The sequence below is a fragment of the Delphinapterus leucas genome, chromosome 7 (genome assembly GCF_059928025.1).
Source record: "Delphinapterus leucas isolate spDelLeu-1000000601 "Yukka" chromosome 7, BTC_Dleu_Yukka2, whole genome shotgun sequence".
Lineage (NCBI taxonomy): Eukaryota > Metazoa > Chordata > Mammalia > Artiodactyla > Monodontidae > Delphinapterus > Delphinapterus leucas.
The window spans coordinates 47,243,720-47,532,077 of NC_143135.1; the positions used below are offsets into that span (position 1 = coordinate 47,243,720).

A 288,358-nucleotide genomic window follows, 5' to 3' on the forward strand; every position below is an offset into this window, starting at 1 on the left:
TGTTGTAACTTCTTTTTCATTTCTAATTTTATTGATTTGAGTCCTGTGTCTTTTTCTTGATGAGTTTGGCTAATGGTTTATCAATTTTGTTTTTCGTCTCAAAGAACGAGCTTTTAGTTTTATTGATCTTTGCTGTTGTTTTCTTTGTTTCTGTTTCATTTATTTCTGCTCTGCTCTTTATGATTTCTTTCCTTCTGCTAACTTTGAGTTTTGTTTGTTCTTCTTTCTCTGGTTCCTTTAGGTGTAAGGTTAGATTGTTTATTTGAGATTTTTCTTGTTTCTTGAGGTAGGCTTGTATTGCTATAAACTTCCCTCTTAGAACTGCTGTTGCTGCATCCCATAGGTTTTGGATCATCGTGTCTTCATTGTCATTTTTCTCTAGGTATTTTTTTAATTTCCTTTTTGACTTCTTCAGTGATCTCTTGGTTATTTAGTAATGTATTGTGTAACCTCCATGTGTTTGTGTTTTCCCCCTGTAATTGATTTCTAATCTCATAGCGTTGTGGTCAGAAAAGATGCTTGATACGATTTCAATTTTCTTAAATTTACTGAGGCTTGATTTGTGACCCAGGATGTTATCTATCCTGGAGAATGTTCCATGCGCACTTGTGAAGAAAGTGTAATCTGCTGTTTTGGGATGGAATTTCCTATAAGTATCAATTAAATCTATCTGGTCTGTTGTGCCATTTAAAGCTTGTGTTTCCTTATTCATTTTCTGTTTGGATGATCTGTCCATTGGTGTAAATGAGGTGTTAAAGTCCCCCACTATTATTGTGTTACTGTTGATTTCCTCTTTTATAGCTGTTAGTATTTGCCTTATGTACTGAGGTGCTCCTATTTTGGGTGCATAAATATTTATAATTGTTATGTTTTCTTCTTGGATTGATCCCTTGATCATTATTTAGTGTCCTTATCTCTTGTAACAGTCTTTATTTTAAAGTCTGTTTTATCTGATATATGAGTATTGCTTCTCCAGCTTTCTTTTGATTTCCATTTGCATGGAATATATTTTTCCATCCCCTCACTTTCAGTCTGTATGTGTCCCTAAGTCTGAAGTGGGTCTCATGTAGACAGCATATATACAGGTCTTGTTTTTGTATCCATTCAGCCAGTCTCTGTCTTTTGGTTGGAGCATTTAATACATTTACATTCAAGGTGATTATCGATATGTATGTTCCTGTGACCATTTTCTTAATTGTTTTGGGTTTGTTTTTGTAGGTCCTTTTCTTCTCTTGTGTTTCCCACTTAGAGAAGTTCCTCTAGCATTTTTTGTAGAGCTGGTTTGGTGACGCTGAATTCTCTTAGCTTTTGCTTGTCTGTAAAGCTTTTGATTTCTACATTGAATCTGAATGAGATCCTTGCCAGGTAGAGTAATCTTAGTTGTAGGTTTTTCCCTTTCATCACTTTAAATACGTCCTGCCGCTTCCTGTGTCTTGCAGGGTTTCTGCTGAAAGATCAGCTGTTAACCTTATGGGGATTCCCTTGTATGTTGTTTGTTGCTTTTCCCTTGCTGCTTTTAATATTTTTTCTTTGTATTTAATTTTTTAAAATTTGATTAATATGTGTTTCATCATGTTTCTCTTTGGGTTTATCCTGTATGGGACTCTCTGTGCTTCCTGGACTTGATTGACTATTTCCTTTCCCGTATTAGGGAAGTTTTTGACTATAATCTCTTCAAATATTTTCTCAGACCCTTTCTTTTTCTCTTCTTCTTCTGGGACCCCTACAGTTCGAATGTTGGTGCGTTTAGTGTTGTCCCAGAGGTCTCTGAGACTGTCCTCAATTCTTTTCATTTCTTTTTCTTTATTCTGCTCTGCGGTAGTTATTTCCACTCTTTTATCTTCCAGGCCACTTATCCATTCTTCTGCCTAAATTATTCTGCTATTGATTCCTTCTAGAGTATTTTAAATTTCAGTTATTGTGCTGTTCATCATTGTTTGTTTGCTCTTTAGTTCTTCTAGGTCCTTGTTAAACGTTTCTTGTATTTTCTCCATTCTGTTTCCGTGATTTTGGATTATCTTTACTGTCATTACTCTGAATTCTTTTTCAGGTAAGTTGTCTATTTCATCTTCATTTATTTGGTCTTGTAGGGTTTTACCTTGCTCCTTCATCTGTAACATATTGTTTTGTAGTTTCATTTTTTTTTTTGATGGGTGCGGCTGTATTCCTGTCTTACTGTTTACTTGGCCTGAGGTGTACAGCACTGGAGTTTGCAGGCAGTTGGGTAGAGCCAGGTCTTGGTGCCAAAATGAGGACCTCCAGGAGGCTTCACTCTGATTAATATTCCCTGAGGTCTGAGGTTCTCTGTTAGTCCAGTGGTTTGGACTCATCACTCCCACCACAGGAGCTCGCGCCTGACCTCCAACCTGGGAACCAAGATCCTGCAAGCCATGTGTTGTGGCCAAAAAAAAGATAAAAAGAAAAAAAGGAGCAGTACAATAATAAAGGATAAAAAATAAAATAAAATTAGAAAGATAAAAAATATATTAGGAAAAATAAAAATATAATTGACAAGGTAAATGTAACAAGGTAAAACAAAACCTGAACAGAAAAAAGAGGAAAAAAAATAGGGAACAAGCCATAAGGAGCAGAAGAGTAACAAAGTGTAAAGAATAAAATAAAATTAGAAAAATAAAAGATTTATTAGAATAAATAAAAATATAAATGAATCAACAGCAAGGTAAAACAGAACCCCAATCTAAGAGGAGAAAAGAAAAAAAAAAGCCTTGGCTATGGGGGCAGAGTTTAGGCGGGGGGTGGAACTTAGGCAGAGGTGGGGTTTAGGGTGGGGCGAGACCTCTGCTTAGGACCTGTGTGGAAGGGGAGAGGCAGCACGTCCAAAGGGGGGCCTCCGGAATGTGGTGTTCCAGAGTTTGGAGGTAAGGTCCTGGGTGAGGGTGTGTGGGTGGGGTTTAGGCCCAGCAAGTTTGGAGGGGGTCCCAGATGGGGTCTCTGAGTGTAGATGTAGGGCCCTGGGTGGGGGTGTAGGGGCTTGGGCTCTGCACAGAAGGAGGGAGGCTCCAAGGGCAGAGGGTTAGGCTTGGGAGCCCAGCAGGCTCCCCGGTGCCTAAGTGGACAGGGAACGCGCTGGCCACTTTCCCTCGCATTCCTCTGTGCCCCACCCCCGGGTCTCCCCCATCCCCCCTGGACCCCTAACCATAGGTGTGTCCCACTGGGTGTAGGAACTCCTCCCCTCCCCCAGCGCCCCTCAGGGCTGCTGGTCCCAGAGGTCTGGCCTTTAGTTTTGCTCCCAGATCCCTTCCTCCCACTCCCTCAGTACCCACACGCCTGGAGTGGGCCTTGGTGGGCAGAGGATCAGATCTGGGATCTTGGCAGGCTCCTGGGGGCCCAAGTGGTCAGGGGAAACTTGGCCACACTCCCTTTTAATCCTCTGCCCCCCCCAGTGGTCCCCCAATTTCCCCCTTCGGGTGTGGGATCCCTTCCCCTCCTCCAACTGCCCCTCAGGGGCACCAGTCCCCTCCCACCTCCACTTTTCCTCCCTTCTCCCCCTAACACCCCACGTCCTACCTGGTCACTGGTGTTTCCTCCCGCCCCCTTAGGTGTCCGTGGTTCGTCACCGGTGCCTGGTAGGTGCCCTAGTTGTGTGGAGACGTGAATTCTGTGTCCTCCTAGTCCACCATCTTGACCTCAAGATATTTTTATAGTTTCTTTTGATATCCTCTTTGACTCAGTGGTTGTTCAGCAGTGTGTTATTTCATTTCTATGTATTTGTGAGTTTTCCCCTTTTCTTGCTGTCATTGATTTCAAGTTTCATTCCACTGTGGTTGGAAAATATACTTAGTATAATTTCGATTTTCTTAAATTTGTTAAAACTTTTTGTGACCTAATACGTGATCATTCCTGAAGCATATTCCGTCTGCTTGAGAAGAATGTGTTTTCTTCTGCTGTTGGATGAAAAGTCCTGTATGTGTCTGTTAGGCCCATTTGGTCTATAGTATTGTTCAAATACACTGTTTCTTATTGATCTTCTGTCAAGATATTCTATCCATTATTGAAATTGAAGTATTTAAAAATACTATGATTGTATTGTTGTCAATTTCTTCTTTCAGATTTATCAGTATTTGTTTCATATAATTAGGTGTTTTGATGTTGAGTTCATATATATTTATAATTGTTATATTTTCCCATTGAAGTGATCCTTCTATCATTACGTAATCACCCTCCGTGTTTCTAGAGACAGAAGTCTTTTTGACCTAAAGTCTACTTTGGTATTAGCAGAGCCACTAAAGTGAATTTTTTGATTTTTATATGGATCTTGATTTTTTTATTCAGCTATTCTGTGTCTTTTTATTGGGGAGTTTAGTCCATTTACATTTAAAGTGATTATTGATGGAGGATTTACTGTTGCCATTTGTTAACTGTTTTCAGTTTATCTGATAGTTATTGTATCCCACTTTTTCTCTCTTGCTGTCTTTCTTCATCTCGTTGTGTGTGTGTTTTTAAATTGATATGTTTTGATTCCTTTCTCTTTTTCTTTTGTGTAACTTCTGTATGTATTTTCTTTGCGGTAACTAAGGAGTTTACATAAAATATCTTACAGTTAAAATGATCTATTTTAAGCTGATAACAACTTTACTACAAAAGTTGATCACAAATCTAGTCTCAATTTTTTTTTCAGGTATTTAAATCTTTCATTATACATCCTTTGTCAATAATATATATAACTTGAATGAATATAGCCAAAATTTTGGAAAATAAACAATATATTTGTAAATAATACAAAATTTAAGAAAGAAATCATGGTAAAAATTAGATGTGTTCAGTTAGATAACTAAAATACAACACGTTAAATCTTACTGGACACCACTAAAACAACAACTATAAGGAAATTTATAACCATAAATGCTATATTGCAAAAAAAGACTGAAAATTATGAAAATGTCTTTCTCAAGCCTTCTCAAGTATTTAAATAAAGAATTTTAAATTAAACCCAAAGAAGTAAAGAATAAAATAATAAAGATGAATATAAATTTATGAAATAGAAAATTAATGTACAATACAGAAAGGCACAAATCAGAAGTTCATCCTTTGAAAATGCTAATAAAATTGATAAACCACTAGCAAGATTTATTAATATATATAGAAAATACAATATTGGGATGAAAAGGGAGCAACATTACAAATCTTACAGAAAATAAAAATAAGATATAATTTTAAAATATAAAGGAATCGGAAAACTAGTTTGAAGAATATGTTAACAAAAATGACAAAGAAATAAACTGAGAAACTAAATATTTCTGTATTCATTAATGAAAATGAGCCTTACAGTGAAAAACTTTTCCACAAAAATGGAAAGCCCAGATGGCTTCAGCATTGAAGTCTTACAAATATTACAGGAATAAATATCAGTTATCCTGTAAAAGTTCTTTTGAGAATAGAGAACAAAGAAACCCTTTCCAAATCATTTTTATATTTTGATATCCCCACCTGAAAATTTCATTTCAAGAATGGAAAATGATAGGCCAAATTCTCTCATGAACATAGATGCAAGCATCCTAAACCAAGTATTAGCAAATCAAATCCAACGATAATAAAATGGATAAAAAAGCAACCAAAGTTGGGTTTATTCCAGGAATTCTAGATTGATTTAGTATTCATAAATCAGTCAAAGTTGTACTTGCATCTCTGAATTAGGATGTACAAAGATGTGAAAAACATTTGATCATATGGTAACAAGATAAACCTTGATGAAATGAAAATCATACCCATATATTCGATGAACCAGTAGAGGATTCAAGAAAGCCTTAATGATGGGGCTTCCCTGGTGGCACAGTGGTTGAGAGTCCACCTGCTGATTCAGGGGACGCGGGATCGTGCCCCGGTCCGGGAAGATCCCACGTGCTGTGGAGCGGCTGGGCCCGTGAGCCATGGCCACTTAGTCTGCGCGTCCGGAGCCTGTGCTCCGCAATGGGAGAGGCCACAGCAGTGAGAGGCCCATGTACCGCAAAAAAAAAACAAACAAAAAAACACCTGATGAACTGACATCCATATAGGTGAGCAGGTTGCACACCTAAGGACAAGTGCATAGTCTTGTCTGTCATAGAGAGACAATTTGAAGGGATGAGAAGGCATCAGCCAATGCTTGGGTGACAGTGTAAACTGTCTGGACAGATAGAAATTTAGAAGAAAGCCAAATGCAAAGACAAATCATTTCACCCCAAAATTCCCTTCCCTTATGCTCCAAGGGTGTTACCTAAAGTAGCAACAGAGGAGGAGCTGATAATAAAAGAGAAATCATATAGTCCCACACAGCCTCACAGCAAATAGATGTTATTGCATTCATAGATGAAAGAAAAAAATCTAAAATTGCTGTTCAATGCTTAGTTTCAGAAGTATAAAGCCTCTAGAAGATAACATGAGAGACTATCTTTATGACCTTGGATTAGGCAAAGATTTCTTGAACTTGTCACTAAAACATTAAACATTAAAGAAAATATTGATAAATTAGACCATTAAACTTAAAAATTTTGTTCATCAAAAGATACAGCTAAGAGAGTGACAAGGCATACTTCAAAATAAGGGTATACCTTTTATGTATAAATCTGACAAAAGGATTTGTAGACAGATTATAAGAACAAATAAATAACAAAAGTTCAATCTGAGAATAAAATTGGTAAAAGACCTGACGATACATTATACAAAAAAGGACATACAAATAGCTGATAAATATATATATATTTTTAAATGCTTAACATAAGAGGCCCAGGGAGATGAGAGTGAACACTGCGTACTTGTTTGTGAAAAATTTTGTCTATCCGTGGATTTTATGGTGATATCCTTTTTTTAAAAAAAATGTTTATTTATTTACTCGGTTGTGCTGGGTCTTTTTCCAGCAGGTGGGCTCCTTAGTCACGGCTCTAGGGCTCCTTAGTCGCAGCTCGCTGACTCCTTAGTTACGGCAAGTGGGCTCCTAGTTGCAGCATGCATGTGGGATCTAGTTCCCTGACCAGGGATTGAACCCGGGCCCCCTGCATTGGGAGCATGGAGTCTTCACCAGTGTGCCACAGGGGAAGTCCTGATGTTATCCTTTTTAACAACTGTGGATACATAACTTTTTGTCTACCAAAGTGCTGAGTTACTGGGACTCCTTTAAGCCAGCTCTTTCCATAGATTGTCTTCATATCCCTGACCCTTGTGGTTGGACTGGCCCTTGTGGTTCTTTTTCTTTCTTTTTTTTTTTTTTGGAGTAAAATTGCTTTAAAATGTTGTGTTAGTTTCTGCTGTACAATGAAGTGAATCAGCTATATGTATACCTGTATCCCCTCCCTCTTGGACCTCCCTCCCATCCTTCCCACCCCACCCATCTAGGTCATCACGAATTGGGAGATTAGGTTTGACATAAATATGTTAAAGTGTAAAATGTATAGCTAGTGAGAACCTGCTGTATAGTACAGGGAGCTCAGCTCGGTGCTCTGTGACGACCTTGTGGTTCTTATTGCAAGATGCCTTCAGCAATAACCATCAGGAAACTTTGAAAGAGACAAAGCTTGTTACTTACAAGTCCTGGAAATCATGTAGCACACCTGGCGTCACACAGGGTCATGGGATAGAGTGAGAGAGATCTTAGGGTTCTGCTTTTATTGGGGTAGAGAATGGGAGCCTAGGGTTTGACGGGCTCACTCTTTATTGGTGACTTTGAAACATAAGAGCAGGAATTTAAAGCAAGTGAAGAGAAAATACAAGTAGTCCAAATGATCAGCTATCTAAGGAGCTTGGGGGTGGGGATCATCCTGGTTCTTTAGTTGTGTGGCTGGCAATGTTTATTCAAAATATCTGAAGTGGCTGCCTTAGTCACTAAAGCTTAAATCTGATACTTGCCTTATGAAAACAAACAAACAAACAAACAAATAAAACCAACTGTCAGGGCTTATGCTACACACCTAGAATAAGGCAGTGACAGAAGTGGTAGCAATAAACACCTTCTTGAGAGATATTACAAAGAAGGATGGCATGCATATTTCATGCCTGCATCAGCCTAAGCGTCTTAATCTGTAATTTTATGCCCTGGAAGTATCAGCTAGCTTGCTGAAAGAGAGCTCCACTGTGCCTCAGCCCCCTCCGCACCACCACTCCCCAGTAGTCTTTCCTGCTACTCAAAGGCTTGTCTGCAAAGGTTCAAAGACAAACCTTTGCAAGCCAACCTTTGCAAACAAACCTTTGAGTAGTAGGAAAAACTTAAGGGAACTCTCAAAGGCTAAGCCTTCAGAGTTCCTTCTTTGTTATCTGGATCTAGTCTCCTGGTGGCAATATTGTGGAATTATTTTGGTCTGGCTTACATTAGGTGGGAATGAAACTTTTCTAGATCCCAGCATCACTATTTCCAAAGATAATGATAACCCTGTATAAGAGACACCAAGTCTTCCATAGAAAGTAACCTGGCCTGTCAACACCATCATCAATTGCATTTCCAATTGAGTTCATGATACCTTCTGAGATGTTAATTTACAAGGTGATATTTTTTTAAATGTATAATTTAACAGAAGAAAAAGAAAACACCCTCTAATTAGACTCCCTAAATAATGAACAGAGGAGAGGAAAAAGTGAAACTATGTTTCTCCAGGTAGCTTCATTCTGAAATACACGCACTTAATTTGAACCCAGCAGATTTTTGTGAAAATGCTATACTTTGTGACTCTAGAAAATTATAAATTAAAGTTGGCATTAATCGACATTCAGGTATTTTATATTTAAGATAGTTCTTCACATAAAATAAGACTAATGGACAACATAAACGCCCATCACATATGTTCCTGAAATTATTGTTTTCTAGTTTCTGGATTCACATTGTATTCATTTCAAAATGACTGATGTATTCTAGCTATCAATTTTCTCATGGCCTCTTTCACCTCTTTGTTCCTCAGACTGTAGATCAGAGGGTTCAACATGAGGATCACCACTGCGTAGAAGACAGACACCACTTTAATATGTTCAGGTGAGTGGCTCGACTTCGGTATGATGTAAACAAATGTGACTGTCCCATAAAACAAAGTAACTGCAGTGAGGTGGGAAGTGCAAGTAGAGAAGGACTTGTGCCTTCCCTGTGTAGAGTGTATCTTCAGGATTGAGTGGAGGATGTCCAGATATGAAACTGTTTTGGTGAACAGTGTGATTACAGTGATTGACCCAGCTGAGATGGCGGGAGATATTTCAGCAACATAAACATGGGTACAAGAAAGCTTCACTAGTGGTGGCAGGTCACAGAAGAAATGGTTGATTTTATTTGGTCCACAGAAACTCAGACTCAATAAACATCCGATAAATGATGAAGCATTCACACATCCTCCCAGATAGGAAGCAATCAGTAAGATGATGCAGACCCTGGGAGACATGTGTGTAGAGTAGAGAAGTGGGAAGCAGATGGCCACATAACGATCATAGGCCATGGCAGCCAACAGGAAGCACTCAGCCGTTCCAGAGATAACATCAGAGCCAAGCTGAGCTATGCAGCCAGTGACAGGATAGTAGTTCTTTCTTTTAGAGAACTCACAGTCATAATAGGTGTGACTGATGAGGAGCACCCAAGGTCCACAGAGGCCAAATGGCTGAGGAAAAGGTACATTGGGGTGTGGAGCTGAGGGCTTCTGTGGATTAACATGATTATGCTGGTATTGCCCAACATGGTAGCAACATAGATTCCAAGAAGAACCACAAAGAAGATGGAACAAAGTATAGGATTCTCTGTTAATCCCAAAATAATGAATTCTGTCATCATTGTGTGGTTTCCAAGCTCTGTCTTATTTGGAATGATGCCTGTTGAAATAAAACCCAGTGGATATTAAAATGAATTGAATGATCTCATAATTAATATATTTATTTTACCAGCCAACCTATCAGAAAATCAAAACATCGACCTCACTGTTGTCTAAAGCTTTCACTTTACAAAATGTTTCCAAATGTATTTACATTATGCATGATTTGCGAATATTAATGTCCATTACCTTAAGGCCAGAGATACTCACAAAGGGACCAATGACTCAGATCAGAACACAGCACTCACGTTTGTATCACTTGATCAATTCAGGTTGTTGAATGAACACTTACAGCAATTGTATTATTAATTATACTTTAGGTACTGTATAGACCTAACAAAAGAATACATTTCATAGTCATACATGAGTAAGGTATATATTAGAATATGTTGACAAAATGCCTACATGTGTGTATTATACCAGCCACATGAGAGCAAAAGAGTAATACACAAATGTAAAAAATATCAAGAAGTCTTTTCACCTAACAAAAAATTAATGAGTAGGTTTAATCATAAAAATGCAAAAACTGGGACTTCCCTGGTGGCGCAGTGGTTGAGAGTCGGCCTGCCGGTGCAGGGGACACAGGTTCATGCCCCGGTCTGGGAAGATCCCACATGCCGCGGAGCGGCTGGGCGTGTGAGCCATGGCTGCTGAGCCTGTGTGTCCGGAGCCTATGCTCCACAACGGGAGAGGCCACAGCAGTGAGAGGCCCGCGTACCACAAAAAATAATAATAATAATAATAAATAAAAAATAAAAATTTCCAACAAACAGAAGCCTAGGACCAGATGGCTTCACAGGCGAATTCTATCAAACATTTAGAGAAGAGCTAACATGTATCCTTCTCAAACTCTTCTAAAATATAGCAGAGGGAGGAACACTCCCAAACACATTCTGCGAGGCCACCATCACTCTGATACCAACACCAGACAAAGATGTCACAAAGAAAGAAAACTACAGGCCAATATCACTGATGAACACAGGTGCAAAAATCCTCAACAAAATACTAGCAAACAGAATCCAACAGCACATTAAAAGGATCATACACCATGATCAAGTGGGGTTTATCCCAGGAATGCAAGGATTCTTCAGTATATGTAAATCAATCAATGTGATACATCATATTAACAAACTGAAGGAGAAAAACCATACGATCATCTCAATAGATGCAGAAAAAGCTTTGGACAAAATTCCAAAAACCCTCCAGAAAGCAGGCATAGAGGGAACTTACCTCAACATAATAAAGGCCACACCTGGCAAACCTACAGCCGACTTTGTTCTCAATGGTGAAAAACTGAAACCATTTCCTCTAAGATCAGGAACAAGACTAGGTTGCCCACTCTCACCACTATGTTCAACATAGTTTTGGAAGTTTTAGTCACAGCAATCACAGAAGAAAAAGAAATAAAAGGAATCCAAATCAGAAAAGAAGAAGTAAAGCTGTCACTGTTTGCAGATGACATGATACTATACATAGAGAATCCTAAAGATGCTACCAGAAAACTACTAGAGCTAATCATTGAATTTGGTAAAGTAGCAGAATACAAAATTACTGCACAGAAATCTCTTGCATTCCTATACACTGATGCTGAAAAATATTAAAGAGAAATTAAGGAAACACTCCCATTGACGATTGCAACAAAAGGAATAAAATACCAGGAATAAACCTACGTAAGGAGACAAAAGACCTGTATGCAGAACAATATGAGACACTGATGAAAGAAATTAAAGATGATACAGACAGATGGAGAGATATAGCATGTTCTTGGATTGGAAGAATCAACATTGTGAAAATGATTCTACTACCCAAAGCAATCTACAGATTCAATGCAATCCCTTTCAAATTACCAGTGGCATTTTTCACATAACTAGTACAAAAAAATTCACAATTTGTATGGAAACACAAAAGACCCCGAATAGCCAAAGCAATCTTGAGAAAGAAAAGCAGAGCTGGAGGAATCAGGCTCCCCGACTTCAGACTATACTACAAAGCTACAGTAATCAAGACAGTATGGTACTGGCACAAAAACAGAAATATAGATCAATGGAACAGGATAGAAAGCCCAGAGATGAACCCACACACATATGGTCACCTTATTTTTGATAAAGGAGGCAAGAATATACAATGGAGAAAAGACAGTCTCTTCAATAAGTGGTGCTGGGAAAACTGGACAGCTACATGTAAAAGAATGAAATTAGAACACTCCCTAGCACCATACACAAAAATAAACTCAAAATGGATTAAAGACCTAAAGGTAAGGCCAGACACTATAAAACTCTTAGAGGAAAACATAGGAAGAACAGTTTATGACATATATCACAGCAAGATCCTTTTTGACCCACCTCCTAGAGAAATGGAAATAAAAACAGAAACAAATGGGACCTAATGTAACTTAAAAGCTTTTGCACAGTGATGGAAAACAAAAGCAAGATGAAAAGACAGCCCTCAGAACGGGAGAAAATATCTGCAAATGAAGCAACTGACAAAGGATTAATCTCCAAAATTTACAAGCAGCTCATGCAACTCAATATCAGAAAAACAAACAACCCAATCCAAAAATTGGAGGAAGATCTAAATAGACATTTCTCCAAAGAAGGCATACAGATTTCCAACAGGCACATGAAAGGATGCTCAACATCACTAATCAGACCCATTAGTGAAATGGTCTGATTAGTGAAATGGTCTCTAAACCCCATTAGAGAAATGCAAATCAAAACTACAATGAGGTATCACCTCACACCTGACAGAATAGCCATTATCAAAAAATGTACAAACGATATATGCTGAAGAGGGTGTGGAGAAAAAGGTACCCTCTAGCACTGTTGGTGGGAATGTAAATTGATACAGCCACTATGGAGAACAGTATGGAGGTTCCTTAAACAACTAAAAATAGAACTATTATATGGCCCAGCAGTCCCACTACTGGGCATATACCCTGAGAAAACCATAATTCAAAAAGAGTCATGTACCACAATGTTCATTGCCACTCTGTTTACAATAGCCAGGACATGGAAGCAACCTAAGTGTCCATCGACAAATGAATGGATAAAGAAGTTATGGCTCATATATACAATGGAATATTACTCGGCCATAAAAAGAAACGAAATTGAGTTTTTTGTAGTGAGGTGGATGGACATAGAGTCTGTCATACAGAGTGAAGTAAGTCAGAAAGAGAAAAACAAATACTGTATGTGAATACATATATATGGAATCTAAAATATATATATATATTTTTTATATAGTTCTAAAGAACCAGGGGCAGGACAGAAATAAAGATGCAGACGTAGAGAATGGACTTGAGAACACGGGGAGGGGGTAGGGTAAGGTGAGACTAAGTGAGAGAGTAGCATGGACATATATACACTATGAAATGTAAAGTTGATAGCTAGTGGGAAGTAGCCCCGTAGCACAGGGAGATCAGCTCAGTACGTTGTGAGCACCTAGAGGGGTGGAATAGGGAGGGAGACGCAAGAGGGAGGAGATATGGTGATATATTTATATGTATAGCTGATTCACTTCGTTATAAAGCAGAAACTAACACACCATTGTAAAGCAATTATACTCCAATAAAGATGTTAAAAAAAAAAAAAAGTGAATCAGCACTCCAGCATTTACTAGTTGTGTAGCCTTGGGAAAGTCCATGAAAGTCTATTTGAGTCTTATATTCCATAATTGAAAATATGGATAAAAACATATTTATCCAAACATAAACAAAGATTGGGATTTTCTTGAATACCTAGTGGAATGATATTCTATGGGATTATTTAGACTGTAATATGTACATTACTTCACAATGATGCTAGAAATATTAGTTGATCATCTTTGGAGGATGCCAGGAAATGAACTCATTATTCTTCAAAATGATTCATAGAGGGAAAAAAAAACAAGGATTTGTTTTCAAATATACTCTAAGGTGCTTATATAATTGATGAAAGGAAAACCTTTATAAAATAGTTCTAGTTGATAAACACAGAAGGAATGATAAAATTACAATATCATCATTTTTTAACCACTAATGAAATAGTGGATCTAGGCAATGATTTTCAAGAGCTGTTTAAAGTCATTAAATGAAAAAAATATGAAGGACTTTATACTGAATTAATCTGAACCTACTTACTAATTTTAAAATCATAGAAAAGACAGCCAGATATTATGTGCCTCATGATATGATGCAATAGGAAATATACAGCCCTACTATAAAATTTCTTGCCAAAAATCTAACCTTAATCTGATTAAGACTCTATCTAGATGTACCTGTCAGTTCACAGTTCACACAGAGGTCATAAAGGCAATAGCTATGTAATCTGCGAAGCACATAATGTAGAAAATTCTGTAGGACTAAATAACCAATTTCTTCAACAAAAATAATTGTAAAAACAAGAGAGAAGGAAGCTATAGCTTAACAATTAGATAGAGCAACTGAATGAAATGGGTAGACCTTTAGATTTTAACTCACTGCAATTGTAAAAAAAATATATATTGTAAGACAATTGGAAAAATTCAAACACCAAATATTTGATATTAAAGAATTATCATTTTTTTGATTTACTGATGCTATTGTGGCTATGTTTTTAATGAGTCCTTATATATAAGAGATATATACTGGGCTTCCCTGGTGGCGCAGTGGTTGAGAGTCCGCCTACCGATGCAGGGGACACGGGTTTGTGCCCCGGTCCAGGAGGATCCCACATGCCGCGGAGCAGCTGGGCCCGTGAGCCATGGCCGCTGAGCCTGCGCGTCCAGAGCCTGTGCTCCGCAACGGGAGAGGCCACAACAGTGAGAGGCCCGCGTACCGCCAAAAAAAAAAAAAAAAAAAAAGAGAGAGATACTGAATTGTTTATAGATGAAATAAAATAATGCCTGGGATTTGTTTCAAAAGAAGATTATAGATGGAAAATGCTAAAGACACAACCAAAATACTACTAGATCTCATCAATGAATTTGGTAAAGTTGCTGGACACAAAATCAGTATACAGAAATCTGTCTCATTTCTATATGCTAACAATGAACTATTAGAAAGAGAAATTAAGAGAACATTCCCATTTACCATTGCATCAGAAAGGATAAAATAAAACTAGAAAGAAATCTAATTAAGGAGTTAAAAGATCTGTACTCTAAAAACTATAATACACTGACCAAGAAACTGAAGACAATACAGATGGAAGATACAACTTGTTCATGGACCAGAATAATTATTATTTTTAAAATGATCATACTACCAAGGTAATATACAGATTGAATGCAATCCCTATAAAAATGTCAGTGGCATTTTCACAGAACTATTTAGGGAGAAAATAGTTCTAAAATTTGTACGGAAATACAAAACCCCCAGATAGCCAAAACAATGTTGAGAAAGAACAACAAAGCTGGAGGTATCAACGCTCCTTGATTTCAAACTGTACTACAAAGCTACAGTCATCAAAACAGTATGGTGCCGGCACCAAAACACACACATAGATCAATGGAACAGAATAGAGAGCCCAGAAATATGGCCACTTATGGTCAATTAATCTACAACAAAGGAGGCAATACTATATACAGGGAAGAGACAGTCTCTTCAGTAAATGATGCTGGAAAAACTGGACAGCTGCATGTAAAAGAATGAAATTAGAACATTTTCTCACACTATATACAAAAATAAACTCAAATGGACTAAAGACCTAAATGTAAGACTGAAAAAACATAAAACTACTAGAAGAAAACATAGGCAGAACACTCTTTTACATATATTGTAGTAATATTTTTTGGATCTGTCTCCTAAGGCAAAGGCAACAAAGCAAAAATAAAGGGGACCTAAGTAAACCAAAAAGCTTTTGAACTGCAAAGGAAACCATCGAAGTTGTGGCATATATATATATATATATATATATATACACACACATATACATACACATACGTATACACACACAATGGAATATTACTCAGCCATAAAAAGAATGAAATTTTGCCATTTGCAACAGCATGAATGGACTTGGAGGATACTATGTTTAGTGAAATAAGTCAGACAGAGAAAGACAAATACTGTGTGTTATCACCTATATGTGGAACCTAAAAAATAAGATGAATGAATATAACAAAACAGAAACAGAGTCACAGATATGGAGAATAAACTAGTGGTTATGAGTGAGGAGATGGAAAAGGGTAGAGGCAGGATAAGAGTAGGGGATTAAGGGGTACAAACTACTATGTATAAAATAAATGAGCTGGAAGGATATATTGTACAGCACAAAGAATATAGCCAATATTTTATAACAACTTTAAATGGAGTATAATCTATAAAAACTTTGAATCACCATGTTGTACATCTGAAGCTAATGTAATATTGTAAGTTAACTATACTTCAAAAATATGTATAAGATTATAGAGTTGTGAGAAAGTTGTAAAAGAAATAAAATGGGCCAAATGTGGGTTGTTGTTGAAGCAGAGTGATAGGTACATGGAGGTTAATTATACTATTCTCTCTACTTTTATAGAGATTTTAAGTTTTCCATCACAAAAAGGTGAAAGGATAACCAACCAAGTAGAAATATGAGCAAAGGATACAAAACTGCAATACATGGAAAAATAAACACTGATTACTGTTAAATACATTTGATGTCACCGATAATTAGGCAAACTAAAAATTAACAACTGTGGCTTATTTGTGCACATAATGAGAAATTTGATGCAGCAGCTCCACAAAATATTAGGTACCTAGACTTCTGTCTTTCCACTCAGCCATCTTTACCTTGTGCTTCTTGCTTTGGGGCTACAGAATGGTTGCTCCAGCTTTAACCATTTTGTTCATTTTTCAGGAAAGAGGAAGGGAAAAAGTCCAGAGCCAAAATGTTTATGTCAGCTGAGTCCATCTAACCTTTTTATAGAACATTCCATGAACTCTAAATCAACAACAAGAACTGAGTAACAGGGCCTCATCATATGCAAGGGAAGCTGGAAAATGTGTTTTGTTTTGTTTTTAAATTGGGCACTTTGAAGAACCCAACAAAATCAGGGTTCTGTTTCCAAGAAAAAAAAGGGAGACTATATATTGGATAGACAACTAGATACCTTGACGATACAATCTCAAATTAGTCATTACTATTGTTACTTTATGCTTGATTAGATTTACATACAGTTTACCCATTTTTTCTTTATTCATCATTTCCTCTTATATCCCTCTCCTTCCTCCTGGACTTAATTTCTGTCTTCTGATGTACTTTCTGCATTAGTGGCTCTCTTAGCAATGGTATGCTGTTAGTAAATCCTTTCAAGTGTTTTCTTTTCCTAAAAATATCTTTATTTCACTCTTATTCTTAGATGATCACTTAGCTGGGCATAAAATTCTAAGTTGATAGTTATTTTTGCTCAGCACTTTGAAGATATTATTTTCTTACTGAATATTTGTGGATAAATCCTCAATTGGCGTTTGCGTGTCCTTCTTTTCATAAGGTTGTAGTCTTGGCTGTTCCCTAAATTTGCAGTTCTCACCAAATTTTAGGTTTTAAAACTTATTTGTTTTGCATGTATGTTAGTTGTATGTGTTATGTTTTTATAGATTTATTTTGTAGAAGGGCAAGATTTGCTACAAGAAAGAGATTTCTGGTTTGACAATGGCTGTTTTGGGCAGGTAATTTGTAAAAGGTGACAGAAGAAAACTCACGTCCCGGTGTGCTCATACATGGCAATGGCCAATCCACAAGTGTTTCTTACACACTGACCATGTCCCCAAAACTCACCCAAGGAAAACGAAGATGAATATAATCAGAGCCACTTCCCCCATGCCACATCATCTACCAGGTTTAGAAGCAAAAGTGATTTAGTTTTTGCCTTCCAGAAATACAAAAAAATGGTGAAAGAATGTAGATTCACAAATGCCTCAATGGACAGTATCCTAAATTGAGTTCCCGAGTGTGCTATCAAATTATCTTTCCTCTAACACCTGGCTATAACCATCCATTTACATTTGGAAAACAAGAGAAAGAAATGTTTTAGCATATTCTGATGGGATGTTTGCAAGCATGTAGGAAAGCCTATCCTTGCCAACAGGGACAACTTTGATATTCAATCCTCTTGTAGAAAGTGGAAACCTGTCACAAGAAGCAAGTAATGTTTGCAAATGGAAGCCTTAGGCACCAACCACTTGGCTAGCCAGATAGACTCTGGGGGAAGCAACGAATGGATGTGGGTGTAATGGGACATGTACTGTTGCTTGAGCAAGACTATGCTTCTGTGGTTGACTCCCCACATCTTGCAAAGATCTTTGCAAGAAACCACATTCAGAAACATCATACGGACATGGTTGAATGCCTCGTGTCTTGGTTAATGAGTAACTTTCTTTTAAGTTGGTATATTGCTGCTCTCACAAGGCTTTCTGTTTTGGTTCTCTTTAGTCTCTCTAAAATTCCAGGGAAAAACTCTTGAGTTTCAAAATGCATATGAGCAAGAATAAGCTCATTTTACTGCTTGGAATGATCTGTTTGGAACAGAGTAAATCTGCAACTCTCTCTCTCCCCAAAGGTAAGTTCCAGATGATCTCTGTAACTATCTTTATCTGAAGAAATAAACTTTGCTGGCAGTGGCTCTCACAGTTCCACTCCATATTCCTTTGGGAGAACAGGAGAGACAAATATATTTTGGAGATCTAATTAGTTTTCATGTAATTAATTTGGATTTCTCTCCTGCAATCATCATATTAAACTGAATAGAACGTTAATGGAATACAACTTGGACAAGTTGCACTGATCTGGAGAGAACTGGAATTGTTCACTTATTTGGACACATTCCACAATCCCATCTCCTTTCATGGAGCAAATTCTGGAAATCAGCATAAATTTGGAAGCATTTGTAATCTTTTAAAAAATTATATTGCTGGGAAATACGAAGCATGTTTCCTGTAGTCTATTATTTATATATATATAAATGGTCTTTTTTTCCTCAAGTAACATAATCTGAGAACAGTTCTTGGCAGGCTTCTTCACAGTCAGATTTGTACTAGCCTCAAGAATTATCATGTTTTCTATCTTTGCTTCAATTCGTTCAGGAAATACTAAATTTTGTGTCTAAGGTATTTATGATTCAGTCAACAGAAACAGCTAGAAAATAAGCTTTGATTCAATATTATACCTGTATTGGGTTCAGAATCAAAAGACAGTGTTACATCCATGCCTTGTCATTAATTAGCTGTGTATCTCTTTGATTCTTCATTTTCCCATCAGTAATGTGGGGGTCATAGTGCTTGATTCACAGGCAGAGAATGGGGCTTAAATGAGAAGTTGTTTTGTATATTTTAACATATTAATCTAAATAGCTATGCTTTCAAGGATATATTTTCAAGAAAAATCATTTGTTCTTCCTTCCAACTTTTATAAGTGTCTACTGTATGCTAGGAATGTGCTAAACCTTGGAAATACAGAGATGAATAAAACATAGGTTTTTTTTTTCCTTAAGTACTTCATAGTACAATGAAGGAGACAAACAATTCACTATCGTAATACTGCATGGCAGAAACTATAAGAGGGGAGAGGAACTACAGGGGAGAAATACTTAACACAGTTTGAGGAAATCAAGGAAGAGTTCTCAGTTGAAGTGATCTCCAAGCTGAAGAATAGGGATTAGAGAATTCAACTATGTAAAGAAGTGGGGTGATTATGAGACAGGGCATGCTAGGCCCTCCTAGACGACATGTAGAAAAGAAGGACCTGCAGTAGGGACAGAACATGGACCATCCTTAAATTACCAGGCAGTCTTCAGCATCTTAATCTAGCCCATCTCTTAGCTGAAGAGTCAAAAACAAACAAAACAAAACAAACAAAAGCAGAACAAATATTGAGAATAAATAAGTAAATGCAACTTTTTCAAGGATAAGATCTTTTCCACAAAAAGGAAACAGTTCTTTCTCCCATTACCTAGCAACCCTTCTACCCTAACACCATTCCGGTGTGTGAATCAGGACACTGTCTTCCCTCTACTCCACTATCATTGAACAACGTGATACTTTCCACTCTTATAGCAAATGAAATCCAATATTTGACTGTGTGCCAGGCACCACTGACCATGATCTCAGACTTAGTCTCTTGGGTCAAGCAGAGGAAAAGATGCAAACAAAATTACAGTCTAAGGCAGACTATAGTATTACCCATTCAACCAATTAATTGAGCAACTTCTATGAATCGGGAACTGCACTAGATACTGTAGATACAGATATTTCAAGATTAAGTTCCTATTTCTGAGGAGCTCACAGTCTGGTGGGGTTGAAAGATAACCATAACAGCATGTGATAAATGTCACAGAAGCACAGAGTGCTGTGGGGAGCCTCTAAGGGGTCAGATGGCTCAGTATCAAAAGGGGACTGTATTCGTGCTAACCCAGCGGAGATCTACCTCTGAGGCCCTAAATCTTCATGTCAGAAAAGTAGATCTCTTCATGATATGCACGTCCTATGTGAAAAAGTGGAACAATCCCTTGTACCTCAAATCACAGCAAATTCCACAAATAACTTAAAGCCGTTTTATAGTATTGCCACATGCTCCATGCCTTATAGTATTTCTTGCTCAGAAGACTTTCCTGTACCCCTCAGTCCTAAGAGATATCTAACCACTAAATTATTGTCTTTTTTCCCCCAGCTCCCACTTGTGGGCAGAGTCTGGTTAAGTCACGGCCTTTGAATTACCTTAACATTTTCAGTCGCATTGTTGGGGGAAGACAAGTGGAAAAGGGTTCCTACCCTTGGCAGGTGAGTCTCAGGGAACCTTCTGTGGTTGGATTATGAGCTGTCTCAGGATTGGATCTCTCAGAACCCATGCTGCTCATCGGTATGCTCTCTTCTGCTTAGTTCATCACCAGAGATCTCATGAGTTAGTACAAGGATCCAAGACGCTCCTGATGTCCCTCAGTTGACTTCTAGAAAGGTGTGTTCAGAATAGTTACAAGCGCTATTGGCTTGCTCCAGAATTTGGAAATGCCATCCCAAACTTTCAGTCCCTAATACAAAAACCCCACTTCAAATTTATAATTTAGAAAATAATTTTCTGATTCAATAAATATATTTAAAACATACTTATCTTGTTACAGTTAAAGATGATGAGGGAAGGTGTAGCCAGTCTACTTTATGTTTGGGATGTAAGATTCATACCTATACCATAGGACCCTTCAAGGAATAATCAAGAGTACTGCCTCCGTAGTAGTTAGTGTCCTAAGAATTCTGTCTCAATCTAATTTCCTGTTCCTCCTATGCCATAGAATGCCTTTGTGCCTCTGCCCTTAGCCTATGGCATTTATTGTCTTTGAAAGTCTCCCAATTTTCTTTACCCTGGGAGCCATGCTATATTCTTGCCTCTTCATTTTGTAGGTAGAACAATAGCTCTTTATTTTTACTTCTCTTGAGTCAGTGAGTCATATTAACTTTTTTTTTTTTTTGCGGTACGCGGGCCTCTCACTGCTGTGGCCTCTCCCGTTGCGGAGCACAGGCTCCGGACATGCAGGCTCAGCGGCCATGGCTCACGAGCCCAGCCGCTCCACGGCATGTGGGATCTTCCCAGACCGGGCACGAACCCGTGTCCCCTGCATCGGCAGGCAGACTCTCAACCACTGTGCCACCAGGGAGGCCCCATATTAACTTTTAGATCAGTGGATATTTGGTAACGATTGGTTGACTGAGTCTGTGTTCAGTGAGATGATGGAATGGCTGAATCATTGTCATTTGATTAACTGATGAATTAATTACCTGGTTTGAAGAGTTGATTGATCAAATTCTTACTTGGTCAGTTGGTTGGCCAGTCAATTCAGAAGTCCATATTCAAATCATAGTCAGGGATGACTCATTGACTTTTACTTACTTGTGCTTTATTCTGTTCTTAGCCTTTTCTCTGTATTAATTTTGTTTTCAGTTGCTCATTGAATAATTTTTGTTCAAAAAGGAGACAGTTCTAATAAATTGCTTCTTTTCTAATTTAAACAGTGGAATTAAAAGTATTTGCTTGTACCCTATAAGTCGTGTTGGAGTCAAGCCAAACATCATGAACAGGACAAGCCAAAGATAGAAAATCTGTTGTAGAGACAGATTAAAAATAAGCTTGAAGCAGTTGTAGAGGTCACATAGTTAAAAACTATAAGACAGCTGTAAATCCAGACTCTTTCTCTAAGAGGCTTAGAGGAATTGGAACAGACTTTGGAAGACTCCCTTAGCCCTCACCTTGTCTTTATCCCAAACTTCTCCATCTGGTCTGTTCTGTGTCTTATGCTTCTTTTTCTTTCTCTTCATTCACAGATATGATTCATATTGTTAGAGTAACAGATGGTAAACATTATCATGTAAATAAATAAATACCCACAATTTTTATTACCAACTTCCTAAAACCTTATAGCCAGTCATCTCAAGTTAACTACCTCTCCTGTGGGCCAGCAGTAGGAATATTCTGGTTCCAGCATTGCTCTTCTTTCTGAGCTATAGTGTGATTGGTTTACCACTTCACAGTCCATGATTTCTGGTATTTATGAGTAAGATATCTGGGTCTCTTTTTCGGAATATGCTCAGTCTCCAGGTTTGGGGGGATCCCAGGGCATTAACTTACTTCTATTTAAGGTCTTTGCAATTCAGGTGTCTTTGAAACGAAGGCAGAAGCATGTCTGTGGTGGGACCATCATCTCTGCAGAGTGGGTGATCACAGCTGCTCACTGTGTTGCAAACAGGTATGGAAAGCCCAGCCCATTGATGAAGGTCAGATTACCCTTCTTCTCCCTGGGAATCAGCAGCAATAACTCTATTAAAATATGGAATGGTGTGATGTATGCCTTAGGGGAGAACATGTTAATTGCATAATACAGATAGGGCTCAAGGTCATTGTCCGAGGGTACACAACTTGGTAGAAAACATTCATTCCTTACTTAAAATGGGCTAGAAGTTAATAAAGAATAATATCCAAGTGAGAAAAAAAGCATCCCAAAGATAGAGTTCTGAAAGTTCTCTCCTAGTTTTCTTAAATTTCAGTGAAAAAAAAAAGCATCCAGTTCATTATGCATCTTAATAAATGGATAAAAGAAAACAAAGGGAGGACAGTAAAACACGAAGAAGGCTCCTGTGTCTTCTTTCCTTTTGACCCTGCCTCTCTGAACTTCACTCTAACAATTTCCGTCTCTTATCCATTTTCTTGTATGCTCCAAATGTTCTACTGTTGCCAGTGCTCTTGAGATTCATAAAGCTGCAATGAAGATTATATATCCCCCTATTTGCCCTCTTTCTCCACAGACATCTCCTGGATATTTACTCAGTGCTGGACACTAGTGGGTATCAAAGATGCAAAGATGACTAAGATATGATTCCTGCCCCCCGAGAGCTGATAGTCTAAAAAAGAGTCAACTGATAATTTCACTGCAATGTGGCAGGTGGTTAGGCTAGAGAGTTGCTATGTATTAGGTTTGGTATTTAATATAGCCAAGAGCCAGGGAACTATACCAAGAGAAAATGATGTCTTTTCCAATTTTGTATAAAATCATCTCTTCTAGATCCCCAGAGATGGCAAGCGCAAAGCTCTTAATCCACCTCAATGCATCCTATCAAGTTCCTTTCAGATAACTTTGCTGCGGGTAGAAGAGGAATAGAATGGTGTTTCCCGTGTCATGCTAGATCTCTAAATTACAAACATAAAGGAAGTAGGGGAAGATCCCCACTTCCCATTGCTCTAATCAGTCCCAAAGCCCTGAGTGTGCATACCCTCTGGAACATCAGAGTTACGGTGCTATTACGTCTTTCATGGTATGCATTATGCATTAGATCTCTGACATTAAAGCAGCATACTTCATGGGAATCACCAGAAACTCCCAAAGGATCTCACTGATATTGAGGCCAGGCCAGCCATCTGGGGTAGCTGAATATAGCTTTAGACCACTGAATTATACTGTATATACACCCTTAGGCATTAAACAAATAACACTGCAAGGTATTCAATTTATCATATTATTGGCTCCATATGAGGCCACTTTTTACTAGTCCCTCACTCACATTGGGAACCTCTACATTTGGAATCATTCTCACTTTCTCTGTTCATCAGCTTCACACCTACATTATCTATCCATGTCTTTTTTTTTTTTTTTTTTTGCGGTACACAGGCCTCTTACTGTTGTGGCCTCTCCCGTTGCGGAGCACAGGCTCCGGACGCGCAGGCTCAGCGGCCATGGCTCACGGGCCCAGCCGCTCCGCGGCATGTGGGATCTTCCCGGACCGGGGCACAAACCCGTGTCTCCTGCATCGGCAGGCGGACTCTCAACCACTGCGCCACCAGGGAAGCCCCCTATCCATGTCATTTTGAAGAAGTCATTTTGTCAACCACTGCAACTGTACTCAGAGGTTCAATGAAATCCATCCATTTTACTCTTTCCTCCTCATAGAAATATTGCATCAACTTTCAACGTTACTGCTGGAGAATATGACTTGAGCTATATAGAGCCAGGAGAGCAAACCCTCACCATTGAAACCATCATCATACACCCATATTTCTCTACCAAGAAACCAATGGATTATGATATTGCTCTTTTGAAGATGGCTGGAGCTTTCCATTTTGGTAAACATTTGAAGCTCACTCTGAATTGTCTACCCCATGTGCTCCAGAACTTCTGTTCCATAGCACATTCCCTACAGTATAAGTTATGTAGCATATGCCCAAGAATTCTGAATCATGTACTTTGAGATAGGAATTTGAGCTGGAGGCTCTGCTACCTGAAACCCTCTTGGCTTGTGGCTTTAGATATAGGATCATGTGGAGTCAGTTACTTTGTTTCACAAGTAACCCCTGGAGGTGCCAGACAGAGAGATCACAAGTTCTTTGGGAACCACCTAGATGCTAGTTGGTGAGTGGCTTATGGTATCCTCTCCTCCATGAATGAAACAAGCCCTGCCTTGCTCTTTTCTGCAGACCAGTATGTGGGACCCATGTGTCTTCCAGAGCCAGGGGAACAATTTGAGCCTGGATTTATTTGTACAACCACAGGCTGGGGCCGCTTGAATGAAGGTAAGAACTCCTACGCTCGTATCAGAAGTTTCTGGTTGGTAATCAGAAAAGAGAATTTTTAATCTATTTAAAAAAGACAGTTGTGTAGACATTTTTAAAATAGAGACTATCACATTGTACTTCGAAATTCAAATCTTTCCAAAAGACACAGGCCTGAATGGGGCATCTTCAATGCAGAAAAGGTGAAAGAGTGCCTTGCTGGGGTTCTCATTTCTGTGTTTTCTAGATGGTGTCGTCCCACAAGTCTTGCAGGAAGTGAACCTGCCCATTTTGACCCAGGATGAGTGTATTACAGCTCTGTTGACCTTACAGAAACCCATTAGTGGGCGGACTTTTCTCTGCGCAGGCTTCCCAGATGGAGGAAGAGATGCGTGTCAGGTAGGCAGGAATGGTTGGGCTGACAGGTCCCAGGCAGGGCTTCCCTCAGCTTTGTCATCAGATGAGGGGCTGAAAGAAGGCTGTAGGCAAGCCTGGACTCGGGAAAGAAGGATCAGGACTGAAAAGGGAGGTCAAGTCAAAATAGAGGACAGTTTAAACAACCTGTTTTTAGCAGAGACTGTGCTTTCAGAGGAGATCTTCTGCTCTTTCCAAAAGACCAAATAATGGAGATGATGCCAACAATGAACTAGGGTACTCCGGCCCTGAAAGATAGGTGATGCTTTCCTACTTAGAGATTTCCAGTTTGTGTATAATGGGAGCTTTCTCTTTCCCTCCATCCTTCCTGCTGACCAAATTTGAGGTTGATTTGACTACTGGACAAGACTTCTGAGTCTGTAGGATGAGACAGGAGAAGGAAACAATCTGATATTTGATGAAAGCTTAGGATGGGGAAGAAGGAGGTAGACTTGGTAGGCTCCAGTGGTATTTGAGGATTGACTGTGAATTGTGCTTGCCTATTCTCCCAGGCCCCTGAGTCCAAAGTATTAGAAGTGAAGAAATTCATTAATCCTCATCTAGCACCTTTGTGGGGCACAGACACTGACAATGACAGTAACAGAGATCTTTTCTCCCTACAGGGAGACTCAGGAGGTTCCCTCATGTGCCGGAATAAGAAAGGGACTTGGACTCTGGCTGGTGTGACTTCCTGGGGTTTGGGCTGTGGTCGAGGTTGGAGAAATAATCTGCAGAAAGATGATCAAGGATCCCCTGGGATCTTCACAGATCTTACTAAAGTGCTACCCTGGATCCACAAACACATCCAAATTGGTAATCAAGCCAGAACATAAGGTCAAGAAGCTAGGGAAAGAGAGAGCATCAGCAGAGTCTACACAAGTCAGGACCACTGAGCAGACAACCTCTGCTTCTGTTCTTAGTGTCTCACATAAGGACTGTGGTATTTACTGAGTCTAAAACAAGGGTAAACTATGATGTGTGGTACAGTGTACAAATATTCAATGAAATGTGAATACATCCATCCTAGACTTTGTCAAATTTGCCTTTATTTGAAACTGTCTCACCACTTCTCAACTCTGCTAGCAAGATTCAGCAAGCTATAGCATGGATCAGTGGTTATCAATGAGGGGAAATTTTGCCCGCCACGGGACAATGTCTGGAGACATTTTTGGTTGTCACAACAGGGGACAGGGGTGCCACTGGCATCTGGGGGGTGGAGGCTATGGATGCTGCTAAGCATCCTACAGTGCACGGGACAGCCCCCCCTCCCACAGCAAAGAATGATTTAGTCCCATATGTTAGTAATGTTGTGGTTGAGACGGCCTGGCATAGAGCCAGGTACCATAAGTCTGAAAAGGCCAGGGTCTATATACGTCCTTCTACCAGATTCACCAATGAGTTAATTGAAACTTCATTTTTGCCTCCAAATCCAACTTAATTGTTTTCTTGACTGGTGGCTTCTAGCCTGAAATAGGACTTCTATTCTTTCCCAAAGGGGTTAATTCAAATTAGTTCAGGAAGAACCTGGGTTTGTGTTCAAGTATATGGTACAATAGCAGGTTTTGGAGTCCTCAGTTCAACTTGTAGCTGTCCAGCAGTTGTGGATGTGTTATTTCCATCTCCAGCCTCCCTTTTCATGAAAAATTAGAGGGGTAGACCAGATGACCTCTTCTTGCTTTGTGTAATCCCCAAGCTAAGCAGCCCACTTAATAAAGAGTGAAATCATCTTCTTAAAGCACAAGGGCCACTTTGCTGCTTTGTCAGTTTATCCCTTCTGTTCTTTCCACAGATTATATTTTCATTAGTTGCAAACTGACTTAACAACCTCTGCACTTTTGAGCCAGGGAGATGCTAACTTCTTGAAATATTGTTCAGGATATCACAACCTCGAATTGCATCTTTCTTTTTCTTTCCCAGGGAAGCTGAGAAAGCACTCCAGAGGTGGGTATTTCTTGTAGCCTGTTCTTCCAGGAGCATGAATTAATCTCTAGGATTTCTGAATATCGGTTCCTTTATAATCAAAGTCTTCCTCTGCAAGAGCTCTCCATAATCACTAGGTATAAAACCATCACTAGGAGCACCCACAGCCATTCATCCCCAGCCAGGGAGGGTGAATTCATCCCTTCACCCAGCAGGAGCGCCACATTCCCTCTGAGTTCACTTGTCAATCCAGAGCTCCAGTGCAATTCAGCAAACAGTTGGCAAATCCCAGATTTGGATCCAAGACACAAGGGAGGAGGTGGGGCATGGCAGATGTGGTCCGGAAGCTACACACCTTGTCCTGAAAGAATAGGGGACTCACCCCCAGGGTTACATTGCAGGTCTAAAATGAATTCACTCTGTGACTTTGGGCAGGCTCCTTCCTACCTCTGAACCTGAGTTTCCTCATCCAAAAAGGAAAGAGTTTGGACCAGGTGGTCTCAAAGGCATCTTTAGCTCAAATCTTCAGTGGTTCTGTGAGTCTGTGGAGCTATCTCCAAAGAGCAAAGTGGAAAAAGAGTACCCTGAGAGCTCAGAGGAGTGAGTGGCTGCTTCTAGCTGGGGGAAAAAAAAAAAAAGACAATGAAGGCTTTGGAGCACAGACATCTTTTAAGCTTAACCTTAAAGAACGATGAGTAGGATTTTGTCAGGTGGAAATGGGATATAGGTAAGGAAAAATATTCCAGCTCAAGGAGTCATCCTTATCAGAAGATGGCTACTAAAATATGGAGATATGAAAATTTAGGATGTAATAGAGACCCAGTAAGTCAGTCAGTTGAAGTGTAGGCTATGTGATGAGTTTTTATGAGGGAGAAGATTAAACGGGTAACCTGAGAACAAAATATGGAAACTTTGAACACCACTCAAGAAAATTTTGACTTTATTGAGTAATAGGAAACTGACTAATTAGATAAACAGATCAGAGCTATACTTCAGTGCTATGAGAACGGCACATAGGGGATAAATTGGAGAGGACAATATCAATAATTCAAGGTGGACTTATGAGATTATGCATTAGTTCAAGAGACAAGAATATAATGCTTGAACGAGGGCAACGGCCAGAGAATGAAAAGGAGGCATAGAAACAGGCTGAATTAGGCCAGGATAGTAACTAAGGTTACGCGCGGTGAGGGAGGGAAGGAATGAAGGATGACACCAAAGTTCTGAGCATGGAAAGCTAAGAAAAGGGCACATAAGCTAATCAAATCAGAAGTGGAAGCAGTTTTGCAGACTGAGAGGAAGTCCCTTTGTAGCATGTTAAGTTTCAGGGGAGATATCTAGGAGATGGTTGAAAAATCAAGTTCAGGTAGAGATAACAGTTGAAACTGATGGTGTGAATGAAGTGGATCAGAGGGCTCGTGTAGAGAGAAATGAAAACTAAGAATAGAAAATCGGGAATACCTGCATCTATAGAGTGGAATTATGGGGTCAAAGAAAGAAGAGTAAAGAAGAAGAAATCATAGAATCTCAAGGTTAGGCAGGATCTACAAGAAACAAAAAATAAGGCATCATAGAAGCCAAGATAGCAAAAGATTTCATGTCTCCACGAAAGGAAGCGTGTGTAAAGAAGAACCAGGAGGCCGCAGTGTCTGTACAGGTTCTGGAGGGAAAGGGCTCTTGTGGCTATAGCCATCACGGTTAGCGCTGATTCGCGTGGCTTTCCCTCCCAGCCGCATGCGGTGAGCAGGACCGTGTGATCAGAGCATCAGAAGGGGAGCTGCACTTCCCAGAAAGCCCCTTCCTGTATTATGAGAGCAAGCAGTGAGTAGCCCCCGCTGCCTCCCCTGCCCTTGACTCCCACCTCCAGTTTGACTCTGCCCCACTCATTGGACTGTGACTGTCGCTTTCCATCTAGAAATAATACCCTCTCAATGTATCTACCTTCAGACTGTGTGTCTGGACCCTGTTTGTACCAGAGGGAATGCACGTGCTCCTCAATTTTTCCCACTTCGATGCAGAGTCTTGTCACCACAATTACCTGTCAATATATTCTTTAGAAGACACACTTATCGGTGAGTGGATTTTCACATTGTCAAATGGACACTAGTGCTAGGAGGACTTAATGGGGCCTGGTTACAATATGTCTGGCCCTGAGGCGTCTATAAGTACCACACTTCCTGTCTCCAATTTTGAGACTTAGAATTGACAGTGGAAAGGAACAAAATCTGAGCCTGTGCGAGGGCTGTAAGGGCCACAGTACAATTCACTTACAGCATCTGCTGCCCATGGAAACAGGCTTCCTAGACTCATTTGCCAGACCTGGAGCCCATCAGGAGTAAAATGTAGACATACAGCAGTGCCTCTTGGGGCCTCCCGGGCAGCATGCTGCTCTCCTAAACATGAAAATGACCCTTACCTGCCTCGTCCAGTTCAGAAGGAAGGCACCAACAGAGAGCCACGAGGAGGAGATAAAGGTTACTTATACAAGAAACAAATGGAGGAGTGTTTCTGTGGTTCTAAACTGCAGGTGATTTTGCCCACCCCCTCCCTCCCCCAGGAGACACTTAGCAATGTCTTAGAAGCATTTTTGGTTATCACAACGAGAGGGAATGTTACTGGCATCCAGTGGGTAGAGGCCAGGATTGCTGCAAAACATCCTACAATGTGCAGGACAGCCTGAACACCAAGAACGTTCCAGTTCAAAATGTCAGTAGTGCCGAGGTTGAGAAACCCTGATTTAGACAAGCCTGCACTATCACGAAAGTTCAGTTCCCCATAAGTCTTTTCATGGGTGCTGTTTTCTAGGCTCTGAACCAAAACTCTTCATTCTTATGTTGCAGGGAAATTCTGTGGAAACAGCCTGGCTTCATCGGTTCTTGTTGGCTCCAACGCTATAAGGCTGAGGTTCATCTCTGATGCCACAGATTATGCTGTTGGGTTTAATCTCACGTATAAAGCTCTTAAACCAAACTACCTTCCTGGTAAAGCCATTTACTCTTATCACACACTATGCATTCCTTTTGCAGAAATTGAGGACCCATAGGAATGAGATGAGGGGTAGGGAGCCCCCCACCCAAGGCCCACTGAGCTCCATAGCAGAGAGGAGCTCAAGGCAAGTGAGATGCAGGTGCAGGGGCTCCTTCTGCAGTCCTGCTAAAGCGTGTTTATTGCCTACCCAAGTGAGCTGAGAGGGCCTGATGAGTTCTCGAGAACCAGTGCGCAGACCTCCCCCTTCTTGATGGCTCTGCCTTAAGAGTCAGTTCAGACATCACTTGTGGGAGACACAAGGGGGAAAACAAAGACGATCCCTCTGTGCGTGGTGATGCCATTGTTTGGACGTTCTCCCTTGTGTTGCAGAGTCAGGCTGCAGCTCCTTAACTATCCTTTTTTGAAGAAGGCCTCATACAGAGTCTTCACTATCCCGAAGACTACAGCAACATGGCCAGCTGCAACTGGGTTTTTCAAGCCCCCAAACATCACCTCGTTAAGGTACTGACCCTGGTTACCCTTACTTTGCTGAGGATCTCCAGAGAATCGCTCACATAAACACCATGAGGGCAGACGTTTTATCTGATGTATCTGCTGCTCTATCCCTAGTACCTAGAACCTAGCACCTGGCACACAAGTTTCTTGATAAATATTATTGATACTGGTTGACTAACAGACTAGCCTATTCTCTACTGTAACTACCCACACTTACCGCTAGGTGGCAACTGTGTGCTTTACATTTTGTTGAAATGTAGCCTTAATCTTTGTACCAGGTAACTTGTTTCATCAGTGTCTAGTCCTTTCTAGAAACAAGCATTTCTTCCTTATTAATTAAACTGCTAACAAAACAGTTTGTGGAGAGTGGATAACAAAAGTATAGTGCAGAACAGTTTCAGGGACTGGCACAAGGTATAGCAGGAGGAGTGGTGGAAGGTGAGGCTGAGGTGGAAGTATGGAGGGCTTTGAATGTCAGGATACAGAGTGTATTCAGCCTTTGATTCGCGGTGTTTGTGGCCATTTGTGTGTTTGTTCAGTTAACACTAGTGGGCCATCTGCAGAAATGCCTTCAGGTAGATGACACTGCAGTCAGGGTGAGGTTGGAATTAGGCATTATTTAGAAGTCTTTCTCTTAAAATAATAATTGAAAGCAAGAGAGTATATGGAGACAAAGTAAACTATAAAATAACGGGTAAGGAGTAAGGGTGAACAAGACCTCAAAGTTCTTGTGTATTTAAGAGGCCAAAAGAGATCTGAGACCCAGGAATAGAACCAAATTGGTGCAGTGTTATGACAGTCCAGAGAATGAAGCCTTTAATTCAAAACACAAAACAAAACAAACAAACAAACAAAAAGGTATGGCCAATAGGTTGGATTTCCCACAGCAAGTTAAAGTTTAAAGAGAAAGAGGACTCCCTCCCTCCCTCCCTCCCTCCCTTCCTTCCTTCCTTCCTCCCTTCCTTCCATTCTCTCTCTCTTTCTTGATAGATCTTGATCTCCTTCCTTCTTTCTCTCTTCCTTCTGCAGAGAAACAATTGTACAGCTCTGAAACCTTTTGTTCTACTCAAATGTGCTTTTAAATGTTAACAAAGTAAAAAGACAAAACTTTTTTAAAAAATAAAGAGAGGGAGGACTAAGCACCCGTTATACAGTCCCCACCTCATCCCCCAATAAAAAGGTAGAAGAGTTGGGATGGACAATTGAACAGTAGAGAGGAGGTGGGGGAGGTGTCATCTGAAAGGTCAGGTGAAATCAGATGTTAGGTGCAGAAACAAGATCACACAGGAGAAGGAGACACGGAGTAAGTGAGACAAGTGTAGCTGTTGTCTTTCTAAAAGTTTCTGAAACCCAAACAGAGTCAAGGCAGACAGTTCAGGACGAAGCAGGATTAAGGGAAACTGTTACTGACAGAGGAGAAAATCTTAAGTATGAGCGTACGCCTGGAAGGAGGAAGAAGACAAAATTTAGTTGAAAATCTGAACATATCAGAGCTAGAAGTGATTCAAAAGCATCTATGCAATAAAATACACTGAGTGCTGTGCATCCGTGAAAAGATGCACTCACACTCGGCCAGTGACAGCATCATCCTGCAGGACCCATCCGGGACGGTTGTTTGTAAGTTGGTAGGACAAGTCGTAACTATGTGCACACCATTTGACTCGAAGAGAAAAGGGTCTTTTTAAAATTATTATTATTATTCATAAATTTTATTTCTCTACAAGTTACGTTTACCAACTTCAAACATTTTAAATTCTAAATTTTAAATATTATTGATATTAAAGGAACAGGTATATCTGACTTTTAGAAATATTTTAAGTTTTCTTGTAAGTTATTTATTATAGGCATTCTAGATCCCCTGTGATGGAAATTTCTGGTTTAAAAAAGATTTATGGGGACTTCCCTGGTGACGCAGTGGTTGAGAGTCTGCCTGCCGATGCAGGGGACACGGGTTCGTGCCCTGGTCCAGGAAGATCCCACATGCCGCGGAGCGGCTGGGCCCGTGAGCCATGGCCACTGAGCCTGCGCGTCCGGAGCCTGTGCTCCGCAACGGGAGAGGCCCGCGTATCACAAAACAACAACAACAAACAAACAAACAAACAAAAAGATTTATGTAATTTTCCTCCTTAAAACCCTTTCCATAAGACACAATGGTCAGAGTAACCAAAAAGGGTCTATTTCCAGAAAGTATCCCAGTAAGGGTTTAAGAAATGTTTGAACGGATCCTGTTTCTGACACGTCTCCTTCTCCCCATGTCTCGTTCACCATGAATCATCCTTTCCCTCCACTTCTGTCCTAGCTGCGCAGGCCTGTGTCTTTTGCCAAGTGCTCGGGCTCCATTGAATCCGCATCATTTGTGCATAAAATATCTAAGCTGCTACCTCATCATTTCTATCTCCCACTGCTCCTCTCAATTAGTCAGGGCTATCAGATTGCTCAAATGTTGTTCTTTGCTGTTTCTTTGCTCCTCCAAGGAGGGAACTGGGGAGCTCAAATATTTGCACGTTTCCCCACCCTTCTATTCAGCCTGTAATTGGGTGCTTAGATGTTTCAGAGGGTTTGGGAGCCTGTGGTTTAGCATCATTTCCTAAGTCATATAACCCACTCATGAATGCCCCATTACATTTCTCATCTAAGGTCATGCTGTAGAGCAAGTTGAACAATCCAAATTCCTCTCCTTGATCAAAATGAGGTAATGCATTCATATTGTTTACTCTGGATGTAACATGGAGTCTTCTCAGCTTTCCTTTCAGAACCTGGAAGTAGAAGAAAGTGGAGAGTGCACTTCCAACTATGTGAGCATGCACAGGGATGTAGAAAGGAAGAAAGAAATAGGTTTGTGTTCCCTGGGAGCCTCGGCTTCCCTGGTTTGCATTTGGACCCAGTCCTTCTTGGGACTCCTTTTAGGGAATGTGGCTCAATGTTCCTTCATTCCCCTGCACCATCTCCATCACTTCCTATGCTCTCACCACCTCTCCTCCTTCTCCACCATCAGGGGCAGGAAGAGCTTCAGGGAGAATCGAAGAAGAACGATTTGATCAGAAAATGTGGAAGGCTCACAATGAACTAGGGGTCAGAGGGGAAAGTGACATTGAAATAAGCCCTGTGGCTGGAACAACTTCCCTTAGTGGCATTCCCAGTGGGAGTGTTTGGGAGATAAACAGAATTGAAATGTTGATGGGGTTAAATACACAGTACAAAGGAGCACTCTGCCTTTCTATTTTGGAAATGAATTGTGACTTACACTGGAAAGGTTTATTTCTTAACAGTTACCTGAAGGACAATTGTTTTCTTCTATCCAATGCCACGTCTGTTTGCTGGGCCCTTGACCATGTCATGCCGGGGCTGGGCTTGAACCAGCTCGACTGTGTGGCTTTGTTGTCCCCGCCCCTGTGGTGAGCATCTCCAGGGTGATGTCCATCAGCTTCCAGTCCGATGAAAACATGACCTTCAGAGGCTTCCAGGCTACAGTCTCCTTCGTTCCTAAAACAGGTAAGAAGATTGAGGCACCAACTCCTCAGGTCTCAAGTCTCATCCTCCTGCCGTGGTAAAAAGGGCAGCATTTAGAGACCAGCATGGATATAATCAACTCATGATTCACTGAATCTGTGAATCCTGAACCACTGCTCCTGGGGAAATTCAGAGTTAGGGGCCTCTCAGCCTCTGCTTTTATGTGGGTTTCTGTTTCAAGTCACCTTATTTAATATACATTGCTGATTCATTAACACTGAACTCATGGTCAATACCACTATAACTCACGCCTGAACAAAGCTTATCCATCACGTGTATTTTCTCTGTAAGGCACAACCCAGACTTTTTGCCCTTAGGAACACTAGATGGCACTTCAGCACTATGTTTAGGGCCATTGCGAACAGCAAAATCACCAACAAAAAGCCCCAAAATGTAAAAAGCAAAACAAAAAGTGGCGCTAACAGACCACAGGAAGGACGCTTGTTTATAGTATGAGAGCTGAAACAAGAGGCAGAGTGTGGCCTCACTAGACCTCAGCCAGGACACGTGATCAAGTGACTCAAATTTTCCACTGCTCTGCACATGTCCATGAATGACCGTGAAAGCACCATGAGTATTGGTTTTGAGTTAACAAATGTTAGCGAGTAGGTGAATTCAAAAATACAGAATCCGTGAAGAATGAAGATCAGCTGTATGTCTGAATCTTGGCCTGTCCTTACTAGAAGTGTGATCTAAGTGTCATCTAGGATTCATCCTCCTCAGTCTTACAACGGGAGAATAATACATGCCTGGTAAAGATGTAGTGAGGCTTAAGTCAGATGATGTGTATCTGGCCACAAGCAAGTGTGTGTGTGTGACACACAAGAGAGGCTCAGAAATGTGAAATATCTTCACCGACCCCTAGTCCCTAGACACTTGAAGGCACAGCTTCCTTCCAAGCTCTCACACCCCATGAGCACTCTGTCCAAATCCTACGAAGCCAGTTATTGGCTTCTCAAGTTGTTCATTCTTACTGGGCGGTAAACAGCTGCTTATGGGAAAGCCAGGTTATAGTTAAAATTCTCCACTTTCCAGTTCAAATACCCATAGAGTCTAACTGACTGAGATGTTCCAGAATTCTAACAATAATAATTTTCTGATAAGTCCCAAACATTGGCCTTGTTTGTGTGAACTGAGCAGTTGTATTATGCTTATACCCAGATTTTAACATCTCCGGATTAGAGAATGAATCAGTGTTTCTGGAGACACGGAATGTACTACCTGAAGAATCCAGTGCTTCTGGTAAGCTGTTTTGGAGAATGTCACTACCAGAAGTATACAGATTTTATTACTCTCGGTTCAACCAAGAACCCCAAAAAGATATATTGGAGTTTTAACCTCCAGTACCTAAGGTCACATTCTGTGACCTTTTTTGGAGATAGGGTGTTTACAAAGGCAAGCAAGTTAAAATGCTGTCATTAGTGTGGGCCCTAATCCAGTATGACTGGTGTCCTTATAAAAGGGGAAATTTGGAGAGAGACGCACACACGGAGAACATCATACGGACACGAAGGCAGAGATAGGAGTGATACATCATGTATGAACCAAAGAATGCTAAAGATTGCCAGCAAACCACCAGAAGCTAGAGGAGAGGCATGGAGTGGATTCTCCATCACCACCCTCAGGAGGGATCGACCTGCCCAACACCTTGATCCTGGACCTCGAGGCTCCAGAACTGTGACACAATACATTTTTGTCTTCTAAGCCACCCTGTTTGTGATATTTTGTTACAGCCTGCCTAGCAAGCTAATACACCAGGAATTGGCTTACACGATTGTGGGAGCTGACTAAGCAAGTCAGTCCATAAGGCAAGCAGGCAGAAAGGGAAGGTCACAGGACCCTGGAATTCCACAGGCATGGGCTGAGGCCATTCTCCACAAGCAGAATTTCTTCTCTCTCTGGGGGAAGCTTCCACACTGCTTTCAAGGCCTTTCCAACTAATGACGTCAGGCCCACCCAGATGATCCAGAATGATCTTCCTTACTTAAAGTCAATGATGAGGGACTTTCATTACATCTGCAAAATCCCTTCATTGCAACATCTAGACTAACGTTTGATTGAATAACCGGGAGCTGTAACCTGGCCAAGTTGCCGCATCACAAAAGCCATCACATAGAGCTGGAAGGGATGTGGTCACTGTCCCTTTTGCTCAAAGCAACCCCGAAATATTTTCAGTCACAGAATTAAAATTCCCATCTTGAGTGATTCATTCAGTAGGGATGGCTAAATAGTGTGCCAGATTGTGGTCTCACAAGAGCCATCCGCTGGAAAAGAAGTGAGTGAACCGCTATGTCTTCACATTGGTGAGCATTGAGGAGCGCTGGGCTTTCTCTTTTCCTTGTTTCCTCCGTGACATCCACTGACAAGGAAGCTTTCAGAGTTTGCCATTTTGATCGTTTGTCAAGAGAAAGATCAAGCACCTAATTTTTAATTATTTAAAAAATTTTTTAGTTTTATAAATTATCTGACACTTAGAACACAAAGTAATAGAGAGTGTAGAAGAGGAGTATTCCTTTTAATGAGGAGGGATAGAAGCCGTCTGAGTCTTTTTGTTGTGGCTTCTTGGACCTCAGGATGCATATATATCCTGGGTAGAAACTTTGTAAAGTGTGTCTGCGGTGGTTCGTGTTCTTGGCCACCAGGGGGCGATATATTCAGCAGAGCCATTTCTCTCAGTACCTGCCAAGGAGTCTCATTACAACACTTGGCTAGATCTATTGGTCATTTTATCCCACAGCACCTACCATAGCGCCCAGAACACAGGCGATGCCACATAAATATTTGATGAATAAAACTAAATAATCCAGAAATAGCTCCTGGTGTAAAAGCTCAACAAGAGGAATTTTCCTGATTCCCTCTCCCTGAACTCACACCTACTTTAGGGCCTTCTTCCCTTATACAAGTACACATAAAAACTTAAGGACAAGAACAGGAATTTACATGTGTCCTGTTTTAAATAGCACACCTACCCTGGATTCCTTAAATCATTCAGTAAGTAATTTTGTCCTTCCTTCGCTTTTTATTTTGAAATTTTGCAAATCTGCAGAACAGATGGAAGAATAATACAATGAACACCTGTTTATCCTTCACCTATATTCCTCAGTTGTTGACAACCCATCACACTGGCTTGATACTGATTTGGTGTCCTCTCTGGACAAATCTCTGTACCAGAGACCAGGGAGTGGGGGAGGTAGGATACAAAGAGGAACAGGATAGGTACTAACCTATATTCGAGGGATTTATATCCTAATAATGAAGCTTATATGTACAGATAGAGAGTAGATTTATGTAAAACTAAGAGCCTTCAAGACTAATATATGGTGTTAGATGTCAGGATAGCAGTTATGCTTTGCAGGAGCAGTGACTGGACTGGGCTCCTGAAGTGTCTTCTGAGATTCTGCTAGTCTGTTTCTTGATCTGGGTTCTGGTTGTACTTCTTGGAATAACATTCAAAGTATTTTATTGCTTGAGTATTTTTCTGTGTGTATACTTTAATAAAATTGACAACAAAAGGGGAAATGTGCACAGAAAAACACAATACAAGAAAATACTGAAATAACTTCGGAGGTGATTAGGACACCGGTGTTTGACTGGGGCCCACAAAGATAAATAGGAAGTCAACATTATTCCCAACACTGTGAGGAACCCTGGGATGGTTTTGACTAGGGGAGTGACATGATCAAAACAAGCGCTCTTTGGTGGTTAATTTGGGAGTGGGAGGAGGACGGGGAAAGCTGAACCCCAGGGAGAGTAGTCCAGGTGAACAATGTTGAAGACCCAAGCCCAAAGGTAGGAGGTGGATGCAAGATATTTTGTGAATATAGAACCTAAAGTGTTTGGTGACTAGATAATTGAGGCAAAAAAGAGGGGGAAGTCAAGGGTGGGCTTGATGTTTTACTCTTGGGTGAAACATCCATTTCTTTCTCTCTCTATATGTATATATATATAAATCTCTCTAGAATACAATAAGCATTTCTCATTATTCCCAGGTGTCTATTAGAGTTTCCAGCACGAGGGAGATGCTCAGACCTGGACTTGACGGTGAGGAGGACCCATGGGTAACGAAGTTGTGCCTTCTTGGCCCCCTTCCAGGTGGGCTCTGTGGAGCCACTTCCCCTCCCACTTCCAGATCCCTTTCCAGCCAGACTGTGGGAGGCAGGAGGCCGCAGTCAGCCCTTGGTCATAGCAGGTCAGTGTGCAGATTGCCACCAGGCATCTCTGGGAAACCTGGGTAGCCACCGTGCTCATTGCTTCACCAGTATGTAAGTACACCCAGGGAGTGGAACATGGTGAGAGCTCGTGGTTTAAGTTGGCTGATCATTAATTCTTCATCTGCCACCTCTGACATCCATCAGGGTCTGCTTCTGCTTCCCCGTTCAACCACCATCATGGGCAATCCACCTCCCCAGCGAGAACTTGAGTTCCTTGAGTGCTCAGGAAATTTCTACCCCCTCACCTTGAGTTTCTAGTATATTTTAATTAAACATGAGGCTGGTTGTTGGATAGAGATACACTTATTTTATCATATCTTCGTTCCTAGGATTTTTAAATCAGAAATGAATATTGAATTTTGTGAAATACTTTGAGCATCTGTTGAAATGATTGATTCTCTCCTTTGACTTATTAGTATATTAAATCTGTATTAATAGATTTCCTAACATTCCTACATCCCTGAATCCCACTTAGACATGGTACATTCGTCTTTCAATGTACTGCTGGGCTCTGTTACTAATATTTCACTTAGATTTTTGCATTAACATTCATGACTGATATTGACTTATAGCGGAGATTCTCGAAATGTGATCTGGAGACCGCTGGGGATCTCCAAGATCCTTTTAGGGGGGACCCCCTAAAAGATCAAAACGATTTCATAGTAATACTAAGACATTATTATCCCCTTTTACTCTCATTCACTCACCAGTATGCAATAGAGTTTTCCAGGGACTATATAACATGAGATATCTCAACAGATTGCGTGTAAAAAGCAGATAGGAAATCCCATCTGTCTTCTGTTTAGCCAGACATTAAATGGTTTTGAAAAAATGTGAAACAATGCCAGTCTTATTTAAAGTTTTTATTTTCGAAGATGTAGTTACTTAAATACATGTCATTTATGTATTAACTTAATGGTTTTATTATGGTTATCTTAATAAATACATAATCTAAAAAACTTTTGCTTTAAGTTCTAGTATGTTAACTATTGGTAAATATTACTCACATAAACAAAAGCTCTTTAGGATTTTCAGTGACTTTTTTCAAAGTGTAAAGATGTCCTGAGACCCAAAATTTGAGAACCGCTGGCTATAGTTTTCTTTTTGTCGTTTGCCTCCGTCAGACTTTGGTATCAGTGCTCTTCATGAAAAGAGCTCGAGAGCTCTCCTTTTATTTTTTTAATTGAGGTATAATTGACATGTAACATATTAGTTTCAGGTGTACAATAAAATGATTTGATATTTGTATTTTTGCTAAATGATCGCTGCAGTAAGCGTAGTCATCTTCCACCACCATGCACAGTTACAATTGGTTTTCCTTGTGATGAGAATTTTTAAGATCTACTCTCAGCAACTTTCTCTTAGAGCTTTCCTTTTTTTCTTTTTCCTTCTGTATGCTTTGCATAAATTTATAACGGGGGAATAATAACTAATGATGTCATGTGATTACATATACTAAACATCTTGTTTTGTTCCTTCCTTGTTACTGGTTTTTAGGTTTAAAATTTTCACCTTCGCTCAATTTTGGCAATTTATAATCTCCTAGTGATAGCTATAACACTCAGATTTTCCTACTAATGGCTTTGTGCTGTGCAAAACATTTCCTTATATACTTTTGTGATCTTTTCTACTTTTCCAATTTTGTATATTTTTAAAATCTTAAAAAAAATTAGACTAGCTAGTATGATCATTTTATAGAAATTTTATTTTTATTTTAGAAAACAGTTAATTTTGGTAATGGCCCTGTTTTTCTGGCTGCACCCTATTGAGTCACTTCAGCTGACCCAGACAGGCAGGCTGACCGGGACCGGGCACCGTGACTCTGAGATCTTTCCTGCAGATGATGGGCAGGCACAGCTATAACCCATGTGGACACTAGAATGCAACTGCGAGACTTGTTTATGTTCCCCTTAGAGCTCTTTTTTTTTTTTTAATTGTTATTTACTTTTCTCCATTTTTTTTAACATCTTTATTGGAGTATAATTTCTTTACAATGGTGTGTTAGTTTCTGCCTTATAACAAAGTGAATCAGCTATACATATACATATATCCCCATATCTCTTCCCTCTTGCATCTCCCTCCCTCCCACCCTCCCTATCCCACCCCTCTAGGCGGTCACAAAGCACCGAGCTGATCTCCCTGTGCTATGTGGCTGCTTCCCACTAGCTACCGATTTTACGTTTGGTAGTGTATATATGTCCGTGCCACTCTCTCACTTCATCCCAGCTTACCTTTCCCCCTCCCCGTGTCCTCGAGTCCATTCTCTACGTCTGTGTCTTTATTCCTGTCCTGCCCCTAGGTTCTTCAGAACCTTTTTTTTTTTAGATTCTATATATATGTGTTAGCATACGGTATTTGTTTTTCTCTTTCTGACTTACTTCACTCTGTATGACAGACTCTAGGTCCATCAAACTCACTACAAATAACTCAGTTTTGTTTCTTTTGATGGCTGAGTAATATTCCATTGTATATATGTGCCACATCTTCTTTATCTATTCACCTGTCGATGGACACTTAGGTTGCTTCCATGTCCTGGCTATTGTAAATAGAGCTGCAATGAACATTGTGGTACATTATGTGGTACATAATTTTTGAATTATGGTTTTCTCAGGGTATATGCCCAGTAGTGGGATTTCTGGGTTGTATGGTATTTCTATTTTTAGTTTTTTAAGGAACCTCCATACTGTTCTCCATAGTGGCTGTATCAATTTACATTCTCACCCACAGTGCAAGAGGGTTCCCTTTTGTCCACACCCTCTCCAGCATTTACTGTTTGCAGATTTTTTTTGTTTGTTTTTGTTTGCAGATTTTTTTGATGGTTGCCATTCTGACTGGTGTGAGGTGATACCTCATTGTAGCTTTGATTTGCATTTCTCTAATGATTAGTGATGTTGAGCATCCTTTCATGTGTTTGTTGGCAATCTGTATATCTTCTTTGGAAAAATGTCTATTTAGATCTTCTGCCCATTTTTGGATTGGGTTGTTTGTTTTTTGATATTGAGTTGCATGAGCTGCTTGTAGATTTTGGAGATTAATCCGTTGTCAGTTGCTTCATTTGTAGATATTTTCTCCCATTCTGAGGATTGTCTTTTCTTCTTGTTTATGTTTTCCTTTGCTGTGCAAAAGCTTTTAAGTTTCATTAGGTCCCATTTATTTTTGTTTTTATTTCCATTTGTCTAGGAGGTGGGTCAAAAAGGATCCTGCTGTGATATATGTCATAGAGTGTTCTGCCTATGTTTTCCTCTAAGAATTTTATAGTGTCTGGCCTTACATTTAGGTCTTTAATCCATTTTGAGTTTATTTTTGCGCATGGTGTTAGGGAGTGTTCTAATTTCATTCGTTTACATGTAGCTGTCCAGTTTTCCCAGCACCACTTATTGAAGAGACTGTCTTTTTTCCACTGTATATTCTCGCCTCCTTTATCAAAAGTAAGGTGACCATATATGCATGGGTTTATCTCTGGGCTTTCTATCCTGTTCCATTGATCTATATTTCTGTTTTTGTGCCAGTACCATACTGTCTTGATTACTGTAGCTTTTAGTGTAGTCTGAAGTCAGGGAGCCTGATTCCTGTAGCTCCGTTTTTCTTTCTCAAGATTGCTTTGGCTATTCGGGGTCTTTTGTGTTTCCATACAAATTGTGAAATTTTTTGTGCTAGTTTTGTGAAACATGCCATTGGTACTTTGATAGGGATTACATTGAATCTGTAGTTTGCTTTCGGTAGTATAGTCATTTTCACAGTGTTGATTCTTCCACTCCATGAATATGGTATACCTCTCCATCTATCTGTATCATCTTTAATTTCTTTCATCAGTGTCTTATAGTTTTTTGCATACAGGTCTTTGGTCTCCTTAGATAGGTTTATTCCTAGATATTTTATTCTTTTTGTTGCAATGGTAAATGGGAGTGTTTCCTTAATTTCTCTTTCAGATTTTTATCATTAGTGTATAGGAATGCAAATGTTTTCTGTGCATTAATTTTGTATCCTGCTACTTTACCAAATTCATTGATTAGCTCTAGTAGTTTTCTGGTAACATCTTTAGGATTCTCTATGTATAGTATCATGTCATCTGCAAACGGTGACAGCTTTACTTCTTCTTTTCCGGTTCGAATTCCTTTTATTTCCTTTTCTTCTCTGATTGCTGTGGCTGAAACTTCCAAAACTGTGTTGAATAATAGCTGTGAGAGTGGACAACCTTGACTTGTTCCTGATCTTAGAGGAAATGGTTTCAGTTTTTCACCATTGAGAATGATGTTGGCTATGGCTTTGTCAGATATAGCCTTTATTATATTGAGATAAGTTCCCTCTGTGCCTACTTTATGGAGGGTTTTTATCATAAGTGGGTGTTGAATTTTGTCAAAAACTTTTACTGCATCTGTTGAGATGATCATATGGTTTTTCTCCTTCAATTTGTTAATATGGTGTATCACATTGATTGATTTACATATATTGAAGAATCCTTGCATTCCTGGGATAAACCCCACTTGATCATGGTGTATGATCCTTTTAATGTGCTGTTGGATTCTGTTTGCTAGTATTTTGTTGAGGATTTTATATTCATAAGTGATGTTGGCCTGTAATTTTCTTTCTTGTGACATCTTTGTCTGGTTTTGGTATCAGGGTGATGGTGGCCTTGTAGAATGAGTTTGGGAGTGTTCCTCCCTCTGCTATATTTTGGAAGTGTTTGAGAAGGGTAGGTGTTAGCTCTTCTCTAAATGTTTGATAGAATTCACCTGTGAATCCATCTGGTCCTGGGCTTTTGTTTGTTGGAAGATTTTTAATCACAGTTTCAATTTCAGTGCTTGTGATTGGTCTGTTTATATTTTCTATTTTTTCCTGGTACAGTCTCAGAAGGTTGTGCCTTTGTAAGAATTTGTCCATTTCTTCCAGGTTGCCCATTTTATTGACAAATAGTTGCTTGTAGTAACCTCTCATTATCCTTTGTATTTCTGCAGTGTAAGTTGTTACTTCCCCTTTTTCATTTCTAATTCTATTGATTTGAGTCTTCTCCCTTTTTTTCTTAATGAGTCTGGCTAATGGTTTATCAATTTTGTTTATCTTCTCAAAGAACCAGCTTTTAGTTTTATTGATCTTTGTTATTGTTTCCTTCATTTATTTCTGATCTGATCTTTATGATTTCTTTCCTTCTGCTAACTTTGGGGTTTTTTGTTCTTCTTTTTCTAATTGCTTTAGGTGTAAGTTTAGGTTGTTTATATGAGATGTTTCTTGAGGTACGATTGTATTGTTATAAACTTCCCTCTTAGAACTGCTTTTGCTGCATCCCTTAGGTTTTGGGTGGTCGTGTTTTCATTGTCACTTTTTTATAGTTCTTTTTTGATTTCCTCTTTGATTTCTTCAGTGATCTCTTGGTTATTTAGTAGTGTATTGTTTAGCCTCCATGTGTTTGTATTTTTTACAGATTTTTTCCGGTAATTGGTATCTAGTCTCATAGCGCTGTGGTCGGAAAAGATACTTGATATGATTTCAGTTTTCTTAAATTTACTAAGGCTTGATTTGTGACCCAAGATATGATCTATCCTGGAGAATGTTGCATGAGCACTTGAGAAGAAAGGGTATTCTGTTGTTTTTGGATGGAATGTCCCATCAGTATCAATTAAGTCCATCTTGTTTAATGTATCATTTAAAGCTTGTGTTTCCTTATATATTTTCATTTTGGATGATCTGTGCATTGGTGAAAGTGGGGTGTTAAAGTCCCCTACTATGATTGTGTTACTGTCAGTTTCCCCTTTTATGACTGTTAGTATTTGTCTTATGTATTGAGGTGCTCCTATGTTGGGTGCATAAATATTTACAATTGTTATATCTTTTTCTTGGATTGATCCCTTGATCATCATGTAGTGTCCTTCTTTGTCTCTTGTAATAGTCTTTGTTTTAAAGTCTATTTTGTCTGATATGAGAATTGCTACTCCAGCTTTCTTTTGATTTCCATTTGCATGGAATATCTTTTTCCATCCCCCACTTTCAGTCTGTATGTGTCCCTAGGTCTGAAGTGGGTCTCTTGTAGACAGCATATATATGGGTCTTGTTTTTGTATGCATTCAGCCAGTCTATGTCTTTTGGTTGGAGCATTTAATCCATTTACATTTAAGGTAGTTATTGATATGTATGTTCCTGTTACCATTTTCTTAATTGTTTTGGGTTTATTATTGTAGGTCTTTTCCTTCTCTTGTGTTTCCTGCCTAGAGAAGTTCCTTTAGCATTTGTTGTAAAGCTGGTTTGGTGGTGCTGAGTTCTCTTAGCTTTTGCTTGTCTGTAAAGTTTTTAATTTTTTCCGTCGAATCTGAGTGAGATCCTTGCTGGGTAGAGTAATCTTGGTTGTAGGTTTTTTCCCTTTAATCACTTTAAATATGTCCTGCCAGTCCCTTCTGGCTTGCAGAGTTTCTGCTGAAAGATCAGCTGTTAACCTTATGGGGATTCCCTTGTATGTTATTTGTTGTTTTTCCCTTGCTTCTTTTAATATTTTGTCTTTGTATTTAATTTTTGATAGTTTGATTAATATGTGTCTTGACATGTTTCTCCTTGTATTTATCTTGTATGGGTTTCTCTGTGCTTGCCTGACTTGATTGACTATTTCTTTTACCCTATTAGGGAAGTTTTCAACTATAATCTCTTCAAATATTTTCTCAGTCCCCTTCTTTTTCTCTTCTTCTTCTGGGACCCCTATAATTCGAATGTTGGTGGTTTAATGTTGTCCCAGAGGTCTCTGAGATTGTCCTCAATTCTTTTCATTCTTTTTTCTTTATTCTGCTCTGCGGTAGTTATCTCCACTCTTTTATCTTCCAGGTCACTTATCCATTCTTCTGCCCCGGTTATTCTGCTGTTGATTCCTTCTAGAGAATTTTAAATTTCATTTATTGTGTTGTTCATCATTGTTTGTTTGCTCTTTAGTTCTTCTAGGTCCTTGTTAAACATTTCTTATATTTTCTCCATTCTATTTCCATGATTTTGGTTCACCTTTACTATCATTACTCTGAATTCTTTTTCCGGTAGACTGCCTATTTCCTCTTCATTTGTTTGGTCTGGTGGGTTTTTACCTTGTTCCTTCATCTGCTGTTTGTTTCTCTGTCTTCTCATTTTGCTTAACTTACTGTTTGGGGTCTCCTTTTCACAGGCTGCAGTTCGTAGTTCCTGTTGCTTTTGGTGTCTGCCCCCAGTGACTAAGGTTGGTTCAGTGGGTTGTGGCGGCTTCCTGGTGAAGGGGACTGGTGCCTGTGTTCTGGTGGATGAGGCTGGATCTTGTCTTTCTGGTGGGCAGGACTGCATCCGGTGGTGTGTTTCGGGGTGTCTGTGAACTTATTATGATTTTAGGCAGCCTCTTTGCTAATGTGTTCCTGTCTTGCTAGTTGTTTGGCATGGGGTGTCCAGCACTGGAGCCTGCTGGCCATTGAATGGAGCTGAGTCTTAGCGTTGAGAATGGAGATCTCTGGGAGAGCTTTTGCCATTTGTTATTACTTGGAGCCGGGAGGTCTCTGGTGGACCAGTGTCCTGAACTAAGCTCTCCCACCTCAGAGGCAGAGGTCTGACATGCAGCCAGAGCCCCAAGACACTGTCAGCCACACAGCTGAGAAGAAAAGGAAGAAAAAATGAAAGAAAGAGGGAAAGAGGGGGGGGAGGGAGGGAGGGAGGGAGGGAGGGAGGAAGGAAGGAAAATAAAACAAAACTAAATTAAAAAGGTATTAAAAGAAAAAAATTTTTAAATTGTTAAAAATTAAAATGTAATCAAAAGAAAGAAAAGAGCAACCAAACCAAAAAACAAAGCCACCAATGATAAAAAGCGCTAAAAACTATACTAAAATACAAAAACAAAAAAGGACAGATAGAACCCTAGGACAAATGATAAAAGCAAAGATGTACAGACAAAATCACATGAAGAAGCGTACAGATACACACTCACCAAAAGAGAAAAAGGAAAAAAATATATGTATCTATATATAGAGAAAAAGGAAGAGAGCAACCAAATCAATAAACAAATCTACCAATGATATTAAGCTCTAAATAGTAAACTAAGTTAAACATAAAAACAGATAAATTAGATGCAGAAAGCAAACCCCAAGTCTACAGTTGCTCCCAAAGTCCACCGCCTCAGTTTTGGGGTGATTCATTGTCTATTCATGTATTCCACAGATGCAGGGTACATCAAGTTGATTGTGGAGCTTTAATCCGCTGCTCCTGAGGCTGCTGGGAGAGATTTCCCTTTCTCTTGTTTGCACAGCTCCCGGGGCTCAGCTTTGGATTTGGCCCCGCCTCTGCGTGTAGGTCGCCGGAGGGCGTCTGTTCTTCGCTCAGACAGGACGGGGTTGAAGGAGCAGCTGCTTCGGGGACTCTGGCTCACTCAGGCCGGGGGGAGGGAGGGGTACGGAATGCGGGGCGAGCCTGCGGCGGCAGAGGCCGCAGGACGTTGCACCAGCCTGAGGCGCACCGTGCGTTCTCCCGGGGAAGTTGTCCCTGGGTCCCGGGACCCTTGCAGTGGCGGGCTGCACAGGCTCCCGGGAGCGGAGGTGTGGAGAGTGACCTGTGCTCGCACACAGGCTTCTTGGTGGCTGCAGCAGCAGCCTTAGCGTTTCATGCCCGTCTCTGGGGTCCGCGCTGATAGCCACGGCTCATGCCATCTCTGGAGCTCATTTAGGCGGTGCTCTGAACTCCCTCTCCTCACGCACCCCGAAACAATGGTCTCTTGCCTCTTCGGCAGCTCCAGACTTTTTCCCGGACTCCCTCTTGGCTAGCCGTGGTGCACTAACCCCTTCAGGCTGTGTTCATGCCGCCAACCCCAGTCCTCTCCCTGGGATCTGACCGAAGCCTGAGCCTCAGCTCCCAGCCCTACCCGTCCCAGCGGGTGAGCAGAGAAGCCTCTCGGGCTGGTGAGTGCTGGTCGGCACCGATCCTCTGTGCAGGAATCTCTCCGCTTTGCCCCCCGCACCCCTGTTGCTGCGCTCTCCTCCGTGGCTCTGAAGCTTCCCCCCTCCACCCACCCCCGTCTCCACAAATGAGGGGTCTTCCTAGTGTGTGGAAACCTTTCCTCCTTCACAGCTCCCTCCCACTGGTGCAGGTCCCGTCCCTATTCTTTTGTCTCTGTTTTTTCTTTTTTCTTTTGCCCTATCCTGCCTTTTGGGAGGTCTGAGGTCTTCTGCCAGCGTTCAGTAGGTGTTCTGTAGGAGTTGTTCCATATGTAGATGTATTTCTGATGTATTTGTGGGGAGGAAGGTGATCTCCGTGTCTTATTCCTCCGCCATCTTGAAGGTCTCCCCTCTTAGAGCTCTTAACTCATGAAGTGATGTCAGACAGACTGCGTCATGTTTCTGAGCCGTAGGAAATCTACATACATAGAAGAGACAGCGTTCTCTAGAGCCTCACTGGGCTGCTGGAATGGCCGGCTATTGCTTTCACTGTGATGGTCAAGATGGCGGCCTTGCTTTCCCTCTGATTCCAGGGGTCCTTGGAGAGCCACTTCCCAACCCCATATTTTTTAATGAGGCCATACCTTCAATTTCTTTTCTTCTTACTTTCTAGTTGCCTGGTTGGTGAATGCAAACATCTATGATTTGGCCAAAGGCTCCCCTCAGGTAAGAGACCTCAGAGCTTCCCTCCTCTCCTGGCCACCAGCATTTGCTGTGAGTGCCACAGCCCCACTAGATCACGTGGTTCCCACGGTGCTGACCTGGGTTTGGTCATAGATGTTTCTGGTGAAGAATACAGGATTTGGACTGAATTTTCTTTCCCTTTATAAAGAGAGAAATAGGGAGGATTGAAGAGCCAACTCCAGGTCTGTCAATTGTGTCTAGCTTCACAATGGAGGTCCTCTTCTTCTCCTGGGAACCTTCTGTTGCCCACAGGTCAGCTTTTCCCGTTCATAGCCCTGCAGGACTGTAGAATGAGCAACAGTCATTTAGGAAACCCTCTCTCACACCCTCGTCCACCTGGAGCCATGCGGGCACTTACAACATAAGGGGGAGTCCCACACCATCCCACATGGTGACCAGGTACCCACACTTCAAGTTGTTTCCTTTCTGGGAAGAATTCAAGCACCCAAGCTCCACGAGCCTCCCTTCTTCAGTGGGTCTATTTTACGCTCTTTTTATCAGAAAAGGTCCATCACGCACCTCATAAGCCACCCTAGCCTCTGCAGCACCACTATGGATTATGACTTGGCAACGCCGCAACTGGTGGACCCCCTTCACTTGAATTGGCACCTTCATGGTCACAGCCACAGGATGGGCGCCCTCATCCAGGTCTGCGATCAGCCCTCACACTAGGGTCCTGGGAAACTTCCATCCCTGCAGCCCTTCACAGACTCCTTACTTACACACCTCTCTCAGTGGTTCTCACACTGCCCCTGTGGTGTGAACAGGCGAGGACACTTACCCCACGTTCACAAAAAGAAAAGAAACTGAGGCTTGTAAAGTCGAAGTGACAGAGTCACACAACTGCTGAGACAGAGCCTGTGCTTGACGCAGCGTAAGCACAGTCATCTTTGCACTGTCCCCACTTTGGGACTAATTCTGCACCACTCCGGTGCTATGCCACCCTTCCTGCCCTGAGACTGATCCCTTGTGTCATTCATTCTTTCACATGGTCACGTGCAAGTCTTCTTTGCACGCCATCTTCTTGCCACACTCTCAGTTAGGCTCTGGGAATGCAGAAGCAAATAAAACCCAATCTGTGATTTCTAGCATAGAATTTATGAACTGTGTGTAACCGTCCCCAGAACAAGGTGATAAACGCTGTAACAGATGTGAGCAGTATGTTCAGAGGGAACACAGAGAAGGGAGTGACTTCCTAGGACTATGAGGGAAGGCTTAACTAAGGATTAGACACTTAGGCTGGGCCTTAAAAGAATCAGAAGTTTTTCAGGGAGACAGAGAAGGGAAGGCATTCCATTCAGAGGGATTGGCATGAACTAAGGATTCGAAAGGCTAAGCAGAGGGATAGTCAGGGCAAAGGTGGCAGTTCTATGTGGCGGGTGCTTTGACAGGGGGAATTGAGGGGAGTTTATTTAAAATTACAGCCTGAGTCCCAGTTGTGAAGGGTCTTATTTTGGTGCTAATGAAACAGAGCAGGAACCTATGGTCCTTGCCTCTCCCGCTATGTCCTCAGCCTGCCTTTTGTCTTGGAAAAACTTTAGACAAAGAATAAGTTTAATCAGAGAAGTGAGAAAAGGCAGAAACAAAGGAAAACAGTCAAAGGAGACCAACTAATAATAGTTTAATCATTAAGCATAGTCAAGGACCTTTAGTTCCTCCTTAAGGGCTATAGATAATATTCTGAGCCACGTCCTGTTAACTGTTTTGCAGACACCGGAGACCCCACCAGGTGGAGGAGGTTGATGACATGATGGCCAAATTGAAGCCGTGACATAAGCTGCTCCGCTTCACGCAATTCCGAGACCTCAGAGAAATGGGAACAAACCCTGGAACTAAAGGCTAATGTACTTAAAACAACCGAGATGGCGCTGATCAGACCCCACCACATTACTGATTTGAGGACGCCTGTCAGAGCTGACTGTGTTGCTCTGCTCCCCCCCTCCACCTACAGCCCAGAAACAAACTCCCCTTGAAAAGCCCCTCCCCCGAGCAGCAACTGGGAGTTGGTTCTCCGACAGGAGCCCACCCTCTCCCCCTGTTGCCAGCCTCTGAAATAAAGCAACCTTTCCTTTCCTACCAACACCTGTCCGTCGAGAATTGGCTTTCAAGCGGTGAGCAGCCAGACCTGGGTTCGGTAACACTAAGAAGGTTAGACTCCATCTTACAGCCCGGTGATGGGAACTATTGCCCTTCGCGTGCAGAGGAGGCAGAAGAGAAAACCTGTACTAAAGAAAAATTAATCTGGCAGTTGAGGAGATGCATAGATATAAGAGCCCAAATAAAATATGATGACTACAAGAGTGACAAGGAGGAAAAAGTAATTTCAAAAAACATTGTTTCTACAGACTCAGTAAGATTTGATGACCAATAAAAAAAAAAAAGAAAGAAAAAAAAAAGATTGGATGACCAATAATGCTTAAAATGGAGGAAAGGAAAGAAAATGTCACACACACACACACACACACACACACACACACACACACACAACTTCCAGGTACTGAACTTAAGTGATTGCATAGATAAAAGCTAACCATTATAATAGTTGGCATTTACTATTTACTCTGGGGCAAACCCTTTATGTGAATCCTCTCAGTAAACCTGAGAAATTGGTACTATTATTAACCCTAATTTTACAGATGAAGAAATTGAAGCTCAGTGATCAATTTCTTTGCCCAAATACATGGCCTAACAGGGATTCAAACCCAGGACTGTCTGAAGTTAGAAGAATTTGGTGCTCCTAACCAATACACTGTACTGCCTCTACATTTACTCTTGACCCAGAAAGGGAATATCATAGCAGTAGCAGATATAGGGAGGGTGTGAGGGGTGAAGATGAAATAAGTTTGTATTTGGTAATTTTGGAGGTACCTGTGGGATGTCCAGCTGCAGTTGTCCAGGGATTAAGAAAGCAGCCAAGGATGATGTGATTTGAGAGGTAGCAATATGGGTGAGGGTTGCAGCCTTGAGAAAGGCTATTTTAGGAGGAAAAGGAGAAAAGGGACAGGAGAACCTGAGGAAAGAAGTTGAAAGGAATGAGCAGAAGGGCAGGGGGAGAAGCAGGACAGAGCATGGAAGCTGGGGAGAGAGCTTAGGTTTCAAGAAGAAGGGTAGTCAATAATGTGAAATGCTGCACAAAATCTAGTCCTATAAGAATGGGAAAAGAGGCCTTTTGATTTGGCCATTGGCATGTTGTGGGTAACCTCATTAAGTCAGGATTCCATGATCTGATGGCTAAAGAAGGAGAATAAACAGGAGGTGACAAAGAGGCAACAACAGAGATAGATTTCCTTTTCAGAAGGATGGTCCCGAAGTACAGTGGCTAGTCTCTGGGCTGCTGATACTTCTGGGTTCAGGAGTCAAGGACGTAGATACTAATACACTAGCATGACCCTAATAACCATTTATTTCTCAGCCTTAGTCTTCCAGGGGACTGTTTTTTCTCATAGCCATCACTTCTTATAAATGTTTCGGGTAATATAATTTTCTTTGACAGCTTGCCGAGAAACATCACATACCTTCTAATCCACATAGTAGAATCCTCTTTCCTTTTGTCTTTATGGATAAAATGCACAAATATCCCCTGAAAATATATTCTGCTTTTTTTCCTAGACATTAATTGACTTTAACAAAAGCGATTCCTTGCCTTCAAGGTGGAGAGATGTCCAGCAAGCTTCTGCAGCTTAACATCTCCATCCTTGCCTCTGAAGCCTGCCAGGTGTGTTGTGTGTCCCTCGCTCCATGGATGCTCTGGAGAGCACTGGTGCTGGCTTCCCTTCTGGGGGAGGCAAGGATTCCTTCTGGGTAAGTTCTCCACCCACCATCTCTCTCCTCTCTGGCAGCACTCCTGGGGGACTGGGCAGCTGGCAGCCTGTGGGAAAGATTCTGGTTGTCACCTGGTGGCTTGACAAAAGGGCCCCTGGTGGAGCTGCTGTGAGCATGGGAGGTTAGAACCTTCAGGATCCTCAGAGACCCCCTGTAGAAAATTTCAAGAACCATCTTTTGAGAATTGAATAGTCCTTTCTAAAAAAGCTTCCTTTGGATTTTCAGAAACGTTGTACTCCAGATAAGGAAAAGGATCCTCCCCTTATATTTTCAGGGCTTTGGTTTCCTTTTTCCTTGCTTCTGGAATTGAATCACTGCTGGTTGCAGTATGGGGTAGGGCAGGCAATTCTGTGGCTTCAAAAGATTTATTTCATCCTATTTGGGGAAGAATCATACATTATTGCTCCTCAGTTCTCACCAGACTTATTATTAACATACATTAAAGTTAAATTAGCAGACAAAATATATCACAAGATTAATGTACAGCTTGTATATCAAGATTGATGACCCACAAACCTTTAATTCTCATCAGGGGTCCTTATCAGTTTGCAGAGAGCAGGCTCTGGCATAATCAACTGTTACAAGTGCCCAACCCTCCTGGACCCCAGCAGAAATATCCTCCTGTCCTTTCCTTTTCTGGATCATCACAAGTCTGCTCCCATCAGGCAGTGTGGTTCTTCCACCTCCCAACCTAGATCTACCAGGAACTGCATTTCCCTGCTCAGTTACCAGCCCTCAGGGCCACTGCCACCACACTCCTCTGTGTCCCCACTCTTCTCCACTGAGTTAGTGGAGCCCCAGTGGTGTCATTTCCTTGGTGAAATGAGGGAGAACGTCTCTCTGCTTTGTGCTACCCTCCATGAGCACTGATTGGATCCTACTGTTTAATAGGGACTTCAGTGAAATTCTTCTTTCAGTTCTGGTTTAAGGACTTCACACTTGCCTTCTTTGGGATGAGTCTAGCAGAGTCAATAATGGGAGACAATGAAGGGATAGTTGTACAACCACATGCATAGCAGCATTATTCATAATAGCTAAAACATGAAAGCAACCCAAGTGTCCATTGATGGATGAATGGTTAGGTAAAATGTCGTATATGCATACAATAGAATATTATTCATCCTTTAAAAGGAAGGAAACTCTAGCATATGCTACAACATAGATGAAACTATAGGACATTATACTAAGTGAAATAAGCCAGTCAAAAAAGACAAAACTGTTTGACTCTACTTACAATAGATATTTAGAATAGTCAAAATCATAAAGACAGAAAGTAGAAAGGTGCTTGCTGGGGCTGGGGAGAGGAAGGAATGGGGAGTTAAAGTTTCAGTTCTGCAAGATGAAGAAAAGTTATGGAGATGGATGGTGGTGATGGTTGCACAATAATAAAAATGTATTTAACAGCACTGAACTGTACGCTTGAAGTGGTTAAGATGGTAAGTTTTATGTTATGTGTATTTTACTACATTTTTTCTAATTGGAAGAAAAAAGAATGGAAGACACCACGATGTTCTCAGAATAGCCCCCTGAAGATGATTAAGCTTTCTTCATCTCCTCAGACTCTTTATACCCGGATCATTCTTCCCCCAATATAAATTCTTCCTCAGGAGTCTCTTCAGCCCTAAGCAAATAGACTTCTGCTAATTCCATCCCACCAGTTCAAACATCCCTGGAAAAGTCTGAAGCTCAGACTCGAGCTGAAACCCACTCATACATAAGGACGTTAACTATGTCTTATAGTTAGTCCGTACAGCATAATTGTTGGGGTTAATTTCTATGTTACACTTAAGATTCTGGGCCCAGGATCAAAAAATAAGAAGCAAGAAATAAGCTCTTAATGCCTGTTGAAGCTTGATTTAAGAGCCAATGAAAAAACTGTTTCTGTTTCAGGGAGGGGGTCTGGCTCCTCAAGCAGAGTCCTGGAGGTGCCCTAAGAGTCCAGGTCCTCAGCCCTGTCGGCCTAGAAACTCAACTGTGTCAAGATGCTCGCCGTGACGAGGCTCACAGGAAATGAGTCCCAGACTCAATGGGAGGATATATAAACACAGAGGTGGGTGTATTAGCGTGGGACCGGGGCAGTTCACTTCTAGTGAATGTAATATGTGATATGGGATATGTACATCCACCCCTCCCAACTTCTGCTGCCAAACTTTTCTGATGGACAACAAAGGTCAGGCATCATCCTCAGGGGCATCTCATCCAGGTGTGGGAGAGACCTACCAAAGCATTCTCCCATCACCGTTCCAGTAAGCAGAATGCTCATGACGCTGGGCAGGGTAGCAAACACCTGCTCTCTGATTTCCCTTTCAGGCTCCATGAATACCCATCTCATGTTAACACTGTCCGTCTTCAGGATAGACTATAATAATGGCTCAGACCATAGGTTTCTTAACCACAGACCCGACAGTGGTGCTGTGCACAGTGCAGTACACCCTAAACAATGTGATCAGATTCAGGTGTTCCCTATTATCCTCAATCATCTATTTATAAAGAATGTCCTGGCTTGTAATGAGGCTAGCCCAGTGCCTGCACATAGTAGGCATTCAAGGATGGTTAATAAAGCTCCACCTATTACAGAAAGCTAGTCTCACTCATTATGCTTCCATTCTAGGCCATCCTCAAGAGTTCTAGGGCCACATGAGTTTGCCCCTATATACCGTCAACACACATAGTAGGCATTCTAGTTTTCTCAGAATAATAGTCATTTGGAACAATATACATTAACAAAAGTGGAATAGGGAAAATTTAAACTATTGATATATGACTGTATTAATCTGAGGTGTTTGCATCCTGAAACCCATTCCAACAAGATTGTGGTTTCAAATTGCTTTGAGTGAAATCAAATTGACTTGGAACAAGATTGTGAACGTGATAATGTAGTTGAAATGATAAGTATGGTCAAAAATGAGTATTTCCAGCCGTTGCTATTTATCGATAACTTTAATACACTCTGGAGCATTTTATTTATTTATTTGGTTGTGCCAGGTCTTAGTTGCGGCAGGCGGGCTCCTTAGTTGTGGCATTCGAATTCTGAGTTGCAGCATGCATGTGGGATCTGTTCCCTGACCAGGGATAGAACCCGGGCCCCCTGCATTGGGAGCGTGGAGTCTTAACCACTACACCACCAGGGAAGTCCCTCTGGAGCATTTTATATCTCTTTTTGCATCTTGAAAAAGTTTTGGTCTATTTTTCCTAATTTAAGGGGTGGGAGAGGCTGACTTGCTTTTATGCCACTAATTTCTGTCCAACTCAGAATGTAAATATCCAGAATAAGAACTCTAAAAGGATGTATTACAAGGGGTTAGTAGGATTTTCTTTGGGCTGATGGGGTATGAGTGTTCTTTAGGTTCTTCTTAGGCTTATCTCTTGATTTAATCAACAGGCATTTGTAAGGGGCTCTATCTGCACCAGGTATCTAGGCACAAGGGATACTTCAGTGAGCAAAATGGACAAAAATCTAATGGGGGGGCTTCCCTGGTGGCGCAGTGGTTGAGAGCCACCTGCTGATGCAGGGGACGCGGGTTCGTGCCCCGGTCCGGGAAGATCCCACATGCCGCGGAGCAGCTGGGCCCGTGAGCCATGGCCGCTGAGCCTGCGCGTCCGGAGCCTGTGCTCCGCAACAGGAGAGGCCACAACAGTGACAGGCCCACGTACCGAAAAAAAAAAAAAAAAAAGTCTAATGGGGATGGGGAGGCAGATAATAAGCAAAGAAGTAAAAAATATAGCAGTTGAGAATAAATGATATCGAGTAAAATAAATCAGGGATGAGGGATAGTGAATGCTAAATAGAAGGATATTTACAATTAGAAAAAATCTATTGTCGGGGAAGAACTGATGAAGAGACATCTGAGGAAAGACCTGAAGGTGGTAAGGGTGAAGGCTAGGCAGCTATCTGGGGATTAGAGCATTCTAGGCACAGAGAATGGCAAGTGCTAAAGACCTGAGGTGGTAGCATGTCTGAGATGTATAAAAACCCACTGGAAGGTCAGTATGCTAGGAGAGGCATAACCACAGGGAGATCAGAGAAGTTAGGTGGGAAAGGCAGCTTCTGAGGGACCTTATGGGCTAGTGTAAAGACATTGGCTCTTACTCCAAGTAGAATGAGAGGACATCAAGTGGAGTAGCAGTTAAGCCCATTTTAACAAGTTCACTCTTGCTTCTATGTTGAAACTAGACTGTTGGGAGAGGGCACGGGACAAAGCAAGATCAGTCGGGAGGCTACTGCAATAATCAGGGCCAGAAACTGACATCTGAGTGGTAGCAGTGGACCTGGTGAGAAGTAGAGTCTGGATATACATTAAAGTAAACGCCGACAGAATTTCCAGAGAGACTGAATGTGAGGTATGAAAAGGAGAAGTAAAAAGTTACCCCAGTGGTTTTGGCCTGAGCAACTGGAAGTATGATGTCGCCATTTCCTGAAATGAAAAATTCTGAACAATGTACATTAACAAATGTGGCATAGGAAGGATTTGAACTATTTATATATGACTATATTGATCTCGGGTGTTCTCCTCCTGAGATGACTTCTTTAGATGACTATAAGGTACAGGAATTCTGGGAGAAGATTGGGAGTTTGTATTTGATCACGTGAAGTTTGAATTGCCTATGGTCATTCAAGAGGAGATGTCAAGTAGACAGATGGATATACGAACATGGAGTTCAGGGGGAAGATCCAGCCTGCATATGTAAACCATCAGCATATTATTGTTATTTAAACTCATGACATAGGACAAGATCACCAAGGAAACTGAGATTTGAGTTCTGCAGCACTTCATCGTTTACGGGGTTGGGGGGAAATGAGGAATTGACAGAGAACTGACCATTACACTTAGCAATGTGGGTTATTGAAATCTCAACAAGGGCAGTTTTAAAGGAGTGGTGAGAGGGAAAGCTTTTTTTGGAGTAAACTCAAGAGAGAATTTGATGGGCAGAATTGAAGATGGCAAGTATAGGTAACTCTTTCAAGAAATTTTATTGTAACTGGGAACACGGAAATGGAGTAGCACGTAAATGTGGATATGGAAGTCAAGAGAAGGTTTTATGACTTTATTAATATGAGAAAAATTACAGAACACATGTACTCTGCCAGGAATTATCAAGTAGAGAGAAGGAACTGGTAATGAGAGGAAAAGATGGAAGAATTGCTGGGGCAATGTTCCTTAACAGATAAGAGGGGAAGAGAACTTAGAGGGGAACACAGCAGGTGATACACAGTAACAGGAGGAAAGGCAGAGAAAAGAGGAGACTTTCTACATTTCTATACTTTCTGAGTTCTCTCCCACCATGGAAGAAAGTTATACTTGCTCTTAAACTGCAGGCTGCGAAAGACTGAAGTCTCAATACAAATGACCCAATCAGAGTCCTTTCTCCAAGAGCATCATTTGACATCTCTGGACCTCAGTTTTGGCACCTGAAAAATGGAAGCCTTCTTTAAATTTGAAGTCAGGAATTCAGTTTAAGTTTGCGTGGCATCACGAAGAAAATGTTTTTGAATTTTATTTATTTATTTATTTTTGGCTGTGTTGGGTCTTCGTTTCTGTGCGTGGGCTTTCTCTAGTTGCGGCGAGCGGGGGCCACACTTCATCGCGGTGCGCGGGCCTCTCACTGTTGCGGCCTCTCTTGTTGCGGAGCACAGGATCCAGACGCGCAGGCTCAGTAGTTGTGGCTCGCGGGCCTAGTTGCTCCGCGGCATGTGGGATCTTCCCAGACCAGGGCTCGAACCCGTGTCCCCTGCATTGGCAGGCAGATTCTCAACCACTGCGCCAACAGGGAAGCCCGAAAAAAATGTTTTTATGCATTGACTGTATCACAGGTTGCCGTGGTGTAGGAGAAAGACCTACATTCAGAAACATGGGCTTGTGTCCTAGCTTTGTGACCTTGGACAAGGCATGGAATCCCTCGGAGGTTCTTTCTCCAAACTAAAGTGGTTGTGAAAGGATCACAGCAATTTCAGAGGGATATCTCCCACTATGGGAAATGCTTTGCAAACCCTACAGTTCCATGAAAAAGAATGTTTTATAATGATTCTCAGAATGGAGGCTTTAGCCCATTTGTTCCATCTTCACTCGTTATTGCTTTAAAAAACAAACAACAACAGAAATTGCCCCCACAAACACCGGCTGTGTTCAACTAGGAGGCAGGCATGTTCTCCTTCATTTCTTTCTTTGGGACATTTTCCCATTCTCCCTTCCTGGAGGCCAGCCTTTCTCCTAATATAGGTCTGAGGCTCCCAGCCCCAGGCAGGCAGCCACACCCCATCTGTGCAGGTGGCACTCTCCCCCGGAAGCTGCATCAGCTGTCCTAGTTACTCCCTGTTGTCTCCACCACCCAAGCTGTGAACTCACAATTACATACTACCTTCTGGAGGCTGTACCCCAGCCCTGCCACAACAGATGCCGCTTGGGAAGAGTTGAAGCAACTGCTGTAAACACTGGGGGGGAACTCGACTAGCAGGGTTGGCGTAGCTCTGCAGACAGAGCTGCTCAGGGAGGATTCCTCTGGGTGTGGGGGGGATGACAGGAATAGGACTCCTCGAGCCATTCTTTTTTTTTCCTTGAAATGTTTTTACTTTTTATTTTTTATCTCTCTCTCTCTCTATATATTCTTTAAAGTTTACCCATTTATTTATTTATTTTTATATTTATTTATTTATTTATTGGGTTGCACCAGATCTTAGTTGCAGCACGTGGGCTCCTTAGTTGTGGCATGCAAAGTCTTAGTTGCGGCATGCATGTGGGATCTAGTTCCCTGACCAGGGATCGAACCTGGGCCTCCTGCATTGGGTGTGTGGAGTCTTATCCACTGAGCCACCAGGGAAGTCCCTCTCTCTATATTTTTTAATTGGAGTATAGTTGATTTACAATGTGTTAATTTCTGCTGTACAGCAAAGTGATTCAGTTATACATATATATACATTCTTTTTTTTAAATATTCTTTTCCATTATGGTTTATCATAGGATATTGGATATCATAGGATATTCCCTGTGCTGTACAGTAGGACCTTGTTTATCCATTCTGTATATAAAAGCTTAATCTGGGGCTTCCCTGGTGGCAGAGTGATTGAGAGTCCACCTGCCGATGCAGGGGGGGACACGCGTTCGTGCCCTGGTCTGGGAAGATCCCACATGCCGCGGAGTGGCTGGGCCCGTGAGCCATGGCCGCTGAGCCTGCGCTTCCGGAGCCTGTGCTCCGCAACGGGAGAGGCCACAACAGTGAGAGGCCCCCATACCGCAAAAAAAAAAAAAAGTGTTCTTCCTATGTTTTCCTCTAAGAGTTTTATAGTGCCCAGTCTTACATTTAGGTCTCTAATCCATTTTGACTTTATTTTGGTGTATGGTGTTAGGGAGTATTCTAATTTCATTCTTTTACATGTAGCTGTCCAGTTTTCCCAGCACCACTTATTGAAAAGACAAAGGATTAATGTCCAAAATATATAAACAGCTCATGTAGCTCGATATTAAAAACAACAAACAACCCAATCCAAAAATGGGCAGAAGACCTAAATAGACATTTCTCCAAAGACATACAGATGGCCAAGAAGCACATGAAAAGATGCTCAACATCACTAATTATTAGAGAAATGCAAATCAAAACTACAATGAGGTATCACCTCCCGCCAGCTAGAATGGGCATCATCAGAAAATCTACAAACAACAAATGCTGGAGAGGGTGTGGAGAAAAGGGAACCCTCTTGCACTGTTGGTGGGAATGTAAATTGATACAGCCACTATGGAGAACAGTATGGAGGTTCCTTAAAAAACTAAAAATAGAACTACCATATGACCCAGAAATCCTACTACTGGGCATATACCCAGAGAAAACCATAATTCAGAAAGACACATGCACCCCAATGTTCATTGCAGCACTATTTACAATAGTCAGGTCATGGAAGCAACCTAAATGCCCATTGACAGGCGAATGGATAAAGAAGATGTGGTACATATATACAATGGAATATTACTCAGCCATAAGAAGGAATGAAATTGGGTCATTTGTAGAGACATGGATGCATCTAGAGACTGTCATACAGAGTGAAGTAAGTCAGAAAGAGAAAAACAAATATCGTATATTAACGCATATATGTGGAACCTAGAAAATGGTACAGATGAACCAGTTTGCAGGGCAGAAATTGAGACACAGAAGTAGAGAAGAAATGTATGGACACCAAGGGGGGAAAGCAGTTGGAGGGTGGGGGTTGTGGTGTGATGAATTGAGAGATTGGGACTGACATGTATACACTGATGTGTATAAAATGGATGACTAATAAGAAAATAAACATTAAAAAATAAGTAAATTAAAAAAAAGAATTTAGCAGAGAGACGGAAGGTAGTGAAGTGGGTAAAGCTTTTATTAGAAGCAGAGTACATGTGAAAAGGACACATGGGTGAGTTGAGAGAGAGAGTCACACTTTGGGGGTGTCTTAAATTGCTTATATAGCGTCTGTTTTATGGGTCTTTGTTTTCCTCTGGCCAGTCATCTTGCTCCCTTCCCATATCTGATCTGACTCAGGCTCTCCCCCATGTGTGCTCACATCTTTTAGCCAAGATGGATTCCAGTGTGAGGGTTTCTGGGAGGTTGGCAGGACATATTATGGGTTAGCATCCCTTCCCTTCCCTGACCCCTGAGCATCATTTCTGCTCATGTGAAGTTTAGGAGGTCTTCTTGACCTCAAGAATGAGAAATATGTAACCTCCTTATCTTTTTACCCAAGCAGGGCTTAGCTCCTCTCTGCTCCTGCCATTGTGTTTATCTTGAAGTGTCTGTCCTCAGGAGACAAATTTCAGCTGCTCAGCCTGGGGCCCATCTATCCCCTGCCTCAGAACTAGGGGATACCTGCCCCCGCTTTCCTTAATGAGGGCTTGGAGGCAATGGGAGGTCTAGATCAGGGGTCCCCAACCCCCAGGCCATGGACCAGAATCGGGCCACACGGCAGGAGGTAAGCAACAGGTGCGCGAGCAAAGCTTCATCAGTATTTACAGCCGCTCCGCATCGCTCGCATTACTGCCTGAGTCCCGCCTCCTGTCAGATCAGCAGTGGCATTAGATTCTCATAGGAGCGCAAACCCTACTGTGAACTGTGCATGCGAGGGATCTAGGTTGCACGCTCCTTATGAGAATCTAATGCCTGATGATATGAGGTGGAGCTGAGGCGGTGATGTTAGCACTGGGGAGCGGCTGCAAATACAGATTATCATTAGCAGAGAGGTTTGACTTCACAGAGACCATAATAAATTGTTTGCTTGCAGACTCATATCAAAACCCTATCAGTGAGTGTCAAGTGACAATTAAGCTGCATCTGGTGGGAGGCTTTAAGTCAGAATCTGACACTTAATTTAGTCTGCATGTGGCCTGCCCATTATTTTATTTACCACTTCTGTCTGCGCCTCTTTCCCGCACTGTGCACTTGTCTCAGTCACAGTTTTGGTAAGCCCACAAGCTAACAGTAGCCAAAATGAGTAAAAAACAAATGTCACTGGAAAGCTTCTTTGAAAAGGGGAAAGACCCAATAATGAGATAGCAGAAGACTCTAAGACTGCCAACAAAAAGACAGCTGCACTTAAAAGAAAATACCAAGAGTTCTACTTAAATTATGGGTTCATTGCAACAGGTGATTCACGTTCTCCAAGACCGCTTTATATAATATGTGGTGACTGGCCATCCAACGAAGCCATGAAACCTCCAAAACTGCTTCACCACCTGGAGACCAAGCACCCTGCATGAAAAGACAAGCCTTTGGAGTTTTTCAAAAGAAAAAAATGTGAACACAAAGAACAGAAGCAATTATTGAAGGCTACCACTTCATCAAATGTGTCTGCACTGAGAGCATCATTCTTAGTGGCTAACCACATTGATACACCTAAGAAACCCTTTACTATTGGTGAAGAGTTGATCCTGCCTGCTGCTAAGGACATTTGTTGTGAACTTTCAGGAGAGGCTGCAGTTCAAATGGTGGCACGTGTTCCTCTTTCACTAGCACCATAACTAGATGAATTGATGAAATAACAGAAGATATTGAGGCACAGTTGTTAGAGAGGATTAATGAGTCACCATGTACGTAATCCAGGTTGACACATCTACCGATGTTGACAGCAAGGCAACAATGCTTGTTTTTGTGCGATATATTTTTCAGGAGGATGTGCACGAGGATATGTTGTGTGCACTTTTGTTGCCAACCAATACCACAGCTGCAGAACTATTCAAGTCTTTGAATGATTACATATCAGGAAAACTGAATTGGCCATTTTGTGTTAGTATATGCACGGACGGAGCGGCTGCCATGACTGGACGACTTTCTGGTTTCACTACTCGGGTCGAAGTAGTCACTTCTGAATGTAAGTCTACACTGTCATCCATAGAGAAATGCTGACTAGCCGAAAAATGTCTCCTGAACTTAACAACGTTTTGCAGGATGTGATTAAAATTATCACCCACATTAAAGTATATGCCCTTAACTCACGTCTGATTGCGCAGCTCTGTGAGGAGATGGAGGCAGAGCACACACGTCTTCTCTTATACACAGGAGTGACATGGCTTTCTAAAGGTAGATCACCGGCCAGTTTTTGAGTTACGAGTGCCACTCCAGAGATTTCTTTTAGAAAAACAGTCACCACTGGCAGCACACTTCAGTGACACAGATGGGTCACAAAACTTGCTTCCTTGTGTGACATATTCAACCTGCTCAGCAAACTCAATCTGTCACTTCAGGGGAGAAGGACAACCGTGTTCAAGTCGGCAGATAAGTTGGCTGCATTCAAAGCCAAACTGGAATTATGGGGGTGACGAGTGAACATTGGGATTTTTGACATGTTTCAGACATTAGCAGAGATTTTGAAGGAGACTAAGCCAGGACCTTCTTTCTCCCAGCTGGTGCACGATCACCTGTCTCAGCTTTCAAAAGAGTTTGAGCATTACTTCCCAATCACAGAAGACCCCCGAACTGGGAAGGAATGGATCCATGACCCATTTGTGAATAAGCCAGGTGAATTGACTTTGTCCGTGCTAGAAGAGGATCAACTGCCTGAGATCGCAAATGAGGGTGGCCTTAAAAGTCTGTTTGAGACAACTTCAGATCTCCATACATTCTGGATTTAAGTCAAGGCGGAATATTCTGAGGTTGCCACAAAGGCACTGAAAAGCCTGCTTGCATTTCCAACATCCTGTCTTGTGAAGCAGGGTCTTCTGCAGTGACAGCAACCAAAACGAGATTACCCAGATGGGACCATCTAGTTGCAGGGAAACAGGCCCAGGGCTCCCAACTGATTCTGCATTATGGTGAGTTGTATAATTATTTCGTTATATATTACAATGTAAAAATAATAGAAATAAAGTGCACAATAAATATAATGCACTTGAATCATCCTGAAACCATCCCCACCCCCACCCGCCGGACTGTGGAAAAATTGTCTTCCATGAAACCCGTCCCTGGTGCCAAAAAGGTTGGGGACCGCTGGTCTAGATAGGGGCTGTCCAAAAGTTAAGTTGTTAGCTTCTTTGAGAAGCTGAGCAGTGGCAGCTACAGCCTGTAAGCATAGGTGCCATCCTTTAGGGGTTTGGTCCAATTGTTTAGAAAAATAGGTTACAACCTGAGTCAGAGGTCCCAGTTTCTGTGTAAACACCCCCAGGGCACTTTCTCCTCTCTCAGTATATATAGATGGAGGGGACAGCTCAGGTTGGGTAAGGCTAATGTGGGGGCTCTTATGAGGTGGTTTTTCAGTTCCAGGAATGCCCGGTCACAATTGGGGGTCCACTCAAAAGGATCAGGGTCCTTCCCTTTAATTGTTCATACAAGGGCTTAGCACCTAAGCCAAAGTTGGCGATCCATATACAGCAGAACCCGGCCATCCCTAGGAACCCCCAGAGCTGTTTTCTCATACTAGAGGGTGCCATCTTTCAAGCCAATTCCTTCTTCTCCTTAGATAGTGCCCTGTGTGTTGCCGAAATTTCAGCTTTCCTGTGCACCGATGCCAAACAGAAATACGGAGGCAGAGCTTTTGGAGGAAGAGAGAGATGGCTTTATTTTTCTTGCCAGGAAGAAGGGAAGACACAGTAGGCTAGCACCTCAAGAACTGTGCCCCCCCTGTCTTGGGGAATTGCAGAGGGTCTTATAGGTGGAACTTGCAGTCCAGGATAAGTGATAAGGAACAAAGTGGTGAAGGTCTTGCATTCTTCTTCTTCTTGCAATATTTTAAAACAGTCACTGCTGCTGTGAGGCAGCCTGGTAATTGGGTCCATTCATCTCTGTGTTATCGGCCTGCAATCTTCTTTCTGAAATGTAAACAGCTACAAGGGATAATTTGCTACAAGAGAATGCAGAGAGTAAATGCCAGGTGCAGGGTACAATTCATATGGAATCAGACAGTAATTAGCTTTGTTTAGCTTTGTGAAGGACAAGTCTAGCTACAAGTGTGTGTTTGTAGTAACAGCTAAAGAATAACCAAGATTGCTTAACTCTTTTAGGCCTGTTTATGCTGTTTCCCCAGCCTGTTCTTTGTTGCTTATTTTCCTGGTTTATCAGAAAAATCTCATATCTATTTTTGCTGCAACACGTGCCCCTTTTCTATTATAAATCCTAAGTATTCTACCCGCTGGAGGGAGATCCGGCCTTTTTGCTTTGAAACTTTATATCCTCTCTCAGCCAGATGATATAAGGTGCTAACTGTGTTACGGTCAGAAAGCTCTTTGGTGGGGCTGGCGATTAGAATGTCATCCACATATTGAAGTATAGTTCGCTCTTCTAACTCAAGATCACTAAGATCTTTAGCTAAAACCTTAACGAAAAGGGTGGGGCAGTTTCTAAGTCCCTGGGGCAGAACCTTCCAGCACAATGATTGTTTTCTAGAGCTGTAGGGATCCTGCCATTCAAATACAAAAATCTATTGAGATACTGGGGCTAAGGACACACAAAAGAAGGCATCTTTTAAGTCTAACACTGAATACCAGATCCTCTCAGGGTTTGGGGTAGAGAGTCATGTGTACAGGTTGGGCACCAGGAGTGAATTTCCTCCGTAGCTTCATTTACTGCTTGGAGGTCCTGAACTAGCCGGTATTTCCCATTTTTGGGATTTTTTTACCGGAAGAATAGGAGTGTTGCAAGGGGACTGACAGGATCTAAGAAGCCCTTGTTTGAGTAGCTTTCTATTACAGGCTTAATGCCCACTAGGGCTTCTTTGGTTTAAGGGGTATTGCTTTTTACTTGGGTGACCGTAGTTGGGTCACAGCTTGACTATGACTGGTGGTGCCCTCCTGGCTCTGCCAACAGTATGGGCTCTGTCGTGGGCCCATACTGAGGGGTTAATCCCCTCAACGTTAATTGGGCCATTATTATTGTCAGAGGGCAGTAGCGCTAGGGCTACAGAATAGAAGGTGGTCTTGGGTATTTCAATGATAAGGTTTTTGTCTCTGAGGTAAATTGTAGCTCCCAATTTATATAGTAAGTTTCTTTCTATTAGAGGAATTGGGCATTCTGGGATATATAAGAAAGAGGGAGATAACATTTTTCCTTCCAAAGCGCACTGAAAGGACTCTAGAAAATTGCACTCCTGTGGCTTCCCTTCCACTCCCATAATCTTACATTTATTATCTTTGGTCATTTTGCCTTGTCGAGTGTTCAAGACCAAGAAGGTGGCCCCTGTGTCAACTAAAAAGTCAACCTTTTTACCCCCTATGGTCAGGGTCAGCTGAGGCTCCCCAGGGGTAATTTCCAGGGTGCTCTGAGGAGCACCTAGCGCCCTTCAGTTCTCTTCTTCTTTTATGTGCGCAACCAGTGAGGTTAGGACACAATGGTCCACCTAGTTTCCTTCCGAGACATTTGGGGGACTCTCCCTTCCAATGACCCTCCTCCATGCAGTTTGCACTCTGATTGGTTTTAAGCCCTTCTCTCCACTGTGGGCGTGGTCTTCGAAATGCAGGGCGACTCATCGATGTCACAGGGTCCCTTGGGGGGCCGTCATTCCTGGGAGGTCGATGGACCCTGAATCGCTAAAGCCAGAATACCGGCAGTTCATTCTGCTCGTTTATCTTCCTTTGCATTCACCTCCAGATCCCGGTTGTTGAACACCCGAAGTGCTGGTTCCACCAGCCGGGAAGTGGGCATGGTGGGCCCTCTCCCCAACTTTTGTAATTTTCTCACAACGTCTGGGGCCCTCTGGGACTTAAGAGTGGCCTGCCCTTCCAACGGCTTCAGATTATAATTGTGTACACTTGGAGACACTCCCTTAGGCACTCAAGGAAGGCTGAGGGATTTTCCTCCGGTCCCTGGATGACTCCCTGTACCCTACTTCAACTTATGGGTTTCTTCCCCGCTGACTAAGCCCTTAAGAATCAAATCCCTGAAATGTGGGAGGTTCTGCCAACTGTTTTCCTCCTGATGATCCCACCCACGGTCCGTGTCGGGGATGGCTGGGGCTCCAAGCTATTATACGGTGTGCCCTGCATAATTTTGATTGGTCTTATCCACTTTCTCCCTTGCATTAGTTATAATCAGTGCCTTTTCTTCCCCAGAGAATTAAGATATTTTAGGAGGGTTTGGACATCCACCCAAGTGGGGAAATGAGAGTGGAATATTCCCCAGACTAAATTAAGGACTCCCTCGGGGGTCTTCCCATAAACCCTGGGATTGATCCTTCTAGTTGTATAGATCTGAGAAAGAGAGGGGTACATACATGGTGGTCAGCCCCCCCCCCCTCCACTGGGGACCTCCCAAAGGGGGAATAGCTTACTGATTCAGAGTTCTGGTACTGAACTCTGTGGGCGTGCATTGGACTAGTTCCCGCCCGAGGAAAACCGGGAGGTTTTCCGGGAGGAAAACCGAGAGAGAATGAGATTTGAACTAGCCTTGCATTTTTTATGGAGGCCCTTGTTTTGGCTAAGTGCCATGAAACATTGTACCTGGGGATCTCATCTCATTTTTTTAAATGCTGGCAATAGAGATCCAATTGAAAAATAGTATTATAATCTAGCGAGCCATTAGTTGGCCAACTTTCTCCATCTGCCAGTTTATATTGGGGCTACATGGTGTTGCAAAAGGTAGTAAGCCGTCTCTTTGGTAGTGGGCAGTACTCGAAGAATTTCACGTTATGGAGAATGCACCCTAGCAGCAATTTCACCAGGACAGAGGCTTGGTTACCCATATGGGGAGTCCTTATTTCTGGTGTGTTTCCAGCTTCCCAGTGGCCTCTTCCTAGGGTTGGTAGCAACACAGATCCCACAGGATCTGGTCCACACCAAGTTGTCTAGGCACTCTAACTGAAATCTGAACCAATCTTCACAGGGGCTGGAAGGGGAGATGCTGTCTAAGAGGGCCCTAGTTATAAAGTCCCCTCTAAGTTAGCAAGTAGACGTTTCCAGGCCTACTGTGGGACTGTAGGAGATACCCAATGTAGGTGAGTGCTTTCAGCGAGCAGTCCTCGGAGATAGGGTAAAGGAGGAATGGGTTATAAATAAGCATTCTCTAATCAGATAAATTGCTCGGAGAGCCTCTCTGGCAGTCAAGGAGCCTTGTTCAAAAAGGGCTTGACCCTGCTTGGTTACAGGCAATCAAGCAGGGAGGCCGAATGCCCATTTGGAATGTGTGCAGTTCTCTATACTCTCAGCTGCAAGGACCCAAGGACTTGGGATGATTTGGGTGTCCTCTTCTTCCTTCTCTGGCTAGATGGTAATTTTCCTGAAATCTGGCAAAAATAAGAATTTTAAAGGGTTTGTGTCTCAGAGGAAGGATCCCCTAGGGATCTGTGATAGAGGTAATGGGGAGAGACCTACCCAACAGAGCCATATACCCTGCCCCAGGATGGCAAGTTAGGGCAAGACGAACCAATACAGAAGATGTGCTTTTGGATTTTTGACTATATCCTAGAGTCGGCAGTGCTGGAGGGGTCAGGGCTGTGAGTGTGTTTTACAGTGTGCCAGCTTACACGGACATTTGCTTCCAGCCGGCAGGATACCTAGTGCTCATCTACCCTGGTCCGTCACCGACTTATCCTTTCACAGGAGTCTTCCAGTGGAGAGCGCCCTAGTGGCCTTTAAGTGCTCGACCCATGCCCACAGTTGTGGTAAGTATTTCCCAGAACATCAGGGCAAACAAGACCACACAGAACAGAGATTGAAGTTTCACCCTTATCAAGAACAGAGACTAGGGCTTACGTTGCACACACAAAACAAAGATGTTCTTACCATGTGGGGGCCTGGAGGGCTTCCCGTCCAGTCCATTCAGGCAAACAATTGTCCAATCTCGCCTCCCCCGTTATCAGAGCATTGGCTCAATTTAGACAACCAACCGTCCAGTCCAGTCTTCTCGGCAGAGGTCTGGCTCCAACCACGTGGCCAGGATCCTTTCCCTTAATTAGCCAGCCCCTACAACTGCCATTGGCCTTATCGACTGAAGTGGGGTCAGCGCCCCCTGTGTTGGGCATCGCCTGGCTACTACACCAATCTGTAGCAAGTGTCCTTGGAGATGTGCCGGGGTGGGGGCGGGGTCTTAACCTGGGGAGCACCCCGCTTGATTCTTGGCTGCTTTTTGATCTCAGGCTTAATTTAGTAGCCTTCACTGGCTCAGGGATCCAGAATTGGAGCAAACTGGCCAGTTATTTAACTTGCCTTGTTGGCGAGTAAGCCCTGAGTTACCAGACGGAATGGGACCCCCACTGGATGCCAAAATTTGTTACCGAATTAAGTCGTATGGGCCCTGCTCCAGCCCTAGCCCAGTGGAGGCTCTCTGCCTTGGCGAGGGAGGGTTTTTTTCTGTTTGGGTTCAAGTAGGCGAATAACAAAACTCAAGCTGCGATTGACCCAGCACAGTCTTCATTCAGTGGCCAAAGAATGGAGAGGTGGGAACTAAGTTCACAGATCAAATTCTCACCCAGCTGGTGAGAGGGGTTTAAAGAGTAAAGACAATGGGAGGAGGAGTGAGGCGAGCTATGTGGAGGCATATGCGATAGTCTACAGGGGAAGGGGTGGGGCTTTTTCTGAGGGACTGGGCTGCCACCCCCTTTTTTGGTCCTTAATGTCAGGTCCTGGCCACCAATAGGTGCATCATTTAATATGCTAATGTAGTAAGATGAGACTCAGGGTGTGTTGGAGGTCAGATTCATTGCCCTATTGGTCCCAGCTGGTTCCATCTGTTTTTTTTTTCTTTTGTGTGTGTGTATAGCTTCCTTTTCTTTTCTCTGAACCCTTCAAGTTAAAAATTTATGTTCACTCCTGCTAACGGTGGGCGTTGGTGGGTTTTGAGCAAAGACCTGGAGCAGCTCTGGCAACAGAGGTACTCACCCCACCCCTACCCCTGCCCTAGCCAGACCTGGAAGAGGGGAGTGGAGGAAGCAAGCCCCATCCCTCTTAGCTCAGCAGCTAATCCCCCCTCCCTAGTTCTGTCCCTGGGGGTTGGGGCCCTCATTCCAAATTGTGTACTGGAAGCAGCGTCCTCACCCCTTCCACCTCAAGGAGGGACTACCAGGGCTTGCACCCTTGGCTGTAGCCAGGATAGAGGCAGATGGGCAGGAAAGGCCTGGTGACATTAGCACTCCTGAGCCATCGGACTGGGAGTTTAAAGCATCCCTCCTGTCTAATCTGTAGCTGGCCCCTCCCAGCCTCCAGGTCCACCGTAGGCTGAGCCTGCCTTCTAGTTTAGTACCTTTACCTCTGCCTAGTTTCTTTTAGGCACAGTCCGGCTTCATACATGCCCCTGGTGTGGAGTGGGTGCTGCTGGGCCTGAGAGCTGTCCTGCCCGGGGCAGGCAGGACCTGAGGTGCCCTGCTCACATGTGTCTGGTAGGACACGTCCCTGCTCCTCGCCATCACTGTTATTGGGATCACTGTGCTCCTGTTGGCCCTGAAGAACAAGAATGTAAAGAAGAGGCGTCCTGTCACCTTACAGCACCCTGAAGCCAAGTTCCTGCTGCCCCTGACTGAGAAAGAGGTGATGGGTCAGCCCTCCCCCTCTGCTGTCAGGGGCAGGATGGGGGGGGTGATGTGAGAGGAAGACAAAGCGGTGGGGAATGTGTTGGCTGGGGAGGCCAGGGCAGTGGGATGGGCATTCCATGGCTTCTAGTTTGCTCCCCACTGCCACTGTCTGTGTATGTGTGCTGGGAGCTCCTTTCCCAGGCATCTGAGCTGCCCAGCAAAGCTTCCAGAAAGCTGACAGAGCCTGCCTCTGTTTTCTGTTTTATTAGCAAATCAGCTACAACACTCGGAGGTTCCGCTTTGGACTGCCCTCGCCGGACCATGCCTTAGGGCTTCCTGTAGGTGAGTGGAGTTTGGTGTCATCACCAGGACCTGGGCCTTGTGGGCACTCTGCTCCTATCAGAAACTCAGCTGAGGTGTAGAGGTTGCCCTGCTACCTTTCCTGAGCCACATAAGTTCAAAGAGGTAGGGAGATAGGCTTAGGGACAGTCCATTCCCTTTCTCATTGTTCCATTGGGGCTGACACAAAAGCAATATCTTAATGAGCATTGAAAAGAACTGAGTCTAGAGTCAGAAGGTCTAAGATCCCATTGCCAGCTCCTTGCTGGGCTATCTTAAGCAAGTCCCTCAACCTCTCTGAGACTCTGTCTATGACATGGGGTTTCCCAGGCCTGTCTGCTACTTGCATTGTTGTGAGAATTAAGTGACTGATGGATGTGAAAATTCAGAAACTGTAAAGTGCTGTGCACTTAGGACGGATGGGAGGAATTGATGTTCCCCTACTGTCAAGAGAAAGGCCCAGAAGGTTTGGAGGGGCAGGAGGGGGTTGGTGCCCTTCCCCTCCAGTACGTGGATTCTCAGCAGGGGCCTCAGACTCATGCACGAAAGGAGGGACCATTGTGGGTATGAGCCCTAGCAGTCCTAGAGTTCCGAGTTATCCCGTTTCTAACCTGTACCACCACCAGGTGGCTGAGTCAGTCTTAGCACTCTGCTAGGCCCACAGCCTGAAACTTTGTGCTGCTTGCCTTCCTGGTGGAGATCCGCATCCATAGCCTACGTGTCCTGGGTACATGGGACAAAAGCTTGACGTCACCTCTTCAGGTGATGAAATTACCCACTAGGCAGCCAGCCTGGCCCCTGAGCCTCCTTGCTGCTTCCTCTGTCCCTTTTCATCCGTGAGGGCTGGGTGTCAGCCTGCCTTCCAGCCCTCTGCCCGGCTGGTGACACCAGCCCTATTGGCAAGAAGGCTGAAGAATAAAACCTCTGAGAAACAGAATTTCTTAGAAACTGTCATGACCCACTCTCTCCTCAGCCCTGGTGTGGGCAGTGCACAGTCAGTGCACAAGGTAATTTAGAGGCTTCTGGGAGAGTCTGCTGTGGAGGCTCGGAGATCGCTTATGCTTGCCAGCCCTGCTGAAATGAAGCTGGTTAGAGATGCAGTCTGCGGGACCAGCCGGGCAGCCCCGTTTTCTCTGAGGTTGCTGCCAGGCCAGGCCCAGGTTGGCTGCATCTGAAAGAGGCTTTCTAAGGTTTCCAGTATCAGATGAGTTCTCAGCAGGAAGCTGCCACAGGTGTTTATTCCTGGGTATCCCTGGTTCCCAGCCAGGGCATAGCCAGAGTCATTGAGCCTGTCCTTTCTTTTTTTTAATTTTATGGAAGTACAGTTGATTTACAATGTTGTGTTAATTTATGCTGTACAGCAAAGTGACACAGTTATATATATATATATATTCTTTTTCATATTCTTTCCCATTATGGTTTGTCACAGGATATTCAATATAGTTCCCTGTGCTATACAGTAGGACCTTGTTTATCCATCCTAAGCCTGTCCTTTCTTAACCCAGAGCGTTTGCACCTCAGGCTTCGGGGCCCCTCAAAGACTGGGTTTTGCCCCTGCAGTGCCCCCTCCTCCTTTTCCTCCTTCCCTCCCTCCTGCCCTTCTCCTGCCCCTTTTCCCTGGGTCTCTGCTCTGTCTGCATATGGTCTCTCTCTGTCCTGTGCACACACAGCTTCTACCCCCTCAGATACTCTGGCTCAGAACTTCCTCTTGCCTTTGTCTCTTGGCATCCCTTTTTTTTTTTAATTTTTTTTTTTTTTTGCGTTACGTGGGCCTCTCACTGTTGCGGCCTCTCCCGTTGTGGAGCACAGGTTCCGGACGCGCAGGCTCAGCGGCCATGGCTCACGGGCCTAGCTGCTCCGCGGCATGTGGGATCTTCCCAGACCGGGGCACGCACCCGTGTCCCCTGCATCGGCAGGCGGACTCTCAACCACTGCGCCACCAGGGAAGCCCCTTGGCATCTCTTGATTGCAGCTTCTGCCCTCACCACTAATTGCCTTAGTCACTGAAGTCTCCCATGTTGGATGCAGCAGAAATCTGAGTGGCCTAGCCCATCATGTGACACTGGATCATGGAGTCATGATCCGCAGGTCTCTGGCCACCCTGGTCTGTTCATGTCTACCCTGGGGGGACAGAATTACATGGTTCAAAGCTTCACTGCTGCCCTTCAGCAGAGCCATGGGCCAGGGAGACACAGTGCTGCTGCTGGAACTCATGGTCCATGGATGTCTAAATCCTGGAGCCCTGCATACCTGTGAGACCAGGCCTGCTCCATGCCAGGGGACAGGATACAGATGAGGGAGCTGTGATTCATTCATAGACCCCAGTAATACATACAGTTTAGGAAGAAATGACTTTACGAAGGCAACATACTTTGCTTTAAAAAGGAAACACTTTTCTGTAATTTTTAATGCTCAGCCTCCAACTTTAATTAGCTCTTCCTGCCCCACAGAGCACTTTGACACGGTAAGCCTGCACCGACAGTAGGCTTCCTGTGTGTGAAGCTCACAGCTACGCTCTGATGGAGTCAGGGCAGGTATATGGGCTGAAGTGACTTGTCCAGGCTTGCACATGGAGTGATAAGGGCAGGCCTAGGATCTAGGCATCCTGGACTTGGGCTCCTTCCCTGCTTGGCCCTCCTCCCATGCACCCTGTCGCGCTATGCACCCCCTCCGCCACCAAAGCTCAGTCCTTTAGAGAAATCCTTGGTCCTGTTTAGGCTGGCCCTGCTCAGTCTTAACATTTGGTGCCTTTTCTGTAGGTAACTATGTTAATCTCTTGGCCAAAACTGACGGTGTGTTGGTGGTCAGGGCTTACACGCCTGTGTCCAGTGATGAGGATCTAGGCTTTGTGGACTTAATTATCAAGGTAAATGATGCCCACCATGTCCAGCTGCCTCACCGTCACAAGCTTGTTCAGGGTGGCGGGTGGAGAAGGGGCACGTGCCCTGGACAGGGCTTCCCAGCGATGTCATTTAACAGTGAAGCTGTTGACCTAGTGAAGTCTTCAGGTGTTGCTTTAGAGCAACCGTGAGTGCAGAGGATTTGCTCTCCCTGGTTTCTGGTAGCAAGTGTATTCTTGAGTTGTGTGTGGCTGTGGCCTCAGGGCTGAAGGTGTGAAAACCATGCTGCCTTATTTTTCAGATCTACTTCAAAAATGTACACCCTAATCATCCAGAAGGGGGGAAGATGACTCAGTACTTGGAGAACATGAAAACTGGGGACACCATCCTTTTTCAAGGGCCATCCGGGCGCCTGTTCTATCATGGGTCAGGTACTGGGGGGTTCACACTGGGCCTCCAGCTAGGAGGAAGAAGATGCCTATGGTTGTTCCATTGTTCTAGAAAGCTCCTCAGATTTGAGTCACATGGGCTTGTCCTTGAAGTCTTCATACATTCATTCACACACCCACTTTATGAGATTATAAGCTTCCTGAAGGTAAGGGAGTGATTTGGTGTTTCCTCATCACTGTATCTCCAGCACAATGCCTGATGCACGAAAGGCACTTGCTGTTGCTGAAAAATGGAGGGTGGGTGGATGGATGGATGGAATGCACACTCATCCATTTGCTCACACGCTCATCACTTGTTCGCTGCTGTGGGCGAGAGAGTTGTGTGACACTCCATGTTAACTTCAGCCTGTCTTTCTCCTTCCTCAGAAGAGAAGGTGCAGTTATTCCCCCAAGGATGCCCAGGCTCTACTCCCACTTTGGGCCCCGGTGGACCAGGGCTGGCTAAGGAGGCCACTCTGGCTTGCTCCTCTGGTTTAAAATGGCATAGCCACTCGCTTAGGTGGACTTGCTTCCTGGGAGGCCCAAGGAACTCAGTGACGTTTTGCGGGCTCTCAGTCAAGAGCCGTAGACATCAGAAGTATCCTCTGTGTTTTCAGGGAAGTTTGCGTTCAAACCATAAAAAACGAGTGAGCTTGAAAATAAACTGGTCCATCACCTGGGAATGATTGCTGGGGGCACAGGTAAGAGGCTACTGGGGGCTTCATCCACAGGGTGAGCCCTGAGACCTTTCTGACTTTGGAGTCATTTGGTCCTAGAAGGGGTGATGTGAGAGATTCCTTCCCTGGCTCTTTGAGATGGGGATGCAGGGCCAATGACAGGTCTTGACACTGACCCTGGATGCCCTGCTCCCCTTAACCAACATGCTGGCTGCCCCACGAGCCCCTGGAGCCTCTAAGGTGAGGCTGGGGGCCAGGCTGGGCAGGGCCACACAGGCCCCAAGGGCTCCTGGATCCTGTTCAAGCCTGATGCTCCCCATCCCTTGAAAATGAATGCCTGAAAAATGAGAACAAACGTGTAAGGAGAACAACGTGCCAGGCACCGTAACGGGCATTTTTTAAACTATCACATTTACTTGCCATTAAATCTGTTTTACAAATGACACTGAAGAGCTCAGACAGGTGCCTGACTCACCTTAGTCAGACAGTTAGGGAGCTAGATGTGAAATGCAGTCGTTTCAAAGCCAGTGCTGCCATGTGAAAATGAGAAGTGCTTTCGATGGATTGTTGCATTAGAAGGGAAAACCAAAATGAAGGGTGGTTCTGCCCTGAGTTCTGGGGACAGAAGTGAGAGAAGTAATCGGGGCCAAGGGAACTTGTGAAGCTGCTGCAGACCACAGACGGTGAGCACCAGAGGGGGAAGGAAACCCGGCCTGCCTGCCAGCTGTGTTTCAGGGGTTACGCCCCTGCTGCAGCTCATCCGCTGCATCACCAAGAAGCCCAGCGACAAGACCAGGATGTCCCTTGTCTGTGCCAACCAGGTCAGTTCTGCTGAGTCAGCCTTGAGCGAGGAAGGAAAGTTCCACTGTTTGCTGAGCTGGCCTCTGCATTCTTTTCCTCCCCACTCCCCATGTCATGCTGCTCGGGCGCCTGCAGCTATGGGAGGGCTCACTGGCCTCAAGTAGGGCTGCTGGCAGCCATAGAAGCTGAGTCCAGGCCTGTTTTTCCGTTTGTTTTTGTTTTTTAACTCTGTCTCCCCAAACAACCATAAGCACTAAGCTTTCCTTCTTTCTTTAATATATAATTCTGTGCTTTTCCCAGTGTAAAATCATAGAAGCCTTGCCCTTAGTGGAAATTTCAGAAAATACGGAAGCATATAAATAATTTACTTCTTTTTTTGTTTGCTCTATACATGCTATATATTCACAATTATATATATATTGTTTTTCATTTTTAGTTTTTTTACTCAACATTACCACACAGGCATTTTCTTCTCATTAAAACTCTTTATAAGTATTTTCATCAGTCTATATCAAGTCGCACCATCATTACTAATCTCCTCCATTCAGGTTGTTTTCAGTTTTCACAGTTAAAATGATACAGTGATGAATAATTGTGCCTAGGCTTAGATTATTTTGTTAAACAGAATCGCAGAAGTGGAATTGTTGGGACAAGGATCGTGACGAGTTTTACGGTCCAGGTCTTGTGTGCAGCATCTCTGAGCCTGCAACAGATCTTTTGGCTTTGTGCACTTTCCCCAGCGGAGGCTATAGCCTCTGTCTTCCTCTGCTGTAGCTCTCCAGTGCCATAGATTATATATATCGTGTCATATATCACTGCCTTAGCTGCTCGCATTCCCTGCAGGAGATCCTGGGCCAGTCCGGTTTGCCTTGCCTGGCGCTCAGAGTGGATGGAGGAGCTGGGCTGGGACCCCCAGTGTTCAGACACAGCCTTCCAGCTGGAGGGCAGTCACCCAACGCCTCCCTCCACCAGAGGGCGTTTGTTGTGTCGGAGCCTCAGCAGAACTCTTTGGCCCAGAGTCTGCAGGGAGCACTCAAGCTAGAGTAGGGTGGCCGGGGTGGGAACGTGCTGACCTGTGTACTGAGTCTGGGGAACAAGCAGGATGCCCTGGAGGGGTGAGGCTCGTGTTGCTTCTTTTCTAGACACAGGAGGAGATCTTGGTGAGAAAGGAGCTTGAAGAAGTTGATAGAACTCACCCAAAGCAGTTCAACCTGTGGTACACCCTGGACAGGCCTCCTGTTGGTAAGGTCCCCGTTGTCCCCACCGTGGGTCAGCTCCAACCCTTGACCCAGTCAGGGGCCAGTCCTTGGGTTGGTTGGTTCTGGGCTGGGTGGCTGAGGCCTTGGACTATGTCTCTACTTGGGAAATGCAGGAATTTGAGGGAGAGAGGATTTGGGATGACCTGCTTGTAAGGGCGGTAGAGGGTAGGTGTCCGATATCTCAGCGGCACTCCACGCACTACTGTGAACGTCAGGGGGGACCCTGAGGCCCCGGGCCACCCTGAACACCCACTCCACACGGCATCCCACAGAGCCATCACTCACACTGCCTCCTGTACGGCCACTGACCCTTTCACCCTGCACCCCGCACCTCACCTAGGACAGCAGTCCTCATAAGCTGAGCCCTGGCCGCCACCGCACACGCCGCACCCCGCAGAGCCCTCACGCTGACAGGCTGCCTCTCCCACTCAGCGCTGAGCTGTGCCTGCCTCGTCGTACAGCTCACTGCCCAGCAGAGGGCGCCACCCAAACGAGCCAGTCCCCAAACAACCACAGCACCCTCTGCCCGGCACAGCTCCTGCTCACGGCCTCGATTCACGCCGCACCCGGGTGCATCTGTCTCAGGGTGGCGTTCACCCACGCCGGTGCTTACAGCAGACAGACACCAGCCAGGGACTCAGAGCCCCAGCAGTGAGCCTGGGGTCTGGGGTAAGTACTGAAAAGGGCTCTCTGGGCCCCCCGCGTCCTCTACTCCCAGCTTTCTGCGGAGAGCAGTAGTGCAGATGTCTAAGCCTCGGCGCATAGCCTTGTGTTCCTCTTCCCGGCTTGAGGGAGGGCGGGCAGGGGGCCTGGGCTCAGGGACGCAACCTGGCCCCCGCAACAGCTTTTTTCTGCTTAATCTCAGGCTGGAAGTACGGTCAGGCTTCATTACTGAGGACACGATCAAAGAGCATCTCCCTCCTCCTGGGAGGTTCTCGTTCATCCTGGTGTGTGGCCCACCACCCCTGATCCAGAGAGCCGTGCACCCTAACTTGGAGAAACTGGGTTACACCAAGGACATGATTTTCACCTACTAATGCCTCCCTTGCTCTTAGCAAATTTGCCTAGTCCCGTTCATGTTTCACAGTGAGCTCAGCTTCACCATGTTATACTGGGAAGTGTTCAGAAGTCCCTCGTAATGCATCTTTGTGTATGCTGGCGCTCCTTCCTCTCTAAAGTAGCTTCTGAGGCCTCCTTGCTTGAAGAGCCTTGAAGGAATTCCATTTCAGTATCTTTTTCCATAGTTTACTGAAATAAAATTCAGTGCAAAGCAGATAGCCATTGAGTGTGGCTCTGTGGGGGACCTGCCAGACAGGTAGAAGGCCTTGGCCTGCCCCACATGTGAATTGGCATCTTGTGTCCTTGGGGGGGTCACAATGGTCAAAAATACTGGGGCAGAACTCCAGGAGAATCCAAGGGGGGTTGTGTCAACTCCCAATTTCTCTTTAACCCCTCTTTCTAGAGTGTTGTTTTTAAGGGCACACCTATCAGAGGGCTCAGGCACCCTCCATGTGCACTCTTTCTTCTCTTGTAGGAGACCCTTGAAATGGAAATGGTGTTAAAAATACACACCGGCAATAGTCAACGTGGGCTCCAAGAATCCTGGACTCACCACACTTTACACCACAAATGGAGGTAAGGGGCGCTTCTTTGTTAAGGATCCTCTAAATGCCAGGCCCAATTCTGGTGTGGTCAGGTAGGGGCGGTTAGTACAGAAGCTTCTGAACTTGCAAACAAAATTATGTTCCTGAGGCTATTCCTTAAATCGTTCATATTTATTGCAAAGGGTATAAGTGTTCACTATCACCATCTGTTGTTTGTGGTCAGGATGACATGCTGTTGCTTTGTCATCTGTGCCTGGATAAAAACACTTATGCTCTTGATTTTTTTTTATTACTTCTGCTCTTGAAGTATAGTTGATTTATAATGTTTCAGGTGTACAGCAAAGTGATTCAGTTGTGTGTGTGTGTGTGTGTATATATATATATTCTTTGTCAGATTCTTTTCCATTATAGGTTTTTACAGGGTATTGCATATAGCTCCCTATGCTATACAGTAGATCTTTGCTATTTTATATATAGTGGTGTGTACCTGTTAATCCCAAATTCCAAATTTATCCCTTCCCTCCCTTTCCCCTTTGGTAACCATAAGTTTGCTTTCTATGTCTGTGAGCCTATTTCTGTTTTGTGAATAAGTTCATTTATATCATTTTTCTAGAATGCACATATAAGTGAGATCATATGATATTTCTCTTTCTCTTACTTCATTTAGTATGTTGCTGCAAATGGCATTATTTCATCATTTTTAATGGCTGAGTAATATTCCATTCATCTGTTGATGGACATTTAGGTTGCTTCCATGTTTGCCTTGTGTAAATAGTGCTATGAACACTGGGGTGCATGTATCCTTTTGAATTAGAGTTTTCTCCAATATATGACCAGGAGTGGGATTGCGGGAACATATGGCAACCCTATTTTTAGTTTTTTTGAGGAACCTCCATACACTTCTCCATAGTGGCTGCAGCAATTTACATTCCAAGCAACAGTGTAGGAGGGTTCCCTTTTCTCTACACCCTCTTCAGCATTTATGATTTGTAGATATTTTGATGATGGCCATTCTGACCAGTGTGAGGTGGTACCTCATTGTAGTTTTGATTTGCATTTCTCTAATAATTAGTGATGTCGAGCATCTTTTCATGGGCCTGTTGGCCTTTTATATGTCTTCTTTGGAGAAATGTCTATTTAGGTCTTCTGCCCATTTTTTTGATTTTTTTTTTTTTTTTTTGATATTGAGCTGTATGAGCTGCTTGTATATTTTGGAAATTAAGTCTTGTCGCACCATTTGCAAATATTTTCTCCCATTCTGTAGGTTGTCTTTTTGTTTATGGTTTCCTTTGCTGTGCAAAAGCTTTCAGGTTTAATTAGATCCCATTTGTTTATTTTTGCTTTTGTGTCCATTACTCTAGGAGATGGATCCAAAAAAATATTGTTGCGATCCATGTCAAAGACTGTCTTGCCTATGTTGTCCTCTAGGAGTTTTATAGTATCTGGTCTTACATTTAGGTCTTTAATCCGTTTTGAGTTTATTTTTGTTTATAGCGTTAGAGAATATTCTAATTTCATTCTTTTACACGTCAGTGTCCAGTTTTCCCAGCACCATTTATTGAAGAGACTATCTTTTCTTCATTGTCTATTCTTGCCTCCTTTGTCATAGATTAATTGACCATAAGCATGTGGGTTTATTTATGGGCTTTCTATCCTGTTCCATTGATCTATGTATCGTTTTTTTTTGCCAGTATCAAACTGTTTTGATTACTGTAGCTTTGTAGTATGGTCTGAAGTCAAGGAGCGTGATTCCTCCAGCTGCACTCTTCTTTTTCAAGATTGTTTTGGCTATTCAGGTTCTTTTGTGTTTCTGGATGAATTTAAAAATTTTTGTTCCAGTTCCGTGAAAAATGCCATCAGTAATCTGATAGGGATTGTACTGAATCTGTAGATTGCCTTAGGTAGTATGGTCATTTAAACAATACTGATTCTTCCAATCCAAAAACACGGTATGTCTTTCCATCTATGTCATCCTCGATTTCTCTCATCAGCCTACCAGTTTTCACAGTACAGGTCTTTTGCTTCCTTAGCTGGGCTTACTCCTGGTTATTTTATTCATTTTGTTGCAGGGGTGAATGGGATCATTTCCTTAATTTCTCCTTCTGATATTTCATTGTTAATGTATAGAAATGCAACAGATTTCTGTGTATTAATTTCGTATCCTGCAACTTTACTGAATTCATTGATGACTTCTAGTAGTTTTCTGGTGACACCTTTAGTATTTTCTATGTATAGTATCATGTCATCTGCAAACAGTGATGGTTTTTCTTCTTCCTTTCCAATTTGGATTCCTTTAATTTCCTTTTCTTCTCTGATTGCTGTGGCTGGGACTTCCAAAACTATGTTGAGTAAAAGAGGTGAGAGTGGACATCCTGGTCTTGTTCCTGATCTTACAGGGAGTGCTTTTAGTTTTTCACTGTTATGATGTTAGCTGTGAGTTTGTCATATATGGCCTTTATTTTGTTGAGGCATGTACCCTCTATGCCCACTTTCTGGAGAATTTTTATCATAAATGGATGTTGAATTTTATCAACAGCTTTTTCTACATCTGTTGAGATGATTGTATGGTTTTTATTCTTCAATTTGTGAATGTGGTGTATCACAATGATTGATTTGTGGATATTGAAAAATCCTTGCAGCCCTCAGATAAATCCCCTTGATTATGGTATACAATCCTTTTACTGTATTGTTGGAGTAGGTTTGCTAGTATTTTGTTGAGGATTTTTGCATCTATGTTCATCAGCAATATTGGTTTATAATTTTTTTTGTGATATTTTTGTCTGGTTTTCGTATCAGGGTGATGGTGGCCTCATAGAATGAGTTCAAAAGTGTTCCTTTTTCTCCAGTTTCTTGGAGAATAGTTTCAGAAGGATAGGTGTTATCTCGTCTCTAAATGTTTGATAGAGTTCACCTGTGAAGCCATCTGGTCCTGGACTTTTGTTTCTTGGGAGTTTTAAAATTACTGATTCTATTTCAGTACTGGTAATTGGCCTGTTCATATTTTCTATTTCTTCCTGGTTCAGTCTTGGGAGATTGTACCTTTCTAAGACTTTGTCCATTTATTCTAGCTTGTCCATTTTATTGGCACATAATTGCTCAGAGTAATCTCTTATGATCCTTCGTATTTCTGTGATGTCAGTTGTAACTTCTCCTTTTTAGCATATCTAAGTTTATGGATTTGAGTCCTCTCCCTTTTTTTCTTCATGAGTCTGGCTAAAGGTTTATCAATTTTGTTTATCTTCTCCAAGAACAAGCTTTTAACTTCATTGATCTTTGCTCTGATCTTTATGATTTCTTTCCTTCTACTAACTTTGGATTTTGTTTCTTCTTCTTTCTCTGATTGCTTTAGGTGTAATGTTAGGTTGTTTATCTGAGATTTTTCTTGTTTCCTGAGGTAAGCTTGTATCACTATAAAGTTCCCTCTTAGCACTGCTTTTGCTGCATCTCACAGGTTTTGGAATGTTGTGTTTTCATCTTCATTTGTCTCCAGGTATTGTGATTTCTTCATTGATCCATTGGTTTAGTAACAACCTCCACGTGTTTGTTTTTTACAGTTTTTTTTTTCTTGTAGTTGATTTCTAGTCTCATAGCCTTGTGGTTGGAAAAGATGCTTGATATGATTTTAATTTTCTTAGATTTACTGAGACTTGTTTTGTGGCCCAGCACGTGATCTATTCTGGAGAATGTTCTGTGTGCATTTGAAAAGAATGTGTGTGTAGTCTGCTGCTTTCGGGTGGAATGCTCTATAAATATAAATTAAGTCCATTTGGTCTAATGTGTTATTTAAGGCCTGTGTTTCCTTATTTTCTGTCTGGATGACCTGTCCATTGATGTAAGTGGGGTGTTGAGGTCCACTATTGTTACTATCAATCTCTCTTTTTATGTTTGTTACCATTTGCTTTATATGTTGAGGTGCTCCTATGTTGGGTGCATATATACTTACAATTGTTATATCTGCTTCTTGGATTGATCTCTTGATCATTATGTGGTGTCCTTGTCTCTTTTAACAGTCTGTTTTGGCTGATCTAAATACTGCTACTCCAGCCTTCTTTTGATTTCCATTTGCATGGAATACCTTTTTGCCTCCACTCCCTTTCAGCCTGTATGTGTCTCTAGATCTGAAATGAGCCTCTTGTAGGCAGCAAATGTGTGGACCTTGTTTCTGTGTCCATTCAGTCACTAAGTGTCTTTTGGTTGGAGCATTTACTCTATTTACATTTAACGTAGTTATCAATATGAATGTTCTCATTGCCATTTTGTTAATTGCTTTGGACTTATTTTTGTAGGACTTTTTTCCCTTTCTTCTTTTGCTCTCCTGTGACTTGATGCCTGTTTGGATTCCTTCTTCTATTTTGTGTGTATTTCTATTATAGATTTTTGGTTTGCAGTTACCTTGAGGTTTTTGTATAGCAGTCTGTATGTATACATAATTGTTTTAAGTTGCTGATCTTACTTTCAAATGCACTTTAAATACGCTGCAGTTGTACTCTCCCCACCCTCACAATTACTCTGAGATCGTATTTTACATCTAATTGTTTTGTTTATCCCTTGCTTATTGTGGATACAGATGGTTTTACCACTTTTGTTTCTTAACGTCCCTGCTAGCTTTGTGTGTGACTGATTTCCTACCTGTACCGTATGTTTGCCTTTACTGGTGAGCTGTTTCATTCCATAATTTTCATGTTTCCTGTAGTGGCCTTTTCTTTTTTTCCCTAGCGGAGTTCCTTTAACATTTGTTGTAAAGCTAGTTTGGTGGTGCTGAATTTCTATAAAGTTTTCGATTTCTCCTTCAAATCTGAATGAGAGCCTTGGTGGGTAGAATATTGTTGGTTGTGTTTTTCCCTTTCAACACTTTTTAAATATATCTTGCCACTCCCTCCTGACCTGCAGAGTTTCTGCTGAAAATAGCTGATAGTTTTATGGGCATTCCTTCATATGTTATTTGTTGCTTTTCCCTTGGTGCTTTTAGTATTCTCTTGTCATTTTGCTTCGTGTCTTGGTGTGTTTCTCTTTGGGTTCATCCTGTATGGGACTCTGCACTTCCTGGACTTGGGTGACTGTTTCCTTTCCCAGGTTAGGGAGGTTTTCAGCTATTATCTCTTCAAATATTTTCTCAAACCCTTTTGGGACCCCTATAATGCAAATATTAGTGTACTTGATGTTGTCCCAGCAGTGCACATCCTATCCTCTTTTCATTCTTTTTCCTTTTTTTCTGTTCAGCAGTAGTGATTTCCTCTACTGCCTCATTTTGTCTATGTTGCTATTTGTATTATGTATGTGGTAAGTTAGTTATGTTTCTCAACCTTGGAGAGGTGGCCCTCTGTAGGAGGCATCCTATGTGTCCCAGCAGTGCACATCCCTCTTGTCACCCAAGCCATATGCTCTAGGGTTCCCCCTAAGAGAGCTGTGTGGATCCTTCTGTTGTGGTAGACTGACCATGGAGGCAGCTTGGGAGGCTTGGTTGAGCCCTAGTCTGGTTGGTTGTGAAACCCTAGGGTCCTCTGGGGCTAGCAGTGGCTCACTGGTGGGTGGAGTCAGAGTCCCAAAGACTCTGGGGCTGCTGCCCACCCACTGGCAGGTGAAGCCAGGTCCTGGGGTTAGTGCCAGATCCTGGCAGTCAGAGCTGTTTCCTGGGGTCTAGCTGAAGCGCCCAGGGACCCCAGAGCTTATTTGTGGAAGGGGCACCAGTTCCTGACACAGTTGAATACGGGGTCCTGAAGGTTGCATTGGTCTGCTAGTGGGCAGGGCCAGGGCCCAGCTGGTCCCAGGGTAGGGTCTGGCCTGTGTTGGGGAACCAGTTTTCTTGCTTCAGGTGTCTGCCACCTGGTGGTTGAGGCTGGTCTAGAGGTTTGTGCAGGCTTCCTGGTAGGAGGGGCCAGTGCCTGTCCAGTGGTGAGTGGAGCTGGGTCTTGGCCCTCTGGTGGGCAGGACTGTGTCCAGCAGTAGTGAGCCCAGAGGCAGCTGTAGGCTCTTTAGTCTGTAGGCAGCCTCTCTGCTGATGGGTGAGGCTGTGTCCCCACCTAGTTAGTTTGGCCTGAGGCATCCCAGGCATTGTCACCAGTAGGCTGTCGGGCAGGGCCTGTCTTGGAGCTAATGAGCCAAGATGTCAGCTGCCAACAATCAACCATGTTCACTCTCCTGAATGCTCCCCCCAGTATGGCTGCCACCAGTGTCTGTCCCCAGGGTGAACCGCCCCCACCCCCTAGGAGACCCTTCTAGACCAGCAGGTAGGTCTGGCCCAAGCTCTTATCAAATTACTTTTGCTGTGTGTCCCTGTGCATGTGAGATTTGGCGTGTGCCCTTTGAGTGGAGTCTCTGTTTCCCCCGGTCCTATGGGGTTCCTGAAATTAAGCCCCACTGGCCTTCAAAATCAATTGCCCTGGTGGGGCTCATCTTCCCAGTGCTGGACCCCTGGGCTTGGTAGCCTGATGGGCTCAGAGCTCTTGCTCCTGTGGGAGAATCTCTGTAATATAATTATTCTCCAGTTGCCCACCTCAGCAGGGGTGGGGGGGTGTAAATGGGAGTTGATTATGTTGCAAGCCCACCCTTCCTACCTGTTTTGTTGTGGTTAGTCTCTAGCTGTAGAAGATCCCTTCTGGTAGGTTCCAGGCTTTTTCATTGATGGTTTTTCTGCAGACAGTTGTGATTTTGGGGTGCTCCCGAGAGGAGGTGAGCTCTGGGTCTTTTTATTCTTCCATCTTGGCTGCTCTCCCCCCCTGCTCTTGATTTTATATAATTCTGATAGTGAACCAGAAATATCTGTGGGGATTTTGTTCTCCAAGTTACAGATGTGGAAACTGAGGCTTAGAGATGAAATTACTATCCCCAGGTCATTCAGCCATTAGGTGGCAGGGCTGGGCTTCAAACCTGAGTTTAACGCCAAGGTGTTCCCGTTTTGCAAAAACTGGCAGAGTAGCAGCACTGCTTGAAGTTGGTGTCACGGGGTCTCTTACGCACGTGTATGTGCGTCGGAGGGTGGGGCAAAGGGACACAGGAGAGAGAGAGAGAGAGGAACATGGCTTGAGAGAATTCTGTGAAGTACAGCTCTGTAGTGCCCATGGGGTGGCCTAACACAGGCTGTCTCTCAGATGGACGGGGGGGAGGCAGCAGCTTAGCCTTCGTCTGTCCACCTGTTGAGCTCATCCTTAGTGAGTTTCCTACTCAGAGAAAGACACAATGCTGGGCACTGCACATCGAAGGTCCTACCCTCAGATGTTTTTCTTAAATACCAATCACAACCATGCTTGTCCCCTGCTTTAAACCTCTCACTGCTTTCACTAGTCCGTATCTGGACACCCTGGGTCCCCAAGATAAATTTCAGGAGCCTGGCTTACACAGCCTTTCTCGATCTGGCTCCAGCTGACCTCCCCCGATTCTTCCTTCCTTGGGCCTCCCACTCTGACCCCATTTTCTGGCCCACTGGTTCTCAGCTAGAGGTGATTTTGTCGGGAGACATTTTTGGCCTTCCTTGGGCCTCCCACTCTGACCCCATTCTCTGGCCCACTGGTTCTCAGCTAGAGGTGATTTTGTCGGGAGACATTTTTGGTTGTCCCAACTAGAGGGGTGCTATTGGCATCTAGAGGGTAGAGGGAGAGGCCAAGGATGCTGCTAAACATCCAAGAGCACACAGGACAGCCCCGAGCACAATGACTTACCCAACCCCAAATGACAGCAGTGCAGAGGTCAGGAAACTCTTCTCTCATCATACTGACCTCGGGTACTTCCTTGGATGTGCAGGGTTGTTTCAGGTCCCTCTGCCTGGAGTGCCTTTCCCCTCTGGCATACTTGAGGAAGCTGATTCATCTTTCAAAATTCAAGTAGCACCTCTCCTTGGAGCCTTTTCAGTCCTTGTCCCCAGCCCTCCATTAAAAATGACAGTTTGCTCTTTGGGGCTGTAGGCACTTCTATTGGAGCATCTGTATTGTTCAGCACACTCTTGTCTGAAACAGATCTGTACTCCCACAGTGGACCATCCCCACCCTCAGGCAAGGACCTTGACATTCATGCCTGTAGCCCCAGTGCTCCTTAGCCCAGAATGGGAGGTACTCAACCTGCACATATGAGGGAATGAGTGGATGGAGAACTTAGCATCATGGATCTCCTGGGCCATCAGAGGGCTAGGACTGGGTCTTACTCCTGTCTGTACAGGAACCCATCCATAGCAGGTGCTCAGTGAGGTTGTGTTGAGGATAGGTGTGGAAGGGGAGAAAGATGACACATTACTTCAAGGTGAGCCAGGAAGTGCTCGGGCCCAAGGTCAGCACCGTGGGACAGAGACCTCCAACCCTAACAAACACCAGCGAAGGCTTCCTGAAAGAGGCTGGGGCTGTTCTGGACCTCAGCAGGCAGGACTCAGCTTCGTGACAGAGACTAGGAGAAAAGCACATTCCACGGGGAGGGAAAGGCAGGAGCACAGGCTAGAGCGTGGAAGGCCGAAGATTCAGCTCAGGCTTTTGAACACTAATCTGTGGTAGTTGTGGAACTGAGTTCTTAGCAGGGAACAGGATGAAACAGTGCTCTGGGAAGGTCCCTCGGGGGATGGGGTGGAGAACACCTGGAGGGGACTAACTGGAAAGGAAGGGTGAGGGACCAAGTAGGAGACCCACCATGGAAATTAGATAGAGATGAGGCCAGAGCTAGAGCCGCCACAGGGAGGAAGAAGGGCCATCGCTAAGGGGGAAGGCTGGTTGGGTGGGGATTGTGTGGCCGGTACGTGTGCAGGTACCTCTCCCTGAGGTAGGGCATACCTGAGATGTGTTGCGGTGGAAATGTTGATTTGGGTGCCTGAGGGCCTTCCTCGGGGTGGCTGGGAGAGGGGGTTGCCGGTTTGATCAGACAGTTGCCTCTGAGGCTGAGAAGGGAAAGGCTTCGAAGACGCCTGTGCTCAGGTGCTGGGAGGCCCCACAGCCCTGAGACACCGGGTGGCTTGAGGACAGCGGGAAGGGAGTCCGTTACTCCTTCCCTGCTGTCACTCCAGCCAGATTCCTGGGAAAGGAAATAGAATACGCGTTTCTGTATGGAAGCAGCCCAGGAGGGGGCTTCCTACCATTTCGCCCTGCTCAGAACATTCAGAATTATTTTTCCAGCAAAGCTTTTAGGACTCACAGCCCTTCCCCTTGGGTGTAAGAACCCCCAGCTGTCACCAGGGATGGCGTGAGTCATTGAGTCTGTGCTGGCATCTCATCGCCCTCCCCACGAAAGTGGTCTGCAGTCCACGTATAAAAGTACAAAAGGTATAAAAGCTGTGACGAAGAGCACAGCACAGTTGAAGACATGTGGGCCACCTCCTGGACATCTGTTCCACAGCCCCGCTTTGTCCCGTCAGCACCCATGTTGGAGATGCCCTGCAGCCCAGCCTGGGCTCCACGGGTGGCCATGGGCCAGCTTCCCATCGAAGCAGACTCAGGCCATCAGACGTGCCTCTCCAGGCTGCCAGCGATAAGACAGTCATCACCAGTCCTCAGAGCTGGGAGCGGCCAGGCGGGAGTCGGTCAGCAGCTGGTCCTGGCTGAGCATGGTCTGAAAGGACACGGCCGAAGGCACTGTTCAACGGCGTTTTGGTCCAGGCTGCCCTGCGGCCACGATGTGGGAAGCAGCGGCGCACTGGGTGTGGCCCTGACTCCAGCGCCCTGTAAGTTCATGGTGTCCCAGGCACCCCACGTGTTGGCTCAGAATAGACAACACTGTCAACAATAAATTGCTCCTACCTTTAGAAGTAAAGTTGCTATTTCAAGGCCACCAAAGGCCTATAGAAGTGATAAGCGCAAGGCTGGGTGAACATTTCAGTGTGTGAGCCAAGAAAAAAACAAATTGAAAACAGTGATCTTGTTTGGATTCGGGGAGACCTGCCCCCTCCTTGACCATCTTGCCCTGGGATACAGCCTTCATAACCTGCCTCAGTAAATCAGCAAAGGCCTCAACGGGCTGGACGCTGTGGCCGGTGGGCACAGTGCTGGGGCTGTCTAGGAACTGTGAGGCCCTGGAAGGCACAGGGCCTCAACAATGTAAATCTTTTTCGTGACTGGCCTTTTACCACCAGCTCCGGGCTGCCTAGCAGCCTTGCAAGGAGGATATTAGCCCTGCTTGACAGATAGGGGAGCCAGGGCTCGGAGAGAGAGTGACTTGCCCGAGGTCCCAGACAGGGACCAGGTCAGCCTCCCTCCAGAGTGCCTCCTCTCCCCTGGTCCAAGCTGCTTCATATGGTATGGCTTGTCCCCGCTGGACATGCCAGGATGTGCTCACGTGCCTGTGGTGTCCATGAAGCCAGAGGCATGATTGATAGGAAATATATGTCTCATGGATGGAGAGAGCAGAGCAGTGGCCACCAAGCCAGGGGCGAGGCCTGGGCTTTGGGCTGACGCGGCAGGTGACCCAGAGCTGCTGAGCATCTTGGTCTCCTCAGCAGCCTGGGGCCTGGGAAGAGGGCCTGAGACCTAGCACAGCTTAGCTGGCTTCAGCTCAAGGCTGGCAGCAGGCCAACAGAGAAGGCCTCTGGGCTGCCTTCCGTCCCGGCTGGTTCAGGCTCCAGCCCCCGGCCCCATCTGCTCTCCGCCAGCAGAGGCCCTGACGCCACAGGCTCTGGAGTAGGCCCGGGGGCTGCCCAGCACCACCCCCAAACTCCCGGGGCCTCCCCAGCACCTGTCCTACTGTGGAGAGAGGGTCAGGGTCCTACCGTGAGGCGGTGAATGTCTTGGGAGAGGAGCCCTATCTGCATCAGGGTGCCTTCCGAAGGTGCCATCTGTAAAATGGGCAGCAGCCTGGTCAGCACATGAGGACTGAGCTCGTGATTCGCAGAGGTGGCATGCAAGTCCTATCCTGCTCAGGCGTGCTCCGCAGGCGAGCAGGCAAGGAGTGGGCCAGGCCCTGAGAAGTGACGGGTGGAGCACATGCTGCTTCTGTCCCTGGGGGAAAGGCAGAGCCTCCAGTGTCCCACACCATCACACACACACTCTCCTTTGTCCCCACCCCGGCGCCAGCACTAAGGGGACACAGGAGCAGGGCACAGATGGGCCCTGTCAGAGCGACCCTTTAGCACAGGTTCAGTGCTCCAGCTACTTCCAGGAGCAGAGTGTGGCAGGGATGAAGGCCATCAGGGTGCTGAACACACTGAAAATTTCTGGCACCAGCAGGACCCCAGACACTGATGCCCCAGTATAGGCATAGCTAGGCATCCTCAGGGAGCTGCCAGGGCGTCCTCACTCCTAGGAGCCTGCCTCCTCTCCTTCTCAGGTAAATGCTGGCCTGCTCCTTCTTCCCCAAACCTATTTGGACATTGTGGGTTTGCCCTTTGAGGGCATCGAGTATAATCCATCATTTTATAGGTAGGAAAACTGGGGCCCACAAAGTGATACAGGCCTTGCTCGAGGCTGCACAGAGAACTAGTGACATAACAATTCCATGCAGGGTTTGCAAGCAGGCACGTGCGGAGATTCTCCCACCAGGACACGGTAAGAAACAAGGGACAAAGCCCGCCCTGACTGTGGCTCTAAACTGCAGTGCCCAGGTATCAGCCCTGGGGAGCACCTGTCATTCAGTGGTTCCGGCCATGCCAGCTGGCAAGCCTGTGCCCTTCTCTCTTGCTGGCTGGACTTCAGGGGAGGCCGGGAGGCCATGGCCTGAGACTCATGGTAGTTTAAGAAGCAGATCCTCACATCGCCTCCATCTGGGACAGAATCAGAGTTCAGACTGGGGTCATGAGGCCCTGCCCCGTCCGCCAGACAGTTATGGTGCTGCCGTCGTGCTACTGCAGACGAGGCCCGGGGACCCAGTAGAGCCAAAAGCTGCACTGGGATCTCATGAGCAGGAGCCCAGACTGGCAGGTGTGTCCCTCCCCCTGTCCTTGGCCAGGCCAGGCCTGTCTGGAAGACCCATTATCAGTTAGTCAGCCTCTAAATCAGGAGGACAGGTCTGTTCCAGCTCTGCCAACACAGACCAGCCCCCACGGGGTTACGGGCCCAGCACGGTCAGTCACAGCGGAGCGGCACAACACGTGAAAGAACAGAGGGCCTTTCCAGCAATGCCACCTGGTCTCCCCACGCCCCCTTCACTAGGTGGCCCATCCCGCTGGAATGGAAACCGACTTCAGGGTCTGCACGAGAGATGTGACCTCCAGTCAGGACGTGAGACACAAAGTGCCTCCCAGCTTCACACCGGGCAGTGGAGCCCGAAGCGACACCACAGACCTCCAAAGGATGGGGGTCCCTCCTTGCTCCAGCCCCCTCACCCAGGACACCCACAAATCCTGACCCAGCTCAGCAGCGCTGGCTCTCGAACTGCGCGATGAGCAGCATTCCATCTCTAGCTGCACCCAACTCACTTCCCTTGACAAGATTAAAGATGCTGTGCAGTTTGTTTTCTACATAAATATAGGTTTTATTACCAGAGAGAAGCGACCGCCTCCGAAGGAAGGCGCAACAGTTCCATTGTCACTGGGGCAGAAGTCCCTGCTGCTGTCCCTTCAGCCTCAGTCAAAACTGTGGTCACAGGCCTAAGGCACTTGGGATTGCCCTCAACGGGGGCACAGCCGAGGGGCCTGAGAGCTCAGCCTCGGGATTGTCCGTGGTCTCTGGACCTGTGTCCAAGCTCAGGTATTGCCACTGGTGCTGAAGGTGGACATTCAGACTTACTGAAAACCTACAAGCATCTTTATGTCTTTCCTCCTGAGTCCCCAAGGCTGGCGATGCAGCTCCATACCTGGCCACCCTCAGGATTTGGAGAAAGACCGGCCCACGGGTACACAATGGCTGGAAAGTTTTCTGCAAGTCATGCACATACACGGGGGGTGAGGTGCAGTTACATGGTGACACACACGGAGTTACTGTGAGCTCTCAGGACGCACAGACAGTACAGGTGACAAAGGCATCAGCTAATCTGTCCCACCTGGTTCAGTCCATCCAGTTCAGGGGCATCGAGGGGGCTGAGGCCCTGGTCGCCAATACAGACCCTGTGACTGTCACCGACACCGTTGCTGGGCTCCACTGGGCAAATGTAGTCTGTCGATTCATCGAACTTCTTTTTTCTTATGTTTCCAAAATGTGAAAACCCCAGTTTCCTTGGCTAAAACACAGCAGATACAAGACTATAAGAAAGAGATGATCAAGCTAGTGTGCGGCTACTACTGACAATACATTTTAGAACAGGCCGACGAGGAGAGGAATAAGGCAAACCGCTTCTAGAAAAACTCTTAATAGAGCTCCCGTAAGCAATTGCCTTTCTGGGGAAAAGCCAACAGATAAATCATCGTGAGCAAGTAGAGCTGCTCCTCCAAGACGCCGTGCCTGAAACTCCTGCCCTGCTGTCCCACTAGTGATGTTCACATTCCCCGGGGGAACTGGGGATTCCCAGAGGCTGCCACAGTCTGTACAGAGGCTGAGCTCAGAGGACTTGGTATCACACGTGGAGCACCCCCTGCCTTCTGTTCACAGCACCTTGGGAAGCCACACGGACAGCCCTAGGCGGCCCTTCCTCCCTGCTCCAGCTTTGTCCTGAGTTGGCAGGACAGCTCAGGCAGGTGGAACGGGCTTTGTGGGATTCAGAGCCCCAGTGAGCGGCGCTGGTGCTCGGATGACCTCGGGACCTCTGGATGGCTGTGTGCTGGCCACCTCCACAGCACAAGGTGGCCACGGCTGGCTACCCACAGGGACACTCCTTATGTTGGCAAGACAGCTTAGACCAGGACCCCTCGTGGCATGTGGAATGCAGATGGGTCTGACCAAAGGGAACCCACACTTGGGAGCTTGTCTGCTTTGCACGGCCAGTCAAGGCAGTGTTGGGAGAGAGGACCCCATGCTGCCTGTATGTCATTTCTGTGTAAAGAAACCTCCACACCCTTGGACTCAAGAGTGGCCGGGAACTAGGCTAACAAAAGTAACAAAATCAAACCGAAGGTAGAAACCAAGGCAGAAGCCAAGAGAGCCTCCTTGTCCAGGCGGCCCACTTGGGTTTGGCTCCAGGCACTGGGTCAGCTGCTACCCAACTCAAGGGCCAGAAGGCAGGCCCCTGTGGCCACCCCAGAAAGGGCCTGGCGACTCACCCGGACTTTGGCTGTGGTGGTCAGTGGCGTATAAGCAGGTAAAGTCATTTTCTCTCGCTTCTCCTGCTCAGCCTCAGGGCCAATCAAGGCATTGAATTTGGTGGTCAGGTGACGCCTGAGGAGTGTCTTTTGTGGGGGGATATTGAGAAGCATGGCCAGTGTGTCCCCAGTGAAGCGTGGCTCCAGGATCTAGGAAGAAACCACAGACAAGCCACCCAGTGGCGACCACCGGTGGCTCTAGGTGATGACGCTGAGAAACAGGCCCCCAGGAGCCCGGGTGGCCCCAGGGCAGGGGCTGAGGCTCATCCACTTGTCCTGTGTCCCCCTCCCCTCTGTCTCCCTGGCCCAGGGCCTGGCTCTGTGACCAACCAGCAGAGAGCTGTGCGCTCTTTATAAGGCTGTCTCCCAGGGTCTATCTGGAGGACAACTGAGCCACCCCTTCCTCCTTTCCCTGCTGGCTTTGCCACTTGACAAGTGCTGATGCAGATCGTGTCATGACAAGCAAGAGGGTACATTTTGGTGGCCTCCCCTCCCTCCCAAGCCCTGTGTGCCTCCAGCAGCAGCTGGAGCTGCCTGGTTAACAGGCAGTTCTCATGCAGCCCCTTTTTCCTGGACTCCTCTGGGTCTGTGGCTCGGAAAGTCTTTCCAGAAGCCATCTTGTTTGCATGAAATCTATTAATTCTCAGCCACAAATGATCAGATTCTACTTTGAGACTCAATTTACGCAAGGGGCTCAGATGAAGTATCAACATTTCTTACTGGGATGCCTGTCTAGCCCTTAAGACATCAGTTTCTGAATACCCCAGGTGTCACCGAGGCAGGTGGACCAGCCCAAAGAGCCACTCACAATGAGACCTCCGTGGACACCACTCCCACGAAGGTTGGGCGCATATTCCGCCAGGTCCACGGACCGCAACCATTCCATCACCCTGTGGTTGGACCACTGCACGACTTCTGAAGGAGAAAGGTTACTCTGTAAGAGAGAGAAGGAGAGTGGAGAAGTTAGGCCTACAGGTCCTACCAGGGTCCTCTGTGGAGCCAGTCCCTGTGAGTCAGCCGGCCCCGAACGCCTTGCCGAAGACAATCCTTACGCCTACAGACCCAGGCCTCCAGGCCAGCTGCCTGAGAGCCCTCCCAGTTTCCAAGAAATAAAGCTCTCATTGAACTTGCACTTCTACACTGAGATATCTGATTCCAGAATCCCATTACTCCCTGACTCTGGTTACTTTGGGACTAACACATGAGAGTACAGAGTTATTCATTCAGTGATTCAACAGAACTTTAAAGAGGACTGTCAGTTACGAGCTGAGTGTTTTATAGAATCGAGATCTCACTGGTGTGGCCAAATGTTTTGGGAGAACACATGTTAAGATACTTATACCCGAGTACCCTCAAGTGGCACCTGGGTCTTCAAAATGCCCAGCAGTGTGCCTAACATATAGAAGGTTCAAAATGTGTTTGTGCAACAGGGAGAAAAGAGGGGACAGAGAGTAGAGATATGAATTTTTAATCCCCTGGAAAGCTGAGTTACTCTTACAGCAGGGTTAGTCTTGGCTCCCATGAACATAGGAGACGGGGTGTGACTGACAATCCTGTAGCTTTGGGGCCCACCCAGAACTCCGAGGTTCCTTAAACATTATCAGGGAATTCCCCAGGATTTGGGTTGCTGTGTTTACCTCCACCATTTCTTCTCTAGCAAAACCTGATCATGGATTCCCTGTGCGCCTGGGCCTGGAGGTCAGTTAATTTTCTACCAACGAGTGGGGAGATCTGTTCTGAAATGTCTGGTTACTTATGGGTTCCTCTTCTTCTCTCCTCTGCCTACTTTGACACCGTCTTTCCATTTTGTCTCGCCCTTCCCTCCACTTTGCTCCATTTCCTCATCTCCTTTAATCACTATGATGGCTTTGAAAGACTTGCTGCTACTGCCCTCCAGCCCATAGCATATGTCTCCCAAAAGGAGGGAGGAGTTGGAGGGCTAGTGGCTGCTGTGGGACGCAGAGTTCAGGCCACAGGCGTGTTGGGACACCATGAAGCCCTAGTAAAGGGAAGAATCCGCAGCACCATGGGCCAAAATGCAGCCACTTTATGGCCATGTCATTCTGGTTTTCTCACACCCGATCTTACAGGTGTCCCGGCTGAGGGCTACCTGGACAGATAGAGTGTCCTGTCCTCACCTCATTAGCTGGCCGCCGGTGCAGGCAGTGAGGGTTGAACTTGTTGACATGCAGCACGTGAATGGCACATTTGATGCTGAGATGATGTAGTTGGCTGGTGACTTTTAGGAAAAGTAGATCATTCTGGAAAAGTAAAGTTTTGGTTGATGAACCAGAGCTTCCAGAGTGACAAACACCCACCGAGGCTCCTTCCCAGACCGTACACAGACAAGTGGTCTACTACACGTCAGGAATGCATGTGGACACATAACAGCTTTCCTTGGAGCAATGGTTCGTACTCTGCTCATTGGGACCTCTTATGTGACAAACGACACTGTTTTAGACCCAAGGGATATGAGGGAGGTGTGGAATCAAGTTTAAATACCGCCATGGGGACACCTGAGTTGAGCTGGGTGTTCACAGGGACAACTGAAACACTGGAGGAAGGATCCTCACCACAGTTAGGTACTGCAGCATTCGCCCGTCGACTCTGGATTCGTGAAACTGGTCTTTGTACTGGGGTAAGCCAATATCATCAAGCCAACCTACAGAAACAGGGAAGTGAAATTTGTGAAAACGGGAGACTGTGGATGCCAAAAAAAAAAAAAAAAGGCACCAGCACATTATCATTCTGAGTTCCAGCTATATTTCCCCTAAAGTTTAGTAATCCGTCCGCCTGTCCCAAGGACACAGCTGTCTTTGAGGCACACATTCCCAGGGGGCTGCCAGAAACATCACACACATATGCCTGTCCTTACGTGTCACCCAGATGTGGTCCAGTAGTGCAGACTTCTCCTCCTGCTTGGTGGTGATAGCTTTCACTGCTAAAATCAGCTTTTTCCTATGAAGAGGGTGCTTAATTCCCAGCTCCTGAAAGTGAAAGATGAAGACAGATGTGAAATCTCGGCGGGCAGCCTGGCCCTCAGAGGATGCTGTGTCTCGGTGGAGGTACTCCACCTGGGTGGAACATGGAAGCGGACCTCTGCCCAGCGCCCTGGGATCAACCTGAAGTGACAGAGAGAATCTCGCCCTCCTTTGTCAACTCTCCTGTGTGTGGGCGTGGGTGGGCAGTGGAGGAGTGGGGGGCCTCACTTCCCTGTGCGCTGGTTTGGGGAGAGATGGGAGCCTCCTAGCCCAGGGCTCAGCCCTTACCTTTTCCATGTCCTGAGGGGTAGCTGTCAGTAACGTGTGGCCAGAAGTCACCCACTGCCTGGCAAAGATCACGTACTGAGCCAGGCCAAAGTCCTCCAGCCATGCACACACACGCTCTGTGCTCCACTGGGCGAAGGGGCCGTTGGCATCACTGGGAAGCAGGAAACAGCACGACCCAGTTATCGGGAGAGCCTGGGCTCCAGCTGAACATAACAGCGCCTCACAAAAAGGGACTAGGTTTAAACAAAAACCCCCATCGTGGGATCCAGTTGAACAAAATCCCACTACAATGCACTCATCGGAGGTAGACTCTAGAGTTTCCCGCGATAACCCCTGGTCTGAATCTCAAGTCTGCAGCTGCCGGGAGCTTGGGGCAGTTATATGCTCCTCAGGAAGCTGTGCTCACGTGTGCTATCAGTCCACATACACATGCACGCGAGCCAAAGCCCATTTGGATGAAGATCCACACCTGAATCATGTTTTACACAGGGCTTAATACCGTTTTCAGGAAAATGCTTAGAAAACTAGGAAAAGCATATCTAACATTAAAAAAAAAACAAACAGAAAACCTTCCTCCAGTCAACAACAGTTAATGCCTTATTAACTGTTGAAACACTAGGGGCATTCACATTAAAGTTAATAAAGACAGTATTTTTTATCACAGTAACACTAGTCTGAGAGTTGCAGCAAATATAAGAAGAGACAAAAATAAAAATATAGCTATTAGAAAGGTAGAAATAAAAGAAAGCCATTCTTTTCAAATGATATGATTGCCCACCTAGAAAACCCAAGAGAACTCAGGAAGGTGGCTGGTTATAAATACACACACTCCTAATGTTTATGACATACACAAATCAACAATTTTCTGTATACCATCAATGCACAGATACTAACATTTTTGTTCAAATAATCCACTCACAGCAACCAAAATTATGAAATGTCTAGGATCTGTCTTTATAAGGAATGTGTGGGTCCTGTGTAACCGTGTGTGGGGGTGGGGGGAGGTGCTAACTATGACACACAGCTAAGCAGCATAAAAAAAGACATGAATAACTGAAGAGCTACATCATGTTCCTAGACAGGAAGCCTGGGTATTACAAAGCCATCAGTTCTTAAAGACATCAATTTCATTTAAAGTGTAAAGGTAATGGTACACTCAAAATCCCAGTTGACTCTTGGGGGCAGGGGGGGCATGGAGGTCGACAAAGCAACTTTATATTCTTTTTTTTTTTTTTCCCGGTACGCAGGCCTCTCACTGTTGTGGCCTCTCCCACTGCGGAGCACAGGCTCCGGACGCGCAGGCTCAGCGGCCATGGCTCACGGGCCCAGGCGCTCCGCGGCACGTGGGATCTTCCCGGACCGGGGCACGAACCCGTGTCCCCTGCATCGGCAGGCGGACTCTCAACCACTGCGCCACCAGGGAAGCCCTATATTCATTTGTTTAAAGGAGGATTCATGCAATATAGAAGACTAGCTATTCTAAAACATTCCTTCCAAGAAAGTATTCCTAAAATGGTTAAAAAAAAATTTTTTTTAATGCCTAGATGAGGCAGGCATCAAAAATTTTCTTAAAGTGAGGGTGGGTGTTCCTTAAAGGGCCAGGATGACCATAAAGCACCATTCTAGAACAAGTGCTGGAGATGATGTGTACCTTAGAGCAGGTGCTGGTCACTCAGCCTGGAGCCTGGGTTTTAATGAATCATGAATAGGTGCAGATCCAGGTTTCGTGAAAACTGGAACTTATAAAATTTGGGGGCCCCGCTAAGAAAAGTACACAGTTTGAATATGGAATTAGGAACAAAATGACTATTTAGAATAAGAAAACAAATCACAAAAAATTACAAATCTAATCAAACTGAAAAAGATCATGAAATCCAGAAAAATACTATTTTTATTAATTAACTCCTAGATATACCTCTATAGTACTTTACCTTCACGTTTGGGGTGCATATTCTTTGCTTTATCATATGTCAACAGCTCTATAACAGATGTCCCTCTGTATCTGCCAGGGGATTAGTTCCGGGATCCCCGTAGACACCAAAATCCAGGGATGCTCAAGTCCCTTATATAAAATGGCATAGTTCACTCAGCCCTCTGTATTTGCGGGTTCCGCATCCACGGATTCAACCAGTGGAAATCCGATCTGCAGTTGTTTGAATGAGTGGATGGGGTGGGGCTATATTTTCTGTGAGAAGCTTTCCATCTTTCTTCTAGCATGACTGACCAATATTCTTTTGTTATTTTGATAGTTTTTTTAAGTTTTAGGTTCACAACTTATAAATGGTATTGTCAAATATATTTTTAGAATCATCAAATTTAGGAAAACCTCTATCAATTGTCTTTTAGATGCAAGCTGTAAAATTCCATAGCGTTCAAGTTTTTTAGTGCTAATCTTAAATATTCTGTTCTTTGAACTGATAACATTTACTTAATGTCCTCGTGGCTGTTGCACATTAGGCAACATCGTCTTGGTCAATGTCAGTATATCACGTAAAATCAGCAAGAAATTTTCATCTTTTGCCAATGTGTTCATATAATTCACTTTATATGAACAACACTCTGGGAACCTAGTTACTATTTTTGTTTGGAATTTATCTGTTGCTCTTAGTGAATTATTGCTTTTGGTTTGATCTGGGATTTTAAAAAAATTATCAGAATAGTTTCTCAATTTCAATGCTCATTTTATCACCTTTATTTCATATCCTATTAGTTTTCAATTTCATTTATTTTCTGGTTTCTGGGAATTGGAAAGAAACAAATATTCTACGTATCAGAAGGATATTTCAGTTCTGAGGGGAAATAAGTGTTTTTGAGACTGTAATTTGAAAGCCTCTGTCCTGTAGACCTTTTCATAACACCCTAGAGCTCTGATGCTCCTCTACCCTCGATCGTCTTCCCATCTCCCCCTTTGTGAGTGGTCTGCTCCCACAGTAGCAGCCCAGCTTCCCCAACTGCTGGGGTTCTGTCAGTGCCCGGGCCTCCCATACGCTTGTCCAGGGCCACAGCTGAACATGCTACTAAGTAATTTAGAGATGACAGAGAAAGTACCTTTCGTATACAGCCAAACCACTTGTTTTATTGACATGTTCCAAAACATCCCTCCAAATTGCAGTTAAAATGATGTGAGATTTATCAAATAGGCCATTCCCACGGTAGACGGAGAACACGGTACACTTACGACTGTATGTATATATTTCATTAGTAAGTGCATTTCTGAAAAGAGAGGACTTCTGTTTTGACTAAGCATCTGAGAGAACCGAATCTCCTGCTGAGGATTTGGCAAATCTGATGATTGGAAAGAATTTCCACAGACTGGCTTCTGGTTTTGCAAATTGCAAATGTTCTTTCTTTTTCCACTACCCCATACTTCTGAAACCAAATGCCAGAGGACAAGTTCATTTTGGTGCAAGATCTCTGACTTTGCATCTTTGTATCAGTCATGCTGGGCACACTGGCACATTGGAAGCCATTTTTATAGTAGGACAGCTAATTAACTAAACCTAAGTAAACCAGACATGAAGTGCCTGCAAACCACATAAGCATAATCCCATTAAACCCAAACTAAATGGATCCCCAACTCAACCTCCCCATAGCCAGATCCCCAAAATGCCCATGGGTATTCCAGCATCGTCTGATATCAGGTAAAGTGTAGACCAAGGGGTAAGTTGGAGTAAAGAGTCAGCAGTCTTAAAACTGTTTAAAATATCTTACTTATGAAAATATTTCAAAACACACGGCCTTGTCAATACATCGGTTGGACCCTCTCTGGACCATGGAAGGGGTCTAGGCAAGTAACTGACTTTGAAGCTGAAGCTTCCTTACATTCATGATAAACCTGACACTGAGAGTGAATATGGGAGAAAGGCAGTAAAATGGGGCCTGAAGCAGGGAAGCAGTCCGATCAGAGACCCCTCATAAGCTAGAGTCCCTAAGGGCAATACACTCTGTAGACCAACTCAGAAAACCCCTCCACAAGGATGGGATCCGGCCATGTGGCTTTCAAGACTTAAAACGTTACACTCTGCTTTCTCTTGGGGGAAAAAAACCTCTCTCACCACACACCAAAATAAATCTCCAAATAGATAACTTGCAAAGTTTTAAAAAATCACTTTTTTAAACTCATAGTTTAAAACCAGTTTTTTAAACAAATCAGCAAAAAATTTTAAAACAAAATAATGAAAGAAATCACAAAGGAAAAGTTGATGAACTTCATTATACACAAACCTGAAAATTTCATATATCAAAGTAAAATTCTGCAACAAACCTAAAAAATAATTTGTTACAACTTTTAGATGTGGCTTAGTATCTTAATATGTAGAGAACAGATAGAAATCTGTAAGAAAGATGTTAAATAAAAGATATTAATAACTGAATAAAAATGGGCAAAAATGCACGCAGTTCACAAAAGAAATGAGATAACAAACATGTAAACTAAATAATAAAAATGTAATCTTTGGAGGTCTATAAAGCTAGAACTTTAAACAAAAGCTGCAATAACAACGCTGACAAGGCTGTAGATGCAACAAGCACTCACTGTACAGCGGCGCCGACTAGAACGTAAATCAGCAAAATGGGGAGAACAAAAAACTTACTCATAACCTGAGAGAGAGTTCCTACGAAATGTCATTATCAAGTGTTATATTAAAAAACAACTGTTTCACTGGAAAAAATGGATTGGGGCTGGAGATTTTCAGTAACAACGGACTTTTCCTATAGGAATGTTGGTGACAAAATTTTTTTAAGGCTATACCTAGATATCTACAAACTATAAATACCAGAGGACATTAGCATATAATTAGATCGCATTTCTGTTTAAGAGTAATAAGAGCCTTTCCTTCCCACCGGCAAACTCATTTTTGTTACCGTAAGCAGAGTGGTGATAAACATACAGTCTCATCAGGCCTTCCATTCCCATTCTCCTTGTCATCCATTGCTACTGTTTACAAAGCACACAGACACCCAAACAAAGCAACCCTGTGGCTGAACTGCAGTTTCGACTTCGGCAGAGAAGGTTCCCTACACTGGTTGCCCCATACCAAAGGGACTTGTAAGATGGTGGATGGGCCCTAAGGAAAAATACCTGAGGGTCTTAGAAAAGTTTTACACCCTGACCAGTGATTCCCCCTTCAAGAATCATTCCTAGGGCTTCTCTGGTGGCGCAGTGGTTGGGAGTCCGCCTGCCGATGCAGGGGACACGGGTTTGTGCCCTGGTCCGGGAAGATCCCACATGCCGCGGAGCGGCTGGGCCCGTGAGCCACGGCCGCTGAGCCTGCGCGTCCAGAGCCTGTGCTCCGCAACGGGAGAGGCCACAACACTGAGAGGCCCGCGTACCGCAAAAAAAAAAAAAAAAAAAAAAGAATCATTCCTAAAGAAAAGCCAGAAGTGGAACAAAAATCCATCACTCAAGCTCTGGTGGCTTTATTTTTTCATCTCAGAACCATCAGAAACACTCACGCCTAAGGTCAGAAGATTGCCAAGTAGATTAGAATTCTCTTTTCATGGACTACATGGGTATGCTTCCTTTGGCTCATTTTCTAATGTCTCTGAGTTGGTCTCTGCCTTCTCACACCATGTGCTTAGATTCTCTAGCCTCTGAAAGCTAACGTTTACTGAGCATTTTTTGTGACTAGAAGCGTAAACACCACTCCACGATCCTGGGGGAGCAGAACCAGGAGGCTACGCATCCTCGGGTTTCTCTGTAAGGCACCTGGAGGATGGATCTGGGGATGCTCACCAAAGGTCCTGAGTGTGTACATGGGAGCGCCTGGCCAAGCCTAGGGACCTGAGGGGGGCTGAGTGGGGAAGCAGGGTGCATCCGTGTGTGCTCCCTTCTTTGGCGGGGATCAGGCCTGTGAACAATATGTTGCACCAGGGAAGCATTCTTCCCCCTTCATTGGGATCTAGACTGTATGGTTTCTAGAATTAACGTGTGAGTTGTGCACATCTTACTCAGTAATTACCTGCACTTGGCACTGGTATATGGCAATCTTAGGGGGATGAAATTTAAGAGGGTTAAATCTTACTCTTCACTGTTTGGTTAGATTTAAAATGTCACAGTCCAATCCTGAGGAAGGCCCCCAGAAGCCTGACCTTGGCTGAGTAACTCAGACTTTAGGAGATATTCCGCTGGAGACAATGTATTGTGGGGATCATCACCCTGAGCAGAGGGTGCAGAAGAGGGTTTCCCTAAGACGTAGGAGTAAAGATTCACTTGGGCAAGTCGGAAGGGAGGCACTCTTCTCAGAGCAGGGAGATCTGAGGAAGCGGGGTAAAGCTGGTGACTGGAGGGGGTCCACCAGGGCGATCTCTGGGAAAGTTTCATTACTGATGCTTTTTCATTAGGGCGTGATGGGAACAGTCATGCAAAACTTCCCATTTTGATCCCTTTACAACTCCCTCCAGTTAAGCCTTCAGGAAGGTGTGGTACAGTGTGTCATGAGGGATAAGGGCAGACTGGCACCCCGGCACCCTTCTGTAGAGGTCTGTGTGGAAGGAGGGGACCCCGCCCCAGAGGCAGGTGCTGCTCTCTCCCCAGTCTCCCAGGGGAAGGTGATGCTTGAATGGCAGACAGCTGATACCAGGGTTAGATGTGCAGGAGCTCACATAATCCTCACAAGAACTTTCACAAATACTTGTTTTTGCGGCCCCCCCCCACCCCCCGTCCCACTTCAAAGATCAGAAAACTGAGGTATAGAGAAGTTACAGAACCTGGTTTAGGGCTCACTGCTAGGAAGTGGTTAAGCAGAGATTCCAACCCAGGTCTCTGACTCCAGCATCTGTGCTCTGAATGGCTGCAGCGGAGCCTCTCAACCTGTCACGCCAAGGCCCTGCCCAGAGTGGACTGCAGATGTGCAGAGCTGCTGGGGTTCTCAGGCGGGCCGGAGCGCCACCTCCTGCCCCAGCACCTCTGGCTGTAGGCAGCCTCTGCCTTTACCTCCGTGCACTTATAAATAAGCGTGAGCAATGTCCACACATGTCAAAGGGGAAAGGTCAAGAAGCTCTGCACTAGGGGGTCCTGCCTTCCATCTCTGGAGGCTCTGGGGCATCCAGCCCCCCTTCCCACTCCAGCCTAGCCAGGATTTTACACAGTTCCTTGGAGATGGACTGGAGGGAGCCTTACCTTTTCTGACCCTTGGGGTCTCTGGTCCTAGAGAGTCTTGGCCCTGCAGTTGCCCGGAATCCACCTCGTCGAAACTCGGCCACCCCTGGGGCATCGGTGTTGAAATTTCCTGACTGAGTTCTTCGGATTCTGTGTGGAGAGGAATCCGTGGAGACGTCAGAGGGCAGGCTGAAAGCCTGTAGTCAGTGCACGCCTCCCACACAGGGCCTCACGAGCCATAACCGGGGCTCTGGGGCACTGGGATGGAACCCCTGCCTCCCGGTGCTTCCCCAGAGGTCCAGCATCAAGACTTGTGACAGCTCCTTGGCCAGACCCAGCCTCAATTCTAACCCTACCTCTGGGATTGGACCCCTCTCCCCGGGGGTCAAAGTGCAGGTTGCTGCCTGAGAGGAGGCCCCAGTTTCTGTCTCATTTCACAGACTCAGTCAGCAGGGCCAGAAAGGACTCATCTTTCTGTCCTCAAAGATTTCTTAAGACACAGACTGAGTCCTGCAGAGGAAGAAACTGGTCTCACCCATGTACCTCTCCAAAGCACATATGTAAGCTTCAGAGGATGTGCTTAGGGTCTGTGGGACGGATGGATGCCTAAAATGAATGACACGTAAGGCAACCAGCTATATTTAATGGGCTCCTTTCACAGTTCTCCTTCTCTGGGCCCTAAAAAGTGATTCAAAGTCTTCTCTCTACACATAACCACTCTGTACTTACTGCTGTTCCAGCATCTAATTATACAGGGGGTTATGGAGATGTTCTGCCCACTCAGGAACAATATTAGTTCCAAGCAATATAATTACGGTCATCACCGACTTACTTTCCCCAGAATTTCTTGATGCCTTTGGGGCTCCGTTTACCATCTGGTGTCAGGGGAGACTGGGGGCTGGACTTGGTGCCCGATGACATGGATGAGAGGTCATTGACCACAGCAGTGTCGTCCCAACCACTTTCTGTGTCTCCTGAGATTGAAAGAATGGAATAATATGTGAATGACAAGAAGGAACATGACCTCTGCAAACCTTCTCCCTGAGCCTGGGCCATCCCTTCAGTGGGAGTCAGGAAGTCTGCCCAGCTCTGCCTTTAGGACAGAGCTTTACAGCAAGATCTCAGAGACCAGCAGGGGCTCAGGCACACTCCAGGTTTTCTCTCTGGGGAGTTAGCGAGCTTAAGGTTTCAAATCTGGGTGAGCAAATGTCTTCAAATTCTAAGAGTTTGGGGTCCCAAAACTTGCAGGGTAACTCCAGCAAGGAGCTTCCTCTCTTTTCCCCCAGGGAGATGCGGGAATACAAGCAGGAGGGGGACCTGGCTGAATGTTCAGGAAAGGGAGGGTGTCACCGGAGGGAAATAAGGGAATCTCACTCCCCACCTCACCTGGAAGGGTACAGTACCTAGCACGGGGGCACTGACACTCCGGCCACGATCTCCAGCCAACCAAGAAGCAGAGAAGCCACACGAAGAAGCAAGAGAGGCCAAAGTCCAGCCCAACAGAGTTACAGGGAAGCAAAGAAATAAACAAGAGTCATCAAGCAAGAGGGAAAAACTCAAACAGAAAGAAAACTAATCCCACGAGGAAGGATGGGGGTGAATGGTGACTGAGCCTGACCTACAGGGTCACGGCGGCGAGAGGCAGCCCTATGTGAGGGGACTGAATACTCCTGGTGTCGCTTCCTGGCCGGTGAGGCATCCACGTGCGGGGAGGGGAGGGGGGCAGCGGGGACTGAATACCCCGGGCCGCCCACTGCTCCTGTGTGGGTGCCAGAGCTCACTTAGATCAGACGAGAATGGTCCGAAGGTGCGGGAAGTCCAGTCTGAGTGTCGCTAGGACATACTCATCTGGAGTTCCTGCAGCCAAAGGCAGGACTGGCCAAGGGCAGAAGTCAACCCGTAGTGGGGAAGCCAAGCCCTCCTCCGCCAGGGAGGAGGAGTCAGGGGGAGGGACGGCTCTGTCGGGACCAGAACGTTCCTCTCTGGGCCCCACTGATCTGCTGCTATTGGGGAGATACAGCCTACTGTGCAGAGACCTCCATTTCAGATGCTAAGCACCAGAAGGAAACCTGGGGACTGACAGCCTTGCCCAGTGGCCACTGATTCCACTTCTCTAAGGAAACGCTCTCCCTTGGAAGAGCACATGGTATCATCCTATGGGTAATAGGGAGGCTGCAGAGAGGAAGGCGGAGACAGGAAAGAGATCAGGAGAACAGAGGAGGAGGGGGCAGGGCCAGGGAGGGGGTAGTGGGAGGGGGTGTCTAAGCGGGAGGGAAAGGGGAATGACGGGAAGGCCAGGAGCAGGTGGAGAGAGAAGGAAGACAGGAGGAGGGGCAATGGGGGTAGAGTAATTGCAGGTGGAAAGAAGGTGGGTACACACCCTGGTTCTCTTGGGCTCTGATGTGTTTCTGGCAGGAAACCTTGTGCCCAGACAGACAGCAGTCACCTCTGGACGTGGGACCACCCTGAGGTAGGACTTGTCCCATCCACCGTGCCCACGCCCGTTCTCCAATTGTGGGCTATGGCGGGGGGTGCAGGGACCTCGTGCAACAGTAGAAATGCCAAGGCTCCAGAGGCCGCCAAGCCTGGCACCTGGACACTCACTCAGCCTCAGCAGGCCGCTCCCTGCAGGGTCATGTGGGGAGGCAGTGGGAGAAGATCCGGCAGCCTCTCCGTTGGGCGTGGCTCCTGAAAGCTTCCCAGGTAACGTGGGGTACTTGTGCTCCACCAGGAAAGGGCCGTCCTATTGGAAGGAGAGGGAGAGAGAGCCTCAAACCCAGTTAGGAAATCTCTGGATGCAGAAACAACTCCCCGTTCTCTAAGAGCCATTTTTAAAGTTAGGCCGACTCAAAGACCCCTCAAAAAGATTATTTATTCCAGGCCAGGAAATGGGATCAGAGCTGAGAAAGAGAGAAACTTGCCCAAAGCCACACAGTGAGATGGGGACAGAATTGAGGCCACATCCAGGGCTGACTGCAGCCGAGTCCAAGCAGAAAGGGAAGGCTTTGCCGTTTGGCCTCGCGCTCAGAGGCTCAAGGAATCAACAGCTGTGAACTACCCTTAAAGCTCTTTGAATACACAGACCAGAATTCCAATAAAAGCTATACCTATGGGCTTCCCTGGTGGCACAGTGGTTGAGAGTCCGCCTGCCGATGCAGGGGACGCGGGTTTGTGCCCCGGTCCGGGAAGATCCCACATGCCGCGGAGCGGCTAGGCCCGTGAGCCATGGCCGCTGAGCCTGCGCATCCGTAGCCTGTGCTCCACAACGGGAGAGGCCACAACAGTGAGAGGCCCGCGTACCGCAAAAAAAAAAAAAAAAAAGCTATACCTATCGCTTTATTGTATGTTTAGAATATATAATATCATCTATTACTTATATATTACGATGATAGTTATTTTGAAAAATACCAGGTTAAGGTGAAGCAAGACGGTAAGCACACACTTGGGGGGAGGTGTGAGCAGAAGCGGGCCAGAGGGCTACATGCCAGCACGGAGCTCCCCAGGAACTTAGGACCACAGTCTGCATGAGGTTCATCCCCAGTGCAGTGGGCCCCGTGCTCGGACCCCAGCCACAGAAAGGGTCCCAAAGAAACAAGTTGATTTAAAGGGGAAGAAGAATGGCACTTGTTTGGTCAAGAAGGATTTAATGGGCCCTACGTCCACAAACCTGAGGGAAACACAGCGGAATGCATTTGAGTGAAAAGAGAAATCAAAGCAACGTTACCAAGGTAATCAACTGTGGATCACTTAACCGGACCCAGAAGAAAAGTAGAAAAGAAGAAAGACAAAACCGATTTCAGAACTGACAAGTCAGAAAAGTAATGGGAGACTTCAGTGACGGTAACATCTTTTTTTTGTTTTGTTATAAATTTATTTATTTATTTGGCTGTGTTGGGTCTTCATTGCTGTGTGCAGGCTTTCTCTAGTTGCCGCGAGCGAGGGCTACTCTTTGTTGCGGTGCATGGGCTTCTCATTGCGGTGGCCTCTCTTTGTTGCTGAGCACGGGCTCTAGGCACGCAGGCTGCAGTAGCTGTGGCGCATGGGCTTAGTTGCTCTGTGCCATGTGGGATCTTCCCGGACCAGGGCTCTAACCCGTGTCCCCTGCATTGGCAGGCAGATTCTTAACCACTGCGCCACTAGGGAAGTCCCCAGCGGTGACATCTTTTGAAGTTTCATTTAGTTAAAAGCCAAGTGCCCAATAAATTTCTGAATTCAGTTTGCTTATAAAGGCACGTCCTGGAAATTGTTTGAAATCCAATTCAGTCATTGAACATTGAATACTAATCCTCTATAAATCATCTCAGAAAGGAGAGATACGAGAATAGTGGGCTAAATTTTCAAGGGATTCTGAAGGAACTGGCTGGTGAAGTGAAAATAAGTGGAACCTTAAGAGATGGAGACCACACAATTTTTAAATTCATGATGACCCATGAGGTACAGGCTGAACCTGATCAGACCTGTGGTCAAGACCAACAGTTTCCAAATACTAGCCCATGCAAGGGCTGCTTCATAATCACCTGGGACGCTTGTAAATATAAATTCCCAGGTCCCAACCGCACCCATGAACCAGCCCCTCTGGCAGGGCACCCCGGGAGTCTGTGTTTTTAAAATGAATCTCAGATTACTCTGATGCGCAGTCAGGCCCGGGAACCACTGATGGTGGGGAAGGCAGAATTCAAAAAGTTTCGAGAACTGAAGGGCGTGCCTCCCAGCTCCGTATTGTACAGGAGATGTGGGAGTGGGGAGGGCTCAGGAACAGATCTCCTGTTGCATCATCACACAGGCCTCCCTAAGACAGGGCAGAGACAACCAAGGCCTCCCATGTGGGCTGCCTTGGGAGGTCGCTGAGGAACTGAGATATAAAGAGGGGAGAGCCTCCTGTAACGCGGGCTTCAAAGGCGGCCGAGACCTGTGAGAAAGACGACGAAAGGAACCAAGGGCAACGGAAAGGGCTCTCTCTCAGCTCTGCTCAGCCAAGAAGAGAAGCTAGGAAGGAAGGACTCACTGCTGGAGAAAGGGGTGCAACACCAGCACACGACACAGAGGAAACAGAAATGCTTAAGGTCGGTTCTGCACCTGCAGTCTCTGAGAAGAATAACCCTGGTTATAGGGGTGGGGGATGGACTCAGGCAAGGAGCAGCAGATGTGGCTGATGACCCAGCTGCCCTAAAACAGCACAGAGGTAGCACACCTGAGCGGGAAGACCCCAGGCTGTGAGTCAGACCGACTCGGGCCAAACCCTCACTCTCTTTAAGCCCTCAGAACCTCAGTTTTATTGTTTCTAAATAAAGAATAACAATTCCTGCCTCTGGCCTAGCACACGAGGACAGAACTAAACAGAGGCACAGAGGCGCAGAGAATTATCCTTTGCCCAGGGTCTGGAGCGACAGCAGTAACCACGACATCAGTCCCTGGAGCGAGGCGTGCACGGGGCAGACCCCATCGACAATATCAGGCTCAAGTGTGGCCCAGGGCACGACGCAGAGCACGCAGCGAGGACCAAGTGCTCATCCTAAGGTGACAGAATAGGAACTTTAAGGGCTTGTGCCCTGTGCACATGAGAAGATGGTAACTCGGAGAGGGGCTGAGGGACTCCAATTCTAGAGCTGTGAGGAGCAGGGGAGACTGACTCACTCCACGGACTCCACAGCGGGAGCCGATCTGCGGATGCTCCTTCTAGGGAAGCCCAGAGATGGATCTAACAGACAGAGCTGGAAGAGAACACAGGGGGTGTCTTACAATGTCATGAGCTCTTAGTCACAGAGCGCAAGGGCCAGACACCCATGTGAGGGGACGCTACAGAAGGATCCTTGCACCTGAGACTGAGTGTGCTCCTGGGTTTTTTGTTTTAATTATTTATTTATCTTTGGCTGCGTTGGGTCTTCGTTGCTGTGCACGGGCTTTCTCTAGTTGCGGCGAGCGGGGGCTACTCTTCATTGCGGTGCATGGGCTTCTCATTGCAGTGGCTTCTCTTGTTGCAGAGCACAGGCTCTAGGTGCGTGAGCCTCAGCAGTCGTGGCTCGTGGGCTCAGTAGTTGTGGCTCGCGGGCTCTAGAGCGCAGGCTCAGTAGTTGTGGCGCACGGACTTAGCTGCTCCGCGGCATGTGGGATCTTCTCGGACCCGTGTCCCCTCCATTGGCAGGCGGATTCTTAACCACTGTGCCACCAGGGAAGTGCTCCTGGGTTTTTTAATCATGACTTATCAGCGCAGAAAGGATGAGAGCTGTCATATTCCTCTACTTGTGTGCTGAGATCATAATATCCCCCTTCCCAGAGATCAGATCTACTTTGCCTTGTCAAAGAGGAATTATCAGAGCCTATAAGATGGAGGAGATGATAAGAAATCCTATCCCACAGATAATAGAGATGAAAGCACAGGATCCAGCTGGGTGCACATAGAAAGAAAACAGGAGAGGAAGTTTCGTCGTTCCTGTCACCCCGATACCCCTTACGGTTAACATATCGTAAGGTTACCAGAGCTGTAACTTGCTAAGTGAAAAGCCTCTGGCAAACAGCACAAGCTCACATAGACGAAAGGGACATGCGGTTAATGTACCTTGGGTTCTACCACTGGGGACAGCTGGTTCCCACCGACGCACTATGGGATGGCAAGGAGGATTTCAGTTATGTGGAGAAAAGGAGAACTGCGTTAGTCACAACAGCAACTCAGGGCCACCTGCCTGCCTGAACCTGACAGGCTTACCCCTCCCTCCCCGTCTTTATGTCAGATCATCACCATCCGTGGAGGAAACACAGGTCACTGTCCGACCTCATGGACACATGTCCCCGGGCAGCTGCCAGCAATCTGACTGGGGGAGCGAGAGGCATGTGATCGTGGGAGCAAAGCCACTGCCAGCTCCATCCTTCCTGGTTTTCTACTGTATCACCAGGGAGTCTGGCGTACTGCTGGACATCGAGGGATCTATGCGGCAAGGTCACTGAAGGTTGTCTATAGGGCAGGACCCCTGCATCTTCAATGACCTTGCTGCTCAAGGGCCTGCGACCCTCCCCCTTCAGCATGGGGGTTACCCACCTGGTGAGGGGCCACAAAGCCCTCCTCACATGCCTTTCTAGACTCTTTAAAAAGCTTCCTCTCCAATCTACTTTATCCCATAACCCACCCCCGGGGTCTCCTTTATCCACATCATGTCCTCATTCAAAATCTGTGCAACACTCCCAAGTGCCCTGGAGAAACAGGGCCCGGATTCGAGATGTCCTCTGGCTCCATCTGACTCGTGGCTCTGACCTTACTCCCTCCTACTCCGCACCGTTTCCCCTGCCCATGCCCACCTCAGCGTCTTCTCTCACCAGCTCTAGGTAGCGTGTCCTGACTTGCCCTGCCTCTAGGATGCCTTAGGCCACACCACACCTGAACATTTTCTCAGAATGTTCCTGTAATTCCTGCCTGCCCAGCAAACTTGATAAAAGCTTCCACGAGGTAGGGACAGCACCCAGCCTGTGTATCCCAGCACTGTGCTGGGCACAAAGAAGTAACTCAGGCATCTTTATGGATAGACTGATGGGCTGACCTTATCCACGGATTCACTTCTCAGGTCTTCGAGACTACAGGAGAGTTTTTTCTGAGCCCTGGGAAAACACAAAAGAAAGTCGATAAGGAAACAGTAACTGGAGAAGGAGGTACGTGGTATCATTCGTGTAGAGGACACTTCAAATGTTTAACTGGTAGTCTATCTTGGGCTTAGGGTCAAGGGCAGGAAAAAAACAAAACAAAACACCCTCTCATCATAACCATTACACGTAAGATGAGAACGGCCCACTTTGGGGATGGCCTGTCTGACAATGTCTTGGTGAGGGCATGAGAGCATCACCGAAATCCAAATCAAAAGTCCTTGGCATTCCTCAAAAACCCCGAATACACTCAATTCGGTGGCATCGGTGGGAGCTGGCTGTTGTGTGGTCATAAAAGAAGGCCAGCGTCTGTGGAGTCAAAAGCCAATACTGCCTCGTCTGGGAGTCTGACAGTAATCCAGCGAGGGAGGTGGTGCCACCTTGGAGTGGAGATGAGCACATCAGCCACAGCTCCAAAGCGTCACCTGCTAGGATCCTTCAACCCTCTGCTCTGTCTCTGTATGCCCTGAGCAGTCTGCTCAGAGGAATTTGCTTTCTCCGGGGCTGTTTTGCAGAGAAGGGCACCAACTGGATAGAGAAGAGGCGACAGGGTTACCTTGTGTCAATTCTCCTGGGCAGTGATATTTCTCAGTTCATATGAATAAATCAGCATCTGTTAGTACATTCGTCTCTTGTGAGTCTGGTCAGTGTGAGTCACTCAGTGCCGACTTCTGAGTGAACTCATCAACCAAATTTCTTCTGCAAAACTAAGGACTGGCCAGTGGCCCTCCTTGACGCTGCTGTTTTCCTCTGAGGCTAAAGGCTCAGGGAACAATGGCTTTCTGGAAACTGGGGGTCAGAGTGCACAGGCTTCAGACCTCTGAAGACTCAGTGCCCTTCTGGGGAAGCTCCCGCCACGCTTGCGGCTGTCTTCCCCAGATACCTTGGCTGAAAGGCAGCCTGCTCTCGGCAGTAAAGCTCCAGATCCCCATAACTTGGAAATGTGTTCTAAAGAGCTGATGTAGGGAACTGGAAATAGGTTCATTTTCGAGGGAATCCGTCAGGTGGCAGTGAAGTGACCCCGCAGGCCAGCCTGTGATAAGCTCATTGCTATGTGAAGCTTCCCCAAAGCAACTGGACCAACTTCCCTGTGAGGAGAAATGGTCCTCCCTGGAGAATGTCGATTGTCACAGGGCTAGATTCCCTGAGAGCAGGAAGGACGTTCCAGAGGGGCTGACGGGAATGACAGGCACACCTCACAAGATGCTCTGAAGAACCACTAGGGGGCACAGATGAGGTGCAGCCGCCTCTTCTCTGAGGCCCCAACCCCTGGCCAAGTCTTTTCTCAGTGACAACGACCCGGACCTTCAGCCTGTGGGAAGGGAAGGCCCTCTGTGGCCAGGGCAGGTAGGCAAGGTTCATGACTGCTCCAGCATTTTGGCCCTTGTGGCCACTGCTGGGGCCAAAAGGGAGGACAGGTGCGCTCAGGACATGGTGGCTGTGCTCACTGCCACATCGGGAGCCCCGAGAGGGGCCTGAGAGCACAGCGGCTCCACGGAGGTGCTTGGGCCTCCTACCTGGTTTCCAGTGATTTCTGCGGTAGCGGGGGTGGTCCTGCCGTGGGAGAGCTACCTCTTGGAGATACCTGCACCAGAAATGGAAGAGTCACTGGACAGATACTGTTTGGAGACTACCCACCATCCTTTCCCCTTTTTTGACAATTGCTCTTGGGGAGTTACATCTTCACCCCTGGTGGCTACATCAATTCCAATGCCTTGCTTTTTTAAGATGCCAAAAAGGAAGACATACTGGAAAAGATCAGGTGCGTTCAGGGTGGTATGGCTGTAGACAAGGAGGAAGGTATACTGAACAACCTTGGCCAACTTGCCTCTCCTTCCAGGGCCTAAGTTCACATTCTAGCAGTAGAGTCCTGACAAGTCAGTCCTGAGACCTGAATCCCTGGCTGCCCCTGCCTTTTCTGAGCTTGGTTCTTCAGCTTTTCCTTTCATTCAGTGAGCCACTGCACACCCTCTTAAAAACATTCCTTGTTGGCAAAGGTCAGCTGGAGTCGATTTCTGCTGGCAATAAGCAACTCTGTAATTCATATAGTCAATCAACAAACACGAGCAACATCTACTGCCTGCCAGGCCCTGTGCTGGGTGTGGGGCAAGCACTGCCCACATCAGGGAGTCAGGTAAGTTAATTAGGATGAAAGAGCAATGCAACATGTCCCTCTGATACCAATACCTATAATATAATATGGGGATAAAGGGGAGGGAGAGGATCCTTCTTGTTGGTGGGAAGGTTAGGGAGGCTTCAGAGGGGAGAACACTTGAGCTGAATCTTGAGAAATGAGAATGAGCTTAGCAAGGAGGCCAGAAAGGCAAGAGTATCAAGGGTGGAATGAACGTGAGCTAATCTGGTGGAAGATAAGGATGCAATTTGATGTCTTTCCCGTCTGCAAGGGCTGCCTCTATTCTCTAGATCCCAGTAACTTTTTGGTCTACCATAGAAAGAACCTGGGCATCATAGTATGTAAGTTGTTAAACACCTGGGCTTTTGTGTTCAAGTCCAAGTTCTGCCATCTACTTGCTGGGTGACCTAGAGCAGATTACTTACCTTCTCTGAGCCTCAGCTGCAACACAATAAAAGAAGAATCCCAAAGGGGTCATGAGGAGTAAATGAGGTGAGTCACGTGCAGTGCTCATCGCAGGGACCACCCAGAGGTACTGGCCATCAGTTACTGCTATCATTGCCAGCAATCTGGGATGCCTGCTCTGACTACATAACTGGGCCACCGGGTGACACTTTTGCTCCTCCCTTAATTAAAAGGGTTGAGTTGGACCGCTAAGATCCTTTTTATTGTGACTGTTCTGGAGTTTCAAGAACCTTTTGGATCCTGGGCTGAAACCCCTTCTTCATCTGAGATCTGTATCTATGAGTTAATTTGCCTACATGTATCTAGACTAAGTCCAGAGAGGTTTATAGAACTGGATCAAATTTTAAACAAGAAAAAAGGAAATCTGTATGCTGGTTATAGGGGCGGGACGTTGTCTGTGAAATAGGAATGTATCACTTCAAAAGTTCAGCTATCCCTCCAAATGAGCAATATGCATTCATTCATTCATTAAACAAATATCTGTTGAATCCTACTGGGTACCAGGCATCACTGCAGATCCTGGAGAGACAGTGGTAAATAAAACAAAGAACACCTTTGGTCTAGGCTTATAGTCCAGAGAGGAAAGGCAAAAATAAGCAAGGAAACCAGTTAAAAAAGAAAATTTCTATCCTGGGAAGTCCAGTATCCACTATGCTGTCCCTCCCAACGGGAACACAGGCCCTGACTGCTCCCCAGCCTCAGTGCTCTTCCCAAGGCCTCGGGGGCTAACTCCATTGATTTAATTTTTTCTACCTGTCAAGATTTACACCTGAGACGTATCTGACTGGTACCTGATTAGATCCTCCCCCAGGCCCAGGGTAAGCTCCTGGGGCCTGCTGAAACCCCACATCATGACCGGAAACACAGTACCTCTGGTTTAAAAAGTTCTTCAGGGCCTTTATTTGCAGTGTTCCAGTTTCTGAAACCTCCCTCCAGTTCTTCCTCATTGATTGAGAGAGTTCTTTCGGAAGGCCCTGGAAGCATTAACGCAGAAGAGATAATTACTACCACGTGACTTGTTTAGAAACCTATAATTGTACCACAAAATCCTAACGTTGTTTCTCCTTCATTAAGGACAAAAAGGGACTTCCCTGGTGGCGCAGTGGTTAGGAATCCGCCCGCCAATGCAGGGGACACGGGTTCGAGCCCTGGTCTGGGAAGATCCCACGTGCCACGGAGCAACTAAGCCTGTGCACCACAACTACTGAGCCTGCGCTCTAGAGCCTGCGAGCCACAACTACTGAAGCCTGTGTGCCTAGAGCCCGTGCTCCGCAACAAGAGAAGCCACCGCAATGAGAAGCCCGCGCACCGCAACGAAGAGTAGCCCCCGCTCGCCGCAACTAGAGAAAGCCCACGTGCAGCAATGAAGACCCAACGCAGCCAAAAATAAATAAATTTATATAAAAAAAGGACAAAGAAAAACATAAAGGGACATTAAAAGTGTGATTCAGAAGATTCTTCAGGGCAACACAAACAGCTCTCACTGCCCTGTGACTTCCTATGGGAACCCAGGTACCCGGCAACTCAAAGAAGGCTCCCCAAGTGTCCTGGCGTCTGCTGGGGAAGCTTTTAGATTCTCCAGGAGGTGGGGAGGCTCTAATCCCCAACGAGGGTATTAAGCTGCCTTCGGATCCAGGTTTGACTGCGCTCACTGCCTCTAAGAGGTGTCCTGGGCAGATGCGTAGATCTTCCAAGGGTAGGGATCGCCAATGGCTCGAGTTGAAGGCTGTCTTTCCTTGGCGATCTGGGTAGCTCCTGGAAGCTCTGAACTGACTCTGCCATTTGCCACAACTTCTGGCAAGCAACAGCTACCAGTGTCCCCCCACCCAGGGCAGTCTAACCAGCTCCGTTCTCCAGCAGAGCATTTCTCCAAACGAAGATGAGGACTCTTCCGGCAGGTCTGCCCCTGGATTTAACACCGTAGAGATGGAATATGTGGGGGAGAAAATGGCAAAGCTCCCCCTTGCTCTTACCTTGAGTCGCCATCACGATCTCCTTCACCCTTCGGTACTGGTTTAACAGCCCAGTAAGCTCCTCTATCCGACGGTCCTGTCACAGGACAAGACAGACGTCTATGTAAACAACACCACTGGCACCTGGTGATTTCATCTGGGGGCCCTGGCTATGTTCTGGGCACACTGAGAAGAAATGCTATGTGGAACCCATAGAATATTCCAAAGGGAAACACAGTGTCCAGGCCCTGGGTTCTCAGTGGTCTACCTCCTGAGTAGCTGTAAGCACTCTTGCCTCTACCTGAAGGCTATGAGTCCAATCTCTAGTCATAAAACAATCCCTGTTTGATACAGCCTTCGAGGGGCTCAGACATGTCTCCCTACCCTCCTGACATAGCCATTGAAATCTGCCTCCTGGTCCGAGTATTGTCCTCTGGAGCTACGTGAAAAAAAAAAAGACTAAAATAAAGCTGTCGTATTTCTCTCAAAACTCTCACTTACTCCGAGGCTGAGATTCCTTATGCAATAGAGGAAATTCCCAGAGGAGATCATTTCTTTCAGCAAAGGCTGGGGACTTGGGGTGGCCACACAGATTTCAGAGCTAGATAAACTTGGGTATGACCCTGGCTCTGCTATCTACTGTTACCTGACCTTGGGCAAACCTACATTAGCACTTTGAGTGTGTTTCCTCGTCTGTAAAATGCAGGGTAGTGATCCTTAGAGCTGATGTTTTCGCCAGACAGGTACTCTCTAGTTATGGGGGTGGCTGTTTTATGATTAAGCATCACTAGTTACGATGGGTCCATCACCAGATCATGAGCGTGGGAGACTGGTGAACCGTTCTTGAGTTTTGCTAGTAGTCTGAGCAGTAGCTGTGATACTGGCAGTAACCTCAGTGGTATTTTTTCCCTACACCTGCATGAACAGGAATGGCTTTATTCTGCCTTTGGGAGATGCCATTTAGGCAAAGCTCCCAGGCATCAAAGCCAAAAACAGGTGGCTGAGCCACGTGTCTAGGAGGCAGAGGCCATTCTCCTGACACTTCCCCGAGTCGGTGGTCTGATGGGCACAGCCCTGTCCAAAATATCAGAGACTAATAGAACCAAACAGAACCAGGAATGTCAGCAGGGAAAGGGCAGGGCCGCTCCATGGCCATCTTACCTTATCTTCATTGGCAACAAGCAAAGTTTCCATCCCCATTTTCAGACGTTGGATTTCTTGGTCTAAAAGAGTTTAGGTATAGGAGGAATTATTTACGTAAGTGCAGACAACTATTCCCACCTGCTAAGATGCTAAGACTTTCCATATGAATAAGTTACACGTGGCTCCCTACTTCTTTAAAGAGCCCATGATGGTGTCTGGCGTAGAGTCAGTCTTGGTACATATTTGTTGGACTATTAAACGAATGAACCTACTGTTTTGTCTTCTCTTTAGAGACATTTGTGGGGAAAACCCAAAATGCCATTTATTCAAGGGTGGCACAGAGGAACCCCCAAATCTTTCACAACTGACATCCCACAAGGAAACAGACATTTATCCTCTATGACTTGAGTAGGCATGTACCTGGGCTGCTAACTAGTTTTAGAGAGAATCACACTGTCCCATGGATTGTAGCAGAAGAGAATTTAAAATGAGAAAAAAAAAGGAAGTCTATAGCTGAACAGAGACAGGGAAAGAATGACTATGTAAAAAAGAGTCAGGTACTTGGCTCAATTTAGAAGGTCACAGTCGGAATTGACTAACAGTGTTTAGCTGGATCTATAAGTATGTTAAAACAAACTCTACTGTTAAGGAAAGCAATCTTAGTTCACCATAAGCCTACAGAATTTCTCTATGGGCCAAGGGATCTTTGTCAGTCTGTGGTGGACAACACATTGCCTTCTCTCACCTTGGACCCAAGAGACTCTCTCGAATTCTTCCCAAACTAGTCTGGAGAGCCAGGTCAAAGGCTAAAGCCTAAAGGAGCTGGGGGTCTTTCTGCCCAATATGTGGAGGTCTAAGAATTAACACATAGCTAGTTTTTCCAAGCAAAGCCCTATACCCGTCCCCAAATTGGGTACTACAGAGAACAGGGATGTCTACGTAAGAGAAATACAGCAGACAAGGGGACAAAAATATGTATAGTCACCCCATCTCCTTTCGGGATGCTTGCTACATCCGGCAAGAATAGGAAGAATGGATTTAGGACTTTGTGTAACTAGTTGTAGGGATTCAGCTTCAGAGAGAGGTGCAGAGTGCCGTTCACTATCTTAGGCTCTTGGCGGCTAGAGATCAGCTTGGCAACCCAGTCTGTGGAGGGGAGGGCAGTAAGCTCCAGACGAAGACTGGCAAACCTTGATGCCTTGGGCAGGCCGCAGCCAGAGCAAGGCCCCGAGCATCAGCTCCAGGAGGTGCCCGGTGACGGAATGCGGTGGGGCCTGGAAGGCGAGGCCTGTGGGGAAGCACGGAGTGCAGGGGAAGGCTGCCTGGCCCACGAGTCAGGGCCTGGGGAGCTCTTTATGCAAGTTTAGCATCACAGACAGTCTAGAGTATCTCAGGGGTCTCCGGCCTCCACATTAAGCCATGGCAAGTAGGTGACATACTCAGTGGCTTGAGAAGACAAGAGAAAGGCTGGCGGAGGGATGAGCACATGGGTCACTAATTTCCTCCTCCCGCCTAAGCCATTGTTTCAGGGCTGCATAGCTTCCCCACCCCCACCAGTGATCCAAGCTAAGTGGTGTCGGTGCCGAGGCCCAGCTGCAACTGTAGTGGGGCGAATTCACAGGGCTCCCCAGCACTGCTCTGCAGCCCGGGGGCCAGAGGAGAAGCTGTAGGGTGTGTGATCATTTCGTATATAAGGCAAATAGCTGTAAATATCAAATACGTCTTAAGAATACTTGAGGATTTAGCCTCTATTTTTAATCAGCAAGACTTGAACTCCTCAGGGACCATTCACCATCCTTTCACTTATTCAATAAATATTTCTTAGGAGCCATGGGCTGAATGCCATGTGAAGCTCTGTGGATATGGTCTCAAATAAGAGAGACACAGTCACTGCCCCAGAAGGAGGATGACAGTCTATATAAGACCTCACAAAATACAACACTGATCAATTACAATAAGTACTATGAAAGAAAAAAAGAGTGCTGAGTTTGAGAAAAATGGGGGCACCTAGTTGAGGTAGGGTGGCCAGGAAAGGTCTTCCTGAGAGGTAACATTTAAGTCGAGATCCAAAGGATGGGAAATAACGAATCTGTTTCTGTAACCTCAGGCTCTTATGTGAGTACCAGGCAGGGCTCCATTCAACGACTGAGTGAATTGCTAAAGCCTCTTCTTTGGTGATGACACAAAGACAAGTCCTTTCAATTAAGGGAAAGAGTAAAAGCTCCAGAGGTAGCTGCACAGAGAGCTTCAATGGTCAGAGTGCATCTGAGAAAAGGTTTCAGAGCCGAGTCCTCCGAACAGGGGAGGGGTTCATGGTAATGATTCCACTGAGTCCTCCGAACAAGGGAGGGGTTCATGGTAATGATTCCAGAGTCCTCCGAATAGGGGAGGGGTTCATGGTAATGATTCCACTGAGTCCTCCAAACAGGGGAGGGGTTCACGGTAATGATTCCACTGAGTCCTCTGAACAGGGGAGGGGTTCACGGTAATGATTCCACAACAGAGCTGGGCTTTATAGGCCCATGCGTGCACACATGAACACATACACACACACGTACGTGCACATTTCATGCCTCCTCACACAGCAGTACACACACCCAGAGACACACATGCCCACTTATAAGAGAGGGCCCAGGGCCAAAGGGCAAACTGCATTCGGTCACAGTCAGCCCAGTTACCTTTCTCTGCATGGTCATTGTGCAGAGCTGCAGTCCGGGAGAGCTGACTGTGCAGACGCTCAATTTCTGCATCCTTCAGGGCTACCTGCTCTTGCAGCTGGGCTACCTCAGCCTGGAAGAGAAAAAGCCATCCTACCAGCTCAGAGGGACTACCAGACCATGACAAAGTACCTCAAGTCAGAGCCCAGGGCCAGTGGGTCCGAGGACACATTAGGAAGTTAGGAGCAAAGCTGCCAGAGGTGAGCAGTGAGAGGTGTTCACTGCCCTCCCCACAAGGTGGAGCTCTGCAGAATGAACGCGCTCTTCCTGGCCGTTGAGGACATGCCCGTGGCCCTGGCCATCCACCTGCTCTTTCTCCTGCATCCTCCTGCCTGACCAGGCTCTTTCCCTCCCATGCCTTCTGCAGCCAAAATAAGTCAGAGGCCTGAGGAGGTGGGAACGTGCTCAATGGGAGGGCTGCCCTTGGTCCAAAGATGGATATTCTCTTTCTGGACATGGTCTTCCTTCTCCCAAGATATTCTGCAGTAGCATGTCCATAAACCACTGTAACAAGTACGTTCATCTTTCGTTTTTCCACCCCATACAGGAAACACAGTGGAAATCAAATCGCTACTAGTAGACAATGAGTGAGCCAAGCGTTCCCTCCCTCAAACTCTCCCACCCTGAATGCACAGCCACCGCCTCTGCCCAACCTTAGACATCTATGCTCCTTTACCCAAATGAAATTACATACAAGCATTGCATACAGCATTCAGGTGTGCTGAGTGGACGTACTTCTGTAAATCGACACAGGCGCACACACCCGTTCACGTGGGCAGCAGCACTGCATGGTTCCCAGGTCTCTACCAGCAGATTAAACCGCACACGCAACAGCAAGCCAGGTGGCCCCTGTGCTCCCCTACTGATTAGAAGGGCAGAACTGGGTAGGTCCCATCCTGAGAGGCACGCTGGCTTTGGAGTTAAACTTGGATTGTCTCATTTCCTAGTTGGGTAAGTGGTTTAACATTTCTGAGTCTTGGTTCATCTATAAAACCAGGAAAACAGCATTTAGCACACGGGGCTGCAGTAAGGAGTAAATGTGGTAAGGGTTATGAACAACTCAGTAGACAGTAGGTCCTCAATAAATGCCACTTCTGTTGCTGCTCTCATCCCACTCCTTCCCGTATGGATAACTAGCTAGTGCTCTGAGCATCACACCAGGCTAAGGGGGCTTCCCTGGTGGCGCAGTGGTTAAGAGTCCGCCTGCCAATGTAGAGGACACGGGTTCGATCTCTGGTCCAGGAGGATCCCACGTGCCACGGAGCAACTAAGACCGTGTGCCACAACTACTGAGCCTGCACTCTGGAGCCCGCGAGCCATAACTACTGAAGCCCGTGCGCCACAACTACTGAAGCCCGTCTGCCTACAGCCTGTGCTCTGCAACACGAGAAGCCACCACAGTGAGAAGCCTGCACACCACAATGAAGAGTGGCCCCCATTGCTGCGACTAGAGAAAGCCCGTGCGCAGCAACGAAGACCCAACTCAGCCAAAAATAAATAAAATAAAATCTATAAAAAGGAAAAAAACCAAAACAGACTAAGAAAGGGGGCGAGAACTAACTCCCAGCCAGTCAACGGCACACACAGCAAAAGCTTCTACTCTGGGCACCCTCTCCCCATATGGTAGCCCAATCGGGCCCCACCTTTACTCTGCAAGGTTACGGTATGGGCTCGTCCTATCCCGAGGTCATTTTTGAACAAGTCAAGTAATCAAATGAGCACTGGTCCTGTTGGTGGCCCTTCCACCAAACAGGCCTGTGTTCAGCTTCAGGACACACGGGCTGAGAGCCTACTCTCCATCGGCCCCATGCTCACTGCGTTCTTACATCAACCCTCGCTCAATCCTCACAGGAAACCATGGGATGAAGCAGTACCCCTGCATGTCACCGGGGAGAAAACAGGAGTAGGGAAGGATTCGACTCCCAAGTCACAGAGCTCTTCAGCGACCAGGCCAGGACGTGAACCCTGCCTGCTCGAAAGCCAGGGCTCCACCCAGCCTGGGCTGTCTGCTGCTGAGTTAATAGCACAGATGAGGGCTCCTCTTATGGGGAGAGGGCTCCCTGAGCCCACCTCAAGGGGTTCTGGACAAACCTTCCCTAACATCCCCAAAATGGGCCCATGTAAAAACAAAGAGGTGGCAAAGGGGTGGGTTTCCTTACCCAAAGTCCCTACAGAGCACTGTCCCTTTGTTTGGTTTCCACCCACAGAGGACAGAGAGCTGGGTCCAGCTGTACCAAACGGCTTGCAGAGACTCGCGGCCATGGGCAGCTTTGCACAGCTAACCCAGGGCCTTGGAGCCCATGGGCTTACGATTGATGGCGACAGTGGCTTCTGAAAATATTAGCCTTGGGACTCAATCCAAATGCCTCTCATTTCTACAAGGGCCAGAATATTCTTGGAAGATATTCTCTTAACTTTTCTTGCACCTTCCACACCCATTTCTCCCCTTCTTTGTAAACAGGGTGAGAGCTGGTCTCTGTTAGGAATCCGGATGCCTGATTCTTGTCTGCGGGCCCCACAGTGGACACCAGTGATGAGATGCTATCAAGGCAGAGCCCGGGCTCTTCTTCTCTGAGGCCTGCCTCTGGGTGAAGTCATTTATTTACAACTCTACAGACCAAGTGGCTGGGCCCAATCTCCCATGTGCCCATTTTCACAGAATAGGCCAGAAATGACAGGTCCTCTCTTACGCTGAGAAAGGTATCTGTCCCTAAGCTGGGAAGTCTACAACAGCCCAGAGGCCGTGCACCTGACCACGGGGAAAAGTATGCTACTGCCATGGCCACTGAGGCTGGAGCTGTGTGGCGAGAGGTCTGGGACAAAGCCAGGCAGAGATGGGGGCTCTGCCTCCCTGCAGGTGCTGGGCCTTATTAAACCCAGGGACCCTGCCCTACTGCCGCTGTGCTGAAAGATGAAGCACACTGACGGACTGAGAAGCTTTACACAGAAAATGGAAGAACTTTCAAAAACAAGGCAGGTTTCAACTGCAGGGAATTAGGATGACAGAGGGAAAAGAGCATGAGTTTTGGAATGACACAGATCCAGATCAGAACCTCACCTTGGCCACTCTGAGCCTCAGTTTCCTCATCTGTAAACAGTTAAGAAAACTCTCACATTTATGCAATAGAATATTATATAGACATCACCATAATGTTCGGAGTTTTCTTTTAAGAGCATGGTATAAAATTGTGTATAAATTATCAACATCAAAATTAAGAGAGAGAGAGACCCCAAAAAGAGAAATGCCTGGAAGGAAATATTAATAGTGGTAGCTCCTGGGCAGTATACGAATGATTTTTATTCTTTTAAGTTTTTGTGGTTTAAAATTATCTATAACGGTTATTATTGTTTTTAGAATCATTTAAAGGTATAGAAAAAATAAAACTCAAAGTACAAACTAGATGTTAAGAAAACTCTAAGAAGTAAAGATGAAGATGCCTACAGGACCATCTGGTAACACCTGTGGGTGGCGCTGCAGAGCTCTCAGTGGAAAGGCAGGCGTGCACCCACCCACCAGAGGGAGCCTGGCCAGATCCTCAGGCGGAAAAACTGCTTCAGGCTTTTAAAGCTTCCCGCCCCCAACCCCAGAGCGTCCCTCCTCTGCCTGCATGGAAGTCTAACTGTATATGTGAAATTGCCTAATGCTTAAGTGACAGCTAATTCGACGTTTTAAAATACAACGTTCTGGCCAAAACAATAAATGTGTGGGCTGAATCCATTCCAACTGTTAGGGGAAATGAAGGAGGAAACTATTAGAGAAAACAAAGGAGGGAGGGATAAAATTTATTTCACGAAAGAATGTATCGCGGGTGTCCTTTAAATAGCAAGCTCCCCAGTTCAATAGAAACATGATTTGGTTACAAAAATATTACAAGTATATATTTTTAGGAATTGCTAAAAATAAAAGCATACCTCTTTTTAGAAACTGATTATTAGAGGGGCTGCTAAATTTAAAATGATGCAGCCAAGACAATGTTGGCATTCATCTGCCCTAGGGCTCATCACTCAATCGTAGAGGCCCTGCTTGGCCCAGTTTCAGCCTGGGGCGGGGGGGGGGGGGTGCCATGGGACACAGAGAGAGGAAGGAGACTTGGCGACCTCAGCAGCTCATAATCTCATGGGCTTTCCCCAGGAAAAGAGCCCTCCTGGATTAAATCTGTCTGCTCGCACAATCTGGGCACTGTTGCGTGTACACACAGTGGGATCAATTCCCATTCCTCAGCCTTAGGCTACGGCACACCCCAGACCCTCCCCACTGGGCCTCAAAGCCTCTCCATAAACATCAGAACCGCCTTTTACCTTGGTGGCCTTCAGTTTCCATTCATACTGGTTCCGTTCGTTTTCCAACTCTTCCACCTTGATTTTGAGGTGCCGGAGCTCCTGCAGTAACTCCTAGGGGGGTGAGGAAGAAAGACAGAGTTCTGATGGTTAAAGAACAGGATGCTCCTGGGATCTACAACCCTGGGTAAGCACATGCACAGTGGATACCAAGGCAGGAGCGACCGCGTCACGTTCCACGCTGTGGCTGGCTCCAGTCTTTAAACACGGTCCTCGTTTTAGGAAAGGCTATGTGCCCGTTACAAAACAAAGGCCAGGGAGTTCCAGACTAAAGGAAGAGAAAACTTTCTTCTTCGCAGAACTTGTTCTCCCTGCTCCTTTCTGACATCTGTGTTCCCTGCAGGGTGTGCCCAAATCATGCACGTATGTGTAGGGGGAAGGACAGGTAGGAGTTGGGAGCAAGAGAAACAGAGATGCAGAAATGAGGCAGCCTGTTACAGACAAAGTAGCAGGAAGCAGGCAATAGGGAGCATCTGTCTGTGCTGGGGGTCGAGGAACCCAGGGGAGGAGGCCGGTGTTCCTGCAAGGCTTCACAGAGGAAGTGACAGCCAGGAGGATAGAAACAAAACGCTAAAAGGACAAATGCTAAGTGTGAAATGCAGAAGAGGGTCTGGCTGTTCCAGTTCAGAGGAGGGGTTGGCTTGAAGAAAGGAGGGAGGGAGGCGGCGTCCAGGGAGAGGGCAGACAGCCTGCTGGGCTGGAGCACAGGATGGGCAGCATTCAGTGGGAAACGGTGGGGCCTTACTGTAAAGGCTTTGGGATGAGAATATGAGGCGATCTGATGCCATTCTTTAGAAAGTAGGGAGCCTCTGAAGGTTGCTGAGTGGGGAAGTGACATTTAAACAACTTGCCGGTGGTGGACCTGGAAATCAGGGCTGTATCTTCTGACCCCAGGGCCCCCTGCTTTCTAAAGTACCCCTTTTAGTAAAGACACCGCTGAGCACCCTTATCCCAAACCTAGGTCCCTTTAATGGACAAATGGTCCTGCTGACTGGTTTCTATCAGAAAAATTAGCATAAAAGCGATTACTTCCATGGACTTTCTGAACTCCAGATTCACATAACAAACTTCCCACAACATCTCCACATGGATGGCACAGAGGCATCTTACGACTGTCATGACCCAAGTGTAACCCTTAATTCCCCCTCACAGACACCCCTGTCTCACTAAATGGCGTCTCCATCCTTGGCACCTCCTTCTGTCTCCCCCGCTACATACGTAACTCATCCCCAAGCCTTCTAAAATCTACCTTCAAGGAAATCACCTGAATCTCTCTTTTATCTCAACTCTACCATCACTAGCAGTTACTGCTGAGAGCCTGGACAGCCTCTCCACTGGTTGGTCTTCTGTCATCTTGCCCTTCTTGAAGCCATCGACCCCCATGGCATCCAGGGGAACAATACAATTAAAGCACAAATCTGATCCTGGCCCTTCCCTGCTCCTCAAAGCTCATGAACTTTAACCCACGACCAGTACAGCCCGGCCTAACCCAGCACCCTGCCTGCCTCTTGTACTACTGTCTCTCCCCAGTTATGCTCCAGCCATGCTGGATACTTTTTAGTTCCTCTTTCTGACTTGGGCCCTCACACATGCCTCGCCCTCCCTCTGTCTGGAACTTTCTGCCGGGTTAACCCCTGCCCATCCTTCAGGCCACCATGAGCAAAGCTATTCCAACCTCTAAGCTATTTGTTGCCCATCGTGGGCTATAAACACTGGTGCAGAGTGTAACTTCTTTTACAAGTCTTTCTGGGGTAACCCACTCACCATGGGGCACGCCCAGCACCCCTCTCAGAGCTTCCCTTTCCAAATCTACACCTACATCTTGACTCTCAATTTTTTCCCCACGGAGGCCCCCTCCCCTCATGCCCAAGTCTGGGTGGAGATTTCCAACATGTCCCATAGTTGAGGATGGATCATGACAACTTCCTACAGACATGGCTACTACGCCCTTGACTTTCCCTTGGGCTTCCAAGTCCTCTTCGATAGCGGGCCTTGGAAGCACAGGCTCATCTCTGTGCAGCTCATCACAAAGGACCTGGTGACACCAGCGCAAGGGGCCAGGTCCAGAATCCCAGGCAGATACACCCCATAGGGCCCGCAGGTCACGAAATCCCTCGAACGTGACTACACGGGAGAACTTCTCCCGGAAATCCAGATGATGAGAATTGTCACAGCATGCGGACCCTTGTGTTCTGTTTTCTCACTGGGGATAAACCTCTTTAAAAATAAACTTGAGAGGATTATTTTATGATGCTATTTTTTTCTTAAATTAAGAAAAAAAAATCATGGGAGCTGAAACGTCATTTAATCTCCCAGCCCAGGAGGGAGAATCAGTGTCTGAGTCGTACCTGGGAAGGGGACCCGAAGCTTGCTTTTACACCAACGCCCCGTCACTCAGGGCACCTGACACACCTCATTCCCAGCCCTGAGAGAGATGAGTACCGCCACCGGTCAGAGGGTTGGCCTCGCCAGCTCAGACCCCGTTCAGTGAGGGTCACGGAGCTCAGCTCACATCCCAAGAGGAACAAGTCCCAAGCTCTGCCCAGAGGTGACCATGGATCCATGTTAAGCCAGCGCACGCTGTTCCAGGTAGGAGAAGCCCCAGTCCCTCCGCCAGTGAGATGCCACACACACGCATGCTCCGATATACTTAAGTGTGGTTCCTACAGGTGACCCCTCCCAACGGGCACACTCCTGGCCGCAGGGCTGGGGCCGGGCCGCACCGTCGTCGGCTGCCACCTCCTCAGGGTGGTCCCTACTGAGTGAGAGGCGTTCTTGAATCTGCCTGTGGATGTCCAGCTGCAGCCTACACACCTGCTGCTGCAGCTCACCGATCACGTTCAGAACCGACTGTAGGAAGGAAGAGAGGAGAAGAAAAGCACGCAGGGTCAGTCAGCGCTCAGACGTGGAACTCCTTAGGAGAGCAGAACAGAAGGACGGACGTGTACGGCAGGGGTCACACAGCGGTCGCTGTCCGTGACCATATGCTCTCTTCACAGGGACCAAAAGACGTGGCATTTTCCCTGACCTGCCCCATCCGTGGGCCTGTCTGCAGTATGGCCTTCGTGCCATACTGGGGGCCATCCTTGCATGACAGTGTCTGAGGCGCAGAGTCTAGCAAGAGTGGAGATGGGATCACATACAGACGCACCCCTTCTGCACTCGCCAACGCCCTCCCCAAACGTGCCAACACCCATGCACAGGGGGCGTACGGCGCACAACGCGCGTGCACGCTACTACATCCCCCACCCTAAACGCTCCTCACGCCCGACGCCAGACCCGACTCCTCTGTAGCCTCAAGAACATTTTGACCTTTTATGGCAACTTTGGAAAATAACTGCAACCCTTGGAATTCATACCTACTCAGTTCTGAATCCCTTGCGCTAGCAGCTCTGCTGGGCTTTCCTTTATCTACTCCACAGGCATCTAGCGTCACTCCGCAGAGACCCAAGGCCACAGTAAGCAATGGCGCTCGCAGGTGAGTGAGGAGAAACACGCAAATAGCAATCACGACAGGCTGTGAGTGCTACACCAATAAGACTATGGGGCTTCCCGGGAGCGGTGAGTGACTCACTCCGCCTGGGTCGAGACAAAGAGATGGGACGAGCCTAAGTGATGTGAAGTAGGTGCATTCTAGATACCTTGCCAGTGTGGGGAAGTAAAGGGGACGAGGAGTCACGGGCCTGGCTGGCAGGGTGGAGGATGGTGGCACTCATGGCAACAAGAAACCCAAGAGCCTGGGGAAGACTGTGGGTAGCTGATGGGGCCGGGGCAGGGGCATGGAGTTAAGGAGACAGTTGGCAATAGAGCCCAACAGAGCCATGGGTGGGTGGGTGGGTGGGTGGGTGGCAGCCAATTAAAGTGTTCAGCCCCTCTCTGCCCACCTTTACTGACATTCTGAGCACTGGCACCTGGTACTGGGAGGTCTTCCCCCTGGCACCATGAGAACTGTCCAGGCATGCTAGAAAGAGGTTTTCCATCCCCAATAGAAACAGTGTTTCCTAAAAGAAGAATGTAGAAGGAAATGTAGAAGGAAAACTGAGGGTCCGGATGGCAGCTTGGGTCTGAGAGGGCACTGCTAGGGCCCCTACGCCAGCCTGCTCTCCCTCCAGCGATGCCACTTGAACTGGGAGAGCTGCAGACGTAGGCATCGCTGTCATAAGCGGGCTCCTGGCCTCCCAGCCACTCTCTCCTGGAGCTAGCTCACCTGAGTTAGCCCAGAGACAGCCCCACATTGTCTTCCCCCAGAGTTAGTCGTCAGAGGGTTGGCTTCACCTGCTCATCTGACTTTGGTTAACACCTCACATGGTGCCCTGGCACACGGAGGCCTTTGACAAATGTGAGTTCACTTTCCCCACTGCTTCTCCTTTTGCCACCAAGTGTCTGATCCATAAGAAATGAAGGAGAGAAACCGGGAGAGCAACAGAAAACACCTCAAGGTCATGCAACACAGTTAAGGCCCATGTGACATTGATCGCGGACAACAAAAGCCCAGTGGCTCTGCACCCTCCAGCATGCTTCCCTTACCGGCCACTCTCCCAGAACCTTTAGTCTCTCCTGGTCACTGGCCCTGCCGGTCTTCACACCTGCTCTTCTCTTATGTAAGTTTCAAGAACGTCACGGCCCTCACTCTTCTCCTGTTCCCTTCATTGTTGTCTCTCTCAAGTGAGGGATCTAGACCCGGTGGCCCTGATTTTCATCACCTCATCCCACCCCCACTCTCCAGGCAGATGAGCTCGAGCTCTATCTCCAGCACACAAGGGGTCAGCACCCTCCTCGCGGTCAGATCCACACACGCATCCTCTGCCCTCAAGCTGCGTGGCTCCCTCGTTTTACTCCTTACCTTCGGCAGCTCTGCACTACTCAGGTTCTCCTGGCCTCTCTTTTACTCTTTTCCTGCCAACTTATGGATTGCTCCAGTCTGTGTAGGTCTTCATGAATCCCAATGTCAACTCATCCATTTAGTTTTCCTTTGGCTTCCTGTCATCACAACTTGAAGGCCTTCTATATCAGCAGCTAAATTATGGACTAAAAATGCACACGAGGCAGGAGGACTAAAGGCAGATAACATGACCCTCTGCAAAAAAAATCTTCCTAGAGGTAGTCTTAAGGTATTATTCATTATCACTTGGGTACCGATATGCCTATTTTAGCATTCATCCTATATTCCTCTATCTTATCCACAAGACTACCCCAAGCAATGTTTTCGCAGTGCCTCACTGAAGTGAGCATTTACCCAGCCTACCACTACAAGATGCACTTCTGGCCAAACCAATGAGGCCAATTAGACGTAACTTACTCTTAATGGACACAGATCCTTACTTTGTCTTCTCACAAACCATCATAGGGTTGATGTCAAACTCAACAGACTGAATTTTACAGAACCCTTCTAACTTTCTTTACCATTTTGAAAAAAGAGGAGGAGGAGGAGGAGAAGAAAATGGCTACTTCCAGTTTTTCAGCAACTCACTTGATTTCTCCGATTCCTTAAAATTCACTTATAAACAAGCAGCCTGGGGACTGCTGTCCTAAGTTCTGTGTACCTGTCAGAGGCATCAGTGGAACCAAGCCCATTCTTTCTTTGATCTTCTTATTGAGAACATAACTTTAAAGGAAAATCTTCCCATTGTCCTCAGAACTGTCCCTTTCGGTGGGGTTTGGTCTTCCTGATGCCGTTCATGCAGGTGCACTTTTCTCTGTCCTTTCTACCTTTTGTACAAGCCCCTTTGAAAACTGGTTCCTCTCAAGGTACCTCTACCTTTTCCTTTTTACTGGTATATTACTTGTGAGGTTACACAGTCAGAAATAAGTATATTTTTATGTAGTTCAATATCCTTGAGTCATCGATTCTATTTCTCAACTTTCAAAGGTATGATTTCCAAGGTCCACAGTGCATGTCTGGCTATGCCGCGTTCTCCCCTCCCTCCCTGTCATGAACTCTCAAAATAACAATGGCCATTCTCTCAAGAGACCCATCACTTTCACTTCATAAACTAGTTTCTAGCTTTGCTTCAGCATTAGAGCCAGAGTGGCAGTTTGCCTGGTTTCTTTATCTACATTCAGGGCAGAAACTATAAATGGGGGGGGGGGGTGGAAGGTAAAAACAAAAACCAACCCTTCAATATCTAGGTGTTGGGTAGGAGTTTGTTTGTTTATTTATTTATTTATTTAGGCCGTGTTGGGTCTTCGTTTCTGTGCGAGGGCTTTCCCTAGTTGCGGCAAGCGGGGGCCACTCTTCATCGTGGTGTGCGGGCCTCTTATTATCGCGGCCTCTCCCGTTGTGGAGCACAGGCTCCGGACGCGCAGGCTCAGCGGCCATGGCTCATGGGCCTAGTTGCTCCACGGCATGTGGGATCCCCCCGGACCGGGGCACGAACCCGTGTCCCCTGCATCGGCAGGTGGACTCTCAACCACTGCGCCACCAGGGAATTCCCCCTCTCCTCTCTTAATAGGTCTTTTCTCTCCCATAGGGCAGAGGCTTTTGTAGTGGTGTTTTCAATCTTGGGTCCCACATCATAAAGTCCAGGTGACATTTATGAGGTTCTAATCCCTGTTCTGTAATCTCAACTCACTTTATTACTCTTGCTTTGCCAACAGTCAAAGTTTTTGTTTCGGGGCTTCCCTGGTGGTGCAGTGGTTGAGAGTCCGCCTGCCAATGCAGGGGACGCGGGTTCGTGCCCCGGTCCGGGAATATCCCACATGCCGCGGAGCGGCTGGGCCCGTGAGCCATGGCCGCTGAGCCTGTGCGTCCGGAGCCTGTGCTCCGCAACGGGAGAGGCCACAACAGTGAGAGACCCGCATACCGCAAAAAAAAAAAAAGTTTTTGTTTGTTTGTTTTATGGTTCTTTTCTATGTGAAACTAACTACTGGCCACTTCCCATAATCATAGTCTTTCCCACCCCATCCTACCTGTAAAACTTGTTCACAACTTTACTTAGTTGTTTCTCTCCCGCTTCCTTCATGCTCAGTTTAATACTGTCCTGGCACGCTGACACAGCAGGTGGGAATACCACCTCCACATCTGTCAAAATGTCAAGTGTGTTGTACCCTTTGACCCTTCCATTCCACTTCAATATCCTCACACATTTACAAATTTATTCACAATAGCATTATTTGTAAGGGCAAACACTTGGAAACAACTTAAATGTCCACCCAAGAGAGAACTGGTTAAATAAATGAGGGCATATTCAGAGCATAAAATAATATATGAACATAAACATGAATGAGAAAGTTTTTTTAATGTACTTGATATGAAACAAGCTCTATGACTGCTCAATTAAAAAAAAGAAAGGTCTAGAATAATGTGTATCTGTGCAAATATGAGGGAAAGAATTTATCCATATAAATTTGCTTGTCCATGCATAAGATAACTCTGAAGGATACAAAACAAACTGACAACATTGGTGTCTGACTGCTGGCTGGGGAAGGAGAGGTTTTGCTGCATATACCTTTTTGAACTCTTAATTTCTGAATTGTTGGAGTGTATTTCCTATACAAACAAAAATGAGTAAACAAAATAAAGAATAATAAAACTCTAAGTTAGGCCAGCTGTTCTCTGAGCAAACACAATCTTCCCAGCCTTTGCTCTGTACTCCAGGTTCATCATTCCCATTGCAACAGTTCAGAAAGCAGAATCCCTCCCTTCCAAGGTCCCACCCATAGGAAGAAAGGAAGCAGGACACCTGTGCTGTAAGACATTCCATTTTCTGCCAGCAAATCCTAGAGCTCGTTTCCAGTTCTCTTCAGGCTTATGTATATCCCTGATCAATTGGGCTGACTTCATTTCCAAGCACATGCTGGATCCCTGTTCCCCTCTAGAAAGGCTGCTCTGCTACTACACGCAGAACCCTTTGGATCTCACAAAGGGATCCAGCTGCAGGCCTCCCTGCATCCCCAGTGCTTAGGGAAGCCAGATGCCCTTCTCCAAGGAAGATCTCTCCAAGGGACATGCCTTTGATAGGTGGGCCACCCCGAGGTTTTCCTTTGCCTCTGGATCTCTTTCTTTCATGTGCCATCCTCCTAACTGTGGTATTTACTTTCCATGTTGGTCACTTTTCCTGCAGTCCTGCTTTTCAGGAGTGAACCCAATTGGTCCAATCTTGGGTCTCCTGAAATGGTCCAGAACCACTGCGAAAGGCTCAGGAGAAAAGGTACAGTAAACAGGAAATCCAGTATTCACCCACGTCTCATAAGGGTCACCACGGACTCCTGAGCGAGGCTGGCTATCAGGATTGTCTCCATTTAACAAGAAACCTACACCTCAAAGTCCTTGGGTTTATAGACAAACATTTGTAATCACTTCCACAGCTGACTACAGGGCGGCAGGATACCTGCTTAGGATAAAGCCTGAGCTACACAGAGAAAGTTTATTTCAGATCTGGCTACCTCAGAAAAGTCCTGCCTCTTTTAAACCACAAGCAATCAGGCTTTAGGCTAAGCACATTCACTGGAAAAACAGCAGCAGTGTAGGATGGGAAGCAACATTCCCTTTATTCATACAACTACAACCTTGATGACCCCAGCCAGCCAAACATCTCCCTCAAAATAAGCAGCTCCACCACGCACATGACAGCAGTGCAGCTAGCTTCAGCAGCCCTCTCCATGGTTGTAAGCCTAGGGTGCTCCAGATAGTCACAAACAGTGGTAGAGAGTCTGAGCATACCAGTAAAGATTATGTTTAATGACAAGAATGAGAATGTTGCTTCAGGTCATATGGCCGTTGTTCCCTGATTATCGCAAGTTTGAACAGCCTGAAAAACTCCTCCACGTGGAAACCTAATGTTTGTACTAGCAACTGGGAAGGGCTGTTATCGGGTAGGACTGAGGCCAGCAGCTCAGGGTCTATGGTGCCTCATGCACGAATAGTCTAATGGAAAACAAAAGCAAAAATTCAGATTGAAAAATAATCCTTCAGAAAAGAAAAAATAAAGCAAACAGTAGAATGACTGCCTTAGCTGTGCTTGGCCCAGAAGTGGGAGCTCCCCTTCCTTCCCTAGAAAGGAACTGAGCTGCTCCAGCTCGGTACTAACTCAGCATTCTGCCATCATGGACTGACTCTCACGCCCACACACACCCATGTGTGGGCCCATGTCCCCTACAGTGACTGGTTCAGAACCAGGCACGTGACCCAAATTGGCCCACTGATATGCAATCCTGGGGTTTTGCTGGAATCTTTGAGAAAGAGAGAATCTCTCTCTCTGCAGAGGTTGCCAGGCTAGTAGGATCTAAAGCTGCTGATGGCCATCTTTGTCACCACATACAGAGAGCCTTCCTGAGAATAAGGCTAAAACAGAACCAAATGAGACACTAAGCCTAATTTCTAACAACACGGTAAAGCCGGCTGGATCTAGTGGTATCAGCTTTTTAAACCCTAGACTATTCCAGTTGTGTGACCTAATAACCCTCTCCCTCTTTCCTTTCTTTCTTTTCCTTGTTTCCCTCGCTCCCTCCCTCCCTCCCTCCCTTCCTTGGTTTTGAGTTGTCTCTACCACTCTAAGCCTTCTTACAGAGTTTATTCAATTCTGCCCCCAAGCCTGAATGTATATCCCCATGTGATCACACATTTTGAAACACTGGTAAAATAATTCTAAACCTGTAGAAAATCTAATTGCTTCTCCCTGAACATTTAAGAAGCACAGTCTATTTAACTAACACTTCACACAGATAAGCTTTGACTCTGCGTGAACGTAGAAGTCAATAATGTAGCTAGGTCGACATTTACATTTCTCGCATGCTTAAAAACACAATCAGTAAGTAACTGATAAAAGCTAGTTATCCAGCACTATGCTAAGGACTACACATATACATTATCTCATTCCTTCCTCGGAACAACTGAGCAAACAGGAAGTACTACTATCTCCGTTTTACAGAAGAAGAAATAGAGGTTTGGGAGGTTAAATTACTTGCCTAAGATCACAAACCTACTGAGTAGCTGAGTTTGGATTCCAGCCAAGAGGTCTGATTCAAAAGCCTGCATTCTTAATCACTAGAAGATAGCGTCCTCAGCTTAATGGAGATAAATTTTCTTTTGGCAACTATACTTCTCACTAATGAGCATGTTCTCAAAAGCAACGCAAGGAATATGCCCCACATATTAGAAGTGTCTCAATCACCGGTGTTTACCCAGTAAACACAGAAATGTGCCAGGTTTCCGGGCATGATGGTGTTGGCGCTTAACTGAATGGAACAATGTCCACCTTTGGATGTTAGAGATGCCTGAATGGAAGAGAGGATGCCAGATCCTATGACAGAGACTTAACTTTGGTGATTTTTTTTTCGACTTCATCACACAGTTACCCATTTTACAGATAAAGAAATTGAAGTTCAGAGAGATTAAGTAGTTAACTTGCTGAAGTTCAAAGAGCTATTAAGCACTTAGGTCAGTAATTGAGCCAAGGTGTTTCTAAACCTAAAGGCTATTCTTTCCACAGCTCACAATGCACAGTGTACAAATATAGGGAACTTGTAGGTAGAGGCACACAGAAGGTGGTTATCTAAGGTTAAAATGGACTGTTCTGAGCTCTGAGCCTAGAATTTATCCAAAACATTTATCCAAAATAAGAGTCTGGCATGCTCTACTCAATGGCATATGGAGCCTGAGAAAACAAAAACAAAAACGAGATACAGGAAAACATTCTAAGGGAAAGCCTGTGCATGGGCTCACCCATAGGAGCCATCAGGAGGAAAGAAACACATAATCTAAGGGTTGCATCTGGGTCTGTGAAATGCATATCAAAGAATGTCTCTAGACTCCACGAACAACGATGCTGGCTTACTGAGCAGCTGACTTCATCCCAATACGCGGTCATTACCTTGGCTCTCACAGAAGACATCTTGGTCTCTCCAAGTCTTGTCTGATCCTTCCCCCACTACTGCTTCCCTTTCCATCCTTGTCAGCAGCTTGAGGGAGGATACAGCCTTAGAGCCAAAACTGGGTGGTTTGGGCATTGCTGAAATCTGCAGCCACAGCAAAACCTGATAACTTGGTATTAACAGATCATTGTGTCTCTGGTGCATAGATGTTTCTGGCACCCAGTGGCTGCCAGGCTTGGGGTTGACCAGATGGCCCGAAGCCACATGAGGCTAGCTTCTCCTCATCTGAGCTTTGGACAGTATGGGTACCCCTAGAAGGTGATGTGTCACACTCACCTCTGCTTTTTTCTGCTTCTCTTCCTGCTCTCTCTGCTCCTTCTCCATGCCTACCAGCTTGAGCTTCAGCTCAGACACTTCAGTCATCAGATCGAGCTTCTGAGTCTCAAGAGATGTACGACTTAGCAGCTCCTGCAGGCAAAAACAGATCTCAAAATCATAAACCTCCATGGCAATAAGAACAACTCTACCTCCATCCATAGGACATAAGGCAATCTCTACATTGTATGATGAAACCGCTACATCTGAGCCACAGTCCCATAGGGGACAGGCCTGGGCTGATGCTGGGTCACTCAAGGGTAGCACGGCCCGATGCTACCCACTGTGCTCTGGGAGTCAATGTGAGCTACATTTCTCAAAAAGCACATTTGTCCATAGAAACCATTATTCACTCTTTCCAGGTGGAGAGAAACGGATGGGTCTGCTCAACGAATGAAATTTCTCCATGTCTATTTTTAAGGCAAAGCAGCAGATCCTCTCCACCAAAACAAACAAAAGACCAGCTTAGGTTAACATTACATTTTTCAAAACCAAAGTTTCCATATCACCTCCTGGGCTCAGTCAATATTCAGCCCAGTCTTCCACACATGTCATTGGAAGACCTTACTGCAAGGAACCTAGAAGGGAGCTAGGATATAAAGTAGATATTCAATGAGTATTTATTGAATGGTTACAGTAGAATCTTATTTATGTGATATGTATCTTTCCTAGAATGTAAATAAGAAAATTGTTCTTTGCTTATTTTGAGGACAGACTGGGGAGGTTATTAGTAGTCCTGCCAAGCCTAAAACAGTGCCATTAATATATACACTTAATAAGCATAAGTAAGACAAAACAAAGGTGATAGGTGAAATACCTGCTCAGCACTACTAGGAATTATAAAGGACCTCAAAAGCCAGGAGCACTTCCCAAAGTCCAGGGGTAACATTTCTCCACTGGCAAAAGGCGATGTTGTGTGAGATCCCAAATCTTGGCACCTGGAGACATTGGATACACAGGTCCTGGCAAGGAGACCACAATATGATGCTAGGAGGGTAACCGGCCAAATGAGCTGATGGAAAGGACACAGCATCCTGCCATGGTCTGAAATTTCCTTATCATCTTAGGCAACCCAACCCTAGTACAACAACAGTCATCTCAACAATCTGACCCTACAGCCATGATTTCACGTTCTGAACTGTCCTCAACTCATAAAACCAAGCCGCATGAGTCAGAGATTTTAACTTGGAAAACATGACTCCCTGGGCAAAAGGCCATCAGTACCTCAGAAAGGTGGGCTACAAACTGTCCATCTGCTAACCTGAGGGAGAGCATCCAGAAGCCAAGGAATTCAGCAAAATGAGCTTAGTACTGGGCTGAGGAGCCCAGCTCTTCCTGGGCCAGCCAGACTTGAAGCTGGCTTACAGGGCAAAGGCAGCAGCAGTGCCATGCCAGAACTGCGGGCTGCTTGGTCATGAGCACTTAGCCAGCTAACTATGTCCAGTGTTGGGACTGGGGGTGGGTGGGCATAGATGCGCTGAGTGCCTCCTCTGTGCTAGACACTGTTGGGTACTTTACATACATCCTCTCAATAAACCCTCCCAGGGATTTGGCAGTCAACATTACTATCCCTATTTTACAGATGAAGAACCGGGCCCAGAGACTGGCCTGTCTTGGCCAAGGGCACACACCAATCAACAGCAGAGTTAGTTTTAAAACCAAAGTCTGTTTGGCTTCAAAACTCATTTCTGTTTAATGTATCACATTGTTTCCCAAACAGAGAAAGAAGTCCAAGAATTTCAAGGGAAATAAAAAAATACATGCTGGGGCTTCCCTGGTGGCGCAGTGGTTGAGAGTCCACCTGCCGATGCAGGGGACACGGGTTCGTGCCCCGGTTTGGGAAGATCCCACAGGCCGCGGAGCGGCTGGGCCCGTGAGCCATGGCCGCTGAGCCTGCGCGTCCGGAGCCTGTGCTCCGCAATGGGAGAGGCCACAACAGTGAGAGGCCCGCATACCGCAAAAAAAAAAAAAAAAAAAAACGTGTTGAAAAAAGCCAATCAACAAATGTTCACTGAGCCCAGGAAAGAGCTGCTCAAACTGTTAAGAATTTGTTGAACACATACTATCTACTAGGGCCCTGGTGCCAAGGCTATGCAGGCCATAAAAGGCCCAAAAATGTTCTTCCCTGGGTGAGGAAGATGGGATTTCTAGGCCTTGAGTATCTTAAGATATAATCCTTCCTAATGCCGCCTGCTCGTTATGAACATCCTTCTCCCTCTTCCCCACCTTCCCCTTTGCCTCCACCACCTCATTCTTTCTCTCCATCCTTTCAATTAGGTGTTTTGTTCCAGAAATGATTTGAGGTAGTTTGCAAAATAGACAACTCAAGTTAAAAAATAGGGCTTCCCTGGTGGCGCAGTGGTTGCGAGTCCGCCTGCCGATGCAGGGGACACGGGTTCGTGCCCCAAGTCCGGGAGGGTCTGGGCCCGTGAGCCATGGCCACTGAGCCTGAGCGTCCGGAGCCTGTGCTCCGCAACGGGAGAGGCCACAACAGTAAGAGGCCCGCGTACCGCAAATAAATAAATAAATCGTAAAAATTAAAGCGGGTAAGGAAAGAAGTTGAAGCCAGAGTGACTGTCGGCATAAAACTCATACCCTAAAGTTCTATTCACAGCTGGAGATGGAGTACAATGTGTATGTGAGCTTCCCAGCCAGCAGTGCAAAGGGAAAAAGGGACGATTCTAGAACTCAAGGTCCACGGGATAATAACAATTGCTTTGGACTGCTAAGAACTCAGAAAATCTTCTTCCATGAGACTTCCATCATTTGTTCAACTACCAGATGCCAAGGCCTAGGGATAGGAGAGTTAAAAGTACAGCCCCTGTTGAGCTCCTGAGTCTCTTAAAAAGGTATTTAATGCAGTTGTCTACTGACCAGCATTCAAGATACTGCCTCGGTGGGATGTAAAAATGCCTCAGAAGGCATCTCTCTTGGAAGCTAAGAATCTGCTCTGCTTTCATGATTTCCAGAATCCCTCTGGCTGTTTTAACTGCCAGGTTGTAACTGGTCATACCAATGTTCCAGTTAATGAGGATAATATTCTAATTGGTTGCATTAAAATTCCAATGGCCATTCCAATTGGTCATGCCAGGGTTCTGATTGGTCACACTAACATTCCAAGTGGACATTTCAATTAGACACACCAAAGTTTTAATGAGAAGCCTGGGGCTGCTTAATTTCACAGAGTCCACTGATAACAAAACTTCTCCTTACTGTCTCCTAGATTCTATTAGCATGTGCCTCCCCCTTTCATTATCATCACCCCTGGTCCTTGTCATCAATAAGTACTGTCCTACTCCCTGAACTCAAAATCAGCCTTTGACAGCCTTATCCCAGCCCAGCCCCACTTCCCCATCTCCAGGCCCGGCATGGCCTCCAGCCACTGTTATGTACTGTGACCTCTATCCTAGTTGTCTTAATAGGATTTAAATACCCTACATTCTAAACTGCTCTTTCTACTTCCAGCAGAAACCGAACCCTGACGTTTGCATGACATGACACGTCCCTCCCAGTCCTCTCAAGTAGAGGCCGTTCTGCTCCAGCAACCCAACTTACAGAACACCTTTCTCCCAGTTAAACACTGCTTCTTCCAGATCTCCTACCTCTGCCCTCCTCCTCCTTTAAGGCAGCACCACTCAGTTAAGTCACGTTTTCCCCAAATACCCAGACCCCAAGATAGTCTCCCATTTCCACTGATTATCCTTGTTAATCAATCTTTCACTCAGGGCTCACCCTGGTTTCACATTTCTTGACCTTGACACCGACAGGCTTTGCTTCCACCTCAGTTCAGCTTCTCAGTAGTATGGCCACAGCCTGACCCTCGTCTTGATCCGGAACCTGTGTCCTTCACTTCTAAAATCTTCACCTCTGACATTCTCTCCTCTGGCCACAATCCTTTCCAACTGGCCCATTTAGTCACTCAAATCATCTTCAATTTCTTCTTCTGTGGCTACTAGTTACTTAACAACTCCCTATTTTCCTAGTTTACCAACTTCCTTTAAGTAGTATTTGCCTCCTTACCCACCCTTAAGGCTTATCATTTCTGCATCAGAAAATTCTTCCTGACTCATCCTTGCCCCTAGATCTGAAGTGTACTTGCTTCACCAGCACCCACTCCATGCCAAACCTCAAAGACTTCTGTCTATGTTTCCACTCCCCACGGCCTGAGAATTGCTGGTAAGAGTCACTTAATGATGCCAATTGGTTTCCACACAAATTTACGCTATCTAATTACAGCTGATCTTCCAACACTGCCTGGCAAAACTTGTATTCATCTCTGGCTGGTTCCTTTCAGAGATTGTTCCAGATCTTTTCCGTTCTCCTCGAGCCCTAAGCCCCACCATATCCCCTTCTTCTCCTTAAATAACCTATTTACTGAAAAGATCATCTTATCAGTCACTGAACTTACATCCTTCCTATTTCAAAGTTTCCCAGAATCGTCTCTCATTCCTCTCTCTTGAATCCGTGTCTTACAGAAGGCAAGCCCGCACCTCCTTTCCGAGGTTAGTCTGACATAACTGCACACAGCCGACTTCTCTGTCTGTTCTTCTAGCTTTAAAAACTGTTTCTAGCCCAATAAGTTTCCAGGTTGCACATTAAAAGCACATGTTAAAGGACACAAAGATTCCAGAGTTTGCTGCTGAGTTACTCCACCTGACCCACCTTCCTGTTGCCGACCAGTCCTCCATGCCATCCTCATGCAGCTTGAATGAAGATTCAGGTAACTCCCTGGTTAACCAGTAGCTTTTGGCTTTGTTCTCCGAGTCCTGGTCCTGTTTCTCCCTCTAGCCGGTAGTGCGGAACGGAACGCCGCCTGCTCACAGGGACCTGGGCCCTCCCTCCCCTCTGTACTGCCTTTGAGGAAGTTCTCACCAAGTCTACACTACTCTGGGGTAGGCCCATTAATCAACTGCTCTGACAGGCATTTAATCTCTCCCTCACCATCAGCTTCCATCCCTCAGGCTATAAACATGATCAAATTTCTGACATTGGAAAGAACCTTCCCTCTTGACCTTCCTTCCCCTCCAGGGACCACCATCAGCTCCCTACTGCTCAGGCTAGGCAAACGCACTCTGAGTGTGGTGTGAGCGTGAACGCCAGCTTTTTCTCCTCCCTCCCCTCTCCCCCTCACAGCCAAGCTCTGAAAAGCATAATCCACTGGGAAAACGTCTGCATGTCTGCAACCCAGCTTCTGCCTTCCCCAGAACACAGAAACAGCCCTGCCTCTGGGACCAGCGTCCCCACTTTCCGAGGCAACTTTCACCTCTCAGCTCTCAACCCACTGACTCACCCTGCATCCCCTCATTAGTGTGAGCCCACCCTCCCTTTCCATTTTGCTGACCTTTCTTTCTTTCTTTATTTTGGCTGCACAGGGTCTTAGTTGCAGCGTGCGGGATCTTTAGTTGCAGCATGCGGGATCTAGCTCCCCGACCAGGGATCGAACCCGGCCCCCCTGCATTGGGAGCACGGAGTCTTAACCACTGGACCACCTGGGAAGTCCCATTTTCCTGACCTTTTTTCTCCTTTGTCTTCGCTGCTGGCATCTTTTATCCTGTCTACCCCTTAAGAGTAACATTCTTGGATCCTTAGCTCCCATCCCCAAGACTGCAGTGATCTGGTCCAGCCTGTTTGTCCAGAGCACGAAGGCAACGCTTGGCACCTACTGAGACCTGCAGGGTGGGATCCTGCTGGGATCTCTTGGAATCACAGAGCTACTGTAATGGGGTGGGGGGGTGGGGAATGGGGAGGCAGGGGGCTGGAGATAAGGGGCAGAGGTTTCACAAGCAGCAATAGTGTCTGCTCTCCTCATTGGTTCAAGGCTGCCTGTGTAAATGAGAGAGGGCAAGGGATGAGCGGGGTGGTATGGGAGGACGGTGGTTTGTGTTTCTTACTAGGCAGGACCATGAAACTGGGTAATGAAGAAAACCAATGAATAAAATGATCACTCACCCCCTCACGTCACCACTACCAGTAACCTCTTCCAGAAGGACAAATACATCTCCTTTCTGGGAGATGAAAAAAAGCCTCCATCTCAGAGCAAACCATCATTTCCTTTTCCCAAAGCTCAGTGTCTGACTGGAGCTGATAAAGAGAATTTGCCTTTCAACTTTGCTCTCCTTAAAGGGCCACATCTTGAAGTGATTACTTCCAACTTTAAGTGGGGAACCTGACCCAGGGAGTTTCTGACCAATGACGGGGGACTGGAGCCAGACTGGCAACCTGAAACCAGAATGAAAGAACAGGCCATGGAACGACTATGAAAGGAAAAGTATGTCCCTCTGCCCTTTGAAGTAAGAGGCCTAGGCCTTGCCGGGAAGCCTCTTTCAGGGAGAGGGGCTCGTAGTCAACCTGGGTTTGAGTCCAGTCTCAGTCCCCACTAACTAAATCGTCTCTCTGAGCCTCAGTCCCCTTATCTGTTAAAAAAAAAAAAAAAAGGGTAAAGCACCTACCTCACACTATGGTCTGGAGATCCAACATCAAATGAGATAACTTGAGGAAAGCAGTTATCTCTGCCTCACAAATCTCCCAGGGGGAGTTTTAGGGAATAAGTGGCAAATCCCCTTTTTCTTCGCTCAAGTGTCCTGTCTCCTCGGACAGATTTGTGCTCCCACAGGGTCAGGTGCATATAGCTCTGTTTAATATCCTTCCTGAGGTAGAAACACCTCCCTAAAGGTGCTCTCGGGGAATTTATGAGCTGGGTGCTGAAGACGCTTTGCTGAGTTCACACGCCTGGGCACACTGTTCCCTCACTCGACTCAAGGGCAGGAACTGGGCCTGTGTCCTGGGTCCCGTAACCCCCTGGCCATTGTGTGATAGTCCAGTTCTATACATTCTTTTTTCTTCTTCTTTTTTTTTTACGGTACGCGGGCCTCTCACCACCATGGCCTCTCCCGTTGCGGAGCACAGGCTCCGGACACGCAGGCTCAGCGGCCATGGCTCACGGGCCCAGCCGCTCTGCGGCATGTGGGATCTTCCCGGACCGGGGCACGAACCCGTGTCCCCTGCATCGGCAGGCGGACTCTCAACCACTGCGCCACCAGGGAAGCCCAATAGTCCAGCTTTAACAAAACCGGAAAAACTATACTACAGCTCTAGGAGGTGGGCAGTGCAGAGTCCACACTGTCACCTCTGTTCTCTATAAATAAGAACACAGGTTCACTGACTTCCCCAGATCAACCACAAGTGGTGGATCTGCAGAAAGTCACGTCCATGGACTCCAAATCCCCTAAATTTGTCACTCTCCACACCTCACCTGAAAGGCAGCCAACACAATGAGGTTGCCTGACACCTGGGGCTCCGGGTCAGGTTGGAGGACTGAGATAGAGCCTGGTGTCCTTCCATGTTTCCCCAAAGCTGGGCTGTGTCCTCACAAGGAGCTTTGCATCCTTTCTTCCTCCCCCCTTGGGTTCCCTACCCTGTCTTCTTTCTGGCACTAAACATGGCTGCTGCTCTTGGCACTGATCACACCTGTCAAGGGCCAGCCTCTGGAAAGTGTTCCATTTGGCTGCCAGCTCTGTATAAGGCCTCTTCTCCACTGAAGAGCACTGGCTTCCCTCCCTGAAATCATCACCCGCTGGAGAAGGGTCAGTGATCAGAGGCAGAGGAGCTTGTTGTGCAGGAACCGACAGAACCCCAGAGAACCCATGGAGGCCACCTTAGAAAAAGTCACCAGGGACTTCAAATACATCACAGAGCATAAGGAACTCTCTCTCTGTGATAGATTTTTTTGCCAACATGGTCTAGGCCAATCACAATGGGGAGGGCGCTGGTCCACACGTGTGTTCCTGGGGTGTTATTCTGGGCTCTGGGCTCGGATAGTTCAGTGTGCAGCCCTCAAAGATGCAGCTGGGCAACGCCTTGACCTGCTTAAAATGGAGGTGAAGGGCTTCCCTGGTGGCGCAGTGGTCGAGTCTGCCTGCCGATGCAGGGGACATGGGTTCGTGCCCCAGTCCGGGAAGATCCCACGTGCCGTGGAGCGGCTGGGCCCGTGAGCCACGGCCACTGAGCCTGCACGTCCGGAGCCTGTGCTCCGCCACGGGAGAGGCCACAACAGTGAGAGGCCCACATACCGCAAAAAAAAAAAGGAGGTGAAAATGGACTCAGGCTGTGGGCCTTTGAAGACCCACTTGTACACTTCCTGGTAGATGTCTCTTCCTAATGGGGAAGGCTCCCTGGGGAATCTAGACACGCTCAGTGAGTCAGAGACCATATCAGAGTAGGTGTTTCCGCAGGCAGCTCCAAGAGACGCTTGTAGCTACCCCGTTCCCACCCTGTGTCCTGCAACAGGCTGCAGACAAGAAATATTTTGCCCTCAAATGTGTCTATAATCTATGCGTGGCTCATGTGGCCCTGCCTCTGTGCTGATTCTGTTTGGTCCTGGTTTGCCTGTCTAACCCCATGGATCTTCATGCTCTCCCTTTCTAGAGACCAGATGGGTTATTAATGTGTAGAAGAAAACAGATGAGAGCTAAAAGATCAGCACTCAGCAGGGGACCGGGCCAAGCCAGGCTGAGGGGTCCATGGCTCGTGAGTCGGGTGGGGAACATTGCTCAGGAGAAAGGCTGTCGGGAGAGACAGCGCAGTGGGGTTTGGAACCCATGGACGCACAGGGTTTGGACGATACTGGCTGGGTCTGGGTTTCCTTAAGTCCCCCCAGAGGTCTTCTAGCCAGCCAAGGGGGCGAAGTCTGGAATAGAGGTTGCAGACTGGATCTGTGGGCCAGGCTTGGCCTAAAGGTACAATAAATGTTGTGTGGTTCACACAATACTTCTTTTTCATTTCAATTAGTTGCCAATGTTTTTAAAATAGAAAGACTGATCTTTAAATTTTTACATCTGGATTTCCAGCTTCTTGTGAAAAGCAGTAATGGGCCTCCATGGGTGGTCAGCTAGAATTGCTGGCTCCTTTAGAAAGGATGTTTTCAGTGTGTAAGGGCTAGCAGGAGCTGCCTCCCCACGGGAAGCAGTGTCAATAGGCAGTCAGAAGGCCCCACGCTGTGACAGTGAAAGCATCTCCTTCAGAGCTCCTCAGGCCTTTAACAGGAGGCCAGGCTTGGCTCAGGGCTGGCAGAAAGAGGCAATTGTGGGCTTCCCTGGTGGCACAGTGGTTGGGAGTCCTCCTGCCAGGGCAGGGGACACGGGTTTGAGCCCTGGTCCGTGAAGATCCCACATGCCGCGGAGCAGCTAAGCCCGTGCACAACTACTGAGCCTGCGCTCTAGAGCCCACGAGCCACAACTACTAGAGCCCATGCTCTGCAGCAAGAGAACCCTCCGCAATGAGAAGCCCGCTCCCTGCAACAAGAGTAGTCCCCACTCGCCGCAACTAGAGAAAGCCCGCGCATAGCAACAAAGACCCGACGGAGCCAAAAATAAAGTAAATTAATTTAAAAAAAAAAGAAAGAAAGAAAGAGGCAATTGTTTGCCTCCATTCTCTGCCTTAAGGACGTGAGTCATGCTTGCTCCTACCATGAGCCCTGGGGCCCAGGATATCACAGTCTAACCAGGCAAGTCTCTGCCTATCCCCAGCTCAGAGGACACTTACGTATGTACTCCACGCTATATATAGATGGCATCACATCAGCACTGTGATGCAAGAATTAAGCGTCTTTTCAAACAGTATCAAGCAGATTTCCGGAAAGCATTAGCATGAGCAGAACATTCAATGTGGCATTTAGAGCTGGCAACCCAATGATCTCCAGTTCAGGCACCACCAAGCCCAGAGAACACATGAGTGGGAGCGGAGCCTCGAATGCCTATGACATGAACTCAGAATTCTCCAGGAAAGTACTGCACACTCCTTTCATTTTACCCTTGAAAGGCTGAGAGAATACAGTCAAAGTTATGGGCATAAAAATAACTTGGTTAAGTTCAGGAAGATCTTTCAACCCCAGAGGTAGCAAATAAGAGCTACTGCACTCCAGAATATAGCAAGCCAACACGTTCACCTCTACGGTACATGCAAACCACGTGACTGCTACCTCGGCCACGGCACACAAGAAAGAAGATTTAGAATAAACAGGATATAAGGGGCAGTTGAGCTTAAGACTTTTTTAAAAGTCTAAAATCCAGTCTATGGGATAATGCTTAGAAGGATAAGACAACCTCAGAGAGCTCAGGCACCACGATGGGGTCATTTTCTGACCTCCGATCGTGTGGTTACTCACCAGGCACTGCCTTCCTGAAACATCAGCCTTCTGCCGTTTTTCTGACATGTTCCCTTCCACATGCAAATTTTCTTGGTCTCTGTCTAGGTTTTTTTTTTTTTTTTTTTTTTTTACAGCCCCTCCCATCATCTTCCTCCCTGGTCCCCACCCCAGAACCGCATCTTTTGCTGTCTTGAAAATATAATCTAGTGGGTTGTCCCATGCACTCTTGTGAAAATGCTTTTGTGCCATTTGAGATTTTTCCATCAGGCTATTTTCTTTCCTGGGTCTTCAAAAGAAAGATTCAACTTTTAAGAGTAAATAAAAAGAAAGATTCCCTCCTGTTGCTACTCGGATTTCCAGGGAATACGATAAGCAAGAGAAATGGCATACCATTTAAACAGAAAATCAAATGGGGCCAAGAATGTGGTAACTTATTAATCAGTAATGAAAGGATAAACTAATAACAGCTTCCAAGCTGTCAGAAGTAGTTTCTACAAAGACGTTTGCATAAAAATACTGATTTTAAAAGTTCTTCAAATGCACTCAAAGCTAAGAAACACCTAGAAACTAAGATATTTACCCCTAAGACCAAAGGTCATATTCAAAGCCTCTGTTCATTACTATGCTGTAGAGAAACAATTTGAATTTTATGCTGACCAAAGCAGTTAAAAAAAAAAAAAGTTAGAGCTTGGGGGATGGGGGAGGGAGATTATAAGCAGTCTTCTAATTGAACCCACTCATTTTAAGAAATGGACTTTCATTCCTTAAATAATTAGTGAGCACCTTTTATGTGCCAAGTACTATACCAGGACCTACAAAGCATACACACATAAACTTCAGTCATGGTTTATTTTTCAAAATAACTGAAGTGCAAAAATGATGCAAGTTAAGGAAATTAGATATATTACTAGAGTTCATAAAATAAAATTTCTAATTAGCATCTCAACAGATTCTGAAAAGACTTTTGATAAAAATTCAACACCGCTTCCTAAAAATTGCAGCTCGTTATTTACAATGGGGTCAGACTGTTCAAGAAGAGTCAGTTCAATTATAATACTTTTGCTAAAAAAAAAAGTAAAAAAGGTCTAAGTGATAGTAAAGACAACGATACAGCAAAATTTAAAAGTGGAAAAAACTCGCTCTATGACGTTAAGCATAGAAAAGCTGAGGACTAAATCATATCTCTGGTGCAAATAGTGTTTTGTATATTATATGTACATATAACAAAAAGTCCCAAAGAGAAACAAGAAGACATTTAAGAGATGTTTCTGAATGGTAGAAGAGCAGCTAATTTTTTTCATTTTAATATGTATTAAATTATATTAAAATATTATTTATGTAATATGTGATCGATTTTATCAAAGAAAGCCACACAGAGTGAGAGGGGAAAGAGTGAGGGAAGGAAAGAGGCACAAAATAAGTTAATCGACTTTCGAAAACCCCAGATACCACTTACAGGGCAAAGGCGGCAACGGTGCCATGCCCGAACCGTGGGTTACTTGGTTATGAGGAGTTAGCCAGTTAAGTGTGTCCAGTGTGGATGGTGTGATAAGATGAGGAGGACATGGCCAGCAGAGAGCTCTGCACTGAACCAGGCCAGGAGAAAGTGCCCTGGGAATCTGTCAAACCAGCCCAACAAGTTATTCCTCCCGGGCCAGCCCTTCCCTGCCCTCCCCCTCCGGTTTCACCTGCTGTGTAAACACCACAGGCTAAGCAGCCAACCCTCCCCTCCAGGCAGGACGGAATGGAAGCAACGAGCTCTGTAACGTGGACCCAGAAAGGGGCTTGCCCACGTGAGCGGCTGCAGGACCCAAGGCCCTGGGTCCCACCCACCCTTACCTGTTGAAGCATCTCTTCAGCGGCATTGAGTTTCACCTGGTGTCCTTCCAGACACACTTCCAGGTCCCGAATCTTCTCTCCTTGGGCTTCCACTTGGTCTGTGAGGACACTCACCTGTCCCAGGAAATAAAGCAAGGGTGGAGGCTGGGACCGGCTCCCCGCTGGAGGGGAGCCGTGAAGCCACACCACTGATTCTTGATGGGAGAAGAATGGCTGCTGTTTTTGGTGGGTGGTAAGTGGGGGAAGTGTCCTGGGTGAAGGAAACCCCGTTGTTTTCTCACCTGGCCGGGAAGTCCCAGCCATCACCTGGACCAGGCTGGTCACATTTCCTGCTCTTGACAGACTGAGGAGAAAAACAACCAGCAGCCACGAGAGCAGCCTCTGGGCTGGCCTCTGGCTCCTTGTGCCTCTCACAGAGCTCCCTTGGGCAGCCCGACCTCAAGGAATACCTCAGCTGGCTCGCCAGGGCTTCTGCCACCTCATGTGGAAGTGCAATCCAAACTGCTGTGCAAAGTAGCCAATGACCTTACCCCTCTCATCAGGGTGTGAGGACAGCTCACCTATCAGGCGAGGGTTCTGAAGCAATTAAGGAATGTGGGACGTAAAGGGCATGTATTAGCACTGACAAAACTTGGCTGCAGAAAGGTTTTTGTGCTTCACAGGCCAAAACATGACTAAGTCATAAATATACACAAGCCACGCTGCATATACAGTGGCAGGAAAACAGTCGTCTTTCTGAAGAACATGGAGACTATCTCTCGGAATTGTTTAGCAAATAAAAATCCATTTACGATAAATCATTTAAATTATACCCTAAATACAGACTGAGAAGATTTTCAAAGCCTCCTCTATCAGCAAACATCCCTTTTCCTTATTATTAAATAATCCTTTTCTGTATTACTATTAAATAATTATTATTAAAAGGTGCCTCAGAGCAGGAAGAGGAAGAAAGCATGAGTGACCTCCCCCAAAATAAAGAAATCAAGGACTGGTAAATTGAGATCCTTTATAGCCTTTTGGTTTTCAACCAATGGTTGACTCATCACCATTTACATATAGATGATCATAAATTATTTCTCAGTCTGTAAAGGAATGATGGCTGGAGCACGAGAGTTAATGTGAATTCACTTATGCATGCTTAAATAAAGTTATGAATTATAAAGCTCCCTTTTACAGAGGCACTAATCTTAATGAGGTACCAAGAGGAATAACGTGGTCTCCGGCATTCTATAACTCATAGCCCAGCTGCTCTTAAGACTCGAGATACACCGGGTTATGGGGTCCTTATGAACGTGAATAGTCTAGGTTATGAATGTAGAGGTGTAGAAAATTGGGAGAAAATGTACAAAGGCTCTAAATGTGACCTTTATTCAAGAAAAAATATTTTCTGAGCCCCTACCACATGCTAGGCATAATTTTAAAATCCGAGGGGATACAGAAGTGGGGGAAAAAGAAAAAGATGAAAATCCTTGCATTAAGAAGTCGCATTCTAATGAAGAAATACAAGATTTTGGTTTTATTTGTTGTTTAATCCTGAAAATAGTATTTTGCCCTGTGTGATTTCCCTTGTTCTTCCACAAGTAAACCCAGGAGAACATTCTGGGCCAAGGGCTCCAATGAATTCGGTCTGGCTGAGCTGTCTTGTGAATTAATCAAGCAAGTGGCTCCCCCATGCTGAGGATCTGTCTAACCTGCTCCGTGGAGCCTCTAGAGACAGCAGTGAGCACGTGAGAGCAACTCTGAGAGTCCGTCCACAAGCTCCTGAAGGGACAGAAACCACTAGGATCCACTTCTGACTTTCCTGATAAGCAGCTCCCCAGTTGTGCTAGAATTATTTCATTAAGGATTATTCAAGAATTCGGAATTTTTAAAATATCAGGGAGATTATCACACAGGAATTCTTTATTAAATTGTAACCCTCTAAATAGAAATGTCTCATTTCAGCCATGAAGGTTCCGGGTTCATTAGTCTGTAGCTTGATACTGTTTGTGGCAAAATTCTAAACTGGACGCTCTTCCATCAGTTGTGTCATTGGAATGGAGGTTCCAATTACACATCCCGCAAAATGTCTGCACTCTAACGTGCTATATAACCTGGCCCCTGCTACCTCTCAGTAGGCAGTTACCAGGCTTCTCAGGGTCACCAGCTCCAACCACACAGCCCCTTCCTGTGCTTCCCACACGCCAAGCACATGCCTACCTCAAGGTGCTCGCTGGACCAACCACCTCCTCTGCCTGGCACGTGCTTCTCCCAGTCTCTATGGGACTCCCTCCCCAGGTCCTTAAGTCTCCTCCTATTGGGGAGGTCTTCCCTGAACACACAGTCCTATCCTGCTTTACTTTTTTCCATAGCATTTATCATCACTGGAAACATTTTGTGAATTGGTTTATTGTACATGTACGTGCACGCGCACACACGCACACACACACACACACACACGAATAGAAGCTTGAGAACAGGGATTTAGTCTATTTTCTTCACTGCTACAACCCCAGCACCTAAAACCAGTATCCACTGAGTTGTGGGCATGCAAATAGTTTTTAATGAACAAATCAATGAAGTGAAGAAAAAAAACAAACCTAGGATGCAAAATTGTGTAATTGTATATTGGGTCTGAGCTTAATTTTTTGAAATAGGGGCAGGACAGGAAAAAAAAAAAAAAGGACTGGAAGAAAGGGCCAACATGTTAAATTCTTTTTGACTTTCCAAAGTTTCTAAAATAATCAGACATTATACCCACATTCATAAAATGAAGTGAAATGAATAAAAGAAATAAGGTAAAACAGAAGGAAAAAAGCCAAACATACTGTAGCCTCTTAACTCTAGTGCTAACTCTAGTGCTCTAAGCTAAGGCCCATAGTCTAAGGAGGGTCCCAGAACCCTCCCTGCCCCCTCGCTTCCATCCCACTTACCAGTCTTAATCATCACCCTTCAAGCTTTTTAAGGAACTGGGATTAGGATATTAGTCTTATTATTCTCTAAATTGTCAATCACAGTGTCTGAGGCATACCAGACCTTGAGGCTTGATTCATGTGTTTGAGAACTAACACAGCAAAGAGCTCCTACCTCAGCAAAAAGCATCCCACGAGAAAGATCAACTTTTCAGAATGCAATGCAAGTTTTCAGACCTGAAACTACGTCTTTGACTCTTTGTCTCTGAAAAGTTTTGGAGTTCCTTTCTTCAAAGTAAGAGAGTCATCAAAGGCTTATTAACCCATGTTAACAGCTCCAGGGGGTTTGGCCTCAAAGTGATCAGTCTAGATCCAGCTCCGGATGAACTGGGCCTGATCCTGTTAGCATCCACCCTGGGGCTTTTGAAGAGGTTTTGCTTTATTAGTGACATGAGGACACATCTCCTTTGCAAGACTTCTGGAAGACAGGGCCCCATTAATCAGCCTGGCCACAGAGCTTCCAGTGTATAGATGCAGACACTCTTGTAGTCCATGATAAATAAATGAATCTATTCACAGCCCCCAAAAGCCAAGGCCAGAGTTAAACTGTGCCCCCAGTTACTTTCTCCTTTGTTTCAGGAAAAGTCTTTTGAAAAACATACCCTTTGGGAGCAGGAGACATCCAACAGAGAAAACCCTTTGGACTTCCCTCCTACTTAAGGCAGCTACAGAGTTGGAGGTAACAGAATAAGCTGGTTCCCACCAAAAAGGACCCACCTGTAATATGAGGGACTCCTTATCTCCTTCTAGACGTGCTAAGCGTTCCTGGTACGTTTCATTACTAGCAGCACTGTGGTGATTTACCTGGGACTAAAGGGAAGAGGAAAAAAACACACACTTAAAAGCCTGGAAAGACATCTTACCAACTTCCAAATGAAGTATGCAATTGGTGAGGTCAGTTTCGCTCATTATCTATGCAAAACCACCCACCTAAACAGGAAACCACAGGATTTCAAAACTACTACAAGGAGGACCAGATCAGATGCCACTGATAGGCATGCCATGAAAGGTGGCAAAAACCACCCTCTGGGTGACCTCACCTTTGGCTAGAAAGGCCTCGGTGGAACTCCAGACCCGGTGGTGCTTGACGTGACTGGGCGTGTTGGGTCTGGTTTAGCTGGAGGCACAGCCGGCCAGAAGCACCAATAGCAATAAGGGTCTACTCTTTGAGACCAGGGAGCTGGTACCATTCACCGAGGAACTATATGGGAACAACTCCTGCACATATCTTGTCTCCTGACTCTCACGCCAAAGTTCTCCAGAGCCGAGGCACACCTCACGGCGTGGAGGCTCATCCTGAACATCGCAGGGAGCCTGGAGGATGAGGGATGCCAAACGGAAGGCCCTTCATCTACTCGCCCATCCCTTTCAGAAGTGGCCGATCGCACCCCTCAATAAGGGCTCTGGCAACCAGGGTGGCACATGGAGTTGCTGCAGTGTTAGAGCTGAGAGGAATAAGCTAAGAAGAAACGTCTTGAGAAGAACCCAAATGACAGCCAGAGGGATCTCAAGGGCCAAGCAGAGGGAAAACACAGGAAATACCAAGTAGTCGGAAACCATGGAAAACAGAGGAAAGGGAGATTTCAGATGGCAGTCGAGAGGCAAAGCTTATAAAATGCCCTGAGCTAGAGACAGGAGCTGCAGTCACTTCCTGGGTGTGTCTGCCCTGGTTGTAGGCAGGGAGGAGGGAGGTAGCTGCTAATGGAACTGAACTGGCCCAGTGCTACGACTACACCCTTCTTCCACGAGGAATTTAAGGGCCCAAACCAGAGGCGCACAGTAGGCCATCCAGGGGCTCAGCGGTCTGAAAAAGCAGATCTTATTGCTAAACGGGGAAATGACACTCCTTGACACCTGGGCTGGTCCAGCGGAGTCAATGCTCCAATGTTCGTAAGGCGGGTATCCTATATCCCAAAGGAAAGTCACGATTGTAAAAGGAGAATGTCAGAGAGGAGACCAGGCACAGAGAAGGGCCCAGAAGTGGTCCCCTTCTCCTGAGCCCATTTCGCCACATTCCAGCCTTCAGAATGGGCTTTCCAACCACACCCCACCTGCCCCATTAGGAAAAGATACCTCCTGCCTTCCCTCGTCCCATCCCTTCCCCAGTGCACTGCCTAGGTGAGGGCAGGTGGCAGAGCCAGGCCTGGTTCCAAAATGAAACAGGGACCAAGAAATCTGCATTCAAGCCGTGGAGTGTCACCTGTGAGGGAAGCACTGGCTGTCTGTCGAAGGTGCAGCGGGAGGGTGAGCCCAGGGGCCACTTCCCAGGGCAGCTGTGCCAGGCACAGGCCAGACGGACAGGGCACCCCTGCCATTCCCCTGCCTTTTCGTCTAGCCCCTCTCCAGTCTGCATCTTGTTCAGTGTTATGGAAGCTCTTTCATACCATAAACAAAGGGCCTTAGCAATCACTAATGGCTTCTTTGTGTTGATAGCAGTTTATTATTGTTCCATTAATTAATATTCCAGTCATCACACGGTCAAACACTGACTAGTATCCAAAGATATAATTAGAACCTACATTTCTCAGAGCCTAACAAGAAAAGAAAGGAAATAGCTCTTAAGCAGGTCAATTGCTTCTCTGTCCAAGAACTCACATGATGGTGACTTTCAGAGGAGAGAGACTGAGAACAGAAAGGACCCAGGCACCCAAGTGAAGCTGTGTGGATCCAGCGCCGAAGTCAGCACATGCACAGGGCCACCCACCACTGGCAGCTGGCACTTCTCCAGCAGGAGACGAAGGGAAGGCTCCTTCCACAAGACTCCGGCCAGCTACCGCACCACCTGAGCCTCAGCCAAATGGAGTGCAGTGTGTTCATACGATAAAAGACCTACCCACACAATCACCCAGAGAGGCAGCTAGCTGACCAAAAAAAAAGAGGAAGGAAGGAAGTTGATATCATAAGTTCAGTTAATACACAAAATGCGTGCCATAGAGTCTATAACACATGCTAGAAGTAGATTAAAAAAAAAACAACTGAATCTACTCTAGCAGCCAATGGAAAAAGGGAAGCACAACTGAGTTAAAAGATGCACAGATCAGTATGACAAAGTCAAGCTAACTGCCTAGGAGAAGCACAGCTCTTCCTAAGGAAGGGAGAACCACCCCTTGTTTCCACAGAGAGACTTTGTGTAGTGGGATAAACAACATTCGTGATGATATCCTCACAGTAAACGGAGCCCAGCAGAACTCACTGCTTTCCTGTGATGTTCTCAAAATAGGTCAAAGGTTAGTGGATAACGTGGGCCAAAAACCAAAGCAATTCTATGGAGACCAATACAATGTGGTCCAAGTACCGTGCTCTAGACACAAAGTGGGCACTTAGGCAGCGCTCACCATGTGCCAAGCACTGTCGAGAGCACTTTACATATATTAATTCATTTAATCCTTCCCACAACTCTGCTAGATAGGTACTATTTTTATTCTAATTTTACACTTAAAGGAACTGAGACACAAAGTATACAAACAAGGCACAAATGGATTATTTGCCCAAGTTACCATGTACGAAACCAGTAAGCTCTCTGTTACAGCTTGAGGAACAGATGAGTATAAATTTTGTTTTATACATTGTGATTGTATGAAAGTTCACTTAAAATAAGGTGTAAAAATGCTGTCTGAACCTAAATATCCATTAATAGAGGAGTGGATAAACTGTGGTTCACCCATATTACAGACAATCTGTAGCATTTTAACATGAGGCAGATTTTTATGAACCATCATAGAAATACAAGACATACTGGATAGTGAAAGCAGCAAGATCCAAAGAACCATGTGGTGTGACACTAGAAAACAGTACCATCCAGCTCCGCAAGTACTGATATATATATATGAAGGTAAATAGATCCAGTGTCTGGAAGGCTACAGAACAACCCTTAACAGTGCTCTCTTTTGGGGAAGTTTCTGGGCTACGAAAAGTTGGGAGTGGGAGGTTTGGTCAAGAGGGGCTTTAACTATAATATTTGAGCTTCTCATAAAAATATATTTGGGCTTCCCTGGTGGCACAGTTGTTGAGAGTCCACCTGCCGATGCAGGGGACACGGGTTCGTGCCCCGGTCCTGGAAGATCCCACATGCCACGGAGCGGCTGCGCCCGTGAGCCATGGCCACTGAGCCTGCGCGTCCGGAGCCTGTGCTCCGCAATGGGAGAGGCCACAGCAGTGAGAGGTCCGCGTACCGCAAAAAAAAAAAAAAAAAAAAAAAAAGTTTATTTACTTGAGTAATTAAAATATATTTAAAAATCTAGAAGCACCGTTTGAGTAGCTAGAACAGTTCTTGGTGCTTTTTTCCTCCCCTAACAGACTTGAGGGGGCACATCCTTCCCCAGCAGTCACACTGGCCCATGTGGCTGTGCTGCATGTGGCAGAAAAGTGCCTCCTTTGACCCAAATCACCATTGTAGACGAGCAGGGCATCTTCCTCTCATACAGTTGACCAAAATCACTGCTGTTCCCTAGCAAGCTTTTGAAAGGTATTAAACAAGAGTGAGATGGAAACAATGTCCCAGAAAGAAGTCTGCCACATCGTTATCCCTTGCTTTTGGTGAAGTTCAGAGTCCTGTGTTGTCACATTCTACAGAAGACGGACAGCTCTCAAGAAAACTGCACTCAAGCCTTAGCTGGTCACAGACCAGGATAAAACACACCTCTGCTTGAAGAACCTGGAAAGCAACTGAGAACAGGGCCAAGAAGAACATCTTGTTGAATGCCAACATTTATTAGCCAAAGGTGAGGGTTTGAGTTTTGAGTGAATAAATGCATACTCCTTATTCCAGTAACTGGGCAACAGGTTCAGTCACTTTTGGGCATCATTCTTGGATTATAAAATGGCTGTATCATCAGGGCATAAAAGGCCAGAAGGTTATGAAAATTATTGATAAACATGTTTAAAAAGACAGAGTCGGGACACAGCTCTGTTTTGCCCGACTTTCAGAAGAGCTTGCTTTCTCAGAGGCTACATCTGCTTCCTTAATTCTAACAGTGGAATTGTAGTAGAAGTCTTGGATCAATACTGAGATCATCAACTGGGTCCCTGACTGATTCCAGGTTTGGGAGTCTCTGAAAAGTCTTGTCCATATTCTCTATTAGGTAACTTGGTGATAGAGCAGTTGCCCAGCTCTCTATGCATAAAGTCAGATGGAGAGAACCATGCCAGCATTCCACCGAGGAGAAGAAAGTCACACCGAATTCCGAAGGATGCTACATGCTAAGTTTCGATTCCTCCCCGCTCTGGGATGGCAAGTGATCTAAAGGAGAGTTCTATACTGTTCTACCCTGTTAAGGATGCTCAACCCATTGATAAATAAAAATTAAAAAGAGGTCATTTTTACTCAACTAATGATGTTAAGCCCCTAGGCTAGACCTGTACAACGGACTTCTGATGTACTAAGGTGTGATATACATATAGTTGATCAAATTTTTCTCTTCTGTTTTGATGGTTATTTCTACAAATGTGACAGGGAAAAATGAATCTTCTCATCTAAACTTTCCATCGTCAAAGCTATCCCTGAAACTATAATTCACCTTAGTTACCTGATATAATATTGTGTGGGACCAAGAGATATTGTGAAGGCCAGAGATCTGCGTACCCTATGGAGGTGAAATGGCAACTACAGATTGACATTTCCACGTCCTCTTGCGGCGCTTACTGAAGAGCGCCACAGTGAAACATACTCCCTCTCTCTCATATCACAGAACTGAAGCAGCACGGGGAGTTCTTCTTGTGTGTATGTTGTCAATAACTCAGAAAGTTTAGCCAAGACTATTGAAGTTAAACCACCTTTGCTTCTATCAAAATTTTACCCTCAAGAGGCTGGACAAAGTCTTGAATAAAGGAATCCATCTTCTAAAACCCAGATCTCTTGGAGGCAAATATAAAACACAGCTCAGAAACGTCACATCAAGGTCTTCCCCAGATGCTCAACATAACTATTAGAGAAATGCAAATCAAAACTACAATGAGGTACCACCTCACACTGGTCAGAATGACCATCTGCAAAAGTCCACAAATAATAAATGCTAGAGAGGCTGTGGAGAAAAAGGAACCCACCTACACTGTTGGTGGGAATATAAGTTGCTGCACCCACTATGGAAAACAGTATGGAGGTTCCTTAACAAACTAAAAATAGGGACTTCCCTGGTGGCGCAGTGGTTAAGAATCTGCCTGCCAATGCAGGGGACATGGGTTCAAGCCCTGGTCTGGGAAGATCCCACATGCTGTGGAGCAACTAAGCCTGTGTGCCACAACTACTGAGCCTGCGCTCTAGAGCCTGCGAGGCACAACTACTGAAGCCCACATGCTGCAACTACTGAAGCCCGTGTGCCTAGAGCCCATACTCTGCAACAAAGAGAAGCCACTGCAATGAGAAGCCTGTGCACCACTACGAAGAGTAGCCCCTGCTCGCAGCAACTAGAGAAAGCCCACACGTAGCAACGAAGACCCAACGCAGCCAAAAATAAATAAAATTAAAATACCTTTCTTTAAAAAAAGAAAAAACAACTAAAAATAGAGTTACCACATGAGCCAGCAATCCCACTCCTGGGCATATATCCAGAGAAAACTCTGATTCAAAAATATACATGCACACCAATATTCATAGAAGCACTATTTACAATAGCCAAGACACGGAAACAACCTAAATGTCCATAGATAAAGAAGATGTGGTATATATATACAATGGTATATTACTCGGCCATTAAAAAAAAGAATGAAATAATGCCATTTGCAGCAACATGGATAGACCTAGAGATTATCATACTAAGTAAGTCAGACAGAGAAAGACAAGTATCATATGATGTCACTTACATGTGGATCTAAAATATGATACAAACGAACTTATTCACAAAACAGAAACAGGCTCACAGACATAGAAAACAAACTTATGGTTGCCGAAGGGGAAAGGGGGTATGGGGGAGGGATAAATTAGAAGTTGGGGGACTTCCCTGGTGGTGCAGTGGTTAAGAATCCGCCTGCCAATGCAGGGGACACGGGTTTGAGCCCTGGTCCGGGAAGATCCCACATGTTGAGGAGCAACTAAGCCCGTGCGCCACAACTACTGAGCCTGTGCTCTAGAGCCCGTGAGCCACAACTACTGAGCCCACGTGCCACAACTAATGAAGCCCACGTGCCTAGAGCCTGTGCTCTGCAACAAGAGAAGCCACCGCAATGAGAAGCTCGCGCACGGCAACAAAGAGTAGCCCCCACTCGCCGCAACTAGAGAAAGCCCGCGCGCAGCAACAAAGACCCAACGCAGCCAAAAATAATAAATTAAAAAAAAAAAGAAGTTGGGTATTAACATATACACAGTACTATATAAAATAAACAACAAGGTCCTACTGTATAGCACAGGGAACTATGTTCAACATCTTGTAATAACCTATAATGGAAAAGAATCTGAAAAAGAATATCTGTGTCTATATCTATATAACTGAATCACTTCGCTATACAACAGAAACTAACACAACATTATAAATCAACTATACTTCAATTAAAAGAAAAAAAAAAGGTCTTCCCCAGGCCTTGAGAGTGACGTTGCTGAGAGTCCCCTGGAACAGAGACAACACAGCACCTTGACTCTTACAGACTGTGGCCCTCTTTCTAGAAGACCCAAAACACTGTTGATGCTGAGACTGTGCAGGCCTAATATACAGCTCCAGCTATCAACAGCCTACAGTGGGGCTATCTTCTAAGCCATCTCTAAATGGAAGAGAGAGGCTTCAGGATGATGTGGCAGCCGTGCAGGCTGATCCATGGTTGGGGGTCATGGAGTTGACCATGATAGTTAATCAGACTCAGTGATTAGGAGAGAAGTGGGAGGATGGAGAAAGGACCGTGTGGGTCCAGGAAGCACAGGACTGACCACCAAGATTCCAGTATGGACAGAGTCTCTATATAAAGGGCATTTGGGGCTACACAAAGACACTAGACTAATCTCAGTCCTGCCTCCACCTCTTCCACGGGTCAGTGAATAAGGAGTTTACTCTTGGTTAAGTTCCTCATGCACCAAGAGCTGAATGCTAGCAGACTCAATAAATAAAATAGGTTTTCCATATCTTGGGGGACATTGCCTTTTTATCAGGGATGTGATTATCAGAGGATATTTAAGGTTCCCCCCCCCCCGACACACACAGGCAAAACCCTTATCATTAGTTGCAAAAAAACAAAAACAAAAAACCAGACTAGTCAATTTCCCTCTTGCTCTCTTGCTAAGAGAAAGGAACAGGCTGGGGTCATTACCTTTGCTATAACTATGTGGCATGAGTGAGGGCTGCCATCTCCTTAGAGATATTCTCACCCCTTCCAACCTCCTGATGCAAAGCTTAGATGGTTGGAATCTTTCCTCTGCATTTTTAAACTTGGAAACAGAAAATGGTAGTAGTTGTGCTACAAGGTTCAAAGGTTGTCAGTGGACATGTCTTCTTCCAGGTGGAGGAAGTTGGTTTGCAGCATGAGTAAGCTATGAAGCCAACACACAAATGAAAGCCAAGAAAGAGAGACTGGTGGCATTCTCACCCCTGGTTCATGCTGTCCAAAGGCAATGATACATCCCTGCCCTTCCTGTTGGTCCCCTCTTGGCCTACACTGGTTCAAACCGAGTTTCTGTTACTTGCAACCAAAAGTCCTGGCTAATGCATTTGTCTCAAATGGTGATCGGTCAATTGACTGAAATTCACTCCTCTAGAAACAGACTTACAAGAAAGCATTCCTGCTATTTGGATATAGTACTGAGTTACAAAGGGATTCTACCTACCATTGCTTGATTTGCTTGCACTGGTAAACTTAAAGACAGAATTGTCAGTTGTGAGCTAACTATAGTTAAAACCAAGATTATCATCAAGGGCTAATAGGGATCTACTCTTGTGGCAGAGGGTGTGTCTGTGTGGGATGCATGAGGATAAAAAAGGAACCCATTCTCCTTTGTGTGTGAAATGGATGACTTTCTATCCACCACCTGTTGGCCTCCATTCTTATTTCCCAAGCAGAACAAGAAGGTTAATTCAGGGAATGATACAAGATGCAACAGGCCCATGGCATCAACTGGGTGTGTGTTGGAGGGGAGAAATGAAATAAACAAAAATAGGTTAAAACACAAGAAATAAACAGGAAGCCAAAGTAGGGCTAAAAGATATAAGGGTGGATGGGAAATGAATAAATGAAGGGCTATAAGAACATAAAAACACCTAACAACTGTTTAAGAAGCTATGTTGAAAGAATTAACACGTCCTGTATAGCTGTACAAATGCCAGGTCTGAGAGCTGCAGCTTCCCTGTTCCCACCCTTTGCTCAGCTGGATTTCAAAGCAGGGGATCCCTGGGGACTTCGTTGGGGGCTTCCATATTCATGTAAAGAATTCCTGCAGCCTTCTCCTCTACAAGGTAGGACCTCCTGTGCAGAATGATAGCTGGGAACGATTAAGAGGTGAGGCTGCACTAACCATGCACAAGCTCAAGTAGGTCACCTCATCTCAAGCTTCCCATCCTTTAAATAGAGGAGATCATACCTCACAGAGTGACACAGATGATCAGTTAGGTCATTAAAAACAAAGACGTGTGGGAATAAAAGTGCAGAAAGCTCTTTAGAGCAGGATGCTCTAATATTTCCTCCATGTAATATAAACAGTTTTTGAATGATCGTGGAAACACGGAACTCATTGAAGTGGCTTTGTTTAAACTAAAAGACTGAAATGCAGTTAAGACACAGCTCTTCCCTTGCACTGACAGCTTTAATGAACTCATTCTTTTTGTGCAAAAGAACAAAAGAAGGCAACATTTCTGATTAGGATACCTATGAAGTATCTAAAGATCTGAACAAACAACCCAAAGTTACAATAACCAAAATACTTTCGGGCTGGAAAGAAAAAAAGTGCCTAAGGGACAACACAGAACCCATTGTTAGCTAAGAGCCCTGGAATCGTGCCTGCGGTGCACAGCCTCGAACCTGTTCCCTTTCCATCGTCTCTGAAAAGATGGCCATGCTTGGAGTTGCATGTACAGGAACACAGTTTATACTGAGCACAGTGAAAATTTCAATAGCTAATAATGACTAGTCATAAACGCTTGCATTTTTCTTTCTGCTCCAATCTGAAAGTCAGGTCAAATTTAGGTTAAACATGAGCTTTCCAGCTGAGCTGTGCCCCCACCAACCAGCCCCCGCCCCCAGCAGCCTCCTCAGAGCCATCACCCTCTGAGTCTAGTGGCTGGTCAGCTTCCACGATGCTTGCTCGCTCTTGGTCCTTCCACTGTAGCTTGGCAAAGGGATGGCCATATTAGGTCTCTGCAGAGTTCTGGAGGGGGTGCTTGGTGGCACGGATGGGGGCCGTGCAGAATCCCCAGGAGTCTGACTCCTTCACAACCTGGCTGGCCTCTGCTGGCCTCTGTGTGCCCTCCAAGTGTGCTCTGGCACACTCTCGGGGATGCTGGGTGAAGGCAATGTCCCACGGGACCTCCTGTCAGCACGGCACTTCACTGAACACGGGGAAAGTGCTGGTTCCAGAACAAACAAGTGGTGTGGAGGAGAGGTCGCGTGGGGGTGTCACTTGGTATGCGAGCACGGAGTGTGGGAAAAGCCTAAGGAAGTCAGCTCCCCTGTGAGACAGCTCCTAGTCAGGGGGATCATATCAAATCCAGAAAACCCACCTCAAGAGAGCCATGGCTGCCAAGCACAGGGGAGATGTGAAAGTCACTAAGGCTATACTTCAAGCTCAGGACCACCACTCACATAACAAGCTTTTGAGAAACTTGGAAAATGTAGACCTTAAAAAATAAGGACCAAAAAAATAAAAAAGAAGTAGATCATAGAAGCTACAATTTCTATTACATGTCTCAGGTTACCCATCGCCAAAGGAATCAAGCAGAATGAATGCAAGCAGGTGCTTGTAAAAAGGAAAACTTCTCCTAGATGTTTTGGTTAAGGAATTTAAGGCCTTTCTGGAAGTTATTATAAAACCACTTTTTCCCAACAATAGCCAAGCCCATCCACTACCTCTGGCACAGAGGTAAAGAAGTTTCTTCAAAATGCAGCGTGAGTAGAGTACAGTCAGGTCCTTAGCTACCAGGAGCCCAACGAGAGAGAGATCCTATCCTGACCTTGACCTCCTTATGCCCTCCACCTCTCTTAGTTGCAATTATATATAAGGGGAGGCTAAGTGTCGCTGGTGGGGTTGTCACTATCAAATGATCCACCATCAGGGACGAGCAAAGTTCATGAATAGCAAATTAAATAGCTTGGTCAACCAATGTTCACATAATTATGCTTCATTCAGTTATCTATTCAGTGACTAAATATTCCTGAACACCTACTAGGTGCCACTCCCTGTGCTAGGCAGTCCCTGCCTTGAAAGAGCTCTGTAGTCTTACACTGAGACGTGATAAGTACTGTAATAGAGTTAGTTTTGTTTTGTTTTATTTATATCTTTATTCGAGTATAATTGCTTTACAATGGTGTGTTAGTTTCTGCTGTATAACAAAGTGAACCAGTTATACATATACATATATCCCCATATCTCTTCCCTCTTGCGTCTCCCTCCCTCCCACCCTCCCTATCCCACCCCTCCAGGAGGTCACCGAGCTGATCTCCCTGTGCTATGAGGCTGCTTCCCACTAGCCATCTATTTTACGTTTGGTAGTGTATATATGTCCATGCCTCTCTCTCGCTTTGTTACAGCTCACCCCTCCCCCTCCCCATATCCTCAAGTCCGTTCTCCAGTAGGTCTGTGTCTCCACTCCTGTCTTACCCCTAGGTTCTTCATGACATTTTTTTCTTAGATTCCATATATATGTGTTAGCATACGTTATTTGTCTCGCTCTTCCTGACTTACGGCACTGTGTGACAGACTCTAGCTCCACCCACCTCACTACGAATAGCTCAGTTTCGTTTCTTTTTATGGCTGAGTAATAGAGTTAGGTGTGTGTAAGCCAGCAGCAGTGGCATAGGGGAGGGGCGAATCGATTATGCCTTCAAGGGAGAGAAGAGGCTTTACAGTGGAGTCCCCACTTGAAAGACTGAGTCTTGAAAGCTATGACGGAATTCCCCCAGAAGAATAGAGAACAGTATCTTTGGAAAGAGTCTTCCTGATACAGATAGGCTATCCATGAAGCCACGATCGCCACCCTTCAGATATTCTGGTTTCCCAGAACTAACACAGAAAACAAAGAATCTCTTGACAGTCTATCTATAAGCTTTCCAGCCAAGGGGCTGGTGTGATGCACATGAAGGCTCCTAACTGATCATCCTGGGAAGCAGGACTTGGAGGTGAGAGAAATGCACTGGATTCACCAAGATCTTGTTCCAAGATTATAGCCTGGCATAAGCTTAGTCCTTGCTAAATTCTCTTGATCAGGTGGCTGGATGCGTAAGGAACCTACAGCACTTGACTGTAGGAGAAGTAGTATTTACAAGTGTGCTAGTATCTTGTGAAGGGAGCATATTAAAGCCAGGAGCAGAGGAAAAACAGGAGGCTCTTTGAGTGGTGCTCTTTCCTCATCTTGCCAATTCCAAGAGACACACTGACTCATGATTCTTAAAAATACCTGTCAGAGACAGAGGGGCAGCATCAGGTGCCAGAGTTGGGGATGGAGGAGCAACTGTGACTGTTTCAGCTCACCTGGAGGCATTAGAAGTAAACGGCCTGATGTATCTTGGCTCCTGAGATAGAAGGTCCAGGCATTTCATCAATCAAATAGCATAAGAGAAAGATCCACAGGTGGAAAATGTGGGATTAGGTAAGGGCCAAAGAGAGGAGCTGGTCCTTTGGTCACAGGAATTTCATTAAACCTACAAGATGCCCAAATGGGAATGAATTCCAGGGAAAATGGATGGGAAACGTTGCTTGGGAACTAGAGGCAATAAGAACATTATAGAAGGACTTCGAAAGCTTTCTTAGGGACAAAGCCAACGTGAAGTGGGTTTGGGAGTGACCAGGAAGGAGTAGAGATGTTTTTAGCCTGCTCTTGATTTCAAGATTCCTGATGGTGAAAGGAGGGTAAGTTCTATAAGGCAGCATGGAGAGACAAAGTACATGGTCAGAGACAGTTTCGTTTTTCTCTAAGAATCAAGGAGAAGCGTTTTCTGCCAAGGACATGGGACAAGGAGGCAGGGCAGAGTAAAGAGAAGAAACAATCGGAGAACAACAGGACGTGGAATAGCACTGGATCAGGAGAATAGGATACTGGGATAGCCTTGGTGGAGAGAAGGGACTCCTGACCCATGAAACCAAAGGAAGTTGAAAAATGATGGCTGTGGGGACTTCCCTGGGGGCGCAATGGATAAGAATCCTCCTGCCAATGCAGGGGACATGGGTTCGAGCCCTGGTCTGGGAAGATCCCACATACCGCGGAGCAACTAAGCCCGTGCGCCACAACTACTGAGCCTGCACTCTAGAGCCCATGAGCCACAACTACTGAGCCCACGTGCCACAACTACTGAAACCCACACGCCTAGAGCCTGTGCTCCACAACAAAAGAAGGCACCGCAATGAGAAACCCATGCACCGCAGCAAAGAGTAGCCCCCGCTCGCAGCAACTAGAGAAAGCCCATGTGCAGCAACGAAGACTCAAAGCAGCCAAAAATAAATTTATATAAAAAAAATACGCTTTTCATATTCCTTTTAAAAAAAGAAAAATGATGGCTGTGAATACTGTTACCTTTTGTGGTGGTGGGGAGGGAAGATGAGAAGTTCATCTATGTGTGGCTAATTTTTTTCAATGAAGTAGGTGGTGACATCAGTTGAGAGGGGAGTATAAGGTTGGGGACAAATGGAAAAGTGTGAAAGAGCTGATACAGGGATGGGGGAGGGAAGAATGCAGGGATGAGTCAAGGGACACCCCCCCCACACAAGTGCCGATGCCAGTTCATGGAACTACCAATGGCTGTGCTGCTCTGGAGCACCCACCCAAGCTGTTCAGCAAATGACCCTGGTATGATGCCCCTTTGCCAAACCCTGCTGGGAAAGAGGTGTGAGGGCCTCTCCAAATAGCTGGCAGACAGGAGTCACAGATGGCAAAATTCTAGCTCCTAAACTATGCTGGAGAATATGATGGGTGGACATTTTGGGTGCATTGGCTAAAGATGGGATGTACCCTTAGGAAAATGAGGACAGCTAGAACCCTTGAGTAACCATACCCACTGTCATCCTCCTCCTGGTCTTGAAAAAAATCTCTGCCCAGAATCAAGTTTGGGCGCATGGCTCTAGAGTAACCAGAGGCTGTCAGTTGTGGCCGAGGTCATTGTCACCATAACATCTATGAAGCATTTTCTAAGCACTTTACATACATTGAACTATTATCCATATTTTACAATCAAGAAAATTGAGCCCCAGGGAGAGTAAATCAATTGCCCAAGGTCACACAGAGCTGAGATATGAACCCAAGGAGTTGGATACAGGATCCGCGTTCTTATCCAGTGCAAACAACTTTCACAGAAGCCGCTGCCTACTTCAACTTTAATTGCACTCTGACTTGAGTACAAGGCAAGTCAACGTCTGGGGCCAGGATGTCTTTGCAGCTCTCCTGGCCCAAGTGGCCAGGCTACTGGATCAACCGTTTGAGCACCAGATGACACAGAATAAAGTCTCACATTAGCAGTTTGAGTTCATCCCATACTGTACTACAGAACCCAAGCCAATTGCATGGGGGAGCGATGATGATTCCGTTTTTGTTTTTTTCTTAGGGGGTGGGGGTGGGGTGGATGGGGTTATGACTTCAGTTTGGAATTTGGCTCCAACACAGAGTCCTAGAAGCCAGCAGCGGTGTGAAGATACTGACAGTACTGGGATTTCTGTTCCTGGGAAAATAAACTCCTGATCAGAGGGCAGTGGGTGGACTCCACAGACCCTGCTTTGTTGCTATTTTGAGAGGCTCTTTCAGGACTATGTGGGTTGGAGCCACTGATCTCAAAGCAGGGCAGGTGTGAGCTGTTTTGAGAGTCAGTCAGGAACCAAAGAGCTGAGGGGTGGAGACCCTCTGGACGCTTGTGGTAGATTACCTTGTCCCAGGGATCTGTCTGTCGGGGAAGGCACTGGAGGACCAGCCCTGGTCAGCCTTCTCTCAGTAGCCACTGGGGCCTCTGGCTACTCATGGTGGGCCAGGTCCCAGCTGTCTCCTGCCGGTCTTTGCTTTGAGACCTTGACCTGGAATGTGGAAAGGGGCCTAAGCTGAAGGAATGATGGCCTAAGATGCACTCCTAGGAGAGAAGCAAACTGGTCCCATCTGTTCCTCTTTCAATATCCTCCTTCCTGGTAATGGCCAAGAGCAGTTAACTTTTGTTGAATGTTCCCTACGTGCATGGTTCTCTAAGCATTTAACATACATTATCTTACTTGATCCTCATAAAACCTGTATGTGGCTGGCACTATTACCTTCCTTATTTTATAGACGAAGAACTCCAGGATTTGAGGTAATATGCCTAAGATCACATAGCTAGTAAGTGTGGCAAAGCCAAGAGCCCAACCCAGGCTTTACTTCAAACTGCATGCGCTTAGCTAAACAGTACGCAGCATCCCGTCCTCCAAAGGCCACGAGACAATGTCTCTTTTCTCACCAAATGCTTCTCCTCTAGCTTTGGGCCTTCTTAGCCATAGGCATCTCCGCTTACTGTCCCAAAATTCAAAGACTCTCTTGCTCCGAGGCATTGACCTCTTGGACTGGTCCAAGGGCAAGGGTTCCCAGCCTACCAGGTCACACCTTATCCAGGCACCTCTTCTGCTGGAACCACCCCGTGTGCGGGAACATGAAAGAAATAGCATGTTTCCACCTTCAAAAACCTGAGCTAAGAGAAACCTGCTCTCCAAGCCACCCCAGCTTGAGGAAGCACGTGGGAAAGGGGTGGGTGAGCCAGGCAGATGGAAAGTGCTGGGCACCCAGGCTGGAGTCCACTGCATGCAATACAGGGAGGAGGTCAGCAAAGGACTGATGGAAAAGGAGAGCCCTGATGGAGTCAGATGAAGTGGGTGGGAATTAGGAGGAGAACATGGAGGTAGAAGCTCAGAAAAGGCAGGGACTACATGTGGGAGCTCGTCAGATATAAAGAGATGAAATTAAAATAGATATAAATGATGAAACTAAAAAGGTAAGTTGAGACCAGGTTAAAAAAATGTCTTAGGGCTTCCCTGGTGGCTCAGTGGTTGAGAGTCCGCCTGCCAATGCAGGGGATGCAGGTTCGTGTCCCGGTCCGTGAAGATCTCACGTGCCGCGGGGCGGCTGGGCCCGTGAGCCATGGCCTCTGAGCCTGTGCGAACGGAGCCTGTGCTCCGCAATGGGAGAGGCCACAACAGTGAGAGGCCCGCGTACCGCAAAGAAAAAAAAAAACAGTCTTAAAAGCCAAGCAGGCAGAAAAGCCTCGGCTTTCTCGTCCAGACTAAGGGCAAATCCTGGGGCTTACAACCAGGGTCAAAGGATGAAAAGGGATTTTTGTTTATTTATTTGTGGTACACGGGCCTCTCACTGTTGTGGCCTCTCCCGTTGCGGAGCACAGGCTCCGGACGCGCAGGCTCAGCGGCCATGGCTCACGGGCCCAGCCGCTCCGCGGCATGTGGGATCTTCCCCGACCGGGGCACGAACCCGTGTCCCCTGCATCAGCAGGCGGACTCTCAACCACTGCGCCATCAGGGAAGCCCGGAATTTTTTTTTTTAAAGGGGATTTTAAAAAGAAGAGTCTGGCAGTTGTGTTTCAAGTAGAGAATAGGAAAGATACTGATTATACTGCCTATGACATATCCAATACTTTTTTTTTTTTTAATGCTCCTTAAAAGTAGAAGAAAAATGTTTTGCTATGAGTCTTTCCCAGGGGGTTTGAAGTCTCCTCACTTAGAGCTTCGCCCAGCCGACTTCCCACCATCCAAAAGAGTCAGAGCTCACAGCCTGGGTCTCAGGACTGAAAGAACCTCCTTACATTGCCTTGCAGGCAGAATTAATTCCTCCACAGACAGAACTTCTGCACAAGGTACAACATCTGTCCCAGCGGCTGGGACATGACACCTACAATCCCAGGCACATCGCGGCTGTTAAGACCTCCTGGTTAAAAAGCTTCAGTTGGATACAAGAAAATAAAAAGTGATGGGAAGTGCACTTCTCACCTATTTCCTCCAAAACCTTTTCAATGAGGCTTTTTCAATTCTTAAGACAATGGATGAGAGCTTTTACCAAAATGTCTGGTCCCCTCAGCATGCTCTCTGGTGACTGCAATGCCCCCATCCCAAAGCTGGGATGGGGCTGAGCACAAACAGATTTCTGCTGGGTTCCAAACCCATAATTTTCTACCTACTTGGCCATAGAAATGAGGAAAGAGAACTGGACTGGGAGACAGAGAGCAGGGTTCAAGATCAGGCTGCACCACTTATAGCCATAACACTAATAGCCATGAGGTTCCTAGCCTTTCTTGGGCTTTTTTTCTTTTTTTGTGGTACGTGGGCCTCTCACTGCTGTGGCCTTTCCCTTTGCGGAGCACAGGCTCCGGACGCGCAGGCTCAGTGGCCATGGCTCACGGGCCCAGCCGCTCTGCAGCACGCGGGATCTTCCCGGACCAGGGCACGAACCCGTGTCCCCTGCATCGGCAGGCGGACTCTCAACCACTGCGCCACCAGGGAAGCCCCCCTCTTGGGCTTTTTTAAATGAGGGGTTTGTACTAGTTGATCCCAACAAGCCCTTGAGCTCTCTAATTTGGTTCACTTGCCTCACTTTTCGTGACACAGCTTACCATACACCATATCACAGCTAGAGTAATTTTCATAAAATACAAATTAGATTCCCCAACGTAGCTCATGACACTTCCCTACTACAAGTCTCCCATTATACAAACAACGTCACCCACAACCCTTACTGTCAGCTGCTTATCTGTCAGGCCTTCCGTGTCCTGTGTGATCCGGAACCTACCCCTAGCTCCTAACCATCACCGCGCTCAGACGTGTTCTTCACCCCATTTTCCACCTGACTCACTCCTACTTCTCCTTCAGTTTTCAATGAAGTGTTACTTCCTCAAAGAGGGCGCCTGACTACTCCTTCTCAATCAGTAACAGACCTTGATGATGGCTACCAACAGTTCCTCTTCTTGGCTGTATTTATCAACTTGTAAATTTCAGGCTTATTTCCTGGGACTATTTAACTGGCATCTCCCAAGTGGTAGATAGGAGATCCACAAGAGCAGAGACTGGTTCTACTTTGTGCTCACCACTGGACACCCAGTACCCAGAACTTGATAAATATTTGCGGAGTGAGAAGTGCAGAGGGCGCACGCCAAAGCAGGCCCAGGGTTGGGGCGCTGGGGTCGGGGACCTTCTGAGCCGGACACTTCCTGTCCCTCCTGTTCTACAGTTACAAGGTCAGATCTCTTATCTGTCAGCTGCTTTTGCCCTTCCTCCCTCTGAAAACATTCAGCCTCAGTGTGAAAATAGATGGATACCCATCCTTGCAGCTCAAAGATGGTGACAGAAGAGCGAGCCTTGGTTCTGTGAGTGCGGACGCTACTCCAGCCCCCAGCACTCACCCCACACTCTCACGCTCAACCCCTACAGAGTCGGCAGGAACGACTTGCAACGCCAGCCCTTGGCCTCTGAGAAACACGCAGAAGAGGACTTCAGAGAGCCTCCACCCCGCAACGCAGCAGCTCTTTTGGCTGACAGCACACTGACTAATCTCCACACCAGATGACTTCCGAGCAGAGAAGAAGCCCAACAACTTCTGAATCCAGTGCGTTTGAAAGGCAGCGGCCTCTCCGCATCCTCACACCAAAAGTGGTGGGCACCTTCTTCTGGTCACGGTGTCTGGAGCCTCCAACTGTTCACGTGCTCAAGTTAAAATAACGAACTCTCCTCACTTCATTCTTGCCTTTCTGCAGAGGCTCATTCACTAGAATGTCAGAGGAGAAACAAAGACAGCTGACTGTTTTCTCCCCTAGTGTCTATAATTAGATTCTCATGGAGAACTTGGCCACGACAGGGCTTCGCCGGACAAACACCTCCCCCCTCCACACACGCACACGCGCGCACACACACACACAGTGTCTCTCCCCTCACTCATCTCCACGGAGACCCAGACAAAGCAGCCAGTCACTTACCCTTTTCAGCCACGCGAAATGCTTGTAAACATCAATATCCCCATCCATGCTGGGTACCCATGTCAGCAGTTAGATTCCTTGGTTGAAAAAGCCCTTTTTCTGGCCAGAGACCAAATTCTCTCCTCTTCCTTGCTTCTGCCCCCTCCCCCTCAGGAACGTCAAGCTGTGTTCAAATTTCCCCAAGTCCCCTGGCCTGCGTCCGGCAGCCTTTCCCTAAACAGTTTCAGAGACACAGTGGCTCAGACCAGACCGTGCTGCTCCTGTATCCACCTCCCACCCCACCCCCGGACACACACAGGCACCAGCTCAGGGACACAGAGCCTGCAGAGCAGGGGAACCTAGCAGAAGAGGGGTGGGGGGGGGGGAAGACAGACTTGGCCAGGAATTGTAAACACACACACACACACACACACACACACACACACGGGAACATTCTTTTCGGTGATAATACCAGAGCCTGCCAGAGGGAAGCAGTCCCGAAGAAAATTCCTCGTCTGGCTTCCCCCTTCTGGAGTGGCTGGAACTCATTAGGGAGAGACCCCGGTTTCCTGTCTCAGCTCCACTCTGCATTTACCCACAGGCTCCCAGCTGCTCTCAGTTTATTTGGGACTGGGGAGAAGACTAAAAATAAGCGCTGCTCTTGGAGGAACTGCTGGTTCCCACACACAGCCTGACTCCCACCCAGCAGCCCACGCCTACCCCTCTTCCTCCAGGCTGGTGTCGGGCTGTGCCCTGAGGGAAGCCAGTCGTTTCCAAATAAGAACAAATTCAGAAGCAGCTCCAGTCTGGGTTCTTGGCCCTGCTGGGGGTTTGCCGTCCTGGGCACTGGGGGCGCCGTCCAGTGCTGCAGCCTGCGAGACCTCTGCTGTCAGCCATCACCACAGGGCTCCCCGGGGCCGCATTCTGCACGGGAACAGACGGGGCAGAGCTTCTGTCAAGTGCCCGCCTCGCTGGCTGTCCCCAGCCCAGGCTAGCTGCTTCACAAGCCAGGTGAGGCCACCTCACGTGTGTCCGTGAGATCTAGGGAGCACTCTGGGTGGGAGCCTTGGGAAGGCAGCAGGCTGAGGAGACAGGGAGCTGCATCTGCCTTCTTACTGGCAGGTCACATGCTGGCTTGCCAGGGTGGTCTGTCCAGCATTCCCCACAGGCTGCCCCCCCCGCTTCCTCACATTCCCGCCTCCTCTGAGAGCTCCCCTAAAAACAGCTTTTCTCCCTTGCCCAGCCCTCAACGTGTGGCCCTCGGCTCTGACTGGTTATGAAAGCAGGCTTTGATGTGGGTGCAATGGGAACTGTGGTTACACGCAAGGGCTCTGAGCTCTGCTGCCCGAAATGACTTGCAGACACACATCTTGTGACTGCGTGGGCCTCCCCGGCGCCCTTGGGGGTCACCAGGGGGTTTCCTGGAGCTCCCACCTCAAGAGAGGGCTCTGCTGGGTGTTGTCCACAGCCCAGAAGCAGGGCCCGAGGACAAGGCAGAAAACACACACAGTCCCCGGCAGGCTGGCCCAGCCCACACAGAACACAGAGGTGGCAGGAGGAGGGCTGTGGCCAGCAGCTGGCATGAGGGGAGGAGTAAATTCCTGGAGACACACCCAGATCAGAGGCCAGAAAGGAAAAGCAGGCTCAGCTGCCCATGCCCTGAGCTCTAGAGCCTTCTTCTGGCCTCTGGCTCAGTTCCAGAGTGCAGCCCGGGCCTCACCCGCCAAGGTTCCCTGCCCAGAACTAGGATAGGATGTGTTAGTCAAGGTCTCTAAGGCTGCAGGGGTGGGTAGGCCATTTTACTTTTTTCTGTCTAAAAACCTGGGAAAGTCAAATGAATTCATTTGGTCAACACACGTCTGCCCAGCATCCAAGGCAACTGAAACCCACTTCTTGCCCTGGGTAAAGAACTTCCACACGGTACATGATAAAGGTGTTCCTGGGGCTCCGGGGAGGAAGAGGCAAGACAGCTGATTTGGGGGCTGTATGGGGAGAGGTCTGCCCACCCTTGGCGGGGGGATCAGTGTCCGCTGGTAGGTTCTGGTGTGAGAGGAGGAAAAAGAGGGGACCAGGCGGCAACATGGCTGCCTCTCAGCCTCGCTGACTCCGACCTGCCTCTGGGGAAGCTGGCTCCCCGGCACCCACCCACCCCGCTCCCCGTGTCACCACCTGCCCTGCGGCACTGAACCACACCTGTTTACACATCTGACCACTTCACCAGACGGGAGCACATGTGTGAGCCCTGATGGACGGCTCTGATCTCCACGCCTAGCACGATTCCTAGCACACGGTAAGAACCTGAACGTTCTCCGCGTGAAAGAGTGAGGCTCAAATGGTGAGACTGGAAAGATAAACCTGAAACTCTATGTGGAGAAAACGAGTTTCCCCAGGGTAAAGATGCTCGACTCAGAGAAGACAAGACAGAGCCAGCTTCATCTATTAGCTCAACTCATGTGTGATGAATGGGGTGGGGAGTGAGGAGGGGAGAAAGGGAAAGGAGGGAGGGAGGGAATCCAGACACGCTGCAGCTAAATTCTTGACATATTTTCACGGTATCCTCAAGTAGCAATTCTTACCTCAGGCTTTTTTTTTTTTTTGAAACCCCTAAGTATACTGCACTTCAACTCAGAATCCACAAGATAGCACTCCAAAGGCCTAGAAGCAAAGCCATGGCTGCAGCCCCTCACTCCGAAGGCCATCCCAGCCAGGGGCTCCTCACCGTAGGCCACAGAGGGGATTCGGAGGATCAGACAGGCCCTTGAGTACGTTCATAAAATGTATATAAAGCACTATTTGGTAGGTATAAATCACTATTTCTCTGAAATAGTTTTCCTCAGGTCATCAAAATGATCCATGACTCCCAAAAGATTGAAAGCCTGGGTTTTATCTGGTCTTAGTAGTTACTCAGAAAGATTTAGGCTGCCCTTATTAAGGCAGGATGGGGGCGGTCCTACTTCTATAGCACTGCCCTGTGAGGTAGAGAGACTCCCAGGGACTCCCTGGATCCATCACTAAAGAGAGACGTTTTCAGGAACCACATAGTATACATCAATAGGAGTCATTACAGTGACCCTGTGGCCCTCGGAGCCTTCCCAAAAGTAACTCACATCGACCAGGCTCAACTCACTACTGTCTGGAACACGAGGCAGCCAGCTGAGGGCAAAGGGCAGGCAGCTGAGCATTTGGGGAGCAAAAGCACAGCTAAGAGGCCAGAGTGGTCAGGGGAACTCATACAGACTGCCCTCCTCCTTATCCCTGGGTCCAGGAGGGGAACCCAAGAAAGTCACTTATCTGGCCGGAATCCCATGTATGTGTGGGAATGATTGGGGATGGAGTTCCTGAGATTCTCCTCCTCCTGCCAGCGGCCAGGAGTCAGCAGCATCTAACTGGGCACAACTGTGGACCGAGAAGGGGTCACGTGCTATTCCGCTGACCTCTCACTGGCATCCTGAGCTCCAGCGCAGCCCTGAGCCTTGGCCTCTGGGCCACGGTGACAGGTGTCAGGACGGACCTAGTAAGTCAGACGGGCTTGTGCCCTTCAACAGGTGCGCTGCACCGTGGGCCTGCCTCTTGGAAGAGGAAGGGGAGGAGAGGGAAGAGCTAGCCTGAGGTCACTGCTCCTCGGGGCTGGCAAGTAAGTCCTCCTTGTGAAACAGGCATCCTGGCCACCGCAGCCCAGGTCCCCAGGGTGTCCAAGCACGAAGATCCACCTCCAAAATGAGTTAGCAGAAGGGGCGGCACACTGCCCGTAAAGGGCCAGATAGCAAATGATTTAGGCTTTGTGGGCCATATGGTTTGTGACAGTCGACTCCCACTTGTAGCGCAAAAGCAGCCACAGCCAATGTGGAAAGCAGTGAGGGTAGCTGTGTTCCAGCCACACTTTTTTTTGTGAACGCTAAGATTCAAGTTTTATATCATGTTCACGTCAAAAAATTGTCTTCTTGTGATTTCTCAATCACTGAAACACAGAAAAATTATGCTTAGCTCACAGGGAATAAGAAATAGGCAGTAGGCCAAGTACAGGCCATAGACTGCTGACCCCGGGGGGAGGATGCTGCTTCTCCATCTTTAGTGAATCACCAGGGCTAGAGGGCTTTCTTGTGAAAATGCAGATTCGGACCCAGCAGGTTGGGAATGGGGCCCGAGACTGTGCCTCGCGAACAGGCTTCCAAGTGATGCTCACCCTGCTGGTCTCAGGACCATATCTGAGGAGTAAGAGGTTAGGAGGCTGCTTCCGGAAGGTCTTGGAGCCCCGTGTACTGAGCGGTCCTGCCTGGAAGTGGGGCTCCTCTGGGGCCTCCCTGCCTGCTAGCGGGCGCCTGAAAGGAAGGAGGCCCGGTGGTGTGCTGGCAAGCCCTCTTTGCGGGTGGAGGGTTGGGGGTGTGTCCACATGCTCAGACCTCAGGTCATGCTAACCGGGCAACATTGCCCACCACGTCCCCTAGGCCCGAAGCAGGAGATTTAGTGGGGAAGGATTTATCTGCTCCTTCACCAGTGTTTGCACATTCTTGATCATTTATAAACATTGGTTCTGAGGGACTGAAACAGTCTCAAGTCAAGTCTGAAAGAAGCCAGATCTCTGGAATTTAGTAAGGTACAATTTACTTGGACAGCGGGGAGAGAAACCCGAAATCCAGGAAAATTAAAACTGCTAAGTTTGCAGTGGCTGAAAGCCCCCAATCTGGGGTGCTGTGACAGGAAAAAAAACGTATTCAAAATCCCCCAAGGTACAGGAGACTTCTCTAGGGCAGGGCCTGACAGACGCAGGGTCAGGAAATGGAGGCCACCCTAATTAATAGCGCACCAGCAAAAGGCACTGGAATTAAAAGGTGTTTGGAGGGCTTCCCTGGTGGCGCAGTGGTTGAGAGTCTGCCTGCCGATGCAGGGGACAAGGGTTCGTGCACTGGTCCAGGAAGATCCCACATGCCACGGAGCGGCTAGGCCCGTGAGCCATGGCCACTGAGCCTGCGCGTCCGGAGCCTGTGCTCCGCAACGGGAGAGGCCACAACAGTGAGAGGCCCGCGTACCGCAAAAAAAAAAAGGTGTTCGGAGAGATCTTCTCGCCTTTGACAATGGAAGGTCAACTCTGTGCTCCCAGGACGGGCCCTCATCCCTCTGGTCTCCTTCCCCTGCCACAAACAGTGGAGGCCTCCCGGGCCTACCCTTTATCCACTGGGTTCTAAGGAAAATAATTCTTTTTTCCAGCTGACTCAGGTACACTGTCCAGCGGCTTCATTAATGAGAGGAACTTATGTCCTCTAAGCGTTGGGAGGGGGTCGGGGGAGGCAGCTATTTTCTCACATAAAACCCATACCTTCTTCCTTGGGCTTTTAGACTTTCCAGCATTTGTCCCTGACTCCCACCTAGTGGCTTCTTCCAGTATTGCACAGAGACAAAGAGCCTCCCCACAACCAGCACACCAGCCTAGCAGGAGTCCCTTGGGAGAGAAGCACAGGAAAGACAGCGCTGACACCTACAACTCTCGAGCTCTCAAGTTCACACCTATAGTGGGGAGAGCAAGAAACACGCACTGGAAATTGGCTCACGTAGGCTTCACTTATTTCTTTTTTTGAAAAAAGAATCACCAAATTTCCCCTTTTCTAACATCCAGAAAGCCAAGATTTTCCTATAAAACTCCCGTCTGTGACTTTCCAAAATGAACGTGTTTGCCACATAAATGCCCCACCCATCTCTTGCTCCTGGCCCTGAGCAGAGAACAGAGACGAATCGCAGGGCACAAGAAACTCAAGCTCACGGTTTATAATTCGTAAAACAGCTTCTCCCCCCACCCCCGCTTTTTTTGTAACTCCTCTGGCTTTTTAATACGGTGAGCAGATTTGCTTCTCTGGCCGGAATGAAAGACTGCAGGCTGAACCTAGCGGGAAAGTCGGAGCGCCGGGAGCTGAAGGAGCCGCCATCTGTGACACGGCGGCTGCACTGACAACGGGGGTGGCCGTGCACCCTCCCGGGCTGGTCTTTTTGTTTCTGGAGAGACTGGTTAAGAAGGTAGCTGAGAGCACGCGAACATCTGACGGACAGACTGACACAGGTCAGCACACACCCCAGAGGGGCCTTACTTCCCTTACAGCCAGGCCCAGAGGAAGCTGCCGATTCAGGGCCTCCCATTTCACGGCTCCAGAGATGACCAGAGATGGCGGCCTCGGCCGAGCCCCGACATGGGGCAGCTGTGCCTAGAGGGGCTCCCTAACCTGTCTCCCCTTTGCAAACCTAAATGTCTAGACCGAGGAAGGCAGGGGCTGGTGGCTACCAGGGGGGGCCGCTCTATAGCCTTTAAACTGCAGGACTGGAATGTGTGGCCGGATCCTGCAGACGGACTGTCAGACCAGCTCTCCTTTCCAGTAGGGAAACAGTCCCAGAGGAGGGAAGAGAGGTTCACCCGTGGCCACATGCGAGTGGCAGAGAGCCGGCCTTTTGCCTCATCCCACACCGCTTCACCCTGGTTTGCTCCCCTCCACCTGCCCAAGCACGCTGGCCAGGACACCTGCACCCTGGCTGAGGAGAGCATGGGCCCTCTGGGAGGCCACACGGACTCCACGAACGCTGCTTCCAGAAGGCGGCACAGAGAACAGCCCCTCTGGAGGTCTCTGCCAAGCCCCACCCCCCGCCCTGGAGCCCGGGCTCTGCCCTGACGTGCCCACACTCCGCGGCTGCTGGGTTTACCTGCCTTTCTTCAGACTTCACCTCCAGCACCCGAAGCCTCGGGTCTTCACCAAAAATCTCCCTGACCCACATCCGAAGTAATGAAACAGTGGAACAGACCGATGCCTTGCAGATGGGCAGTGCGTGTGCCCGACTATTAGAGAAGGCCCCGGAGCTGCTCCATCTGCAGACCCTGCCGGCTCTGGTATCACTTGGGCATCTCCCAAGAACCTGGGTCACCCGCCCGCTTCCCCCGCTAGCTGGCTGTTTCCCCAGCCCTGCAGGGCCCACTGGAAGCTGGCTGACCAGCCCTTTACGGACTCCACTCTCCCTGAGGGCTTCATCCCCCCAGGTCACCACAGGCCTAGGAGGCAGCTGCAGGGAGAGGAACAAGGTGGCCCCTTTCTGGAACTCAGCTCCATTCCCATCACAGCAGAGATGCTGCAGCCTTCCAGCCTGGGCCTCAGCTTCATCCTCTACGAGTCCTGACCCTGAGCTCAGCCCCGTCTGCCAACCATGAAAGAGGCTCCCACTCTTCTGCTATCACAGGACAGCCTCACTGATGCTTCTCTGCAGTCCAGGCTCCGTGATCCCCGGTCGCCTTGGTCTCCAGGAACCCTTCCTATACAAGAGCCCCATCCGGAGCGCTTTGGCACTTCACCAACTTTCTGAGGCTAAGCCCAGAGTTCAGATACTGAAACTGTGCCCCACAGAGTTAACAGAAGCTGATAATAGAAATGATTGAACTTGTCTTATAGAACAACAGATAAGGGAACAGCTTGCTAAAACCCCTTTGCTTGTAAATTGCCTTCATTAAGTTCACTTGTTTTTTTCTTTCTGTTTTCCTCCCTTTAATTGCATACCATCCCAGCTTCATGCAGCCCAGCTGTTTTACAGGAACTTGGAGTCAGCTCCTGCCCAGTGTGAGCCCGCCAGGGACTGGATGGCACCACCCTAAAACTGGGCCTGCGCAGATGTCTAACGAATGGCCTTTTGACATCAAAGGACTGGAAAACTCCACCCTCAGATGATGCTGAGGGCCTCCATCTGGAATATGCAGAAGCATTAACCCAGATACACCTGCGCAGCAACCGATTTCCTCACTTTTTTCCTACTTCCAATCACCTCTCCCCTAAGACCACCCTCTTATCCCATAAACACTCCAACCCCCTCGCCTTCAGCGAGGCAGATCTGAGACATTCTCCCGTCTTCCCACTTGGCTGCCTTGTGAATAAACTCTTGGCTGTAAACCACAGCATCTCAGCATTCGGCCTGCTGCGCATCACGCAAACAGACCTGGTTGGGTGACAGTTCTCCTAGAACAGGGGAATCCAGGCCCTTTGTTCCTCTCTTCGTTGAAGTCCCAGGGGCACCCCAGCTTAGAGAGCCCCGCACATACCCTTCCAGGCCTGAAGCCCACCTTTCCTCATTCTATTAGGGGCCAAGGAAGGGAGGACCCTGTTTTAGGCCCCAAAGCCCTGGGAACTTGCCCACCACCTAGCACCACTGAATCCTGGGCAGTTCTGTTCCATGGATACTTGTCTTTAGGATAAGCCTGGCTTGTTTGTAACTATTCCCAGGCCGAGAATCCCTGCTGCTGCCAGCCAATCTGTGTCCAGCCCTGCCAGCACCCAGCAAGGAGGAACCAGCCCCACTGTAAAGAAACAGGTGCCCACACACGGGCTTTCTGACCACTTTGCACTAGGACCACAGCTCCCTCACCGTTCAAGACATAAGGGCGGGGGCCCAGGACTAGTCCGCTATGTGCTCGAACAGCCTACCGCTTCCCCACATCCACTGCGGCCTCTTCAGCAGCCCCTGTTTCTGTGTGCTACAGCTGCCAGTATCTGTGACTGAATATCCCAGTTACAGTTACTGTTGAACGGTAACAGGAGACCACGATTCCTACCCTCTCACCCCAGCTAATTATTGGCCCTTGGGTGGAGACCTGACCCAAGGGCAGCTAATCCAATGCAACAACCTTTAGAAAAATCTCTCCAAGGCAAGCATTCCCCCAACCATTGTAAACAGACCCCGAAACAGATCCGCAAATCTAAATGCAAGCTGTTTTCTGCAATGTATCTTCCAAAACCAACCACAGCTGAGCATAAATGAAAATCTTGAATTTCTATTTCTTTTGCAATTAACATTTCTTCATAGACCTGGAGGGCTTGGCTCAAGTTATGAGTTAAGCCAATGAGATTCTTTCCTTCAGGGGTTAACACACACACACACACACACACACACACACACACACACAGAAAATAAGAACTTGTCAGTCAACAAGAATAAAATCACACCTAAAGGACATGTGACAGTCGCCCTGAGTTGTCTTCCTAAGGGACATTTATTTCCCCCCCTCCGTCATGGTTCCTTCCCGACAGACGCCCCCCCTTCCACTATGATCAGTGAAAGCACCAACACTGGTTCCCCAGCCTCCCTGGCAGCTAGGGCATGCGCATGCGAACAAATTCTGACCATTGGGACCATATGAGAAGCTAGGGGGGTTCAGAGAAATCTTTCCCAGTTTTATAAAAAGAGGACATATTCTACCTCTGGACACAGCTGTGTGTGTGTGTGTGTGTGTGAGGACAGGCTGCCCGGAGCTGCAGTAGCCTTCTTGCAACTGTTAGGGGACACACCTGAGAAAGAACCAACACCCTGAGGATGGTGGGGAGAAAGATAAGAAAAGCTGGAGCCCTTGAGGTCATCCCAGAGTCACTGATTTAACCCTGGGACCGCCCATCCTCTGGACATCTCGTTAGTGACATTTAAAACTCCTTACTGTTTATGCCACTCTCTGAGAAAGAATCCCAACTGACAGGTGTCATAAGGCAGGGTTGGATCACGCCAGGCCAGCATATGACAAAGCAGGAACTGAGGTTTACGACGAAAGAGAACAGCACAAGCACCCAAGGGACGTACAGATACCATGAATTAGGACTACCTGCCTGAGCCCTCGAGCTACCTTGTTAGCTCCAATTTTAAGTCACATGGGATTTTTTTTTTTTTTTGGTAATAATTCAAGCGAGTCTCTGGTTTAAAGCAGTGCTTCAAACTTTAATGTGAATACGAATCACCTGGAAATGGTTCAGTGGATAGGGCAAATTCTAACTTCTTTTTCTTGAAGACAAGCTGTCAAGTGATACCAAAACTGCTGGTCCATAGACCACAACTTGTACAGCAACATCTTCTGACTAAAAGTACCAACCTAAGGCAATCTAACACCAATCTAAAGAGGAGCAGTGGGTTTCTTCACGGCCTTGGCTTCTATCTCCATACAGATAAGACCTGCTATGGAACGTGTGTGCCTTGTAAAATGACTTTAGGTCTCTGAGACCTAAAATACACACAGGTGGTCTCTGTCTAGAATCAAAACCTTAAACAGCCAGCCCTGGTTTCTTGGAATGTTTATATGAACTTCTGACCTCCCTAAAAGTACACCATTCATAGGTTGCTGATGGCCATAACTACTCCAAAAGTTTTATGAATGCAACAACTTTTAGAAAAATCTCTCCAAGGCAAGCATTCCCCCAACCATTGTAAATAGCCCCCAAAACAGATCTGCAAATCTGAATGCAAGCTGTTTTCTGCCATGCATCTTGCAAACACCACATCGACTACTTTGGGATCAAAAATATTTCTTAAGAATCTCTTTTGGTAAATTATAGAAGTTAGATCCATACTTCATGCCACACACTAAAAAGATTGATGAATTCGAGTAAACCATGTGATACAAATCAAACTAAACCTACTGAGAGAGAATACAGGTGAATATTATTTGATCTGAGGTCAGGCAGGGCCTTTCTAGAAAGAAAAGAAGAAATTCAAACAGGAAAGACTGATAAAATTAGTTACAATCCTTTTAAAGTCTTTGCCTCAAAAAACCACCATAAATAAACAACGTTTTAAAATAAAGTGAGGAAAAGAAATGCCACAAAGCAAAGGGCTAGTAAAAAGTCATTTAAACATAAGAAAAAACACTAAAATCCTAATAGGGGTGGGGGTGAGAGAACACAAAATATTAACAGACCAGACTAGGGCAGGCACACCCAAGGGACTCAAGGTGATCTCTGGAGGGGTGGGGGTGGGGAGGTGTGTGAAGAAAATATTCGAGCTATTTTCTTTTTTAAAGTTTTTTTGACGTGGACCATTTTTAAAGTCTTCATTGAATTCGTTACAATATTGCTTCTGTTTTTATGTTTTGTTTTTTGGCTGCCAAGCATGTGGGATCTTAGCTTCCAGACCAGGGATCGAACCTGCACCCCATGCACTGGAAGGTGAAGTCTTAACCACTGGACCGCCAGGGAAGTCTCTAGAGCTATTTCCTTAACCTGTCCTTTAAAAAGGATTTTCTATCTGGGACTATGTTTTATAATTTACATATATTAGGACAATTCTCCATATACGAATGTGTATTTGGAGAAGGAATTTTTTTCATATTGGGGTAAGAAATCAAAAATTTGGAGACAATATGGAATACTAATTAGCTAATAAAAAAATTTAGCCTTCCTAAACAAAGAAATGCAAAGATAAAATGAAGCCATTTTTTCCTATGAAATTAGTAAAGCTATTTTTTCAATCTTAGTGCTTGTTGATCAGGATATACCTCAAACCCTGCCAATGAAAATATAAATGAGTCAAATCTTTTTGAAAAGTGGTTTGGAAAAATGTGTCACAAGGCTTAAAGATTAATATCTTTGATCAGAGTTGCCAGACTTAGCAAACTGTATGAAACATACTTATTAAAAATTCATTGTTTATCTAAAATTCCAACTTAACTGAGCATTCTGTATTTTGTCCGTTAACCCTGCTTTAACTCTATTATTCTACTTCCACGATTCTATCCGAAAATATTTCGATATAACAACAAATATTTCTAGACAGTCGGCGCAGCAATGCCGTATCATTAGTGAAAGATTAAAAATAATTTCAATTCAACATTAGAGAAAGGGTTCCATAAATTCAGGCACGTCTATACAAGGTAAAAATGCAGTCACTGTAAATTATGTATTTGTAGTCTTTCTTTATCCCACTTCATGTAGATATTCACAAGTTTTGCTGAAGAAATGTTCACGTGTTTCCTGCCCTGTATCTGCTAGAGATGGTACATACTGTCCAGTACACATGCACTGTCTCACCTTTCTAAAGTTTAATAAGCTCCGAGTTCTAAAATGCATGTGGACCCAAGGGTTTGCAGACTGAGGAATTATGGACCTATCATTTTCTTGAAGCTTCATAAAATTTTCTGTAAACACTACAGCCTGAGTCAGTAGTACTTAGCAGGACTGCAGGGAGGGATGGGCGCCCATGCCAGGTGTAAAGTGAGCTGGAAAGCCGTAGCTGCAAAGAGAGGTGGGCAGAAGACGGTGAGACATGACAGGGGAGAAGCCAGGATCAAGATCATGAAGCTGCAAGTACGGTAACAGCCCGAGAGTTCCTCTCTAGCGAAGCAAAGGGGGATCCTTCTGCTGTGGGAAGGAGAACTAAACTACCGAAGCCATCCCCCAGCAACTCCCAATCTGGTTAAAAGCGTGAGCGGAGAAGCAGGTGGGGACTTCTGTCCCATTATCGGCACAAGTCTGAGAGGACCCCCAAGAACCGCCTTCATGTGGGGGAGGAATGAGGAGCCAGCTTGCAAACCTGACCTGTAAGAAGCCTACCCGAGACCCATCCAGCAACCTTCACCTTCCTCTCTGGGCATTATCGGTTGCTACTGTAACGAATTACCACAAACTCAGTGACTTGCAAAAGCCCAAAGTCATTACCTTTTAGTTCTGGAGGTCAGAAGTCTGAAACGAATCTCACTGGGCTAAAATCAAGCTGTTGGCAGGGCTGCTCTCCCTTCTGGAGGCTCCAGGGGAGAGCCCAGTTTTCCAGCTCCTGGCAGCTGCCTGCATCCTTCGGTTCTTGGCCCTTCCGCCTTCAAAGCCAGCAGCAGCGGCGGGCGACCTCTCCCCCCACCACATCCATCAGACACTGCGTCTTCTGCCGCCCCTTCCACTTATAAGGACGTCAGTGATTACACTGGGCTCACCTGGAGAATCCAGGCTGCTCTCCCTATTTTGAACTCAACTGATTAGCAACCTTAATTCCACCTGCTTCCTTCCCCTTTGCCACATACAGTAACTTATTCACAGGTTCTGGCCATTAGGATGTAGACATCTTTGAAAGGCTGTTATTCTCCCTACCTATGGGTATGCTACAGAACTCCAGGCAGACAACCTATGTAATGAAAATGTTGAACAACACATATAATGAATATAATAAAGAATTCTTCGGTGCTCAGAGGAAGGCATGGGGATAAGACTGTATTGACAGACTCCTGAACAGGAGTAGCTAGGACATCTGGGATGTAACCCGTCTAATCACAAATGACTTGGCCTCCAGAAAAAGAGGATCTCAACCTCCTTCATCTGTGGTTTTCAACATCAACCTGCCCCTCCCAATTTTGTGGTCCTGTTCCTGTCATCCTATCTCTGTGCATACGTCCCAATTTTGAATCAGATCCACTGGATTCTAGCCTTAGAAGACTGCATCCCAGCTTTTGTCCTCAGACTCAGCTTGGGTAATAAGCACATGCTCCCTCTGGCTTACCAGCCCTGGGCTGGGCGCAAATCCAGATCATTTCCAGAATGGACTGGTTCCTTGCCTTACCCATTCCCAGATATTACTCGTCTTTTAAAGCTGACTGGCAGGTCTCCACAGGGAAGGAGATGGGTAACAAAAGCCAAAAATCTACAGCTTTGATTACTCGTCTGCTTCCCTTAGAGACCAGCAGGTGTGCAGGATTGATCTAGCGAGGGCAGAAGGAGAGTCAGGAAACCTGCGTTCCACTCTAGGGGCAGGAAGGACTTCTAGGGCAGGGTGGTCTGAAGAGTAGGGGCAGCAATAAAGGGATGGATGAGGCAACAAGGTTCTAGTTTGTTGTAAGAAAAGAGGGGCATGGTGGGTTCAGCTGAAAATAGAGACCCCAGCTAGGGATTATAACACAGCAAATTGTGCATGTACTATCTGGGGGGAAACACCTTCCATGTTCGCTCTTCTCTGGCCCTGGATTTCCCCTTCTCAGGAGAACAACGGGAGGGGCCCAGGCAGGCTGACTGTGGAGCTTAAGCTGCTTGACCAGGCCCTACCCTTCTGCTGGGAACGACCACCACCCACTGCGGGTTGGCCAAATCTGGACAGGAAGCAAGAAAAGACTGGACAGTGCACAGATGAAGTAACAGCCCCAGGTGGTGGTGGCATGCCAGGGGCTCCATGACCGTGTTCCCCACCCAGGCCATGGGCCTACTCACCAAGCTCTCCTCGAACCACTCCTTTATGTAGGCAGCTGTGGGGCCTGGGATCTGGCTCAGGAGGGCTGCTCTCTCCTGAGAATGCTCCAGCATCTCCAGGGCCAGCCTCAAGTCCTCGACGAGATGGAGCAACGGGAAGGGGTTCATGTAGGAAGCCGCGGAGGCCAGTCCAGGCTCACAGGTACCATCGCTAATATCTACCCCCGTGTTAGTGCCTGGAACAAGACAGAGGCGGGAACCTTGGTAAGAAGGGTGGACGCCACGGGCAAGGAACTGATAAACAGCAAAGTTAGTGAAAGGGGAGAGGAAAGGGATGGATAAGAAGCCTAGAGGAACCACTTCTGCCTCAGCAGAATCACTCACAACATGAACTTTGCAGAAATCACCTTTCATCCTGGCTTGGGCATGAGAGAGGCACATGACTGTGCCCATTGGGACTGGCTTAGGGAAGCTCACAACTTCAGACAACTGGGAAAGCACAGCTAGACCTCACCCACGACCAAGGACATGTGCGCTAAAATGGTGAGATGTCAGTCTTCAGCTCTGATATTAATAAATTTGTCCTCTTCTACGTTAATGTGGTAGACTGCACAGATGGCCACAAAAAATCCATCCCATCCTCGTGTGGGCATTCTACTCCCCTCATCCTGAGGTGGATGCTGACTCTGGGCTGGTCTAGTGACTCGCTCTGATCAACAGGATGAAGAGGAAGGGATGCTGTGTGGGGTCTGGTGAGGTTGAGTGAATCGAAATCTTTCTAGATTTTCCCAGTTGGGAAATTCTATACCCTCTGACATACTCAGAGGGTACAGAATATAGAGGGTATACTTTTGACTTGTATTTATTACTGTGTGTATCCATATCTCATATCCCTTTATGGGCTGTGAAGTCTCTGAGGGCAGAGCCCCTGTCATAGTTAGCTAACATAGTTATCATGCCCCCTGACCAGTAGATGGTGAGGGGGAACTGGACTGAATGTCTGTACATATGCTTGGATGAACAGCTAAGAGGAAGAGTACCTGGATTTCCCCAGAGATCTGGGATACTGGGTCTTTTTCTAAACTGGTATGTCCCAAATAGGACTGTTTTTGCCTTTCTAAACCCCACCATTAAAAAAAAAAAAAAAAAAGTCTTCTTTGCATGATATGTACAGTGATATATTTTTCAAACCAAAACTGGGGCAACAGAGTCTAACAAAGGATTTCTGTGCTTCTTTCATCAGTAAGAAACACTTTAGAAAATATGGTTCGTAGTGGAATTTCTAGGGCATTTGGATTGTTTATAAAACCAACAGAATAAAATATTTGAAGTCAGGACTCTTGCTGGAAAATGTGGGCTGTAGGGCTACCACATCCACGGTTGCACTGCAGGCCTGACGTCTAATTCCAGGTTCCTCTGCTCTTTTAAAAGCCAACTTCCTACTTGCCATGGCAGTCTTTGGAATGAGAAATCCACACAGAAGGAAACAATTACTATTTGATTGCCGGTTTGCTTTCTGAAAGGGCAGGATAGAGGGAGTCGCAGATCACAATCCACAAACAAGTCCATGGCTCTGGGGAACTAGGAAACGGCCCTACTACCCACACTCTGATGTGTGCTCAGCGCTTTCTGGCTCCTGCAAATACAATTTAGAGTTGACTAGGAGAGGCCACAGCCAACAACGTCAGGAAAGAAAATGAACAGAAGCAGGGCAAGACCCCCCAATCTCCAAACAAATGCTAAGTAATCCCTCTGCATCCTGGACACACTTCAACACACACACACACACACACACACACACACACATTTATAAATGGAGGATAAGTCAGGCCAGGAGTAGGTGGGAAGACTGAGATTTTCATTCACTTTATATCACTCCTTGGCCTTGGACAAGTTCCTTCCATTCTCCGGGCCCCTCCCTGCCCTAAATCCTTGGGATTCTTCCTTACTATTCAAATATTGCGTATGTGTGTAAATGTGTATGAGTACATGTGTATCTGTGTCTATTTTTCCACATGTATACACACGTAAAAGACTTTAATTTCTATTTCTTTGCAATTTCATCAACACACAGGCTCAGAAAATGGTCCAGAATGGTGAAACTCCTAAGGCCCAGCATTAGCAAAGGCAACAATCACCCAGGGAATTCCCTGGTGGTCCAGTGGTTAGGACTCAGAGCTTTCACTGCTGTGACCTGGGTTCGGGGAACTAAGATCCCACAAGCCTCGTGGCGCGACCGAAATAACAACAACAAAAAACCAGTCACCCAGAAGACTCAGTTCCATACTCCACACACATTCCCTACAGATGATCAGTGCCTATGGAAAAACTACAGTCACAGAGGAATATACATCAAAATCGGACTATCGGATGCAACAAATAAGAAAATGCATGCCTTCATACCTGGGTTTAATAAAACAATACAAAAGAGACAATAACATAAGGCAAGGTGTTGACCCCTAAATTACGTCTCAGAAAACAGCAGCTCACCTCATGTTCAAGCCCAAATAAAGTTTCTCTTTGGGGGCAATCTCTCAATTACTTTATCTTGAACAACAAAGCACTCTTTAGGGAAGATAGATTAACACAGGGGACTTCAATTTTACATGCAGACTGAAATCACTTGGGGAGTTTTACAAACTATAAATGCCAGGGTCCCAACCTCCAGAGGTTCTAATTTGATCGGTCTGAGGCTGACCTGGGATAACAAAAAGCTCCCCAGGTGATTCTAATGTGCAGCCTAAGTGGAAACCATTGACTAGCAAATCAACGTTGATCAATGTCAAATTTTGATGTTTAGGGAGGACAACCTGAGAATTTTTATTTTAAGCACCCACAACCAAAATTTAATACAGATTCAGTAATTGTTAGGGGAAGGTAAGACAACATAAAACGCAAATATAGGATTTCACTGAAAGCCTTTAAATGATCGCTTTCAAAAGCAACTAAGTATGTGTGTAGTAGTAATTAGGGTTATTCAGAAATGTTTTGGCTCTCCTCTACTTAAGCTCATAGTAGGATAACACTTCTGCCCCTTGAAGTTACTCACGGGCACATGACTTCCTCTGGGCAATAAACACGAAAAGTGATATGTGTCACTTCTGGGAGAAAGTCTTTAGGAACCAGAGCACAATTCCTCATATCTCTTTCACTTGCTCTGGTCTCTGGCAACGGTGGGGACTGAATCAGCCCGTGTTCCAAAGGGGAGATGATGTGGACCAGAGCTCTAAGTAGACCCGGGGGGGAACCTGTACGAGCTGTTTCAAGCTGCTGACATTCTGGGACTGTTTGTTATTGCAGCATAACTTAGCCTGTCTTCACTTACACAAAGTATATATGTTGAACAATTTAGAAATATATATATATAAGATAAACTTCTAAAAAATGATCTTTTACTGCACGGACCACTCCACCTGCCACAAGCCACAGCAAGGGTAACAGGGAACCAGCATCCTCAGTGCTCTGAGCCCAATGTGCAGTCTGGTCCCACGAGGGGGTCTGAGCCGGAGACGGGACCCCCCCACCGACCTCTCAGCCACATTCACTCAGTGTTTAGCCCCAAACACAGATCTCTGGGGGGCAGGATGAGAAACGCTGACATGCTGCCCTCCCGGGAAGATAGTCCAGCAGCTGGATGCCAGGAGCGGGGGTCCCTGTGTGCGTGGCTCCCCCAGCCTGGGGTGGGCTTCTGCCCTGCTGAGCCAGAGCAGGGAGGGAGGGCACACACCTTGGTTCAAAGACCACAGACGCTCATAGTTCTTACCAAGTTCTGGTAGATTCTATGGAATAAATGTTTCTTCAGTGAAATGGCTCAGGATCATTTCCAGAGAAAGGCTCTTTGCATTTTGTAAAAACTGATTTTCTCCAGTTTCACATTTGAGCGTATCTGTAGAGCTCCCTTGGCTGTCATGCTGAGAGCAGGATGTCCCTGTCGCTTTATTATGCAATGAAATTTGAATTAAGATTATCACGAGCCCCCCAAAGGCTAATAAACACTTAATGAAAAATGGCACAAGAAAAAAAATGTCCCTTCCAAAGGGACCCTCCACTTGCTTCTCCTCCACTGACCACTACCCACTGTGAAGCTTTCCCTTCTTCCCTGGCAAGTACAGCAGGATTTTATGACCTTACCCTGCACGTCCAAACTGTAATAAATTCGTTATTGTTTACCTCTAACATACACTTGTTTGTATTACTCAAGGCCACAGGGACTTTCTCCTATGCTTTATTCTAAATGTTCTGTAGCTTCATATTTTGCATTTTGATTTATGATTGATCCAGAGTTAATTTTGTACAAAGTATGAGGATTAGGTCAAGGTTCTTTTTTCTTTTTTTTTTAACTATGGCTATTCAATTGTTCCAACACCATTTGTTGAAAAATAAATAAAATATTTTATTTGTGGATGTTTAAAAACAAAGATCCTTTATAATGCAGATGGGGGTTCTCTGGCATAAGATGAAATATCTATTGAGAGCATCATATGTGAATTTTTAAAGTGCTGTATTTACAACAACTGAAAAGTGAAGATGATGGGCCTGAAAATGGGGGTCCCGAACCCCCAGGCCGCGGACCAGTACTGGTCCGTGGCCTGTTAGGAACCGGACTGCACAGCAGGAGGTGAGCGGCGGGTGAGCGAGCGAGCGAAGCTTCTTCTGCCGCTCCCCATCGCTCCCCGTCACTCCCCATCGCTCGCATTACCGCCTGAACCAACACCTCCCCCCACCCCTCCCCACTGCCACCATCCATGGAAAAATTGTCTTCCACGAAACCGGTCCCTGGTGCCAAAAAGGTTGGGGACCGCTGCTCTAAAACTCTGCACATCAAAAGTGCTGTGCATGTCAGCTGCACTAGCATTACCTGGGGAGCTTGGTGGAAATGCAGACTCTCGGACCCCACCTCTACATTTTATCAACATCCCCACATGCTCTTCAACTGTTCTGGGATGTTAAAATGATTCAACAAGCAGCTCTCATAATGATAAACACAGTATGTTGGAGATAAATGTAAAACGCTTGAATAAAATTATTATTAAAAATGTGCCAGTGAGATAAGAAATCCATAATTATTTTACATAACGCTTATAAATATACAAGTAACTTAATCAATAAATTAATGTTATGAGTACTTGTCTATTTGGGAATCTATTTGGACATATATGATATGTTTTACATAATTGAAGGAAAAAAATGAGAGAAATAGAAACTTTAATGAAAGAATAAGAAGGAGCGAGAAAAGAACAGGACAATTTGAAAAAGAACCACTTGGAAACCAAAACGAAGAATGCAATTATTCAAGTGAGAAGTTAAGTGCACAGGTTAAATAACAGGTAAGAAAATTACTGGAATGGAAAGTGGAAGGAAGTATATAGAGTGAAGCAGAAAGAACAAAGAGAAAATGGCTATGGATTTGTCACAAATAAAATCTTGAGTCTTCTCAGTTTAAAAGACACACACTGAGTCCCAAAAAATGATACAGCAAAACAAACCCATCCTAGAAACAACGCAGTGAAACTGAAGAACACCAAGGATAGAGTAAATTTAAAAGCAACCAGAGATAAAAGACAGACTGTCGACAGACTTCTTATCAGCAAAGTCCCGATGACCACAAAATAATACCTACAGGTAGCTACCAACCTATAACCTGTACAAGATAAACTACCACTCAAGATTAAGACTAAAATAAGGTCATTTTTCACATAAATGACTCGCGCAATTTATTACTGGCAGGCTATTCCTGAAGGGATTTTAAAGGATCTACTTCATGAAGCAGGAAAAACTGCACCAACCAAAAAGGAGTGGGATGAAAAACACATCCGGGGGGGCGGGGGGAGCACCCAAGAGTGGCTGCAGCCAGGGTCTGTTTCCCAGGGTCAGCTGCAGCCACCTCCTGCCTCTCTGCAAGACTCTTCCAAAACCAGCAGAAGAAAGGCCATGTGAGAGCACAGTGAGAAGATAGCCCACAAGCTGGGAAGAGAGGTCACACCAGAAATCAACCCTGTTGGCACCTTGATCTCAGACTTTCTGGCCTCCAGGACTATTTTCTATTTCTTCTTGAAGCTCTTCAGGGGTACACAGTATGACAAAATGCATGAGACAAGAATATTTATAGCAAGTTGCTACCCAGGCAGAGCCTTTGAATCCCAGAGGAGCTGCAGCTTCACCCTCAAGACACAGACCTGCAGCCTCCTGGGCACCATCAGACACCTCCACTGAAGACCCAGAATGGAGACCATTGGACCATATGTCCTGTACATTCTCTAACAACTACTTAGACCTAAGGTCTTTGTTTCAGCACCTTCCTTTGAGAGCTAAGACTAGTTTATGTAATATGGGATGATGAAAGAACTTAGATTTTGAGATCTGATGGATCTTGTATTTTTTCCTAATTATGCTTTCTAGTTAAGCTATCTATGCTTCAATTTCCTGTCTGTAAAAAGGGGGTGGCGGGGCTTCCCTGGTGGCACAGTGGTTAAGAATCCGCCTGCCAGTGCAGGGGACACGGGTTCAATCCCTGGTCCGGGAAGATCCCACACGCCGCGGAGCAGCTAAGCCTGTGCACCATAACTACTGAGCCTGTGCTCTAGAGCCTGCGAGCCACAACTACTGAAGCCCGCACGCCTAGAGCCTGTGCTCCGCAACAAGAGAAGCCCGAAGCCCGTGCACCACAGTGAAGAGTAGCCCCTGCTGGCCACAACTAGAGAAAGCCGGCACGCAGCATCAAAGACCCAATGCAGGCAAAAATAAACAAACAGATTAATTAATTAATTTTTTTTAAAAGGGGGGGTGGCAATACTGTTCATCTTTCACAAGTTTCAAAAGGATTAGGTAAAATAATGCATTATGATATCCAATAAAAATAAATGTTCAATGAATAATAAATAAATGAATAAATAAATAGCATAATATTTTGGGGTCTATAAATCAAGATGACACCAGAACACAAAACTAAAATAATGTGGAAGATGGGGCAGTGATGGGAATTAAAGCATTCTAAGAGTCAGGTATTACTGAAGAGGAAGACAGAATTATTATTCTATAAAGATACTTATCTTTTAGCCTATGTGTTAAGGATGCATGTTAAAAACGTGAGCATTAAAAAGTGCAAGGATGAGCATTAAAAATGTAGAAATAGGGCTTCCCTGGTGGTGCAGTGGTTGAGAGTTCTTCTGCCGATGCAGGGGACACGGGTTTGTGCCCCAGTCCGGGAAGATGCCACATGCCGCGGAGCGGCTGGGCCCGTGAGCCATGGCCACTGAGCCTGTGCGTCCAGAGCCTGTGCTCCGCAACGGGAGAGGCCACAACAGTGGGAGGCCTGCGTACCGCAAAAAAAAAAAAGTAGAAATAGATGTTTAACTTCCTAAAAGAGATTTAAAAACAACTTGATCAATATTACAGAAGCCAGCAAGGCAAAACCAAAAACAAGTAAAAAAAAGTTAAAAAGAAACAACAGCATAAAACAGAGAAATAAGTACACACATACCTATATACTAGTAACTATAATAATTATAAATGCACTAAACACCTATTTATTTACTTATTTATGTTTATTTTTATTTATTTATTTTTCTTATTAGTCATCCATTTTGCACTAAACACCTATTTAAACGCAAAAATATGAATAATGGAGAAAAAGTAATCCAGTTCTTTGATGTTATTAAGAGAGACATACAAAAAATTATGACACTGAATGTGTGAAATTTAACGTGTTCAAAAAATAAAACTCAGGACTTCATGCATCGGATTAGGTATTTTTGATCAAAATATTAAAACCAGTCTCACACACACACACACACAATCACTGGATAAAATGATAAAAAACAAAAAAAATCATCTGAATAGACCTATAAATAATTGAGCCATAATTTAATATTTTTCCACAGAGAAAATACCAGGCCAAATGCTTTTACAAGTTAGATCTAGCCAACGTTCAGGAAGTGAATAATTCTAATCTAACTGGTGTTCAGTAGAGAAAAGGATGGACTGCTCCCAGCTGTCTCGATAAGGAGAGCCTGCCAGTACAACTTGTAGACCAGAGTGTGAAAGGTGCCCCTGGAACTGAACAATTTAGAAGTTCTGAGTACTACAAAGGCAAATTACGAGTCTTCTCACTGATGAACTCACATATCAAATCCTAAACACAAATTTACAAAACTAAATCCCATAGTGTGTAAAAAAGACCCTCTCCTTTGGGAAATGACGGGTCAAGCAGACCTAAAAAGAAAATTAAAAAATAAAGTGGTGATTATCAAAACAGCAAAAGGCACATAAAGAACTATACCCCAAACAACTAGAGATGGCACACTGTATTCAAGCACATGTAAAGCATTTTTTCAAAACTGACTATAGACTAGGCCATACACAAAGTCTCGACAAAAATCAAGAATCGCTATCATGGGTACTATTCCAGTCTCCATGTTTCTGTGGGAGGGGAGAGTGGTTTCTACCTGCCTCCCTTTACTCAATTTTTCCTCAGTGGCGGAAGGCCTCTTCTGATGACAAAACTAAAAGATGGAATTCTCTCTGGAGCTGCCCGTCCCCTTAAGCAAGCATTAGCTTCTGAGGAAGCTTTTTCTGAGACAAGCTCTGCCCCAGAAGGTGGAAGTCTGTAGCCTGGGATTGAGTTCAGTTTGGGGTATGTGTGTAGGATGAGTGGATTCAAGGCCCTTCCTGACTGTGGCTTCAGGTCAAGCTAACTTCCCTAATCAGTAAAACTCATGATAAAGCTCATATTTTGATCTCTTTCTGTCTGACTCCTTTGTCTGTTCCTTGACTAGAACCAAACCAGGAGGGGAATAATGGGCTGTTATTCTTTTTAAATATTTTATTGAAGTATAGTTGATTTACAGTGTTGTAAGGAATGTTACTTATTAATCTTTGTGGTAGACAGAATAATGACCCTCCCAAAGATGCCCACATCCTAATCCCTGGAAACTATGAATGTGTTTGTTACCTAATATGGCAAAAGGGACTTTACAGATGTGATTAAGAATCATGAGATGGAGATATTATCCTGGAGTTTTAATCACATGAGCTCTTAAATCATAAAAGGGAGGCAGAAGAATGGGTCAGAGAGACGTGACATGAGGACTTGCCCTGACCTTGCTGGCTTTGAAGATGGAGGAAGGGGCCACGAGGCAAGGAAGGTAACTGCATTATAGCTGCAACAGGGCAGGTGGTAACAGACTAGTTGTGCTCAGAAAAATCCCAAAGGACACCCAAAATTAAAAAACACACATACATACACTTTTTTTTTTGGATACATACACTTTTTAAAGCAACTGAACTGAAGGAAATTTTCAGAGCTCAGTAGCTCAGGAGAAAGAGAGCATGTGAGCTGGTGTTTGCCCTGCAGGCCAATTCCCTGGTGGCTTAACACCTCAGCTTGAATGGGCCACTTGAGGACAGGAGACAAAGCTTAGGGCCTGAGCAAAGGGAGAGGTCAGATGGAAGACCTCTGCATAAAGCCAGGATGCAAAAGGGCAGTATCCTCAGTCTACCAACTAGAAAAAAATCACCCCACAGAAGGAAACTTGGCCTTGATTCTGGAATAAGAACACACATAAACAATTTGATGTCTTCAAACATTAAAAAGGGGTAAGGGGGGCTTCCCTGGTGGCACAGTGGTTGAGAGTCCACCTGCCGACACAGGGGACACGGGTTCGTGCCCGGTCCGGGAGGATCCCACATGCCGCGGAGCGGCTGGGCCCGTGAGCCATGGCCGCTGAGCCTGCGCGTCCGGAGCCTGTGCTCCGCAACGGGAGAGGCCACAACAGTGAGAGGCCCGCGTACAGCAAAAAAATAAATAAATAAATAAATAGTAATGATACAAATAAACTTATTTACAAAACAGAAACAGATTCACAGACATCCAAAACAAATTTATGGTTACCAAAGGGGAAAGCTGTGGGGAGGGATAAATTAGGAGTTTGGGATTAACAGATACACATCACTATATATAAAATAGATAAACAGCAAGGACCTACTGTATAGCACAGGGAACTATATTCAATATCTTGTAATAACGTATAATGGAAAAGAATATACATATATATATATCTGAATCACTTTGCTGTACACCAGAAACAACACAACATTGTAAATCAACTATACTTCAATTTTTAAAAATAAATAAATAAACGTTTTAAAAACACCTTCAAAATAGAAGGCAAAATACCCACAAGTATAGGGGATCAAATACAGCATCTAGCAGAGTGATTTTAATAAGTATTTCTCAGAAACTGGTAAGATCAAGCAGACCAAAAAAACAAAACAAACAGTATTGGTAGAGAAGATTCAAATAAGTTGGATGTAATGGACAATTATAGAACATGACATGTAATAACTGGAAAACGCACACACCTTGCAAGCACACATAGAACATTAATGAAAACTGGCAATGTTCTTGTCAAGGCTACAAAGCAAGTATCAATAAATTCCAGAGAGTAAGTATCAGAAAACACTTTAACCACAACAGAATTAAGTTAGCAATCAATTTTAAATACATATTGTTATATATTATTGGTTGATTTGTTAAGTTGAACAGATACATTCAAGTAAGTAGAGCAGAAAATGATAAACAATAAAGAACAGATATTCAAAGAAGTTAAATATGTATATATATTAAGCATAGATACATAATGCCTATATATCTATACATACTGTGATGGTTAATTGTATGTGTCAACTTGGCTAGGCCGTGGTACTCAGATATTAGGTCAACATTATTGTACATGTTTCTGTGAAGGTATTTTTTTGATGAGATTAACATTTAAATCAGTGGAGTTTGACCAAAGCAGACTGCCCTCCATAGTGTGGGTGGGCCTCACCCAATCAGTGGAAGATCTTAATAGAAAAAGACTGACCTCTCTAGAACAGTGGTCCCCAACCTTTGTGGCACCAGGGGTCGGTTTTGTGGAAGGCAATTTTTCTACAGACCAGCGGTGGCAGGAGTGGGGGCGGGTGTTCAGGTGGTAACGCGGGCCATGGGGAGCAGCAGATGAAGCTTTGCTCGTTCGCTGTTTACCTCCTGCTTTGCGGCCTGGTTCCTAACAGGGGTTTCCGGGGGTTGGGGATCCCTGCTCTAGAAGAAGTGGGGATCTTCCAACAGATGGCTTTCGGATTTGAACTGCAACACTGGCTCTTTGCTGGCACTCCAGGCTGCTGGCTTATCCTGTAGATTTTCGTACTTGCCAGCTTCCACATTCATGTGAGCCAATTCCTTAAAATAAATCTCTCTCTCTCTCTCTCTCTCTGTCTCTTGCTCTGTCTATGTGTCTCTCTCTATACACACACACACACACACACACACACACACACACACCCTATTGGTTCTGTTTCTCTGAAGAACCTGGGCTGATACATATATACATTTAACTATTTACAGAATAAATAATATACACACCTACTATGGTGGCTGATCAGCAAAAACAAGTCAATTCTTTGAAAAAAGTAGTAAAAAAAAAGTCTCTGGCAAGATTGATCAAAAAATAAAGAGAAGGCACAAATAAGCAATACTAGGATTAAAAAACAGATATAACAGGCAGCAGGTCTTAAAAAGATAAAATACAATAAGCAACCATATGCTAACAAAATGGAAAACATTGGTAAAGTACACAAATATCTAGAAAAATATAATGCGCCAAAACTCAATAGAGAAAAAATTAAAACCTGACTGTCCCTAACCATTACAAAAAGACAGTCTTCCAATGAGAAAATCCAAGGTCCAGATGGTTTTACAGGTCAGTTCCTATAATTACAACTATCAGCAAGGATTTAAGGAACAAATGATAATTCCAACTTTACTCACACTCTTTCAGAGATTAGAAAACGAGGCTACAGAGCCATAAAGGAGTGAGAGATGGGCTCTGCCAGCAAGGGAAGAAAACAGAATGATTGCTGTTGAATAGGGCTGGCAGCCCCACTGTGGGCCATTTCGACCTCTTCACACAAAGGGCAGTCTTTGACATCTCAGCCCGCTAGGCACCTCTAAAACTCCACCCTGACTCTCCTCAGGTCAATTTCATAGCGGAGGACTCTCAACCTGAGTCCTGACTGGGAAACAGGTGGCTTTGTTACCAATGACCACTCTGTGCTGATCGGCCTCTGAGAGGGTACAGCAAGACCAACTAAACGTTCAGAGCCTGGACTCAGTCATCAGCCTTTAACACCACAGCTGAAATCATTCATGGGCCAAAGTGAACAATCACAGTCTTGATCAGAACTTTCTCTGCCCTCACACAGTCTTTAAAAAAAAAAAAAAGCAGACACTAATCAGAGTTGGCAGAAAGGCCAGGGCAGAGCAACCTCTTTGTTTAACTGTTATAAAACACATTCCTCCTAACTATTCCTCATCAATACGTATAGCTCATAGATAACCGCAGGAGTAACCTCCTGCCCCAGCAAAGAGGAGTAAGTGGTCCCCTGGGTCCTGACCAGGGGTTCTCTGGTCCTATTACAGACGCAGCCACTGACCCCATTAGCCCACAGATGAAGCCCTATGCAAAATTAGCTTATGCGGCAGTTGCTCTGGGCTATCCAGAGGGGTGTAATTAAGCAGTATAGTGTCCAGTTTCGATCATCAACAGTGTAATTCAATTATGGTGTTATTTGTAGGCTGAATCACAGGGACTAATCAGGAGGAAGACCAGATCAAAGGTTAACATCATACTGGAACTTACAACAACGGTCTTTTGTATTAGAAATAAATCATTTTGACAAGAGTCCTGGGTTTTTTAACAGTCACCTCTTCTCAACTTTCTGCTATAAAATTCTTGGGTTCTAATTAAGTACAGTTACACCTGGGATACACTTATTCAGGTTTCGAGAATCCATCTTTAGCAAGGAGTTTCACTTCACATTTCTGCTTCATTTCCTACTTCTGCTTAGAAGGCATTTCCTTCTCTCATACCTCCAGAGCAGATGAATGCCTTGAGAAGATGTGTTAGCAATCAATTTTAGCAATCAACACTCACCATGTGTGGCCCTGCAGGGGTGTACTTGGCACTTGTGTATCAGGATGTCCTCCAAGTGTTCCCAGCCTGGTTGCTTCTACGAGCGATAATCTCTTGCACTATTTACACTGTTTACATTCACTGGAGGACGGGGGCACCTTTTTTGCATTAAAGGCTTAATTACATCAACAGCGGTATCACATGCCCTAAGGAAAGAGTTTTGGAAAGTGAAGAGTAGCCTATCATACTATAGAGTAATTAATAAAGGGAAAGTCCTTGTTATATAGTGTTATGATTATTAATAATCATTATTCAAGGAATTGTGTCTATTTTAGTAGGAATCCCTCTTGTTTCTGCATAAGTGCTTGCTATTTCGTGCATGCAGGAAGCCCATAAAAATTTCTTCCACTGAAATAAGTGTAATTGTGTTTTCATAAAGTGAGAGAATACAGTCCTCGCGCACTTGCTTGAGTACTTTAACAGATACAAAAGCAACTGAGTGTTGAAAGTGTTGGTGGTGCTACTTGACATCCTTCCACTTCAAATGAACGAGAGAATAGAAATTTAAAAAGGACGATTTTAATGTTAACACAAAAACGTCACTTCTGCAGGATTTGTGTATCATGATTTGCTGCCACAATCTTCAAACTTTCTTTCAGCTGCTCCACCCTTAAGCAAAGGAGCCCTCACTTGGCAGTCGAATGTGTAAGAGAAGAGAGCAAAGCCACTGTGGCCAAGAGAAGGGGAGGGGGCGGGGGTGGGTGTGGGGATGGGCAAGAACAGGACTGGACCCTCCACCCAGTTAACTCTCTTCTCCTGTAGATGGCCCCACAGAACCCCAGGGCTTGGCTACACTTCGCCATAAAACCAACCCGGGAATGAATGGAGCCCAGAAGAGGCTCAGATGGCCCTGGACTCAAATTTTAGTTCTGTCATTTACCAGCACTATAGCTTGGGCAGCAAAACTAATGTCAGTACTAATATCAACAAAACCAAGAGTAACCTAGACCAGTTGAGCACTTGCTAAGTGCCAGGCATTGTGCTAAGTGCCTTCTTTGCCTTAATTTAATCCTCCCAATAATAGGAGATGGGTGCTGTTATTGCCACGGTTTTATATATGAGGAAACTGAGGCTCAGAGAGGGATTAAGCGATTCGCGCAAAGATTCCACAGCTAGTAGTGAGTGGCTGAGCTGGGATTCAAATCCCCACAGCCCATCTAACTCTGCAGTCTACATTAATTAATTACAAATATCCCTAAGCTCTGTGGCCCAATTTGGCCCAGCCAACTTGAAAATGAGGATGGTTTTAATAATCTTGAGGAAAAGTATCCCACACAAAAGCATTCAGTAATTATCATTCTTTTTATTGCAAATGGCACAGAACATACGCCCTCCAGACACTCGCTAATAACCTCAGTGTTGCATTCTCTGTCATATAGCTCCCGTCAAACGTCTGTGTGAGCCAATTACTACGTAAGAGATGGCTCACGGGAGGTGCCAACCACCGACTCTTTGAGAAAATTAGTGATTATTCCAAAAGAATCAGCCAAACAAAGGTACAAGTAGAGAAAATAATCAGCGAAGTTCAGCATGCAGCCAGATAAAACATAGGCACGGAAACCAGTAACTGCCTCCTAATCAATGAACAGGGGAGCTGATTCACAAAAGTAAATAAAATACACGTGACAAATATCTCTTAAACCCCTGTTCTGCGTTGCACTGGAGATGCAGCAACACAGCCCCTGTCATCATAGAGCTTACATTCTGATGCATGAGGCACATGATAAAAAAAGAGACAAATATGAACGTAATGGGTCAGATGGTGATATGTGCTATAAAGAAATAAAAAAAGGATAAAAGGACGGGGCTGATGTGGGGATGCTATATTAGAGAGTGTCAGGGAAGGCCTCGGACACGGTGATATTTCAGTACAGATCTGACCTGAGTGTACTTGGAGGAGAACATTCCAGCAGAGGGGACAGCAAGCACAAAGGCCCTGAGACAGCCAGTGCTAAAGTGAGACGAGCCAGATGGAAAGTGTAGGGGGTGCAGCCACAAAGGCAGCCAAAGGCCAAATCGTATAGAGTGTTGACTTCAGATTTTTTTTTTCCAGATGTTGGGGATAGGAGTTTATTAATTAATTAATTTATTTTTGCTGTGTTGGGTCTTCGTTTCTGTACAAGGGCTTTCTCTAGTTGCGGCGAGCGGGAGCCACTCTTCATCGCGGTGCGCGGGCCTCTCACTATCATGGCCTGTCTTGTTGCGGAGCACAGGCTCAGTAGTTGTGGCTCACGGGCCTAGTTGCTCCGTGGCATGTGGGATCCTCCCAGACCAGGGCTCGAACCCTTGTCCCCTGCATTAGCAGGCAGATTCTCAACCACTGCGCCACCAGGGAAGCCCGGGACTTCAGATTTTTATCCTGAGATGGGAAGCCACTGAAGAGCTGTGGGGAGAGTGATGTGATTTGACTATTCTGCTGCTCTGTGGAAGACAGGCTACAAGGGGGCAAGAGCAGAGCAGAGACTGCTCAGAGGCCATGCATTAATCTTGAAGACCCCAGGCAAGTCTAGGAGGCATGCACAAGCCTTAGCTAGACAATGAAAACTACAAAACACAGACGGGTGAAATAAGGACCTGAATAAATGAGAACTCCACTGTGTCCCTAGAAAAGACTTAGCATGGTAAAGACTTTTTGTCCCTCATTAATTTATCAAGAGCTAATATTTTATAGTCTTACTATATGCCAAGCTTTGTTTTAAGCACCTTACATGTATAAGCACAGCAACCTTCTTAGGTGGGTTCTATTATTATTCCCATTTTAATATGAGGAAACGGAGGCATGGTTCATGCAGGTAACTTGATGCAGAGCTAGGATCTGAACCAAGCAGTCTGGCTACAGATGCTCCCCCGACTAACCCATGAAGAATGCCTTGGAACATCTTAGACCACCTCTCTGCAAAACTCTCATGTCTGTTCCAGAGAAGTCTGGGGAACCCTTCCAGAAGAAGCCTGCCAGGGTGGAGGCCTAAGGAAATGGGAGAAGGAGGGAGCATGTAGTACTGGAAGGGAAGAAGGATGGGTGCTCCGGGTTCCACACGACCCACACCAGGGCCCGCCCTCCACACCCACTGCAGAGCCCCAACCAAGGCAAGGCCCCGAGGGTCCAGACATGTAGTCCTCTCCCACAGACAGAGGGGATTTTGCCAGAGACTTTGTCATTTCAGGAATGCCTGTGTGGGGAAATTAGGAGGCAGGAGGAGGAACTGACCTCACACAAGGCTACCTTCTTTAGGCGGTGTCCCATTTATCCGTCCTAGCCATCCAAGAGCTCTGCTCATTCCAGGGGCTCTCAGAGTCTCTTCCTTGCCCCTTGGCTGGGGGCTCAGCAGTGCTGACAGCCTGAGATGGTCTGAGAGTCTGACCCTGTGGCTCTGATCTCAAAGCACAGGGGGCCCCGGAAGCTTCCAGATGCGACTCTCTGAAAGGACTGCTAGGAAACCCATGCTCCTGGCCATTTCCTCTCAGTAGGGCTTCAGGAACCCTGATCTAGAGCAGGACATCCCAACCTCTGGAGCCTCTGAAAAGTGGGATGTTAGTCACGGCCTCCCAAGGACCCTTCTGTCCACTGAGAAATTAAGAGCCTGACAGATGACAGCTAGAACACGTCCTCTATCCCAGGTGCAAACACCCAGAGCCCTCAGTGTGTCAGGTGTATCTGCAGACGGAAGGAAAGGCAAGGGGGCAATGCCCAGTGCTCTGTGCATGCCCTGGGCTCTAGCCACCCTCAGCCCAAACCTTCTTCCTGCAGCCCTAGCTCCATACAATGAGGAGCAAAGTCCCAAAGAAACACACCCAGTCAACAAATAAGGCCACTGACCTGTATCAGGTAAGGATAGAAAGAAGGCCTGGGGCCTGCAGGGAAATATTTCCAACAATGACAGGCTTATTCTAACCAGTATGGGCTTCAGTTGCCCCCATCAAGGAGTTAATCAGCCCAAACAGCCCACTGGCAGTCCTTTCCAATTAACCAGTTTTGCTGGATCTCTTCTAGACAATAATCCTAACTGGCTAAGGCAAACATGAAGGCAAACAGTTACGATGGATAAAAAACATATAGAACATTCTTCAGGTGATTAGGTGAATCAATACAAAACTGCTTCCTGACTCTCAAACAAACTGGAGACCAGCCGGGAAAGGGAGCTGACACCAGTGTTCGGGGCAAAGTCTGCGAGATTGCACTGCGAGCCGTGATGTGCTCTGAAAACTTGACAATAAAATCAATCTCACGGCACCTGTTGCAGCCAGGATCCAAACTGCGATACAGTTATACAGATGCTAAAAGATGGTGCATCTGTACTCTCCACAGAGCCCTAGACTCACACCAGATATCAAAGAGTCCAAGTCTGCACTGTTGAAAAAGAGATGGCACACACAGTAAAATAAAAGAAATCCAACAGGGGCCTTCTCTCTGCACCCAAAAGAAAAGTCCAATGAGAGGAAACGGTTTCTCAGTGCGGAGGATGAGCTGTGGGTTGCCAGGACCCCTGACCATACCTGCAATGATCCCGTCCATCTGCTCCAGGGCAGCTTCCAGCACGTGACTTGCATCAGAAGCCATGAGTCCTTTTCCCTGCTTAGTCTCCTCCTTCTCACTGAAAATTCAAATACAGAACAAAGGAAAAATTACAGAGTTCCACATTACGTACCCAAGGCCGCCAAGCCCTCTCAATTCCACCATCACAACCGCTCTCTCATAGGAATCTCGGTAGCCCACGTGTGGTTTCTGCCATCTCCATGGCTTCGCCCTCCAGGCACAAGTGTTCTTAATCCATGAATCTTCAGCATGTGTTTGTGTCATGAAAAGCCACTAGGGCTCTCCGGAGTGACCTGCAGCAGCGAGACAGCGATTGCCACTCCTACCATCATTACAGTCACGGCTCCAGAAGCTCCAGCCACCCCTGGGGGAGGCTCAAGGCTCCCCTAAGGTTGGGGAAAAGAAAGCCGGGATGTGCCCTGCAGCCGTGGGTCGCAGCAGGCATTGGCGGTCTTCTATCTGCATTTGGGCACACCTTGGGCAGGTGTGACCCAGGCTGAGAGGCCTCAACTGCAGCTTTCACTTCTCAAGTGGGCCAATGGGCCCCATCTAGGAAGGCTGCAGGCGCGCTGCTGTGGGGAGAGTACCGTCCCTGGACCCAGGAGCACTGTCTCTTACCATTCTAGTTCTACTCCACCCAGCACCATTCAAGGTACATAATCCCATCTTCCCAGGGCTGGAGAATTTCTCCAAAAATACAGTGTAGCCACTCCCCTAACGCTGAGTCTCCCTTCTAATGGCAGAGGTGGTAATTGGTTCCATCTCCAGACAGCTCTGCCTCTTAGAAAGGTCTTTCAGCTCAACTGTCTTCTTACAGCCTCTTCTCACTTTTCTTGCTTCCCGCCCCCTTCCTGGGTGGCAGGGAGAGACTGACACGACAGCATTTGTAATCCTAAGAAGAGGCTTAGCTCACGTCTGTGAACTGGAGGCAGGTGTGCCCAACGGGCCTAAGTGCGACGGAGGAAAGAGGCAGAGCTCCTGGACCCAAGGGTGGCACAGGTCAGGGAACAAGGGGTTCTGCTGCTCATCTTACCCATGAAGTTAGACCTTTGGAGTGAAGAGAGGAAAGTGAGCAACCACCGGAAAGTGGCTTTGGAGATGCTGTGGATAAGAATGTCAGGACCACAAAGAACCACACTGGACGGCACCGGGTAGGAACAGTTAAATACCCTGGGTTCCAAGCCAGCTCTGCCATCTACTGTGTGATCTCCAAACCTCAGTATCCTCATCTGTAAAATAGGGATGATAACAGCACCTAACTCACAGGGCTGATGTCATGGTTAAATGAGTAATTAATATTTCATTGAAAATGCATGTCTTGCATGTAGTAAGGGCTCAATAAACTTCAGCCTTTTCTTTTTTTTGCTTTTTAAAGTGAGGAGATAATCTCAGGATGTATTTGTGCCAGGATAGCTCACCGGATGAGGGACTTTAAACTAAAATGGGGTAGGTTCAGGGAGGGAGAACCCAAAGAAGCCCAAGAGGCTGGTCCTTTGGAGGAGATAAGCACGCAAAGAAAGATAAGCTATGCGTGTGGAAGTGGAAGGGGAGGGCGTGACTCACAGGTGCAAAGGCCCAGAAATGGTCAGAAATGGGCGCTGAGCCGCAGCAGCGCAAGAACCGTCACGCTATCAGCTCAGGGGAGTGAGAAAAGGAGCTTCGGGGGGGTGGAACCTCACTGGCACCTCAGAGCTGTGGCAGGAACCAGGCAGGGCTGCAAAAAGGAGCAGCCCAGACCGCTACAGAGCAAGTGTGGGCACAGATCTCAGGGTCTGAATAGAAGCAAGCCGGGGAGGGGAGTGTGGGTGGAGAAGAGGCAGCAGGACAAGGGGAGGTAGCAGAAGTGGGGCAACATTCAGCACATGCACATCTGCTTGGCCATATGGGGTATTAAAAGTCTGAAACATGTCCTACCCTCTGAGGACTTCCCAACCGCTCCCAGCAAAAAAAAATCCAAAGTCCATACTGTGACCTAACGGAAGCAGCTCGGCGGGATCCGGCCAGGTCAACCCCACACGGCCCTCCCCCTCGATCCCCATGCTTCGGCAGCCTCCGTCCCTGTCCGCTCCCCCAGGACTCCAAGCCCCCTTTCCTCCTCTGCAAGTGTGCACCTGCCATCCCTCTGTCCTGAGCTCACGTCCCCAGCTCTCTGGACGGCTCATCAGGCCTCAGCCTTCGGGCCTCAGCTCTGAAGTCTCTTCTCAGAGACGCCTTCCTTGCATGCCTGCATCTAAAGCAGCCCCTTGACAGCACAGCGGTTCCAAAGAATCTCATCCATCTACATTTCCTTGCTAACTGGCCTTGCTCACCCCAACGTGCCTGGTGCGTAGCAGAGTGACCGGCACAAGGGAGTTTATGAGTAAATACTTGTGAATAAAAGATGGATCCATGTGGCCAACACAGCCTGAACCCTGTTGTGCTGGACACTGGAGGGAATATTGATAAATCAGGCCTAATCCCTGCTCCCATGGACCATGCAGTCTAGTGGAGACTACAGAAGTATGAACAAATAATTATGACACAGCGTGAGGTACGCTGATAGAGGCGGGTACGCAATTTCCCTGGGCCTTAAAGGATGGGTAGGAACTTTCTCAGTAGACAAGGGCGATTCCAGGCAGAGGGGGCAGTGCATGAAAGGCAGGAAAACATGTAAAGACAGGATGTAGTTGGCAAATGTCAGAATGGTTGACGAAATTATACAGGAACATCCGGCTGCTTACCATGAGTCAAAACCCTCCACGGAATTCACTTCAGCGTGATAAGGGCGATTAATGAGAGGAGCTTGGGAATTACACCCACGGCTTCAGGGATCTGGACGCCCGTGCTTGGCAACTCAAGTGGCCTCAGATGTAAACTTGATAGAGATTTTTAAAAAGAAAGATCTCATATTTCAGCAGACTGGCTCCATTGGGGGCCTTAGTACCTGGGTGAAAGGTAAGAGGGCAGTCAGAAGGTGCTGAGCCCAGAGGGCCCAGCTAGGCCCCCTGCAACAGAAGGGCCATAAAAGATGACCCCTGGGCCCTCTGCCCGAGGATGAGTTTGTACTTGGCAGATGGCAAGTTGGGTGGATCCGTAGGAGCTGGTGAGAAGTGAAATATGAGTCAAAGGTGTATCATCCTTATGGCCCAGGACCTGGGCCAGTAAGATTGCGAGCGCTCGGGAGGCAGAACCTGCTTTGGGTGGCTGATGAACTCAGCGCTGGGTCTGAGATGATGGCAGGATGCAGGGAGAACGGGCTCTGCCAGCCTCTGATGCAGAGCGGCTATGAGGGGTCAGTGGTGTGGGGTACAAGGGGGACCGCTGAAAGGCCAAATATGCCATAGGAGCTAGGCCTCCAGGCCCATCTGTGAACACGGACACTCTGGAATAGGGAAGCCATGATTCCATTCACCAACCATTCCCATTCTGGCAGCTACAGCCATTTCCTTCCCTCACAAGGTTAGAGCTCCCCATCAGTAACGCACCCCGGGACAATCAATCCCTGCTTTCAAGGAACTGGGGGTCCCAGAGGCAAACGTGTGATCCGGCTGCACTCAGTGTATCTGTTCATCCCCACAGAGACACAGCACCTCCCTTGGGAGCCTAGGTTCATCGGGGATGTGAGGTTTAAGTGCACAAAGCACCAGAAGCTGCGTGCGAGGAGGCCCCCCGCAGAGGAGTAAGGTGACGAGGCTGGGGGGGGGGGCACATCTGGAAGAGGCAGTAACCCAAGTGCTGGGAAAGAGAGCAGGATCCAGTGCAAACTCCAAAGGGGCGCGTGAAAGGCAGGGCAGCCTCTAAGCAGGTGGTGGGGAATGGAGGTGAAACCAAGTTCTTCACCCATGAGAGGGGAGCTGCGGCAGCCACCCAGGCTGGACAGCAGAGGAGCTGAGAGTGTGCCCTGGGGACTTGAAGGGGGGGCGCCCCACCAGCACAGGAAGGAGAGGAGCAGGTAGAGGAGGACGCGGCGCTCTTAACACGCTCAGTCCAGTGACAGTTGTTGTATTGGCCGAAAGCGGTTTTCATTCTCTGTGGACACTTGGACTATTAACACAGCCCTGCATTTGACCCTGACGAGCAGGTAGCCTTCTCAAACCAAGAAACTGGCTCACCCCGAGCTGCAAAGATTAAGGTAGGGAATGTTGTTTAAGGAAAGAAAAGGTGTGGTCCATTCCTCATGCATCCTTCCCCTCCCCCACAGGCCTCTCTAGAGGCTGTCATCTGCCCACCTGTGAAGGTACCTGATGCTGGGCCCCCCTAATACAGGGCTTGACCCTCCTCTTTGCTACCAGCCAGGGAGGAAACAACCCTGCAGCTGTGAGACCAGCCAGCGAGGAAGGAACAGCCAAGCTTTAGAAGGACAGTGTCTGTGAGAGGTGTCAGAGTCACATGATCTGCGTCATACAGAGGCTGGTTTGGCACTTTGAATCTGAATAGGAGGCACGGTTAGGTGAAGTTTAGAAAGTGAGCCACAGTTAGTCACCCATCACCTGGTGGACTCTAAGGCAGTAACTTAGATACGGTATTAACTACCCCGATGCTCAGCAACAGAGAATCAGAAGGAGGCAGGAATGGCTGACAAGTAAGTCTCGGGCAACTAAATCTTAACTTGAAATGCAAGCTTCCATTCCATTCTATAAACCACTTTTCTCTCACTAAAAGTGGTTAGGGATGCAAGTGTTTTGGGCAGGCTCGGACTGTCCTGGATGGAGGAAGGAATCAGGAACAGATCTAGAGTCCCTGGTACCCTCCAGGGTCTCCTGCCGGGGCTGCACCTCAACTCCTCACAGCTGCAGCCAGATGGGCGCCCGCATTCCTGCGTAGAAAGCAAGACCTGGGGAAGGAGCCCTCAGCCAAGAACCCACCACCACCAAACTCAGACTCATCTTAGACCTCTCCTGGCCCCAAATGGTCAACAGGTGGTAAAGAAGTATCACCACATCACAACAAACCGAAGACTCCTCCCCACAATTTACTGGTCACCCATAAACCACAGGGGCTCGTTCTTCCAATGGTTATTTAAAGGAATACCTGTTTTTATCCCTAAGCTGAGGAGATGGCCTCTTAAAAGGATATAGGAAAAAAAAAAAAAAAAGGATATAGGAAACATCTCTTTGGGATAGTAGAGCAAGAAGCCATTTTCAGCATTACAAAAACAATAATAAAGATGGGGAAGACATACAAAGAAAATTGATGGCAGTGCCTACATTCTCAATCACATCCCACATCGACCAATATTAACTTTCTTTTTAAAGGACAAGTAAGAACATAGGGTTTATAGCCAGACTGTCTTGAGTTAAAACCTGGCTCTGCTGCATAATGGCTGTGGGTCTTTAAAGAGATTACTTAATCTCTCTGAGCCTCAACTGTCTCATCTGTAAAATCAGTATAAAACCAACCTCATTATGGGCAAAAGTAAACAAGAGGTAGAGCTCAGATAAATATAGGAGACTGAAGTCAAACATCTACTTTAGCTACCCACTGAAACAAGAGGAATTTATTTTGAAAGACATAAACCCACAAGAACATGGAGAATGTGATAAGAGACATAAGGGTGATGCTGGGGCGACAGCTATGCAGCAAGCAGAAAAGGGCAGTTGGTCCATGTTGGAGGGCTTCCAAAGGCTCTGGGAGAGATTTCTTTAGTAATAGGAAATTAACAGAACACCTGATGCCTCTGAACATCTTAAGAGATCTTATACAGTTGGTGAAGAATTTGTTTAATTCCATGATAAGAAAATAGCAAACCAAGCAAATGACAAAAGAACTCCGAGGAAACCAAAAAGTAAAAATAATCTTCGTCCTTACAATAAAACATCACAAACGTGTGGATTTAACAGAAATTGCACTGGCAGGATGGGGAGATGGAAAAGTCCTCGTGAGTGGTGGGAACAAGGTTGGAGGGAGAGCTGATTCCTTATCTTCTAGGGTGGGAACTCAGAAGTCACTAGATAACGACAACTGAAAAAAAGTAATAAAGTAGCAGAACAAGCATTTTCCCAGTCATATGGATAAAAATAGTAAAAGAGTTTGAAGTGGCTGCACCTGAGGAAGAGCAATGGGGGTGGGTAGATGGGGAGACGACTACTTTAACAAATCATATACAATTATTTGAGCCTTTAAATTGTGCAGATATATAGTAGTGATAAAAATAAAAACAATCAAAAAGATTAAAAGAGATAAAATGTGTGGTGTGCCTGGCACAGAGTCGAGATTTGATTAACGTGCGCTCCTTTCTCCTCGCAGCGACTATACGTATTATTGGGCAGGTGTCTGTTAGCTATCTGCTAAGCGTTTATCCAACATTATCTCACTTAATCCCTCGTGCCACTTAGGAATTATTCTCCCCCTTTACAGAGGAGCAAACAGATTAAGCAACGTGCCTGAGGATGGGCACTGTTCTTCCTCCCTTCCAAATTTCTTCTGAGACAGGAACCCAGTGGAGGGTTTTGAGCACAGGAGGGTCTAACTTACCCTTTAAAAGGATCGTTTTGGCTGCTGCTTGAACTGCGGGTGGGGAAGGTGGGGCGGTGCGGCAGTAAACACAAGAAAACCAGGCAAGAGATAAAGGCAGCTTGGACCACAATGATTATGGTAGATGTTCTATGAGGGCGAAGCCAGTAAGTTCTACTGATAGATTGGGCGTGGGCATGAGAGAGATGGGTGAAACATGATTACAAGGCTTTTGCCCTGAGCCCCTGGGAGAGCGGGGAGAGCTGCAGGAGCAACAGTCGGGGGGGGGGGGGTGGGAGGGTGGGGAAGGGAGGGATGGGTAAAATCAGGAGGTTGGTTTTGGAAATATTCAGTTTAAGATGCCCGGGATATCTAGAGAGATATGCTGAGTAGGCGTTGGGAAATTCAAGTCTGATATTCAGAGAGAAATCTGGGCTGGAGATAATCTGGGAGCCGTTTGCATAAAGGTGGTATTTAAAACAACTGCGTGAAGTAAGTTAAGTAGTGTAAGACCAAAAAAAAAAAGAAAAGAGGCCCCAGGACTCTTTGAAACACTCCAACGTGCAGTCAGGGAGGAGAACCAACGAAAGAGGCTGAAGAGGAGAACCGAGACAGGGGTGCCCTAGAAACCAAATGAAGCGTTCAGGGTAGAGGACAAAATCAGGGGCGCCGAGTGCTACCGAGTTGGACCAGAGGCCATCTTCTCCCCAAAGGCTTGCTGGAGGTGATCTCACCTGCTTCACAGCCCCACCTGCCCCTGCCTTACCTCCCCCTCGACTGCAAGGGCCTGACTGGTTGCCCCGCCTCAGGCAGCTTCTTCACTCACCTGCACGAGGGGCTCACCTACTCAGTGCCCCTCGAGCCTTGGAGTTTGTCAGAATCACCTGGAGAGCCAATGGAGCACGAGACCCAGGCTCATCTGAGGAGAAGAGCGCCAGGTGATTCTGAGACTGACCGAAGTTGAGCCACTGACGGAATGCACACGCAGCTCCCAGCCAGGCACTCTTCTGCTTGGTCATGAGTCTTGGGGGCTCACCACCAGCCGGGGCAGAATTATGCTTCTTGCCACGGCCACTCAGTCTTCTCAGCCGCAACTCTAACTCTCATTATATCCCTTGGCAAACCTCTGCCCCATCCCCACCAAACGTCTCAGCATCAGGGGACAGATTCGAGGTGTTAACTGCCTGAGCCAGTGGCTTTCCGCTCTTACGCCCATGCCAGAGCCTTTCCCTACTAACTTCCCACTTTCTCTTCGAGCCAATTCTTCCAGAAAACCATGTGTATGATTAGGCCACTCAAGATGGCTGTTCTCTTGTTCTCTGTACATCCCCTGCCCAACCAGTGCCTGCTTTACCCATAACTTGTGCAGGTGACTGACCTTCCTACATACTTGCCTCAGGCCCCCGCTAATGACAGCTTGCCGAAGGGGTGGTGACGGGCGTGCCCCTCTACTGGTTTCCCTGGTAACTAATAAGCCCATCTGATGTCAGTTTCCCCCATAACTGGCAATCTCCCCTTCCCCAAGGATCGAAGACTGCCACCATGTCCTGCCCGCCGTCTGCTGCACATGGTGGGGTGTCGCTCCAGGACCTTGCTTCAGACACGTGAGCTCCCCCATCCATTAAACCACCGATGTCTCTGCTGCTGACTCTGGGCTATTTCTTTGGTCTTGAAGCTGGGCAAGCACAGGCCTTGTAGGCCTGCAGGATTCAGCCCAACACCGTGCTTGACCCTGCCCACCTAAATGTGATCTCCCCATCTCTTTGACCTTGCAGGACAAGGGTGAGAGCAGCTGTACACAGCCATCTTCTCTGCGAGCCTTCCACGGGTCTGGGCCCCCGAGAGCATCCCCCCTTCTGTAAGCCCCAAAGAAACTTTTAATTACTGATAAAATAAAACAGTGGGGGCTTCCCTGGTGGCGCAGTGGTTGAGAGTCCGCCTGCCGAGGCAGGGGAGACGCGGGTTCGTGCCCCGGTCCGGGAAGATCCCACGTGCCGCGGAGCGGCTGGGCCCGTGAGCCATGGCCGCTGAGCCTGCGCGTCCGGAGCCTGTGCTCCGCAACGGGAGAGGCCGCAACAGTGAGAGGCCCGCGTACCGCAAAAACAAAACAAAAAAACAAAACAAAACAAAAACAGTGGGAAACTAAAGCCTGGGAGATAGTGGGGGCTTGGAGGAGGAGTAGCGGCAGGTGGCCCATCCCCCTTCCTACAACCTGACACCCCCTCCCTCTCCATGCCCTCACTTTCAGTGGACCCCAATAGATGGCCTTCCCCAAACTGCTCCCCATCTCACATCAGTGATGCCACGACAGTCGCCAAGCAAGAAACCCGGGGGTCATCCCTGGCCTTCCCTTCTCTCACCCACATCCAGCTGGTCACCATGGCCAGTAAAGTCTCCTTCCTCACCCCCGCTCAGATCTGTCCCCTCATCTTCACCCGCCCAGCTTCAGGCCACATCATCTCCCATCAGAACGGCTGCAACGGCTTCCTGGCTGCTTCTCCCGCCTGCAGCCTCGCCCCCACCTCCTCACTCCCATCCTCTACACTGCTGCCAGGAGCATGGGTCTATTTCACAAGCCCAGCCATAGCGCCCCAGTGCCTGTACAAGTTTTCACCTGCTTCCTATCACCCCGGAAACCACCAGAGAGGAAGTTAAGGACCTGAGAGACAGTCAAGAGCGTGCGCTCTGTAGCCAGGCTTCTGTTTGGATCCATGTTCTTCCCATCACAGGCCATACCCCTGGACAAGTTCCTTAACATCACTGAGCTTCATTTCCCTACTTATAAAATGCGGGTGAAAATATACATGTTGTGCGGTTGTGGACATTCCATGAGATGATGCGTGTGGAAGTCCTTTGCACATAACTGGGTACAAGTTCACAACCACGGCAGTCAAAATTCCATACCTGGCCCCGCCCTGAGCACCAACCATTAGACACAACAGCCAAGCTATTTTTACCACACTACTTTTACTCTAAGGCTCCCTTAGGATGCAATGTTTTAGGCCACGACCCCCATCCCACCTGCTCCATTCCCTCTCCTCTTTCAAGGCCCAATTCCAACGTCATGATTCCAGGGATCCTCTCCTTCCCCCAGATAGAAGTGACTGCCCAGACTCGGTCCCTTTCTCCATGCTCATGACAGACTCCCTCACAGAGCTCTCTAGAGCACGGGCCACTACAAGTGTGGGATCCTTTATCTGAGTGGTAGCTCCTCGTGGGCAGGGCCATGCCTCCGAGCCCAGAGCTGCGCCCAGGACCTGGCACAGAGCAAGTCATCCGCTCACATTTGTTGGATGGGGGAGACAGCTGGAGGCTGACCAGGGGCAAAATTCCTCTCCGTCTGTGGACCAGTGAAACAAGTTATCTGCTTCCAAAGTACATCAGGACAGGGGCAGGATAGACATTCCCATTCCAGAAGGGAAAAAATGGAAGAAATAAAGGCCACTGGTCCTAACTGGAAGCTGAGAGGCTCCTAGGGGTGGCAGGCAAGTCTGCAAGTCTGCACGGACCCCGAGGCCCGACTGAGGTCCTGTCCAGCCCTGAGGTCTTTGATCCCACGGGGACGGGCCTGACAGTGCAGAAAAGCAGCACACCTGGCCTCAGGACCACGGCAGGGCCTATAGACACCAACACTGTATCAGGACCGAAGGACAAGGCCACGGGCATTAACTTCCCATCAGGACGGGGGCCAGACACAGAGACACCCTGTCACTACGAAGGGGAGTCAGAGCTGAGCAGAGGGGCCAGGCTGCTGAGAAAGCAGCTGTCAGAGCCGGTGACCGCCTTTCGTGAATATCTGAGTCTAATAAAAGTGAAGAGGTGGAGACGATTTCTTTTGTCAGTGAATAGAAGCTTAAATAGCCTAAGAAAAACTGCACAGGAGAAAATAAAAGGATGCTACTTAAGGTGAACAAGCACACTTAACTTGTCCCCGTCAAATCGTGGTATCAGCAACTCCTAATAACAAGCATTCGTTTAAAGCTCTTGGCTTCAGAAATGTTTTTCACACCTAAGGCTTCTCATTCCCACCTAAACATCCCAGATCAAGCTGCTCTGATTAGTGAGCCAGTTAAGGTGAGCCCAGTGGGTGCCAAGATAAGTCAGAATCCCTGAAGGGCCCTAAGCCTAGGTGCAGGCTGGCAGTGCCGGCTGGCGACAGGGGACAAATGCAATATTTCTTGCTTAGTGTCTTCTTCCCGCTGGACCAGATTAGTGAGCTGCGTGCACTGGGCATTCCCAGCCACTCCCTGTTGGGCGAGTTCCAAAAGATCCCTAAGAACACTTGCGCTGGAGCCCAGCTCTGCCGAGCCCACAGGAAGGAGTGCTTCGGCTTTCTGGCCCTTCCATTTGAAGCCCAGCCCAGCTCCTGTCACACGTCACCGCTCCTGCAGCAGCCTTCTTTGGCACGCCTGAACCCAGATGCTTCCATTTAAGCACTTACCTGAAAAGCACTCGCCCTTCTCACCAAACCACCGCCCTTTAAACAGGGCTCCAGGATCCCAAACAGCTCTTCCACCAACATGTAATAGGGGACTCAGTCCCAAAGCTGAACTGTGTTCTCTAAAGAATTCAGTGAGCACCAGGTACTGAACCTCACCTCTGGGCACCGTGAGCTGGACCTCTCCTGGCTCAGCTGTTCCCCCAGACACAGGAGTGGCGTCCTCCTCCTCCTTGACAGGGCAGTCTTCTTCAGAGAAACACCACCCCAAAGACACGAGCATGAGACACCTCGAGCCCAGCCCACAAGGAGGAACACGGGCTCTGGCCGGGAAACCGGTATGAGAGAGTACAAGGTTGTCACACCCGCACCCAAGCCGCTCAGCTGACCCTCTAGGCTGGAGGAGCCAGGAGAGGTGATGTCGAGCTTCTCTCAATGCCTTTGCTCAAGACTTTTGAACACCTGCTTCACCTTCCTGACTGTGCTCACATCCCATTTTCTGCTCGACATCCTGTCCCCAAGCTGGTCTTTTTCCCCAATTCAAGGATTTCTCACTGTGGTAAAGAGGCCACGACAATCTCAGTGACCAAGGCCATGCGCCTTAAAATAGACCTGCCTGCCAAGGAACAGTTTGGGCAGATTAGTGAGCTGTGTGCACTGGGCATTCCCGGCCACTCCCTGTTGGGCTGCCCTAAGTATTCTTAGGGATATTTTGTCTCAAAAGACAAAGGATACAGGTGCTCCAACAAGGAGAGGGATGGGGGGCGGGGGGAGTGGCTCCAGGCAGGGACCTGTGCCTTTGGGAAGAGTGAGATGGGGAGCCAGACAGCGTCCAGGGGCACAGCATCACCAGGCCTCCCACCAGTTTGCCCATCAAAACTGTGCCGAAGACAAGTACAACCGTGTCTTCACTGCGGTGGGACTCCCTGTAGGTGCCCAGAGAACCTGGGCTGGGAGGTTCTTTTCCTTCCTTCTGAGAGTCTCAGAACGAGTTGCTCTGAGGAGCAAACATAAACAAGAGAGTCCCCTTTGAGGCTGGGATGTGAAGGACCAGGCCGGACGACAAACACCTCGCCCGCTGGAAGATCTAGCTGAGATCTGGTGGCCTGCCCCAGCCCCACAGCTGGCTGGCCGCAGTCCATCGAATGACAGCAGCTCCCTCCAGGCCCACGCAGTCTCCACCTGTCTGTAAAAGCCGCCTGCCTGCAAGTTCACAGAGGGTGAACAGACACGGCAGCCCCAGTAAAAAGCCTTTGCCTTCCGTATCTCATTTAATCTTCCTGGTGACACAGTGCCCTGTGAGGGACATAGTACAATTATCAGCCCCATGTACAAAAGAGGCAGCTAAGACACAAGATATTAAGACTGTGCCGAGGTCCCAAGGCCTCTGAAGTGTTCCCAGAGTCCCGCCTGTCTGTCATCTAAGTCTCCGCCTGCTCTCCCTGCCACACTGCCCCGTCCTGCAGATTTGCTCGATGCAGTAAAGAACTGGGAGACGACGAAGCTGGTTTCCAAGTCCAAACCAAAAGAGCTCAAACACGTGGGGCCATGAGACTCTCTGCTAATTGCTGTCCTGCGTATCTTCATGGGGACTCTGCCCACTGCCCCGCTTCAACTGTTAACAAGACAGTATCTTATCTGAAAAAAGATACACAGAACGGAGAACAATTCGCATAAAGATGCATAACCCACAAAAATCAATATATTATTTTTTTTTAGATTGGTTTATCTATTTAACAAATACTATTTGCCCCTCTATCATCTGTGAAACCCTGTGGTAGATGCTATGAGGGGAAAAGGAAATGAATTTAAGACTATGTTATTTACCTACCAAGGACCAAAAATCTTTCATCTCTCATCCATGTCGATTAGACTGTGAAGGTTGCATGTAGAATTGGGCCTCTATCTGGGATCTGTGAGCCAAAGCCAACAAACTTTGGCTTTTGCCAACGTAGACTTCAGAAATTCATAAATTAATGGTCTATTTTTTTTTTTTTTTTTGCGGTACACGGGCCTCTCACTGTTGTGGCCTCTCCCGTTGCGGAGCACAGGCTCCGGACGCACAGGCTCAGCGGCCATGGCTCACGGGCCTAGCCGCTCCGCGGCACGTGGGATCTTCCCGGACCGGGGCACGAACCTGCGTCCCTTGCGTTGGCAGGCGGACTCTCAGCCACTGCGCCACCAGGGAAGCCCCTAATGGTCTAATTTTAAAGCAGCCATGGTATTCTTTTGTGAGAAGAAAAACATCATTTCCCTGAAATTCCCATCCTCTCTAAAATTAAGTTCGGATGGCAATTAACTGCGAGTGTCAGTTCTCCGATGTGACTAGATCAACAGGCAAGTAACTTGGAAAACATCACATGGAAGTTAGTTTCAAAGACAGGCTGAGTTTCAAAAATCAACCATTTCCTGAGCATCTTATGGACAACGAGGTTCACCTTGTCATCCATTTGTTCAAGTTGCTGAACATCCCAGGGGAAGCTCTCGGGTGCCTGGCACCATAGAGGCCCTGGGGATTCCCAGGGAGAAAGACACACACACACACAGGGCAACAACAAACCAGGAGGTGTGCTCCCAGGAGAGAGAAGCTCGGCAGGCTCAGGGCACAGCAGCAGCAGGAGGAACGAGAGGCCAGCACAGTGTGGGCAATCTCAGAAGGCTTCACAGAGGAAGTGAGATTTCTCCAGGTGGGCAGCAGGCACTAATGCAAATGCATTGCAAGAGGAGTAAAGAGCATACCCCAAGGTATGGGGAGGGGTGGGGTATGCATGTAGCTCTGTGTGGCCAGAGAACAACAGGGGAAGAGTGGCAGCAAATGAGGCCGGGACCAGCTTGTGAAGGTCCTCTCACAGCATTTCACCCTCTAGAGCTTGGCCTTTATCCGTTAGGCAAGGGGAACCACTGAAGGGAGCTGCCCATTCTTCTCCAGCAATAGTGCAGAAGCAGGCAAGGACCTGAGGGAAGGATCCTTCTCAGAGGAACCTGCAGGGCTCTCTGGGTGCCCCTCCCCAAGTACAACCAGGCTATGGCAGCCTGTCCACTCCCCCACTCCTCAGGAGCTCTCCAACACCCTCCCCCACTCCTCTGACGCAGTATCCCCTTTCACCAACCCAACATTCTGGACAGTGAAGATGGAAGTCTTTCTACGGCGTCAGCAGTCAGCATGCAGGACCATCCCCTGAAACTCCGCCTACCTCTCTCCTGCCACTTCCCCAGCTGGCTCTGCCTCCCCGCCTCCCCGACTGACGGAGGGGCAGGGCAAGTCAGAGAGGCAGAGTGAGCTGGGGAGCAGTGCTTCTTCCTTCTGCGCTCGCGGACAGACGCTGAGCAATGCGTACAGCTCCATCAGACACTCGTGCACCCGGATCTGTAGGCTCGTACTTCCTTCCTCTCAGACTCCTCGGCAAACGGCCGTGCATCTTTCTTTGATGAGAAACGGAATCCCTCGGTTCCCTTTCTCTCCACCTCAAACCTCCCCTCCGCCCTTTGATCCCCTAACCTATCATGACTGAGGCCGGAACCTCTCCATTACTTCCTCTCTAGGCTGAATCCACATCTCCCCCTCTTCTGCTCCTTCCTCCCAGCCCCCACGGACATCAAAGCCTCTGCTACCTTAGAACACGTCCTCTGGCCCGCACCCCCCAGCTACCATTTCATGCTCTTCCTCTGCATCACTGCCAAAGGGCTCACCTCCCATTCTCTCCGACGCCCACCGCTATGAGATTTCCACTTAGGTGCCTGATGTGCTCTCTCGTCCATCGAGCTACTTTGGCTATTTCCTCGAGAGGCGGTACGTGCAGGGTGAGGTTAAAGCACAAGCTGGAGAACCGGACTGCCTGGGTTCAGAATCCCTGCTGCAGACTCTCACTCGCCATGCACATGTCCTAAGGCAGGACGCTCACCCTCAGCGCCTCCGCTCCCTCATCTATAAGATGAGAATAATAAACCCTAAGTGCCTCCGCTCCCTCATCTATAAGATGAGAATAATAAACCCTCAGTGCCTCCGCTCCCTCATCTATAAGATGAGAATAATAAACCCTCAGTGCCTCCGCTCCCTCATCTATAAGATGAGAATAATAAAAGTACTTCCTCAAGAGTGGCTGTGAAGGTAACATGAGACCGGCAATCAGTCAGTGTCAGCTGGGATCGCTTTCCTTGGCAAACCCGAGACTCTCCTCTTCTGGCATTTGGGACAAAGTGCTCTCTGGGTCCTTCCTTCACTAAATGTCCTATATCTCAGCTCCACTCACTGCCCCGGGGCCGATTCTGGTTTCCTTCTACAGTGTCTCCCTGGATAATCCATACTTCATTTCCATGTTTATGACTCATGACACTAGATTGCTCCTGTAAACTCCAGACCCAAACACCCAAATACTCATCAGCTTTGTGGCTACGTCTTAGCAGCCCCTGAGATTCAGCATGTTCAGAAACTCTCAGCATGGTCCTGCCCTCGCTTGGAAGCTCCTAGCCTCCTGGAACTGTACACCCTGCACTGCCCTGGGACTCTTCCCTTCCCCCTCCCTCTCCTTCAAACAGCGGCCACATCCCTGTGCATCACTCGGAGCAGGGACGTGCTTCTCCATCTCAACCTTCCCGCTGCAACTGGCCCAGCATGGGTTCAGGTGTCCAGAACTAGGTATTGGAGGGCCTCCTCTCACCTGAACAGTACCCGGCCTCTCCCACAGCAGTCCAAACTCAGGAGTCTAGCATCCAAGGCTAACCACAAATTATCCTGGACATATGACAGGAATAATAACGGCTGTCATTTATTAAGCATTCACTCTGCTTTGAGTTAAGCATTTATACGTATCTCATATCTCAATAGTCATAACCATTATTGACCACATTTTACAGACGGGGAAACTGAAGCTTCGAGAGGTTAAGCTGGTCAAACCACACATCCAGGGAGCAGCAGAGGTGGAATCTGAACCCAGGCAGTCTGACTCCAAGGTCATGTTCTTAAACACTCTGTACTACCCCACCAAGCCTGGTCCCTTCCAACCACATCCTTCTGAGTTCCTGATGCTCCAGCCACAGGAGAGCATTCTCATTTTGCCGTGCCCTTTCCATGCTGTCCCCTCAAGCTGAAGGTCCATACTCCAGTCTCTGGCCATCAGAACTAATTTTTCAAGGCCCAGATGATTCTCCTTCCTCTATGACAGCATTCCCACCCCTACCTGTGCAAGAGAACTTCTGCTGAGACCCACGACACATGCTCAAGCCTTCATTTAGTTTCTGTTTCGTGTTGCCACGGGGATAGCCACGGGGAGGACACTGGCGGTCTCTCCTTCCTGGACCTCCTCACGGTGTGGCTGTGGGGGGAAGCTGAGTATCTGATTGGTGGGAATGAGAGAGGGAACTGAGCTGAGGGGCCCAGCCCCATCCTTCTCTCTGTTTCCAGGGCCGCCTCGCCAGAGGGAAGAGGCCTGTCCCGTGAGGAAGACTGCAGCCAGCTGGGTCTCAGACAGAGGTGGGTCTGTGGACTCAGCAAAGGGATCCACTGGGAATCCCATTAGCCACATTCTCTAAACACCTTTATTAGCCCTGGAGCTGATATCCTGGTCTCCACTTGTCTGACTCGTGGTCTTATTTTTCAGTTGGTGCCAAACTCAGAGGGCATTTATGTGGTACACACACCCCCGCCCTGCCTACCTGGGTCACCCTCAGTGAAGGATGACTGGTCAGAGTTGGTCTGTGTGGCCCACCGGCAACTGATACCACATCTCTGGGGGGATGAGTAGCGATCACTAACAAGGATGCCCCAGAGCAGCCTGGGGTGACCCCGCCACCATCCACATGGTGCTGTCTGGGAGCCTGGCTCCCCAGCCACCTGCAGATGACCCTGTAATTCACTTTCCCAGGTAGGGTCACGCCAGGAAGGCAGGCATTGGTTGTAGCCCCTGGATGACACCTGCCAAAGCAAATGAGTCCATTGGTGTCTGGTTTACAGCCCAACCTTGTCAGCCTGGTCAGCGTGAGTCAGACCCCAGGCCACAAACAGCCTCCGATGAATGGATGATGAGGGTGTCTGACCCAGCAGGCTGGCCTCCCACGCCATCCTCACCTCTATCCTCTCCCCTATCCACGCCCACCTGCCCCCCGTGGCAGACAGAACCCTGCCCCACTGACAGGAGCCTCTGGCGGTGTGTTTCCTCAGCCCCAGAACACACCCTTCAAAGACAGCTACCCTCACTGTCTCTGTCACAACAGAGAACAGGCACGCATGTGCACACAAATTTAGCCCCAGGGAGGAAGAAGTGGCCATCAAGTCGTTTTACCACCTCGACCTGATGGTAGACAGATTCAGAGAAATGCTTCCAATGCAACCTCAGCTTGAATACTTCCCAAGCTTCATCTCAAAAAACGCCTCCTAAAAAAACAGAACCAGCGAGGGGTTACTGTTGAAGCTGGGTGATGGATAAGGAGATTCATTAAACTATTCCTTCTACTTTTTTGTATGTTTGAATTTTTTTTAATAACAAAAGGTTTTTGTTTTTTTTTTTTAAATCCACCACTTAGGGATCTGGGCTTTTCCAGAGGGCAATACCAGATTCTACCTTCCCCTGCTGAGGACCACCAGAACTGAGGTTTGAACCTAAGTTCCTGACGACTCAGACGGTGCTCTTTCTGCGGTGCCATTCAGACTCCCTGAAGGTCCTAACATCTGACCAAACTCTCATCCCACCACCGTCCAGACCCTCACCATCTCTCACCTGGATTTCCAAAGCTGCCTCTCCTAGACTTCCTACTTCTAGCTGACTCTTCTTCAACCCTTCTTTCCCAGAGAAGGCAGGGTATGTTTCATAAAGCTCATGACATTACTCCTCTGCTCTCAAAGCCTCTGTGGTTCCTCACTGTTTCGGGAACAAAGCTGTATTCTGTAGCTCAGCCATCCAAGTCCTCCAGGAAGATTCACTTCCCAGTGGTATTCACCGTGCTCTCGGTCAAGCCACTTGCTACTCTCTAAATACAGAAAACTTTTCCTGTTTTCTCTCATTTCTCTTTTTGGGATGCTTTTCTCCACCTATATTTTCAAATCTCACCCATTAAGAACTTATCCAAATGCACCAAGCCAAGGAAGCCCTTCCTGACACCGCTACCCCCAGGGCCCAAAGGTGGTGGATACCTCCACTCTGCTCCTGCCGCACTTGCACTCACGTTCACCATCTCCTTTCCAGCTCTGTTTATATGATTCCTCAATACGTCTGTCTCCCCTTCCAAATTAAGACGCTTGAGAGCAAGGAGGATGTGCTATTCACTTGTCCATCCTCAGAGAACAGCAACCAGTATCCACTTTCTTACTTTCTCCACACCTGAGGCCCCCTCTCTTTGCGGTCTTATACTCAGAGGTGAAGGCAGCTCTGCCATAAGGGGAACCTGACCGTGCTCGGGCCTGGCATGAGCTAACTGATGAATGCAATTATATTCCCAAAGCATCAATGGGAGAAGATGTAACTTCCCCTAATGGATGATAAAACCAGGCATTTCTCCTCATTCTATTATTTTAGAATGCTAAGCAACAAGGAAAAAAAAAAAAACAGATCTGAATTGGCAAGTTTTCTCTGTCATCTAGAGTGTTCAGGGGCCTCGTGCATAACTTTAGCCTGCAGCCAGCTACCTCCTACGAGCCTCCCAAGCTGCCTGGGGAGGAGCGCAGGCCCCTGGTAAGTACTAATTGAATTAATCAACATTTATTCTGTATTTTGAACCTTCATTTCAACAAGTGTTAAACAGTTTAATTTTGAATCAATGCAATAGCTTTCCTTCTGCACTAAAAAAAAAAAAAAAAAAAAAAGTTTAAATTATTAGGAGACCAAAGAATTTCCTTAAAGATGGGCCGTGTGCATGGGCAACAGTCTGGCTCCTGCCTCTGTCAGAGGAGAAGGCGGCTCCCTCTGCAGGCCTGGCTGGAGGGTATTAGTGGAAGATTAGCAGCTCTGTCTTCACTGGAGGGCTGAGGGCCACATGGAAGCCAGGTGAAGACACCAGGCAGGACCCCCTGCTGCCAGAGAGCCCAGACTACAGGGAATAGGGCTTTCCGGGCTGAGCCTTTGGACAAAGCCAATCAAACTTCCTCCACTGGCTGGGCTGAGTCTACCTGCCTCTCCTGGTTCCCTTGGCAGGACCAGCAGTGTATGCCTCTCCATGCCTCATCATGACACCGAGTCTTGTTCACTGAGGCTTTTGGAAACATCCTGTTATGGGCTGAATTGTATCCCCCTCTCCCAAATTCAGATGTTGAAGTCCTAACCCCCAGTACCTCAGAATGTGAATGTACTTAGAAATAAGATCTTTAAAGACGTAATTAAGTTAAAAATGACACCATTAGGGTGAGCCCTAATCCAATACGACTGGTATCCTTATAAAGACACAGACAGGTACAGAGGGAAGACCTCGTGAAGACACAGGGAGGAGATGACCGTCCACAGTCAGAGGGGGGCCTCCGAAGAAATCAACCTCGCCGACTCCTTGATCTTGGACTTCTAGCCTCCAGAATCGTGAGACGATCAATTTCTCTTGTTTAATCCACCTAGTCTGTGGTATTTTTGTTATGGCAGCCGTAGCAAACTGACACATGCCCCCATCTGATCTCGGATACATGCTGGACAAACCTACGGGAAGAAGGCAGCCTCCTCTCCAGAGACGTGGGTCTCTGTTCTCATCCACTGGTGTTCCTCTTCCCTCTCAGTCTAAGGGAGATGGCTCTGCATCTCCAGACCTTATACAACATCCAGGTAAGGACAGTTCCTGACAGTCCTTTATCTATCTTCTTTGTAAGTCAGCTCCGAGTCAGGTCATGCCTGGGGACCGTGGCCATTTAGTGAGACCAGATGTTGGTATGTTGTAAGGAGGAAACCTGAAGACCCCGCAGCCTGACCAGCTGTCACGCTGCATTCAAGGAGCCACGAGCCCTGGGCCCAGCCCTCTTCTCTTCAAGGCAATTCAACAATCCAGCATGTGATGGGGGGAGGGAGGGGCAAAGCCGGTCCCCTGACCTCAGCTCACCAGTCACAAGACACTTGCCACTCAGATCACTTCCCTCCGCTAAGAGTACTTAGGCCAGAGAGTGGCCCAGGGACTTTCCTAAGAAAAGTGATCCAGGAATCCCCCATCTGCACACATACTCACAGACCACAGACAAGACGGCTGGGGACTGCACTGCAAGAGGTCTCCCCTCCCTAGGGATCCATGAGGTCTGGCTCCCGCAAGTCTGTCAGTCTGACCCCAGGGGAGTGGGAGCAACTGCGACAGCTCCTAGAGGCCTCTCTCCCATCGTTCTCACCTCGTCTTTTCCACAAAGCAGGGCCATTATTTTCCCATGGGAGATACCTGAACAGTTCCTTAGTCTCAAAGTGAAAGGTGTAGAAGCCTGTGTGATGCAAAAGGACCACAGAAGGGGAAGGCAGTACCTACACCAGAGGCCCACAGCCCAGCCCAATCTGGACCCCTGAGTCTTTGCAGCTCCTTCCTCATTCCCCTGAAGAAGGAGACGAGCAAAGATACAACAGAGAGAGTCCAGGCTTGGGAGTCAAGACCGACTTGGGTTTAAATCCTGACTCTACTGCTTAGAGCTGCGTTAGTTTCTGACCTTGGGTAACATAGATTAACCTCTCAGGTTACTGTGTAATGAAGATATTACCACCTGCCTCACACAGGGCTGGTCAGAGGGTTAGGGGGGCAGAGTCAACCACCCAGCTCAGTGCCTGGCCCTTCTCAGAGACCGTGTCCCCACTGCACTATTCCAGAAGATGGACCTCCTATCAGGGCCTAAATGTTGGGATCAGGAAAAAAATATGCAACACTGGCTCCCTTTGAGAAATGGCCAGATCTCTTGAGGTCAGCCTGCAATTAGGGGAACCCTAGGGTACCGCGCAGCGCACTTGCTCCGTGCTTTCTGCGTCTCTCTAGCAGGGCCTTGCAGAATGGTAAGGGAATTGACATGCGCGCTCTTACAGCCCCTGGGTGCCTCGCTCAGTCATTCTGCCAGTCCCACCAGGCACCCAGCTTAGGGGCGGTGAGCAGGCAGAGTTTATGATGTTCACGGGCCATCTGAAGGCAGAGAAGTCACAGCTGCGGAGATGGATTTGGGGGCCCCAAACATGGAGGCTAAAGCTGAAGCTGGGCTCCAGGGCTTGGGAGGATGAAGGGCCAAATTCTGACTACATCTGTGGAGCAGGAGGGCCCAGGCCCTAGGCACTGGTGTCGGGAGAACCCTTAGTAACTCAGAGGTGGCCTTGAGAGAGGACGGCCGAGTGCTACTGGTGTCCCAGAGAGGCCCCCAATTGCGCCCAGTGGGCGTCTTACTCTCAGACACCTAGAACCAAATAGGCGAGCACCCCCATGTCACTCAGGAACGGGCTCCACACGGGTGTGCGACACTGATGCCGCAAGACGCGCCTCTCACGCACCCTGCAGGATCCCTCTCACAACTGCCATCCCTCACTCGACTGTCACCAGGTTTATTTAAAATTCTCTTTCAGGAGTGCCCTGGTGGCCTAGTGGTTAGGATTCCGGGCTCTCACTGATGTGGCGCGGGTTCAATCCCTGGTCGGGGAACTGAGATCCTGCAAGCTGCACGGTGGGGTGAAAAAGATAAAAAATAAAATTTTCTGTCAAATGTAAGTAATCATGACATGTGAAGACTGGATTTGTGACCCTGGAGTAGCCCTTGACGTTTTCAAAGGCAGGACATGGGGGTACAGCTCTGTCCCCCAAGCGCCCTGTAACACGAGATCCCAAGACACTGCAGCCCAGATACGCCCTCCTCAGCACCCCGGCCTCCCTAGGTGGTCTTCTTGGGGCTTCCTCCCTAGGCTGAGGGAGACCTTCCCATCAGGAAGCCTGAAAGACCCTAGGTCCACCCTGAGGACAAAAGCCAGGTGTGGCTGGCAGAGCTGGGTCTGGGTTCCGAGCTCCAGGAGGCAGGCCGAGCTGGACAGAGGGAGTGGCCCTGTGCAGACCTGGTCAGCAATGAGGACCGGCTGGCTCCACAGGACACAGGATAAGAAAGTACCCCAGCTTTGGCAGGCAGCCACCAGCAGTGCCCACCTGCTCAGACCCTGAACATGACACCGTGGAAACAATGCTCTCCCTTCACGCAGGCTCTCAGCACCCACTCCACGCCCCTGCACGGACAGGCTCCCAGCAAACACTTTCAGAAAGGTCGGCCCCTCCTCTCCACCCCGACAGCTCCACCTGGGTTATGGCCCAGGTTTCTCTCTCATCCTCACCCCCACCCTCCCAACCCCCCATCTTGCTTAACATCCCTCGACGGCTGACACCCTGGGGGCCCCAACAGGTGGGATGTAAGGAACTTGTTACTAATGATAAAGCAGCTAAAGTCAGGAATCTTTAGGGACTTCCCTGGTGGCGCAGTGGATAAGAATCTGCCTGCCAATGCAGGGGACACGGGTTCGGGCCCTGGTCCAGGAAAATCCCACATGCTGCAGAGCAACTAAGCCTGTGCACCACAGCTACTGAGTCCGCACACCTAGAGAGCATGCTCCGTAAAGAAGAGTAGCCCCCACGCTCTGCAACTAGAGAAAGCCCGTGTTCAGCAACGAAGACCCAACGCAGCCAAAAATAAATAAATAAAAATTTTTTTAAAAAGGAATTATTTTGTATAAATTAGAGAAGATTCTGCTGTCTTGCCCCATTCTAATATACTTTGAGTGGGAGAGAAAATAGAGGAATTCGGCCAGGAACTCAGCAATTGCCTATAGCGCTCAGGAAACGTCAGTGTCTGTGACACCATGAACAACTGTGCAACTTCCTACTATTTTTTAGAGATTTACTTTATAAATACGTGTGTGTGCACGCGTGTATATATCACATTGGGGCCGGGTGTGCATCATGGCAACCTGGCCACGTCCACCAAGCGCTTCTCACAGGCTAATGTCATCTGACCATCTTCCTGCCTCAACGTGAAGAGCTGATCTTCGTGGCAAACTTAAGACCGAATCATCTGGACTGTCAAGGTGGCGGCAAGATAGAGTGGAAGGAACATGGGTTTGGGGATCAGATAGATGGGGCATCGATTTTATTTCAACCACTCGCCAGCTAGGGAACCTTGGGAAAGTCACTTATCCTGAGTCAGTTTCCTCCTCCGCTAAAGCCCTGAAAGGCTCCTGTGAGATGTAAGTGAGCACCGACGAGTCTGTGCTCAGTGCCTGACGCATGGTGCGTGCTTAATAAACGATGATTTCCAGTCCCTGGTTCCCTGTCTAGCCTCCCTTCCTCCTCCAGCTCTAGCCAAACCAAACCACTGGCTGTTTGCCACCCGTGCCCCTTAACTTACCGCCCCATGCCTTTCTTTGTACATTGCTGTTCCCTCTGCTAGAAATGCCCTCTTCACCCCCATAGAACGGGGTGTCTCTGGTCCATCTTTCCTTCAAGACACATCTCAAATGCCCCCTCCTCGGCAAGCCAGGTGCCCCAACCTCTCCTTTCTTTGAACGTTCACTGTGCTTTCTCTGCAGTTATTACTGCCTATTTTGAATGAGGGGTACATTCCTTAAATTCCATCCAGGCAGGGGACATGTCTTATTCATCTTGTGTTCCCACCATAACGGTTCTTGGCACGGAGGATGGTAAAAAAAAAAAAAAATTAAAAAAATAATGGCGACTGAAATAATAAATGAGGTCACAAGTCTATTGATTCCAGAATACTTAGGAATTATGCCCCACCTCTGCTGCTAAAAGAATTTCCTAGATCCAGTGGGCCAATTCTCATTTAGGGGCTTCCCTGGCCTCCCTCCTACCAGCCTTGGCGGGCTCTCCTCCCTGCCACCCCAGCCAGGATTGTGTGCCCGTCAGGCATCCACGTTGCTTAACCGCAGCACTCTCCATCCTCCCAGCACTCACCCCACCCAAAACCTCAGCCTACTTGAATAAGGCCCTGCTGCCCACAGCCCTTCCCTGTCCCCTCTCGGGTCTGGAAGCTCGTTCTGTGACCCAGGCTGCAGACAGTCGGTCAGAATTCCCAGTGTCGTGCCCACCGCCCTCCTGGATCGCTCCCCTCCTACACCCGCTATTACCTCTTGGATGTTGTGAGCTCATTGTCTCAGACCGCATGGCCCTGGTCCTGCAGGTACCAGGACTCTGTGTTCTCGAGATCTTCAAGGGAAGGGCCCATGCGTCCATAAGAGCCTTCATGCCCCAGTCAGGTGGTCAGGCCAAGGTAGGCGTCAGCAGAGAATACACACAGTACAATCGCTTTGGGATCATGACCTCAAAGTTTCAGCCCACACAGGCACTTCCTCAGAGTCTTTCCTCTCTCCCAACACCTGTGCTGGGTGGGACTCTGGCCTAGGACCTGGGATAGAGAAGCTTCTGCACAGCTTCATGGCCACCCTCCCCCAGCTTTCCACTTTCATTCCCCCGTACATTTGCTGCAAGTCACCTCTCTGCTGAGAAGCCACCAATCATCCCCCCAAATCCTACAGTACTTTTAGTGAGACCTACACCCTTTTGGCAAAGTCTGCTTCCTCAGTTATTTCACAAATTCCTCTCTAGTCAGTACTGTCTGGACAATACCCTCTTCAGGTAGACTCCAATAACACGCTCTAAAACAGCCACCTGGCCCTAGAGGGAAGCTTGAGTTATTTGGAATTTCTTACATCATGCCAAACTGAAACCAGCCTCTTCTTTAATCCTCTGTACCGTTACCACCAAGGCCCCTCAATCCTGCCCTCTGAGCAAAGGCACAACATGGCAGCTCCCCTTGCCCACCTAAAAAAATCACAGTTCCAACCCTGTGTCTTCCTGTCTGCCCCAGGACCTCCCGGAGCTTACAGGACAGGGACTCCAGCTTTGATGCAGTCACAGGCCCTCCTCCACCTGCTCCCCAAGTGTGGTGCCCAGGGTACCACCTCCAGGTGCGGCCAGTCTTGGCCACTGCAGGGAAAAGTGGGATGACCCCTCTCCCCAGCAAGGTCTAAAGTCAGGACTTCTGTTAATGCAGCCAGGCTAAGCCATGTTCTGTGGGCTTTTCCACGTGGCCGGGTAGAAAACGCATGAATTGATTTTTGGAGCCTAAGGGCGGGACTTTGACCTTACCCCAGCATGTCCCATGGAGCTGGTTTGGGCTCTGAGCTCTCCGTTTCTTGTCCTTGTCCTGTACATTGGTGACCGGCCATCTGGAATCAGCCTGTTCCCTCACCCTGCCGGGGACTGCTGCCTCTTGGACCGACTGCTCACCTCCACCATGGGGTTCACATCTGGAGGCCCAGACAATACTACTTCCCCCCCTGAAATTTCAGAATAAGCCCTCTGGTTGGTGTAAATCACTCCTCTTGACAAACTATATTTGCCCGGCTTTCTGAGAAGAGGATGATAATAATACCACTTACTACTTACGACACCCAAGCACTGGAGCCAACATTTTATACGCATCATCATCTCATTTAATCTTTACAACAAGCAGGTGAGATGGGCCTAGTACTGTTCCCATGCGACAGGCGAGGAACTTCAAGCTCAGAGAAGGAGAGACTTGCTCAAGGGAGAAACAGCAAGTCTGAGGAGAGCCAGGATTTAAATGAAAGAGTGAGCTGGCAGGGCCCTCGGAGATGAGGGCGTCCCGGTCCCCACGGTAGGGGGCACCCACCGCCTGCCATGCTGGAGTCAGGGGGCGAGCGAGGAGTCAATGCCCTGTTCTCCAGCAGGACAACACCCCTGCCAGAGGCTCCGTGCAGCTCCAGTGAGCCGCGCAGCAAAAACCTAGCCGGACACGCAGGGCAGGGCGGTGGTGCTTGTTGTTACCGGGACAGCAGCGCTGCATCGAAGAACCAGATGTCTTGGCTGCTTGCAGGAAGAGCTTATGTAATAAAACTTTCTCATGACAAGCAGTCGAGGGCAGGTGTCAGAGCCAAGAACTATTCCTTTGCTTTGGTAAAATGTAGAATTAGAAGAATCCTCCTTTCTCACACAAATTCCAGTTCTAACTTCTCCCCTCGCCCTACTCTAATCCCCTCTCCCCCATCGCCTTCCCCTGCCCCCCCCCATCGCTTACTGAATTTAGAGTTCGATGCCACACATCCCAGTACGCCCGAGGCAGTCCTGTCTCCCAGGGTCCCATCGAGCTCAGCCTCTGCCTCCTCCTCTCACTCTCACAAGTGGCCCAGTTAGGACAATAAATTAAAGCGAATACTCTGGAACCTTAAAAAAAATCACTTTCCTTCTCTGGTACCTGTTTGCCTCCCACAGATGGGAATAACACTACCTGCCTCATGAGACAAGCCCTTTGTAAAACCCACCAAAGCCGGAAGTTCCTCTCCCATCTTTCCTCTGGAGGCAGCTTTCTGGGGCCAGTCAACATACACCTTTGTTTCATCCATAAAGCAGTCCAGGGTCAAGCCAGCCATACATGTGAAAGCCTCTCTGATTCAGGGGAACAGAGCCTTGTGTTGTGGGAAGGAAACAGTCACCCCTAAAAAGAGGAGTTGTTATGTGTGCATGCAAGGAACAAAAGTAACCCGTATTTGGTCTTCCTAACCAGAACTGTGGCTCTGCCCTTCTCTGTTCCCTTAGTCTCTACAGCAGATCTCTTGGCCTCTACACAACTCTCTCTCTCTCACACACACACACTCACACACACACACACATATGCATAAACACACATATTGTCAACCCAAGGAGCTCCTTCTGGTGGCCTCTCTGGGCCTTTTGGCCAGAGGGAGGTTGGAAAAGTTTGCTACGAAGACCTCTTGGGACACCCCAGTGCAGTCACGGGAGTGGCCCTCTCGGTCAGAGTGGTCCCTGCCCAGTCGAGAGGCCCAGCCACATCTGAGCGGGCCATTCCAACCACGCACACAAGTCACTGTGGGTTTATCTCTTTACCTGGGACTCAGGGCAGGGGTCTGACTATGCCCACCAAACACGCCCAGCAACCAGCAGGCGTTGGCTGTCCCTGAGCAGGCAGGGCAACCCTGGGATTTGGGTCACCTCCTTCCCTATGCTTGCCCTCATTCCAGGAAGAAACAGATGTACCCAGAGCGCAGCTCCTGGGAACACCACAGCACCTGTAGGCAGGGGAGCGACCGTGATAGGATCAGTTCCCCACAGCCTCTCCCCGGAGGTTTGTTAGTAGGCCCACCACCCACTTACTTCTGCATAAGTCATTCCTGACACACGTACAACTCAAATATCCTGTCTGCAACCTACGGCTATCCGTGATATTTTACCATGGGTGAGCAGGCTCTTGCACACACTTTGGTCTCAGTAAAGCGCACATGTGCGCGCGCGCACACGCGCACACACACACACACACACACTCAAAACAAGATGAGGTAGAAACTTGCCAGACCCAGCTACGTAACTCAAAAAGAGCCAAGAGCCTTGGGAATTCCCTGGCGGTCCAGTGGTTAGGACTCCACGCTTCCACTGCAGGGGGCATGGGTTTGATCCCTGGTTGGGGAACTAAGATCCCGCAAACCGTGGCGCGGTGAGGCCAAAAAAAAAAAAGAACCAAGAGGCTTAACAAGTTTGCCTGAAAGTTGAATCTCAGCATTTCTTGTGTCTGTTTTTATTTGGCAATTACCATATGCCAGGCAATAATCTAAAGGTTGCACAGGCATTAACCGAGCTCCGCCTCAGCAAAACGAGGCAATCCCTGTGCCGCGGCAAAGGCAGGACTCATCCTGGGAGGCCGAGGAGCGCGGCCAGGCAGAGAGGTATGGAAGCGAAAGGTAAGGAGGGGCGGAAGCCCAGCCGCAGGGCCACTGAGGCTCTCGGCAGCAGTGCAGACTCTAGACAAGCTCCTCCCTCCTTATCAGACAGCTGTGGCCCTCACTCAACCATCTAAATCCCTGACACTGGCCCTACACACAGGCCCAGGCTTGGAAAAAGTTCTCATGGCTGATTGCCTTCCCCGGATAGGCATACCCCACTGCCCCTACTCCAGCGCTACACTGGCAACTTCTCAGAGCTGGCTGGAGGCATCCCTAAAGTTGGTTGACGATAGGGAGTGGGGTGGTGGGAGTTCGGGTCCCTGGAATACATCTTCCCATGGAACTGACAGATTGGTGTTTGCATTCCCAGAAGAACAATGTACTCACAGTAAAGCGCTAACAAGTATAAGAGTGTAGGTACCATGAAAGCACTCCCTGCTTCCCGCCAGCCCACATCCCGGTAGATCACAGGACAGAAAGAAGGTCTCATGAGCCTTCACACCCCCCAGTGGCTTTGGCTGCCGCACACACTTCCTCCTGAGTCTTTGACCTACAGGACTCCAGCCTTAGCTGTACTGCAGAATGAATTCACCCCAAACCTGGTCTCTTTCTCGTTTTTCATTGCCTAATGGAGTCTCCATCTGCACCTTCCGGCAGCTCTCGTCTGGCCAAACCCACTGTGCTACAAAGGGCAGAATTCAAGGCCAGAAGGCCTGAGTTCTGCCACCAGCATCTGGGTGACCCTGGGTAGCTTCCTTTGCGCCTCACCATCCTCATGGGTAAAAACATAAGGGGCATGCAAGAAACTCCCCAAGGCTCCCTCCTGATTTCAAAAGGAATCGACCACCCTCATCTCCCTTCCCCTTTCCAAGAAGCTCCTCCGTGCTCTCATGCTGCTAACAATTGCCTCATTCTTCTCCCAGCAAACTAGCACAAAATGTCAGTGTCCAATTTGACTCTTTTCTCTCTCCCTCAAATCTAATCGGTCACCAAATCCTGCAGGATTTCTTGGCAAGCCCACTCACCTCCTCAACATCCCTATTGCCATTGCCTTGGTTTAGGTCCTAATCTACCTCAGTGGGTTATTCCAACAGCTCATTCTCATAAGAAGTTCCTTCCTGTCCCTCCAATCTGCCCTTCTCAGCCTTGAATCCTCCTGAAAGCACAGGCTTCACCTTGTCTCTTCCATACTCAAAGACCTTCAAGGTCATCGGTATTACATTTTAATTCTTTAACTTCAACTTTCAAGACCTTCCAGGATCTCTCCCCAGCCTGAGACTCCAGCATCATTTCTCCCAGTTCCCCTCCCCACCCCACCCTATGACTCTAGCCCTGTGGACCACCCATCAGGTTTGTCCTAGTCTTTCAGGTTCTGCTCTTGCTCCTTCCCTCATCTCCAACACAAAACAACCTGCCCTTTCTACCCTTTTACTGAAGCCAGCACTGCAGAACAGACTCAAGGGCTCAGGGCCCTTGCCTGCCACAAACTCTTCCTCAACGTCTGCTGAGTGCAGGCGAACACAAGGGCTGACGCAGCTCCAGGGCAGCTCAGAGTTTGGAGGGGGTGTGGACAGAGACATGCAAATGAAGTGTGTTAAGAACCATAGAAGACATCTGTACTGGATGCTATACTAGTACAATTTAGAGAGAAGAGTAAAAATAACTTGGGGGTGGGGGGAGGAGAGGTGTTTCAAGACTTTGATCTGCATTTTGAAGGATTAGTAAGACTTCATTCATCTGGCAGAGCAGAGACAAAAGGGCTTCCCAGGAAGAGGAAATAGCGTATGCAAAGGCAGAGAGGCACAAAGGATAGGAATTGTTAAGCTACTCAGTTTGGGGAACAGTGGAGATGCAGCTGGTAAGTCAAATTATTGCCAGCTTCTGCAGAGGAGCCTTGAATGCCAAACAAGGATATTATTCCTTATCCCTTTGAGAGGCGATCCTATCCCACCTTGCCTATACCTTCCATCCACAGCTGAGTTACAGAGGCCAAGATTATTACACAACATGGAACATGATGATTAAAAGCATTGTGCACACGGGAAGATACCACATGCTGCGGAGCGGCTGGGCCCGTGAGCCATGGCCGCTGAGCCTGCGCGTCCGGAGCCTGTGCTCCGCAACGGGAGAGGCCGCAGCAGTGAGAGGCCCGCGCACCGCAAAAAAAAAAAGTTTGGGCTTCCCTGGTGGCGCAGTGGTTGAGAATCTGCCTGCTAATGCAGGGGATAAGGGTTCGAGCCCTGGTCTGGGAGGATCCCACATGCCGCGGAGCAACTAGGCCCGTGAGCCACAACTACTGAGCCCGTGCGTCTGGAGCCTGTGCTCCGCAACAAGTGAGGCCACGATAGTGAGAGGCCCGCGCACCGCGATGAAGAGTGGCCCCCGCTTGCCACAACAAGAGATAGCCCTCGCACAGAAATGAAGACCCAACACAGCAAAAATAAATTAATTAATTAATAAAACTCTTACCCCCAACATCTTAAAAAAAAAAAAAAGCATTGTGCACAGTGAAAGCTGGGTTCTCAGTGTGCATAAATGTGTATGTGACAGAGATAGGAAATGAAAGTAAGAATTACCAAGGAGCACCAAAGTAAGGATTATCTAGAAGCACTAAATAGAAATCATAAATTTCCCAAAGACAAAGCTGAGAGTTGGCAGCCCCCCGGGAACTCACAAGGCCTTAAGGAAATCTGGTCTAGTAAACAGATGCTCTAAGACGGCATCTCCTGGAAGATTATTTACTGAGTGTGAGAGAGATAAGAATGGCCCTCATGAAAATCCCCATGACCTGGCTTTCAGAGTCTACAAAGGATACAGCCCACCTTTCTGAGACCAGCTGTGGATTCTGCAAAAACTGAGACACACATGTGTCAGTAAGTGTTGAAACCAAAGAATGATGCCATGAAAACATCAAGTGGAACTGCTCTGAGGAAGGAGGAAGCAGGAAAAAGTGACTCAGGAAAACACAAGGCTGCCAAGAGTTTCAGCCTAGTTGTGCCCACACCAAGTGATGACAGTGTCACATCTTCCCCCTGCCCCCCCCCCGACTGTCACCTCTTGAATGAGGGTGCACAGTCCGGGATCTTAATAAATGTTTAAATGCCTCAACAGTTCATAATAGATCTCCCTTCTCATGTTTTGCAAAACGGGATCCACCAGAAGCTTTTAAGCAAGAGTGTCATGAACAAATCTGTATATCAGGAAGGAAACGTTTTTGACGGCCAAGTAAAAAACAACTTCCAAATATTATCACAAATGTGATAGTCTAAAGGCCATGCCATTCCTTGTCCAAAGCTCAATTCTTGTTCCTCCCTCCCCACCTCTCGGCCTGGCCCCCTAGTCCATAGATTCTATCTCTCTAGTCTCTCCTACCTGTCCCCTCTCTGAGGTCCAACACAGGTCCTCCTCACTTCTATCTTAATTGATCTTCCACATCCTAACTGGCCTCTCCACCTCCAGGGTCTTTTCCCACTGGTCACTGCTTCCCACAGCCCGGCCAGAGTCCACCCCAGCAGTTCCCACCCGGCCTTCAACAGAATCACGGAGGAACTTAGTGAAAACAGGCCAGACCTACTTAATCTGAGTAATTTAAAAGCTCCCCAGGCAATTCTGAGGCACAGCCAGGTTTGCAAACTACTGTTATCCTAGCTGTCGATAGTGAAGGGGCTGCAACCACTGAGGACTTGTAAGAAATGTAGAATGTCAGGTCCCACCTCTGACCTAGGAATAACAATTTGCATTTGAAAAAGATCCCCAGGTGACTCTTGTTAAAGGTTGAAAAGCACTGCTACAAAGTGTTGCTTGACCATTCATTTCACAAATATTTACTGGATTTTCTCTGGGCTGGAGGTTGGGAGGTTGGGAGGTTGAGAGGGTCAAGGGCCAAGGTCCCCGACTTTAAACGCACAGAACCATCAGCCAATCTCCTGCTTAGAACCCATTATTGGTTCTCATGCTTTCAAAGCCCAAACTTCTCCACCTGGCCTTCATGGCCCGCTGGGAATAGGTTTCTTCCTTGTCACCAGCTTTATTGTTTATCATTCGCCATAGGAGCCAAGCTGGGCCACTTGCCACTTCTCATGGCTACAAAGTGCTTGCCTGCCTACGTAGCTCTCGCAGCCCAGGTCACGCTCTGCTCACCTCTGCCTGGAGAAACCCACAAGAAATTCTTCGAGGTCCATCACACACGTCACCCCTTTCGTGAAATTATTCCAGATTTTCCGCACTCAGATGAAAGACAAATTCCCACAACTCTTTGCTCTTACCTCCTTCATAGCATTCATCTCATTCTACTTAGTCTTAAAGTCAGGGCAACCGCCATAGCTACCCCAGTAAAGAGACTATGATGCTGGGGACTTCCCTGGTGGCGCAGTGGTTAAGAATCTGCCTGCCAATGCGGGGGACACGGGTTCGAACCCTGGTCCGGGAAGACCCCACATGCCATGAAGCAACTAAGACCGCGTGCCATAACTACTGAAGCCTGAGAACCTAGAGCCCATGCTCTGCAACAAGAGAAGCCACCGCAGTGAGAAGCCCGCGTGCTGCAAAGAAGAGTAGACACTGCTCACCGCAACTAGAGAAAGCCAGCATGCAGCAACGAAGACCCAATGCAGCCAAAAATTAATTAATTTTTTTTAAAAAAGGAGACTATCATGCTCAGTTTGTCTCCACAGTAGCAATAAGCTAATAACCGGCACATCACCGAATCTCGAAGTAATAATAACAATAATGTATTAAATAAAATTATGGATGAATGCAGTAAGTGAAAAGTTCATCAGTCTCCCTGCTCTCCCACTTCAAAGTCGTTTATATATGAATTTAAGCAGATTACAAACAGGCTGCCTCTCAAGCCCCAAGGAGAAATAATCTCTAAATCAAATATTTTGTGTTTTTCATATGACACAAATAATAATCAAAGACAATATGCTGAAGATGAATTTTGTGTACAGCCAACTACCTTTGTTGGGCATTCAACTTCACAGAATGCAACATAAAATTTGTATTATAATCGATTAAGGAACTGGGAGAGGAAGGAGAGAGACAGGAAGTAAACCAAAATATGGAAAGGGAGACGGATCTATACCAAATATCCAGCTGCTCTAAAAGTAAAAATATAATACTCTGGATCTGTTTTGTAAGCGGATTAAATGCTGGCCAGAACGCCCGTTTTGATCTTAAGCAAACTTCGGAAGTTCTGGTCTTTAAATACATAATCTTATTTTCAACTGAGGAACAACTGCAGATCTGGAGTCAGGATGTCATGAGGGAGAGAAGCCCACTTTCAAACAGAACTACTGGGACGCAGTGGCTTGAGATTTGGAAAAGCATGTTGCATTTTTGCAATTACAGTATATAGCTGGTTTCAGCTAAGGCGTTGCAGCTGAACACACGCTCTGCGGAACACCCATTTGCTCGGGCAAATAGACCGTGAGCTTCCCTACCACCTTGGGCTCTCTCTCCAGACTGGGCCGCTGCTCCAGTTGACTTAGCAGAGCTCTGACATACTACATAGAACTGAGGTGACCTGCCACCCTGCGCATCTCCAGGGCCATCCGGGCACCTGTAGGGGCGCGGACTGTCCGTAGACCCCGGACAGGACTGGGCGGAGATTCGGAGCAAATCCACAGGAGTTATACCCTCCTCCCAGTCTTCTGGCCAGAGAAGGGGAGGAGGGTCCCCGCCCTCGCGCCTGGGACACACTCCAGTGCTCTCAGTTCCTCAGGCAATGCCCCTACGCGGGCTCGCAGTCCCGACCGCGCAGAGGGCCTGGGGGCGTGGGGAGAACCCACTGACCTGGGTGCGGGGATCCTCTCCGGGCAGCTCAGGTGTGCGGGCGTTTCCCGTGTCCCTCCCACCTCCGAACATGAGAGCCGAGAACCTAGCTCTAGGCCACCGACCCACCGACCAACTAACCGACCAACCAGCGGACCGACCGGCAGCGGCCGGGTCTGGAGCCCACGTGACGGGGGCGGGGACCCGCGGGAGGCTCGTCCCGCAGCGCCCGCTTCCCCACCGCCCCACCTTCCCCCGGGACCGCCCCTCTGCCACGCCCCCTCCCTTTTGGCTCCTTGGCTGCCCGCAGGGACCCATCTGCCAAGGGTTCTGGCTCCGCAAGGACCGGCCTCATCAACCCGGCGCCTTCGAACCTGCTTAGCCCCCGCCCATCCAGCCCCAGCTCCGGCGCCGCCCCCTAGGCCGAGCTTACCGTTCCCCCCCCAAGCCCCGCCTCTCTCAGGAGGCCACGTCCCTCCCTGGAGCCCCGCTCCGCTCTTGGTCACCTCCCCCTCCAGCACCCTTCCGGCCCCGGGGAGTCGCCCGGCGGTTCTCAGCTCCCTGTCCCCGGGCTTGTCCAGCCCTTCAGCACCGCTCCTTGGCCGTAGGGAATGAACGAGAAAAGCAGAAAGGGAACTTGTGTCGAGAATTGCGAAGAGACAGAAGCCATAGAAAAAACGTTTTAGAGGTGCTCCCAGCGCAGCAACCTTTTGGGTGTGCGGACTTCTGAGCCCCTGGGATCGCGTTCAAATTGAGGTTGGCCTGACAGCAGCCTCATTTCTTGTCTCTGAGCGCCCCCAGTTCGGAAGACTGAGTTACCCTAGGGTCTGGCCGCACTTGAACCCCGCAACCTGGGATGGAGGTCCCTCTAGTGGTTGGCGCCAGTCACTGACACCCATTCTTGTGGACAGCTGGGGACAAGCAGCGCTGCCCTGTGCCCAGCGCTTAGACGAGGTTCCACAGGCGCAAGAAAAGCTTTGGCGATGTCTGACCACAGGAATGGATTGTAGAATCGGGGCAGCACGGGACCCTGGGGACCTAGTCCAGTGCCTGCCTGCCCCCAGTGTAGGGCCTGGATCCCCTTTGGTTGTACTGCTAGGTTGTTGCCCTGCCTGGATCTCCAAGAATTGGTTGCTCAGTTCGGCTGATGAAAATCCCTGTGGGCCTCAGATGGCATCACACCAGGGACTCTGGCATAGTCCCCAGCTCAGGCAGGAGTCACTACTGCTCTAACCTCAATTTTTATCCACACTTCTACAGGCTGGAGTATTGACAAACTCCTCAAGACACATATTTTTTCACACTACCCTGGTGGTCTGAAATTACCAGTGTGCCCAGAAGACTTGTACATGTGAACAAAACTTAAGCCACCCTGGCAAATATGAGACTCTGGTCACTGCAGGAACCTGGCCAGATGCAGGCCAAGGGCAAAGCCAGCAGACGAAGGCTGGGGCCCACAAGAGTTGTATTACAACAGGACACTCTTTAGTTCTCTTTCACTTCCTTAAAATAGCAGCCCAGAGGCTTTTGTAGAGAAGGCTGCCACAGTTCACACGAGTTCATGGGTGTTTCCAAATCCCACATGTTATTGCCCTCGTGGACCCACAGTCCCCAGAAAATGCTAGTCTGTTCTTTAGAACTATACAATTACTTTTTAAAACTCACTTTTAAAAAATGGCGTTAAGTCACAGACATTGAAAACAAACTTATGGTTACTGAAAGGGGAAGGGGGGTGAGGGATAAAGTAGGAGTTTGGGATTAGCAGATACACACTATATAAAACAGATAAACAACAAGGATCTACTGTATAGCACAGGGAACTATATTCAATATCTTGTAATAACATAATAAAAAAAAACTGAAAAAGAAAATATATACGCATATATAAATGCATCACTTTGCTGTACACCTGCAACTAATACAACATTGTAAATCAACTATACCTCAATTTTTTAAAAATGGTGCAAGTCACTGGCTTTCCAGCTTATTCATACTTCGGAACCACTTTAGGGAAGGGGGCTTGAAAGTTATAGTCCTGTCTGGTCCCACCTCCAGAGGCTCTGACTGAATGGTCTGGGGGTATGGCCTGGCATCAGGATTTTTAAAAGCTCCTCAGGTGATTCCTAGGTGCAGTCAAGTTTAAGAACCACTGGTCTAGGTCTTAGGAACTTCAATCCTCACTAAAATCCAAGAAGAGAGCCAGAGCTGAAAAGGTCATCTGAAAGAAGCCCAAGAAGTATTTGAGGGCCTGCATGTTCAGCCCTGGCTCCCAGGAAACAAAGTGGCCCGTTAACAGGGGCTTCCTGGAGAAAATGTCTTGACCTGAAGAAGTGATTCTAGCTGCAGGAATCTAAGGCACCAGAGTGGGTTGGTTGTTAGTGGCAGGTGTGCCTTGCAGAACTGTCAAAGCAAAGCATATCACAGATGAAAGGCAGATAGCAAGCACATTACAGGCAGCCTCTGTATGCCTCCAGAGGAACTGTGTGTGCATGACTTACACATAATTCCACTCCAAGATAATTCCCCTGCTACCCTCCTCTGTGAGGCAGCCCGCATTCCTTTTCCCTGTGAAATAGGTAATGTTATTTTACCCATGGGGCAGCTAATGTCCCCAAACCCATGGAGTGGGTAATATCACCATGTTTAATTATTCATACCTGCCTCATTCCACAACAGATTTGGGCTCTCTGTAAAACTCTGTTAGAACTGTGGGTAATTGCACTGTGTCCATGGAGTGAGTAATTCCATTCTGCCAAAGCTTTACTCAAATGCTATGGGGGAAAAAAAACAAAAAACCTCTCTTCACTGCCTACGGTCTCAGCCTGGGCTTGGCAGAGGAGGGGAAACAGCTGCAAACACACAGAGCAAACCCTCTCATGTGACCAGCCTGGAAAGATAGAGGCCTCAGCACATGACACAGACTGGTACCACAGCCTGCACTTGTGACCCAAACCAGGCTGCAGTGGACAAACGCGTGGGAAAGAGCTTGAAGAAGCCCCTCTGGATGGGCACAGCTGCCCTCTGTCCCCTGTGCCACAAGGCACTCTTGCTGTGGCAGGGAGTCCCTTGCCTGCTATCTGGCTTCCATCCAGATGCTAGAATATTTACCGAGGGCCTCAGTGTGTTGGGGATTGTTCACAGTAAACCCAGGCACAGGCAGCACCCCCAGGAACTTTTATGCGGAGGGCATGTAGGCAAATAGAGCCTGATGAGGGTTAGTTGCTTAGTGTCAGTTTTATTGTATTTCAAGCAAGATGAGAAAAGCAAGGGAAGGAAAGGCAAGATAAGAACAGAGGTGGGGTCCTCACCCTTAGGCTGGTTTTCTAGAGGAAGTAGCTTTTGAAAGGCCTATAGGAGGCTCTTGTGTGGACATGCAACTAGCTAAAGGGGCAAACCGTTTAACGTATTGCTTAGGGAAGGTTGGGCGAACCAACATATATATTTGATGCTTCCTTGGACAATGGAAAGATTATAGGGTTTGCAGTATTTTCTAGCTCTTCCATTTTGTAGCTTTGGTACTTTGAATGGCCCACCTGAACCCTCCTCCTCTATAAAGACTTGTCCTGACTATCTCATAAGAGTGAGACGACTTGTAACATGGGTGCAGACACTTTGTAACTGGAAACTGGTATTCAAATGGTAATGTTTTCACTTTATTATGACATCCACCTGGCTTGGTGAAGGGGCAGAACCAGGGGAAACCGAGATTAAACATCAATAAGAAATAGTACTTTATTTGGGCAGTGAATAATGGAAGAATATCAGTAGGCATTTGTGAAAGAGGAAAGAGATTTGGGCAAAGGCCAGAGGGGAGAGAAGCCAGGAGTATTAGGGGGTGGCTTACATTTCTAATGGCTGGGGGGCGGGGGCGGGGAGAGTTAGAGTAAATGCTAGTAAAAGAAAAGGCTGGAAGTAAACTGGATCTGAATGTGGAAGGCCTTGAGCTCCAGGAGGTTTGGATGGGTAATGGAAGTTGTTGAAAATTCCTGAATGACAGACTCTCATCTATGCTCTTGCAAGATACTGAAGGCAGTACCATCTGGAAAAGGACGCGTGCGCATTCCCACTTCCAGCCCCTATCCCTGTGTGCGATTAGAGGGATTCTGTATTGCAAAGGGGCTGTGGCTTCCATCTCCTGGAGAGCAGCATCCCTGGCGCTCTCCCTCGTGGCTGCAACGCATCACTGCAGAGGCTGCTTTCTCTTTGTCTGGAGTTTGTAAATGATCTGGTTTCCATCATTCCAGGCATAGAGCTGCTTATCTCTAGGGTTGTAATGGATCATGGAGTGACTCCTTGACCGCCGGGGGAAGAACACGTTGGGCAGATCCTCCTCAATGACAGTGCCCAGCGGATCATAGACACAAGTGATGCGATGCGGGCCGAGGCCACCAGAACTGTAAACCACGTAGAGGACGCCACACAAGAGGAATGAGGCTTCAGCATCCTGACTTCTGCATGGAGTGTCCCATGAGTGTTCCACTCCCAGTGTGTCAGGCTCAATTTTCGTGAGAACCAAATGGCCGTGGGTGCTTGGCCCTGAGTGGATGGCCCAGAGCCCGTGCTCATCCGCAGCCAGGTCAACGTATGTCGAGGGGGAGCGCGGGTAGGCCAGGGCTCTGCCTGCCCCTCCCAAGAGCAGCATTCGGTCTTCCACGGTCCTCTTCTGCAGGTTATATTTGATGATCTCATTGGGAGTTCCTTGGCTGTGAAAAAATAGGAAACCTTTGTAGATCACTTGGCCTGTCCCCTGCCAGGAATGTGTTAGGATCACCTTCCGGGGGGCTGGCTTGGTGCTATCTTCCATGAATGCCCGTATGCTGGCAAATTCCCAGACAGTGTTGTTTCTGGATCCAATTAAGAGATAAACTTTTGGAGAGTCTCTGACAGCATCTTTCATCCAAGAGCCATCTGTGTCCATTGTCTTCTTCACTATTTTCAGAGACTTTATGCCCATCAGCATGTTGTCACAGCCTGGCCAAACAGGAGAAAAGGGGAAGGTTACTTTATAAACGCGAGATGTCTGCTTTTCTCACAGATTGCTTTTTTTTTTCCTTCAGTGTCTAGAATAAAATTATCACACAGAGATCAATCATAACTGATTGTAGGATTCAGTGAATCAAGGACTTTAATGAATAATTGGGTCTCTGTTAAGTGAGTTGCCGTCCAGTTATAAGAGCATTAGTCACGATAATCAAATCAGGATATAACCAACTATTTGCTGTGTCAGAGGCCCTGTTAACTCTCTAGAGCACCTGAGGTTGACACACTGAGAATGACTAGGGTATGGAACCACCTAATTCAATTGTTTGCCAAGATTTTACTGGGTATCTGCCGTTTACTTAGCTCACAGTACTCTCCCAGAACAGTGCTAAGTACTAAAGATAAAAATTATAATATCAACCCTACACCTTGAGGAGATGACCTTCTAGTGAAGGATTCTGGTTCTTAACCCTACTAGACCATTATAAGGGTTCTACTCATGCCTTCACTCATTTATTCATGAATGCATGCGTGCCTTTAGTCAGCTGACTTTGGATACCTACAAAAAGCAAGATACTGAGCTAGGTGTTATGAGCTGGGGCTACAATGGACTGCGGTGCAATGATAAATTAGGCACGGTCCTGGCTTAACAGGTACATGACTATCTAGAATATAAAGCTTAAAATGAATTTTTTTCAAAAAGGAGGACAAAGAAGAGACATATCATGTGACACAGGAGAGAATCTGCCTTTGAATTAGCCCTTGAAAGACACCTTGAAGGACACTCTGAGATGGGTGGGAAAAACTTTCCCAACAGTTAACAAAACCACATTGGGGAAAGTCCTCCAAGATTAGTGCTAGTAAAGTAGTATAGAGTTTCACCCAATACCAGCCAAATACTTTGTGTATAAAACTAGATGCATAAAACAAAGCAGTAAATTGAAACCAGCTCCGTGCCTGGAACCTTGAGGGTGGAGCTAAGGAACATGAATTTAATTCTGTAGGGAGGTAGGGAGCTACTGAAGTTTTTGAGCAAGACTGAAACATGGTCAAGGTTGCTCTATAAGATTAATTAAGCTGGCAGCCATGTGTACGATGGATACAGGGAGAAGAGACTAAAATCAGGGAAACCAATTCGGAGGGTATTTCTATAATCCAAACAGGATGATAAAGGTCTAAACTAGGTGGAAGAAGATGAAGTAAAAAGAAGGGGCCTACATTTTTCTAGCTCCTCACAGCTACTTAGACTATTACTCTCTCAGCTTCATGCAAAAGCCCTTCCTTGGGACTTCCCCGGTGGTCCAGTGGTTAAGAATCCGCCTTCCAATGCAGGGGACGCAGGGTTGATCCCTAGTCCCACATGCCGCGGGGCAACTAAACCCGTGTGCCACAACCAGAGAGCCTGCGCGCTCTCTGCCACAACTAGAGAGAAGCCGGCGTGCCACAACAAAGAGCCCTCGCGCTGCAAGCAACGCCACAACGAAGGTCTTGCATGCTGCAACTACGACCCAACACAGCCTAATTAATTAATTTAAAAACCACAAAAAACAAAAACCCTTCCTTCTTTGACCTTGATCCTGGATCAGTTCAAAGCTCTGCCTGTCCTTGAGAGTTGTGTGTTGGTGGAGAAAAACTCAAAATGGTGCATATTGGTGTCATTACACTAAGGGATCTCCAACCTCAGCTGAGCCCTAACTACTGTACTATACTCTCTGTGCTCAGCCCATCTTCCACATGGCACCTATCTTAAATCCTGCCTCCTGCCCCAAAACTAGCTCATCAGTGCCTCATAATAACTCCTTTGCAAAAATAAATACCATTAGATGTGAACTCCCTCCACTTCCTGTTCCTCACTTATAGACTTTTCTTCAACTCCTGCCCTTTCTACCCTCCCACACATCTTTTTTTTTAAAATTTATTTTTGGCTGCCTTGGGTCTTTGCTGCTGCACGCGGGCTTTCTCTAGTTGCAATGAGTGGGAGCTACTCTTTCGTTGCGGTGTGCAGGCTTCTCATTGCGGTGGCTTCTCTTGTTGCGGAGCACGGGCTCTAGGCGCGTGGGCTTCAGTAGTTGTGGCACACGGGCTTAGTTGCGCCACAGCATATGGGATCTTCCCGGACCAGGGCTTGAACCCGTGTCCCCTGCACTGGCAGGCGGATTCTTAACCACTGCGCCACCAGGGAAGCCCCCCTCCCACACATCTTAAAAGAAGCCATGTCATTCCTCCTGTGTAAGACTAATACTTCCATCTGCCCCCATCTCATCCTTTCCTGGCTTCTTCTAGATTTCCTCCATGAATGATCCCCTTTCTATTATCTCAGATTTCTCCTTCACTACTATTTTATTAGCTTGGAAACATCAATTCTCCCACAGTTAGGCACTCTTTTCTACTTACTTCACCCTTTGTATAATTTTATAGAACTAGACTCTCCTACAGAATAGTTTATACTCTCTGCGTCCATTTCTTCACCTCCCATTCTTTCACTTCACCATAACTTCACAGAAACAACCTTTTAAAATGTGACCAGGGACTTCCTAACTGAAAACTCAGACCTTTTATTTCCGTATCTTACCTGACCTTTCTGTAGCACGGCAGTATTGATCAGTAAAGATCAAGGGGCGAGAAAATGTCTTCCCCCTTGATCTTTGTGTCACCCCAGAGACAATGTCTGTGTTCATCAAATGCCGTTTCATTTTCCTCTTCCTTAGTCACACGTTCGCAGTCTCCTTTGTATGTAAGCTGCACCCATTGACCTATATCCTGTCTAATGGGATGTAGACAGAAGTGGTATAAGCCATTTCCACATGGCCCTTACATATGCTATCTTCAAGAAGACCTTAGAGTCTTGGAATTGTCATGGTGACCAAGTTAAAGCGGGATGTGGGTCAAGATGAGATGAGAGCTACTCATCATTTTAGGAAAAGTGGGTCATCAGTTCTAATTATGAGCTGCTTGTTGGGACTGCCCTGTTAGACAGGGCAGTGAGCAGTGGTGAGCACTGTCACAGAGGCAGGGAGTGGTGGCCTTACTAGAAGCATGAAGAACCTTGTGCGTCTCCCTCAAATCTGTATCGCAGGTAGGAGAGCGGAGTCTTAATAAAAGCATGGGAACTCTCTGGGCCTCCCTCACTGACTGCTGTAGGGTAAGGCGGTGGAGTGATAGTTGGGTGTATAACAGTCTCTCAAGAAGAACTGAGTACGCGGAGAGTCTCCCTCAAATCCTTCTAACAGCTTTGATATCAGAAGCTAGAAGGGCCAGTGGGTTGTCATTTTGTTCTCAATAAATGCGTGGGTTCTCCAGGCCAACTGGAGGCCAACTAGAGTCAGAGGACAAGAAGCAGGATGATGGGAGAGAAAGCGGACACAAGGAAGAAGGATGCACAGCCATAGCACAGGGAACTATATCCAGTCTCCTGGGATAAACCATAATGGAAAAGAATATTAAATAAAGAATGTCTACATGTGTAAAACTGAGTCACTTTGCCGTACAGCAGAGACTGGTACAACACTGTAAATCAATTATACTTCGATTAAAACAAACAAACAAATAAACACGCACAGCCAGAGAAGTCCCAGAGGTTGAGGTCAGTAAGCACTTGGCAAACTGCTTGTGACTGCCAGCTGTTTGGGTAGCAATCCTACCACAGTTCCTTAATCAATTCACCACCCACAATGATCACAGCTTCTCTTCTCTCCTCAAGGGTCTCTCATACCCTCCTCACTCGCCTAGGCAGATCTTGCCTCTGATTTCACTGAGAAAACAGAAGCAATAGGAGAACAACATCATCGCTGGTGTGGATTACTGCAATAGCCTTCTACGTGGTGGCCAAACTTCTATCCTTGACCCCAGAGGCCATTCCTCACAGCAGCTGAAGCATCTTTGAAAAATTAAGTCAGATCACGTCACATGTCTGCTCAAAACTCACCAGGGACTTCCCATCTGACTCAGAGTAAAAGCTCACATCTCTACCTTCCGGGCCATCTGGGACTGTCTGCCCACTGCTTCCCTGCCTTGTCTCCCGCAACTCCCCTACTTTGATCATTTTGTGCAGCTACACTGGCCTCCCTGCGGTTCCTCAAATTATGCCAAGCACGCTCCTGCCTCAGGAATTTGGCACATTTTGTTCCCTCTGCTTGGAACCATCTTCCTGAAGATATCTACTAGACTTCCTCCCTCGCTCCCTTTAGGTCTGCTCCCAAATGTCTTCTCCTGACCATAAAGGTCGTCTCTGACCACCCTATTAAAAATGGTGGCCCGTCCTCCAGCTCTGCATATCCCCCGTACCCTAGCTCACTGTTCTCCATAGCGCTTACCTTCTATCTCACATATTATAAATTCATCTGTTAGCATATTTATTGCTCAACTCCCCTCAATAGAGTATAAACTCCACGAGGGCATGAGCTTTGCCTTATCTGTTTCATTCACTGCTGTATGTCTTGCCCCTAGGATAGCATCTGGCACACAGCAGGCCAGTATTTGCTGAATGAATGAGTTTCCAACCACCCCATCTATTAACCAGTTGCGCCCGATCCCATACTCTCGGCGTCCCTCCTGCTCTCTTTACTTTTGCAGTGGATCTCATCCCTCTCACCGAGTCAAGGACTTAGCACCAGAAATTATCTCGCCCTCTCCTGCTCAACAGTCTCTTCCTCCCAACTGGATCGTTCCCCTCTGTAAACAAGCAGGCTGTAAGATCATGCTAGAATCCTGTGTGGCCCCATTTTTCTGTTCCACTTTATAACAAAACTCCTTGAGAGAGGAGGTTTCTCACCTCCAATTATCCCTTAAGCCACTCTAACCAGCTCCAGCTCTCCACAAGTCTAAGTTCCCCTGCCCCACTCCACTGGATCAGTTTTTGTCAAGGTCACCAACAACCACCATGCTGTAAAATCTAAGGGTCAGTTCTCAGTCTTCATCCTAACCAACTTCTCAGTAAGCTTTGGTTACTTGATTGCTACCTCTCCCTGAAACTCTTTCTCCTCGTGATTCTGGAACACCCCTGCTTTTGTTTGTCCTATCGTTCTGGATTGTTTTAATCTTGGAATTCGTGGCTGGTTCCTTATCACCATCCATCTTTAAGTGTTCTATCCTCCGACCTTTTCATTTCTCTATCTATGATCACTTTCCAGCTCACTTCATTCTTTCCCATGGCTCTGAAGAGCATGTAAGTTCTGAATAAGGATGAAATCCAAACTTGTACCTGGGATGACGTACTATCTGGATGTCTACTTAGCCCCAAACTCATTCATCTAGTCAGTGTTCCTCATTGGCTATCTTCAAACTTCACCTGTCCAAAGCAGAACTCTTGCTTTTATCCCCCAAACTTCCTCCCTCTTCTTCCCATTTCAAGCAAGAACCATCAATCAGATTTCTTCTCTAGTATTCATTCTTGATTGATTTCCTTCCATCTCCCCACACTAGCAAGTTCTGGTAGTAAACTTACCTTTAACTTATGACGTTATACTTAAATTAAAATGCTCAGTATATTTATATATCCTCCTCTTCCCACTCCCTCTGCCTCCTCTTCCCCTGCACGCCGTGAATCCTCACCTTTTGCCTGGACTACTACAATAGTCCCTAATTTGTCTCTCTGATTTTACTCTTGCTTTGCTATAGAATGTTCTCCACAAAGCAGTAGGGGTGATTTGTTTAAAAACATAAATTATGTGACCAACCTGCTAACCCTTTTTTCCCACCACTCTTGGAATAAAATCCTAATTTGGCTTAAAGCACCTACCTCGTTTGGCCCCTCCCTGTCTCTGGGACTTGATCCTCCACTTTCTCCCCAACCCTGCCCCACAATCTTGCCTCACTGCACTGGCTTTCTTGCTGTTCTGGGAGCTGTCAAGTTTGCTTCTGCCTCAGGACCCTTGCACTTGCAATTCTTTCTGCCTGGAGTGTTCTCTTCCTTGATCCTCCCATGGTCTGCTCCTACTCGTCCTTCAAAGCTCAGTTTCAATCTTATCTCCTTAAGAGACTACCTGCGACCACTGTATCTAAATTTAAAATGATCTACTGCAGCATCTCTCTTATTCTCTTTATATCACTCTCCATGTTCTGTAATTATGTTATCTGTTTTACTTACTAGTGTATTGTCCTTCTCCCCCATTAGACTATAAGCTCCACAAAAGCAGGGCCTTTGTCTTCCTGTTTGCTGTCGTACTCTACTGCCTCACTGAGAGCTCTGTGGTTCAGTGAATATCTACTGAATTAATAAGGAAAATAGGTTCATTCAAGCAGACGTTTTTCTAGGGTTTAAATGGTGCTGCACATCCAGAGTTCTGATCACAGATCTGTCTTAAGTAATAATAATTTGTAAAGCACCTTAAAGCTTTTATGATATTTTCAAATGCATTATTTCATTTAAAGATGTGACACAACATTGTTACCAAGGAAACATAGGGCAGGAGTGGGGCTGGGGAGAGCCAAGTCCTGGGAGATCAGTCCTTTCAGCAGTCATGTCATCAGTGGTTGCTCCCAGAGGCCTTGCCTGGCCCACACCACGGCCAGGGCCAGACTTTGGGGCAAGCTATTGAAATGAGCAGGACCCTGCGGGGCTCCTGGGCACGGAAGTCTTTCTGTGTCCCCCGTTTCTTGTTTGTAGGGAATAGACTCCAGCCTCCATGACCTTCCCTGAGTTCCAAAGGCCAGATTCGAACAGCTGCTAATCAGGGAAGGGAGGGGACTCAGAGACAAGGGAGGAGCAGTCAAGAAACAATAGTGCAGCCTCCGGGGCAGGGTCCTGGTTCCACCTCAAGGGATACACATAACAGTATCTTTGAGCTCTTCTGCAGAACTAAAACCCCCAACAAATGGAAGATGTTACATTCTTCATTCAAGAGAAGGTCACAGTTTGATAACCTTGAGAAGCTCATCAGGAGACCACCTGAGGCCAGATTAAAGGAGTGCAGGCCCTGCACACACCCTGATCCTTATCAGCAACCCCACCCTTGAACCACTGCAATAAAACTCCTCGCGTTAAGACACACAGTTTTTCAGGGCATGAGTCCACCATGTCCCCTTCGCCTGGCAAAGCAATAACCCTATTCTTTTCTACTTCACCCAGAACTCTGTCCCCACGATTTGATTCGGCACCGGTGTACAGCGGCCGAGTTTTTGACATCATTATGGAAATCTCTCGGCCATCATTTGCCACCATGTTACCCTACTGACCCGCTTTGCCAGACTGGGGGATTGCTCCCCTGTGGCGTCTGGGTCAGCTTCATTCTGGTTGGCCTGGGTTATAGAAGCCAAACCCCTAGGAAAGACAGAGGAGCCTGGGCCAGCTGGGAACCTTAGAATAAGTTTCAAATATCTCGGCACGGCACTTAAGGTCCCTCATCTGCATTTCAGGAGCAGCTCACAGAAGGATCCCCCTCCATGCTGAGCTTCGGGGGCTATGGGCTGTGGTGCAGAAAAGAGAAGAGTGGACTACCCTGCTTACCGAGATCCATCTCTGCTAGGGCTTGGTATGCCTTTTCTCAGTCTCACCAGCCGAGTCTGTCTCATGTGAATGCTCTGCTCTTCCCACATACTCTGGTGATCACAGAGGATGAATGAACAAGGATTTAAGCTTGTATGTGATCACAGATACATTTAATGGGAAAGAGTGGGGGTCCCAAGGGCCAGAAGAGAAGCTCAGAAGCTGTTCCCTATTGAGGAACGAGCCCAAAATCTCAAGAAATGAATAAATACCTACAAATACATATAATATGCTTGGTACTGTGATAGGTACTTATTTGCATTAATTTATCTACGTCTTATAATAAGCCTAAGTGGTAGATATTTTAATCTCCATTTTCCAAGTTAAAAAAAAAAAAAAAGTTTGGATAAGTTACCTGGATAGATCATCTAGCTAAGGGGGCCTCTGAGCTCATCTGAGCTGGAAGGCAGGGCCAGCCAGGACACCCCCAGCCAGCCCCAGGAACATGGTGGATGGGTGTGTGCACATGGTGGGAAGGGGTGAGCCTGGGTGTGCCTAGAGAGGGAGAGATGAGGATAATGGACTCCCTGGGGCCTATTCACAGAGTGCTAAGATATCTGTCCTGACTGGGAAGCTCTCAGGCTGCCCATCCTCCTGGGGAGAAAGTTAGCAGGCTTGCAGCCCAGCTACGAGAAACCATGGCTAAGAACAAGGCATTCAATGTCTCATCAGTGAGAAAATGTTCATTTAAAATACAGGAGAAATTAATACAAACATTCTTCTTTCTCCTTCTACTCCTCTTTTCTAATGCAGAATCCTTGAAGAAATAGCAAAACAAGAGTGTTAGATGGTTTTGATCAGGGAAACACAGTCCGGGGGGGAACACAGAATTTCCAACCCCGTGAGGTCCCTTTGGCTTCTCCTATCCCTTTGTAGCCAGAACCTGGGACTGGGAGTCAGAGACCTGAGTGGTCCGAGCTCCATCTCTGCCTCCCTCTGTGACTCCCTGAAAGTTCCTTGTCAATCAAGCCTTAGCTTTTCCAGCTGCAGAACGAGGGGTTTAGCCTGGATGTCGTATAGTTTATTCAGGTGGATATCCTGTAATTTTTATAAATTCCTCCTCTTTTGGAATTTGGGGAAAATATACTCACAGTGTCTGAGTAAAAGGGTAAGTTAAAACTCCCTGCTGTGCTTCTCTTGAGAGGAGATAATTAACAGGAGTAAAAGGTTGAGGAAGGATAGGAAACAAATTGAAAATTTTTGAGTCCAGCCAAGATGCAAATTATTTAACAGAGACACTGACATTGTGCAAACCAGAGAATGAAAATCTGTGGTTTAGCCCTTAGGCAGACTTGCAGACAAGCAATTAGGATAGAATTTGGCCCAAGGCCTCAGAGTGAATTCATATATAAATATCATTTATTTGAATCTTTTAAATATTTTCCCCCTTATTTAATAGGATTACTCTCCAGACTTGCTGAGGCTCGTCCCTCCATAGGGGAATGACTCAATCAGAGTTATGTTTTAAAAACAGTGGTCTGCATATTAGTAGAGAATGAACGGGGGGGTAGAGGTGGGGGAGAGGGGATAGAGGGAGACAGGTGGAGAGTCTGTAAGTACAATCCAGACGAGAAAAATCTAAATGGTGATGGGAATGAAAAAATGGGCATAGACTCAAAAAACAGAAAAAGAGAGGTCAGGTAACTGATTCAGTTGTGGGAGTGGAGTGATAAACTAGACTCAAGGTTTTGAGACAGAAGGGAAGGGGGGAGGGCACAACCTTTAAAAGTATGACACTGAGGATACAACAAAAACTGGTTAGACCCAACTAGGCCCAAGATGGCAGAAGATTCAATGTCCAGTAGGCCTTGAGCCCCATTATACGCTCATTGTACTACATTAGCATATGTTAAATGACACCCACAGGCACCATGACAGTTCTGAGGCCGACCATAAAAGACCAAAAGGTGGGTGATGGCCCAATTCCTGGAAATCTCCAACCATTCCCCAAAATAATTGGAAAAATCCCCCCATTCATTAGCCTATGAAATTACCCAGCCTGTAAAAACTAACCACCCCATATTTCGGGGCTGCACTCACCTTCTGAGACAGACCACATTCTGTCTATGGAATGTGTATTTCTCAATACACCTGCTTTCACTTTACTATGGCTCACTCTTGAATTCTTCCCTGTGTGAAGCCAAGGAACCTCACTTGGCGGCCTGTCCCATGGACTTGCCCAAGACCTCAGACGTGACCATCCTCTCACGCCCCATTTTCCTACAACAGTTGGGGGTGATAGAATGCATGAGACAGCAACAGGGAAGGAAGGTCAGATTTAACTGGGAAGAAAAGTGATGAATTCACTGAAAAGAAGAGAATTTCTGTAAAGCCATGCATATTTTGACTGCTTCTTGAAATTCTCTGTTATAAATCTTGATTTCTTCAACCATCTGAATTGTATTCATGTTAATAAACATTTGTCAATACCTCTGAAGTGACAGGTACATGGGGATGTCAAAGATGACAGCTCTCAGACGAGTAGTCAATTATGAAGCTTCAAGCTATTACAATAAAATTGTCAATGTGGACTTAAGTGTTCTGGAAACTAGGGGCATTTATGCTTTTTGCCCACAGGATATATTTCTTTTTTTTAATTTAATACATTTATTTATTTATTTTTAGCTGTGTTGGGTCTTCGTTGCTGCGTGCGGGCTTTCTCTAGTTGCGGTGAGCAGGGTCTACTCTTCATTGCAGTGCACAGGCTTCTCATTGCGGTGTCTTCTCTCGTTGTGGGGCACAGGCTCTAGGGGTGTGGGCTTCGGTAATTGCGGCACACGGGCTCAGTAGTTGTGGCTCACAGGCTCTAGAGCACAGGCTCAGTAGTTGTGGCGCATGGGCTTAGTTGCTCCGCGGCATGTGGGATCTTCCCGGACCAGGGATCGAACCCGTGTCCCCTGCATTGGCAGGCGGATTCTCAACCACTGCGCCACCAGGGAAGCCCCTCACAGGATATATTTCTGATATGTCAGCATGGTACCCAAGGTCCTTCATCTGACCTCTTTTGTCATTTGCCCACCACAATGGACTAGTTACTAGTCACTGAACTTGCCATGGCCTCTCACAAGTTTTAAACTTTGCCCCTACTTTTCCTTAGCTCATCTTCACTGACGTAGGATACATCTCTTGTCCTTCAAAACAAAAGTCTCTGACTCTGGCATAGCAGCTAGTTGCTCCTTCTTGTGTACCTAAAGCATTCTGTGCGTCCCTCTTCTGTGGCAGTTTTCAGGATGAATTGGAATCGCCCATTCACTTTGCTTCCTTGCAAGCACTTAAGACAGAAGCTGTGCCTTGTCTTTTTATCCACAGTGCGTGAGACACAGTACACATCTCCCTCACTATTCAAACGCTTACTGTTCAAACTCAGGAATCAATTAGATTCAGATAATGCAGTATTAGTCTGTTGCTACCCCAACTCATGCTAGGCCAACTTGGAAATCAAATAGATTCAAATAACAAGAAGTATGTGTGGACATTAGCAGGTGCCATTTCACTGTCTGAATGCCTGGGGGGTTGGATAGCAGGAAGGCAGGGAGACCAGCTTATATGAAGTGGTACTCAGTGAGCCATGGGAGGATTGGCTTTGCAGACGGGCTGAGAACCCAGGGTGAGTGCTTAAACAGGGCCTGGCATACAATACGTGCTCTACATGTTTTGGTGAGTCGCACAGAACTCTTTAGTAAATCCACCTCAAAGGTCTTTCTAGGTTCCCAACACTAAAAGGATTTCATGGCACCCAGTACAGAGCCCCGCCAGCTTCCCTTTATTCGTGATTAGCAGTAGAGTGTGAGAAAGAAAACATGGCTGTTGGACTTGCATGGCTGGGTGCTACCCAACAGCATGGAGCGCCTGGAAGCTGGGAAGACCTGTGAGTAGGCGCGAGTCCACTGCTTCCACTGGAATTACCTATAGTTGGAGTTCATAGCCAGGATGTGTCCTTTCAGAAGAGGACAGCTTTCCATAACCTCATCTTACTTGTTTTTCTTCCACAGTATTTATCTTCTTTCTGACATATTATAAATTTCCTTGCTAATGTATTAATTGTGTGCCTCCCCTCAATAGAATGTAAGCCCTATGACGGCAGGGCTTTATCCAACGTGTTATATTCACTGCTGGACATCCTGTCCTAGAATAGCCTCTAGCACATATTACTATTTCTCTATTTTAATTATGACGATGCTAAGAGATATACATCAACAGAAACTCTTTGGGGTCCTGAATAATTTTTGAAAAGTAAAGGGTTCCTGAGATAAAAGTTTGAGAGCTATGGTCCTAGAGGATCCAGGCTGGTAAATACTCATGTAAAGTGAAGTACGGAACTGGGCAGTCCTCCAGGGAACTTCTGATCAAACAGCCTCTGTTTTGCATTATGTGTCTAACTATTGCAACACCTTAAGCATTCCAGGTTTATAATTATGAACTTCTTGCTTTTATTTAACTTTTATTTAAAGACAAAGCTGGGTTTTGTTTTTTGCATATTGGGTTAATTTTTTCCTGTAATATTCTTACCCAAACTAAAAAGGATGGAAATGTTCTCAATGTCTAGGTGTGGTATTACCATTCTCCCATGTGCCTGGTTAGAAAACAGAATCATTTTGCGTGTTGCCATGGATTCTTCCCGTGCAATCAATCCCACTGTTCTCTATCGTTTCTCAACGTGTGTGGGTAGAGCAGCTGCTCACCTCATCCTGAACTCTGCAGCAGCCCTCTCACTGGTTCTTTGGTCTCCCCTCAAAACCATCAATCACACTAATGCCCCATCCACTGCTTTCCTATAGAGATTTGCATATTTAAAATCCCATCTTTTTCTTTTTTTTTTTTTCTTTGCCACACCACACGGCATGTGGGATCTCAGTTCCCTGAACAGGGATCAAGCCCACGCCCCCTGCATTGGAAGGCAGAGTCTTAACCACTGGACCACCAGGGAAGTCCCTAAAAACACATCTTGATTGCTGCCTCTTTCCAGAAGCAGCAACACCAAAAGCCTCATATGAATGCTACTAGAGGTTCTATGGAAGGATGGGCTCCAGAGCCAGACTTGAACTTGCTTTGGCCAAAAGAACGTGGTGAAAGTGACCAGACCTTGGTGTGCTTGTGCTCTCTCCCTCAGACATCTGCCTCCACCACAAGAACAAGCCCAGGTTTGCCTCCTGCAAGATCAGATGCCATGTGGAGAAGAATAAAGCCATTGCAACTGAGGCCATCCTCAACCAGCCATCTCCTGGGCAATGCGTCACTAATTGTAGATGCACTAGGGAGCCCTGCCGAGAATAGCAAAGCCTGGTCCGGGCCAACAGAACTGCCCAGCTGCCCTGTGGACTCCTGAGAAATAGTCAATGACTGTTTTCACCCACTAACTTTCAAAGTGGCTTGTCATGCAGCATTATTGTGGCAGATACCTCGTGTGGGGTCCGGGTAAGGGAACTATGAGTAGATAGGGAGACGGAGATGAATCTAGTGTGTCTAGCAGGTGGTGCTTACTCTTCAGCGTAGCAGGAAAGTGGGAGGAAGATTGGGCTACATGAAACTCTGAGACACAGTTTCATCACGTGAAAAGAAGTCATAATACTATCTACCCAGCAGAGTTGTCATGGGCATTGGATACCATATCAGACACAAGAGGCGTAATGGAATTCCTTGCTTCCAAACAGTTGCTTCCACTTTCCAAGAAACTACTCCTCAAGGTCAGAAAATACTGATCCCTACTCTGTTCCAGGCACTGTGTTAGACTTGGGGAACACAGCATGAATAGTGCAGAGATGCATGGAGTATATTTTATGTTTTCAGAATAGCAGATTCAACACAGCATAGAGCATCAGGTGAACGGGAACTGGCAGTAGTGGCACAAGACTAAGTTGAGAAATGCTAAAAGTTGCTGTGTTCAAAACTTACAGTTACCAGAGGGGAAAGGGGGGGAGGAATAAATTTGGAATTTGGGATTAACAGGCACACACGACTATATATAAAATAGATAAACAACAAGGACCTACTGTATAGCACAGGGAACTATATTCAATATCTCATAATAACCTATAATGGAAAAGAATCTGAAAAAGTATATATATATATATATTTTTTCAGATATATATCTGAATCGCTTTGCTGTACACCTGAAACACTGTAAATCAACTATACTTCAATAAAAAAATAAAGAACTTAAAGAAAACTTAAAAAAAATTGTTCAGTTGGCTTGTTATCTACTTTTACAATAACAGTAAATACAATAGATATAGTATGTACAATATTCATGGTTTTTATTTAATCAGCAGGTATTACTTTCAGAGAGAATAACAAAACAAATTATTTGAAGAAAGCTAGGTTGGGGTCAGTTGTAAAGGGCTTTCTTTATGTTATTCTATGGGGTTTGCTTTACCCTGTAGGTTGTGGCTGCCATCCAAGATGATAAGCACTGATGCAGTAATTTTATCAAGATAACCCTGGTGGCAATACAGGATGAAACCCTGGAAAAGGAAGATCGGTTAGGAGTCTTCTGCAGTCATCGAGACTGGAGATGATGAGAGAGCAGTGTAGATGGAAAGAATAAACTTGAGAGACATTCAGAAGGAAGAATCTATTGAGCAACTTATCAGATGAGGGCCAAAGGGATGCTCCTGAGATTTCTAGCACAGGAGGGTGTGTGTGGGACTCTTCGGTTAACTGAGAGAATAGTGGGGGAAAGCAGAGGAAGTTCATTATTTAAAAATAAATGAAGAAAAGGCAGGGAATTAAAAACCAAGGGTTGGAGAGAGGCGGGGAACTGACGCTTCTTGGACAGGATTTGAAAGAATGATTTAAAGCAATCTGTTTGTGAGTAGGGTTCATCATCAAATAACAACTAAGAGGCCTGACATGGTCTTCATGCATGTCCCACAATAATAATGCCTCTGGGCACAGGTATTTAGTCTCAGAGCTGAGGGCTGCTACCTGAGGGCCTCTGTGACAGCCCTGCAGATGGCCGGCCTGGCCCAGGCTCTCCCTGCTATGAGCACTCAAACTCCCCCACTGCCAGCCCATTCTGAACACTGGAGCCAGATGATCTTCCGCAAAACCTCCATCCGAGCCCGGACACTCCCCTGCGTACAACTATTACGCAAAACAGCACGATGGGAAAGGTTAGTATATGTAGGAGTCGGCCTGCCTTGGTTTGAACCCTCCTCTGGCGTCAGTTAGCAGTGAGACCTCGGACAGATGACTTATTCACTCAGTGCCCTGATTCCCACATCTATAAAATGGGGGTTAATTATAATACCCGTCACATAGGTTTGTTGTGAGAATTAGCTGATATAATCCAACAAGACATAGAAAATACTTAAAGATTACCTGGTACATAATAAGCGCTCAGTAACTATTAGCTACGGTTATTCATATTACTTTCATTCCCCACAGCTAGAAAGCGAAGAGGCTCAGCACAAAGGAGCTTAGGTCTTGTCTGGTTCTTTCATCTCCTCTCCACTCCTCCCTACACCTGAGGTCTACTGAACCCTAAGCCTGATTAGGCCTTTGTACATCCACATGCTGGTCATTTGCTTGAAGTGCCCTTTACTCTGTTCTCCATGTAATTAGTTCTTTTCCAACATTAAAACTTGGCTTGAGGGTCACATTCCAGATTCCACGGTCTCCTCCATCCCCATCTCCACGGCAACCTTGACCTTACTTAATTACTGAATGCCTGCCCCTGTGCTTCTGTGACACCCTCCATCAGAACAGGCATCACACTACCTGTTATTCTGTGTTTGTTTGGAGGTTTCCCCACTTGGCTGTAAGCTTTTTGAGGACAAGAATGTTATCCTATTCAATGTTCCATCTCTAATGCCTGGCACAATGCCAACATATATATGGAATTCAGCTAGAGATTTGTTGAATGAATGAACAAATGAATGAGTAAGAGAGAGAATGAATGGGGAGGTTCACTATACCTGGAGCCAAAGCCATCAGCTAAAACAACTTTGGGATCTTCTATTAATACCTGTAGTGATGGTCCTGGAGGTATCCTCATAGACCACGGGCCTTCCGGCCAGATACACAGAAGAGTACTATGTCCATTGGCCTTTCTGAACCCAGCACAGTGACCTATGGCACTGTCCCAGAGGCAGCATATAGGATAAGCTGTACATATACCTTTGGCACTGCTGCTCCGCGAATGCAGTAACTTCTCTGTGTATGTGTGTGCCCACAAGTACTCTCATACCCTCCTGCGCTTACACCTGTATGTACCCTCAATGCCCTCCTTTGTGGGAGATACCTCTGTTGCAATTTAGAGTTATACATCTCTTAATGTTTTGTTCCACTCGTCGCAAACTAATGGACCTTGAGAGTTGGCTCATAAATATGTTTTATTTGGCTTCTAGTGGGTTTTACGCTAGTTTGTTTTTTTTAATTTTAATTTAATTTAATTTAATTTTTGCGGTACGCGGGCCTCTCACTGCCGTGGCCTCTCCCATTGCAGAGCACAGGCTCCGGACGCGCAGGCTCAGCGGCCATGGCTCACGGGCCCAGCCGCTCTGCGGCATGTGGGATCCTCCCGGACCGGGGCACAAACCCGTGTTCCCTGCATCGGCAGGCAGACTCCCAACCACTGCGCCACCAGGGAAGCCCTGTTTTTATTTTTTATTTTGTTTGGTTTTTAATGGCTTTCAGTATGAGGCACACACATTTATACCTGAATGGACCCCAGAGGCATTTGAATTTGCAGCAATAGACTTTCTCCTCTAAAACATGATCTAACAAAGGATATGAGTTGTTTACTTCGGCAGGGAGAGGGTTACTGCAGGTACTTTGCATGCACCCTTGCAAATAAAGGAGCGGGACTAAAACAGGAAGTAAAATAATGCTATAATGGCTTATTCTGACTGCCTTGAGAATTTTTCTTTACAAGCTCTTTACAAGTTAAGAAGAGGTTAACACTCTTCTGATCCACCCATGAATACAGCCTGTGGAATCTGCCAAAGACTGTTAGTTGGATAAATTCTCAATCTGGGTATCTGAGCCAGTGGTGCTTTGCCATAAGTTGCCAAGTGCAATGCAAAATTTCTTTTTACTTATAACAGTTATAGTACCAAAGACTTGGAATGAGTTTAAAATATAAGTTAGATTGTATTCAAATATCTTTCAGTCACTGCATTCTAAATTGTGTGCATGAGAGACAGAGAAAGAGAGAGAGAGAGAGAGAGAGAGAGAGAAAGGAGGAGAGAGAGTCTGTATGTGTTAGAGTTAAGATTCGAAGAATTTTACCTTAGCCCAAACATCCCTGGAATTGCGGTCCTCACGTGAACATCATTTGTGGATCATCTCTCAATAAAGGCTGAAGACTTGAGAACAGCTCTATAGGAAATGGCTTAATTACAGAGCAACTCTACCGTATTTATTATCCCCAGTATCTGGCCCTTTGTAGTTGCCCAATAAATATTCCTAGAATAAACGAGAACCATTTAGACGGATGTTAGAATTTTCTGGAAATCTCCTAAGACACAATGTTGAATTTTCCAAGGAAGTTATGTTATCTTCTCTCTCTAGGTTTTCTGAAAACACTCTCTAAGATGTCATGTATGTATGAATGAAACACTTGATGTGACCTCTGGCGACCCTCCCTAGCCCATAATCCCATATTTGCCCACACAAGGATGCTGACTTGAGGCCTAAGGATTCTAGTGAAAGTTTCACAGCCAGCACAGTCCCAGCAACCAAGGTTAGAAGATAGGAAGATGGGAGCCTTGTGGGAAGAAGGTGGGTACAGGTAACAGCACCGGCAGGGATGGGCAGAATTCTAAGGTTCCCACCCCCATGGTCATGCCCTACATACTCCCCTCCCCTTGAGCGAGGGCTGCAGCCTCACTCAATATGACTGTGAATATGATTGCCCTCCTTGACTAGGTTACATCACGAGACAAAGCTAAAGAGATTTTGTAGATATAATTAAGGTCCAAAATCAGTTGATTTCGAGTTAATCAAAAGGAAGACGATTATGGGTGGGCTTGACCTAAATCAGATAAAAACTCTTAAAAGAGAGACTGAGCACATCCCAAAGAGAGGCGCTCTCCTCCTGGCCCCGAGGGAGCAGTAGCCACATTGCGAGCTGCCTGTGAAGAGGAGCAGCTTCTGGAAGCTGAGGCCTCCGCCCAACAACCACAGGAAGGTGAATTCTGCCAACGCCAATGAAGTTGGAAGAGGACCCTGAGCTCCAGGTGAGAATGGAGCCCAGCCAACACCTTGATTGTACCCTCACGAGACTGTTGAACAAAGCATCCAGCTAAGCTGTGCCTGGACGCATGAACCCAAAGAAACTCTAAGATAATACATGTATATTAGTTTAAACTGCTAGAGCTGTGGTGATTTGTTACACAGCATTAGAATAACTAATACAGGCATAGTTACTAAGATACATGGCCGAAACCACGGGGGATGGGCACAGTATGTAAAATACAAAACAGTGCATGGAAGGGGGATACACTGGCATTCCAAAGTCCATCCTTGGGCACAGAACTTCCGGAAATAATAGGTCAGAGGGCACTAATCACGCAGTTGTGATTGTTTACAGGTCTGTCTTTCCCTAAGCAAGTTCTGAGGGGTCTCTGCCATCATAGAAGATTTTGCCCTGACCCCGGCTCTCTGAGTACAGGAATGAAGACGTCAGTATATTCATGGTCTGGCTGAGGAGTCAAACACACACAGATATGCGTGGTTGAGACTTAGTGCTGCCTTGGAAGATTGAGTGAGGTGCTCCCGGAGCATTAGGGGCCAATCTGTCTGGTGGGGCGGGGAGGGGAGAGCTGGGGAGGTGGGCAGAAGTGTTTACAGAGAATCCACAGAATTTTTGAGACATAAAAGGTGGGTAGAAAAATATATATACATATATATATATTTGTTTGTTTATTTGTTTTAATTGCTACTGCATGTGGGTAAATTATGGGAGAAGATGGAGATCAGCTCAGGCCACTTTCTGAAGGGTCTTCCTCATATCAAAGGCTGAGATTTGAAGGGGTTTTTTGTGGCTGTTGATAATTGATGCCAAACGGCAAAAACATTCTACATCCATGTGTGTTGTGGGAAGGTCTATGAGACAGCACACGGCAGTAGGAGGCAAAACCAGAGGCGAGAGAAGCTGTAAGAAAGCCAGTGCAGGATGCAGACATGTTCCACTCCTTCCTCTGTCCCTGCTGTGAGCACAGGGCCCATCCAGGAGTCGAGGCAAAAAGTGCTTGTTGAATCATAAACTGACAAATCATCAAAAGAGGGCTCCCGGGATTCCCTGGTGGCGCAGTGGTTGAGAGTCCGCCCGCCGATGCAGGGGACATGGGTTCGTGCCCCGGTCCGGGAAGATGCCGTGGAGTGGCTGGGCCCGTGAGCCATGGCCGCTGAGCCTGCACGTCCAGAGCCTGTGCTCCGCAACGGGAGAGGCCACAACAGTGAGAGGCCCGCGTACCACAAAAAACAACAAAAAAAAGAGCGCTCCCGAGGCAACAGGCATGGAAGCAGCCATCACTGAAAAGTCGAAAGAGTTTTCACTCACCATGGAGCTGGGAGAGGGGATATTTTAGGCCTCCAGGGTCTGAGAGATGAGGCAGAGGACAAGGGTTGAAATAGCAGAAAGTCCAGACTCAGGACCTCTGCTGAGCTCTAGCTGGAGTGGAAGTGGGCAACCTCAAGGCCTGAGGGGCTTAGAGTGTCTCAGAGATCCAAGCCAGCACCATCGTCCAGGCTTGGGGTCCTCCCTCACCCCTGGGGAGAGCACATTCTAGCTCAGGCTACATTTATCACCCAATCCTCCCCATCAGCTTTTTAGGGAGCTGTTCCTTTTCCACAGGCTCATCCTTGCCCTTTTCCCCAGTCCCTCGTCCCATGCTTACCCCCAGCTGCTCCCTCTCAGAAGGAGGTTCATCTCAAGACAGGGCCAGAAAGGACCACTCACTTGACCAACTTGACCAAGTGCTTCATAATATAGATAAGGGACCCTCTTCTCTGTCTTCTGACTCAGAGATAAGATTTTCTCTTTTCTGCCAAAACCTAATAACTCCTCTGTCTGTGCTAACAATCCCTCTATCCATTCATTCATTCGTCCCCTTAGTTATTCACCAACAAGTATTTATTGAACATAGACACTATTCTAGGCACTGGGATGCAGCATCGAACATGAAAGGCAGGATCCAGGCTCTCGTAGAGCTGACACTCGAGAAGGGGAGGCAGAAAATGAGCATCGAGCAAATAAATGAACTAGAAGATCTCAGAGTAATAAGTGCTCCGAAAAAAACAACAAAAACAAAAACAGTCAAGTAGTAAGTGTTCCACAATGCCTCTTGGGTTACCTTTTGCAGCGTACTTCAGACCAACCACCCAATGGCCTAGGCCAAAAACCCAGGAAGCATCGTGGACTCAACCCTCTCACTCATTTTTCACATTCAATTATCTGTCCCAAAGCCACGTGTATTCCATTTCTCAGTGACTCTGAAATCCGTCTGTCCTTCTCCATCTCCCTGACACTTCATGCAGACACCATCACTTATTGACCAATTTATTGCAGTATTTCCCTGATTAGCATTCTCTCTCTAGTCTTGTCCTCTTCCTGCACGTCATGCGCCTGCTTAAAATTGTTCAATGGTTCTCAACAGTTTCTTCAGTCAAGTTCAACCCCCTTAGCCTAGCACACAGGCCTTTCATTATCTGGGTGCTACTGAACCCTTCAGCCTTGTTTCCCTGCACTCACTTGCCCCACACAGCTTCCACTCAGCCATCACTGCAGATCTACATGTGGAAGTGTTACCTGCCTTTGACCTGCTGCACCCTCACTTAACACGCCCTCTGCTCATCGTACTCTAACTTCTTTGTTCAAATGTCACCTCATTTTGGAAGACCCATGGAGTTTTTACAAGGATTACATTGAAAAGATATATGAGGGGGCTTCTCTGGTGGCACAGCTGTTGGGAATCCACCTGCCAATGCAGGGGATATGGGTTCAATCCCTGCTCCGGGAAGGTCCCACATGTCGCCGAGCAAGTGGGTCCGTGCGCCACAACTACTGAGCTTGCGCTCTGGAGCCCACGTGCCACGAATACTGGGACCCACATGCCTAGAGCCCGTGCTCCGCAACGGGAGAGGCCACTACAATGAGAAGCCTGCGCTCCGCAATGAGGGGTGCCCCCCCAACCCCCCACCCGCCGCTTGCCGCAATTAGAGAAAGCCTGCGCGGGCCCAATGCAGCCAAAGATAAATAAATTAAAAAAAAAAAAAAAAGAAAAGATACGAGAAACGCTTAGCCCAATAACGGCATTCAGCTTATGTCTTATTTACCTGATGAAATTTCTTGCATTTGGGGCAGGCATAATTAGCATATAAATAAAGTTTTCCTATTTGCAATGAAACCATCTCATAATACAGCCTCTGAGGTGGGGGACTTGTCTCCCTCATTGCTTTAATGAAATGGAAATTTTCCTTCTCATTTATGTTTTTGTTGCTTGATACTTGCTATTATCATTTGAGCTCCTAACCATTATTCTTTTTTTTTTTTTTTGCGTTACACGGGCCTCTCACTGTTGTGGCCTCTCCCGTTGCGGGGCACAGGCTCCAGACGCGCAGGCTCAGCGGCCATGGCTCACGGGCCCAGTCACTCCGCGGCATGTGGGATCTTCCCAGACCCGGGCACGAACCTGCGTCCCCTGCATCAGCAGGCGGACTCTCAACCACTGCGCCACCAGGGAAGCCCCTAACCATTATTCTTAATGGCCTGGAAGTGATTCTGATGGATCCCAAGATTGGAGACAAATACCTTGAATATATCATCATCCCAACAGAGTACACAACAATAATTCACTGTAGTTCCTGGCCCTGAGGGTTGGCTGTTGCAATGTCCAATTTCACGATGTTTCTGGGCACATTTGCAGCCTCTCCCTACTCCCAGGGCACTGGGAGAATCCATCAACCTGCCACTCTTCGTGGCAGGGGACCACACACCTCTATCAACCCAAAGTCTATCTCGAGATGCCCTTCCTAGGCTGACTTCTAACACCATAACCCTGATCTTCTACGGGGGCTTTAGGAACTCTCTGGGAAAGGTAAAGCTGCTTTCTGAGAATGGATTTTCCTTTGGACACCTGTGCCCCGATAAGGTTTCTCTCCCAGCACATGCCCACAGGAGCACATATCCAGTTCTTACTGGGTCAGACCCCCTACCTGTGTGGGAGCTGTCTCTGAGGGTGAAAGTCCCCAGAAGGGGTAAGCAGTTCTCTTACTTGCATTCAGCAGTGTTCGGATCCTTTTCTCCTCCTCAGCTCCTTGGACTTGCTTTTCTGCCAGCATCTTGTCCTCTGACTCTGTGCACACCTCAGCCTCCCGCAGGTACTCCAGGTAGTCAATCTCCCGCTGGGTACGTTCGACTCTCAGGGCCAGGTTATGGACCGCGCTCTTGTACTCACTTGTGTACGTCTGACATCGTCCCAGCATAACGGATATGTTTTTCGAGAACTCTTGGAAATCTTGAATGTATTCTCTCGTTGCTTGGGTACATTTCTGCAGTCCTTGCTTCAGTCAGAAAATAAATGCCCAAATTACTGCCAGTTATTTAACTTGCCCAAGTAATATCAACAGCTCTCGTTCACAGGAAAAAGACTTTTAAAATACAGATAGTCAAAAGGGGGGAAAATAAAAATCACCCACAGTTCCTTAATTCAAAGGACTATTGACACTTTAGTGTACAAATCTTTAAAAGTTTTCCCATGCATGTAGTCATACATATATAAACATATTTAATGTGATTTCACTACATGTATTTTTATAACATATTTTTAGCTTGCTGATATACTGTGAACATATTTCAATACCAATTAATATATATCTATACCATAATTTTAATGACACAATTCCATTGAATTGACATCCCATTATTTATTCCATTAGACTCTTTTTAATGGACACTAATGTAGTTTTCAATGTTCTGCCATTCAAACAAAATCTTTGTCTTTACATATTTGTGTATTTCTCTGGTTATTTTCTGAGGATACATTTCCAGATGTGAGCTCCATCCCCAGCACCTGCACAGGGCCTGGCACACAGTCATACTCAATAAATAATTGCTGAATGAAAGATAAATAAATGAAGGATGGAAATGGGAGGGGTTGCTGGGTCAAACAGCATGTAGACTTAAAGACCATTTGGCAGTTTACCAAAATGCTCTCCACAAAAGTTGTAAAAATATTAAAATATACTCCAAACAGCAGGATATAAGACTGTTCATTGATGAATGAAAGAGAGAGAGAAAGGTGGGGGGAGAGAGAGTGTGTGATAGGAAGGGAGGGAAGGAAGGAGGGAGAGAGAGACAGAAATAGAGAGGGAGAGAGAAACAGGAAGGATGAGAGGGAAAGAGGGAGGAGAGAGATAATTGCCTAAATCTTTCCTCTTTTTCCTTACCCCCCTGACACAAATCCCTCAGTGTGGAGATGGCGTCACTTCGCTGCTACGTGTCTGCCTTGGCCTGGTGGAGCACCTGGGGACTCAACTTCCCGCCCAGGTTACCACGTCGGGGTGGGAAGACCTATATAAATCATATCCCTATCTTTTTTTTTGTTTGTTTTTGTTTTTGCGGTACGCGGGCCTCTCACTGTTGTGGCCTCTCCCGTTGCGGAGCACAGGCTCCGGACGCGCAGGCTCAGCGGCCATGGCTCACGGGCCTCGTTGCTCCGCGGCATGTGGGATCTTCCCGGACCGGGGCACGAACCCGCGTCCCCTGCATCGGCAGGCGGACTCTCAACCACTGCGCCACCAGGGAAGCCCCATATCCCTATCTTTTAAAATCCACATTCATAGCTATGAAAGTATCAGTCTATACTCGATACCCTTTGTCTGCAGACAGATTTGAGTATTGGGAAAGCTTGCAGGGATGTGACTGGCGCTGACCCCCAAGGCAGGTTGGTGGTAAATGAAGAGGGACCACGGTTGAGAGTAATCCTGGAACATTTAAGGAGGTGAGACTGGGCAGGAGGTGTCTGAGGAGACAGCAAATGAGGCAGCAGCAAGAGGCCACTGGCCTGGGAACATTTCATCCATGGCTTCCTGGCCTCAGGCCGCCGGACGTTAGGAAACGTGTGCAGCCTGCTCTGAGGAACTGTTTTACCCTGACTGTAACCAAATAGTTTGGACTTGAAGAGTTTTCAGGAAAAAATAGAAAATTGGAGATAAGCGTGTCTTTGAGAGGAGATAAATAATTTATCAAAATTTAACTTGTATAAAAGCAAGGCATGAAGCATGAAACAGCCAATGTCATCGCCAGGGTGTGTCAGAGGTTACTGCGGAGGGTTACATTTGGCCCTGGGAGTCTGTCCCTGCGGCAAAAATGTTGGGTTTTGCAAATTTTAATGAAGTGGCAGCTGCAACACTTGGAGAAAAAGGCCCCAACACTTTTCTCTCTGTTTAACGTTGCTGAAATCTGCTCATTTCTAAAACCAAGTCCAGTTCAGCAAAAGAAGCTAAGAGCTTCTCAGGACACCAATATCATGACTTTTTGCAGTGACCTAATGGCTCACCATAAAAAGACATAAAGAAAACTAAAATCTGCGATCATCCTGATATAGTAAAACATGAAGAAAACGTGACCAAATGTTTAATTTTCCTATTTTAAAAACTGAGCAACTGAATAACATTTTAGACATTTACCACCATGCCAGGCAATGTTCTAAGTAGGAATTAATTTATTAAATCTTCAGAATAGCCGTAAGAGGTAAATTCTATTATCGTCCCCATTTTACAGATGGGGAAAACCTGCCAGATCAGAGGATAGCGGAAAGCCCTGCTCAAGGTCTGGGAGAAACCACTAGACTATGAAAAATATTAAGTGTACATTTAGCAATCTATTTATCATTCACTATCTGGAAAATGCATCACAGTTGGTAGCGAAGCGTGGGTAAGATAAAGTGACTTCCGGGAGGCAGGTTCCCCAGATCAGGGGCACAGATGCCACCTACCTCCAAGACTTGAAAGCGCTGATAGATGTAGTGCACCATGGCCGGGTCCTGGGCGAACTGCGGCAGGGGCAGAAAGGCCGTGAGGATCAGAACGCTGAAAGCAGAAGCTCGCCTAAGAGCCAGCATGGTCCTGCAAACCACCCAGGGTGGGAATCTCTTCTGCTGTTGCTTCTCGAAGAAGGCTCAAGGGTCCAGGGGGTGGTCTCCTGCTTTCTAGCCGCTGCTGAGAAAAATTCTCCAAAAACAGCCAGACAGCAAAGCCTGCTAGTTACTCCCTCAGATGCGTGATCTTGCTCAGCAAGATGGTGATCAAGTCCAGCTGTTGGCAAGTCAGTCTCCGGAGGCCCTGCAGGCCGACTTGGGGTAGAGGTCTCCCTGGGTCCAGCATCTGTCACTATCACCTTTGACACACACGGACCCTCTGCAGGCTAGTGGCTGTCCCCTCTTCCAGGCCTGGGTGAGTGTGCATAGGGGTGGGATAGGGGGCGGGGTGGGCCTCTCCCCTCTCCCCAGCTCTTTCCTTTTTACTTTTGTTTTCTTCCTCCCTAGAGAACTCTGCAGTCCAATCCCAGGCCTGACCCAACACACACACCACCCCCAGCTTTTCAGAGTTGGACTCTCACTCAGTTTAGTTTCTGGCCCAGATTCCCGGGATCCTTTTCCCCAGAAATCCCTTTGGGAGACCCCACCCCTCCTCCAGACTCTTTGCATTCCTGCAGCTCTTAAAGGCACAGCAAGGAAAAATGAAAGCTCTGATATACCCGGTCTCTGAGCAGCCTGGGCACTGGGCCCATTGCCTCTTGGGGAGAGAGGTCCAATAGGCCACAGGTCTAGCCACCCAGGGAGGCAGCTGAAAAATCTGAGATTCACGCTCAGAAGAGTTTAAGAGCCAAACAATTACTGATACAGGGGCATTTCCAGAGCCAAACCATCAGGAAATGGAACTCCTTAGCGTGGAGGTCCTTGAGTTTTCTCAGTCTCCAGTAGCAGAATTCCCTTCACTTGCAGCTGCAGGCCAGCAATACATAGGACTCAACTCCTGCAGGCCCCAGTCCAGCTGAAGATAAATCACATCCTTAGGACACAATTGTAAAATCTTCCAATTTTTTGCCTTTGCTGTCCAGGTCTACTTATCTCAACCTCTCTTCCATGGTTGGGTCCAGGATACTCACGGTTCTTCCTCAATCACCTACCAAAGTGGAGAAGGTTGGGGCATCTACGAGAAGTGGAAAGATCTCTGACCAGGAGTCAGAAGACCTGGGTTTGTATTTGGTCCCTGCAAGAGACACTAAAAGAATTTTCCAGTGTGGCCCTTGCATGTCCTTGTCCCCATTAGCTGTTCCTCTCTACCTCTCTTCCAAGTGACGTCAGCCCCTAACTGTTCCTTCCCACCCTCTTGGTATCATCACAGACAATGGCTCCTCATCCTTAAGAACAATTCCTCCTATTTCCAAGAACTGTCTTTGATGACATTCAGCCCTCTGTATCTGCGGATGTGGAGGGCTAAGGGTACTAAGCCATTTTACATAAGGAAGGTGAGCATCGCAGGATTTTGGTATCTTTGGGATGCGGGGGTAGGGGATGGGGGATGGGGCAGTCCTGGACCGAATTCCCCGCGGATATCAAGGGGCAACGGTATTCCCCAATCTAGGTGAACTTCTGCTGATCCCTCCTCTTAAATTCTCATGAAAAATACTGCCCCACTCAGCCTCCTTCCCTGAGTGAGAATGCTCTTTGGGAAACTTTCCATGCCTGGCATTTTGGAATAAAGTGTTATGCTAAAGGTGCTCTGGTTGATTTTCTTTTAAAATTTTATTTATTTATTTATTTGGCTGCATTGGGTCTTCACTTCGTTGCTGCGCACGGGCTTTCTCTAGTTGCGGTGAGCGGGGGCTACTCTTCCTTGCAGTGCTCGGATTTCTCACTGCGGTGGCTTCTCTTGTTGCGGAGCACAGGCTCTAGTCCTGCAGGCTTCAGTAGTTGTGGCATGCGGGCTGAGCAGTTGTGGCGCACGGGCTTAGTTGCTCCGCTGCATGTGGGATCTTCCCAGACCAGGGATACGAACCCGTGTCCCCTCCACTGGCAGGTGATTTCTTAATCACTGCGCCACCAGGGAAGTCCTGGTTGATTTTCCTGATGAACTCCTTAAGTCCTAACTTTGAGACGGTGAACTAAGATGGATAAGATCCAGTGGAAGTGAAACTTACAATTAACTTTTAGGAGGCAGTGTTTTCTTGGGGTAATCTTTTTCTTGGTTTTCTAAAGCAGGTTTACATTATTTTTACAATGAAATATACATTCAATACTAATGGCGTCTAAAGAATTATTGGAGACTCGGTGAGAACAAAGTGGGAGGCCTCATTGTAGCACATGTCCTTGGGCTGTTTCCAAGGCTGCTGTTGCCCCCATGTCTCTGGAAGGGCCTCCAAAGAGCTTGGCCTCAGAGCCCTTCAGTTCAGTCCTGGCAGACGCTCCCTCTCTGCCCCACACACTCTCTTCAGTTACCTGGTTCACAGGCACAAGCCTGGTCTCTCCGCTCTAACTGCCCACACCTGGTCTTGGTTGACAAGCTTTTACTCTTGTGACCCTAGAGGCAGCAAAGCCCACAGCTGGTTCCCCTAACCCATTAGGACTGATGAGCCATGGGGCAGGACTGGAACATGAGTGGAAACCCTCATGTTCTTGTGACCAGAAGTTTCAAAAAGGAAAGTTAAACTCCTTTCGGAGATAGTCACAGCTTTGACTGACATACAGTGGCCAATGGTGGCCATCTTTATTCAGAGCAGGCCTTACTCAATGGAAAGAAAAAGATGGCTTGGTGCCCCTTAGCCTGCTGTTGGGATAAAATCATCCACTTGGTTCTTTTGCCTTCCTTACATTTAACCTCTGGCCTTGACCACTGCTATGAGCTAGCTCATTAAGGAGGCTAGTGACCAAGCACAGTGACCCCTTTTCTCCTTTGCAAGTGCCTGATCCATCTGCTTTCCAGTCCAGGTATCCTGAGAGAGGAAACTTAAGCCCTTTGACAGCTACCACTATGTCCTCAATGTGGTTGGACCTAAGTCACTAGTCATTGAGCTGTAAGCCCAGCCCCGAGTTGGTGTTTTTCCCTAAATGACCAGGCAGAACTGGACATACGAATGTCCAGCCTAAACAGCCCACCGAGGCTGATCTCATCCAGTTTTCCAGGTCCTCTTGGAATTCACTGTCTTCATTACTGGTGGTCCTTTTGCTGCTGTGCCTCCATATTAACTGACCCCCTGATTTCTAGAGCCTTCTCTGCTCCCTGCACCCTCCACTTTACTGAGGGGTGCTGGCTAACTCCAGGAAAGTCTGTGAGGAGGAGACCTTGTCTTCTTAAGGAGGCAGAGGCCAAGTCAACAGAATTCCATCTGGGATACTAGAATTCATCATCTGGATCTGAACAGGATGTCTGTTTTTTTCTTCTCTTCTCTTTTTTCCCCAGATTCTTCCCTTTATCTTTTATTCACCACTCCTGCCCCCCCCACCCCACCGCCAATAGCTCTTTGCCTTAATGTCATCCTCCAATCTTCCAACCTTTTACAACTAATTGCACTGTTTCCTGCTTGAGTGACTGGAGCGGCCTCTAATTCCCTGTCTCTTTAGATAAAACATTGGCTGCTTTTATGCCAAAAGGAAAGCCCTTTAAAATGTGACCTCAGCCAACCCCTTGTGGGGAGGAAAACATTTTTCTCTATCCTTCTAGGTTCTTCTGGCTGGTCTAAGAATTAAATCGAAATGAGGCAGATTAACAAGAGAAAATCAAACAAAAATTTAAAAACACGTGTGCATTGGAGAGACCCAGGGAAACAGTAACTCGCCAGAATGGCTGAAGCCCTCACCTTAAATACCATCCTCAGCTAAAGACAAAAGAAGCTGTTGGGGTAGTGATTTGGGACTTCAAAGGGGAGGAAGGCAATTCACATGGAGATGGAAAAGCAAATGTTTGGTAAACAAATGTTTGCTGGTTCCTGTAGAGACAGAGGGACACAGAGAGAAATTTTAAGAGACTTTGCTAGGTTCCTTTCTGTCTGTCACAGCTGGTTCTTACTTTGTTATCTATAGTGATGGCTCCCTTCCCAAAGGGAAGAGGTCCTCTATCTATGTTCTTTTAGGCAGTTAGGGGGAAGGTCAAAGTTTCTTCCTGAGTCTTGGGCCTTGATTGTTTTCAGCTCGAAATAATCCAAATGCCAAAGAGATTTTGGGGTGGGAAATTTTGCTCCCCTACAAAAGCAAGACATTTCTGGGGGTATACTCTCTGGAACAATACCTGTGGGGGGATGAATGGAGCATGAGTGAGCAAAGAGAGAAGTTCACCTGCAATGCAGTTGCAACAGAGGCATCAACCAATCCCACAAGGAGCTCTGGAACTAGGTGGGACCTTCAGACGTGTCCAGAATGGAGGCAAAGGGACGATGCCTTGGCAGCCCTGCATCAAGCACTCCTTGGTGGGGGCTGTTCCTGGGAAGGGAGCGTATATAACCTTGAGTAGGGCAGCTTCCTCTGGCTGAGGACACGGCCTGGAGAAGGACTCAGCTCTGAGCTGTTAGCGGCAACACCCACACAACTGAGGGAATGAGTCTCCTTATCCTGAAGGGTAGATTTGGCCAACATGCCGCAGCACCCACTTCAGTAGGATAAGCAGAGGCCAGACTTTGCCAAGTTTGTAGAACACACCAAATATTTTAGATGTTATGGTAAGAAGAATGAGAAACAATTAGAGTTTCAAGTAAACGAGTTACAGAAATAGGTCTGTGTTTCGGAGAGACGTCTCTGGAGGTCAGGTAAAGGCAACGAGACTAAATCCAAGGTGGGAGATGAGGATGCTGTTATGGTGATTCGTGGAGAGATCATGAGGGCCAGAACAAAAGTGGTGTCAGCAGAGAGAGAGATAAATGGATGTCATGATATTGTGATTGATAATAAGAAACATATTTGGTCTTCCACCACTGTTCCTGGAGTTTTCTTTGATGAGAGCCATTAAAGTGTCTTTTGTTTTGTTAATGAGGTGCCTTTGGAAATCACCTACGGATGGGGGCTGGTTGCCAGTGGAACCAACCTTGTGATTAAAGGGTTGAAGCTTTCCTTTCCACCCCCTGACCTGGGGGAGGGAAGAGGGGCTGGAAGTTGAGGTTAGTCACCAGTGGCCAATGATTTAATCAATCATGCCTCTGTAATGAAGCCTCCAGAAACACCCACAAGGAGAAAGAGTTCGGAGAGCTTCCTTGTTGATAAACACATGGAGATTCAGGAGAGGCTGCTCCCAGAGAGTATGGGAGCTCCACGCCCTTTCCCTACACCTTGCCCTATGCATCTCTTCCATCTGACTGCTCCTGAGTTAGATCCTTTTATAATATGCCAGTAATCTAGTAAGTAAAATGCTTCTCTGAGTTCTGTGAGCTGCTCCAGCAAGTTAATTAAACTCAAGAAGGGGATTGTGGGAACCACGGACTTATAGCCAGATGGTCAGAAGCACAGGTGACATGACAACGTGGACTGGGGACTGGCATCCGAAGTGGAGGCAATCCTGTGGGACTGAGCCCCTAACCTGTGGGATCTGGTGCTACCTCCAGGTAGACAGTGTCAGCACTGAGTTAAATTGTAGGACACCCAGCTGGTAAAGGAGGTGGTGTGGGGGAAAAAAACATACATTGTCATTGGTGATCAGCACTGCAGACGTCTTTGAGAAATATTTAGAATGTACAATTGACGGAACTCGTTTACTGACCAAATGAGAGGTAGAGAGAGGGGGGAGCCGGGTTCACGGCCAGATTCTGCATTGTTTTCAACAGCCTCCATTCTGACCCCCTTCTAGTTTTAACATTCAGACTGCAGCCAGGGGGATGGAGCCAGTTGGCAAAGCTCATTACGTAATTCCCCTGTTTCGAAGCCTTGACTGTCTGCCAGTTCCTCCCCAATAAATTCCTCAGGCTCAGGGAAGGCTTTGCAAGGAAGTTAAATCTGAATGAAGATCTACAGTTGGAGTGAAAGGTAGGCCAAGACATAGGGGTGAGTGAGGTACCCTCCTGGTGGCCAGCAAGGTCCTCTTCAGGACCCAGTTTCTGCTACTCTGTTGATGTTTGCCGTATGTCTCCCACTCAGCTCTTAGAGTTTAGACACACATCCTTGCTTAGACTAACTCCTGAAAAAAAGGCTGGGCTTTCCTCTTGGGCTGGGCTCACAACTGACTCAGGAACTGGTCCCTTGTCTAAATCATGCTCACTCCCACCTGGCAGCCAGGACATACCACCTAACCGGCTCTTGGAAAGACACTTGGAAATTCACATGCATGATGTACAGACCTCAGCTCCATTATAGAGGCCCACTTAATGGGTTTTAGCATTGACCACAAATCTTATACTATCTTGAAGCGCTCAGTGCCTTCCATCTCCTAGAAAGCTGGACAAATGTGAGATAATTTCACTGTGGGCCACCATAGCCCACGTGCCTATGAAGACTGAGTGCTTGGATACATCAGTTTTACAAGCCATGCAGTGCTGAGGACATGATCCCTCACTTCTCTATCCCTGCTGGAGAATGAAACATTCTTCATAAACCAATTTTCAGAAAGCACAAATTTTCTTTTCACCCAGAAAATTTCAAAACATTCTTTAACCTTATTTTCACGGAAATCTTCCCAACTACCTTTCAAATCTATTTGCAGCCATTTATTATTTTCTTAATGACATCAGATGACATTATGAAGATTAGCTATAATGGATCTCTCGGAGATTATTAAGGCATGTTGAGGCATTCGCTTAGTACTTAGTAGGGAAGGACAACTAGGGATTTTTAGTTCCTGGATCTGCTTTTTATATTTTCTCTCTTTCCCCTCCCCTCTCTGTCTCTGCCCAATCCTTTTTTAATATTTTTAAATTTATTTATTTTATTTTTGGTTGCATTGGGTCTTCGTTGCCACGCGCAGGCTTTCTCTAGTTGCAGCGAGCAGGGGCTACTCTTTGTTGTGGTGCGTGGGCTTCTCATTGTGGTGCGTGGGCTGCTCATTGCCGTGGCTTCTCTTGTTGCGGAGCACGGGCTCCAGGAGCGCAGGCTTCAGTAGTTGTGGCGCACGGGCTTAGTTGCTCCGCGGCATGTGGGATCTTCCCGGACCAGGGCTCGAACCCGTGTCCCCTGCATTGGCAGGCGGATTCTTAACCACTGCGCCACCAGGGAAGTCCTCCAATCATTTTTTTTAAAAAAAATGGGCTCATTCTCATGCCGGTACCCTCAAAGCATGTGAAACAGTCTGGGATTATTTAAACTCAGGCTCCAGGAATCATTTGAGGCTGCCTCCTAAGCATACCCGTCAGCTGCTTTGCGTCTCCCCGTCTCGTGGGCTCATGATCCGTTTCAATAACTCATCCTGCTTCTGCTCCATAACAGCATCTAGAACTGGACTGGGGCTCATTATTCTGACCTCAATCTTCAGCACCCTTCCAGACCTTGGCTGCTGAAATCTGTCCTCCCGGTTCATGGGACTTAGCAATGGGTAAGGGGAACCCCACCCTGTGACCTCAGTAAAGTCCTTTGGGACCTGCTCAGATAGGCTAATCTTGGAAATCTCACTCTGTTCTCTCCATCTCTGAATGCAGCCCCAGTATCATTTGCAACCCACTCCAGTCTCTGTCACAGAGCTGCCCCAAGGAAACTCTGCCAGTTTTGACAGGCAGAGATCAGGTAGGACTGTTCAGGGTCTGAAGCTTGTGTTGTTTCCTCTTAGGCTGTAAAGAACTCCCTGAATAGTGAGCATAAAATCCCAGAGGGTCTTCTACATTTTAAGGAGGAAAAACATCTTCCTTTCCACCTCTGTTCCACCCCAGAGAGACAGCAAAAGATAAATCTGAACGCTTCAGCCTCCATGGTGGCTGTCCCAGGAGGACATTGCCACGATGGTCAAACCTTGAAAATTCAGACCACTTGGGGTAGGGGAGGGGCACTGAATGAAGAAGAGGCGCCTGAAATACCAAATTAATTGTTAAAAAAGTCAGGGTTAGTACCTTTCAGTATGTAAGAAAACCAGAGCTAGAATCCTTAGGAGACTGGTTTTAGTGCCAAAAAAGAATGGTAAGAATGGTTTATAATAAGAGTGCCAAGTGATGGCTACGTGTGTTTATTGAAGCCAATGTGCTGTGAAAATAAGAGGACATGTTCCTGCCCTCAAGGAGCTTATAATTTACAAGTCACACAGACACATACACAATTAGAGAGCAGTATAAGAGAATCCAGTTGTGAGGATGGGGGTTGTTTGTATATAAACGTGAGGTGTTTAGGTGCCTTGAAACAGCTTCTTCCTTTCTTAAGTTCTGTCATTTTCCCCTCCGTATATTAATTTTGTTAATTTGCTACTCTCATCCTTTCAAATTTTTGGATTATATGGAAAGGAAGGGGGTGGAAGTGAAGCCATAGGGAGTGGCCACAGGGTCATTTCAGGATGTAATAAAAAGGAACAGGCATCTTGCAGAAGGGGTTTAAATTAGACATTAGAAAGAGTGTTCTGAGACTTTTGGGGTAAGAGGTTATTGAAGAAAGTTGGTATTTTTCTAGTGGATAATGAGATATTTGGGGGATCACTTCAAACTCTGTAGAGATTTGTGTGAGAATATGGTAAGTCGGGAGAGAACCCCCAAGAAGGCCCCGTAAAGGTAACAAAAAATGACAGTCATCTGTAAATGCTTGTGATATGTCCAACCATTGTCAGCTATACCTTTAGTTAGACTCTAGCCCACACACCCTCTGTTGCGTCACCAGCCTCTCCATTTATCAGTAACTTCACAGTTTGACAGGAGTGAGAATTTCCCAAGATGCTCCCTTGACCCCATTCACCTCTTCCTACCCGCCCGCCCCTCCCCTCCCCCCCCCCCCCGCCGCCTCACTCCTGGCCTGAGTCCACTCAGAGCACAGGCTTCTCAGTTCTGGGCATCCTCCCCCCACCCCCCGTGCTTTACTAGAAATGCCTTCCAGCCAGATTCCTCTCGGGTCGCTGGCAGTGCTGCTGTTCCCTGCCTGTCACCGGAAGCCTGGCCCCAGGGTGGACAGCTACCTACCTGGCATCCCGTGGTGGACAGTCACAGCCTCTCTCTGCTCTTTGACATAAAAACTATGTGCACCAGAGTCCCAGGAACTCTCAAAACCTCTCATTGTGATCACTTTGGTTTGTCTCTTGAAACCCACATGGCAGTTTCCTATGAACTGATTCTCCCTGGAGGCCAGTGTCCGGTCCTAACAGGCACCAGTCAAACGCTGGACATGGCAGGTGTGGCTGGTTGGGCTCAAGTGGCCTATTCGGAGTCTCTGTTCCTGCAGCACCTGGTAACTTCATTTTTTTTTTTTTATAAATTTATTTATTTTTAGTTTTGGCTGCTTTGGGTCTTCGTTGCTGTGTGCAGGCTTTCTCTAGTTGCGGTGAGCAGGGGCTACTCCTCACTGCGGTGTGCAGGCTTCTCCTTGCGGTGGCTTCTCTTGTTGCGGAGCACGGGCTCTAGGCGCGCAGGCTCAGTAGCTGTGGCTCGTGGGCTCTAGAGCGCAGGCTCAGTAGTTGTGGCACACGGGCTTAAGTTGCTCCGCGGCACGTGGGATCTTCCCGGACTCGGGCTTGAACCTGTGTCCCCCTGCATTGGCAGGCGGATTCTTAACCACTGAGCCAACAGGGAAGCCCCTGGTAACTTCATTTCTGCCAGAAGTTTCTAAAGTCTTGCTGATGTTCGCTCACCTTGGGGAGGTTTGGGAGTGGAGGGTGGAGAGCTGGGGGGAGGGGACTGATTAATGGGCACCACTGATGGGATGGGATGAGCGATTTCAGGCGGTGTAAGACAAGTGGCTGCAGCTGGAGAAGACATGCTGGCCAGGAGATGACGTCACCTGCACAGGCTCCCTCTTGAGTGGACCCCAGGGCCAGGAGCTGTCAGCATATGTGGGAAAGCTGGGTCTCACCTAGGTTCTGTGTCTTCCCCAGTGACCCTACTCTTGGTCTCTCTGCTGAGCAGGTTCGAAAGTAAGTGAGTCCTCTGGGACCTATGAACATTTAACCCTCTGGGAACAGAGCCCCAAGAAGTAAAACCAAGGGGTTACCTGCTGTCCCCAGAGAGCACCTGCTTGGGTGGTACCAGTTCAGTGTTCCAGGCACAAACATTGAATCAAATATTCAACGCAAATATTTGTTTGAGCCTTTTGCCACTAGAGGGCAGAGGCTTTTCCAACTGTGGGAGGGTCACAGTCCTTTTCCTTTTTAGAGTTGAATGGGAATCTACAAAAAATATTTGAGGAGGCATCTACAAAAAGTGTCCACAAACCTCCGGCTTTTCTCCCTCCTCACAATAAATGGATATTCTCCACCAGGTTGACTAAACGGATAGAATGGACAGTGGTTTTGTTTTCAAAAACGTTCTTGCAGTCAGCAGACCATCGGGCACTAGAAATCCACATCCCAAGCCAGTGCACACATGGGCCTGGTGGGTGGGCAGCGCTGGCCTGCGTGTGCTAGCGCAGTTTGGAGAAGGAAGATGTGTGCCCCCAGACACCTCTGACTTGATGTTATCAGGAGCACAGGGCTGAGCCACTGGAGCTGTGGACAAATCCATGAACTTTCCAGGATCAAGATTTCTATCACAGCCTGAGGCAAGGGATTATAGGCTGTTACTTGAGGAAGTAAGCCCAGGAATGGCCTCTCAACACCCTCCCCCTTTCCTGCCCCTGACTATGCACGGAGCACAGACTGTCTTTTCCCCTTTTCTTCATCTCACACCTACTTCATCCAGAAGCGCTTCTTGCAGGGAGCTCTCTTTGCTGCTGCCCTCTTCCCTCCCTCCAGCTAAGCAGCAGGGCTACGATGAGCTCAGGGGGGGTGAACTGAGAGGGTCTGTACTGGTATTTAATTCAAAACGGAATTTCCTCTACGGCGAGGGTGCCAGTTCTGGTTTTATGATGTACAGGAGACATCACTGATCATTAAAAGATTTTTCAGGAAACTCTCAAAATCAAATTCCAAGATCGTTTGCTAAAAATGAAAATCCATAGAAAAAGGAACTCAGAAAAAATGAAAGGGGTGGAGAGAGAGACAATGTCCTCTGGAAATCATAAAAAAAGTCCTCCAGACTTAGTCTGCACTTGGGTTTCTGGGCAATAGGGGTCTGGGACTGCATGGGCCGCACCCTGGCTACATCGCTTTCCCAGTGACAGGCACATCAGTTCCTTAGACCCAGGGACAGGCAGACCCCAGAGGTGGAAGGAGCACAGAATGCACGGGCCAACACTCTTCACGTGAGAAGCAGCTGGGAGCAGCTTCAGAGGCAGGAGCGGGGTCTTGGGCCCCAGCCCAGCCTGTGACTCTCCGCTGCGTCCTGCTGCGTCTTCCTTGCTCAGCCTTCTTCAGGCTGGCAATCCAGTTAAAAACCCTACATGTGAGTAGCAGAAATGGCAGCCCTGACAAACCCTGCACGTGGTGCTGTCGTCTCTAACTTGATCCTTTCTTGAACCTACATATCATGGCCCTGGAGGGATGGGTGTCACCCCTAGTGACACCTTTCCTGGCTGCAGGGAAAGGCGGAATCTTGCCTTATGGATGTAGAATCTTGCATAAAATGAGAGGGGAGAGCTGCCATGACTGAGGGTCACAGGAAGACCCAGAGAGCTCCTTGCTGCAAAGAAATGCACAAACTCAGGTCTCCCAGCTCTGCACGGGCCCCGCTCTCCTCAGTCATTTCCCCCTGCCTAGGAGGGACATGAAGCCCCACACCAGCCTCTTCTGAGCTGCGCCTGTACAGTAATTGCATTTGTGCTTGTGTGTGCCTCTGTACAGTGGCCTGGGGACACCAAGCACCACGAAGTAAAGATCAGTGAGAGGCTGGGGCAGGGCAGGAAATTCGAGGCTTCTTTGCGGCCACGTTTCTGTTGTGAGCTTGAGCCCTTTGGGGATTGCTTCTTCCAGGAAGTCCTCTGAAGCCCAGAAGAGTGGGAGCCGAGTACAACCACAGGTGCACCGCTGTTCTCCCTCGGGCATGTGCGATCTGTTTGTACCAGGGACTGACAAGGTCTGGGCAGAGCCCCTGAGGGCTGGGAGAACAGCAGGAAGATGAGGGCTGGAGGTTCCAGGGTTGGTCAGTGGCAGAGCAGATGCTCAGCCCCACCACGGGCAGGGCTGTCTCCAACCAGCACTTGGACTGGTTTGAGTTCCTTCTGCATCTTCTAGGGTCAGCTGGTCTCTGTCACTGCTTCTGTCTACCAGAACGAGGCAGATGTTTTATGATTAGAACCTAAAGCAGTGCGATCATGCACTAGAATAGTTTCAAGTCGTGGGTAAATTTTAGTTAATCTTCCTTCCCAGTCCTTAACCCCTGTATAATTACAGCTTCAAGCCTGAAATCTGCCTTTTCCAAACTAGTGATTTTACCTTGTCTGCTGGAGTCAAAGGTCATGAGTTCTTCCCTCATGAATAAAAGTTTAAAAAGTTTTTAGCTTTAAAAAAATATTTATTTATTTGGCTGCGTCGGGTCCTAGTTGCGGCACGCGGGATCTTCATTGTGGCATGCAGGATCTATTGTTGCGGCGCACAGGGCTTCTCTCTGTGGCGGATGGGCTCAGTAGTTGCAGCACATGGGCTCTCTAGTTGTGGTGCACGGGCTCCAGAGCGCGCAGGCTTAGTTGCCCCACAGCGTGTGGGATCTTAGTTCCCTGACCAGGGATTGAACCCACGTCCCCTGCATTGGAAGGCGGATACTTAACCACTGGACCACCAGGGAAGTCCCCTTCCTTCATTTACATAAATGCCTTTCTCCACAAGGACTTCCCCTCCATATGGAAGCATCAGAAGACCTGAAGACTACACTGGGGTTTCCTGAGTCTGCTCTTCCAAGCCAGAAAGGGCCCCTCTGAGGGATAGTAGGTCCCACTGAGGCTTCACGCATAGGAACAGTCCTTTAAGAAGGCACCTGCCAACAGCTACTTTTACATGGGCTGGGAACATTGACATAATGGAGCCATTCAACCAAATGTCAATATTTGGTCTACCAGACAGAATAAGTGTTTGAATAATTTACTAAACTTTTCTGGGTTTATAGGACTCTTTCAAGTCACGGATATACCCCCTTGGATTTCCTTTGAGTCCATTGTTTATGTTTTTTGAAATTCCATCTTTATGTCCCCTAAAAGTTCAAGATCAATAAACTTTAAAACGTAGGGAAAAAAATGAAGAATACGGCATTTGGGCTGGCTCTAGAGTTTCCCCCCGACTCCCCTGCAAGCACACACAGTGGTTGTCCTTGTTCTTATTCTGTTTGGTGACATGGATTCATTCTCACTTACTCTGAATTTTTTGGGAAAAAAAGAACCACCTTTCAGAGTGGGGAGAATCAAAACCAAGTGGCACTTGCTGCCAAAGTGGCATTCTGTTGACCCAGAAGCCCCTGCTAAGTGGATGCTCCGGGGAGGGTCAGCAGGCCAGGGAGTAGCTGTGAAAGGGCCAGCAGGGGTTAACAGCGCTGGTCAGGGCAGGGATCAAGCAAGCAGCTTCCTGTGGATCTCAAGTGTGGAAAACACCCTGGAGGCAAAGTTTAAATGCCCTCTTGTTAATTTTCCTCAAACAAATCCAATTATTGCAAAATCTGTTAGTGTCGTTCAAGATAGTATGACACAACTTTGCAGAGAACAAAGTAAAATCTATATATATATATGAGAAAAATGTTTACTTTGGTTGAAGTATTTTCAACCCCCAGGAGTTCTGATTTGGAAAAGAGTATTCAGTGTTCCTCTTTCATTTTATGTAGTAAGCCAGGACACCTTATTCTCTCCGGGGGGCTTACTTAGCTCAGGACTGCCTGGGTCTTATTCTCAATAAAACATTCATATATTCGCTCTTTCTATGCAGAAAACACAATTTTAAAATACTGACCATCATGTTGGGACACGATGCTGCTTGTGTAAGAAAGTCTGTATGCCTTTCTGGCTCCAACAGGCCCAATGAGCCCTCAGCAGGGTTCCCATCTGAGTTTGTAGACACACAGGCAGGGACAGCACATTTGTTTGCCTTTAAGAAAGGTACAGTTTATGGCAATGCTTTTCTTTATTGAGTCCTTATCTTGTTTGTACTTTCTAGTGCACTTTTAAGGTAAGGATCGTTGGAAAACTCTATTTTAGACTTAAAAAATTTTAATTAGTTACAAAATTTCTTGAGGAAAAATATATATTTAAAGAATCATTACTTTTTTGAGATGAAGGTAAAACTTGTTTCTGGAAGACTTATTCACCAGTTTCTATAATCCATAAGTTCATCTCCGAGGCCGTGGATACAAATATCTTTAGGTATTTGAAGAAATGATTTTATTATTACCTGAAAGCTTTGAGTTTGGGGAATTAGAGAAATTGTCTTAACTTGAAGATTCAAATCTGGATACTGCTGCCATGCAGAAAGAATTTTATCTAAATTGCGAAAAAGTCAGTGTCTTGGAGATGATGTTTACTTGATAGGAAAAACCATCAGTATTACTATGTCAAATGCTGGTTTGGAAATAGCTTTAATGCAATGGATAGTTATTGGAATAATAACTACAATAAATTTAGTATCGAGCCAAGAAGATATTAACTTGTTTTTTCTTTTAAACTACCTTTACCACTTGGAATTACAAGTTGAATTTTCAAAAAATAAAGAAAATGGATAAAAAAATGATACCATGCATAGTAAACTATAAGATGTGGTGTTATCAATAATCTTCATATTGATAAATATACTTAAAAAAAAAAACTGTCTGGCAATGCTCATCCATTTCCCAGGGAAATCTACCTTATGATGGAGTTTGGAGAGGCAGTAGCAATGAGTTAAGGGGACAGCCTCTGTGGCCCAGGTCCCTTGGCCTGTTCTCCTCTTCCCTACCAGGAGGAGGTACATGAGAATCATCAGCTGGCCTGTGGATGAGATGGGGGACCCTGATGCCACTGAGACTTAGCCACAGTTACGGGACTTCAGGGCTGGCTCTCGATCCTCTGAGGCCTTGGGGGGCATCTTCAATCTTGATTCTTAGTCCTTCCCATGCCCAGAGCTCCTGGACACAGTGAGAAGACACCAGGGAGCGAGGGGACAGAAGTGATCATACTACTGGTTTAACTTTGCAGCCCATATGCCCAGGGAGCCTAGGCAGCAAGCGACATGTAAGCCTCTTGAGTGGAAGAAGGAAGAAGTGGGTTCTGCCATAGTCACTGGAGAGCCTCGATCTGTTCTCTGGGGAGACTGAGCAAAGGGAGCTTTATATCTGACATCATCAACACTGGAGGCAGGTCCGTGGCACTGACCAGAGCTTCCTTTACCTCACATCTGGGCTTAGCGGTGAGGACCAGGGCTCGTCTTCCGCAGCTCCCAGAATAACAGCCAACCCTCCTTTTTCCTATTTTTCTCAGAGTTCTCCTACAGGTCTTCTCCGGGATTTCCTTAACTGCTGGGACAACTTTTCTGATTATTATCTTTTCCTGAGCTTTACTATTTCACTTCTTCCATGAAGGTCAGCCTATTTGATATGAAGTTGGAGAGAAGGTAGAATAGCTTGTGCTACAATGGAAGGGCTCCACTCATATGGAACGGGCATCTCAGAGACACACTAGATTTCTCTGAACACTGCCTATGACTTCTCTCTGGCTGAGAAGGTAAGGTGCCAAGCAGCGCCTTTGTGGCAGGTGTCACTGGGTCTGTGGTTAGGAAAGTGCCCACAGGTGGTTGTTAAAGGACATTGAAGGGTTATGGCCTCTTTTTGGCCCTGAGAGAGCATTGGAGGGGGAAGAGTCAGAAGACCCCATCGGTGAGAAAACCCAAGCCTCAGAGAGGTCTCACTGGCCACTCTTAGCCTCTGGTTGTGCTCCATGTCAGCAAGCAGCTCAGGAATCCTATGTGTGAGAGAGATTCTTCACAGGGATCTAGAACAGGACAGTAAAGAAACAGGCGAGGCCATCCTCTCTGGCCATTCCAAGGCCCCCCCAGGCTGGACACTCTCAATACCCCTCAGTGGCCATCAGTGAAGTGGGTGGCCATGGGCAGCCACATGGCCTGCAGAATTCTCAGAATCCACATACAGGCTGCAGACACTGTTTTTGGCCATGTGCGCATCCATGGTTATGTCCTTTTCTCAGTTCATTAAATCACTTTCTATAACTTTGCTTTGAAAGTTCTAGCAAGGTGGCTGCGTTTGGAGGAGGCCAGGGTGGAGGGAAGAGCAGTGGACTGACCCTGACTATTCCATATGGCAGGACTGCTGCAAGAGAGGGAAGGGCAGACTGGAGAAAGCACCATGGCAACACTAGCCATGCCAGGACCTCAACTGGCAGAGCTATGCTTAAACTAGATTTGATAAAATCTAATTAACTACAGTAATTCTTTCTGAAGCGAAGTCTTCAGAAAAGGGACAAACCACCTCTGCTTGCTTACTTTGAATTTTCATTTCTAAGTATGTCCCCAAGCATGGGAATGTCTTGTTTGCACTTTTACTTTGGCAGTAAAGGTAAGGGGGGTAAAAAGCACTCAACTCAAGCTTTTGAGCAGTCACTAGAATGACAATTTTCCTCCAGGGTTTCTTGTGACACTGTAAGTTCTGTTTTGATCATAACTATTCACTTTTCTTCAGCTTAGGCTCTATTTAAGTGTTCATGAATAACCCTCCCCCTTCTCCTCTGCCCCTTATTATTCCCCCCTCACTCCACCCTCGTGCATGTTAAGTATTGCATGTGATTTTAAAGTGACAGCTATCCAGGAAGCCTTCTGAGTCAGTGACACCTCCCCCTCCACTCCCATCCCCACTATCTCCAAAGTGGCCCCAATGAGATGAGCCACACTTTCTGGTATTCCATTCTTGTGTAATCCCTTCCCCTTGAATCTAGGCTGGCCCTGTGACTTGCTTTTGACCAACAGTCTGTGGTGGGAATGACTCTGTGTTGTTACTTCTGAGGTTATTTAGAAGAGCCTTGCAGCATCTACTGGGACCTCTTGCAACGTTAGCTCTGGGGGAAGCCAGCCGCTATGAAAGCAGTCTGACTGCCTTGAGACCTCCATGTTGTGAGGAAGCACAAGCTAACCATGTGGCGAGACTATGTGTAGAGAGGCGCCCAATCAGCCTCCAGCTGTTCTGGTCATCCCAATAGAGGAGCCAGATGTATATGCAAAGAGTCCATCATGGATATCCTGCCCAGTTCCGTATTCAGATGATACCAGCCTCAAGCTGCCATCTGATAGCAACCGTAAGACTCCAAGAGAGAGCAATCACCTAAACACCGCCAACCCACAGAATCGTGAGAGATAACTTGCCATTTAAACCACTAAGTTTTGTAGTGCTTTGTTATGCAGCAATAGATAATTGGGACACCCACCAGGACAGGATGGCCATGAAGATAGCAAGACATTTTCCGTATCTATCTTTTGTCAGTCTTGTTGGCTTGAGAGTACGCCTCTCTTCTCTTCATATGAAATGTAGTTCTACTGATGGCCATAAGGACAAAATCATTCCATTTACAGTCATGCTTGTTTGGGCATTTTGAAAACATCCACACTGTAGAAACCATTCCTTTCCCTCCCCTCCCCTATTCCTCCTCTGGTCATGCACCAGTGTACTTCCTAGGTATCACATCGCCTGCAAAATGTGCCCGGTTCACTGGCTGGGAAGATGCTTTTGCAGCAACACGCAACCAGGGCAGATCTCCTTGAAGACAAAGGCAGCAAGAGGAATGGGCTGAGAATCAGTGCCAGGTGATTGAGGGAGACAGTTGGTTTCTCCCCATCTCTTGGAACCAGTTTTCCCCAAGGTCTCTTCCAAAGATCTAACCAGGTTATATCCCTTTCCACTGCCATTTCCATTTTTTCAAGGTACTTTAATTTCCTTCTCTATCCTGGAAAAGACAATGGAGAATTACCTTCCCCCCAAGTTCAATGAAACAAGGTTGGAATTTTTCAAAAGGAATATTTACTAGGAAACTAAAGGGAAACCAAACAGAAGGCAAGAGAACAGAGGCAGAGTTGCAGATGGGCTCAAGGAGTTCAAATTTATAACCAGCCTCTGGCCACAGCTGGACTGTTAGGCAAAGCTCTCCAGCACAAGCCACCTGCCTGCCTCACTTTGCCTGCTGGCCCCTACAAAGCCACCTTCTGTTTCATAACAACAAGCCAGTAGCATACTCATAAGTACCCCAGGGCTGCTAGTTCTCTAGGCAGGAAGATCTTAGTCTGGGGAACAACAGGCACAGCTGCCCCAGGATCTCCTACCCAGGCTCCCAGTGCCAAGGACAAGTCAAAGTTTATTGGGATGGCTGCCTGATATCTACTGGGGCCAGTCTGGTTTCTCTGGGACCATCCTCCTGGGCTCATCTGCCTGGATCTAGAGATAATATTTCTGCTGGCACTAGTCCTTCATGCTTTGGTTCTAAACACTGGTATGATGGAAGATGTCTGAATGCAGAGGAATAGGCAGAGGGAACCTTGGGCAAAGAAGGTTGAATTCTTCTCATGTCAACAGACATAGGCAGAACCTTGGGTTCCCTTTGGATCCCGGAGGGTGAAAGCCAGTCAGAGATGGAAATGGATTAGGCAGGCTGGGGAGCACGTGAAGCTGGAATATTGTAACGCTGCCTCATACAACCAAAGGTCTCCATCCTTTTAAGATCTGACATTAGGGTAGTTTCTTGTACTGGGTAGCTGTGGCAATAAGAACTTTCTGAAGACCTGCAATGATTGTGCTTCCACCCAGTTAGTCCCACATGGAAGTGTTAATTCAAATAAGATAAATGAGCTTCCCAGGATGGTAAACTACAGTCCAACTCTGGATTCTGCTGCAAAGCGACTGTACGAAAGGGAAATGCTGTCTTGGAGAAATGGTGCAAATGTATGGACGGGGCACCTTACACCTATAATGGGAGAGAGAGGTAACAATACCACCCCCAGGGCATGCTGAGGCCTTTAGTTTCATTTGTACGGAGGCAGAAGCAATGAGGATGAAGAACACAGCGGGCAGTGGGTTGGCTGATGTGGTCACAAGGGAAGCCGAGTAATGAATGTGATACCCGGGGAGAGCCTCTGACCTTCACTCCTGCAGGTATTTCCATTCCCCAAGTGCTGTGAAAGTGATGCATGTGTCCAGAAGTGAAAGGAAACCTGTCGGTGGCTGCCCAAGGCTATGCCTCTGGGCTGTTGCATGTGGAAATACCCCAAAAGGCACTCAGGCCAAGAAGGCCCAAAAGTTGTGCCTTGAATCAGGGGCCAGCCGTATCATCTCTCCAAGAACTCAGCTCACTCAATGGTACTTCTGTTTCTGAGGCTGTTCCCTCAGTGGACAAATGTACCTGGGAAAGGTATTCCAGAATGCCTATGCCACTGAGATGTATGCCTCTCTAACAGGGATGACAATGGACTTTCATTCTCATTGCCAACACCAGTTGAAAGGAAGTGGCTACTGGCCATCTTGAAAACAGTGTTGGGGATTCTGGCTCCTCACATCTGGGTTTAGCAGAAGAGAGGGCCATGATCAACTGGTACTCACTGCCATGTACATGGGAGTAGGCAGCGAATTTGCTGTGAACTAGACCTCTTTGTACTCGATTTTCTCCAGGGTAACAGCTTGCTTATCCTATTACTCTCCTGGGGCTATTCCTTGCAAAGCTGCAGTACTTCTTGGGTGAAATTATTTTCTGCAGACAACTATTAGCTCAGTGGTCGTCCAGTGTGAATTAGAACTGCTTCCTATTTAGCACCTGGATAGATTTTAAAATATTCTGTCCTTCCAGGGCCTTCAAGCAAATAACATCACGTCAGAGTGACATTGCCAGGGCAGCTGCTAAGACCCCATCACCAAGGGCCTTATGTTAATCATTAAGAGTCCTTTAGGTACTCTGAGTACTCTCACTGTATCAGGTGGTTTCTTCCATAGTCCAATCTCAATTCTTGGCCAGAAGAGATGTGCTTCCCCTACAGCATACCACCTTAGGCCACCTGAAGACGGCTGGACTGTTCACGTTCAGCAAACCCAATCTGGAAAGAGGGCCAGTTACTGCTGTGGTTACAGCTGAATATTTGGTCACTGGCGTCGTCTAGATGTTGTTGGATGGGAAAAGTTACTGAAGATCTTTGTAAGATGGTTGTCCTACTGTGTTCTTGGCATAAGTGGTCCTCTTACCCACAGTCATCGTTTCTGTAGGAAGAAGAAACAAAAAGAATGCTTTGGTTTTCATCCATATATATATATTTTTTCCGTTATTTTCTTTTTTTAATTGAAGTACAGTTGACTTACAATGTTGTTAATTTTGCTATACAGCAAAGTGATTCAGTTATACATAAATATGTATGTATGTGTGTGTATATATATACATATATATATACACACATTTGTTTTTAAGTATTCTTTTCCATTATGGTTTATCATAGGATATTGAATATAGTTCTCTGTGCTGTACAGTAGTACTTCGTTGTTTATCCATTCTATACGTAAAAGCTAACATCTGCTAACCCCAACCTCCCACTCCATCCTCCTCCCATCCGCCTCCCCCTTGGCAACCACCAGTCTATTCTCTGTGTCTGTGATTCTGTTTCTGTTTCATAGATGGGTTCATTTGTGTCATATTTTAGATTCCACATATAAGTGATGTCATATGGTATTTGTCTTTCTCTTTCTGACTTACTTCACTTAGTATGATAATCTCTAGTTGCATCCATGTTGCTGCAAATGGCATTATTTTGTTCTTTTTTATGGCTGAGTAGTATTCCGTTGTATATATGTACCACATCTTCTTTATCCATTCATCTGTTGCTGGACATTTAGGTTGCTTCCATGTAGTGGCTACATAGTAGTGAATAGCACTACTATGAACACAGGTGGCATGTATCTTTTTAAATTACAGTTTTGTCTGGATATGTGCCCAGAAGTGGGATTGCTGGATCGTACAGTAATTCTATTTTTAGTTCTCTGAGGAACCTCCATACTGTTTTCCACAGTGGCTGTACCAACTTACACTCCCACCAACAGTGCAGGAGGGTTCCCTTCGCTTCACACCCTCTCCAGCATCTGTCATTTGTAGACTTTTTTTTTTTAACTTAAAAAAAATATAAATTTATTTATTTATATTGTTAATTTTTGGCTGTGTTGGGTCTTCGTTGCTGCGTGTGGGCTTTCTCTAGTTGCCGAGAGCAGGGGCTATTCTTCATTGCGGTGCATGGCCATCTCATGGCGGTGGCTTCTCTTATTGCGGAGCACGGGCTCTAGGCATGTGGGCTTCAGTAGTTGTGGCATGTGGGCTCAATAGTTGTGGCTCACAGGCTCTAGAGCGCAGGCTCAGTAGTTGTGGCACACGGGCTTAGCTGCTCTGTGGCATGTGGGATCTTCCCAGATCAGGGCTCGAACCCGTGTCCCCTGCACTGGGGACACGGGTGAACCCGAATCCACCCTGCTGGTGGATTCTTAATGACTGCGCCACCAGGGAAGTCCCATTTGTAGACTTTTTAATGACGGCCATTCTGATGGGTGTGAGGTGGTACCTCATTGTAGTTTTGATTTGCATTTCTCTAATAATTAGCAATGTTGAGCATCTTTTCATATACCTATTGGCCATCTGTATTTCTTCTTTGGAGAAATCTATTTAGGTCTTCGGCCCATTTTTTGATTGGGTTGTTTTTTTTGTTGTTGTTGTTGAGTTGTATAAGCTGTTTGTATATTTGGGAAATTAAGCCCTTGTTGGTTGCGTCATTTGCAAATATTTTCTCCCAGCCCATAGGTTGTCTTTTTGTTTTGTTGACGGTTTCCTTTGCTATGCAAAAGCTTGTAAGTTTGATTAGATCCCATTTGTTTACTTTTGTTTTTATTTCTACTGCCTTGGGAGACTGACCTAAGAAAACACTGGTACGATTTATGTCAGAGAGTGTTTTGTGTATGATCTCTTCTAGGAGTTTTATGGTGTCATGTCTTATGTTTAAGTCTTCAGGCCATTTTGAGTTCAGACAATACTACAAAGCTACAGTAATCAAAACATCACGGTATTGGCACAGGCATAATGGATCAATGGAACAGAATAGAGAGCCCAGAAATAAACACACACACCTACGGTCAATTAATCACTGACAAAGGAAGCAAGAATATACAGTGGGAAAAAGAAAGTCTCTTCAGCAAGTGGTGGTGGGAAAGTTGGACAGCTGCATGTAAATCAATGAAGTTAGAACACACCGTCTCACCATACACAAAAATATTTCCTTTTTTTTTTTAGCACTGAAGTATAGTTGATTTACAATGTTTAAGTATATAGCAAAGTGACTCAGTTATATATATATATATATATATATATATATATATATATATATATACACATACATACACACATATATGTTCTTTTTCAGATTTTTTTCCATTATAGGTTATTACAATTGAATATAGTTGAATATAGTTCCCTGTGCTAACAGTAGGTCCTTAATGTTTATTTTATATACAATAGTGTATATCTGTTAATCCCAGTTTATCCCCCTACCCTTCTCCTTTGGTAACCATAAGTTTATTTTCTATGTCTGTCATCCATATATTTTTAATGGGTATCAGACAAGTGCCAGGCACTGTGATAGATGCTGGGGATACAGATACCATGAGGAAGACACAAATCCTGCTATCAAAGAGCTCACAGAGGGAGAGATTACAACGTGAGAAGCTAAACAACAGAGATGTGTGTAAAATGCATAGGAGCAAAGAGTGGGGAAGGACAAACTTCAAGGGGATTGAGGTCTACAGGGAGGATTCTGAAGATGTCTTGAGCTGGGCCATTTAGGCTGAAGGGGAGGCCGTCAGGAGAGAAGGAGGGAAGGCCACTGTGGGCCGAGGAAGTTGGAGGGACTGTCAGAATTTGGTGTGAGAAGTGGAGCAGGAGGAAGTAAGCCTGGGGAGGGGAGAGTGGTTCTGCGTGGTGTGACACCCCTTCCGTGCTCTCAAGCTGTAAGGGGTGGGCTTTTTCACTGGAGCCCCAGACTTAGAGTAGCAGGATATCTTGTGATTCACACTCAGCCCGGCATTCAAGTTAATTTAAACTCAGGGCATCTTCCAATACAGACTAAGAGTATTAATGCTGCAGTCACAGAGAGAAAGAAAACTGGAGTCACTTCTACGGACATAGCAATAACAAAGAGCAAATGTAAACCATGGGAGAGCTGCAAACGTTCCCAAACTGGAATGTGTGGACTGCATTTCAAAGGTCAAATGTTCATGTGTGAGGCTATTAGAGAAAGTAATACAAGCCAGAGCATAACTGGTGAAGGTAAAGCCAAGTCTGACGGTGACCCTGGGCTCTGAAGTGTGTGCATGGGTGTGGGTACACCCATACCCCTGGGAGAAGAATATTCTTTTCTGGATCTAGGAGGAAAATGTGAATGGATATTTCCCTTATATTGTGATTCAAATTCAACTTTCCCAGATGCTCTGGAGCACCCTCCAGCTGGCTCTGCTTCCCAACCCACCACCCACATCAGGTTCTGGTTCCCAGAGCCCCTTCTGCCAGCTGTGAGACTCATACTGCAGGCCAGCTTGCCAGTCCCTGAATCCTTTCTTATCAGCAAGGCAAACCATCAACAGGCTCAGCCCCACCAATGAATGCCATGTGGTCTGGAATTAGCTGTGCTGCTATTAGCCAGTGAGGCCATATGCCACACGCCTTCAGTTTTTGATTATCTATAGTGATACGAACTTTACAAATCCTTAGAAGAACCCTCTGAAGTTCTTTACTGAAGGATACAGAGATGTAGAGAGATTAGTTTGCCCAAAGCCATGCTAAGTGTCAGAGTTGGAATTTGAACCCAAGATTTCTAACTACAAAGTTTAAGCTTCACAGTATTTACAATAGCCAAGACATAGAAGCAACCTAAATGTCCATCGACAGACGAATAGATAAAGAAGGTGTGATACACACACACACACACACACACACACACACAAACAGACACACTGGAATACTACTCAGCCTTAAAAAAGAATGAAATAATGCCATTTTCAGCACCATGGATGGGCCTAGAGATTATCATATGAAGTGAATTAAGTCAGAAAGAGAAAGACAAATACCACATAGTATCACTTATATGTGGAATCTAAAATATGACACAAACGAACTTTTCTACGAAATAGAAATGGACTCACAGACATAGAAAACAAAGGAAAGGGGGGGGGAGGGATAAACTAGGAGTTTGAGATTAGCAGATACAAACTACTACATATAAAATAGGTAACAATAGGGGCTTCCCTGGTGGCGCAGTGGTTGGGAGTCCACCTGCCGATGCAGGGGATATGGGTTCGTGCCCCGGTCCGGGAAGATCCCCCGTGCCGCGGAGCGGCTGGGCCTGTGAGCCATGGCCGCTGAGCCTGTGCGTCCGGAGCCTGCACTCCGCAACGGGAGAGGCCACAACAGTGAGAGGCCCGCGTACGCAAAAAAAAAAAAAAAAAAAAAGATAACAATAAAGTCCTACTATACAGCACAGGGAACTATAGTATATTCAATATCCTGCAATAAACCATAATGGAAAAGAATATGAAAAAGAATATATATATATGTATAACTGAATCATTTTGTTGTATACCAGAAACTAGCACAACATTGTAAATCAACTATACTTAAATTTAAAAAACTTTAAAAAATAAAATGAAATAAAAAGTTTAAGGTTTAGCAATTATATCATTCCTAAACGCACTGTGTAAGTTCAGTCTATATATCTGAGCTTCTGCCTTGGTTTTCTAGATACTCTAAATCTAGCCAGATGAGGTAACTTTAAGAAACCCTAATCCAAGCTAGCAGCATGCCGCAGGTGCTGCGTATCCCACTTCAGCTTCCTACCTTCTTATTCCATTTCTCTGGATTCCCCTGGCCAGTGGCCTGCATGTGTATCTCACTTGCCCCCTCAGCTCTATACCCCATTCTTCCCTGTTATGACCTTAGTTTCACCTCTTCATTTGCATAGTCCCTCCAGACTGCTTTGGGTAGAGCTCTCCCAAAATGCCCAGCCTTAGGGATTACCTCTGTACCTGGTTTGTTATGGCCTTACCTAAGGCCTGCTTAGAGGGCTGGGCTATGACCTCAGCCCATCTTTTAACAGTCCCCATACCCAGGAATACCATCAGCAGAGGCCATGCTGCCAGTGGTCAAATCACAGTACAGCTCCAAACTGACCTCTATAACTGTGCCTTGCTCACTTGGTGAAGTCTCCTTATGTGCTCTTAGCTGGAATCAAGCTCAGCCCCTGGGAATGCTGTGGAGCAGCCTACTGGTCTACCCCTTCTTCACCTGGGTGACTTTTCTGGGCCCTGATCCTGCCTGGTCCCAGCATCCTTGTTTTCCTACTCTGGACAGTGCCACTAAGGCCCCAGAACACTTTTGGTCTGCCAGCCCACAGGATGAAGGGATTAAAGAAGTTTCAACACCTCTGGCAGAGTGGTAAGGTCACTTCTACCAGGAATCTTACAAAAAAAGCTTTTGTAAACAAATTTCTCCCAGGGAAAGTCAGGTATACAAGTCAGGCATAAGAAAAAGTAGTTGAGTTTTTCCAGGAGAAGGACAATTTTGAGTATGCCATGGGTGTATTGTTCTGGGGCTCAGTCCTTTTTGCCTCTCTTGTGGGAGGAAGACTTGAAAAACTCAACCAACCCCCCCAAAATAAGCAAATTACAATATCTTTCTAAATTCTTGTAACCTAATAAGCTGTTTCTCAGCCAAGATTTCTGTTAAATGAGGTATAAGGAAAGATTTTTCTGTAGTTCAGAAGAGCAGTGACCCAGTAGGAATGGTGGTGGGATGGGGTGGTGGAGACTGTGGCATCAAGGTCGGAGACAGCAGTGGTGGTTCAAGTACTGGTGGCTGTAAGGCTGCCTCGCCGGTTCCAGTGCTGGTACCGGGCCCATTTCAGGGGGCAGAAGCAGCAGCGTCCTTGTTATCGGGAAGCGCCAGGGGTTTAGAAGGTATCAGGAACTTCAGTGGCATCAACAAGATGTACTGGTTACAATCTTATCTGAACAGAGGGGATTTTAAGCAAATTCAATTGTTCTGAGACATATGGATTTGATTTGAATTAAATTGAATTGAAACTAAAGACGAGAACTGTCCCAATGAAAACTGTAATGTGAAGTGACATTTCTATCACAAAAATGACAGCTGATGTGAGACAGGCCATTGAGACTGACCCCAAATTAAGAACATGAAAAGATTAAGTAGATCATTAGATAATATCTGCCTGTGAATTGGAAAATGGGTTTTGATTACAGGAAGTATCTAAGGGCTTTGAAATAAGAAGCTTGTCAAAAATTGAAGTGACTCATTACATGATCCAATCTTATTATACTTAATACTGTTAAACTTGTATTTTAAAATTTTATTTTTAAAATAAACATAAAAATCTTGGGATTTCATTGACTATTTATTACTTAACACAGCTCTTCAAATATATGAAGAGAGCTTCCCTGGTGGCGCAGTGGTTGAGAGTCCGCCTGCCGATGCAGGGGACACGGGTTCGTGCCCTGGTCCGGGAAGATCCCACATGCCGCGGAGCGGCTGGGCCCGTGAGCTATGGCCGCTAAGCCTGCGCGTCCGGAGCCTGTGCTCCGCAGCAGGAGAGGCCACAGCAGGGAGAGGACCGTGTACCGCAAAAAAAAAAAAAAAAAAAAAAAAAAAAAAAATGGAGAAACATAATGCCTGGCCTGCTTAG

The 288,358-nt window shown here is 46.6% G+C and overlaps 5 protein-coding genes across 10 annotated transcripts; 2 read left to right on the forward strand and 3 right to left on the reverse strand.

Moving 5' to 3' along the window:
- Window positions 1-8,122: 8,122 nt before the first annotated feature.
- On the reverse strand, window positions 8,123-9,784 carry LOC111169202 (olfactory receptor 5P4-like). The gene is given in 2 exon segments (XM_022563227.2): window positions 8,123-9,481; window positions 9,484-9,784. Coding segments are annotated over 2 exon segments (915 nt in total). The 5' UTR covers window positions 9,734-9,784; the 3' UTR covers window positions 8,123-8,816.
- Window positions 9,785-14,386: 4,602 nt separating this feature from the next.
- On the forward strand, window positions 14,387-35,761 carry OVCH2 (ovochymase 2). The gene is given in 19 exon segments (XM_089915860.1): window positions 14,387-18,266; window positions 20,372-20,481; window positions 22,345-22,436; window positions 24,132-24,304; window positions 24,656-24,751; window positions 24,978-25,129; window positions 25,768-25,957; window positions 27,062-27,085; window positions 28,795-28,885; window positions 29,012-29,136; window positions 29,905-30,045; window positions 30,422-30,450; window positions 30,452-30,553; window positions 33,289-33,382; window positions 33,908-34,039; window positions 35,219-35,299; window positions 35,520-35,535; window positions 35,537-35,720; window positions 35,723-35,761. Coding segments are annotated over 19 exon segments (1,959 nt in total). The 5' UTR covers window positions 14,387-18,178.
- Window positions 35,762-67,719: 31,958 nt separating this feature from the next.
- CYB5R2 (cytochrome b5 reductase 2) lies at window positions 67,720-86,555 on the forward strand. Its single transcript, XM_030762635.2, is given in 10 exon segments — window positions 67,720-67,734; window positions 69,452-69,595; window positions 69,849-69,921; window positions 72,678-72,784; window positions 73,060-73,189; window positions 73,804-73,887; window positions 74,599-74,684; window positions 75,807-75,906; window positions 76,789-76,797; window positions 76,800-86,555. Coding segments are annotated over 10 exon segments (909 nt in total). The 3' UTR covers window positions 76,961-86,555.
- On the reverse strand, window positions 82,647-199,021 carry PPFIBP2 (PPFIB scaffold protein 2). Of its 6 annotated transcripts, none has more exons than XM_022563242.3 (24): window positions 181,441-184,417; window positions 149,183-149,275; window positions 145,515-145,628; window positions 133,493-133,624; window positions 122,306-122,398; window positions 117,968-118,079; window positions 115,308-115,369; window positions 114,168-114,243; window positions 113,065-113,168; window positions 111,113-111,180; window positions 109,496-109,553; window positions 108,523-108,564; window positions 104,571-104,709; window positions 102,799-102,940; window positions 101,988-102,116; window positions 94,868-95,018; window positions 94,474-94,585; window positions 94,172-94,260; window positions 93,737-93,859; window positions 92,407-92,532; window positions 91,560-91,748; window positions 90,407-90,583; window positions 88,200-88,265; window positions 82,647-87,046 (listed from the first exon to the last, which is right to left on the reverse strand). In XM_022563242.3, exons 1-24 carry the CDS (start codon window positions 181,870-181,872, stop codon window positions 86,978-86,980), a joined length of 2,898 nt encoding a protein of 965 aa, XP_022418950.2. In that variant the 5' UTR covers window positions 181,873-184,417; the 3' UTR covers window positions 82,647-86,977. The 6 variants fall into 6 exon arrangements, with proteins under 6 accessions (XP_022418950.2, XP_022418951.2, XP_022418952.2 ...); XM_022563243.2 differs by lacking the exons at window positions 82,647-87,046; window positions 88,200-88,265 and adding exons at window positions 103,370-103,402; window positions 198,924-199,021 and having other exon boundaries at window positions 90,239-90,583; window positions 181,441-181,655; XM_022563244.3 differs by lacking the exons at window positions 82,647-87,046; window positions 88,200-88,265 and adding an exon at window positions 198,924-199,021 and having other exon boundaries at window positions 90,239-90,583; window positions 181,441-181,655.
- Window positions 199,022-233,552: 34,531 nt separating this feature from the next.
- On the reverse strand, window positions 233,553-262,264 carry OLFML1 (olfactomedin like 1). Its single transcript, XM_022563197.3, has 3 exons — window positions 261,679-262,264; window positions 258,955-259,243; window positions 233,553-237,243 (listed from the first exon to the last, which is right to left on the reverse strand). The coding sequence occupies exons 1-3, from the start codon at window positions 261,802-261,804 to the stop codon at window positions 236,453-236,455; spliced, it is 1,206 nt and encodes a 401-aa protein (XP_022418905.1). The 5' UTR covers window positions 261,805-262,264; the 3' UTR covers window positions 233,553-236,452.
- Between the last annotated feature and the right edge of the window lie 26,094 nt (window positions 262,265-288,358).

Coding starts and splice junctions, on each gene's coding strand:
- PPFIBP2 (XM_022563242.3), bottom strand. CDS start 181,872: ATGGGCACAGTCATGTGCCTCTCTCATGCCCAAGCCAGGATGAAAGGT. Junction 115,370..117,967: donor CAATGACCATGCAGAGAAAG/GTAACTGGGCTG, acceptor AAACTCTTTTAG/ACCAAGAAATCCAACGTCTG. Junction 92,533..93,736: donor ACCGGCGGCCAGCTAATGAG/GTGAGGACAGGA, acceptor TCTCTCTTACAG/AGTAACCTTTCTCCTTCAGA.
- OLFML1 (XM_022563197.3), bottom strand. CDS start 261,804: ATGCTGGCTCTTAGGCGAGCTTCTGCTTTCAGCGTTCTGATCCTCACG. Junction 259,244..261,678: donor AGCGCTTTCAAGTCTTGGAG/GTAGGTGGCATC, acceptor TTCTGACTGAAG/CAAGGACTGCAGAAATGTAC. Junction 237,244..258,954: donor CCGAACACTGCTGAATGCAA/GTAAGAGAACTG, acceptor CTGTTTGGCCAG/GCTGTGACAACATGCTGATG.